The following is a 203,557-nucleotide window of genomic DNA, read 5'->3' as shown; positions in this document are numbered from 1 at the left end:
ACATTAGGTAAGAACTGGTTTTATCCTTCATAGAAAAGAAACAACAGGTTTTGTTTTGTTTTTATAACTGACCAAAATATTTATTTTTTTAAAAAAAGGATTAACGATCATCTAAATATTGGTAGAGTCAGAATTGGTAGAGTCAGGTACCGAGGTACCTGGGAACCTGCAGCAACAGGAGGAATTCCAATGACCTTCCAGAAAAAGAACTGTTCTTGGATTCTCTCCTATGTTTGACAATCAATGCTTCATCTAGAAGTCTCTACACAGAACAGCCTCTAAGGTCTAAAGACTTAAGAGTATAAGGTCCAGTCCTGGACACACACATAAAGCCTGAAGGGGTATTTAATTGACTACTGAGGACCAGGTACACAGGTCCACCTTCCAGGGTTAAAACCGAAGCACAGCATGAGTGCAATTTCACATCTGGAGAACCAGGACCACAGTCCACTTAAAACAATTCATAGTCCTTTATGCATTGTCTGCATTTTTCATGGGCTAATAACTTCATTTGGGCTAATATCTTCATTGAACATGTCAACCATAAGGATGCCCATAGATATTCATAGATATTCATTTTCAAAGCAGGTTCCCAAAACAGGCCCAGTGGCATCACCTGAGAATTTTGAGAACAGGAAACAGAGGGGCTACAGACTAGCCCAGAACTATTGAAATGATAACATGGGATGATGCCTAGAAATGTGAGATTTTACAAGTATACCAGGTGGTTCTGATGCAAGATAAATTGATAGCCTCTGTAGTTACTAAGTCACAGATCATCCCCAAATTATGCAAATAGTCATTCAGATATTCTCTGTGGTGATGTTACTTATATCACACACCTACAACATACACATTTTCCATATTCATAAATAGGACCATAACAGTCTTGGCTTCCTCCTCTTCCAATATGTCACTTCCCTTAATGTCCTCCATCCCCAGCTTCCTGGCATCACCCATAAATAGACTTCCCATCACATTCTTTCATCAAAATAATCCAATTTAGAGTGAATTGGAATGTATTCAAATATTTCATCAAACAAGATATGAAACACATACAGCCAGACAAGATATGATAATTTATAATGGATTTGAATATAGAATCCTCACCTCGAATCTGCATTTAATGATTTTTACTATGAGAGCATAAATAAATGCAGACTTAAAAAGCTCTTCATGCCCAGCTATAAAGAATTAGCACTTAGTTTCCATATATGATAAAATTCTTGTAAATCTGAGTAGGCACACTCTAAATTTCAGGGCCTTTTCATAGCATCTAATTCTAGTGCAAAGCATAATGTCCTTTGTGTCAAATGTCTTCAAACCATTCAGGTTAACACTGGCCATTCCCAACAAACTTACACGTCTACCTGGGTTATAGGTATGTTGTTACTTAGAGTGGTCTCTGACAACGTTCTGGTCAGTGAGATGAAGAGAAAAGCTCCTAGAAGAGGTTGGCCTTCCCTGACTAAAAAAGGAGTGGTTCTAAAACAAATTCCCTGAGTCCTATCAGATTTACACTGCCTCAGGATGCCTGGGTGGCTCAGTGGTTAAACGTCTGCTTTCTGCTTAGGGCATGATCCTGAGTCTCACATCCGGCACCCCGCAGGGAGCTTGCTTCTCCCTTTGCCTGTCTCTTGTGAATAAATTAAATATTTTAAAAAATAAAAAGAAAATACACTTACAGTAATGTACTATAAAAAATACATAAATGTAGGTGGACATGCACAGTTCAATCCCATGCTGTTCAAGATTCAACAATACTTTGTAGTTTCAGTCTCTTTATTTTTATTTATTTTAGTATTTTTAAGATTTTTTATTCATGAGAGACACAGGTAGAGAGGCAGAGACACAGACAGAGGGAGAAGCAGGCTTCCCACAGGGAGCTCGATGTGGGACTGGCTGGATCCCGTGAGACAAAGACAGATGCTAAACCACTGAGCCACCCAGGGGTCCCTATAGTCTCTTAACCTACAACTTTGTTTAATGTGGAGTAGGTTAGAGATAGTGCAAGAATAACATTTCTTCAGTACACATCAGTGTTAACACATAAGAAAAAAATTCAGTTTAATAGTTAAGTTCAAACATAGTCTAAACAAACTACTGGAAAATCACCATACGATCCTTGGTCAAAATACAGATTATGAGTATTCAACAACCCCTCCTGTTTCTGATGACAGTTGTAGTTTCCAATATTACAAATTTATGTTAATCAAACTGTTTATGCTTTCAGTAAGGTTTCTGGTCAACTGCAGAATACTAAGTTAAAATTTGGTACACACACACACAAACTTTTTCCTAGTTCTCTTACAGCTAAATTATATCTTAAGCTTTGTTTATTTATAATTTGCATTCCATGCATACCAAAACCATGGGAATCTTTTGTTCAGTACACGCAGAAAAAAGACAAAGAATATTATAGAATAAAACTTTATAAATAGTAATTTACAATTCTGCAGGTATCGCCTATATTACTAGTGACTTTGTTACATTAGCATTTTAAGATTTTATTTAATTATTCACGAGAGACACACACAGAGAGAAAGAGAGAGAGGCAGAGACATAGGCAGAGGGAGAAGCAGGCTCCAAGCAGGAAGCCCAATGTGAGACTCAATCCTGGATCTCCAGGATCACCCCCTGAGCCAAAGGCAGCCACTCACCACCACCAATGCTTCCCTACATTAGCATTTTTTAAGTAGAGCCCCGGGGAATTGTGTAGTAAGCCAAGGTTCAATAGAAAAACACCGAGGAAACTGAAATACACAAGTTCATCACTCATAGATCCTAGAGGATGTACACAATAGGTCTTGAAAAGTACAAGATGAATTCAAGGAGGGCAGGCTGTGTGGCAGAACTGGGGCAGATGCCTTTATTAGGGTCCATGGTTGGAGAGCCTTGCAGTTCTAGAGTCAAGTTATAGAATGCACAAGTCAAACCAAAATGAATGGAGTATGGTAACCTCTGTGGGGGGTCCTCTGGACAGGGTGTACAAGTGAAATATACTGTGGAATGGCAACTGTTGTTCACATCAGCAATTTACACTAGCCTGTGGCTTTGAGGGCTGTTATTTAATGCATTTGCTAGCAGAAGCTAGTATCAGTTCATACCACCTGCAGGCAGCCTGGTGATATCAGAGTCCAAGGTATTCCAGCAGTACCAAAAGCAGGAAAGCTACATTTTTAATATATTTTTAAATATTCATTTCATTATTTATTTGAAAGAGAGAGACCACAAGCAGGAAGGGCAGACTGAAGGAGAGAGAGAGAGAGAATCTCAAGCAGACTTGGCACTAAGTGCAGACTGTGACATGGGGCTTGATCTCGGGAACCTGAGTCAGGACCTGAGCTGAAACAAACAGTTGAAGACTTAACTACCAACCAGGCACAATACTTCTATGTCATGTACAATATAACCATCATAATGTCCTAATAGTTATAAAAAGGATGAAAATATGCAACATATAAGTTTGGGAAAAATAATCTCAAATCATTTGAGGCTTAATGCTACTGGGAAGAGGGAGTATTTGTGATGCAATCCCATTGTATTCAGAAGTACAGTTCACTCTGGAACACTGCAGGGGCTGGGTTTCTCCTAGATACGTATACTCTGATATAAACGAAGTTTTGAGCAATGCTCAAAAGCTTCACAAATTTTTGTGAAATTTTGTTTACATTTGTAAGACTTCATCCCAGCACATATTCTCTGAGTTTATTAGAAAGACCTGTGTGCTGGTAAAGGGCTTTGCCACATTTTTTTCATTGTTAAGGTATATCCCCAAGAGGTATTCTCTGATATCCAGGAAGGCTTGAATGCTGGGTAAAGGCTTTCCCATATTCCTTACATATGGTAAGGTTTCTTCTCAGTATGAAGTTTCTGGGGTTGAGTGAGTTTTGAAGACTGCTTTAAATCTTTGACATATTAACTACATTGGTAAATCTCTTCAGGAAGGATACAATGAGGGCAGCTCGGGTGGCTCAGCTGTTTAGCACCTGCCTTCGGCCCAGGGCGTGATCGTGGAATCCCGGGATCGAGTCCCATGTCGGGGTCCCTGCCTGGAGCCTGCTTCTCCCTCTGCCTGTGTCTCTGCCTCTCTCTCTCTCTCTGATGAATAAAGAAATAAAATCTTAAAAAAAAAAAAAGGAAGGATACAATGAAATATAAAAAGGTCAATAAAGCTTTGATAAAACTTTCCAACGTTTTTTTGAGCTTAAGTCAGACACTCAACCACTGAGCCATGTGTTTCTTTTATAATGGTATCTGGAAACTAGTTCTTCAAAATTTTTTTTTCCTTAAGATTTTATTTATTCATGAGAGACGTAAAGAGAGGCAAAGACATAGGCTGAGGAAAAGCAGGCTCCCTGTGGGAAGCCTGATATGGAACTCAATCCATGACCATTGAGCCACCCAGGCATCCCTGGAAACTGGTTTTTAAAGTTTATTACGATTTACCCTTGTTAATTTTTATTTCCAGATTTTTCATATTTATAAGTTCTCTCTCCATTATAACTCCATAATACTGAAGATCAAGTCTTCAACAAAATGCCATCCAAAGTTCATTACACATAAAATGTTGCTCCAAATTATGTTATGTGGTAACTTATTGAAAGGTGATGATTGAATAAAGACACTCTAATATTTATTAAAATTAGGGACTCTGGGGATCCCTGGGTGGCGCAGCAGTTTAGCGCCTGCCTTTGGACCAGGGCGTGATCTTGGAGACCCGGGATCGAATCCGTCAGGCTCCCGGGATGGAGCCTGCTTCTCCCTCTGCCTATGTCTCCGCCTCTCTCTCTCTCTCTCTCTCTCTCTCTCTCTGTGTGACTATCATAAATAAATAAAAAATTTAAAAAAAAATTAGGGACTCTGGAACAGTAGAGATTATTTCTCAGTAGAAGAATCATGAACCCTCAGGAAAGGAATTCTGAAATTCATTATACTTAAGACTTGGATTTAATGAAGGGTAATCGTCCCAGTTTGTTTACATCCATAATTAACATACTTTCTGCACTTTACTTCCTGCTATCACCTTCTCAGTCTTTTTTTTTTTTTTTTTTTTTTTTTTAATTCATGAGAAACAAAGAGAGGCAGAGACACAGGCAGAGGGAGAAGCAAGCCCCACGCAGGGAACTGGATGCGGGACTCGATTCCAGGTCTCCAGGATCACTCCCTGGGCCAAAGGCGGTGCTAAACCACTGAACCACCCAGGTTGCCCACTTCTCAGTCTTTCATTAATTGTGATTTCAAAACCACCATTTCCATACCTTCTCAATAGCATGTTATGAAATCAATCTTTTCTGCCTGTTTTTGTGAAAAATCTCATGTCATGAGAAGACATACCACATAAATTATCCCACATGCTACACCTGCATGTATATACTATAAAATGCTAATGTACAAAATTAATATCCATCATAGGACATTGGGATGATACAGAAAGAGGAAGCTGCTCCATGAAAACACAAACTATCCAAATTGCCTTTTTGAGTGCTCCAGGTGGGAGAACACAGTACCCTCATGTAAACACAAATGAAGAAGAGCCAGACTGAACAAAGAAGGAAAGTTTGTTACCTTGCCCACAATAGTTGCTCATCCTATCTGTCACTCCGTGGTAAGACAGTGAGAAAACTTGACTCTGCTCAGGAGAGAAAGATATGAGGGAACTTTGTGGGCAGTAATTTGGCTTCTTTGATCTTCCTGGGGACTTCTTTCTTTGATGCATGACATGAAGGGCTGAGGGAATGGGAACACCTACTTGACGCATTGTGGTGATGACTCACAGAAGAGGTAAGTACTTGCTCAAAAACTAGAGACTGCAGGGGTGAAGAACATTGAGAAGAATATATCATTAGTGCTATTTGAGTATTCCTCAATTAACACGAAACAAGCAGCAATAATTTAACTGTGAAAGTAGAAATACTCACACATAACACACCCCTAAGAATGTTTGATAGACCCCACAATTATAGCACAGATAGCTGTTATTTGTGTTCTCCATAAAAGCAAGTGCATAAATCCTGAGTTCAGGACTGGTTTTCAAATTCCCAAACATCACCAAAAGATCACAAGGCATATGAGTGAACAGAAAAATGTGTTCCAATTAGAGGAACAAAAGAAAATTCCAAAACTGGCCCTAAATTAATAAAGAACTATAAATTACCTGACAAAGGATACAAACTAACATAAAGATATACCTGAAGCAAGAGAAAACAGGTAACTAAATGATATCCAATAAAGTATGTATGATCAAAATAAAAATCCCAAGAGACAGAAAGTATAAAAAACAATTGAACAGAAATTAGGAGCTGAAAAATACAAAGTGTATTTTAAAGTACTCTAAAGGGTCAGCAACTGACTTGATCAAGCAGAAGGAAGACCTAGACAAGCTAAAGCTTCCTCATTTTAAATTATCCACTGAGGAGAGCAAAAAATACATGAAAAAGGACCGGGTCTAAAGGACTTATGAAGACATGTTCAAGAAGCTCAGTGAATTCTGAGGAGGATAGATGTCAAGAAATAAACACATCAATACATTATAATCAATTTACCAAAAATCACAAATGAACACAGCTTTGAAGTAGCATGAAAAAAGTAATTCCTCCTGTGTAAAAGACCTCCTCTAAGAATATAAATGGTCTTTCAGCAGAACTTCACACAAAGAAATGCAGGGGCTATCTTTACTGGAAAAAAAAAAAAAAAAATCAACCAGAAACATTGTATCTGGAATAAATGTCCTTCAGAAATGGAAACCTAGGAACATCTGGGTGGCTCAGCAGTTGAGCATTTGCCTTCAGCTCTGGGCATGATCCCGGGGTACCAGGATCAAGTCCCACACTGGGTTCCCTGCATGGAGACTGCTTCTCCCTCTACCTATGTCTCTGCCTCTCATGAATAAATAAATAAAATCTTAAGAAGAAAAAAACAAAACAAAAAAAAAAAAAAAAAGAGGGGCAGCCTGGTGGCTCAGCAGTTTAGCACCGCCTTCAGCTCAGGGCCTGATCCTGGAAACCCAGGCTCCGTGTATGGAGCCTGTATCTCTCTCTGCCTGTGTCTCTGCCTCTCTCTCTCTCTCTCTGTCTCTCATGAATAAATAAATAAAATCTTAAAACAAAAATGGGAAAAATAAAGACATTCCCAAGTAAAATCCCCTAGAAGTGTACTATTAGGCCTATCCTACAAGAAACTTTAAAGAAAGTCTTTCTGGTTAAAACAGAAAGATTCTAAACAGTAACTCAAACCACATGAAAATATAAAGCTCTCCGATAAATGTAAATGTTTATACAAATATGGAAACCTAAAATATTATGATGAAGTACCACAGATTGCTATATTCTTATTGAACATAATTATTTTAAAGAATAAAAACATAGGGGCACCTGGTTAATTTTGGATCAGGTCAAGATCCCATGGTCATCAGATCGAGCCCTACCTTGAGGTATAGGACCTACTTAAGATTCTCTCTCTCCCTCTCCATCTCTCCCTTCCGCCACTCACACATGCTCTGGCTATTTCTCTCTTTCTAAAAAAACAAAATAAAAATGATGCATTGAAATTATAAAGTACACAACATAAAAGACAAAATTATTAAATATAGGGTTATCAGTGACATACAGTGTGTACAGGTATGGATATGTAGTAGAGTTGAGTATGCTCTTGACAATATTAGGTTAAAATGGCTTGTTACAACTTTGAGAAGGTTTTATTGTTGTTTAGATTTTATCTTTTTATTTGAGAGACAGAGTGAGCCTAAGAGAACACAAGCCTGGAGAAAGGGAGAAGCAGACTCCCCGCTGAGCAGGGAGCCCAAGACCAACAAGGGGCTTGATCCCAGGATCTTGGGATCATGACCTGAGCTGAAGGCACATGCTTAACCAACTGAGCCACACAGGCTCCCCAGCATTGAGGTTTCTATTTTTTTTTAATATTTTATTTATTTATTAATGAGAGACACAGAGAGGCAGAGACACAGGCAAAGGGAGAAGCAGGCTCCACACAGGGAGCCCAACATGGGACTCGATCCTGGGTCTCCAGGATCATGCCCTGGGCGGAAGGCGGCGCTAAACTGCTGAGCCACCCGGGCCATCAGCATTGAAAGGTTTTAAGTAATCCCCATGCTAACGGGGGGGGAAACTACAGAAGACATAAAAAGGAAGTGAGAACGGTATCAAAGTATGTCATTACAGTTGTGTCACATCACACAAATATAATGAAACACATAAAAAGAGGGAAAGAGGGATAAAACAACCACAAGAAGAACAGAAAACTATGAAAAAACAGCTGCAGTAGTACTTCCCTTAATAATACTTTACTTTGATGACTAAATTTTTTTTTAATTTTTTTTAATTTTTATTTATTTATGATAGTCAGAGAGAGAGAGAGAGAGAGGCAGAGACACAGGCAGAGGGAGAAGCAGGCTCCATGCACCGGGAGCCCGACGTGGGATTCGATCCCGGGTCTCCAGGATCGCGCCCTGGGCCAAAGGCAGGCGCTAAACTGCTGCGCCACCCAGGGATCCCAGTAAATTTATTTTTTTAAAAAGATTTCATTTATTTATTCAAGAGAGACACAGAAAGAGAGAGAGAGAGAGAGAGAGGCAGAGACACAGGCAGAGGGAGAAGCAGGCTCCATGCAGGGAGCCTGACGTGGGACTGGGACTCGATCCCGAGTCTCTAGGATCACACCCTGGGCTGAAGGCCGCGCTAAACCGCTGAGCCACCGGGGCTGCCCTGATAAGTAAATTTAAACTCCCCTCATTAAAAGACATAAATTGGCTGAATGAATAAAACAGAAGATGCAACAATTTCCTGTCTATTTGAGAGTCACTTTAAATCTAAGGACATATGTAAGTTGCAAGTAAAAGTATGTAAATGCACATTTCATGCAAATGGAAACCAAAAGAGGGCATAGATAGCTGTACTAGTATTATACAAATACGTATGAAGTTCATAGTTTCAAAACAGAAAACCAGTGTATATGTATACATAAATACATGAAATTACCCAGATACTATAACAATTATGTGTGCACCTAACAACAGAGACCCCATATATGCGAAGCACAAAAGGCAGAATTAAAGCAAGAAATCATTAGCATAGTGATAGTAGCAGAGATTAATATCTTGATTTAACTGTACAGAAAGACCACATTCAAGGAGGAGAAGGAGACCACACTCGAGAAGGAGAGCACTTGAACAACATTATTGTCAATCAAATACAATGGACGTTTACAGAACACTCCACCAAAAAGAGCAGAATATACAAGCTTCTCAATCACACAGAGAACATTTGCAGTATAGACAAATTGTCTACAAAACAAATCTTAACAAATTTAAGAAATTTAATGTCATAAGTATCATTTCTGACCACCATGGAATAAAAGTATAGCAGATGGGAAATTGGAAATGTCACAAATATCTGGAAATTGAACATGTTCAATTGAACAATCAATGGGTCAAAATGAAATTAAATAACCAGTAAATACCCTGAGAGTAATGAAATGAAACTATATTCAAATATGGAAATCAGAAAAAGTCATTTTTTAAAAGATTTTATTTATTTATTTAAGAGAGAAAGAGAGGAGAGAGAAGGCATGAGCAAGGGAAGGGGCAGAGGGAGAGGGATAAGTAGATCCCTGCTGAGTGCATAGCTGGAAGCTGAGCTCAATTTCAGGACACTGAAATCACACCTGAGCCACTGTTATAGTGTGGCGTCTATGTTAAGACGTTTAACCAACTGAGCCACCCAGGCACCCACAGAGAAAGTAATTCTAAGGAAACACTCAGTGGAGTGAAAAGGCAACCTGAAAAATGCATGGGAATTTTTTACAGAGTTTATAGATCATAAGGCTGTAACATCTAGAATATAGAAAGAACTTTTGCAACAACCAAATAGCAACTAGCAGGACTAAGAACAGGACAAAGTTTTCTTTTTCTTTTTCTTTTTTTTTTTTTGACAAAGTTTTCAATGGGCACAATCCAACACAGATTACAAATGGGCAAGGCAGACGAAAGATGCTCAAGGGCAGCCCGGGTGGCTCAGCAGTTTAGTGCTGCCTTCAGTGCAGGGCCTGATCCTGGAGACCCGGGATCGAGTTCCACATCAGGATCCCTTCATGGAGGCTGTTTCTCCCTCTGCCTGTGTCTCTGCCTCTCTCTTTCTGTGTGTGTCTCTCATAAATAAATAAATAAATAAATAAATAAATAAATAAATAATCTTTAAAAAAAAAGATGCTCAAGCTCACTATTCATTGGAGAAATACATATCAAAGACTGACTCATCTCCTCTCACCTGTTCAGCTCCCACTATTAAACATGAATTTTTAAAAACCTGTGGGTATTGGAGAGAATGAGGAAAGACTGGAACCCTTATGCACTGCTAGACGAAATGCAAATGAAGTAATCATTATGGAAAACAGAATGGAGGTTCCTCAAAGAGTTGTAAATCATTTTACCATATGATCTAGCCATACCAATTGACAGTAAATACCTAAAACAATTCAAAATGGGATGTGCAAGACATATTTGCACAGGGAGATTCATATGTCGTGAACCGAAGGAAGGAAGGAGGGAGGGAGGGAGGGAGGGAGGGAAGGAAGGAAGGAAGGAAGGAAGGAAGGAAGGAAGGAAGGAAGAGAGAGAGAGAGAGAGAGAGAGAGAGAGAGAGAAAGAGAGAGAAAGAGAAAGAGAAGGAGAAGGAGAAAGAGAAAGAAGAGAAAGAGAAAGAGAAAGAGAAAGAGAAAGAGAAAGAGAAAGAGAAAGAGAAAGAGAAAGAGAAAGAGAGAGGTACCAGGGTCTTAGAATAGACAAATGTGTAAGTGGCTACTTGAGAGATATTAAGTTTTGCAGAATGAGAAAATTCTAGAAATCAGTATTCCAATAATTTCACACACTTAACACTTTAAAGTGGTTAAAATAGTAAATTTCATGGCATATTTTTCACCACAATTAAGAATAATGACACCTAAAACTGAAACAGAGAGATAAGCTTTAAGAATTACTTTTAATTCGGGATCCCTGGGTGGCACAGCGGTTTGACGCCTGCCTTTGGCCCAGGGCGCGATCCTGGAGACCCGGGATCGAATCCCCACATCGGGCTCCCGGTGCATGGAGCCTGCTTCTCCCTCTGCCTGTGTCTCTGCCTCTCTCTCTCTCTCTGTGACTATCATAAAATAAAAATAAATTAAAAAAAAAAAAAGAATTACTTTTAATTCAAAAAGGTTTTTCTCTCAAGAGAATATGAATTTATTCACAAATAGATGATGACATTAATTCCATGTGACAGTTCACCCAGGATAAACAGACAGTATAAAACAACCACTGACAACTAACAAAGAAAAGAAACAAACAAGGTAAGTCATGAACCAACACTGTACGGGTAATATTTATACAAACAAATACACACATAATTTTACTGGCATTTGACATATGGCTGATTCCTATTTCAATTAAACCCTACATTGTCTTTGAACTCCTAAGTTGAAAATTGTTATCCAAAACTATAAAATATAAAAACCAAAAGCGCAATTCATTAATGCTGTTGAAACTATCAGTAAAAATGAAGCTTTCTTACTGAATTGCAATACAAGAATGAGAAATTTTCATTGCAGGATGCCTGAGTGGCTCGGTTGAGTGTCTACCTTCAGCTCAGGACATGATCCCGGTCCAGGGATTGAGTCCTACCTATATCAGGCTCCCTGCGAGAAGCCTGCTTCTCCCTCTATGTCTCTGCCTCTCACGAATAAATAAATTTTTTTTTTTTAATTTTAAGTGCAATAATTCTGAATGAAACACAGGTGTGCTAGTACAAAAGGATCCTCCCATATAGCTATAATTTTAAACTGAGACTGTGTACTCAAGAAAAGCTTGCACTTGAAGCACTGGCATAAGTTATGTGGCATAAATTGTGCTCAGAAAATTCACTACAGTCAATCATAAAATGATCTAATAAAAATTTTATGGATGAGCTTCTAAATGACATTAGAAAATTTGTTAAGAGATATTCCCACTTTTACAAAGAATGCCAAGGCTGTAATTCATCCTTTAGAAGCAACAAAAATGAACATATAAAGAGAGACCATGATTGTTGTAAAATATGCTGAGTTTCACTGCTCTATAAAATAAACATTTTGGTATGAATTATACCACAATTCACATATATTTTAAGATAATTATTTCAAGAAGTACGTCCCAAATCACATCTTCAGGTGTGATCGCCTCCTTGACTTTTGTACTTCCCCTCTGTCATCTGCTTTACTCAGTCCCACCTACCTGGATGTAAGGCTCCTTTCTCTTCACATCCCAGGGCTCCTTCTTGGCTCCAAAAAGGTGAATAGGTGTCACTTACAATAAACAAGACTCATTTATTTTAAAAATAGGAATAGGAGTTGTGTTGGATTCTTTAATTTTCAATCCTCTATTGTCCTCAATAGAGAAGAGAGAACATTGTAGAACTCTAGAAAATGGTTTCCCCAGTGTTATAAGTTTCAGCAGAACAATTTTATGGCAATTTCATGTGCTACCAGAATACAAAGAATAGCAATACTAATCCTTTTTAAATATTAACCAATCACCAGATAGTATTATAACAATCTTTTATAAGTTAATGCAAACAAAAAATCCAGCAAAATAATTTGAGACCAATTTTTTTTCTTTTATGAGACTATTTCGCCAAACATCCAATAAATGGAAGAAATAAGGTTTTAACCAAGGTTATCTGAGAGTTTATGTAACATGACACACAGGTCTACATAGAGACTACATTAAAGCTACATTCTGTAGGGACCAAGGGTAGGCTGCCCCTATGATGGACACTTTAGCATGAATATTCTTTTGGGCTAAAAGTAATCAATACCCCAGCTTAAGCAAAAATGTTGACCCTCCCTTAACTATGTAGTAGAGTCTAAATTGGGGAGTCTTTCACAGAATATAGGCTAGTACTAGGGACAAATCTTTTTTGTGTGGCCCACCTGTGACATGGCAAACATCTAATTACCAAACATGTGCTCTTCATCTCACTGCCTTATGAAGTGTATTTCTCCACTTGACAATCCCAGATTCTCCTCCTCCAGTTCAGGAAGATGTATACACCTCATTTTGCTTGAACTGCCTTTGGGATCTCCCTACCTGTGAAGGTTCCTTACACTTATAAAATTTAGTTTGATTTTTCCTGATCATCTGTCTCATTTCAATTGGATTCTTAGTCCAGCTAGAAGGACCTTAAAAGGGACAGAAATTCAAGATCCCTGACAGAGTCAACACAAAATTGATCTTCTGAAGCCAGCATTGATCTTCTCTGTTCATCTGAGATAATGCACACCACAGGTCATATATCCCCAGGCACAGCCATACCATACCAGATAAGGAACGTGGAGCCTAGGCTCAAGACATAACAATGTGACCCCACTCGCTTACAGTAAAAGTACATCCTACAGATAAAAGTACAGGATGCAACTCATAAAACCTCTCAGATAAAGAAGAAAGATATGTTTCTGATTCAAAGTGTTTTGAGATGAACTACATCTTTAGGGTATAAGGTGAAGCAGCACCAGAATTTATCAAGGACACCTGTTAACATGATCTCATGGGTCTATGAATTTTGTTTTTTCCAGTTTTAACTTAGGCCACAAAATTACACCATTTCTATTATTTGTGAAGAGTTCACAACTATAGAATTGTTCAAATTCACCCTATTCTAAATAATAAGGCAATGAAAGTCTGAATTGTCTATAAATGTTCTCTTTGTAACAAAAGAATTTCAAATATGCTTAAATTCAGAGATTTTTATCACACAATTTGGTTTTCACATCAATAAACTATTAGATATATACAAAGCACAAATAGTGAAAACAGGTCACAATAAACCAAAAGTGGAGACACCATTTTGCTCAGTCACTAAAGAAAGCCCTTGACACTTCCAATTTCATACCATCAAATGTATCGTTCTTGCTGATTTAAAAACACAAATCAGGGTGGCTCAGTTGGTTAAGGATCTACTACCTTAAGCTCGGGTCATGATCCCAGGATCCAGGGATCAAGTCCTGAGTCAGGCTCCCCGCCAAGCCTGCTTCTTTATCTCTCTGACCCTACCTCTCTACTCTCGTTCTTTCCCCACTCACTCTGCTCTTTCAAATAATAAAAGCTTTAAAAAAATTAAAATAAAACAACGGGCAGCCTAGGTGGCTCGGCGATTTAGCACCGCCTTCAGCCCAGGGCCTTGATCCTGGAGACTCGGGATCCAGTTCCACGTCGGGCTCCCTGCATGGAGCCTGCTTCTCCCTCTGCCTGTCTCTGCCTCTCTCTCTCTCTATCTCTCATGAATAAATAAAATAACAAATAAACAAACAAACACAAATCAAATTTTGGTCCAGGGCTTACTTTCAGAGGTATCAGCATAGATAACTCACTACAGTGTTATCATTTGGAAGTAAGTAGGGATCAGCAAATCACGGGATGAAAGAGTGAATAAGGTACTTTTTTTCCCTTAGTGTCAGCAGGCTAGGATTATTATGTATCTTATATCTTAGATTTTTCTGGAAAAGATTTGACATTTTCTCAAATAATCAATTAAAATATATTTTGCTTCTGAGCCCTACACTAGCATTTATGTCCTTGGTTTGAATATAAAAGAATGAGGATTTCAAAATTTTATTTTATAAATTTACATAGTCTGGATAGTATTGGCAAGAGTATAACTGCCCAATCTAATATTTAATATTAGATATAAAAAGGGATGCAAGAAAAAAAAAGGGGATGCAAGAAGTTATTAGGTAATGATGTCACACTATATATACAATTTTCTTAATTTAACGTATTACATTCTAAAGAGCAGCAGAAGTAATGCATTTATATAGCAAGGAGCGTTCTAGGATTGTAATATTTGTAACCCGTTTACATTTGTTCTGATATAGACCCATCACAAAGCACCTGCCCAAGGGCCCAAGAGCCCATTTGATCTCAACTTACATATTAAGCAAAAATTCATGTCAAAAGCAATTCTATTTTGTTTATATTTATTTTGTAAAAGATTTTACTTATTTATTTGAGAGAGCACAAGTGGGAGGAGGATTGCAGAGAGGCAGGAGGAGAGGGAGAAGCAGGCTCCCCACTGAGCAGGGAGCCCAATGCAGGACTTGATCCCTGGGTCCTGGGATCATGACCTGAACCAAAGGTAGGTGCTTAAGCGACTGAGCCATCCAGGTGACCCCAAAGCAATTCTATTTTAGAGGTATAAAATAAGGGTGCCTGAGTGGCTCAGCTGGTTAAGCGTCTGCCCTCAGCTCAGGTCACAATACCAGAGTCCTAGAATAGAGTCCAGCATTGGGCTCCATGATCAGCAGAGTCAGTTTCTCCCTCTGCCCTTCTCCCCTGCTCATGCTCGCTCTCTCAAATAAATAAAATCTTTAGAAAATACTTTTTACATCAAAAAATAAAGGTACAAAATAAAATTTAGAATTAAACTGTCATGAAACAACAAAGAAAGTTTAGTTTAAAAGGACTGTGCATATCAAAAACTTAGCTTTAAGTAGCACCTGGTTAGCTCTTTCGGTTGTGTGATTGACTCTTAATTTCTGCTCAGGTAAGGATTTTAGGGTCATAGGCTCAAGTCCCAAGTTAGGCTCACCACTTAGTGGGGACTCTGTTAAATATTCTTTAATTTATCCTCTCTCTGGCCCTAACCCCACTTGTAGGGCCTCTCTCAAATAATCTTAAAAAAGTAAAAACAAAAAAGTTGGCTTTAAAAAGTCTATGATAAAAAAAATAAATAAAAATTAAAAATACAAAGACTATGATAGAAAATATATAATTACTATACTCGGGTATAATGCTTTATTTGCCAGTGAGAGAAATAAGGTAGCTGGCCGGGAAGATCTCTCTTGTTAAATACCTTAGCATGTGACAATACCAGAGAAATTTCTTATTACTTGGATGGAGTTTCATCATAAGCTCCTTCTGATAAGGACTAGTCCTCTTCTGATTGTAACAAGTTACAGAATCTCAGAGGCTTTGTGGTCCTGGTTCTGTGCTTGTGTTGTTTTTGGCTAGCAATGGGAAATGTTTCTGATCTAGCTCAGAACCCATTAGGCTGCCTGTTACAAAATCAGTTGGTGTTCAGTTATGATTCTACGAAAAGGAAGGTGATCTTCTTTTGTAATATTGCATGGCCACAAAACACTTGAGCATAAGGAGAAGCACAGATTGTAAATATGTGGCACAGATGAAATCTTTCTCTTAGAAATTTAAAATTCTTCACATTGTGGCTTGACACATTCCATAGATGAGATTCTGAAGACAAAGGACATTACTTCATCTCAGTAGAAAGTGGCACAAATTCAGCCACCTGGCAGCCACCCCAGAGGGATTCCCATTCCCAACACAAATAATTTCTCCATCAAGAGAAGCATAGAAGAATCAGCCACTTAAGCTGAGCAAAACCAAGACACAAAATACAATCAACCATCTCCATCCAGGGTGACACCTGAAGGAGCAAGACCACTCTAATTACCACAATTCAGAACTAAAATGCCAAAGGTAGTGCTGGGCATTTCAACCAATTAGGATGGAGAATAAACCATAATAGGCAAAAGGGAATAGACAACCACTTTCCAACAATCTTGTGGGACTCATGTTTAATACACAGATTACCTATTTGCAAATATCTAAACAAATAGAAAAGTATACCAAAGATTTTAATGCTCAAGTAGTCTAAATGAGAACTCCTTTGGATACTTAATTTGTGTATTTATACATCCTCAAGAGAGCCATCCATTGAACTAAACAAACTGAGAAAAAAAAAACTGAGAGATACATATTTTAACTGTTACTTAGAAGCTTTTGTAACAGATTTTTAAAAAGATTTACTTACTTTAGAGAAAGAGAGAACACAGGGTGGGGGAGGGGCAGAGGGCAAGGGAGAGACTCTCAAGCAGACTCAGCATTCAGTATGAAGCCCAATCCCGGGGCTCCATTTCATGACCCTGAGATCATGACCTGAACCAAAACCAAGAGTTAGATGATTAACCTACTGCACCACCCAGACACCCCTACTTACAAGCTCTTATATTTTTAAGATTTTATTTATTTATTCATGAGAGACACAGAGAGAGAGAAAAAGGTAAAGACACAGGCAGAGGGAGAAGCAGGCTCCATGCAGTGTGCCGGACATGGAACTCGATCCCGGGTCTCCAGGATTACGCCCTGGGCTGAAGGTGGAGCTAAACTGCTGAGCCACCCCAGCTGCCCTAATTACAAGTTTTGAAAGGGAACAGTGATAATATCCCTGCAGGAAACTAAATAAAGGAACTTCTGAAATAGGGTCAAAACCCGAGCTCAAAAATATTAACTCCTGTACAACTATTTTCTACTGCTACACTTTTTTTACTTAAATACCAGGAAATGAGGCATTAAAATTAAATTGCCTCAACAAATACTTGTCCCCTCAAAGATCTTTTTAGCTAGACTAAGAATCAAATTCACATGAGACAGATTATCAGAGGAAAATAAAATTTAATAGGTGTATGTGCAGAAAAATCGACATACGGTGGAAGCTCCAAAGACTGTCAGTCAAGATGAGGTACAAATACCATCATTAAAGAAAAAGGGGTAGAGATCTGGAGCTTCGCAGGAAAAAAAAAACACTTTGCACGGTGGTAAGAAGAGTACATATTTGGTAAATTAGCTTTTTGTCTTACCTTACAGATGGTTCAGGGATAAACTTTGTCACTGTTAATATATTCTGGAAAGACCCCCCAATTTAGATTCTTCAACTCCAATTATCCAAAGTGGCACATTCTGGGGGAAGGTGGGTAGAGAGAGGTTGTCCTGAAATCCTTCAGTTCCCCCATCTGAAACTTCCTTGGGTGTTTCAAATATTAAAAGTTGAAATGGTAGATTATTTCATGTTACTGATCTAGCATTTTACCCTCGCAATAGGACATTCTAGTCAAAGCCAGGGTTATATAACCAGTATTTATGATTTTATCTTGTCATCATGAGAACAGGTTCTAAGAAAAATTATACAAATATATATATATGGATAAAAAGTTACTGAGACTGAATTCTGGAAGAATCAGGGAGAAAAGATATATGTTCCAATTTGTTTACAAAGGTATATTTTGTGCAACTTCTTCAAGTCAGTTAACTTAAGGGAAAAAATTTCTTAAATCTTTAAAAAAACAAAATATTTTTTAAAGGTTTTATTTAAATTCCAGTGAGTTAACATGCACTGTCATATCTGTTTCAGGTGTACAATAGTGACTGAACAATTCAATACAAAACCCAGTGCTCAACACAACAAATGCACACCTTTATTCCCATCACTTATTTAACTCATCCCCCAATCCACCTCCACTCTGGTAATAATGACCAGTTTCTTCTCTATAGTTAAAAGTCTATTCCCTGATTTGTCTGTCTTCTTTTTTTTCCCATTGCTTGTTTCTTATATTCCACATATGAGTGAGATCATATGGTATTTATCCTTCTCTGACTTCTTTTGGTTAATATAATACTCTCTAGCTCCATCCATGTCATTGCAAATGCCAAGATTTCACTCCTTTTTTAAGGTTAAATGGTATTCCATTCTATACATATAGCACATATTCCTTATTCATTTATCAGTCAATGAACACTTGCACCAGACTGACTGAAGCAGAAATGCTGTCACTGACTGCTGTACCACTCCTCAATGAATCCATGGCGTAGACAGGGCCAGAGCATGGGACTATACTCATCATGGTGCTCACTAAAGGGAGGAGGGTCCCACAGAGCAACACATCACCTTCCATAAAAGGTTACTCTTCTATAGTGAATCTAAACTATGTTAGGCTTATATATCTAGCATACTAGTGCTTTGAGCAACCACAGCACACACCTTGCTGATCCTATGTATATCAGTGTCCAAAAGGCTTCTTCATCTCCAATATCTATCTACTCTGCCATGTGACATTTTGAAGCTATGCACTAAATGACTGCATCATCCAATACTCCTCCTGCATCTACTGCCTCTGATCTAGGCCTCGGCAGTCATCATTGTCATCCAACAGCATCTGATGCTAACACACAGGAATTCAACTCAATCATGAAGATAAAATAGGACTTCCGTACTCCTCAGAAGCCACCACACTTTAAAATTCCTTTGTTCCGTTACATTTATTCATCAGATGACACCACCAAGAGCTGCCTGTGCCTTTGCAGTGACTAAAGGGAGCCACCTCCAGTTCCCTCCCCACATTGGAAAGAGTTTTTCACACTTCCTTTTAATAGGACTTATCTTTCTAAGGACAGTACCATCATTATGTTTCATTTATATTTGCCTCTCACATGCCAATGCTAAATGTCTGAATTTCTGAATTGTTACCCATTGGCCTTACCTGTCTCTAATCAAAATTAAGAGGTCCATAAGAACGCTTTAACCACAACACAGGCAAAGAACATTTGAGATGCCTATGTAGGTTGAAATAAAACTGGGTATAAATAGAAATGGAAATCTGGAGATAATTAAGAAAATAAAGAAGTATAAATTATTTTTCTAAATCCAAGGAGTCAGTTATACAACCCAGGAAAGATGTCATCTCTCCACATGCAGAATTCATGCCAATTCCTCAACTTCTGTATTTTCTCTTACCTGGGGCTACAAGATCATTCCTAATGGAATATATTTCTCTAACTTATGGGTTATCTATTACACAACAACCATTGTTAAAAGTGTATGTTTACTTCACAGAAACATGAAAAAAAAACACCCACACTTATGATATGGGGCACATACTGTTATTAGGGGCTATGGGAGAGTGCTTTTAGAGTCCCTGATCAAAATCCAGATTAGGCCATTCAAACTAAAACAGGTTTATGTAAGCTCTGAGTCTTCTCTAAGGGACACAGGAGGGGAAAGTCATGGGAGACAAGAAATGGTTGCTCAAAAGCGTAGGCTGGGAATGTCAAATTGGAAGGTACATTAATTTCTGATTCTATAGGGTGTCATGTACGGAATGCACTAGTGATATGGTCTTGTTTCACTTCAAGTCCCCTGCAAAACTACTGCGCATACAAAATGTATGCCAAATGGCATTATCGTGGAGTACTTCAATCAGTCAATAAGACCCATATACTATCTATAGTATATCCATTATATTATCCCACTAGTCCCAAGGAGGAGAAAATGATACAATAGATATGCTAAGGGAAAAAAATAATCACACATTATCTAAACATTAAGGCCACTGAGAAAATGGATTACTAGATATATTTCCACTGCATTACAAAATAGGTGATAGATACCATCAGCTACCTACAACCTTATATAAAATGAGACTGGTTAACACTGGTAGTCGGATAACATTTCATTCATTACATATCCATATTAACATGGTAAAAACCATTGTTTTATTAAGTAAAATATATTAAGTTCACAAATAGACTAAGTTATGCATTTCAATCCCCTTCATAATTCTTGCTCAAGGATTATATCCTTACATCCTTCTACAGAAGCATTAAAAAGTATTCAAGCACTGATGTGGGAGTAGTGATTTCAATAATTTTCAGGCATGAGGTATTCTCACCAAATGTGGATGTACAAATTGTATGTCATGTCGAGGAAGAGTTAGCTATCCTCTTTCTACTGTAAGGATTTCTTCCTTTCAACCACATCCACTAATATTATCTACTTCTAACTATTGCTATCATGAGGATACATCAGTATTTTACTGGATTTCCACCTCTTTTTCCTACAATACCAGTTGGTAAAATATTTAAATTATAATATTCAGGAAGTTCTTTAGTTTTAATAAATGGAGAATGATGTTCTGAACATGTACATCATGACAACTGTAGTTAATATTATAACCACAAACAATATCTTTACTTAGATTTTCTTTATATATTGTATATTATATTGTCCTTCCTTTTCCATGGACACTTAGATATGCATGAGGCCCACCTAATGAAGCTGGGATCTCATATCTTTGATGTAGCAACATCAGTCATATAATGTCACACACACTAAAAATAAATGAATTTGCTGAAGTGACTTGAGAGTAGAAATACATTATTTACTAGACACAAATCTCAAATACGGTCAATGTAAAAAAAAAAGCACATATTGAAATTGAAATTAATTAGACCTATGCAAATATCCATCAACTTAATCTTCTGAAGCATAAGAGCATATACATTTTCTAACAGTTTAACTTTATTATTATTCCTTATCATGAGTATTTTGATGATGTAGTGCTTTCTACTTGATTTCTATGGCATTTTCGACATTTGAAGTTCACTTACATATATTTCTAAATATTTGTGTCTTTTAAGTTATTTTCCTTTATGGTCTCTCTGGTGTTTGCTACAGTGTATATTAAAATGAAGGTCTTTCTTCATTCATTACATTTGTAGGACTTGAATCTAGTGTGCATTTTCAGATATTAAGGATTGAATTCAAGTTAAAGGCACTGCAATTTAGTTTATATTTTACAGTTTCTATGCTGTATGAGAATTATGATGTTTGAGTAAGTTGTGAGTTCCAGCTAAAGGCTTGAGACATTCTTTTACCTTTGTAATGTTTCTCCTCAGTATGAACTCTGAGATGTTGAGTAATGGTTAAGCAATCATAAAGGTTTTAACCCATTTTTTACATTTAAGTTTTTTTTCTCAAATATGAAGTCTCTGATGTTGAATAAACCTTGATTCTGATTAAAGGGCTTGCCAAATTAATCATGTTTGCAAAATCTCCAGTATAAATCCTCTGATCAGGAGTTAGGCTTTAGCATTGCTTAAAGGCCTCGACATATTCTTTACTTTGCTTAGGATTCCCTCAAGTATGAATTCTGTGATGTCGAGTCAGATGTGAGTGCTGGATAAAGGTGTCACCACATTCTTTACATATGTAAGGTTTCTCTCCACTATGAATTTTGTGATGTCGAGTAAGATGTGAGTGCCGGTTAAAGGCCTGGCCACATTCTTTACATATGTAAGGTTTCTCTCCAGTATGAATTCTGTTATGTTCAGTAAGCTTTGATTGTTGATTAAAGGCCTTACCACATTCTTTACATTGGTAAGGTCTCTCTCCACTATGAATTCTGTGGTGTCGGGTAAGATGTGAGTGCCGGTTAAAAGCCTGGCCACATTCTTTGCATATGTAAGGTTTCTCTCCAGTATGAATTCTGAGATGTTCTGTAAGCTTTGAGTGCTGATTAAAGGCCTGGCCACATTCTTTACATATGTAAGGTTTCTCTCCACTGTGAATTCTGTGATGTCGAGTAAGGTTTGAATGCTGGTTAAAGGCCTGGCCACATTCTTTACACTGGTAAGGTTTTTCACCACTGTGAATTCTGTGATGTTGAGTAAGGCTTGAGTGATGATTAAAGGCCTGGCCACATTCTTTACATTGGTAAGGTCTCTCTCCAGTATGAATTCTGTGATGTTGAATAAGATTTGAGTGCTGGTTAAAGGCCTTGCCACATTCTTCACATTGGTAAGGTTTCTCTCCAGTGTGAATTCTTTGATGTCGAGTAAGCATTGAGTGCTGGTTAAAGGCCTTTCCACATTCTTCACATTGGTAAGGTTTCTCTCCAGGATGAATTCTGTCCTGCTGAATAAGATGTGAGTGGTGGATAAAGACCTTGCTACATTCTTCACATTTGTAAGGTTTCTCTCCAATATGCATTGGCTGTTGAGACAATGATGAGTGCCAGTCAAAGGCCTTACCACATTCCTCACAAATATAAGTTTTCTGTTCAGTAGTGACTGTGTTATGTATGTTTAGTTCTGATGATTGACTCAACATGTTCTCAGGTTTATTACATCTATGCATGTGAATTCTCTGATAATCACCAACATTGGAGGACTGATTACCAGACTTCCCACATTCATTATATTTATAAGGATTCTCTCCCATAGGGTTACTCTTATGTATAATCAGGTTGGAGCTTTGATAAAAGACTTCCACACATTTGTCACATTCATAATGATTCTCTGGAAAATGAATCCTTAGGTGTTTATTAACATTTGAACCCTGGTTAAATTTTTTCTCAGATTCATTGCATTGAGCAATTCTGTTTTCATTGAAAATGCTCTGGTCGTTTTGTAGGGTTAATTCCTCAGTAAAAGGCTTCTCAAATGGATCCCACTTAGCACTCTGTTCTTCATTTTTAAATCTCTGATTTTCAGAAATATTTGACTCAAAGGTCAATCCAATTCTACTTTCAAGGTGGTTCAAATAATTATTTTCAGGATGGACTAAGTAACTTTCCAGATTTTCCAACTTTTCGTTCTCCAAATATGTATCTTTCACCATTTGATTTGAGCCTTTGCTTATAGAAACACACTGCTTTGCAGAAATAGCAGACTTAAGGGATGTTTTCCAAAATGTTTTATATCCTTCACCATTTTGGGCAGTGAGATTCATATTACGGACAGTTGTCTCAGTTTGGATATGTCCTTCATGATATCTTTGATGCTCTTCACTCTCCCCATCATTTTTCCAGTCTATCATTAAGTGTAAATTCTCAAGGGCACTATGTTTATATCTACCCACTGCCACGTTTTGGAAAGAAGCTTCTATGCACAGCTTTGACAGGAAACTCTGGGTGCCATGCGAAGATACAGCTGAAAGATATTGAATAAGAGAAAAGTAAAATCATTCCACTTACTACTCTCAGATGAATATAATGAAAGCTTCTAATATGCAAAATTAAAATCAATCACAGAACTTCAGCAATATGGCTGAGAAAGAAACATCAAGACTTCATTCCTCCAGGAGACATAAACGTGCAGACCATGTCAAGATCGCATAGCCTATCACATAATTCCATAGTACTGTCATGCTGAAGCACACATCACATTCCTGTACCTCAAAAAAAAAAATCAGAAGTACCATTTGAGCCCAAAAATAGCAGAAGGAAGAAAATTTAAACTTAAAATAGAAACCAATGAAATAAGAAAGCAAAAACAGGAAAACATCAATAGGAAGACTGCATTTTCAGGAAAGATCAACAAAATTGATATACTTTAAACAAAGAATGAAAGAGAGAACACTAAGAAAAATGAGAAGTAAAGAAGTGAAACCAGACACAATATAACTGATACCATAGAAATAAAAACAATTATAAGAGGTGACGATGGATAATTATATGCCCACAGACAGATATCAAAAAAATGACTATAAATCTCAAAAAGGTATAACCCACCTGACTTCATTATGGAGAAATTAAAAAAAAATACAAATCTCAAGTAATCTACCACTACTAAGTAGATTGAAAAAATAATAATAAAAAAACTCCCAACAAAGAAAATCCTATGCCAGATATATTCACTGGATAATTCAAACATTTAAAGAGAAAATACTTCAAATCGCCTCCAACATTTCCAAGGAGTAAAGAGAAGGGACACTATTAATCTCTGTGATACCAGCTTTATCAGGTTATCAATGCAAAAGGAAAACACTATAAGCAAAGAAGACTACAAACTTCTACCTGTGAGGAATAGTTATACTAAACCCACAATAAAATGAAGCAAACTGAATCAAAAGAGTTTTATTATTTTACAACATAATCAAGTGAGAACTCTTCTTAGAGTTCAAGGGTCTTTAAGCATTTGGAAATCTATAAATTTAAGAGTGTGTATTAACAGAATGAAGGTCAAACATTACATGTTCATATTAATTGGTGCAGAACAAGGAAGTGAACATATTGGACACCATTTCATGATTAAAAACATTCAAGATTAGGAACAGAAGGAAACCACCTCAGCCCAATATAAGACATATATGTACTGAAAGCTGAAATCTAACATAGTAAATAGTAAAAGGCTGAAGCTTCTTCTGTATGACCAGAAACAAGATAATGGAGTGACTTCAGTACTTCCATTCAACATAGTATTATATATTCTAGTCTCAACAATTAGGCAAGAAAAAAATACTTAAAAGGAATCCAATGGAAAAAAAAAACAACTCTGTTCATAGATGACATGATCTATAGAAAACCCTAAAGAATGCCTATTTTTATTTTTATGCTGTTTTATTGCTTGGTCATCATGTGTAATGCTTATTTCTGCTCATTTTCCCTACTAGACTTTCACTTTTAAAATTCTATATATGAAAAACATAAATAAAATAAAATAAAATAAAATAAAATAAAATAAAATAAAATAAAATAATAAAATAAAATTCTATATATGCTTGAGTTTAAAAAAAAGTTCAAATAAACTTTACACTATAGGGAACTAGAAAAAAAGAAACAAATAAATTTAGGAAAGAAAGGATATAACAAAGAAAAACCAGACATAAATAGAGATCAGAACAAATAATAACATTACTGTTTTTATTTCTATGAAAATTTCCATCAGAATCCCAATGCCATATTTTTTGGCAGAAAAATCAAAACCCCTTCTAAAACTCATGTGGATGTCACAGGATAACACCAACAGAGTAATTTTCGATCTGAACAGTACGTTGGTGGCACCATACTCCCTGATTTAAAACATACAACAAAGCCACAGTTACTAAAATAATGCTCTACAGACATAAATACAAGAACAGAACAATGGAAAAGTAGGGGTGAGCTAGCCCTGTCCTTCTCCTCCCAAAGTACATAATACTAAATGAGAAAAACTATTAACCTTATAGTGGACGGATCTGGCACAGAACACAGAGGAAACAAGGTGCATGAACCTCTAATAATGGGTCACACTGGTGTCAGATGTCTAACGTTTCCAAAGGACATGCAATAAGTGCTGTGAAATAAATGTCCAAAATGTAAACACGAAAACATCCATATTATTCAAATATCAAGTCACAGGTAGAATCCACACTCTGTAATCTAGAACAATGTGTTTGGGCTTTGTCTTTCAGGTGTGAACACAGGCTTTCACAGGCTCCTCTTTGCATTCTAATAAGCTAAATCACAAAGGCTTGGTCCAGAGACCCTGACATGGGAGGTTAGCTGATGAATGACAATTGTGGAACTCTCATCTCTTGGAGATGCCCTGCCCTCACTTAATAATGTCCTCCAGGGGGCAGCCCGGGTGGCTCAGCGGTTTAGCACCCCTTTCAGCCCAGGGCGTGATCCTGGAGACCTGGGATCAAGTCCCACATCGGGCTCTCTGAATGGAACCTGCTTCTCCCTCTGCCTGTGTCTCTGCCTCTCTCTCTGTGTCTCTCATAAATAAATAAATAAAATCTTTAAAAAATAATCATAATAATAATAATGTCCTCCAGGGTTCCGGAAACACTGTGGGATTTCTTCGCTACAGCACAGATGGACTGGAAGGTTGGATACAAGTCCTAGTCCTCATGCTTGACTAACGTCCTGTCCCAATTTTTTTCTCTCAGTATAATGTTCTATTCTTTCCTCAGCATGTCCATAGCAAGGTATCTCTGTGTACAATGTTACTAATCTAGTCAAGTGGAAAAAGAACAAAGTTCATTTAATGCCAGGACTAATCTATGGCTTCCCTACCTCATTTATCTCTCAGGTTTAACCAAAAAATGACAAAAATTGATTCCTTTCTAGGTCGTGGAAAACTAGAAGGAAGAGGCACACCTCACATGGGAACCAAGGGATTGAATCAAGGATTCGTGGAATCCAGATTAGGTTCAGTCAAGAGCACCAAGTATACTTAAAAAAAAAAAACAAAAAACAAAAACAAAAAATACTTCTATACTCTGAAGTACTCTGCTGCTTCTGGGCAAACGTTGAGCATGTAAGGCTCCAGACAGAATTCCAGACCTGCATCACAGATGAGGTTTCAAAGGGTTCCTAAACACCAGGAAGAGTTAGGTGAGCCTGGAGTCCTTCCTTCCCTTTACTTTTCTTTCAAGCTGACTCCACCCCTGCATGGTGAACTCCATCAGCCACTCTTCTCTGGGCCTCTTTTTATTTATCCTTCTTCAAGTCATCATGTCAAACATATTTGTGGAAGTAGCATCCAAAACAACAAGTAACACAGGTGCAATCTGCTTCTGATACAATGTTGGATTTCTTAGCTTGGACCTCACAGATTACACAGATTTTTAAAATATAAAGGTTTTCCTGCCCTTTTACTAATTCTCAGTGCTACATGCTACAGCATCTCTTCTGTTTTCATGTCAGACTTCTTCCTAAAACCTGACTTAGCCTAAACTGAGCACAGGAAATAAAATCAGTTGCAATATCCTGTATCCTCAAAAGAATGCACTTATTCAGAAAAGCACTCATGAGACATGTGGCCATTATTACATACATGTCACTGGTGAGAGAGAGGAGAGAGAGAAAGAGAGAGAGAGAGAGAGAGAGAGAGAAAGTACTGCAGGGAAAACTATTTAAGAAATTCTCACACGATGGGATCCCTGGGTGGCGCAGCGGTTTAGCGCCTGTCTTTGGCCCAGGACGCGATCCTGGAGACCTGGGATCGAATCCTACATGGGGCTCCTGGTGCATGGAGCCTGCTTCTCCCTCTGCCTGTGTCTCTGCCTCTCTCTCTCTCTCTCTCTCTCTCTGTGTGACTATCATAAATAAATAAAAAATTTTTCAAAAAAAATAAAAAAAAAAAAAGAAATTCTCACACGAATGACTGTTCTTCCATGTCTTAGGCTGCTCAGCCAGTGAGTACTCCAGGCTCTTCTGTGTCCTATTCACTTCTTCACCCTGCCACGAACTCACTCCTCTCTCCCTAGTCTTCTCCTTTCTTCAGCAATTTACCCTTATCGCCACTGTGTTACAGATTAATTTGCTTTCCTAAATCTAATCCTATTATGAATACGTAGGATTAGCTTCATTTGGAGTAGGTTAGCTTTCTTTACATGCAAGTTTTAAAGAACGTAGTTGAACCTATATATGTATATGCACCCCTCTCTCTCTTTTTAAGATTTTATTTATTCATGAGAGAAAGAGAGAGAGGCAGAGACACAGGCGGAGAGAGAAGCAGGCTCCATGCAGGGAGCCCAATGTGGGACTCAATCTCAGGACTCCAGGATCATGCCCTGAGCCAAAGGCAGACGCTCAACTGCTGAGCCACCCAGGCATCCCTCTATTTTGTTTTGTAGTAAAGTATAATCGTATTAAAGTATAATTGACATAGATTGTTACACTTGTTCAGGTATACAAATGGGGATTTGACAACTCTATAAATTCTACTACGTTCACCACAAGTGAACTAATGTCTGTCACGATATAATGCTATAATAATACCACTGAATAGGGCAGCCCAGGTGGCTCAGCGGTTTAGCGCCGCCTTCAGCCCAGGGCCTGATCCTGGAGACCCTAGATCGAGTCCCACGTCGGGGTCCCTGCATGGAGCCTGCTTCTCCCTCTGCCTGTGTTTCTGCCTCTCTCTCAATCTCTCTGTGTCTCATGAATGAATAAATAAAATCTTTAAAAAATAAATAATAATACCACTGAATATATTCTTTATGCTGCATCTTTTATCACCATGACTTATTCATTCCATAATTTGAAGCCTGTACTTCCCATTCATTCCCCTTTACCCATTTTGTGTACTGTCCCTCTCTGTTTCACTCAGGCAACTAGTAGATTGTTAACTGTATCTATGGGTCTGTTTCTGCTATTTTGGTCGTTTCTTGCCATTTGTGACAATGTGGATAGATCTAGAAGGTATTATATGCTGTGAAATATGTCAAAAAAAATATATGATTTTACTTCTATCTAAACAACAAAACACATGAAAAAACAGAAGTAGAAACAGACCCATGAATATCTAGTTTGATTTGAATAAAGTGCATGGATAATGTTGAAAACTATAAAAATTCCAAGACTGCACATATTCTATAATACGAGAAGTTGGCCTGTAACAAATTTCCAGTGCTGGTAGAAGACAAGAGATCCTGGATCAAAGTCCAAGGATCCTACAAGCTCATGACACAGCAATTATCATAGTCTTCTTCCGGATTACACTGATTTCACAAACCAATCCCCCAACCACAATTCATACAGATAGATGCTGCACATGAAGTAGGTTTTTGGCCACATCTGTGAGATTCTGAGCATAGGAAACCACAATATATTAAAGGAACACCTAGCATATCTGTCCATACTCCTGTCATAAAAGAAAACAATTCCATTTCCTGTGCAGTAAATAAATCCATCCTCTACTCAAGAGCAAGATGAGGGATCCCTGGGTGGCGCAGTGGTTTAGCGCCAGCCTTTGGCCCAGGGCACGATCCTGGAGACCCAGGATCGAATCCCACATCAGGCTCCCGGTGCATGGAGCCTGCTTCTCCCTCTGCTTGTGTCTCTGCCTCCCTCTCTCTCTCTCTCTCTCTCTCTCTCTCTCTGTGACTATCATAAATAAATAAATTAATTAATTAATTTAAAAAAAGAGCAAGATGATATCACTACATTTCAAAGCCTTTTTATACACAAAGATCAATGGAAAGACAGAATAAAAATTTTCAATGCTTCTATCAATAACACCTAGAGAAACTGAAACCCATAGATAATCATCTCCCAACATATCCACTATTCAGCTTGATCCTGACTTTGCTCCTGCCTATTTTTCCTATGTGTACACCATCTTGTGAAATACTCATTAACCTGACACAGGATCTGGAATAAAATGTATTCAACTTGCACCAGGAAATGTTTTTTTAAGGTTATAATCAGCAGGATACAATACAGAAGAATCATGTGAGCTACCACATTCATTTCTGCACTGTCCCTGTGGGCCCTGCATTCAACCAAGTAAAGAAATCCCAATACCCATGACGGTCTACCTTAAATTTCTGTTGTGAGCTTTCTAAGGGAGATGGGTGAAGAAAGAACAAAACTGTGCAGAAGCATACAATTTACATGTGAAAAGATGAGTGGATTTTGTACTCTTTACCCTGGGTAAGTAGAACAGATACAGTGGAAGCATGGCTTAATACAATAAAAGTGATGGGAATTAGAAAACACATAGGAATTAGGGCAGAAGACTTCAGCAAAGGTGTTCACCAATCATCAATGTGGAATATTAAAAAGACAAACACAGGGATCCCTGGGTGGCGCAGCGGTTTGGCGCCTGCCTTTGGCCCAGGGCGTGATCCTGGAAACCCGGGATCGAATCCCACATTGGGCTCCCGGTGCATGGAGCCTGCTTTTCCCTCTGCCTGTCTCTGCCTCTCTCTCCTCTCTCTGTGACTATCATAAATAAATAAAAATTAAAAAAAAAAAAGACAAACACAGCCCTAAAGATACTGGACATTGTGTAAAATGAGATGGTCACAAGCGCAAAAATATTATCGATAACCCTGAACTTAGGTGAAGAACATTGATCCTATGAATGTACTTGACACACCCTTTGTGCCTGTACTGGATGAAAATCATGGAACCTCTGGTCCAGACTATGAGTTCACAACATGATTTCAAGGAATAATAACAATACAGTATACAGCAAATGTAGGATTTGGTTCTGATATGCACAAAAGTATCCAATACACTTCCCTTCATATTTTGCTGCTCATTTGGCAGTGACATACAGCAGAATATTAAAAACTCTTGTACTCGGAAGTTTTTACTCTAAGCTGCTTCCAACAAGCACCACAGAGCTAATGCTAAGGATTTGAAAGACACCCAAGACCCACACTGTACCATACCGAACACACCTCTGGCCACTCTGTAAACATGCAAATGAAGTATCCACCCAAAACCATGGCAGAAATATTTTCACCCAAAAGCTGTCATAGTTGGTGGGAATCCTTTAGAGTCAATGACCAATGAGTTGAATACACTCACAGGTTTGGCAATAAAATCTAGAGAACTTAACCTAAACCCAGTGAACTAAAGAGAGAGGTAAAGGTAAAACAGCTATCAGTTTGCCAGGATTCCTGCTTCAATACATAACAAGAAGATGACTCCTATTGCCAAGACCTTGGATGCCATTTTGCTATGGGAATATAGGAATAATTCATCTGAGCAAAGAGGCCCATGGAAGGTTTTGACAGACATCAAAACTGACACTGGGTGTTTGGTCCTGTGAGACTGGTAAACATCACTAGAGACAGGAAAAGATGGAGAGAAATCAGAGAAGTCTGCTTCAAGATCAAGGTGATATTTACTCATATTAGGAAATGACTGCAGTAAACAAATTATAAGTACAATACAATATTTTCAGAATATATTTCAATTGATCATCAAATCTGATGGAAAACAGAAAACAGTCATTACAGAAACCACACAACACATTCATTCTTAATAAATTTCAGATCGAAATTATAAAGATAATGATGCTTTTAGAAAAGCACAAAAATATTCTATCTCAGTGGTCTTGGTATAAGGGAGATTTCTAAAAATGATAAAAATCACTAACCACTAAGGGTAAAATAACTGGATTGCATTAAAATTAAGAACTTCTCTACATCACAAACTGAAGAGAAAGAAATAGAGACACAGAAAGGACACAAAGGACCTATATTCTCACATATACAAACTACAAAGATTGAAGAAAAATATATAACAGTAAAAATGGTCACAATGACCAATTAGATATTTTAAAAAGAAGATTATCCAAAATTTAATTCCCAACTCCATACTAACAGGAAGTAATATACAAAAACAAAACAGGAACTAAAGCCACAACTTGGCAATATCCAAACCAGAAAGCTACTGTGAAAATACTTAAAATAGATCTTTCCTCATTGGGATTCCTGGGGAACCTGTGGTGCTGGACCACTGGGGATCCTACAGACATGAAGAAGGTGGGTAAGGACTTACAACAGCTAGTGCTCAGATGTTCGAAGACTGACAGACCAGACTGTGTTCCACCTTGCAGTAACACCCAGAGATACGGTGACACTGCCCAACTGCAGAGCTGAGATGGACACACCTGGTTGAGGAGTGTTGTCAACAGCTGTGCCTGACTTGGGTTTCCGGCCAATAAATAGGTTGAACTAGAGCATGGAGGCCACTCTATGACCCTATATGGGCAGGCATACAAGTTGGAAGTCTCTTTCCACTGCTGAGCACAGGCTCCACTCACCACCACCACCACCAGGAAGTCTGAACAAAGACCCTCAGCAACCACAAAGACTATCTCACAGACCTATTGGGGAGAGCCAAGCCAGCACCATCATCCAAGTGTTGAGCATAACCCTGATTATGCAGGACCAGAGCGCTTGAACAGGGAACCAGGGCAGTCCCAGAGCCTAGTCTATCGTACTGCCCAGCAACAGAGAATGGCCTTCAGTCCTGCCAAATGTCTGAACCTCTGGCTCCACCTGACCAGGGAAGTGCCAGCCAGCATGGACTTGGAAAGCACTCAGGGGCCCTTAGCTCCCAATGGACACACGTCTGCTCTCTGAGAACAGAAAATATGGATTGCAAGGAAAATCATGACCAGAGAGATCATCCCAATTTTCAAATGCAGAGAGGCTATTTTGCAGTTGTATTTCAAGGTTCAATATTCACATTCAAATGGAGTGGATTCAGCATGAAACATGACTTCTGGACTACCTTTTTCATGAAAAATAAAATCTAAATTATTCACTTAAGTATGACATGTCTGTTTTCATAGTGTGTACAATATCATCAGTATCACATTTGTTTAGCTACACTCTCAATACTACTTCTATATTAACCTTATTAAAAGCATCATAATGTGCCAAAGGTTACAAAAAAGAAAAGCTATAATACGTATGTGAGAAAATTAATCACAAATAATGTGAGGTTTAAGGCCAACACGAAAAAGATTATTAGTGATATCATCCCACTGCTTTAACATGTACAAGTGACCCTTGCATAATGCAGGGGGAGTTCAGCGTACACACCTCAAGCAGGTGAAAACCCATGTATAACTCTGACTTCCTAATACTTAATTTCATAGCCTACCATTGACAAGAAACCTTATCAGAAAGTCAATTAATATATATTTTCCATGTTATATGCAGTATTCCTACAATAAAGGAAGTTCAAGAAAAGAAAATGTTAAGAAAATCAGAAGGAAGAGAAAATATATTTACAACACTGTATTATAAATAAATTTTGACTATAGGTGGACCATATTTCAAAACCCATGTTGTTCAAGGGTCAAGTGTACTTTGTTTACTGTCTGTTTACCAGCAACCTTGATGAAGGTGGGTCAGGATAAGGTTGCGTAGGAAAAACATTTCTTTCATTACACATTAGTGTTAGTGTTAACACATTAAAATCCACTTAGTATTATTAATTAAAATATATTAAGTTCAAACACACTATAAGCAAAACACTGGGAAAAAAATCATTATGAGTCTTGATGTAATGAGTCTTAAAATGCTCATTACATCATTCAAGAATATTCTTGTCTTGATAATAAGGATCTGTGAGTTGTGCTTTCCATGTTATTCAATTGAGGCTAATTATTGAGTAAATGTGGATTTACAATAATTCTACACCCTTTTTAAAAAATATGTTGTACTTATTTATTTGGCAAAGAGAGAGAGCACAAACAGGACCAGGAAAGGGAGAAGGAGGCTCCCTGTTGAGCAGGGGAGCTCAATGCAGGGCTTTGATCTCAGGACCCTGGGATCATTACCTGAGCTGAAGGCAGACCTAAGTCATCCAGGAGCCCACATTTCACACCCTTTTATGGAATAGTTAGCTATACTTTCCTCAGACATCTGTGAAAATTTCTTTATTTCAACCAAATAACAAATATTCTTGATTAGTATCAACTGCTATGCAGAAGATATATCCAGCTTTAAATAAACCACCAATGTATTCTCCTTTAACAGCAAATGGCAAAAATATTTAAAATTTAGCATGTTTCTGTGCTTTACTTGAATGCAAATAATGCCCTGAATCCTTACTAAATCGGTAATTATTTCACTCTTATACATCAAACACACACATCTCAATGTGGACTTTCTTCCTGTATTTCACATTATAGCCTCTATCTTCCATGGAAAAGTAGGTATAAATGAATTCCCCATCACAGAAGCACCCTCATGTTGGTGAGATAGCAAGAATCAAATCATTTTGCATGCACACAAGCAATAAAAGCTTAGCATGAGATGATTTCAGAGTAAAATTAATAATATTTGCCATGCAAAACATCTCAAATATCATCAAAGAGAAAAAGACACACTGAAACTAATTATCCCTCTCCAAACATCCATTCCCCCTTGATCCTTTCAGGCATATTAACAAATACATAGTTTAGCATGATATCATGGGTTTGAACAGTGTAGGTCAATATACAAACACTTTTTCTTTTTTATGAATATAGTGTGGTGTAATAAACATGTTTTCTCTTTGTAATGATTTCCTTAATATTTTCTTTTCTTAATCTTTATTATAAAAATACTGTATAGGATACAGACAACACAAAAAGGGGATGATTAACTGTTAATGTTATAGGTGAGGTTTCTGGTCAACAATACGCTATTTCTATGGAGGTATGGTTTTAAGTTTTGGGAACTCAAAACTTAAGTACCGCTGCAGGGGCACCGGAATGGCTCTTTAATTTTTAAAAAGATTTTATTTATTCATTTGAGAGACAGTGAGTGAGACAGAGAAGGAGCAGGGGAGGGGCAGAGAGAGGAAAAAGTAGTCTTCCTGCTGAGCAGGGAGTCCAAGGCAGGGCTGGATCCCAGGACTCTGGGATTATGACCTGAGCTGAATGGAGATGCTTAACTGATTGAGCCATCCAGGTGCCCCTAAATAAAATCTTTTTTTTTTTTAAGATTTTATTTATTTATTCATGAGAGACAGAGAGAGAGAGGCAGAGACCCAGGCAGAGGGAGAAACAGGCTCCATGCAGGGAGCCTGATGTGGGACTCGATTCTGGGACTCTCCAGGATCATGCCCTGAGCCAAAGGTGGATACTCAACTGCTGAGCCACCCAGGACTCCCCCTAAATAAAATCTTAAAAAAAAAAAAAAGAGTTACACACAGATTTCCCCTTCCAGAGGGGGTTGGTACCCCTCCTGACTCTATAGTCCAATGCTAAAATGTAACTGATCTAAATGTTTTAACTTTTGATATTTCTCTGTAATAAATACTGCGATTTAGAATCAGTCTAAAACATGGTACTGCCTTATTGCTTTCTGCTGTGAGTGCTCTGATTTATTTATATTTCCTTTCTATTGCATACTTTGTGAATTGTTTATATCTTTAATGTTTTTATTTTTTATAAAAGACTTTTTTTGAGTAAGGATCTGCTCCAGGTAAAGACTTTGCCATCATTCTTAACATTTGTAAAACATCCCCCAGTATATATCATCTCACATTGAATACTTCTGGTTATGCATTAAATTCCTTGCCACATTCTTTACATTTGTAGAGTTTCACATAGTATGCACTCTATGATGTTCAGAAACTGTGTAGTTATGCTTAAAGACATTGCAACATTTTTTAACATTTGTCAGCACTGTCCCCACTACATATTACCTTTCTTTTTTTTTTTTTTTTTTTTTTTTTTACATATTACCTTTCATTGATAAGTTTTGAATGGTAGTAAAGGCTTGGCACACTGTTTACATTTGTAAGATTTCTTCCCATTATGAAATGTCTGTTGTTGAATGAGCTTTTAAGAGTAAACAGTTTGCCACCCTTACTATATTTCTAAGCCTTCAGTTTAGTAAGGATACAATCAATGATGTACACTAAGATTTCAGCTTTCACAAAAGACACATTTACAACTATAATACCAGTACTGTGAAAACTAGGATCCCTGATGTTTAATAGGATTTAACCCTTGATTGACGTTTTTCCCAGATTCATTGTATTGGTATGTTCTGTCTCCGTTATATACCCCTCTATAATTATGGAAGATAGAGCCTTCACTAAGATCTTTGTAAGATCAAAACATATGAAAGTTGCTCCAAATTAAGAATTATGTATATTAAGTACTGCACAGTGATATTTGGATAAAGACTCAATGGTTTTTTGGGCAGCCCGGGTGGCTCAGCGGTTTACGCCGCCTCCGGCCCAGGGTGTGATCCTGGAGACCCAGGATCAAGTTCTGCGTTGGGCTCCCTGCACGGAGCCTTCTTCTCCCTCTGCCTGTGTCTCTGCCTCTCTCTCTCTCTCTCTGCCTGTGTCTCTGCCTCTCTCTCTTTCTGTCTCTCATGAAAAATAAATAAAAATCTTAAAAAAAAAAAAAAAAGACCCAATGGTTTTTATCAAAATTAGAGACTTTGGAACAAGGAGAGATTATGTATTGGTAGAAGTATAATGAACCCTCTGAAAAGCACTTCTCAAATCAATTACATTTAGACATTTTATTTTCATTTTTAAATGTCTAACGTTCAGAAATGTGTCAGGGAGTGATTAAACCAATCTTATTATTTGAAATGGTTTGAAAGCTTGCTTTCAGCATGGACTAGGTGGCTTTCCAGAATTTCCAAATACTCTTCAAAAAAATATGTATGTTTAAAAAATGGATTATCATCCCTGGGTTGAAAGATACTGTCTGCAAATATAACTGACTTAAGGTGAGGTTTTCCCCCTGAATGTTTTATGTCCTTGATCTCTTGTGGCAGTAAGGATTTCATTATGGGAATTGTCCCAGTTTGCTTATACCCATCATGTCCTTTCTCTCCTTCACTAAGCCCAGTCACCTTCTCTTTTTATTTTATTTTATTTTTTCCAGTCACCTTCTCAGTCATTCTTAAGTATAAATACTTATTCCCATGGCTTCCACATCATTCCATCATTCTACAAATTCAACTCCTTTCCCTGTCTTTCCCAATAGGCCTTCGGTGTTATGAAAAGACTAAAGGATACAAAATAAATTATATATATATATAAAAAAAAAACCATCCCAAAATAAATTGTCACACTTACTACACTATAACATGCATACATGTTAGAATACTAATGTACAGAATTAATATCCATCATAGCACATCAGATGAATGGAGAACCACCAGGACTTGCTCCTCCATGGAGACAAAAATGGACTAAATTACCTTTTACAGTGCTCCATAAGCCAGTTAGGAGAACATAGCACCTGCAGGCAGGTACAAATGAAAAGCCACATCAAAGAGATGAGGAAAGTTTGTGACACTTGCCCACAACAGCAGCTCACCCTTCCTGACTCTCCACGGCACACTGTGAGAAAACTCTTACCTCTCCTCAGGAGAGAAAGAAATGAGTGACTGATATGTTCAGTGATCTGGCTTCTTGGCTGCCTGAGGGACTTGTTTCTGTCATGCATGACATGTAGGCAGAGGGAACGACAGCACCCTCTGGATACATTGTGATGGCTGCTCATACCAAAGGTGAGTATTTGTTCAATCAATGCAGACAATGAGCTGAAGACAGAGAGAGGAAAGGATCACGGACTCCATAAAGGTAACTACACATATAAAACCAGGAAATTACAATTTTCAGACATGACGAATGCCCCTGAATGCATGTGACAGACTCCAGAATTGCTACTATTTGTGTTCATCTGTACAAAGCAATTCCATAATCCTGGGTCCAGAGATTGCTTTTTTAAAATTCCCCAATATTGGGATGCCTGGGTGGGTCAGTGGTTGAATATCTGCCTTTGGCTCAGGGCATGATCCTGGAGTCCTGGGATCGAGGCCCATATATCAGGCTCCTTGCATAGAGCCTGCTTCTCCAATCTCTGCTTCTCTCTGTGTCTCTCATGAATAAACAAATAAAATCTTTATTAAAAAAATAAAAATAGGGATGCCTGGGTGGCTCAGTGGTTAAGCCTCTGCCTTCGGCTCAGAGCATGATCCTGGGGTCCCAGGATGGAGTCCCACATCAGGCTCCCTGCGTGGAGCCTGCTTCTCCCTCTGCCTGTGTCTGCCTTTCTCTTTCTGTGTCTCTCATGATAAATAAATAAAACCTTTAAAAAGAAAAGGGTTTTAATTAATTAATTAATTAATTAATTAATTAATTAAAAAATAGGGCAGCCTGGTGGCTCAGCGGTTTAGCGCCACCTTCAGCCCAGGGAGTGATCCTGGAGACCCAGAGTCAGGTCCCACGTTGGGCTCCCTGCATGGAGCCTGCTTCTCCCTCTGCCTATGTCTTTGCCTCTCTCTGTCTCTCTTTCTCATGAATAAATAAATAAAACCTTAAAAAATATTAATTATTTAATTAAAATAAAAATAAAAAATAAAATTCCCCAATATCAACAAAATATAATAAGGCATACAAAGAACCAGGAAAGGGGCGCCTGGGTGGCTCAGGTGGTTAGCATCTGCCTTCGGCTCAGGTCATGATGCCAAAGTCCTGGGATCAAGCCCCACATCAGCTCCCTGCTCAGAGGGGAGTCTACTTCTCCCTCTCCCTCTGCCCATCCCCCCTCCACCTTGTTCATGCTTGCTGTCACTCTCAAATAAATAAATAAAATCTTAAAAAAAGAAAAGAACCAGGAAAACATGCTCCAAACAGAGGAATGACATAAATCTCCAAAACTCACCTTAAATTAAGAAAGAACTATTAATTGCCTGACAAGGAATTCATATACCCATCATAAAGACACTCATGGAGAAAGAAAACAGTTAATTAAATGATACCGGGAAAACTACACATGACCAAAACAAAAATCCAAACAAAGTTTAACAACAATAAGCCAGAAATTACGAGCTAAAGACTACAATTACTCATTTTACAAATAAACCAAGGGGTCAGTCACAGACTTGAAGCAGAAGAAAGAATCAGATATCTTAAAGACATCTTATTTTAAATTCTCTACTTAAGGCAAAGAAAAACATGCCAGAGTCTCAGGGACTCATGGGACACCAATAAGTAGACCAGTATGTACATTAAGGAGAATGAAAGGGGCAGAGTTTACATTAAGTAGAAAAGGCTTGTACTGCCCATATATGTGGAAAGAAAAAACTAAATCAACAAGCTCAATAAATTCAAAGTAGGACAAATCTCAGGACATAAACACAGGGACACATCAAAATGAACTTATCAAAAATCTCAGGTGAAAAAAGAATTTTGAGAGAACATGACAAAACCAACGCATCTTGTTAGGAAAGATTTCCCATTAGTAGTGGGATTCTCAGCAGACATGATAGGAAGAGGTGCATGAGATAATATATCCAAGTACTAAAGGATCAAAAAATAGCCGCCAAGAATACTTTACTTGGCAAAACCATTTTCCATGTATGTAGAAATAAGACTTTCCCAAGGAAAAATGCTTCTAAGTTTACCAGTACACCTGTCCTATGAGAAACATTAAAGGAAACCTTTTTAGGTGAAATAAAAGGATGCCAACAGTACCCGAAACCACATGACAACATAAAGCTCTCAGCTAAATATAAATATTAATCAATCAAATTATAGAAACTTGTAGTGTTGTAATTAAGGTGCACATGTCACTTTTATTTCTCCTATAGAATTTTTAAAAATAAAAGCATACAAACCATAAACTTCAGTAATAAAATACATAACATAAAAGACAGAATTTGTGGTATCTGTAACAGAAAGTGGGTGCAGGGGTAGAGATGATAAATACAAGAGTCTTGTATACAACTGAGAACAGAAGTTTAAAATGGTTTATTTTACTTTTAAAATAATATAACTATTTAATATAACTATTATGAAAATAAGTACAGAAGACACAAATGTTAATGAGAATGATATCAAAGCATATCATAGGTATAACACCACAATTAAGAATATAATATAACGCCTCAACATGTTACGGAAGTATAAAATGTTTAAAAATTATGTTCAATTCACAAAAATGTTTCTCATGCAAAGGGAATATAAATTCACCAACAGATGAAATTAATTCTATTATTATAACAACTCACCTAGACATGATACAACACTCACTGAACACTAACCAATAAAAAAATATACACAAGATGAGTCATATAATTAAGTATGTATGAGTGGTACAAATACATATATAATCTATTTGTAAGAGGGCAAAGCTGATTCATATTTGAGTTAAACTTACATTGTCTTGAAATCTACGGAGTTGAAAATTGTCATTCTAAAATAAAATACACAGGTAACAACAATACCACAACTAAATAACGTTGCGGAGGATCCCATACAAAAGGTAGCACATTATTATGGAATTGCAAAAGCAGAATAAGACCAAATTTAACCCAAAGAATTCTACATAAAAACAGATGGATTTTTGAACAGAAACCTTCTATAAAAGTTTATAATTTTAAATTGTGACTATGTACTCATGAAAAACAAATATTTTGAATTATTGGCATGCCTTCACTGACAGTAAGATTGTAAAGAATATTCATTAAAATCAAGCATGAATAGCTCGAATAGAAAACTTTATGAATAAGCACTTAAAAGACATTAAAAAACGTATTATTAACATGTCCCTCTTCTTACATAGAATGCAAGGCTATAATCCATTCTTTAGAAACAAGCAGCCTGGGGTGCTGGGTGACTCAGTAGGTTAACGTCCAACTCTTGATTTCACCTCAGGTTACAATCTTGGGGTTATGGGATTGAGCCCCTCAGACAGTCTGTTTAGGTTTCTCTCCCTCTCCCTCTGCCCCTCACCTTGTAATTGCTGGCATGCATGTGCACACACATTCCCTCTGTCTCTCATAAATAAATTAATTAAAAAGAACCAAGCACCCATAGAAATATCTTTCGTTTTGAAATAAAGAAACATCAAAATTGTAAAATATGCCAGCAATTACTTTGTAAAAAATAAGCATTTGGAATTAAATTCAGATACATTCTTGGTAAAGTAGAAGAAAAGCCTAATGATTAATTTTTCTGAAGTAAAATTAAACTTACAAGCAGAACCTTTTTTAAAATATGGAAATTTTACTAATTATCTACCTTACTTCTTACTGGCAGTCATATCACAACTATTCATAAGAAAAGAAATCAGAGATGAATCTGATATATAACTAATAAGAAAGTAAAAACACACATGACAAAATCACAAGAACTTCATATCATACAAAAATATGAAATGATACAATATTAAGAGATAAGAAAACAATGGAGACTATTAAGGCTGCAAGTTCTAAGTTCTAAATGTTCTAGCTCCCTTATGGAATTAATTTATAAGTTATGTAGGAATTCTAGAATACAAATAGATACATTACTTCACCACTGAGAAATGCAACAGAGTGGAACTTTCTAATATTAGTCAATACAAAGAAATATGAAGGGAAATAAAGCATTATATTTTCTCATTTTAGGGAGATGCTTTATTATCTGATGAGATTACTGAGTCTCAATTTTGTTCAATTAAGATTAAAGCCTTCAAAACATTGGAAAGCATAAACCAGAAAACATGGATGTCTGTGTCCAGTGTTCCTGGATTTCTGCACCAAACCCCAGTATGTCCCACCACTATCATGACACATTTCTCACACGAGGCAAAACAGAACTTAGAAAGGGTTTAGCATAGAGTTCCTCAGAAATATAAAGATTTCCCAGGGCCCTCAAAGCAATGGAGAAGCTCTCGGATTATAGAGACCCTCCCTACTCCTGGGGTAGTCTCCTGGCCCTCCAGTGGAAGTGATGAACCATCACTGGAGCTGAAGGAGAATCTTTAGACAATGTAAGAGCTTGATAATGTTGGATAGAACATGTCCCTCTGTGAGAAGGAGAGAAATAAAACTAGGCTTTTCAAACTAATTCCCATTCGAGAAAAGCTACCTAAAACATATTTTAAGGTCAATCTTCCTGCTTCACATTTGGACCACCCTTGTCATCTGCTTCATTCAGTCTCACCTACCTGGGTGGATGGTTACTTTCTTCTTTCTCCTCATATCCCAGAGCTCCTTCTCTGGCTCCAAAAAGATGACCAGGTTTGGCTTCGATACAACGAGATCTGTTTAACCAAAAAAAGGAATAGGAATATTGCTGGAGAGTCTAACTTTCAATCCACTATTGTGCTCAGTAAAGAAGAGAGGACATTATAGAAGTCTAGAAAACGATGCTCCAAATGCTACTGACCAATAGCCCCTTTAGAACACGCAGGAAGGGGGGAAAAAAAAAAACAAAAAACAAAAGAACACGCAGGAAGGGATGGATCCCTGGGTGGCTCAGCCGTTTAGCGCCTGCCTTTGGCCCAGGGCGTGATCCTGGGGTCCCGGGATCGATTCCCACTTCGGGCTCCCTGCCTTGAGCCTGCTTCTCCTCCCTCTGCCTGTGCCTCTGCCTCTCATGAATGAATAAATAAAATCTTAAAAAAAAAAAAAGAACACGCAGGAAGAGTTTCAAACATTCACATTATCGGGACACATGGGTGGCTCAGTGGTTAAGCATGTGTCTTCAGCTCAGGTCATGATCCTGAAGTCCCAGGATCAAGTCCCACATCTGGCTCCCTGCATGAAGTCTGCTTCTCCTCTCTCTGCCTATGTCTCTGCCTCTCTCCGTGTCTCTCATGAATAAATAAAATATTTTTAAAAATTCACATTATGACCTCCACTTCCAAGTACTACCGATACAATAATAAGGAGTAAAAATTTGAGTTTAGGATGTAGGCAGTACCATTTTATGCCACTGACTATGTAGAATTATCACTAATCTACAGAATTGGTGATACTACCCTAAGGAAGGAGAAGCTAAAGCTGGAAGGAAACATCATGAAAATTTTTCTCTACACCTACAAAACACTACTTATTTCCCTTATTGCCTGGACCTGCATTCCAGTCGTGCAAAGAATCTTCAATGAGATGGTCTTCAAGAAGGAACAAATCCCTGAGTGTGGTTTGGAAATCTGGAAGGAGTTATTATCACCCAAGAAGAGGTTTCTACAGTTCTGTATCATCACATCTCTGTACAATTCCCACTGTGTGTGGTTCAGGCATCTCCACTCCTCCTGAGTGAATTCTATGGAGAAGAGAATCCCTGAATATCAGCATTGCTGAGCACCGAGCCCGACTTTGGGCTCCAGCCCAAGACCCACGAGATCATGCCATCCAGGTGCCCCTTTTAATTAGATTCATACTCTGATTTACTTTTGGGCAGCAACAAGAACACAGTAGTTATAATGTGTCCTTCAGTGTGCCTCAAGCACTGGTATCAATTTGCTTATTATTACAGCGATGTTAACTTCTTTCACTTGGCTTGATGTTCTCTTCCGGATACCTCTTGCATAATGTGAATATATCTCTTAGTCATTCATAAAGATTGGATGGATTTACTGAAAGATGTGCAAAATCCATCATTCAAACTAGAAACTCCATTCTTCTGAATTTCTCTTTGCTTGTATTTACATTAGAAAATGAAGGCTCTCTCTTTTGTGCAGTGGAGATAGTGACTACTCTGAGTAGTGGTTCCAAGTCGGTGAAGCCCCCAGCTTTCACACTCATGTCACAGACACATTCTTTTATTTGCTTATTTGTATTTTTAGGAAAAGAAGACATGAATCACATTTAACATGTTGAAGTGTCTGTGTTCAAAGTTTTGACTTTTCATGTGAGTACATAAACTTATTTTGCATGGCACAGAGGTTAAGACAGAATAGCATATACCATCAATATACCATTTGCTGTCATGAGTTTAAAAAAAAGGTGAATACCATGGTAGCACTAGAGAAACTGTACTAAGGAAGATGGACATCAGGGAGAACAATATATCATGGGCTCTCAAGAAATAGAGAAATCTGAGCATCCCTGGGTGGCTCAGCGGCTTAGCACCTGCCTTCGGCCCAGGGCGTGATCCTGGAGTCACAGGACTGAGCTCCACATCAGGCTCCCTGCATGGAGCCTGGTTCTCCCTCTGCCTATGTCTCTCCCTCTCTCTGTGTGTGTCTCTCATGAATAAATAAATAAAATCTTAAAAATCAAAGAAATAAAGAAATTTTTGTTACTAGTAAGTTACACATACGGAGAATATACCTGACCAAATGGGTTTGACAAGTCGCAAATTTACTGTCTCAGATAACTGTTATGGGTGTTCTTCTCCTGAAAAAAGCAAGTCCATAAAGACTAGGAGACCTAAGTTGTTTAAATTCCCAAATCTCAAATAAATAAATTCTCAAATCTCAACAAAATATCAAAAACCATACAAAGAGGAAAAAAGGCATGTTGAAAGAAACAAAATACATCTGCAGAAATTGGTTGTATGTAATAGACATCTATATTACGTGATACACAATTAAAATAACTATCTTAATAATAATCAAATAGCTAAAAAAGTAAATAGATGAATTAAACAAAATACTGAAACTACATTAGAACAAAATCAAAATATCAGTGAGACAGAAACTATAATCAAGGAACAAACAAAAAATGAGAGCTGAATAGTGCAATAATTGCATTTGAAAATTCATTAGAGGATTAATAATAACTTGATCGAGCAAAATAAAGAAAAAACTTGAAGATAATTCATTAAAATTATCAAGTTAGAGGGAGCACAAAATAAAAATGGGGATATCAAAGAGACCAATATACACATCAAAGGGCCCCAATGAGGTAAAAACAAAGAAAAGGGGGCAGAGAGCTTATATGAAGAATTAATGGCTTGAGGAAAGAAACACGCCTACAAAAATCAAGAAGCACAAGGAGTTCCAAATAAAATAAACTGAAAGACATCTACGTAGATATACAATATAATCAACAATCAAGTATCACAAACAAAAAGAGAAATTTAAAAGGAACAAGAGTATGCAACCCAGAGTGTACAAGAGATTCTACAGCATTATCGCTGGATTTTCAGCAACAACCCTGTATAAAAAAAAAAAAAGTACAGAATCTATTAATAATCATGAATGAAGAAATATTATCGGGATCCCTGGGTGGCGCAGCGGTTTGGCGCCTGCCTTTGGCCCAGGGCGCGATCCTGGAGACCCGGGATCGAATCCCACATCAGGCTCCCGGTGCATGGAGCCTGCTTCTCCCTCTGCCTGTGTCTCTGCCTCTCTCTCTCTCTCTCTCTCTCTCTCTCTCTGTGACTATCATAAATTAAAAAAATTAAAAAAAAAAAAAAGAAATATTATCAACCAGGAATACTCTCAAATTGAAAGACAAGTAAAAAGTTTCCCAGAGAACTATTTGGTATAATTTTATCACCACTAGACTATCCCTACAGGAAATGCTCGAGTGTCTTTCAAGTTCAATGATACAAGAGTCTAGACACAAACAAACAAACAAACAAACAAAAAAAAAAAAATCACCTTTCACACATTGTATATAAAAACATAGAATTTTCTAGCATTTTCATGCTGTAGCACAAATCACCTTCTTATACACCAAAGAATCAGAAAAAGAAACAGGAATAGTCCAAAAATTAGCAGAGGGAAGGAAATTTTAACACGCAACATAATCATCAAAATAGAATATAATAGCAAGGGGCACCTGAGTGGCTCAGTCAGTTGGATGTTCAACTCTTGATTTTGGCTCAGGCCAGGTCACAGGACTTGAGCTCCACAAAAGGCTCTGTGCTCAGTGTGGAGTCTGCTTAGGGTTCTCTCTCTCTCCCTTCCCCTCTATCCCTCCCCCTTGCTCTTACTCTCTAAATAAATATTTCTTAGAAAACAGGATATAGAAAAAAAAAAAAGAAAAAAAAAGAAAAACAAAAGGAAGAGCTCGTTTTTTGAAAAGATCAAGAAAAGCGACACACTTTTTAACTACATCAAGTAAAAGTAACACTCAACTAAAGCCACATAAAATGGTTGCCACAGAAATAAAAGATGCTTCAAAACAGGCCTACAATTACGAAATAGATTTAAAAAAAAAAAAGGCAACCAAAAAACTGAAAGAAATTGCCTAACCCAGTTAAATTTTTGGGTAATTCAAGGAACTATTCAATGAAAACTTACATCAATTTTAAACACTACCAAGGAATGAAGAAAAGAGAATTCATCAGATCACTTTCTAGGACACTAGCCTTACTCCGGTATCAAAGCCAAAGACACTACATGTAAAGAATACAACTACCCAAGATGAATATTCATGCAAAAGTCCATGATAAAATACAGCAATCTGAGGGGTGCCTGGGTGGCTCAGTTGTTAACGCATCAGACTCTTGGTTTCTACTCAAGTCATAATCTCAGGGTCTTGAGATCCAGCCCCTTTGGGTTTAGTGCTCAACAGAAGTCCGCTTGGGATTCTTTCCCTCCCCTTCTGTCTCTCCTATTGGTTGTTCTCTAAATAAATAAATAAGTAAATAAAGTCTTTATTTTTTTTTAAAGATTTTACTTATTTATTCATGAGGGACAGAGAGAGAGAGAGAGAGAGAGAGAGGCAGAAACATAGGCAGAGGGGAGGAGAAGCAGGCTCCATGCAAAAAGCCCAATGTGGACTCGATCCCGATGTGGGACTCGATCCCAGGATTCTACGATCACATCCTGAGCCAAAGGCAGTTGCTCAACCACTGAGCCACCCAGGTGTCCCAATAAATAAAGTCTTTAATAAAAAATAAAATACAGCAAACAGATGGCAAAAGCACATTTTAACATTCTAAAGCATGAACAAATGGGAATACTTCCTCAAATTCACGAGTTTCAACATATTGAAAACAATACATAAGACTACTCCCAATAGCAGAATAAAGATTAAAAATAACATGATCATTTGAATTAACGTGGAAAAAGAATCTGACCATATTCAACACTGTTCCACGATAAAGACTCAACAAAGTAGGAAGAGAAGGTAACCACCTCAATGAGGTAAAAGCCATAAATGAAAATCCTAAAGGTAAGAGAATAATCTAGTGAGACTGAAAGCTTTTCTTCTCTGATCAGGTGCAAAAGAATGAAGTAAATTCAACACTTCCATTCAACATACTACTTGATGTTCTACTTAGAACAATTAGATGACAAAAATCAATAAAAGGCATCCAAATTGGAAAAGAAAAAGTAGTTATTTCTGTTCATAAAACACATGCTATTATATATAGAAAAGCCTAAAGAATCTACATTTTAAAAACCTTTCTAAGGGCCCCTTAATTAATGGCTCATTCGGTCAAGTGTCTGCCTTCGGCTCAGGTCATGATGCCAGGTCCTGGGATCTACTCAACATCAGGCTCCCTGCTCAGTAGGGAATCGGCTTCTCCCTCTCTCTCTCCTTCTCCCCCTACTCACGCTGCTCCCATCAAGCAAATAAATAGTCTTTTTTAAAAAAATAAACAAATGGACACCTGGGTGGCTCGGCGGTTGGGCATCTGCCTTTGGCTCAGGGTGTGATCCTGGAGTCCCAGGATCGAGTCCCACATCAGACTTCCTGTGAGGAGCCTGCTTCTCCCTCTGCCAGTGTCCTGTCTCTCAGGAATAAATAAATAATAAAATCTTTAAAAAAAAAAAAAAAAGATAAAGAAAAGTGTAGCATAAATATACCATGGAGTATTTTTCAAGTTTGAGTAAGAAACAGATTTTGTGACATGATACAACTTGAGTAAACCATGAAAACATTAAGTGAAGTAAATGACTCACAAAAAGACAGATACCATAGGATTCCACGGAAGTGAGATGGATGCATTGTGGTGGCTGCTCAGAAAAAAAGCTGAGTGCTTATTCAAGCACTGGAGAGACTATATAGCTGCAGATAAACATCAGGGAGAGTAACGTATCATGGGCTCTAAAGAAGAAACAGGGCGTTTTCTAACTAGGATATTACAAAAATGCAGACATTACACATCCCCAGAATATGTCTGACAGGCCCCAGGATTATGCACACTAATACAGTTGACTGTTATTTCTGCTCTCCAGTACAAAGCAAGTCTATAAAGACTGAGGTTTTTTTTATTTAATCCCTAAATCTCAGCAAAAGATCACAGGCATACAAATAGAAAAATGTGTTCCAATCATAGGAACAAAATGAAACTCAAGACTCGCCCTAAATTAATAGAGAATATTTTTTTTTTAAGATTTTAATTCATGAGAGACACACAGAGAGAGGCAGAGACACAGGCAGAGAGAGAGGCAGAGAGAGAGAGAAGCAGGCTCCATGCAGGGAGCCCAACGTGGGACTCGACCCCGGGTCTCCAGGATCACGCCCTGGGCCCAAGGCAGGCAAACTGCTGAGCCACCCAGGAGTCCCAAATTAATAGAGAGTATTACCTGACAAAGATTTCAAAGTAACGATCATTACAGTGCTCATGAAGAAAGCAAAGAGGTAGATAAATGGTATCTGGAAAACTATGCGTGACCAAAATAAAAATCCAAACAGATAGAGGGTATAAAAAAACTAAACAGAAATTGGGAGCTGAAGAGTTAATAACTGAATTTAAAAATACACTACGGGGTCAGAAACAGACTTCATCAAGCAGAACAAAGAATCAAACATCTTAATAGCCCCTTGTTTTAAATTATCCATTCATGAGAATGAAGAAAATATGGAGGACAGAGCCTAATGGACTTATGGGACACTAACAATGAAGCAATTTATATATTAAGGGGTTCCCATAAAAATAAGAGTGAAATGGGCAGAAAACGTACATAAGAACTAATGGCTTAGACTTCCCACATTTATGGAAAGAAACAAATTCAAGTAACCACATGAATTCTAAGCAGGATAAATGTGAAGACATGAACACAGTGACAAATCATAACTAACCTATCGAAAAGTACAGGTAGGGACGCCTAAGTGGCTCAGAGGTTGAGCGTCTGCCTTCTGATCCTGGAGTCCGGGGATCGAGTCCCACATCAGGCTCCCTGCATGGAGCCTGCTTCTCCCTCTGCCTATTTCTCTGCCTCTCTCTCTCATGAATAAGTAACTTAAAAAAAAAAAGTACAGGGATCCCTGCGTGGCGCAGCGGTTTGGCGCCTGCCTTTGGCCCAGGGCGCGATCCTGGAGACACAGGATTGAATCCCACATCGGGCTCCTGGTGCATGGAGCCTGCCTCTCTCTCTGCCTATGTCTCTGCCTCTCTCTCTCTCTGTGACTATCATAAATAAATAAAAAATTTTAAAAAAAAAAGTACAGGTGAAAAGAGAATTTTGAAACAGCATGACAAAAGCAACTCATGAGAGAAAGCTCCTGTAAGATTATTAGTGAGATTCTCAGCAGAGGAAGAGGTGCATGGGACAATATATTCAAGCACTGACAGATAAAACATACATACCAAGAATACTCTATCTGGCAAAACGGTCTTAATATGGAGAAAAGACTTTCCCAGGTAAAAACCCTGGAAGTTTACCACTACATCTACAGAGAAAATTTTTTTCAAATGTGAAAATGTCTTTCAGGGATCTCAGGGTTAAATTAGTTTTTTTGTTTGTTTTTTAAAGATTTTATTTATTTATTCATGAGAGACACAGAAAGAGAGAGAGAAAGGCAGAGACACAGGCAGAGGGAGAAGCAGGTTCCATGCAGGGAGCCTGACATGGGACTCAATCCCAGGTCTCCAGGATAACACTCTGGGCTGAAGATGGCGCTAAACCACTGAGCCACCCAGGCTGCCCTCTAAATGTTTTAATATGTCTTGGTATCAGGTCATCACTTGACATTCTGTCTTGAAATGTGTGTCAAAGAAATAATCTATCTCCCTTGTCAACTGCATTGTAATGAATCTCGTCAGATCATTCAACATATCCATTTTTTAGTCCTTTGTCATTTATACTTATTGTTCTGATGCCCTATATAATGTGTTTCATCTTCAAGGGGATTTGTGAAAAGGAATTTTGATAAACACAGATTTCTGATATCATGGCGATCATAAAACTAAGCTGACAATTTCCTGGATGAACGGGAAAACTGCATTCCAACTGAATGGGAATTACTAACACGAGACTGAATTAATTGAGGAAGATGCTTATGGATTTTATGACTCTTGCCTAAAACACTGGTGGTTCTCTCATGTTTGCTCTCCTGGACTTAAGAAAACTTTTTCTCTTAAGATATATATGATTTACAGAAAGTTGGTAAAATATTCCTTTCTGAACTGAAATATTTATTTTATCTCCCTGATCCCTCGAAAAGTCAGAAACTGTATTATTTCTTTCATGACACGTATAAGAATTCAATAAATCTGAATAGGAATAAATCCGATAGGAATCTGTTCTCTTTGCAACAAGACACTTTTGGAAGCACTGGTCATATTCACGAGGCTTTGAATGGAATGTCATATTTGAGAGAGGCAGGTACACATTCAGATAGGACCACACTTAAGAAACTAAGGTTGACTTGGGCAGCCCAGGTGGCTCAGCGGGTTTAACTCTGCCTTCGACCCAGGGCGTGATCCTGGAGACCTGGGGTCGAGTCCCACATCGGGCTCCCTGCATGGAGCCTGCTTCTCCCTCTGCCTGTGTCTCTGCCTCTCTTTGTTTCTCTCATGAATAAATAAATAACATCTTTAAAAAAAAAAAAAAGAAAAGAAAAAGAAGCTAAGGTTGACTTTATGGAACCAATAAAAGGCCCTTGGAAATGGTGGCCTCATAACTTGTTTACAGAGTGCTCAGCAGCCTTACCAGGTAAGTAAAGGATGTCATGTCTTGGCAGGTATAGGAACCTCAGGATATTCAGAAGACATCAGGAAGAGAGGAATTCACCCAAATCGCAAGTTATTACAAGCAAATCTAATGGCAAATATTTGATTTGTCTTCTGACTTCAAGATACTATTAAAGTTCAGTCTAAAATTCCTTGTAGAAAGTTGCAGCAGGGGCACCTCACCTGGCTGGCTCAGTTGGTGGGGCATGTGACTCTTGATCTCAGGATTCTGAATCCAAGCCCCACATCAGGTGTAATGTTCACTTAAAAATAAAATCTTAGGGAAAAAAAGAAAAAGTTCCAGCAAAGCACACTTAAAAGAACCTATACATGGTCAAACACTATTCTTGCTGTGCTTATGTGAATAATTAGACCAAATGTGTTTAACCTGGAATTCTGTTACAAATGAGGTAGTCTTCAACATCTTTGATAGAAATGAGGGTAATTTCAGAGAGAAAAACTATGTTTTAATAGCACATGTTTGTAGATGTCAGATTCTAGTTCTGATCATCTCTATAAAATGAAACACAGAACATAAAACATAAAACAGAGCTGAGGGACGCCTGGGTGGTTCAGTGGTTGAGTATCTGCCTTTGGCCCAGGGCGTGATCCTGGAGTCCTGGGATTGAATCCCACATCGGGCTCCCTGCTTGGAGTCTGCTTCTCCCTCTGCCTCTTTCTCTGTGTCTTTCATGAATAAATAAATAAAAATCTTTAAAAATAAATGAATGAATGAATGAATGAATGAATGAATAAAACAGAGCTGAATCCTGAATTCTACTTGCCTCCTCAAAAATCTGGCTATGACTCTACAACCAGAGGTTTCTCATTTTTCTCTCATTGTCTTGACTTGGAATCACTGGAAACCAAAACTGCCCTTTTTCCTGAAGCCAGATAATTTGAACTTCAGAGAAATTGCTACTATAGCCCATGTTTACACAATCTTCATGCCTGCTGCTGTATGGGCTACTCAGAAAGACCCCCGGAGACCTCTGAAGGACACACCAGAATTCATCAGACTGCTTCTGCCTGCTCCCACTCCACTGGAGGGTACTTCAAGCCTGACATCTAAAAATCCTCTCACTGGCAGCATTCAGGAGCACTCAGACACTGGGTTTTTAATTTGCTCTAACCATTAACCTGTGTTTTTCTTTGGTTTCCACAGAAATGTCTCTTAATAATTACCTGATTGCTTGCATAATATAAGCCTAACTTTAAGAGTCCACCTCCAGGACCGCCTCCTGAAATGAGACAACTTCAACCGAACTAACCTATTCTGAAGACTAAGACTGGTTCATAAGACACTAAACAAACTTCTCACCTAAGGTCCAGAGCAGAACAGTTAAACTCCATCTAGAATGAAACAATGCTGATCTATGCTGTTTTTCTAAGAAAATTTTTGTCAAAAGGAGAGATTTTGCAATTGCCACTAACTCCTTCCCAACCTATAATGCATGATCCACTAAAAGACAAGTTCTAGAGTTTATATACCAGTACATTCATGAGAGTCCTACATGGAAATCCATCCACACACCCATTAACAGTAAAAGGAGGCAACTGATTGTTTCATATTCACACAATGGATTTGGATTCTGATGAATGATGCACAATAACACGCAGTAATTCACAAACAACATAGGGAAAGAAAAAAGCTAAATACAAAAGAGATCCCAGTGCCTGAATACATTTATATAAAGCATAAAAATGAAGACAACAATCTATTGCTTTACATGTTAAAAGAGTGCTGAGCTTTGGGGAAAGTTCCTGAGGAGCTAGAGAAAAATTTTACAGGACCAGCAATATTCTCTTTCTTGATCTCAGTGGTTTTGGAAATGTAATTAGGTCGCAAATTCCATTCAGCTATTTACTTATGATTTGTACAAGTGGCTTTATTTTTAAGATACACTCATCCTTACAAAAAACTGGAAATAAGTAAACAGATTAGTGTCAAAAATACTTATATAGGCAAGATTGAAATCAAAGGTATGAAGTAGGGCAGCCCGGGTGGCTCAGCAGTTTAGCACTGCCTTTGGCCCAGGGTGTGATCCTGGAGACCCGGGATAGAGTCCCACGTCAGCTTTCTGCATGAAGCCTGCTTCTCCCTCTGCCTGTGTCTCTGCCTCTCTCTCTCTCTCTCTCTGTGTATCTCTCATGAATAAATAAATAAAATCTTAAAAAAAAAATAAAATAAAATAAAAATAAAGGTATGAAGTAACTTCAAACTGTGACCAGTATATGTCATTATGAAATGTTGAAAACTGAACATTCCAAGTAACAGAATAAAATATAGAATTATTTTCTTAAAAAATAAAAAAATAATTCCTGGTACCATCAAACTTTGCTTGAATATATTCCACTGGAATATTCCTAGAGCTGTAATAGGATTAAATAATAATAGGATTAAAGTGAAGAAAAACAAACATGCAGTGATAACCAATCAAACAACCAAAATGGCAGTATATCATATAGAATACTCTTTAACACTGAAGGAGTTTTTCATGGTTAGTAATAGTGTTATTTCTCTAAATGTATACTGCTTGCTGGAAAACAAGTCTACATGATGGAAAACAAACAATCTGTATTATTTACATACATAAATATACACACATGTGTATATATATGCGTATGTGTATGCATGATGAAAAATAATCTGTTTACATAAATATATATGTATATTTATATACATATATAAATACATACACATATGCATATAGTTATACAGGGAAAAGCTGATTTTTAAGTCATGAGACATAAAAACATTGATCCCCGGGGGGGGGGGGGGGGTGAAATCATCCAAGCTGGTGAAATGGGTAGCTCCCACTTCAGTCTTTCTCACAGAATGCTCAACTAGCAACTATCCACACAAGGCACCATCAGGCACAACTCAGTACTCAGGAGTGAGGCTGAAGCACCCTTGGAGCACAGAGATCTTTCTTTCTTTCTATCTCTTCTTTCTATCTCTTGCTATTTATGAAGACATATCAAACTTCAATGAACTGTGCGCATTTCCTCCTTAAACAGCAACAGGTAAAACTACTGAAAATTGAGAATGTTCCTCTGTTTTATTTTAATGCAAGAATGATGCCCTGGTGCGTCGGGAGCAGGGTCCAGTGAGGACAGCCCCTCGTCCCAGGAAACGGGGCACAGTCGGAAAGGGGGCCGTCCCCTCATCCATCACGCAACACACATTCATGGGGAACCAGGTACTAAACCATTTGTAGACCACCTGCTTCTGGGTCAGGGTTTCGGACGTAGCAGAGCAGCTCCCTCGCTGTGATCTATTGAAAGTCAGCCCTCGACACAAGGGTTTGTAAAATAAAAGTAATAACAAAACAAAAAAAATGAAGAAAAAAAAAAGAATGATGCCCTCAACACATACTTCATGGTGACCTTTTTTTTTTTTTTTTTTTTTAATATTTATTTATGATAGTCACAGAGAGAGAGAGAGAGAGGCAGAGACACAGGCAGAGGGAGAAGCAGGCTCCATGCACCGGGAGCCTGATGTGGGATTCGATCCCAGGTCTCCAGGATCGCGCCCTGGGCCAAAGGCATGCGCCAAACCGCTGCGCCACCCAGGGATCCCATGGTGACCTTTATCAGTGTTAATACACTGATAAATACAAACAGTATCTTCATTCAGATTTTCTTCACACGTTGCACATTAGTGTCCTTAATCTCCCATGGAAAAGTAGGTATAAGTGGATTCCCTACTGTACAAGTGCCCCTCGGATCTGTGAGACAGCAATAATCAGCAAATGATTTTACATGCACACCAGCAATGAAGGCATGAAATAATTTTAGTGAATTTAATACTCAATATGGTCAAAAGGAAACACACTGTCTTAAAAAGTGGGGCTTTCCTCGAGATATTTTATATCCTCAATCTCTTCTGGCATTAAATTTCACTATGGGTAATTGTCCCAGTTTGGTTATATCCATCATAACATCCTTCCTGCCCTTCACTCTCCCTCTATCAAATTCCCAGTCATTCATTAAGAATAAATACTCAGGGCCACTGCTTCCATATCACTCTAAGGAAAGAATATTCCTTTTTTTTTTCTTAATTTATTTATTCATGAGAGACAGAGAGGCAGAGACACAGGCAGAGGGAGAAGCAGGCTCCATGCAGGGAGCCCAATGTGGAACTTGATTCCGGGACTCCAGGATCACACCCTGAGCCGAAGGCAGACTCTCAACTGCTGAGCCACCCAGGCATCCCAAAGGAAATATTCTTTACCTGTCTTTGCCAGTAAGTGTAGGTAGGGTGTCAGAAGACATAACTGAAAGATACCAAATGATTATTGCACTTGCTGTATTTACATGCATATACATTAAAATGCTAATGTACAAAACTAATGTCCATCATAGCACATCAGTAGAAGGGAGAAAGAGGAAGCAACCAGACTTTACTTTTCCATGGAGACAGAAATGGACCAAACTACATTTTCCAGTGCTCCAGAAGCCAGTTAGAAGAACACAGCACCTCCAGGCAAGTACAGATGAAGAAGAGCCACATTGAAGAGACAAGATGAGTTTATAACACTTGCCCACAATAGTTACTCACCCTACCTAGAGTTTCACAACAAGATTGTGAGAAAACTCTCACCTCTCCTCAAGAGACAAAGACATATGTGACCTCTGTGTTTAATGATCTGGTTTTGTGCAGCTCCCTGACAGACTTCTTATCATGCTTGACATGGAGGGCTGAGGGAAATGGAAGCACCCTCTGAATGCACCGTGGTGGCCACTCAGAGAAAATATGAGTACTTATTCAAGCACCAGGGAAACTGCAAAGCTAAAAGCGAACATCAGGGAGAGGAGAAATCTCAGGCTCCAAGAAGAAAAAAAACGCTCTTATAAGTGGAAAATTATAAAAACTCAGACATTACACATCCCCAGAACATGTCTGACAAGCCCCAGAATTAGTAGCACAGCTGTTATTTGTGTTCTCTTGTACAAAACAAGTACCTAAAGCCTGGGACCCAGAAGCTGTTTCTCTTGTTTGATTCCCAAATTTCAATAAAAGATCACAAAGCATACGGAAAAACAGAACACATTCCTATCAAAGAAACAAAATTAAGTCCCCAAACTGGCCCTAAATAAATAGAGAACCATTAATTACCTACAGAGAATTTAAATAACCATTATAAAGATACCCATAGAAGAAGAAGAGGAAAGATAGGAAAGTAACTGATATCAGGAAAACTATACATGATCAAAATAAACACCCAAAGAGCTAACAAGTATGAGACAACCAAACAGAAATTGGGAGCTGAAAAGTACAATTACTGAATTTAAAAATAAACTGAAGAATCAGCAACATACTTGATCAAGCAGAAGAAAGAATCAGACATCTTTAAGATGCCTTGTTTTGTATTATCTATGAAGAAGAACAAAGAAAAATGTGGAAAAGGATGGAGTCTAAGGGACTCATGGGATACCAATGAGTGGACCAATATGTACATAAGGGGATCCCAAAAGAGGAGGAGAGTGAAAGGAACATAGACTTTACATGAAAAACTAAAAGCTGGTACTTTCTACCTTTCTGGAAAGAGTCAAATTCAACAAGCTCAGTAAATTCAAAGCAGGATAAATGTCAAGACATGAACAAAAAGTGACACATTGTAAGTAACCTAGCAAAAATCACAGGTGAAAAAAGAAATTTGAAACAGCATGAGAAAAGCAACTTATCCTATATGATTATTAGTGGGATTCTAAGCAGAGAATAATTTCTTATAAAAGTAGTGCATGGGACTATATATTCAGGTGATGAGATCAAAAAATATCAACCAAGAATACTCTATCTGGCAAAACTGAAAAACTGTTTTTGCAAAAATGGAGCAATGAAGGCTTTCCCAAATTACAACCCTTAGAACTTTACCAGTTAACCTGCCCTACAAGGCACATCAAGGGGAGTCCTTCCAGTGGAAATAAAAGGATTTTAAACAGTAACCAAAATCATACAAAAGTATGAACCTCTCTGCTAAATATATTTACATTGGGGCACCTGGGTGGCTCAGTCAGTTAAAGCATCTACCTTCAACTAAGATCATGATTTGGGAGTCCTGGAATCGAGCCTGTCAGGCTCCCTGCTCAGCAGGGAGTCTGCTTCTCTCTTTGTCCCTCCCCCTGTGAGCACAAGCTTTCTCTCAAATAAATTAAATCTTTTAAATAAATAAATACACATTCACATAATTATAGAAATCTATGGTGCTATAATGCTACAGGATTTTTTTTTAAATAAAAGTATAAAAATCATTAAGTCTGGGACGCCTGGGTGGCTCAGTGGTTAGGCGTCTGCCTTTGGCTCAGGACATGATCCTGGAATCCCAGGATGGAGTCCCACACATCAGGCTCCCTGCATGGAGCCTGCCTCTCCCTCTGCCTGTGTCTCTGCCTCTCTATGTGTCTCTCATGAATAAATAGATAAAATTAAAAAAAAAAAAAGTTCCTTCAATTCTAAAAGTGTTTCTCTCATGCAAAGAGAACATAAATTCTTCAATAAATAGTTAATGAAATTAATTCTATTACTATGACAACTCAACTAGACATGATAAAACATTCACTAACCACTAACCATGGAAATACGGGAGTCACAAACAACGTATGGTTAATATTTAGACAAATATGTACATAATTTTCTTGGCAAAAGACATACAATTGATCCATATTTGAGTTGAACCCACATCATCTTAAAATGAGATGAAAACGGTTACCCCAAAAATGTAACATGTAGGTAAAAAGCAAAAACACAACTAACTAATATGTTAAAAGTCCCATACAGGGCACCTGGGTGTCTCAGTGGTTGAGTGCCTTCAGCTCAGTTCATGATCTGATCTGGCTCAGGTTGTGATCCCGGCGTCCTGGCATCGAGTCCCATATCAGGCTCCCCACAGGAAGCCTGCTTCTTGCTCTGCCTATGTCTCTGCCTCTCTCTTTCAGTCTCTCATGAATAAATAAAATCTTTAAAAAAAAAAAAAAAAACCATAAAGTCCCATACAAAAGAAAGTACATTATTATGGAATTGCAAAACCAGAATAAAACAAAATTTAACCCAAAAAATGTTACATAATACATGTATTATTAGGGCAGCTGGATGGCTCAGTCAGTTAAATGACTGACTCTTGATTTCAGCTCGGGTCACGATCTCAGGCTCTCGAGATGGATGGAACCTGGCACTGGGCTCTGCACAGGACATGGAGTCTGAGATTCTCTCTCTCCCTCTCCCCCTTCCCTCTGCTATCTCTCTTTCTCTCAAAAAACAAAAATGTATGCATTATTTAAAAAGAATTCTATTTTATTATAATCTTAGACTGAGACTGTGCATATATAAAAATCAAGTATTTTGAATCATTACCATGTCTATGTGGCAGTAAAATTGTGAAGGAAATTCATTATGATCAATCATAAAAACGTCTACTGGAAAATTTTATGAACAAGCACTTAAAAGACATTAAATAAATATACTATGTTATTAATATGTTCCGCTTATTTTTACAAAGAATATATAACTGTGATCCATTCCTTAGAATCAAGCAAACAAAAGCCCTTCATTTCTAAATAAACAACACAGAAATTGTAAAATATACTGATAATTCTTTTATATATAATAAATATTTAGGATTAAATTCAAATAAATTTTCAGGAAAGCAGAAAAAAGTCTGAGGATTAATTTTTCCTGAAATAAATTACACGTATGAACAAAACATTTTTTAAAATATAGAACTTGTGGGCAGCCCTGAAGGCTCAGCCAGCGGTTTAGCACCACCTTCAGTCCAGGGCGTGATCCTGGAGACCTGGAATCGAGTCCCACATTGGGCTCCCTGCATGGAGCCTGCTTCTCCCTCTGCCTCTGTCTCTGCCTCTCTCTGTGTGCGTCTCTCATAAATAAATAAATAAAATATTTTTTAAAATAAAAATAAAATATGGAACTTTTATGCATTATGTAACTCATCTTTTTTTTAGGATTTTATTTATTCGGGGATCCCTGGATGGCTTAGCGGTTTAGCACCTGCCTTCATCCCAGGGCATGATATGATCCGGCAGTCCCAGGATAGAATCCCACGTCAGGCTCCCTGCACGGAGCCTACTTCTCCCTCCACCTGTGTCTCTGCATATCTGCCTCTCTCTCTCTCTCTCTCTCTGTCTCTCACGAGTGAATAAATAAAATCTTTAAAAAAAAAAAAAAGATTTTATTTATTCACTCGTGAGAGACACAGAGAGAAAGAGAGGCAGAGACATAGGCAGAGGGAGAAACAAGCTCCCCTGTAGGGAATCCGATGCGGGACTTGATCTCAGGACTCTGGGATCACACCCTGAGCCAAAGGCAGATGCTCAACTGCTGAGTCACCCAGGTGTCCCTATAACTAATTTCTTATAAAGCACAGGCCTATGTCATATCAGAACTTCCCATCTCAAAAATCAAATAAATCTAATATAAAAGAAATTAGGAAGTGAAAGCATATGACACAGTCACAGGAACTTATTAAACCAGACAAAATTATAAAATGATGCAGTTATTAATAATTAAGGTAATAACTGGGACTTTATTTCTTTTTAAATTCTATTTATTTTTTTAATTTATTTTTAAGATTTTTTTTAACTTTATTTATTATAATCACACAGAAAGAGAGAGAGAGAGAGAGAGAGAGAGAGAGAGGCAGAGACACAGGCAGAGGGAGAAGCAGGCTTCAAGCAGGGAGCCCGATCTGGGACTCGATCCCAGGACCCGGGGGTCACGCCCTGGGCCGAAGGCAGGCACTAAACCGCTGAGCTGCTGAGCCACTCAGGCATCCCTTAAATTTTATTTAAATTCAGTTTGTCAACATAAAGTGTAACACCCAGTGCTCATCTCATCATGTGGAACTTTATTATATGCTATCAGTTCTAAGTACTAAATGTTCTAGCTCCTCTATGGCATGACTTTATGTAGGAACAAGTAGAAACATTAAACTGAGGAACTGGAATGCCTTGAGTTGCAATTTCTAATCTCAGGCCAGATGAAAGAAAGGAAACTGTAAAGTGAAATGAAGCATCAGATTTTCTCATTATAGGGAGGTGCTTTGTTATCTGAAGAAATTACGGTCTCAATTTTGTACGGTTATATTTAAAGTCTCCATATAATTGGAAAGCATAAAGCAGAAAATAGATGATATCTGTCTCTACTGTTCTTGGGATTTCTGCACCCAACCCCAATATTCCCACCACTCCCCTCACACACATCTGACCTGAGGCAAAGCAGATCTTAGAAAGGCTTAACACAGATTTCCCCAGGCCTCCAAAAGCAATGGAAAAGCATTCAGATCATGGAGACGTTCAGCATCCAAGTAGAGCATGTTGTCCATGCTGTGAATATAAAGGAAGATCACTAGAGATGAAGGAGAATCCTCAGAGGATGTAAGAACATGGTAAGTGTTGGACAGGGCATGTCCCTCTGACAGCAAGAGAAATACAACTATGCTTTTCAAACTTATTTCTACTCAAAGAGAGCTATCCAAACCACAATATATGGTCTACCTTCCTCCTTGACCTTTGGCCTCACTTCTGTCATCTGCTTCATTCATTCCCACCTACCTGGATGGAAGGCTACTGTCTCCTTTCCCTTCACATCCCAGAGCTCCCTCTTTTGCTCCAAAAAGATGATCAGGTCTGGCTTTGACACAACAAGACCTGTTTATTAGAAAAAAGGAATGAGTATTGCTAAAGATTCTAATTTTCAATCCAGTATTATGCTCAGTAGAGAAGGGAGGACATTTTAGAATTCTAGAAAATGACTTCCCAAAAGCTGTTGTCCAACAGCCCTTTTACACACAGGAAGGATTTCCAATGTTCAGATCTTGGGTTCCACTTGCAAGTACTACATGTAATAATAAGGAGTGGAAATTGGAGTTTAAGATGTAAGGAGTATCATTTTATGCCTCTTGATGTCTAGAACTGCCACTAATCTACAGAAGTAATGATGTTGCTTTAAGGAAGGGGAAATAAAGCCTAAAAGGACACATCGTGAAGATTTTTCTCTCCACCTATAACCCCCTACTTACTTCCCTTAATGCAGCGATCTGAATTCCAGTCGTGCAAAGAAGACTCTTCCAAGAGATGGTCTTCAAGGGAAGGAACAAAACCCTGAGTGTGGTTTGGGAAGTCTGGAAGGAAGTTATCCTCACCCAAGAAGAGAAGGTTTCCATAGTTCTCTAACATCACATCCCTGTACAATTCCCGCTGAGTGTGGTTCAGGCATCCCCACTCCTCCTGAGAGAATTCTATGGTCACATCCCTGAATGTCAGCAGTCCCTGCAATAAATACCACAGTTACCAAGTGGCCTTAGGCAGAGTTCACAATGTACCTAAGATGAAAGAGGGAGTTAGCAACACCAGCTAGACCCCATGACTTGACTTTTACTGCTCACCTACTAGCACCCACTTACTTTTGTACCAAATTTTCCTTAAGCTCTTTCTTCCAGCTTATCTTAAAATTCAGGCAAAACAAAACAAAACAAAACAAAAAACCCAGGGACATAGTCTCCCATGATGGAAACAAAAACAACGGTACAAGCAGTAAATACTGCCCTGACTAAATGCTCCAGTAGCCAGACCACCCAGATCAGTTTGGGCTTAACTGCCAATTCAACCTGTGCAGATGCACATACAGTGACCCTTAGAGTGACGTACAGTTACCTTTATCTCATTATAATACTAAATCCTTCCCCCAGGAGTACAAACCTCATATATATAACAAAGTATGCATAGAATGGTTTCCTTAAGCCAGATGCATGACCGTATGCCCACCACCTCTACATAAGATGACAAGGCTCCTCTTTCTAAATATTCATTCTAAGCCTAAATAAAAGGAACCCATTCACTCTTGCTCTGGGGGTCTTAGCTTTGGAAGTTATACTCAGTGATCCCCTTATTTGCTGTAAATAAATTTTCCTTTGTCTGACAACCCCACTGTGTAGTTTCTGTGACTCATCAAAGAGCAAATTCACTTTAGTTCTGTTACAAATTTGGTGATCCAGATGGGACAGGTGTCCTTCTCAGGTTCTGGCCTCTGTTCCCTGGCTTCCAACAGATGCAGCAGTGGGTACCACAAGCTCACCCTGGCTAACTTGTTCAAGTTACTGGGCCTGCAGGCAGATTCCTTGGGGGAGGGAGACGCTCTCACTCTTCACACCTGTGACTGCCAGCCTGGTGTTCTGACATCACCTGATATCCAGCAGCCACTAAAACTACTCTTAGAAGGATTTCTGTTGGAATAAGTTACACAAGGTATGTGGCACAGCTTTGAGGTAAACGAGAGTGGTCTCCCAGAGTCTGGGCAAGTCAGCATAATGGTCAGAATGGGAGAATTGAATACTCACTTGAGTCTAGACATCCCTGGTGACAGATTACAGTACCCAGTCTTTCATAGGCATTGGATGATCTAACCTAGCAAAATGGGAGTGACCTAATGGAGACTAGTCTGTGAGGTTGAAATCTCCATCCTACCTGACTGTTTGGTTTGTTGTTCCCAGTTTGTTTGTTTGTTTTTAAGATTTTATTTATTTATTCATGAGAGACACAGGCAGTGGGAGAAGCAGGCTCCATGCGGGGAGCCCAACGTGGGACTCGATCCCAGATCTCCAGGATCACACCCTGGGCTGAAGGCGGTGCTACACCGCTGAGCCACCTGGGCTGCCCTGTTGTTCCCAGTTTAAATCTCTACCCCTAGCTGCTTAGTCCTAGAGCACTTCCTCCTTTCCTTACAACCCCAGAAAAAGGAGGCAGGAACCCCCTGGGTCACTGGAAGCATGTACTTCGAACAGGTAAGAGCTCTATTTAGCTGGTTTAAAAACAGTTAAAGCGGGGGAGGGGGATTCTAAAATTCACAAAAATCTAAGGTAACACAAATTTTTTCACATCCATATATATAGGATCATTTTTGTAGATTAAAGTTTAAATTTGTTCACGTAATTAAAATAGACATGTCTTTTGGAATTATCAACATCAAATATAATAGATACCCTTCAACCTACCTGAATTAATTATATCTGTTACAATTTGTCACCAAAAAGAACTTAAAATGATGGTTAATTTTTTATCTGTCCCGTAAAATTTTCATGGGTATTTATTATTGTTAAAAGAGTAAATAAGTTCAATAAATAAAAAAGCTTATAGGTAAATTTTTAAAAGCTTCCAAAATCTTTGATAACTTATCACTTTAAAGTTTTGCTAAATTAAATGATAAGATATCTAAACATTTTCCAAATAACAATACTGAAACACTGATTACTAAACATGAGGTTTATCTGTTTTTATTACAGAAAAACTAAAGATAAATTCGGTCCGTAAGGAAATGTTTTATGCTTTATTAAAAGGTTATACTATTGGGCAGCCCGGGTGACTCAGCAGTTTAGCGCCGCCTTCAGCCCAGGGCCTGATTCTGTAGACCCAGGATGTGTCCCATGTAAGGCCGCCTGCATGAAGCCTGCTTCTCCCTCTGCCTGTGTCTCTGCACGTGTGTGATGAATAAATGAATAAAATCTTTAAAATAAAAAAAAGTTATACCATTTAAAAACCACAATCGTGGAAATTATGACACATGTCACACGTTCATAAATTTGCCAATCTAAAGAATTCTGGTGTTAACAGTTCAATTGGTTATTATCTTTTCCTGGAAATTAAATTTTCTAAACATTAAAATTCTGATACATGTAACTCAGATTGCTAGAAATGATAAGTAAAGCAATTCTATATGCAAGGAAAGTAAGATATGTTTTTGTTAAGAAAGGTAATGATGAGTAGGATTACATTTTTGTTGAGAGAAGACTGCTAAATGCAAACATGGAGAAATTAAATATGGCAAGGAAATCCCCAGGCTGTTAGCAGCCACACATAAGCCTAAACAACTGGCTGTGGTTCACTGTAGAGGCCATCAAAAAAAGAAATCAGAGGGAATGGAGGTTTTAAGTTTGGCAGATGCAGGGGCAAATAGAGCTGCCAAGTCTGGGGAGACTTTGCATTTGCCACTCCCACTTACCACTATATAAGCGCGCTCCATCATACTACCACGATGAGCTAAAAGAGGCTGCTGTAAAATTGGGCTACCTGTGATCCCCGACAGTCAGGAGATGAATGGTGAATAACCTGAGAATCTGGGTACCTATGAAGGCTGCCTGTAGACTCCTGAAGAGTGTACCTGACTCATCCATTATAAGGGAGCTTTATACCTATGGCTACTAAAGACTATGAGCACCCCAGTGATGAAGGAAATTATTCAGAAAATAATAAACCAATGTGCCCACTGTAGACTAATAAAATACAAACCAGACCTCTGGTACCCCTCTAGTGAGAGCAACTCAAATCCAGCGGGCAATGCCAGGGAAGGACTGGTAAACAGACTTTACTATAATGCCAATGCCCCTGGAGCGTTCGAATACCTTTTGGTGTTTGTAGATACATTCACTGGATGGATGCACAGAGGCCTTTGGAAGGACAAACAACTAACAAAGTAACAAGCACCTTAGTAAAGGAGAAAGCTCCTCAATTTCAGTTGCCAAGGTCAATCCAGAATGACAATGGGTCAATCTTTATATTCAAAAGTCATTTCTGAGCCATGGCCTGAAGTGTCAAGTGGAAGTGACACTCTGCCTGGAGACTCCATCTTCTGGGAAGACAGAATGGGCAAGCAGAACCCTTAAATAGACTCTGGCAAAGTTGTGCCAGGAAACAGGAACACCGGTTAAAGTTACTACAATAGCTCTCACCAGAATGACAGCTGCCCCACAGGGCAAACTAAAATCTCAGCCCATTTGTGATGACTTATGGGGGGCCTTTCCAAAATGCTCTTTCTCACCTCCATACCCACAGATTTCTCAGGCCATTAAGCATATAATTAATCTCCGACAGGTGATGGATACACTCAACAAATATGGAAATTTTTCCTCCCTCTACCCTGAAATTGAGCTTCACCCAAATCAAACTGAGGACTGATATACCTCAAAACTTAGAAAAATGGGTCACCCCAGGATCAACTCTACCCTATTTGGACAAGGCCCCACCCAGTACTACTAACCACACGCTCTTCCTTCAAATTAGAGGGAGTCCTACCTTGAATCCACCACACTAGAGTAAAATAGACATGTATCTACACAGAGGCCCAGGGGGAGATGCCACCAGCACCAGATAACAACAAATACTCCTGTGAGCCACTCACTGCCATGAAACTTCTGTTGGAGAAATTCACAGGATTAAAAGAGCCTCAGTGCATAAGGGCTCTCAAATTTAAACCACAATAATCTCTGTATGATACTAATTCTGCTGCTCTCGTATCTTTGGCCTTATTGTTTGCTGCCAGGCCCTCCTTAACAGACTCAATCATTCCCTCTAAGACTGTTGAGTAATAAATATCACGGCTTATTGTTTTTGTTTTTTTTAATTTTTATTTATTTATGATAGTCACACACAAGAGAGAGAGAGGCAGAGACACAGGCAGAGGGAGAAGCAGGCTCCATGCACCGGGAGCCCGACGTGGGATTCGATCCCGGGTCTCCAGGATCACGCCCTGGTCCAAAGGCAGGCGCTAAACCACTGCGCCACCCAGGGATCCCAGCTTATTGTTAATACATGGCAAAATAGGGGCAGCCCGGGTGGCTCAGTGTTTACTGCCACCTTCAGCACAGGGCCTGATCCTGGAGACTCGGGATCGAGTCTCCCTGCATGGAGCCTGCTTCTCCCTCTGCCTATGTCTCTGCCTCTCTCTCTCTGTCTCTCTCATGAATAAATAATAAAATCTTTTTAAAAATGATTTTATTTGGGGCTCGGAGTGAAAAAAAAATGATTTTATTTATTTGAGAGAGACAGAGAGCGCAAGAAAGGAGTGAGCAGGAGTGTGGACAGGACAGAGGGAGAATATCAAGGAGACTGTGTGGAGTGCAGAGCTTGATACCTTACCAGAATACAGTGGATTTATACAAATTACAAGCCAAATGTAGCATCCATGTCCTGTAATGTCTAGTTCATTTTATTTGTTTTTGTGTATTTTGGGGTTTTTTTAATTATTTATTTATTTTAGGGAGAGAGAGCATGAGCAAGAGGAGGAGCAGTAAAGAAACTCAAGCAGACTCCCCAATGAGCATGGGAGCCGGATCCTGAGCTCACCACGACCCTGAAATCAGGACCTGAGCTAAAATCAAGAGTTGGGGCATTCTAGATGGCTCAGAGGTTTAGCGCCGCCTTCGGCCCAGGGTATGATCCTGGGGACCCAGGAGAGTGTCCCACATCAAGCTCCCTGCATAGAGCCTGCTTCTGCCTCTGCCTGTGTCTCTCATGAATAAATAAATAAAATCTTTTTAAAAATTAAATAAAATATAAGGAACCCACTCACCCTTGTTTGGGGAGTCAAGGCTTTGGAAGTTATTCTCAACAATCTATTTGCTGCAAATAAAATTTCCTTTGTGTCACAACTTTACTTGGTGTGCTTTCTATCTGTGACTCACCAAAAAGTGAACTCATGTTCTTTCAGTTATGTTGAGAACTGATTCTAGCTTCAGTGTTTCCTACTGTTTCCATAAGATATTTTTTAACACACTAATGTGTTCTAGTGTATTCTCTAACTCTGAGGTAAGAGAATGGCATATGATCCACAAAACCATTATAAATACTTTGTTTAGCTAAGATAACTTGTCAAATGAAGGCATCAACACAGGCATACACATTTCTGAGTACTGCATTTCTATCATACAGTATAGTTGTGTCTATTTCTTTTTTTAAGATTTTTTTTCTAGATTTATTTACTTATGATAGACAGAGAGAGAGAGAGAGAGAGGCAGAGACACAGGAGGAGGGAGAAGCAGGCTCCACGCTGGGAGCCCGACGTGGGACTTGATCCCAGGACTCCAGGATCGCGCCCTGGGCCAAAGGCAGGCGCTAAACCGCTGAGCCACCCAGGGATCCCCAGTTGTGTCTATTTCTTACATGGAAAGCTTTGGTGGGGGATCCCTGGGTGGCGCAGCGGTTTGGCGCCTGCCTTTGGCCCAGGGCGCGATCCTGGAGACCCGGGATCGAATCCCACGTCGGGCTCCCGGTGCATGGAGCCTGCTTCTCCCTCTGCCTATGTCTCTGCCTCTCTCTCTCTCTGTGTGTGACTATCATAAATAAATAAAAATTAAAAAAAAAAAAAAAAAAAAAAAAAAAGAAAGCTTTGGTGGGGATCCCTGGGTGGCTCAGCGGTTTAGCGCCTGCCTTTGGCCCAGGCGCGATCCTGGAGTCCTGGGATCAAGTCCCACGTCGGGCTCCCAGCGTAGAGCCTGCTTCTCCCTCCTCCTGTGTCTCTGCCTCTCTCTCTCTCTATCATGAATAAATAAATAAAATCTTAAAGAAAAAAAAAAAAAAAGGGAAAGTTTTGGTGGGTTACAAATGTACCTAATAGATTCCACTGTGAGTTAGAATTTCACTGTTGTGAAATGTCCAAGTGCTTTGGACATCTTGTGAAAATGCAGATTGTGTTCCAGACTTCAGGAGTGGGATTCGAGTCTGTATTTCAAATGGAGGTGGTAGCCTAAGGGCCAACGGATACATTTTTTCTTAATAACAAAGAGGTATAACTCTATGAATTCTTGGAGGACTTGTAACTGAAGGCATTTTATAGCCTTACAGATTCTACTATAAGAGCAAGAATGGGGCAAGCCCCCAGTGGCTCAGTGGTTTAGCATCGCCTTCAGCCCAGGGTGTGATCCTGGAGACTGGGGAGGAGTCCCACGGCGGGCTCCCTGCATGGAGCCTGCTTCTCCCTCTGCCTGTGTTTCTACCTCTCTCGGTGTCTCTCATGAATAAATGGATGAAATCTTTAAAAAAATATTAATAATAACAGCAAGAATGGCACAATACTTTTTGAGCGTTTACTGGTTATTAGGTAGCACTCTAATGATTTTTCACAAATTAAGGCACAAATAAATAATAAGAATCTATAAACATATTATTCTTTTTATGAGAATATTTTGACAATTGTGACAAACATCCAGTACATGGAAGGGATTAGCTTTTAATCTGGGTTGTCTGACCTACAGTCGATCTAAAATGACAGCCAGGACAATTTACAGACAACCCTGCTGCAATCTGAGAAGAGTGATGGAAACAAGGCACTGACACAAAAGTGATCTACCTTTTACATTTTATGCACACATCCACACATGTAAAAAAGCACTTATACACACATTAAAAGTGATAGCATAAAACGTCATGGTAACTTAAACATTTTCATTGGCAATAAACTTATAAATCCACATGTGGATGATGATGCTTCTATCTTTTAATCACACTATAAAGACAAACAGAATGGTATAAAGAAAACAGCTATACACTATATATACGTTAACTAACTAGAATTTAAATAAAAATTGGAGGAAAAAGAAAACCGCTAACATTTCTGAGTCTAGTATTTCACTGAGAATTCTCTTTCAAAAATCATTGATGCTCTGTGTTAGATTTGAGAATATTAAGATGCTTGAACATGTTAATTATGTGATTCTTGGTTTTTGTTTTTGTTTTTTTCCTGAAAATATGAGTATGTCTGAGATATGAGTGTAGAGTAAAACAGAAACCTGCAGGACAACAGCCTGAATTATTTACAACCACCACTCCCAGAAGTATCTCCCGTACACAGAAGAGAGAGCCTTCATTTTCCACTGGAAACTACATGCAAAAATAAACTCAGGAGTTCCCAGTTTGAATGTGAAGGCTTCTGCATATCTTTCAGTAAATCCATCCAATCTTCATGAATGAGAGGCATATTCACATTACACAGGAGGAAATCTGGCAGAGAGCGCACAAAACCAAGTAAAAGTTAACATCAGCTGTAAAGAAGCAAATTGTTATCAGTTCCTGCAGCACATAAGACACATTATCCCTGCTGTGTTCTTGTGGCCCCCAAATGTAAATCAAAATATGAACCTAATTATGAGAAAACGGTGGGTTTATACAAATTACAAGCCACATGTAACGCCTATGTCCTGTAATGTCTAGTGTAGATTTTTATTTTTTTTAAAGATTTAAGAGAGAGGGAGAGGAAGTGCGAGTAGGGAGAGGGGCCGAGGCAAAGAATATCAAGCAGACTCCCCGCTTAGCGTGGGAGCCAGACACTGGGCTGAATCCCAGGACCTTGAGATCACGACAGGAGCTGAAATCAACAGCCAGTCACTTAACCGACTGAGCCACCCAGGTGCCCTTCTAGTGTATTTTAAATTGAGCATCTTTCACATTCTAAACAGCAAAGCTGTCTTTTCCAGACCTTTCCGAGTTATCTGGGGCGCATCCATCCTGTTTATTTGCACATTTTCTTAATCCCGGTATACATACAGCCATCAAAGTATCCAGATGGGACCTAACCATGAAATGTTCCCCTTGGCCGATATCCCAGGAATCGACCACATCCACACAACAGACATCTTTGATTCAGTGCTTTCCCTTGTGGATCTGTCCCAGAGGGAACATTTCTGATAGATGCAAGAGGGAACATTTCTGATAGATGCAAGACATTAATTCAAACTCACAATTGTTCATATGTTCTACTGGAAGGCAGGTTGGAGGGAAGGGAAAGAGGGCTCTGGAATGTAGGAAAGTATTCTAAGAGCTAAATAGAAGTATTCTTTAAATTTAAAAAACAAGGTATTATTTATTTTATTTTAGAGAGAGGGAGAGAGTGCGTGCGTGTACTCGCTAATTTAGCTCCTAGAATACTATATTCTTTCTAGGAGCTAAATTAAAGTAATCTTTTAAAAAAAAGGATGGTCTTTATTTTAGAGCGAGAAAGAGAGTGCGTGCTCGCGAGCTGGGAGGGGGGAGGGTGCAGAGGGAGAGGGAGGAGGAGAGAAGCAGACTCCCCAATGAGCGAGAAGCCCCATTCCGAGCTCCATCTCAGCACCCTGAGATCGCAACCGGAGCCAAAATCAAGAGTCCAATGCCTCAGGGACTGGGACCCTCAGTATCCTTTTTTGAAAAAGGATTTTTTTTAAAAAGATGAATACACTCCTAAGACAGGAACATCATCAGAACGAGAGCAATCAGCATTGGCAACTTGGAAACGCTCGGAATTTCAGGAGACAAAGATGACACGGCCTGTGATGTGGGACGCGAGGCTCACCTGGGAACTGGCCATTTCTTCTCCTTTCACCTCATTCCCTGGACTTCTTCCTCAGAGGAGATTCGTGGAGCAATCACAGCCGCCTCAGGAGAAAATGCCCTCGGAGCCACCGACAGAGCCTCTTACCCCGTAACCTGCTCGCCTGCAGGCAGGACGGCGAAATGCAGAAAAGGCCCCACTTCCTGGTCCTTTGTGTCAGGAGCCGCTCAGAACAATGAGCTCCTCTTGGACGCCGATCCCTGAGTGCCCGCGGGTCGGTTTCTATCCGGGGCGGGGGGGCAGGCGGGCGGGCGGCGCCGCTCTCCCCGGACACCTGGACCAGCGCAGACAGACGACGGCGGCCGCCCAGGACGGACGTCAGGTGCCCGCCCGGCAGCGCGCCGCCAGGAGCCAGATCAAACCAGCCGGGCCCAAGATGGCGGCCGCCATGACCGGAAGCGCCCGACCAAATAAGGAAGAAAAGGCGCGGAAACGCGGCTTGCGAGAAATTCCCACCCCGGGTCGTACGCGGTCCAGCCCCCTCCTCGACAACAGTCAGTCACGCGCAGAAACCCGCAGCTCCCGGCTCCCGCTCTCTCTGGGGGTCTCCTGCTGTCACATCTTGAAAGTGTACTTTGTTTTAGAAAACTTTCCTGTTTGTGTCACTCATTTGCTGACCTGTGTGCGTCCCTGAATTCTTACGGTGACAAGATGGGGACACCGGAGCAATATATTTGGGATGGGCTGCATGGAGGGCCCAGGGTCTCCCCAGGCCACCTGGAAATGCTTTCTTTGGTTTGGTTTGTTGTTGTTGTTGTTTTTAAGATTGTATTTATTCATGAGAGACACCCAGAGAGAGAGGCAGAGACACAGGCAGGGACAAAAGCAGGCTCCCTATCTGGAGGCAGATGCTCAACACTGAGCCACCCAGGTGCCTCACTTGGAACACTTCTTTAAAACAACACTGTTGTTTCCACCCACGCCAATTGATAGAATCTAAGGAGGAAGGCTCTAACAATTGAGTTAGGGACAGATAGGACTAAGCAGGGAAAGATAAGGGAAAGGCCCCACAGTCAGGCTCCCATAAGCTCCAAGGACACTGAGAAGCAACAAAAACACAGATAAGTAAATCTGGTCCTTGGCTCCAAAATGCTAGGGAGTACCTTCCTTTGACTGCTATCAAGTAATCACCAGACTCAAAACAGTCATTTTCATTCACTCAAGATGTCACAAGAGATCTCGAGGCCATCAGCTTCCTAGTCAGGTTTTCTATAAAAGGCCAGCCAAAAAAGCCCTCAGTGGCAACGCTGTTGAGACCCCTCTCACTCCTGAGAGTTTTCTCTGTATCCTTGCTTAATAAATTTATATCACTTGGGCAGCCCAGGTGGCTCAGCGGTTGGCGCCGCCTTTGGCCCAGGGCGTGATTCTGGAGACCCCGATGATCCAGTCTCCCGTTGGGCTCCCTGCATGGAGCCTACTTCTCCCTCTGCCTCTCTCTCTGTGTCTCTCATGAGTAAATAAATAAAATCTTTATAAATAAACAAATTTATATCACTTTACTCACTCTCTTTCATCCTCAAGATTCACTCTTCAACTCCGTGAAACAAGAACCTAGTTCTCCCGCATCACAGTGATCCTTTTTGAAACTCCACACTTGATTGCCGTATTGGCAAGCATTTGGGAGGTGACCAGGCAAAGCAGTAACCATGGGTATGGTTATTGTCCAGATTTAAATCCATGCCTTCTCCACTGATCAGTGTTTCTGGAGATTGACACATTCTCCCTCTTTCTGCTACACAGAGGGAGCTGGGTAGGGAACTGTGTAGGGGACTTTATAAATACAAATGTCCCTTACAAAAGGAAACCAAAACTTCAATTTCAGGTTTCAGAGTTTTTCCTTTATCTGCTGTATCTTTAAAATAACCAGTCTAAAATAATCCTTGTGCCAAAGAGACATACTTTGCGATAAACGTTCCCCTTGATGTGAAAGCAAAAGCAAGAGAAAAAAATAATAAATAAATGTCCTTACTTCCTACAGCCCTTTGACAAGTCCTTAAAACAGGTAGAGTGACCTTCCTCTGGGAGCTGGGCTTCCTTGATGTTAATACTTTGCTAAGGGAATGGCAACCTTAGCTTAACATTATCCCAATCGCCTTCCACTCCCACAGGAGCCTGTAAGTCTACTTTAACATATAAAAATTATTTTGGAAACTTCCATTATCTCTACCCCTAAGATATATGTTGGCAATCCTCCTCCAAGCATATGACCCACTGATGTATACCTGAAAGGTCTCATGACTAAGATCTTTTTAGACATAATAAATTATCTTTACTTAACAATAGCTCATCCCTCAAGGTCCTGGAAATCTTACTTCCAGAATTCCTTAGGGAACTACATTATCACTAACCGCCTCCCCACTTGAAAGTGTATAATGGGTCACTTCTCATGACCCCAGCGCAGCTCTTTCTGCCCAAAGGTCCTGTCTCATTTATAAAAATGGTGAGTGGGATGCCTGGGTGGCTCAGCAGTTGAGTGTCTGCCTTTGGCTCAGGGCGTGATCCTTGCAACAGGGATAGAGTCCCACAACCAGCTCCTTGCAGGGAGCCTGCCTCTCCCTCTGCCTATGTTTCTGCCTCTCTCTGTGTATCTCATGAATAAATAAAAAAAATTTTTTTTTAAATGGTGAGTAATAAAACCACCTTTCTGCACTGAAGATGGTTTAAGAATTCTTTCTTGGCCATGGGCTCTGATCTCTAGTATATTTCCTACATCACCCTTTAGTAGGCAAATGTTTATTTTCATAAGTAACTGTCAGTTTTCTTTTTTTTTTAAGATTTTATTTATTTATTCATGAGAGACACAGAGAGAGAGAGGCAGAGACACAGGCAGGGGGAGAAGCAGGCTCCATGCAGGGAGCCTGACGTGGGACTCCATCCTGAGTCTCCAGGATCACGCCCTGGGATGAAGGTGGTTCTAAACCCCTGGGCCACTCAGGCTGCCCAGTAACTGTCAGTTTTCTACAGTGAATACACTTTTTACACTCCCATCAGCAATATATAAGAATTCTAACTGCTCATAGTATCCACTGAAATTTGATATTATCATTTTTTCCTTTATGTTAGCCATTCTAGGTAATAGTATGTGGTTTCTCATTATAAAATATGAAGTGGTCTTACTACAGTTGTCCTAGTGATTGGGATGAATGCATAGGACAGGAAAACTCTTCTCCCTTCTGGATTCTTTGGCTGGTCTAATAATTAAACCAACATAAGACAGATTATTCACCGGAGAAAGAACAAATTTAATTTCTTCATTATAAGAACTCCAAAGATAGGGATCTCTGGGTGGCGCAGCGGTTAAGCGCCTGCCTTTGGCCCAGGACGCGATCCTGGAGACCCGGGATCGAATCCCACATCAGGCTCTCGGTGCATGGAGCCTGCTTCTCCCTCTGCCTATGTCTCTGCCTCTCTCTTTCTCTCTGTGACTATCATAAATAATAATAAAAAAAATTAAAAAAAAAAAGAACTCCAAAGATATTAGGCTCACAGACAAGCAAATGATGCTTATAGGCCATTCTGACCTAAGGAGAAGCCAGTAGGGATTTAGAATTTCAAAAAGGGGGAAGTATAGTCACAAGAAAAAGGAAAGAGCAAATGTTGGCAAATATTTTCCACAATAGGCAGGCAAATCTTTCTCATAAAAAAATTATTTCTAGGGGTGCCTGGGTGGCTCAGTTGGTTAAGTGGCTGCCTTTGCCTTGGGTAGTGGTCCCAGGGTTGTAGGATCAAGCCCCTTTTAGGCTCCCCACTCAGTGGGCAGCCTACTTCTCCCTCTCCCTCTGCTTGTTGTGCTCCTTCACTTTCTCTCAAATAAAAGTAAAAATCTTTTTTAAAAATTATCTCTAATATTAGCTCTCTTTGTGATTGAGGTCCCGTATCTAATTTCTTTTGGAAGTTAAATGAGAGGCAAAATAACATTACCTGAGTCTGCTGGATCTTAATTGCCTTCAGCTCAAAACAATCCACAAGCAAAGTGATTAATCTTGAAATCACATATTCTCTCCCAACTGAATAAAGAAAAAGTAACTTGTGGGTTGTCTGGATGGCTCAGTTGCTTAAGTATCCAACTCTTGACCTCAGTGTTGTGAGTACAATCCCTGTATTGGGCTTTGCTCAAGAAAAGAAAAAAGTAATGTGTGTGTGTGTGTGTGTGTGTGTGTGTGTATTTTAGCTTCAAAAGTGAAGGAAATCTTTCCATTTGCAGCAACATGATGTACTCGGAGGACATTTTGTTAAGTTAAATAAGCCACACACAAGGGATACTTGGCTCAGCGGTTGAGCGTCTGCGTTTGGCTCAGGGAATGATCCCGGATTCCTGGGTTCCAGTCCCACATCAGGCTCCTTGCATGGAGCCTGCTTCTCCTCCCTCTGCCTGTGTCTCTGCCTCTCTCTCTGTGTCTCTCATGAATAAATAAATAAAATCTTAAAAAAAAAAAAAAGCCACACACAGGAAAAAAACAATTCTGAATACAATCACGTATATGTGGAATCCATAGAAAGTTAAAATCTTAAATGTGAAGATTAAAATCAAACGGTATAAAGATTAATTTAGAGGATGCCTGGGTGGCTCAGTGTTGACCATCTTTGGCTCAGGTCATGATCCTGGGGTCCTGGGATTAAGTTCCACATCAGGTTCCCCATGGGAGCTTTTGTCTCTGCCTATGTCTCTACCTCTCTCTGTGTGTCTCTCATGAATAAATAACATCTTTAAAAAATTTCACTTAGGCAGGATAAATAATTATTGGAGGTCTATCAGCTAGTGCTTTTGCTCAACTACAGACCTTAGCAGTAAAAACCAGAAATAGACAAGAAGACCGCTTAACTCATGCTCTGAAACCCACTATTCTTACTTCTTTTTTTTTTTTTTTTAAAGATTTTATTTATTTATTCATGATAGTCACAGAGAGAGAGAGAGAGAGGCAGAGACACAGGCAGAGGGAGAAGCAGGCTCCATGCACCGGGAGCCCGACGTGGGATTCGATCCCGGGTCTCCAGGATCGCGCTCTGGGCCAAAGGCAGGCGCCAAACCACTGCGCCACCCAGGGATCCCCTCTTACTTCTTATCACACTTTATTTAGGCATTGATGAAGATGTTTTGAAATGACCAGGATATTCCAATCGCCAGGCCAAAAAAGCCCTGATAGCAACTGAATGCTTACAAGATCTCATCCACTTCTCTGCTCCTTCTCTGCTTATTACGGTGCACTGAACACATACCAACCACCATGCACAGTCATGTGCTCCCTGCCTGCTCTCTTGTGTGAACCCCCCCTGAACCTCTCCCTGTAAAACACTAGGCTTCTATCCTATTGGCCGAGAGGTCTGTTGTTAAAGGCTTGAGTCTACCTCCTGTCCCCAAAATAAGTTTCTCCCTTTCACTCTCCCAATCCCTTATCTCTTGAGTTCTTAACTTCTCTTGTGATGAGTTTATATGAGTTGTTTCAGCAACAGGTGTTGGCAAAACCAGCCAGGAGCTATCCTTTCACTTTGTCCAGCGCCTTAGGGATTCCCCGGGACCGAGCACTTATCCATAGCAATGCCCAAGGTCTTACCTCTTCATTTCCTGAGCTATGCTAATGGTCTAATACACATAATTATGGCTATAATTAATAGTAGAGTATTGTATACTTGAGATTTGCTAGAAGAGAGCATCTGAAGTGTTCTCACCACACACATAAATCTTAGCTATGTGAAGTGAGGGCTATGTTAATCATTTTACAATGTATATTTGTAGGGATCCCTGGGTGATGCAGCGGTTTAGCGCCTGCCTTTGGCCCGGGGCGCGATCCTGGAGACCCGGGATCGAATCCCACGTTGGGCTCCCCGTGCATGGAGCCTGCTTCTCCGTCTGCCTATGTCTCTGCCTCTCTCTCGCTCTCTCTTTGTGACTATCATAAATAAATAAAAAATTTAAAAAAAACAATGTATATTTGTACTTTATTTATTTTTATTTGAGAGAGAGACAGAGAGCACAAGCAGGTGGAGGGGCAGAGGGAGAGGGAGAAGCAGACTCCTGGCTGAGCAGGGAGGACCCTGGGAACATGACCTGAGCCTAAGGCAGAGATGCTTAATCAATTAAGCCACCCAGGCACCCCTGTATTTTACTTTTTTTTTTTAATTTTTATTTATTTATGATAGTCACACACAGAGCGAGAGAGAGGCAGAGACATAGGCAGAGGGAGAAGCAGGCTCCATGCACCGGGAGCCCGACGTGGGATTCGATCCCGGGTCTCCAGGATCGCGCCCTGGGCCAAAGGCAGGTGCTAAACCGCTGGGCCACCCAGGGATCCCTACTATTTTTTTTTTTTTAAGATTTTCTTTATTTACTCATGAGAGAGACGCACAGAGAGAGAGAGAGAGGCACAGACACAGGCAGAGAGAGAAGCAGGCTCCACGCAGGGAGCCCAATGTGGGACTCGATTCTAGGTCTCCAGGATCACACCCTGGGCTGAAGGCAGGCACCAAACCACTGAACCACCCGGGCTGCCCTGTATTTTACTTTTTGAAACTTCTTGAGCAGGGCACCTGAGTGGCTCAGGTGGTTAAGCATCTGCCTTCGGCTCAGGTCATGATCCCAGGGTCCTGGGATCAAGCCCTGAATCAGCTCCCTGCTCAGAGGAGAATCTGCTTCTCCCTCTCCCTCTGCCCATCTCCCCACCACCTGGTTCGTGCTTGCTCTGTCACTCTCTCAAATAAATAAATAAAATCTTTTTAAAAAATAAAACTTCTTGAGCAAGTATAGGATGTTCAGAAATAGGAAACAAGGTGCTGAATGGGTTGGCTCTTAAAGCCCAGGATTTTTTTTTGTTTTTAGATTTTATTTATTTATTCATGAGAGACACACAGCGGGGGAGAGAGAGAAAGAGAGAGAGAGAGAGAGGGAGAGAGAGAGAGAGACGCAGAAACACAGGCAGAGGGAGAAACAGGCTCCATGCAGGAAGCCGGACCTGGGGCTTGACCTTGGGTCTCCAGGACCACACCCTGGGCTGAAGGCGGCGCTAAACTGCGAGTCGAGCCCCCGCCCAGGATTTAATAAGACAGAATTTAGGAACCACAACATAGAGCTCTTTGCTACCGTATATCAGCTTTCAGGTTTCAGCAAAACGTGAGCACCTGCCAATTGAGATGTAACCAAACTAAAGTGAGTTTGCTCCTTTGGTGAGTTACAGGTAGAGTACAGGCTACACCAGGCAGAGTTGTCACAGAAAGGAAGATTTATTTGCAGCAAATAAAAATATCCTTAAGAATAACTTCCAAAACCAGGACTACCTGAGCAGGAGCGATTGGATTTCCTTTATTTAAGGTTAGGATGAATATTCAGAATTATTGTCATCCCTTGAGAAGTCAGGCATCAGGTTACACTGGTGCCCCGTAGAGAGGCATCCTAAGTTCTGTTCCTGAGGCTTGTCCTCCTCCTAAAATGTTCACATGATAATGAAGCAGAGGTAACTGTCGGACTAGGGGAAGGGCTGATGAGCCATCTCTCAGAGCCTGTGCAAATGGGACGGGGCTTTGGTCTCCTTGTATAATGAAAGGAAAGCAGAGCCTTGGTTACTTTTGAAACAGCACTAGTAATTTGTGCCACTGATTTATTGTCTCTATGCAGTCTGGTTTGGCCAGACTGTTAGTTTTCTCATTCCCTTTGTTTCCTTTAAAATCTTGAACTACTGGGGCATCAGGGTGGCTCAGTGGTTGAGCATCTGCCTTTGGATCAGGTCTGATCCTGGAGTCCTGGAATTGAGTCCTGCATCAGGTTCTCCCCAGGGGGCTGCTTCTCCCTCTGCCTGTGTCTCTGACTCTCTCTGTGTGTCTCTCATGAATAAATAAATAAAATCTTTGAAAAAATAAAAAATAAAAGTAAAATCCTGAACTACTGAGGTTTTTGCATTGGTCTGTAATTCTGACACATTCTAGGAAGTATGCTAAGGCAAGCAGAGCTGGAAGGCATAGACCACAGAAAATAGCTGCGGACTTAAAACGACTCCTTTCTCTTTTGCTGGGGATCCCTAACTCTCTCTGCTCATAATGTGGGAGGATTAGCAAGCCAAAAACTCATCTCCTCTCATCTGACCATTGTGTCAGGTGCGTGAAACAGTATGGGTAAACGCAGTCATTACTGATGATGTTCTCACACGTCCACCTCCAGAATAGACATATACATATCTATATATTTAAAGATATTATTTATTTATTTGAGAGACAGACAGCAGAAACCGAGGGAGGGGCAGAGGGAGAAGCAGACTTCCCACTAAGCAAGGAGCCTGATATGGGGCTGGGATCCCAGGACCCTGAGACCATGATCTGAACTAAAGGCAGACATGTAAGTAACTGAGCCACCCAGGTGCCCCAAGACATATATGTTTGCTTCAAGTGGCCATATCACAGTGTTCTGGTCAATGAGATAGAAAAAGTAGCATTCAGACAGGGAAACTAAAGGACTCGTAAAAATCTGCTTTTTGCTCCTTTTCCTGCTTCTATTTTTGCTAGGACCTGCACCCCCACTTTACATGTGCTCCATAGAACAAATAAGGTATGTCTTCCTTGTATGAGACAAGGAGCTAATAAGTTCTTAGCTAATGATTCCGTAAATAGGTAACACCTATTAAGTGACCAGAGGAAGTCATCATGTACATATTTGAGACCACCGAAGCTAAATACCTGGATACCAAGCCCCCCTGTTATGGGGAACACCTGGGCTCTTAGCCTTGTCCTAACTAGTTCCTGGATGCCAGAGAGGACATATGTAGCAGACCACAATCCTCAATAAAATCCATAGGCCCTGGGGCACCTGGGTGGCTCAGTGGTTGAGCATCTGCCTTTGGCTCAGGGCATGATCCCAGAGTCCTGGGATCAAGTCCTGCATTGGGCTCCCCATGGGGTCTCTGCTTCTCCCTCTGCCTGTTCTCTGCCTCTCTCTCTCTCTGTCTCTCATGAATAAATAAATAAAAATCTTCAATTTAAAAAAAAATCCCTAGGCCCTAAGAAAAGATGAGACTCTCTCCTTTCCTTTCTGAGTCTCACAGTCTGTTACCTGCAGACAGTCCCCCTATACCTTCAGTAAACTCTGCTCTCACCTCCTGCTGGCTCATATTTGATTTCTGTCCTGTGTGTGGCCAGGATAATGACCACTCTTGGCTGGTCCTGCAGGACCCACTCTAGGTCCTTGGACCCAACCTACCCACATCATCTTGGCGAGCACAAAGGGACATTCAGAGGAACAGCGAGTGAAACCCCAAAATTGACTCTGTGCAGCAGTTTGACTTTTGGGAGCTGGTAAGTTACCCGCCTGGGAAACAGAGTTGCTTTAACAGCAGTATAATTTCTGTCTCTGTGCTTTTCTGTGTGATGGTCTATTCCCTAAGGGAAGAAGGAAAACTGGAAGAACTAGCCTGGGAACCTGTTCTTATTTCCCACTTGCTTTGCCCTTTGAGCTTCGAATTACTTCAGTTTTCTCTGCCACCCTGAGTATCTGGTTCCTCTGGGAATCCCAAGGCAGAGCAGTGAGCCCCAGAAGCTTGCACCAGGGCTCACTCATCTGTTTCCCAGCCTAGAACTCCGACAACTCCAGGACGTCACCCCCCCACTCCCTTTGTGCTACTTTAACTGGCTCTGGGGCTTCACCTTCACTATAACTGCAAACTTTCTTTACTCTGACTTCTGGACAATTTTAAGGCTGTTAGTTGGGAGGAGAGTCACTCAACTCCAAAGAAAAGCAACACTTGCTCCTTCCCTCAAAAAGGTGTTTTTAGGTGACTGAGAACTGAGAGAAAGTGTCTCTGAGGTTATTCCTTGATGCCAGTGGTCTCATAGGGAAATCCCCCATGATTGATTTCTGGATTACCAGTGGATATACACATAAAGACAGATGGTTCAGTGCTTCAAGTCCCCAGGGCAGTTCTAGACTACTGCTGGGAGAAACTGCGGCACATAGAGGGGGAAGATCACCCCATTGGTGACTCTCTGAAAGCTCTTCCCACAAAACAGCATACCCGATCCATCACCTGTCTCCCTGAAATAGAGTCTGGGCTCTAACTTTCTCTTCTTTGCTTTCTGTTCACTGCCAGGTGGCTGTCTCTTCATCAGCAATTCTGGGATGCTGGAATTGTGTTGAGGATGAGTGTCCAATCACTGTTGTTAAGGATGGAAGCTCTAGAATAGAGAATTAACCTGCCACTCCCAGTTGTACCTGGTTTCAGCTTATGAGGGAGAAGACACGCAATCCTGACCACATATAAAATTCTTTCCAAGGCTTCTTTCTTTTTTTTTAAAGATTTATTTATTTTATTTAAAAATATTCTATTTATTCATGAGAGTCAGAGAGAGAGAGGCAGAGATACAGGCAGAAGGAGAAGCAAGCTTCCCACAAGGAGCCGGATGTGGGACACATCCCGGGATCATGCCCTGAGCTGAAGGCAGACGCTCAACTGCTGAACCACCAGGCATCCCTCCAAGGATTCTTTCAACATAAACCTACAATAAACCTACAACTTTCTTTTTTACATTCAGATTTTGTCCTAATTCTTTTCTTCTTTAAAGAACCACTCTTTTTTTTTTTTAATATTTTATGTATTTATTCATGAGAGACATACAGAGAGAGAGAGGCAGAATCACAGGCAGAGGGAGAAGCAGGCTCCAAGCAGGGACCCCGATGTGGGTTTCGATCTCGGGACTCCAAGATCACACCCTGGGCCGAAGGCAGGCGCTCAACCGCTGAGGCACCCAGGAATCTCCCCCATGTATTAGAATTCTTAATTCAGGGACACCCAGGTGGCTCAGCGGTTGAGCGCCACCTTCAGCCCAGGGCGTGATCCTGGAGACCTGGGATCAAGTCACGTCGGGCTCCCTGCATGGAGCCTGCTTCTCCCTCTGCTTGTGTCTCTGCGTCTCTCTCTCTCTTTCTCTCTGTGTCTCTCATGAATAAATAAATAAACATAAAAAAAAAAAAAAAAAAGGGCAGCCTGGGCGGGTGGCTCAACGGTTTAGCACTGCCTCCAACCCAGGGTGTAATCCTGGGGACCCAGGATCGAGACCCACGTCGGGCTCCCTGCATGAAGCCTGCTTCTCCCTCTGCCTGTGTCTCTGCCTCTGTGTGTGTGTGTCTCTCATGCATAAATAAATAAAATCTTTAAAAAAAAGAGAGAGATGACAGAAGTTCATACAGGCTAGAATGTCTCCTGGCAAACACCTCTGAGAGCTGGCACAGCCAGACAAAGAGAGAGAGGCTTGGATTTAACTGGTCACCATAGAGTACCCCAGTAAGCATATCATCTGGATGATGGAAAATAAAGAGGATACTCTCATTGGTGCAAAGCCAAGCTCTTAGGAGATAGAGCAAGACAAAAGGAAAAGTTTGACAGCTTTATCTAAGCCTTGGGTCTCTTGCAGTCAAACCAATACCTTATGAGGCATGAGCCATGGGGCTGGGAACTGTGTGTTATTTTACCCGTTATTGCATGGAAATTTTCTTGAGGTTGGCAGGTGACCTAATGACAATCTAATGCATTCTGTGACTAATTTATCACAGGAATCTTCTAATGTGGTGTATTCTCTAACACCTTTTAAGTACTAGATATGTGCCTATCAATTTTGTGACTTTGGCTTCAAAGATGTCCCTTAAGAACAAACAATAAGCAATGTAAAGATACAGACAAAGGGGAAAGTCTGGGTGGCTCAGCGGTTGGGCATCTGCCTTTGGGTCAGGGCATGATCCCGGAGTCCTGGGATCAAGTCCCACATCGGTTCCCCGCAAGGAGCCTGCTTCTCCCTCTGCCTATGTCTCTGTGTGTCTCTCATGAATAAATAGATTAAAGAAAAATTTTTTATTCATTCAGAGAGAGAGAGAGAGGCAGAGACACAGGCGGAGGGAGAAGCAGGCTCCATGCAGGGAGCCTGATGTGGGACTCGATTCCGGGTCTCCAGGATCATGCCCTGGGCTGCAGGTGGCGCTAAACCGCTGAGCCACCCGGCTGCCTTCTCAAGAATAAACAAACAAACAGACAAATCTTTGAAACAAACAAAAAAAGATACAGACAAAAGAAAACAAAGACATCCCCAAGAGGAAAATGGATCAGTAATTAACTACTCTACCAAATTTAACAGAAGAGTTGCCAAGTCCCAAGGACCTAGTTCCACAAATATTTTCATTGGCTAAATCTAAATCTAGAAAAAATGAAAAAGAACTCCCAACACTCTTGCTACATCAGAATCCACAGGTAGCAATTCTGGAAGGCTGACATGGTGAGAAATCTTAACTTCTGCAGGCTGAATGGCAGATGTGCCAGGATCTAGATCTGTCAGATGCAGCATTGTCTGGTGGCAAGCAGTCTTTAGCAAATTAAAGACATCCTGCCAGCTATGCCAGTTGTTGGGGAGCAAGATTTCCTGTCCCCTCAAAAGTCCTTCTACCTGGACTGGGAATCAAATGGACATGAGATAGATTAGCAGGAGAAAATCAAATGTAATAGACATATGTAAGGAGAATCCACATAGACATGGAAATTCTAGGCAGTCAAGCAAAACGAGGTATATATTTTATTTTGACCTAAGGAGAAAGGAGTAGGCATCTGGGATTTCAGAGGAAAGAATGTACTTCACAGAGTGATAAGAAGAGCAGATGTTTGGTAATTAGATGTTTCACTCACTAGATGGGTCACTCAGATACACTTTACCTATGTTAATAACTCTTATTCCAGAAAAGACCTCCAATTTAGATTCTTCTGTGTGGTTAAGGAAGGGACAAAATTTCTCCTGAACCTGCAGGGTCTTAAGTGCCTTCAGCTCAAAATAATCTAAATGCCAAAGAGGCACATTCAAGGAGTGGGGGCTTTTCTGAACGCCATCAGGGCCAATAAAGCCCCTTGCAATAAGTGGCCTGGTACTTTGCTTACAGGCTTTCTCAGAGCCTTACTAGGTGAGTAAAGAAGGTCACTTCCTGGCAGGCTAAAGCACCTCAAGATATTTGGGTGACCTCAAGAAGAGAAGTGAGTCTGATGGAAGATAATTGGCTTTGCTTCTTAACCTAAAAAGTCTGCTAAAGGTTCAATCTTAAATTTCTTTTTTAGAATTTTTTGTTTTAAAATTCATGAAATAAATGGAGAGAAAGGCAGAGACATAGGCAGAGAGAGACACAGGCTCCCTGTGGGGAGCCTGATATGGGACTCTATCCCAGGACCCCAGGACCACGACCTGAGCCAAAGGCAAATGCTCAACCACTGAGCCACCAGGTGCCCCTCAATCTGAAATTTCTTACAAAGAATTCCAAAAAAGCAGATTTTAAAAAGAACCTATATAATCAGTCACCATTCTTGCTGCACTCACATAAATTATTAGGCCAGGTTTGTCAAAACAGGCTTAGGGCAACCCAGGTGGCTCAGCGGTTTAGCGTTGCCTTCAGCCCAGGGCCTGATCCTGGAAACCTGGGATGGAGTCCAATGTCCGGCTCCCTGCATAGAGGCTGCTTCTCCCTCTGCCTGTGTCTCTGCCTCTCTTTCTCTCTGTGTGTGTCTCTCATGAAAAAATAAGGTCTTTAAAACAAACAAACAAACAAACAAACAAACAAAAAAACCGGCTTATTTTACAAGAAAATTAGTCTTTTTTTTTTTAAGAAAATTAGTCTTAATTTGACTATCTTTGGTAAAAATGAGGATAATATTAGAGAGAAAAATTGTATTTTAGCACTACATCTTTATGGATGCTAGACTCTAGTTCTCATTAAGGATTTATATATATATATATTTTTTTTAAGATTTTGTTTATTTATTTGACAGAGAGAAAGAGAGAGCACAGCAGGGGGAGCAGCAGGCAGAGGGAGAGAGAGAGGCAGGCTCCCCTGGAACAGGGAGCTCAATATGGGCTTCAATCTCAGGACCCTGGGATCATGACCTGAGCCAAAGGCACACACTTAACTAACTGAGCCACTCAGGCTCCCCTATTTTATTTTTCTTTAGATTTATTTATTTATTTGAGAGAGAGAGAGAGAGAGAGAACATGCATAAGCAGGAGAAAGAGCAAAAGGAGAGGGAAATCAAATCTTCAAGCAGACTCCCTGCTGAGCTTGGAGCCCACAAGGGGGTCCATCCCATGACCCTGAGATCATGACCTGAGCCAAAATCAAGAGTGGGCTGCTTAAACCACTAAGCCACCCAAGTACCCGTTGGATGAGTTATTTCTAAATACCTATTGTTTGCCTATAAAACTTGGCTGGATCCTGAATTCTGATTTCTTTGAGTATCTGTCTATGACTCTTCAAAATAAAGTTTCTAATTTTCTCCATTCTCTTGACTTGAAGTCACTGAGAACTAGAACTGCCCTTTTATTCCTGCAAACTGAAGCTAGAAGACACCAGGTCTACCTCAGAGAAATTGCCACAATGACCTGTATCTACAGTCTTCTTGTCTGTTTCTATATGGACCACTCAGAAAACTCACACAGACATTCCAACTACAGACCAGGAAAATGTCTCAGGCAGCCACTGCCTGTACTCACTCCATCTGAAGAGGCCTGACGTCTAGAAATCTTCCCATTGATGGCATTCAGGACTCAGACACTGGGTTTATAATTTCTTTCAACCATTTACCTATGTCTTAATCCTGCAATTTCTTTGATAAACTCAGAAATCCCACAAGTGAGAAAAGCTGTTTTTCAAAATAAGATGACTTCGGACAGGGACGCCTGAGTGGCTCAAAGGTTGAGCATCTGCTTTTGGCTCAGGGTGTGATCCCAGAGTCCTGGGATCAAGTCCCACATCAGGCTTCCTGCCTGGAGCCTGCTTCTCCCTCTGCCTGTGTCTCTGCCTCTCTCTCTGTGTCTCTCATGAATAAATAAATAAAATCTTTAAAAAGAAAAGATGACTTCAGATATATTGATAGCATCACAAGGAGGGACTTCTGGCAGTACATACACAGAATGTTGTACCTTCATTGCGGGTGAGTGACCATATAGAGAACCCAATATCAGCCTTGGATGGCCCAACACCCAGGCTTAAAGAAATGCTAGCTAAAAAAAAAAAAAAAAAAAAAAAAAAAAAATGCTAGCTAAGTGGTTTACTTCTAGAAATTCTTTGCTTAAATCAATTTTATTTTTTTTAATTTTTATTTATTTATGATAGAGAGAGAGAGAGAGAGAGGCAGAGACATAGGCAGAGGGAGAAGCAGGCTCCATGCACCGGGAGCCCGACATGGGATTCAATCCCGGGTCTCCAGGATTGAGCCCTGGGCCAAGGGCAGGTGCTAAACCGCTGCGCCACCCAGGGATCCCAATTTTAATGTTTATAGCTATGCCATCAGCCCTTTTACCGTACAAATTGTTACCTTTAAAAAAAAAAAAAGATTTCATTTATTTATTCATGAGAGACACAGAGAGAGAGAGAGAGGCAGAGACACAGGCAGAGGGAGAAGCAGGCTCCATGAGGGGAGCCTGACGTGGGACTTGATCCTGGGTCTCCAGGATCATGTCCTGGACTGAAGGTGGCGCTAAACCGCTGAGCCACCCGGGCTGCCCAAATTGTTATCTTTTTGTTGTGTACAGTGATCTACTCAGACTCACTCTAAACTAATGATAGTAAAATATCTAGATGCTATTAATAACATATGCACTTCTGCATAAAGGTTGACAGTTTATAGATAGGCATGTTGAAACGGCTCAGGGCACAGACGCACATCGAATTCCAGAGTCACAGGGTCAAATTGGGAACAGTTGCCTATTTTTATAGATTCCCCATGGAATTAGATCAACGTTGTAAAAATTATTAAACTCAACAGCCTCTTCTCCTGGATTCCTTAAGGTGTACAGTACATATTAAAAATATTTTTTCCATTTAGATTGACATTTTTGTTAATTATCTTCCTAATTTATCTTGGTACAAAGTGGAGAGGAAGATGCTGTTCTAAGACTGTGCATGAGAGTTTCAAAATAATAGCTTTGTGAAGAATGAGCTCTCAAGCTGGTACTAGGGAATGTCTGTTAATGTGGTCATTACCCTTGTCCCTCACAAATGACTAATGATGAAAAAAAAAAAAAAGAGGACATTTGAGGCCACCATCTATCTTTGTCAGTTCAGATAACAGAATAAACACTAGTGATTATATTGCCCACCAGGCACAGCTGAACTGACCAAAGAACACATACATGTAGGCTCAAGAAATAGGAATGCAACCCCACTAGCTTACAAATGGTTAATCAGCATGACTTTTTTCTTTTTTTAAATTTTATTTTTTTATTCATGAGAGACACAGAGCAAGAGAGACAGAGACATAGGCAGAGGGAGAAGCAGGCTCCATGCAGGGAGCCCAATGTGGGACTCAATCCAGGGTCTCCAGGATCATGCCCTGGGCTGAAGGCGGTGCTAAACCACTGAGCCACCCGGGCTGCCCAATCAGCATGACCTTAAAGATATAATCACAAGAGCCATCTAGCAGAATCTCTAACATAAAGAATAAAGGTGTTTTTCAGACTCAGAGTCTATTGAGATGAAATAGACTCTGGAGTGCCAGGCAAGGCAGCACCGGGAGCTCTTACATAACATCTGCTAACATGACCTTATGTACACCCACCTTTTCGGGAGGCCTTTGCTAATGTGACCCCATGGACCTCCAATCAATGACATCCACCTTCTTAGGGGACCCCTCGTCCAAATTTTGCCCTTAAAAAACCTCGGTTGCAATAGATAGATAGATAGATAGATAGATAGATAGATAGATAGATAGATGACAGAAAGATAGATAGATAGATAAGAAAAAAAGAAAAAAACCTCACTTGCAAGCAACTGGGATGATCAGAAGTTCTGGGCATCAGCTCCCCCTTCTCCTGGGAAGCACCACACCAATAAAAAAACCACAGTTGCAGTAATTGGCTGGCCACACATCAGGTACACAAACCCTCATTTGGTTCTGCTGCACTAATACCTTTTACATTTTTATTTTTTATTTTTATTTTTTATTTTTTTTATTTTTTTTTTTACCTTTTACATTTTTAGCACAGTTTCATATTTTAAAAAATTATTATATACACATTGAAAGTGCTAGAGTAGAAAATTGTCATAGTGGACTGAAATTAAATATATATATATATTTTAAAGATTTTATTTATTCATGAGAGACACAGAGACAGAGAGAGAGGCAGAGACACAGGCAGAGGGAGAAGCAGGCTCCATGCAGGGAGCCCACCGTGGGACTCAATCCTGGGTCTCCAGGATCACGCCTTGGGCTGAAGGCGGCACTAAACTGCTGAGCCACCCGGGCTGTCCTAAATATATTTTTAAAAGATTTTATTTATTTATTTGAGAGAAAGAGAGAGAGAGCATAAGCAGGAGAAGGGGCAGAGGGAGAAGAACAAGCAGACTTCCTGCTGCTAAGCAGGGAACTGGAAGTAGGGTTTGATCCCAGGACCCAGAGATCATGACCTGAGCCAAAGTCAGACACCTAACTGACTGGACCACCCAGGTGTCCCAAAATTTAAAAATATTTTCAATGGCATAAAGCTTGTAAATTTATTTATGGATGATACTGCTTCTTTCATTTAATCACACTTTGAGGATAAACACACATAGAGCCAATAAAATAGCTGTTACTTCTTAGTGTTGTACTTCATTGAAATTGTTTCATTTATTATTTGTGCTATATTTTAGAATTTTAAGACAGTTGAATGTTACTCTTAAAAACAAAAACTACCAGTTATTTTACCAGCAGAAGATGGCTTTATGTTGCAACCCAGGACACACAAGATAAGACAAAACTGTGGGTAATTCCAAGAAACAAAAGAGAAGGGGACGCCAGAGGTAGGCTCAGTGATTGAGCATCTGCCTTCAGCTAGGGTCGTGATTCCAGGGTCTGGGGATGGAGTCCTGCATCAGGCTCCCCAAATGAAGCCTGCTTCGCCCTCTGTCTGTGTCTCTGCCTCTCTCTGTCTCTCATGAATAAATAAACAAGAACTTAATAAAAAAAAAAAAAAAAGAAGAAGCAAACAAAGAAACAAAGGAGAGGTACACATTTTAAGGAGGAAAAGGTTAAGTTATGAAGCTAAAAGTCCACTGGAGGGGCAGCCTGGATGGCTCAGTGGTTTAGTGCTGCCTTCAGCCCAGGGCATGATCCTGTAGACCCAGGATTGAGTTCCACGTTGGGTTCCCTACATGGGGCCTGCTTCTCCCTCTGCTTGTGTCTCTGCCTCTCTCTGTCTCTTGTGAATAAATAAATAAAATCTTTAAAAAAATAAATAAATAAAATTCTCTTTAGGATTTTAAATAAATAAATAAACAAACAAATAAATAAATAAAATAAAAGTCCACTGGAGTAAACTGGGAGTTTGAAGTATTGTGGTTTTTCATTAGCTGAGGTGTTTCCCCAGGGGTGGGGTTAGGGGAATAAGCAAAATGTCTCCTCCAAAGGCTGAGATAGTAGAGTAGTACACCTAAATGAAGTCAGCTTCATGTCAGGTCAAGTCCATCTCTTCCTGTTGGTCCACAATTGACCATGAGGTCTGCCAAACCTCCTGACTCTATTTTAGTGAGGTTTCTTATTATTAACTTTCAACAAACATGTTACTAATGAGATTCTTATTTTATTTTTCTGAAAATACAAAGAAGTACAAAGAAGAGTATGTCTGTGACATGACTGTGCTATAGAATAGAAACTTACAGGATGGAAACCTGATTTAGAACTTCTGATCACAAAAGCTGGTATCTCCGGTTCACAAAGGTGAGACCTTTCATTTTCCCAGGCAAACTAGAAGCAAAGTGAAACTGAGAAGAAAATGGAATTTCCAGATTTTAACATGTGAAGTTTTCTGCACACCTTTCAGTAAAGCCCTCTAAGATCTATGAATGATAAAGGGGTGTAAGAGCCAAGGGTAGACCACTTCAAGTTAGATCACTATGGCAGGAAGATTATTTTAGGTGAAAAGCAATCAATACCCAGATTCAGGAAGATTCAGGAAAAGCTCCTTATGTGCCCTTCAACTGCCTAAATTTCCATTGAAAGGAGAGCCTGTACCAGGAAGAGGGATATTAATAGAAATTCCTCTTTACCAAAGACACTTACCTGCATAAAAGGACATTTGTTTTCTAACCATCTCCTCTCACCTTCCTGCTACCCCTCTTGTTAGCTCAGATAAACTGGGCAGCTCAGTTCGTTGGGTGTCTGATGCTTGATTTCGGCTCAGGTCATGACCTCAGGGTTGTAAGGTTGAGCCCTACATCAGGCTTTGTACTCAGAGCAGAGTCTACTTGATATTCTCTTTCTCCCTCTCCCTGTGCCTCTCCTCCTGCTCTCTGTCTCTGTCTCTGTTTCTCTCTCAAGTAAATAAATAAAATCTTTTAAAAAATTCATGTAGCTTCACTGTCTTTGGAATTTCATGTCTGTATGAATTTGCCTTACACACAAAACTAAATTTCCTTTTCTCCAGTTGATCTGTTTCATGTCAAATTGATTTAATCCAGCTAGAGGAACCTTGAAAAGAAGAGGGAACTCTTCTTCCCTCAGAGTGAAAAATACTTACTTTTTTTCACTTTATAGAGGGGGGATTTGGCAGACAGCAGCAAACCCTATAAACAAACTTAACATCAATTTGTGTAATAACACAAACTGATATCAGCTGCCTGAGGAATGTCAAAGGACACATTATGACTGCTGTGTTATCACCCTCAAAAAAGTAAATCAGAATATGAATCTAATTATGAGAAGATGGTAAACATATGCAAATTTCAGGCCACATAAACCTTCCATGTCCTGTGATCTTCAATGCATTTTAATTTTTTTTTTTATTTATTTATGATAGTCACAGAGAGAGAGAGAGAGAGAGAGAGAGAGAGGCAGAGACACAGGCAGAGGGAGAAGCAGGCTCCATGCACCGGGAGCCTGACGTGGGATTCGATCCCGGGTCTCCAGGATCGCGCTCTGGGCCAAAGGCAGGCGCCAAACCGCTGCGCCACCCAGGGATCCCCTTCAATGCATTTTAAACAGTAAATCTGGAGGATCCCTGGGTGGCTCAGTGGTTTAGCACCTGCGCTTAGACCCAGGGCATGATCTTGGAGTCCCATCTCAGGCTCCCTGCATGGAGCCTGCTTCTCCCTCTGCCTGTGTCTCTGCCTCTCTCTCTGTGTGTCTCTCATGAATAAATAAATAAAATCTTAAAAATAAATAAATAAATAAATAAATAAATAAATCTGTCATATTCTATTTTTTAAATGTTTTATTTAAGAGAGAGAGAGACAGAGGCAGAGACATAGGCAGGAGAAGCAGGCTCCATGCAGGAAGCCTGATGAGGGACTGGATCCTGGGTCTCCGGGATCATGCCCTGGGCCAAAGGCAGGCACCCAACCTTAGAGCCACCCAGGTGTCCCAAATCTGTCATATTTTAGATAATAGGGCTTTTTATTTTTCACAACTTTCTGAGTTATTCTGGGTTACATATTCATCCTGTTTATTTGTACATTTTAAAAAGTAATTTGTATACCCAATTTACAACCCTAGGATCAATAGATGCATGCTCTCCTGACCCAGCCAGCCAGTGCCCCTGTATGTTTTCTTAATCCTGGTCTATATGGAGCATCGAAATGGGACCTAAACATGAAATGTTCTTCACAAATATTCCAGGACCAGGGATGCCTGGGTGGCTCAGCAGTTAAGCGTCTGCCTACAGCCCAGGGCCTGATCCTGGAGTTCCAGGATCAAGTCCCACTTCTGGCTCCCTGCATGGAGCCTGCTTCTCCCTCTGCCTCTCTCTCTCTCTCTCTCTCTCTCTCTGTCATGGATAAATAAATAAAATCTTTAAAACAAAACAAAACAAAACAACACACCGTTTCCCATTGCTAGCCAAAACAACACAGGTATAGAAACAGAACCACAAAGCCTCTCACATTCTGTAAACTATTATAACCAGAAGAGGATTCACTCTTACGAAGATGAATTTATGATGAAACTCCAACCAAGTAATAAGAAATTTCTCTGGTGTCATTACATGTAAAATTATTTACCAAGAGAAGTCATCCAGCCAGCACCATACTCGAGTCATTTCACTTTTTCCTTCATAGTCTTCTTAAAGCTAAGTTTTTGATCTGCACAGTCATTTTGAAGCAGGAGAGCTAGGTTGTCTCTTGGAGTTGAAGAATGAATCTTGTAGACAAAGGAGAGTGAGTAAAGTGATAAAGTTTATTAAGCATTAAGCGAGGATACAGAAAAAGCTCTCAGGAGTGAGAGGTTTCCCAACAGAGTTGCTGTGGCTTGCAGGCTTTCTTTTATTGAAAACCAACCAGGGAACCTAAATCCTTTTTAACATCTCTATTGATATCATCATTGAGTAAGGACTAGTGATAACTCCTTCAATGGTTTACTTTTTTAGACCAGTAATTCTTTGTTGGTCACAAGTAGCTGTTATCACAAGACCCCACCTCTGACACCTAGGATAGGATGGTCTGGTTTCTTTCCTTATCTCTAGTTTCCTTTTACCTCTGCATTTTTGGAATTTTTGTGAGCCTGATCCTATAGCCCACTACCTGTCTCTCCCTACCTAGACCCACATGTCCTTAACTCAGTTTTAAATTCACCTTTTTTTTTTTTTTAAATTTTGTTTTTTTATTTATTCATGAGAGACACACAGAAAGAGGCAGAGACACAAGCAGAGGGAGAAGCAGGCTCCTTCCTGGGAGCCCAACATGGGACTCAATCCCAGGACTCTGGGATCACACCCTAAATTAAAGGTGGCTCAACCACTGAGCCACCCAGGCGTCCCTTAAACTAATCTTTTAATTAATTTATTTACTTTTGGTTCATGTCAGTTTAATTCTAAATTTTATTTTGTACCTTTAAAATAGAACAGTTGGGGGGCACCTGGGTGGTTCAATTGGTTAGGCATCTGCCTTTGACTGGGTCATGATCTAAGGGATAGAGCACCAAGTCATGCTCCCCTCTCAGCCGGGTGTCTGCTATTTCCTCTGCCCCTCCCCCAGCTTGTGCTCTCTCTCTCTCTCTCTCTCTTTCTCAAATAAACAAATGAAACCTTTTAAAAAATAAAAAAATTGCTTTAAAAAATATTTTTAATAGGCAGCAGGAGGGCATGTGTGTGGGGGTGGGGGGAAGATAGCAGCAAAGGGAGAAGGAGAGAATCTTCACCAGACTCCTCACTGGGCCAGGAGCCTGACCAGGGGTTCCACCTTAAGAGATTATGAGTCAGCCCAAATAGTCAGACGCTTAACAAACTCAGCCACCCAGGCACTCTAACTTTTTAATATTTTATTTTCATTCCAATGAAATTGGAATATAGTTCATAAAGTGTTTTCTTAGTTTCAGGTGTACAATATAGTGATTCCACAAACTCCATATGTCACCCAGAGCTCATCAGGACAAGTGCAGTCCTTAAATTTTTTATTTTTTTATTTTTTTATTTATGATAGTCACACACAGAGAGAGAGAGGCAGAGACACAGGCAGAGGGAGAAGCAGGCTTCATGCACTGGGAGCCCGACGTGGGATTCAATCCCGGGTCTCCAGGATCGCGCCCTGGGCCAAAAGCAGGCGCCAAACCGCTGTGCCACCCAGGGATCCCAAGTGCAGTCCTTAATTCCCAACCCCTATTTAACCCTTCCATCCACCCACCTTCCCACTGGTAGCCATCAGTTTGTTCTCTCTCATTAAGCATCTGTTTCTGGATTTACCTCTATGTTGTCACTTACTGATTGATTAAATTTCTGATGGAAAGGTAGACTATGATCACTGGAAAGGGTCTTCTCATTGTTCTTCTGATTGTTCATTATAATAATAGTTGTAATTTGTTCTCTACTTTGCTTTATTTCCTTCTGTTGTTCACATATATGCAAGCAGTTCCTGACTGCTTCCTGCTGTGAACAGATGGTGCTTACTACTCAAAACAAATTCACTACAATATCCCCTCTGGACTCTATAAACAATGGCCTTCTATAATGGTTACACGTAGAGGCAGATAGTGACCAATATTGTCCATAGGTAGGGACATCTGTACAACACCTATCACCATGAAGAAGGTATAGAAGATGAGTCCTTCATCCTTAAACAACTTTAAAAATTTAAGGACTGATATATATAATGGAATATTACTTGGGTATAAAAAATAATGAAATTTTGCCATTTGCAATGCTGTGAATGGAGGTAGTATATTATGCAAAGTGAATTCAGTCAAATAAAGACAAATACTTTATGAGTTCACTCACATGTGGAATTTAAGAAATGAAACAGATGAACATAAGGAAAAAAACAAGACATCTAGATAAACCACAAAAGAGAGTGTTAACTGTAGAAAACAAACTCAAGATTGTTGGAGGGGAATGGGTAGGGGCTGGATGAAATGGGTGATGGGTATGAAGGAGGTCACTTGTGGTGACCAACAGTGGGTGTTGTATGTAAGTGATGAATCACTAAATTCTACTTTTGAAACTAATACTACATTATATGTTAACTAACTGGAATTTAGATAAAAACTTGAAATTACAAAAAAAAATTAAGAGACAATTGGTTAATCCTGAAATGATGAGAGATAGAAACAGAAAATGTTTATTTTTAGTTCAGAAAGCTGACCTGTAGCCTGCATAGTTTTGATAAGGATCCAATAAGTGCTGGCTGCTATATCTTTAAAGGGTCTCATGACTTCCTTCACCTCTCATAAATAGTTAATATTGAGCTGACTGATAAGCACCATAGACATTTTTCAAAAGTAGTTTCAGGCTCAGTGGCTGAGCATCTGCATTCAGTCCAGGGCGTGATCCTGGAGACCTGGAATCAAGTCCCACATCAGGCTCCCTGCATGGAGCCTGCTTCTCTCTCTGTTTATGTTTCTGCCTCTCTCTCTCTCTCTCTCTCTCTCTCTGTCTGTCTCTCATCAATGAATGGGTAGAATCTTAAAAAAAAAAAAATTAGTTTTAGGTGTAGAACTTTGAGGAGGGGTGCCTGGGTGTCTCAGTTGGTTAAGCGACTGACTCATAATTTAGGCTCAGGTCATGATCTCAGGATCATGAAAATCAAGCCTTACATCAGGCTACCAGCTCAGTGCAGAGTCTGCTTAAGATTCTCTCTCCCTAGGGATCCCTGGGTGGCTCAGCAGTTTAGCGCCTGCCTTTGGCCCAGGGTGCGATCCTGGAGTCCTGGGATCAAGTCCCGTGTCGGGGTCCTGGCATGGAGCCTGCTTATCCCTCTGCCTGTGTCTCTGCCTCTCTCTTGCTCTCTATGTCTATCATAAGTTTTTTTAAAAAAATTCTCATTTAAAAAAAAAATGATTCTCTCTCCCTCTGCCTAAACCCCTACCTGCACTCTCTATCTTTCTATCTAATATAAATAAATCTTTGGGGGAAAAAAAGATTTGAGGAAATATTTATGATCTAATACTCCCTGAACGACCCACCCCCTTGAGTGCTAAATGCATAACCACCAGCTTCAAACATTAAAAATATATCTTTTGGGGTGCCTGGGTGGCTTACTCACTTTAGTGCCCGACTTAGACTGGGTTCTTGTCTCAGGGTCCTGGGATGGAGCCCTGTATGAGGCTCCTTGCTCAGAGGAGAGCCTGCTTCTCCCTCTCCCTCTCCTTCTGCCCCTTCCCCCCACTCTTTCAAATACATAAAATCCTGAGAAATAAAATTAAAAAAATAAAAGTGTAGCTCTTCTGAGCATGAATCTTGTCCCTCTGCTACTTGAATAAACTTAATAAGTTGAACCATGAAATATCTCCAGAATTCTTTCTTACCATTGTGGTCGATGATCCCACAATTTTGTACCCCAAAACCCAAATTCAGCTGCCAGTCACTCAAAAAACCAATACATATGGTACAGATTTTTATTGTAATTAAATATTAGCTTTACTCAGGAGGCCAGCCGCTTGAGAAGACAGACTCATGTCCAAAAACAAACTCTAAAGTTTCTGCCTGGTCCATGGATTTTTAAAGGACTTGAGGGCAGTAAAATGGAAGCATGGTAGCCTGTAACACTTCTTGATTGCCAGCGGACCCAATGGTGCCACCTACAGGTGTTATGGAGGTGCTTGGAAGTTCTGTATGGGTGCCCCAGAGGGAGGTTGTGAGTAAGGAAAGGGGTAAAGTATAGGCAGGGAGAGAAAGGAGGCTCTTGACTGGGTTCTGAAGGTATTCCTGGCAGACAACGAGTCTAAGGCAGAGCAAACAAGAGATAAGGGAACAGACCAGACTGATATGTGAAGAAAGGCAGATGAAAAATTATTAAATTTCCTTACTATCTATAGCTCATCAACAAGTCCTTGAAATAGGCAGAGTGATATTCCTCTAGGAACTCAACTGTCTCGATGTTAATGCTTTGCTAAGTGCAAAAGGCAATTTTATTCCAACCACTAGGATCCTGTAAGTCTACTTTAACACATAAAAATAAAAATTCATTTGGAAACTTCCTTTATCTCTACCTGCCCCCCCCCCCAAGATACTTGTTGGCAATCATCCCCAAACATATTTCCCACCAGTATACATCTAAAGGTTCTCATAACCCAGGTTTTATTACACAGTAATAAATGACCTTTTCCCAAACCCTATCAGGATCCTGGAAACCTTGCTTATAAAATTCCTTAGAGTCTTACCCTATCTGTAACCTCCTCCCAACTTGAAAGTATATAATTGACCATTCCTCATGACCTCAGTGCAGCTTCTATGCCTATGAATCCTGTCCCTGTGCATTAATAAAACCACCTTTCTGCACCAAAGACATCTCAAGAATTCTTTCTCGGCCATTGACTCCCAACCTGATTGACATTGAAAACTACATCACAGCATCACAGGGGATCCCTGGATGGCTCAGCAGTTTAGCCCCTGCCTTCTGCCCAGAGCTTGATCCAAGAATCCTGGGATCGAGTCCCACATTGGGCTCCTGCATGAAGCCACATCGGCATGTAAGCGTCAACTGCCTGTCTTTTAGCCTCATGTCTCTGAGGTTCCCATAATTAAATTAATTTTTCTCTTTTGAAAAAAATAAAAAATAAAAAAAATAAAAATAAATTTTTTTCTCTCTTGTGAATGAATCTGTCTTATATCAGTTTAATTATTAGGCCAAAGAATCAAGAATGGAGGAAGAAAAACAAGTTTTCCTCTCCTAACATTCATTCTGTTGTCGACAAAAGATCTCTGTGCTTCAGACCCAAAATATAACCTGAAGACAGAGTTGGGGATAAAGAGCTAGCTTTATTGCTTTGCCAACAGAGGAGGCTGCAGCAGGTCAAGGCCTTCAAAACTGCAAGGTAAGGGCTGGGTTTTTGTGGGGGAAATATAGGAGTTAGCAGGTTTCCACAGGAATTGCGTGACTGTGCTGCCAGCCCTGTTTCTCATGTTGTCAGTGTGGAACCAAGTTCCTTAAACTAAAGGCTGAGAATGTAGGGGTTGAGGTTTGCAGGGGAGAGGGAAAAGGCTATTTAGTTTCAAATGCAGCCTCACTGAGGCATTAATGCAGCCATTTTGATTTTTGTTAAACTTGGTGCTTATAAGTTGGTTCCATTTCAGTCACCAGGACAATTGTAGTAAGACCAGTTAGTTTGCAGTGAGCAACCAGTCAATTTTTTCTAGAACGGTTAAAATAAAGAAAAAAGGATAATACCAAATTTTAGTGAGAATGTGGAGGAATTAGAATTCTCATATATTTGTGATAGGAGTGATGTAGTTTTAGAATAGAGATGAGGTTTGGTGGGGTGAAGTCTGGAACCAACAACCATGAAAGAATTAATGAGATGTTAATTGTCCAAAATGGTAGTCTTATTGCAGCGCAGGTCAGGACCCATAGGCAAAAAGAGCTGTACTGGGGTCATGAGGATGGCCCATCAATATAATACTTTCAAGTTGGGAGTGGGTTAGGGATAGTGCAAGTCTCTGAGGTATTTTGGAAGCAAGGTTTCCAAGACTTTGAGGACTTTGAGGGGGCTGACTATTGTGGGGAAAATGTCATTTATTACCCTCTATTAAACTTTAGTCATAAGACCCTTCAGGTGTATATCAGTAGGCCATATGCTTGGAGGATATTTGCCAATGCGTATCTTGGGGCGTTTATAGATAAAGGACATTTCTATAGGATTTTTTCTATGTTCAAATACATTGACAGGATCCTGGGGGTCAGGCTAAGGTTATCTTTTACCTTAGCAAAGTATTAACATCCTGGCAATTGAGTCCCTAGAGAAATCTCACTCTGTTTCAAAGACTTGTCAGTGGGTTGTAGGTAGTAAATACATTTAATAATTTTTCTTCTGCCTGTGTTCCTCACATGATTAACAACCATAGCCATGGTGACTGTGCTTTGCCTGGTCACCTTCCCAAATTCTAGCAACAGGATCATATGTGGAATACCAAAAAGGATCCTCACAGGTGCCCTCCTCCTCAGAATCTGTCAATTGGTGTGGGTGGAAAAAGCATGTTTTTAATTAAGAGCTCCAGGTGATTCTAAGTGAGGCCAGGGAATAACTTGAGGGCATCTGGTTATTTTGAGAATTGAGAACAGGCTTTCCTTCCAGTGGAAGTAACTGGGTCTCTGCTACGTAAGTCTGGGAGGGTCAGGTCCATGCAGCACATGGTTCCTAAGGTGTAGGTGAATGTGTGGGCATCTGTGAGGGGGGAGACCCCCTGAAGCAGAGAAGGAAAAGTCCAGGATTGGTTTCCAAGTAGGAACTCATAGTTTTCTGAATAACTCTTGACACAAAGGACTAAAAAGTTGGGACTTTTCTGCATTTCTAGTAAAAATCTAAAGGACAAGGTAAAAGAAACGGCCAGTTCTCAGGTAAGCCTCCTGTCCCAGGAGAGGCCATGTCATCTTTTTCTCTTGAAATTCCTTGCATTTAGAAATTGCAAATGTTGATTCCTCTAGCTCTGAAGTTCTGCCTCATGTTTTCACCTAATTTTAACACCTTTTCAGAAATGATAGTAAAGGATAGGTCTTTGGAACCCTTCTCCCTTATATCCCTGAGCCTTCTCTCCCTTTTCTCTAACCTGCCTTCTAGGAGGTCATCAACAGTGGTCATTTTGAAATAAAGTCCTGAATGTATTGAAATATTCCCATGGTGATGGATCCAGAGGGGAAGAAGGCACTAGTCCAACACTCCTTTTTTTTTTTTTTAAGATTTATTTATTAATGAGAGACACAGGCAGAGGGAGAAGCAGGCTCCATGCAGGGAGCCCCATGTGGGATTCGATCCTGGAACTCCAGGATCAGGCCCTGGGCCAAAGGCAGGCACCAAACTGCTGAGCCACCCAGGGATCCGAGTCCAACATTCCTAATGCTGATGAAGTCTGTTCTGGGACACCAGTGAAGGAAACCATTTCTCATTTAGGTTCCATCTGGATGCTTTATCAGCTCTGTGTAGCTCAGGAGTAAGAAATGCACAACTAAACATGATGGATATGAAGTCTAGAATAATTCTGAAAATTCTCAAAAAATTGGGGGAATGACTCTTGCCCTTTATTTTTTATTTATTTATGACAGTCACAGAGAGAGAGGCAGAGACACAGGCAGAGGGAGAAGCAGGCTCCATGCACCGGGAGCCCGACGTGGGATTCGATCCCGGGTCTCCAAGATTGGGCCCTGGGCCAAAGGCAGGCACCAAACCGCTGCGCCACCCAGGGATCCCACACTTGCTCTTTAGAATAAGAAAAGATACTCTATTAAAATACCAGATGGGTACCTGGGTGGCTCAGTTTGTAAATCGTTGGCCTATTGATTTCTGATCAGGTCATGATCTCAGGGTCCTAGAGTGGAACCTTGCTTTTCGCTCTTAGCTCAACAGTCTGCTTGAAAATCACTCTCTCAGGATGCCTGGGTGGCTCAGCAGTTGAGCATCTGCCTTTGGCCCAGGGCGTGATCCTAGAGTCCCAGGATCGAATCCCACATTGGGCTCCCTGCAGGGGGCTGCTTCTCCCTCTGTGTCTCTGCCTCTCTCTGTGTCTCTCATGAATAAATAAAATTTTAAAAAATCACTCTCTCCCTCCCCTTCTGCTCTTCCATTCCTCTCTCGGTAATGGAAATCTTTAAAAATTTTTAAAATAAAAATAAAAAATTATACCAGCTAATACAGGACACAGAAACTGTCAAAATGTGTTGTCTTTACCAGTCAGATGAGGGCCCCACCTATGGGATGATGATTGGTTTGAAGCTAGTCAAGTGGCAGTTGAAAAGAATTCACCTGCGGTCAAATGATCTAGAAGTTTGTTGAATCCACTGTAAGAGAGCAGGCAGGACAGCAGAGGGGAGGCAGTGAGTAGAGGCTCTGTTTAAAGGGGGCAGGTGAGGAGGTAAGGAATCTTAGCATATTTTCCCTGGTTTGGTCACTGTACCTGCTTGTCGGTAGCCCATTGGTTAGTGAGGGCATATGGATATTTTGAAATGTGTCCCCTGATGGGCCTGTGTTCAGCCGGCGGGTGAGGGGGTGTCACTGGGGGCCCTTTCTACATTCCTTTGTTAAGCCTGCTGCCTAGAAACAGCTTCTATGGAAACTACATATGATGGAACTGGGTATAAATCCACTGTTTTCATAATTAGATTTCTATTCTGAATTATTGTTTTCTGACCACAAGAAAACACCAGTGATGGTGTGTCCTGTGGGGAGTCTTAGGCACTGATAGGAATTTCTGTCCATACAGTGATGTGAGCTTCTTTTATTGGCTTGGGGGGCAGCCCTGGTGGCTAAGCGGTTTAGCACTGCCTTTGGGGGATCCCTGGGTGGCGCAGCGGTTTGGCACCTGCCTTTGGCCCAGGGCGCGATCCTGGAGACCCGGGATTGAATCCCACATCGGGCTCCCGGTGCATGGAGCCTGCTTCTCCCTCTGCCTGTGTCTCTGCCTCTCTCTCTCTCTCTCTCTCTCTGTGACTATCATAAATAAATAAAAAAAAAAAAAAAAAAAAAAGTTAGCACTGCCTTTGGCCCAGGGCATGATGGTGGAGTCCCATGTCGGGCCCCCTGCATGGAGCCTACTTCTCTCTCTGTGTCTCTGCCTCTCTCTCTCTCTCTCTCTCTCTCTCTCTCTGTCTCTCATGAATAAATAAAATCTTTATTGGCTTGGTGCTCTCTGCCAGATTCCTCCCCTGTAATGTTCATATTTTCCCTCTTAGATGTTGTGAGCGATATGCAGAAACCATATTTCAAATGGAAACTTATTTATTTGAATTTCTCTTGCTTGTAGTTTCTTTTTCATTAAAAACAAAAACAAAAACCCTGGGTGAAAATCTGATCCCTTCCACGTTACTGGATGTTTGATAAATTATTCCCATAAAAATAGAAGAATAATGTTTGTTTTCTAAAGACTTTATTTTTTTTTAAAGATTTTATTTATTTATTCATGATAGTCACACAGAGAGAGACAGAGAGGCAGAGACACAGGCAGAGGGAGAAGCAGGCTCCATGCACCGGGAGCCCGATGTGGGATTCGATCCTGGGTCTCCAGGATCACGCCCTGGGCCAAAGGCAGGCGCCAAACCGCTGCGCCACCCAGGGATCCCTAATGTTTGTTTTCTGAGAATATTATTATTCATCTTCTGTTAATTTATGAACAAATTTTAGATGCTCTCTAGTAAGCAGGAATTGCTGAGAAAGAATTGTTGGCTTTCTTGCTATTCCAGCAGAATTTGTAAATGGTATAAAACTCCTCAGGGAGCACCTGAGTGGCTCAGTCAGTTAAGTGTCTGCTTTCAGCTTGGGTCCCTGGGCTAGAGCCCTGTGTTGGGCTCCCTGCTCCGGGGGCAGTCTGCTTATTCCTCTCCCTTGCAAACCAACCCCTCTTGTTCTCTCTCTCTCTCTCTCTCTGTCTCCAACATATAAAAACCAATTAAGAAAATGCCAACCATTTCACTTCCAAGTCTGCCAAGAATTCTTGCCTTAGCTTCTTCCTCTTTCTTACCAAAAATGCATTCCTTGGTCTGTAGGCTGCTGCGTTAGAAATGCAGACCACTATCCCGCCCTAGTACTCCTGAACAAAATCTCCTTTTTCACAAGACCTCTCTAATGTGCTGTATTGAAATTCTTTTTTTTTTTTTAATAAAGATTTTATTTATTTATTCATGAGAGACACAGAGTGAGAGAGAGGCAGAGACCCAGGCAGAGGGAGAAGCAGGTTCCATGCAGGGAGCCCGATGGGGACTCGATCCTGGGACTCCAGGATCACGGCCTGGGCCGAAGGCAGGCGCAAAACTGCTGAGCCACCCAGGGATCCCCTGTATTGAAATTCTAATTCACATTAGAATTTGATAAGTACATATGTAACACAGTAAAACCTTCCACCTAAGAAATGGACACGATTTATACTGTGTGATTTTTTTTTTTTTAACTCACTACTCCACAAACTGTGTATGCCTGTATTGATGCCTTCATTGGACAAGTTATTTTGGATAAACACTTAGTATTTATACTGGTTTTGTGGATCATATGCCATTCTCTTAAGATCATAAAATACATTAGAACATATTACTGTGTCAAAAATTATCTTAGAAACTCTCCTAAGTCAGAACCAGTTGTACTGTAATTGAAATACGATGAGTTCACTGCTCCTTGAGTCATGGATACAAACTACACCAGGTGTGGTTGTCCTACAAAGGAAACTTGATCTACAGCAAATAAGGAGATCACAGAATAAATTCCAAAGTAGAGACTCACAGAGCTAGGGGGAATGACTTCCTTTTATTTGGGATGAGGGTGGATACTTAGCAAGCAGAGCCTTGTCATTTTATGTAGAGCTGGGCATAATATGGCACAAGTGCCTCAAGAAAACACTTCTATACCCACTTGGTAGATCAACGAGGTTTGTGCTCCTCCTTGAATGGAGATTTCGATATCCTACTGAGGTAAAGGTAACTGTAGATCACTCCAGGTTACTTGTTGATCTGCTTAGGTGTGAGGTTGGCTTAAGCTCAAACTGGGCTGGTCCAAGCTCTTCCTCAGGGCAGTCGGGACTTTTGGTTGGATAATTTGTTTCCCTCACAAGAGACTGACTCTGTGTGTAATACCAACGCTGGTCACAAGGACTGGTCTGTTGTTGTTTTTTCTAGATTTCATTTATTCATGACAGACAGAGAGAGGCAGAGACCCAGGCAGAGGGAGAAGCAGGCTCCATGCAGGGAGCCCGCCGCGGGATGCGATCCCGGGACGCCGGGGTCACGCCCTGGGCTGAAGGCAGACGCTCAACCACCGAGCCACCCAGGCTGGAGGACTGGTCCGTCCACAGACTCTGGTCCCAGCTTGCCCGCACTGTGACCTCAGGCGTGTGGGCTTGGTTGAGGTGCGACCGCTGACGGAGGGGCACAGGACCGCAGATTTAGGCCCAGAGCGGGGCGCGGTCTGTGCCGCAAGCCCTCCGTGCGCAGGCGCAGCACTTGGCGGGCCACTCTCTCTGCGCAGGCGCTGTGGGGAGCCATTACCAAGGGTGAAGTCTGGCGAAGTGAGGGCAGAATCGCTTTGGCGTGTTGTGCGCGTGTGCAAGATTGGGCCTGTGGGGCGGGGAAACCAGCCGCCCGGAGTTTCGTGCCCGCTGCCACGTGAGCAAGACGTTTAGGCCGCTTGAGTGGTCAAAATGAAAGGTGGTACTGTTGATCTTTAGCGATGAAGTGATGTACGTTCAAATTTTCCATAGTTATTTTGACCAGTAGGTTTGTCCATTCAAATGATTAGTCATGCTCCCCCTGGAAGAGGTAGCGATGAGGTTTTTATAGAGAGATTCTGGGAGGTAAGCAAGGGCAATGTTTGATTGATATACCGTGAGCTGTTGCCTTATTTTTGGAAGCCCTCGTTGACTGCAATTGTCTTGTTCATTTTCTTCCATTCCAGTGAATTGGCTGTGAAGTTGTGGTTTGCGTACAGAGGCTACCAAGACATTAAAGCCGCCTGAGTCTGTGGTTTCCCAGCTTAATTATTTTAACAGTGGAAACAGTTGGTAGAACGTTATGCGGTTTTGTGTGTCTTGTGTGTTTTTTTTAAATCAGTTTTCGGGGATCCCTGGGTGGCGCAGCGGTTTGGCGCCTGCCTTTGGCCCAGGGCGCGATGCTGGAGTCCGGGGATCCAGTCCCGCGTCAGGCTCCCGGCATGGAGCCTGCTTCTCCCTCTGCCTGTATCTCTGCCTCTCTCTCTCTCTCTGTCTATCATAAATAAATAAATAAGAAATCTTAAAAAAAAAAAATCAGTTTGCAAGGGCTATTCAACAGTTGTGCACTCGCTGTAAGAACGTACAGTCATGGATCTCTGAGTGGCTCAGGGCATGATCCTGGAGCTCCGGGATCGAGTCCCTGCGTGGAGCCTGCTTCTCCCTCTGCCTGTGTCTCTGCCTCTCTCTCTCTCTGTCACTTATGAATAAATAAAATCTTAAAAAAAAAAAAAAACAATCATTTTTTATAATAAATTTATTTTTTATCGGTGTTCAATTTACCAACATACAGAATAACACCCAGTGCTCATCCGGTCAAGTGCCGCCCTCAGTGCCCGTCACCCATTCACCCCCACCCCCCGCCCTCCTCTCCTTCCACCACCCCTAGTTCGTTTCCCAGAGTTAGGAGTCTTTATGTTCTGTCTCCCTTTCTGATATTTCCCACACGTTTCTTCTCCCTTCCCTTATATTCCCTTTCACTATTTATATTCCCCAAATGAATGAGAACATACACTGTTTGTCCTTCTCCGATTGACTTACTTCACTCAGCATAATACCCTCCAGTTCCATCCACGTCGAAGCAAATGGTGGGTATTTGTCGTTTCTAATGGCTGAGGAATAAAAACGTACAATCATGATGGTGCAACAGTCTCATGTCCCAGAACCACCCAGTAGGTCACATATCCAAATCAAAGATACATATTTCATGATGTGTGATACACTTATGTATAAATAAGGAGGGGTTTCAACAAGGGTGTTACAATTATGCTGGGATAGGAGTATTAGAGACGCAGTAAATCCATTTCTACTGCTATGAAGACAGCACCTTCATATAGCATTGGTTAAGGAAAGCAATTTCATTGACGGTTTGGCACAAGTGCTCAAGAAAAGGGCCTCTCTGCCTGTGTGTGTGTGTGTGTGTGTCTTGTGAATAAAGAAATAAAATCTTTAAAAAATCAAGGTTTCAAAAAAAAAATATCAAGGTTTCATGAGGCAACAGATTTTCTCTGTAGTCTCTAGGGTGGAATCTACTAAGAGGACCATGCAGCTGGTTGGCAAAATACATCTTTTTTTTTTCTTTTAAAGAGTTTCCTTATTTATTCATGAGAGACACACACAGAGAGAGGCAGAGATATAGGCAGAGGGAGAAGCAGGCTCCCTGTAGGGAACATGATGTGGGTCTGGATCCTGGGACTCCAGAATCACACCCTGAGCCAAAGGCAGACACTCAACCACTGAGCCACCCAGGCGTCCTAAACCTGAATTTTGTTCAGATCCACTGGACAGGGAAAACAGTTATAATTGATTGTTGACATCTTCTAGTGAATTTTCTAGCATCTTGCGAAAAGTTAGGGATCTGTGTGTTTGGATCCTGTTCATCATGTTCCCATTGGGCTAGTTTCATCTAATGTTTGGCCAGACCTTACTGCAAACATGTGGATCAATTGATATACATCTGAAAAACCAGCTTTGGAACTTTGAATAAATATGTTAAATTCTTCAGTCAGTTTAGGGAACTCTTTATTGCTCAATGTTCAGCCCTATTCCAGGGAAAATAAGATTCATTGTGGAGTGCCTGGGTGGCTCAGTTGGTTAAGCATCTGCCTTCAACTTGCGACTGAGAATAGGCAGCCAAAGAAAATTTTGATCTCCTCCCACCTGTTCAGTGAGGGGAGATCCCAGAGTGGGGCCAGCCTGGACAATCTCCAGAAGAGGGAGAATCTGGGTGGGGCTGTGAAGGGTGAGGGTTCTTGGCTTCTGCTCTCCCTGCTTCTGGTGGATTGCCAGTTCTGTCTTCCCGAGTTTGTGTAGAGGACAATGGCAGGCTGCCCTAATATGTGCCCCTTGGCATATTGGTTTTTTGATATAAAAACTATTTAGGAAACAGCCAATGCAAAAAGGATACTCTGACCCTGAGAAATTAGAAAATCAGTCTCCCATGTTATAGATACCTTTTCTGTACGAAGAGATAAAGAGGTATTCTTAGGGAATTAGGAGCTGAGACGTTGCATGAATAGACTGGTTACTTTTCACTACTTTATTACCACTACCTAAATTCCACTCTGAATTATCTACTAATTGAAGGCCCAAACGGGAGTTTTTCTGACACTGTCAAATTCTCACAGATGTGTTATCTCTTTTTTCTAAAAAGCATAAATATTATCAACATTAGTAATTTTTATGGGTCTCACTTTCATTATTGGGCCTTTGGATGTATGTAACCAGACTTTGGAAATTTTTTCACCTGTAATCTGTCTCTGTCAATTTGATACTTAGACTAGGTAAAATAATTCTGAATGGTAAAGGAATACTGTTCCTCCTCAATAATTTATCTCTAGGGATGACTGGTTGGCTCAGTGGTGGAGCGTCTGCCTTCAGCTCAGGGCGAGATCCCAGGATCCTGGGATCAGGTCCCACATCAGGCTTCCTGCAAGGAGCCTGCTTCTCCCTCTGCCTATGTCTCTGCCTCTCTCTCTCTCTCTCTCTGTGTCTCTCATGAATAAATAAATAATTCTTTTAAAAAGATAATAATAATTTTTCTCAGGACTCCTGGGTGGCTCAGCGGTTAAACGTCTGCCTTCTGCTCAAGGCGTGATCTTGGAGTCCCAGGATCCAGTCCCACATCAGGCTCTCTGCATGGAGCCTTCTTCTCCCTCTGCCTGTGTCTCTGCCTCTCTCTGTCTCTCTGTGTCTCTCATGAATAACTAAATTTTAAAATAATAATAATAACAATAATTTTTCTCTAAAATCTTAACGTATGTACAGGATTGAAAATGTATACATTCCTACCTCAAAAGAGGCATTCTATTTGCATTCATAATGAAGTTCTTGTGCTTCCAGGTTAAGCATATTCTCACATTGAGGGATTTTCATGACATCTTATTACAGTGCCAATGGCGATGGCCATTGTGTCAGATGCTGTGACACAGTGCAGGTAAAAATGGCTATTTTTAAAGATATTCTTGAGTATCCACTTTTGCTGTACACATGGTGTTGCTTACAGAGCCATCTGAGAGAGCTCTGGTCAGTCCCTGAGCTCTGGAGAAGTGTCTGTGCAGTACCCCGAATGAATGAAAATGAAATAACTTTAAGTCAAAACCCCTATAGGGGCACCTGGGTGGCTCAGTGGCTGAGCATCTGCCTTTGGCTTAGGTCGAGATCCCGTGGTCCTGGGATCCAGTCCCACATTGAGCTCTCCGCAGGGAGCCTGCTTCTCCCTCTGCCTGTGTCTCTGCCTCTCTCTGTGTGTCAGTCATGAATAAATAAATAAAATCTTTAAAAAAAAAAGTCCCTATGTTCTCTCATATTTCTTCTTATTCCTTAGTAATGGAACAGGATTTTTTTAAAGATTTTATTTTTATTTATTCATGAGAGACACAGAATGAGAGAGAGAGAGGCAGAGACATAAGCAGAGGCAGAAGCAGGCTTCCCACAGGGAGCCTGATGTGGGACTCAATCCGGGGACTCCAGGATCACACCCTGGGCTGAAGGAAGGCGCTAAGCCGCTGAGCCACTCAGGGATCCCATGAAACAGGATTTGATGCCTACTGGTGGGGCAACCAGTTTTGGGCCATGAGAGATGAAAGATGAGCACAAGGCTGTTAATGGATAATAGAAGTACAAAAAAGGGGAAATAGAGCTACCCCATATGATGTCTCAGTCATTTTATCAGACATGGGCTTCCTACATATTCATTGTGTATATAACAGAAAATATACATCTTTTTTAGAAGTATTTGTCATTCTTGGTATAGCTGAACACAAAGTCACAGGTACAAAATGAAATGGATTCTTTTTTTTTCTTTTTTAAAGATTTTATTTATTTATTCATGGGAAACAGAAAGAGGCAGAGACAAGGCAGAGAGAGAAGCAGGCTCCATGCAGGGAGCCCGACACAGGACTCAATCCACAGTCTCCAGGATCATGCCCTGGGCCAAAGGCAGTGCTAAACCGCCGAGCCACCCAGGCTGACCCAAAATAGATTATTATATTTCAATTGTAATAATGTTAAATGTGAATAACCTGTTATCCAACTTCTTTGCACTGGATTTCACAAGTAATAGAAATCCAAGTTCCACTCCAGACAGGATGGGTAAAGGAGCAGCAAGGGCTGTGAAGGACCACGGAGATTTGTGGCCAAAAACTGGGTAGATTGAGGCAGAGATGCTCACAACCTCTGACTACTAACCTGTGTCCCCACTCACTGGCAACAAGCACAGAGCCCAGAGGACGTGACTACCCTAATCATGGGCAAGATAGAATGAGGGAGTGATCAGCATTCCTGGAAGATCATCCATCTGTAGTGGATCAAACCGATGTTGGAGTTATACACCTGGGATACTAGTGGTTTGTGGAATCATAGCACATGCCTTGCTGATCCTGCCTATTAGAGTGTCCCCAAGGCTTCATCTCCAACATCTAATCTGTGATATATCTTTTTTTAAATTTTTTTATTTTATTTTATTTATTTATGATAGTCACAGAGAGAGAGAGAGAGAGAGAGGCAGAGACATAGGCAGAGGGAGAAGCAGGCTCCATGCACCGGGAGCCCGACGTGGGATTCGATCCCGGGTCTCCAAGATCGCGCCCTGGGCCAAAGGCAGGCGCCAAACCGCTGCGACACCCAGGGATCCCTAATCTGTGATATATCTTAAAGTATTGTCTATGATGCTTCCATCATCCACTACCCCTCACCATCCACTGCCAATAATTTAGACCTGAAGAAGATCAGTAATCTCTGTATCCAACAGAATCTTATTGCTTATTAGTAACACCAGGGAATTCAGTTAAATCATGAAGAAAAGTAGGAATTCCTTGGTCCCAGGAACTCACCATATTTGCCAAGTCCCCATCTCTATTACTTTTATTCATCAGGTGACACCATGAGCATCTGACTTGGACTTTGGAGCGACTACGTGTTCCCTCCAGTTCCCTCCCTCCATTTCAAAAAGTGTTCTCCAGGTATATGTTTTAAGATTTTCTGTATTTCTTTGACAGACAGTGAGCACTAGCAGTGGGAGCAGGAGAGGGGGAAGCTAAGCAGGGAGCCTAAGTTGGGGCTTTGTCCCAGGACCCTGAGCTCATGACCTGAACCACAGACAGATGCTTAACTGACTGAGCAATCCAGGTCCCCCTCCACATATGCGTTTATTTTTTTTGATGGTATTTTTATGGTTTTATTAACACAAATATGACACGCACATAAGCTGTCTATTCATTTTCTTCGCTATGCAGCCTGGCAAAAAAATATGGAACGCTTCACGAATTTGCGTGTCATCCTTGCACAGGGGCCATGCTAATCTTCTCTGTATTGTTCCAATTTTAGTATATGTGCCGCTGAAGCGAGCACCACGTATGCGTTTAGTAGGTCTTATCTTGAGGCACCTCGGTGGCCACTTCCTTTGGCTCATATCATGACCCCAGGGTCTTGGGATCCATGCCCCTGTCAGGCTGCCTGTTTCTCACTTTCCCTCTGCTGCTTCCTCTGCTGTGCTTGCTCATGTGCACTCTCTATCTCCCTTCCTCCCTCAAATAAATAAATAAAATATTTTTTAAAAATAGCGTTGGGTGCCTGGGTGGCTTAGTTGATTGGGTGTCTGCCTTTGGCTCAGGATTTGGGGATCCAGCCCTGCACTGGGCTCCCAGCTCAGTGGGGAGCCTGTTTCTCTCTCTTCCTCTGCTATTCCTACTGCTTGTACTCTCTCTCTTTCTCTCAAATAAGACTATTTTTTTTAAAAAATATTTTATTTGGGGATCCCTGGGTGGCTCAGCGGTTTAGCGCCTGGCTTTGGCCCAGGGCGCGATCCTGGAGTCCCAAGATCGAGTCTTGTCTCGGGCTCCCGACATGGAGCCTGCTTCTCCCTCTGCCTGTGTCTCTGCCTCTATATGTGTATCATGAATAAATAAATATTAAAATAAAATAAAAATAAATAAAAATATTTTATGTTTGCACCTTGGGAATGTAGGTCATCATGTTTCAACTCTGTTCACACCCTTCTGGGTGTTAAATGTCTGAATTTATACTGTGGCCCATTGTCCTTGTATCCCTCTAATCTCAAGAGGTCAGTGAGGACTCTACAAAACGTACAAAAAATTGTCTCAGATACATTTGTAACTAGGAATGAAACTGAGATCAAGAAGAACTGGAGATGCTTAAAAAGTTAAGACAAGTAGAATTTGTCTTTCTGTATTCTGAGAGTCAGGTGTGTAACCCAGTAATAGGTGTCCTCTCTCCACATGTAGAATTCATGCAGTTCTTCTTCCTGTAATTTTTGTTTCTCATGCCTTTCCTCGTGTTGGAATACTTTTCTCCACTTATGGGGTATCTATTATACACCGAGTACTGCCACATGTAGATATTGAGTTCATTTACACGTCAAAGGAAGCTGTCCATCATGACAGGGGGCTCAATCTTCTATTTGGATCTATGGGCAGAGAGTGTCTTTGAGTTCCTGGGTCAGTCCAGATGGAGCCACTGAGACAAAAACATATTTAGGTAATCTCTGTGGGGATCTTCTCTACAGGGTATACAAGAGGATGCATAGGTTGCCAGGGGAGATGGTTGTTCACAAGGGCAGTGGTTGAGGTGTCACGTCAGAAATTATATTAACTTGTGACTCTGCAGGGTGTTGTTTAGGGAATGCACTAGTGAGAAGGTATTGTGTCAGTTCATGTCCCCTGCAAACCAACTGACTACACAAAATGGATAGCAGGCAGCACACCATCAGGAAGGAGTTTACCTAACCTGCCAACGGTCCCCCGATATAATATGTTATATATCCATGTGGATGTCTCAGCAGTTAAAAGGAGAAGAAAATGATACAATAGATAAACTGTTGGAAATATAATCACACATTATTTGATACACTTAATGGTGTATTAAATGTATTTAATACACTTTTAAATATATTCTCAGAGGCCACTGAGAAAAGGGATTACTGGTGATATTACATCACCATTATCAAATGGCATGGTAAACACCACCTGTTATCTACATTCTTTTTTTTTTTTTTTAATTTTATTTATGATAATCACACACACAGAGAGAGAGAGGCAGAGGGAGAAGCAGGCTCCATGCACCGGTAGCCCGACGTGGGACTCGATCCCAGGTCTCCAGGATCACACCCTGGGCCAGAGGCAGGCGCTAAACCGCTGCTCCACCCAGGGATCCCCTGTTGTCCACATTCTTAAGGTAAGGTAGGTTAATGTTGGTGGCGGGATAATACATTATTCCTGTACACATCAGTATTAACACATTAAAAACCAATATATTCTATCATTAAAATATCTTATGATCACACATAGATAAAATTATGCATTTTAAATCCACTGTATGTTCCTTCTTGAAAATACAGATTACAGGGACGTCTGGGTGGCTCAGTGGTTGAGCGTCTGTCTGCCTTTGGCTCAGGGCGTGATCCTCAGTCCGGTGATCAAGTCCCGCATCAGTCTCCCAGTGAGGAGCCTGCTTCTTCTCCCTCTGCCTGTGTCTCTGCCTCTCTCTGTTTCTCATGAATAAATAAATAAAATCTTTAAAAAAAAAAAAAGAAAGAAAAGAAAATGCAGATTACAAGCACTCAAGAAGCGTTCTTTTTAAAAAAATTTTATTTATTTATTCATGAGAGACAGAGAGAGAGGCAGAGACCTAGGTGGAGAGAGAAGCAGGCTCCATGCAGGGAGCCTGATGTGGGACTCAACACCAGGACTCCAAGATCACGCCCTGTGCCAAAGGCAAATGCTTAACCGCTGAGCCACCCAGGTGTCCCTTAAGAAGCATTCTTGTTCTGATATAATGTCCTAGGAGTCATGATTTCAATACATTAGGCCTGAAGCAATAATTAAGAAATGTCAATTTATGGTCGTATGCGTTTTTATGGAAGTGTTAGCTCTCGTCTGCTGATATCTGGGAAGGTTTCTTCATTTCAACTGCATCAGATAATATTCTTTACTTCTATCTATTGCTATTATATAGATACATCAGTATTTTAATGGATTGCCATGAGCTTGTCTTTGATTTTGACTCTTTAGATTTTTAATTTCAGGGGCACCTGGGTGGCTCAGTGTTGAGCATCTACCTTTGGCTCAGGTCTTGATCCCATGGTCCAGGGATTGAGTCCCACATGGGGTTCCCCATGGGGAGCCTGCTTCTCCCTCTGCCTATGTCTCTGCTTCTCTCTCTGTGTTTCTCATGAATAAATAAAATATTTTTATAAAAAGATTTTAATTCCAGTTAGTTAAGATAAAGTGTTTTATTAGTTTCAGGTGTATAAACAGTGGTTAAAAAAAATTCTATACCTTACCTGGTGGTCATCACAAGAATTGCAGTCCTTTATTCACAGGACCTATTTAACCCTTCACCGCACCCACCTTCACTCTGGTAACTATTGGTGTGTTCTCTATCATTAAGAGTCTGTTTCTTGATTTCTCTCTTTCTCTCAACATTGTCACTTAGCAATTGATTAAATTCCTCATGGAGAGTGGAGTATGGTCACCTTAAATGGTCTTCTCATTGCTCTTCTGATTTTTCATTATAATAATACTCTAAAGAAAAAAATACTCTAATGTGTTCTCCTTTTGCTTTGTTCTCTCCTGTTGTTGAGATATACGTAAGCAGCTCCTGACTCCTTTTCCCAGCCAAGCAATCATACTGATTCCTCAAAATAAATTCACCCCCACCCCCATCCCCTCTGGACTTTACAACAGTGGCCTTGTGAAATAGTTATAGGTAGGGACAGATAGGGCCCAATTTCATTGCATGGGTAGAGACACCTCTACAACAATGTCACCTTGAAGATGTTGCACAATAGAACCCCTTCACCTAAAAAAAAAAAAAAAAAAAAAAAAAAGAACCCCTTCACCTTTCAACAACCCTTAACATTTAAGAACCGATAATTGGTCAGAGGTAAAATGATGAGGGATGAAACAGAAAAATGTTCACCTTTAGCCCAGAGAGCTGACCTATAGGCTGCAGAGTTTTGATACTGATCAAATACATACTGGTTGGCACATTCTTAAAGGGTCTCATGACTGCCTGTACATCTCACCCATAATACTGAACTGAGTGAAAAGGACCAGAGAAATTTTGCAAAAGTAGTTTTTCAAGTAGAAATTTGAAGAAACATTTATGATCTAATACTCCCTACATGTCCCCTCCTCCTTGAATGTTAAGCGATAAGGACCAGCTTCACATAGCCAAAATGCAACTCTTTCTACCTGGGCATCCTATCCCCCTGCTATTTGAATAAACTAAGTTGCACCTTAAACATCTCAAGAATCCTTTCCTGCTGGATGGGCTCAACAATCCCACAATAGTTTTGATACTGAAAGCTCCATTTTTCGCTTCCAGTGGCTCGAAAAGCCAATACTCAAGACATAAGTTTTGATTGGAAAGGAAGAAGAGCTTTACTCAGGAAGCTGGCCACTGGCGAAGAAGGTGGAGTCTTGTCCAGAAACCAACTCCAAGGATTCAGCCTGGCCCAAAGATTTTTAAAGGAATTTGAGGCCAGTCATCAGTAAAAGAGGAGCCTGATAATCTGTAACACTTCTTGATTGCCTGTAGACTCTGTGGTGCCAGCTACAGATGTTATGGACCTGCTTGGAGATTGTGTATGGGTGTCTCAGGGAGAGGTGATGCAAAAGGCTTCTGTCCCTATTCTTTCTAGGAAACAATGCATGTTCAATAGATATATAGAAAGAGGTGTGGTTTATCGATTACACAGCCTAGAGGTTCATCCAGAATTTAAAAACTACTAAATTGGTTAGAGGGGTACTTCTATGTAACTTCTGTGTGAACAAGATCCTCTATGATTATTCTGTTGCAGCAAATGGTAGGATTTCCTTGTTTTGTGAGGTTGGTTATATACCAAGAATAAAATAGATGGGAGAACTCTATCAGTAATATAGCTGATATCAGAGATTACTTTTTTTTTTATTTTTTATTTTTTGAGATTACTTTTTTAAAAGATTTTATTTAGTTATTTTTTTCAAGATTTTGTTTATTCATGAGAGACACACACAGAGAGAGGCAGAGACATAGGCAGAGAGAAGCAGGCTTCATGCAGGGAGCCCTATGTGGGACTGGATCCCAGGTCTCCAGGATCACGCCCTGGGTCAAAGGCAGGTACTCAACTGCTGAGCCACCCAGGCGTCCCATTTATTTAGTTATTTGAGAGTGAATGTGCATGTGAACACGCAGTGGGAGTGGTTCCATCCCAGGACCAGGGAATCATGACCTGAGCTGAAGGCAAATGTTTAACTGTGCCACCCAGGAGCCTCAGAGATTAACTTTTTATATGATAAAGAATTACCTGCCTGGTGTGGCAACCTATTCCTTGGCAAACATTTGCTCTTTCCTTTTTCCTGTGAATATGCTTCCCCATTTTTGAAATTCTAAATCCTTACATTCTGCTAAGTGACAGTGGCATGCATATAAGCACTAATTGCCTGTCTTGAGCCTCATATGTTTGGGGTTCCCATAATTAAGAATTTTTTTTTCTCTTGTGAGTCTGCCTCACATCTGTGTAATTATCATTCTGGCCAAAGAATTGAGAACAGATGAAGAAAGTGTCAGATTTAATCGGATTGGTCGTGAAATGAAATAGGCCAGGCAAAAGTTGGCCAAAACAGGCTTTTAATGGGATGCGCTCTCTGGAAAGTTTCTGTGGCCCGCAGGGGAGGGAGAGAGCAGGGAGTCAAGGGCCTGGGAATTCGCACACATGGAGGGCAAGTGGGCTTTTTAAGGGAGGGAGGGGTAAGGGGATGTGTGTCCATACAGGGTGATAGGTATTAGGGCATATTGCTGGTGAAATCAGCCTGGGGCAATAACTGCCCATGCCCTTATATGGGATCTGGTTAAGGAATGGTTCAGGTTTCCTGCATAGGTCCTGTCTCCCCCTGATGACATGTCCTCGGGCAGTCTGCTGGTGATGGGAAAGTTCCGAAGTGGGGGCAACAAGGTGGAGGGTCTGCAGCCATTTTGTTGGTGCCTCCTGATCCCCCTTGATCCCGAAGGCCCAACAGAAAATGTTTCCTCTCCTGCACATTCATTCTGTTGTCACAAAGTGACCTCTGTGCTTTAGGGCAAAAATATGACCTGAAGACCGTGTTGGGGATGAAGAACAGTAGCTTTATAGCTTTGCTAGATAGAGGAGGATGCAGGAAGATAAGACCCCAGAAGTAGAAGCTCACTCTGTGACTGGGGCTGAGGGGTCTCGCAGGCATGTATAGGATCTGGCCTGTTGCAACAGGAATGGTGTCTGTGCTGCCAGCCTTGCTCACCAGGTTTTCAGAGTGGTACTGGATTCCTGAAAACAGAAAACAAAGGCTAAGAAGGGGGGGAGAGGAAGTTTGGCGAAAAGAGGGAAAAGGATACTTGGTTTAAGCTATGAAGCCTTGCTGTTGTTTTAATGCAGCCATTTGATTTTTGTTTGACTTTATACTCTTAAGAGGTTTTAGTTTGAGTCACCAGGATAGCTGAAGTAAGCCATGTCACATTTTACATTGAGAAACCACTCAATATTTTCTAGAATTCCTAAAATAAAAGGAATAAAACCAAATTTTAGTGTAAATATGAGGAATTAGAATTCTCATATGTTGCTGATGGGAAAGTAAGAAGTAAAATCACTTTGGAAAACCGTTTTGCAGTTACTTATGAAAATAAACATTTCCTTACTGACGGGAGCGGGGGGTGGGGAACATTTTGTTAGCAAAAAATATACCTCTTTAAAGATTTTTATTTTTTTTTTAAAGATTTTATTTATTTATGAGAGAGAGAGAGAGAGAGAGAGAGATGCAGGCTCCATCCAGGGAGCCTGATGTGGGACTCGATCCAGGGTCTCCAGGATCATACCCTGGGCTGAAGGCAGCGTTAAACTGCTGAGCCACTCGGGCTGCCCTTTAAAGATTATTTTAGACTGCGTTTGCGTTTTCTTGTGTACGGGGGGGTTGGTTTTTTTGGTTCGTTTGTTTTGAGGGAGAGAGAGAGAGAGAAGGAAAGCAGGAGCCTGTGGGCAGGAGCCAGGAAGGGGGAAGAGGAGCAGAGGTGGAGCAACAGAATCTTAAGCAGGCTCCCTCCTCAGTGGACCCTGACCTCATGACACTGAGATCAGGACCTGAGCTGAAATCAAGAGTCACATGCTCAGCCTACTGAGCCGCCCAGGCGCCCCTCTGCTGTTATTTTAAAGAAACAGCAGACAAAGGAAAAGCTCTGAAACCCAGTTTGTTTACTTTTGTGAGAGACATTTTCATTTATATGGGAACGCTCCATTTGTAAGAGTATGTCCCTCTGTGTAGCAGAAAGAGGCAGACTGTGTAAAGTGCCGGAAATTCTGATCAGTGGAGAAGGCATGGATTTAAATCTGGATAACAATCATAGCCTTAGTTACTCTCCTTTGCCAGATCACTTCTCTCACTTGCTTTCCAGTCGGATAATTATGTGGAGTTTCAAGAGCGATCCTTGCTGGTATCCTCCCTCTATGTTTCTGTCAATTGGTGTGGGTGGAACGGACAGTGTTGTTTTAAATAACGGCTCTGGGTGATTCTAAGTGAGGTCAGGTTTAAGCATGAGGGCTTCCAAGTTATTTTATGAGAGTTGAGAGTAAGCTTTGGCCAAGGAGAGGTAACCGGTCTCCCCTACTGTGATTTCTGGAGGGTCAAGTCCGGGCAGCACACCCTTCGTAGGCGATAGCTGAATTTGTTGTAGTCTTTTGGAGGGGAAGCCCCCTGAAAGGAGAGAATGAAAAGTCAGTGATTGGTCTCCTCGTAGGAACTCAGTTTCTGAAAGGCCCCTGAGGCAAAGGATTAGGAAGTTTTGGGGCCTTTTCTGCGTTTCAAAGTCCTGCTTTCTGGCGAGCAGTTTAGAGGTGCAGAGGCTCTGTTGGTGGCTTTAAAGGCATTTTCTCCTGATGCAGCTGTGATTTCTCCATGAATCTCTTCTGAGAAAGAAATCTAGAGGACAAAGTGAAAGAAGAAGAAATGGCCAGTTCTCAGGTAAGCCTTGCATCTGAGGTCAGAGGCTTTCATGTTTTCCTCCTGGAATTCCATTAATTTAGAAATTGCAAATGTTGGTTCCTCTAGTTTTGATTTTTCTGCCTTATGTTTTCACCTGATGTTTAAAACCTTTTCAAAAATGACTTTAGAACCTTCTTCCCTATATCCCAGAGCTTCTCTGCCTTCTCTCCAACATGGCTTCCAACAGCGCATCACAGTTGTCCCTTTGAATTAAAGTCCTGCAAGTATTGAAAATATTCCCTTTGTGACAGATTCACAGGGCAAGTCTTTGAGTCCAACATTCCTAATGCTGATGGAGTCTGGTTGGAATATCAGTCAAGAAAAGCAGTTCTTATTCAAGTCCCATCTGGATGCTTTTTCACCTTTGTGTAGACCAAGGGGGATAATGCATAAATAAACATAATGGGTATGAGGCTCAGAATAACTGGGGAATTTTCCAGTGTGTGTGGGGGGACTGGGAAGGGATGGGGGGAGCAGGCAGTAATCTTGCTCTTTAGATTGTGAAAAAGATCCTCTATTTAAAATGTACTAGATATTACAGGACATGGAACCTATACTGATTGAAGTTTGTATAAATGCACTATATTCTCATAAGTCAATTTATATTCTGATTTAATGTTTGGTGGCAACAAGAACATACCAGTAATATAGGTCCTTTAGTGCGCCTTAGGCACTGTTATCAATTGGTTTCCTTAGAGCTCATGTTATCTTCTTTGACTTGGTTTGGTGCTGACAGATTTCTTTCCTATTCAGTTTATATTTTCTCCCTTAATATTCATAAGGATCTTAGATTTACTGAGTGATATGCAGGACCCATCCTATGTAAAGTGGAAACTTCTTTCTAGTCTCTCTTGCTTGTTGTTGCCTATAAGGAGTACAAAGGTAAAAGAAATGTAGAGAAACTGAAATTCAACTTGCAGTCCTTTGATAAATATCCAAGATTGGCAAAGTATGAGAAACTATTAGGAATTTACAATTTCCTTAATGTTAGGGCTTTGCTAGAGGCAAAAAACAACCAGCTTGACAATAGCCAGACCTCCAGGATCCCTTAAGTCCTCTTTAACAAATGAAAATACCCTACCGAAGCTTCCTTTAGGGATGTTTGGGTGGTTTAGTGGTGGAGCTTCTGCCTTTGGCTTGGTGGGGGGGTGGGGGGGTGGGGGTGGGGATCCTGGAGTCCTGGGATGGAGTCCCACATAGAGCTCCCTGCATGGAACCTGCTTCTCTCTGCCTATGTCTCTGCCTCTCTCTCTCTCTCTCTCTGTCTCTCATGAATAAATAAATAAAACCTTAAAAAAAGAAACTTCTTTATTTCTGCCCCCCAATTTAAAAATATATAATCAATGGCTTCTCTCAAGGACAGTATAGGTCCTTCTGCCCAGGGGTCCTGTCCCTGCACTTTCATAAAAACAGTTTTTGCATCAAAAATGTCTCAAGAATTCTTGCTTGACCAGTAGCTCCCATCAGTTTCCACTGGACAATGGAGGCTCTCTCTCTCATGTAGTATAGAGAATGATTTCTAAGACTGAGGGTTCTAAGGGAGACCTTCTTCTTGATAAAGTTTAGGAATATAGGTGAGGTCCAGAGTTGACAACCAAGAAAGAATTGTTGAGACGTCTTTGGTGCAAAATGGTGGTTTTATTAAAGCACGGGGACATGACCCATGGGTAGGAAGGGCTGCTGCCCCAGGCTTGTGAGGGGTGGCTGATTATATACCTGGGAGTTGGGAGGGGTTTGAGGATAGCTGAACTTTTTAAGGCATTTTGGAAGCAAGGTTTCTAGGACCTAGAGGGGGCTAGTTATTGTTGGGAAAAGGTCACTAATTACCATCTAATAAAACCTGAGTTATGAGACCCTTCAGATATATATCAGTGGGCCATGTGCTTGGAGGATGATTGCCAAGATGTATCTTTGAGTTTAGAGATAAAGGAAATTTCTAAAGGAATTTTTATATGTTAAAGTAGACTTACAGGCTCCTGGAGGTTGGGCTAAGATCCCTTAGCAAAGTATGAACATCGAGGCAGTTAAGTCTGTAGATGAATGTACCTCTCCTGTTTCAAGGACTTGTCAATGTGCTGCCCCAGGCTTGTTCTTTGTCCTCAGCTAGTTTTCTGTTCCCCCATCAATCTTGTAGATTTTTATTTTCTTCCACACTTAGGTCACAGAGTTACCCTTCTATTTACTTCTTTGTATTTTCAGGAGGAAAAAAAAAAACTAAAACTAAAACAAGAATCATTAACATGTTTGAGTGTCTTAAAATCCTGAAATAGAGTCCTTGATAGAAACTCTACCAGGTGGGGTTATGACACCAAGGAAATTTGATTTGCAGCCAATAAGGAGATTATAGGGGATAACTTCCCAAGCAGAGACTCAGAGTCAGAGGGAATGGTTTCCTTTTATTTAGGGTTAGGATGGAAATTCAGCAAGAGGGGCTTCATCATCTTCTTATAGCTGGGTATAAGGTCACACAGGTACCTGCAAACAACACTTTTATATATTCTCTGTATGTTATGTAAATGAGGTTTGTGCTTCTCCTTTGGAGATTTTCTTTTCTTTTTTTTTTTTTTAAAGATTTTATTTATTTATTCATGAGAGACACAGACAGAGGGAGAAACAGGTTCCCCACAGGGACCCCCATGTGCGACTCTATCCCAGGACCTGGGATCACACCCTGAGCCAGAGGCAGGCGCTCAACCACTGAGCCACCCAGGAGTCCTGGTGGAGATTTTCATACTAAGGTAAAAGTGCCATGGGTTATTACTCTTTGGTCCATCTACATAGTTATTAGTCAAGAGTTAAGGTCAAACTGGGCTGGCCCAAGCTCATTCTTTCAGCCATCATTTCCATTTTAGTTAGATAGTTTCCATTCCTTGATAGGAGAGTAGACCTTTGGGTCTTTGCCGGGAGTAAAACCTAAGGTGGAAAGATGAGGTTAAGTAAAATGTGGGACAAATGTCAGATAGTACAAGTAGGTGAGCAGGGAAGGTCAGGTCTTGGGGTCTAGCTGGTGACACTAACACCCTGTTCCACCTTAGGGACCATTGTCAACTCTGCCTGTGGCCCCTTGGTAACTGTGGTATTTATTGCAGGGACTGCTGACATTCAGGGATGTGGCCATAGAATTCTCTCAGGAGGAGTGGAGATGCCTGAATCACAGTCAGCGGGAACTGTACAGGGATGTGATGTTAGAGAACTACAGATGCCTCCTCTTCTTGGGTGAGGATGACTCCTTCCAGGTTTCCCAGACCACACTCTGGGTTTTCTTCCTTCCTTTAAAGACTGTGTCTTAGAAGATTCCTCTTTGAATGCTTGGAATTCAGATCCAGGCAGAATGGGAAATAAGGAGGGGTTTATTGATGTAGAGACAAAGCTTCATGATGTGTCCTCTTAAGTTCTAGTTTCCCCTTCCTAAGGGAACATCATTACTTCTGTAGATGAGTGGTAATTCTAAACAGAGTGGCATAAAATGCGACTCCCCACATCTTAAACTTATATTTCCACTCCTTATCATCGTGTCTACTACTTGGAAGTGGAGATTAGGATGTGAACATTGGAAATGTCTCCTGTGTATTCTAAAGAGGCTGTTGGGCAATATGATTTGGGAAGCCATTTTTTTTAGAATTCTACAATGTCTTTTCTTCTCTACTTAACACAATAGTGGATTGAAAGTTAGGATCTCCAGCAATACTCATTTTCCTTTTTTCTAATAAACAAGCCTCATTGTGTCCAAGCCAGATCTGATCATGTTTTTGGAGCAAGAGAAGCAGCTGTGGAATGTGAAGAGAAAGGAGACAGTAGTCTTCCATCCATGTAGGTGGGAATGAATGAGGCAGATGACAGAGGAGAGGTCCACATGTGACGTGGAATATAGACCTTAAACTGGTTGGAATAGGTCTCCTTGAATGGAAATGAGTTTGAGAAGCCTAACGTTATTTGTCTCCCTCTCACAGAGGGACATGTGGTATCCAACATTAAAAGCTCTCACCTTGGGATCCCTGGGTGGCGCAGCAGTTTGGCGCCTGCCTTTGGCCCAGAGCGCGATCCTGGAGATCCGGGATCAAATCCCACGTCAGGCTCCCGGTGCATGGAGCCTGCTTCTCCCTCTGCCTGTGTCTCTGCCTCTCTCTCTCTCACTGTGTGCCTATCATGAATAAATAAAAATTAAAAAAAAAAAAAAAAAAAAAAGCTCTCACTTTCACTAAGGATTCTCCTTCTGCTCCACTGATGGTCCATCACTTCCACAGTGAGGGCCAGGAGACTTTCCTGGGAAGGGATGGGCTTGAATAATCTGAGGGCGTCTCCTTTGTTAGAAGTTTCCTATGGAAATATCCCTGTTTCTGAGGATCTCTAGGCTAAGCCCTTTGTAAGTTGTTTTGCTTTGTGTCAGAAGTGTGTCAGTGTAGTTGTACACATATTGTGGTTTGGGTCAGAATGGCTGGGCACACTGGAGACAGATATTACATGTATTCTGGTTTATACATTCCAATGTTATGCAGACTTTAATCTTAATGCTACAAAATGAGATTCAGTACCTTCATTAGGTAATTGTGCACCTCCCTAAAATGAGAAAATCTAATGCTTTATTCAAAAGTTCTTTTTTTTTTTTTTTTTTAAGATTTTGTTTATTTACCCATGAGAGACACACAGAGAGAGGCAGAGACACAGGCAGAGGGAGAAGCAGGCTCCATGCAGGGAGCCCCCATGTGGGACCTGATCCTGGGACTCAACCACTGAGCTACCAGGAGTCCCAAAAGTTCATTTTTCTTTATATTATTAATGTAGGAATTAATGTTCAACTGTATGTATTCTGTTCTTCAATATTGAAATATTTTTTTAATTTTTTAATTTATGATAGAGAGAGAGAGAGAGAGAGAGAGAGAGGGGGGGGCAGAGACATAGGCAGAGGGAGAAGCAGGCTCCATGCACCGGGAGCTCGATGTGGGATTCAATCCTGGGTCTCCAGGATTGCGCCCTGGGCCAAAGGCAGGCGCCAAACCGCTGCGCCACCCAGGATCCCAACATTGAAATAATATAATGACTATTTGTTTCCTAGAATTCCTCTGTTAATAATGTCATATGGGTGCTAGAACATTTAGAACTCAGAACTTGCAGGCTTTTATAAAGTCTCAATTGTCACCTTATCAATAATTGCATCATTTCATAACTGTCATGTATAACATGAAGTTCCTGTGATTTTTCTTATGCGTTCTCACTTTCTCTTTAGTTGTATATGGGAGTCATCTCTGATTATTTTAGATAAATGTTCTGATAGGACATGGGCATGTTTTTTCTAAGAAGAGACTAGATAGTTAATAAACTTCCCACATTTAAGAAAAACTTTGTCACTAAAAGTTTACTTCAGTGAAAATTAATCGTACATTTTTCTTCTACTTTCCTCAAAATGTATCTGAGTTTCGTTCCATATATTTACTTTTTATAAAGTCATTGCCAGCATATTTTACATTGATGGTTTTCTTCCTTCCTTCCTTCCTTCCTTCCTTCCTTCCTTCCTTCCTTCCTTCCTTCCTTCCTTCCTTCCTTCCTTTCTTCCTTCTCTTTCTTTCTTTCTTTCTTTCTTTCTTTCTTTCTTTCTTTCTTTCTTTCTTTCTTTCTTTCTTTCTTCTTTCTTTTTCTTTCTTTCGAATGAATAGATGAAGGTTTCTAGGTTACTCAGTTGAATGTTTACCTTCAGCTGGATCATGATCACAGGGTTCTGGAATTGAGCCTCATGTCTGGTCCCCTGCTCAGCAAGGAGTCTGCTTTTCCCTCCCCTCACCCACTGCCCCTGCTTGTACTCTCTCTTACTCACTCTCACTTGCTCTCACTCTTGCTCTTGTTTTTTTTTTTTTTCAAATATAAAAATAAAACGTTTAAAGAAAATAGAAATGAAAGGATTTTGTTTCCTTGATTTTTGTTTTATCCATTTTTTTATTTTTAACAAATGAATTTTTTTCAGTTTTTAAAAAACTTTAAATTCATTTAATTAACATAATGTATTATTAGTTTGAGAGGTAGAGGTCAGTGATTCACCAGTCTTATATAATAATCAGTGCTCCGGCAGCCCGGGTGGCTCAGCGGTTTAGCGCCGCCTTCAGCTCAGTGTGTGGTCCAGCTCGCAGCCTGGAGCCTGCTTCTTCTCCTTCTGTCTGTGTCTCTGCCTCTCTTCCTGTGTCTCTCATGAATAAATAAATAAATTTTTTTTTTAAAAAAAGGAGGGCGCAACATGATGGATGAGCACTGGTTTTTTTTTTTTTTTATTCATGAGAGTAAAATATATGTGTGTGTGTGTGTGTGTGTGTGTGTGTGTGTACACTTACATACATATAGAGCTCATCTTCTTTATCCTTTCATCTGTCCATAGCCATCTGGGTTCTTTCCAGAGTTTGGCTATTGTGGGTATTGCTGCTATAAACATTGGGGTGGAGGTGCCCCTTTGGATCACTACATTTGCATCTTTGGGGAAAATACCTAGTTAGTGCAATTGCTGGGTCATAGGGTAGCTCTATTTTCAACTTTCTGAGGAACCTCCATTCTGTTTTCCAGACTGGATGCACCAGCTTACATTCCCAACACTGTAGGAAGATTCCCTTTTCTCTGCATCCTGTGAACATCTGTCATTTCCTGATTTGTTAATTTTAGCCCAGATTCTGAGCAGTGTGAGGTGGTATCTTATTGTAGGTTTGATTAATATTTCTCTGATACCGAGTGATGTTAATTAAGCATTATTTTATTTCATTTTTAAAGATTTATTTATTTATTATAGACAGAGAGAGAGGCAGAGACACGGGCAGAGGGAGAAGCAGGCTTCATGCAGGGAGCCTGATGTGGGACTCGATCCCGAGGCTGAAGGCGGTGCTAAACCACTGAGCCACCCAGGCTGCCCTAATTAAGCATCATTCTAACGTGTGTTTTGCCATTTGTACGTCTTCTTGAAGAAATGTCTGTTCATGTCTTCTACCCAGTTCTTGATTGGATTGTTTTTTCAGTGTGGAGTTTCACCAGTTCTTTACAGCTTTTGGATACTAACCATTTATCTGTTAAGACATTTGTGGGCAGCCCGGGTGGCGCAGTGGTTTAGCGCCGCCTGCAGCCCAGGGCGGGATCTGGAGACTCTGGATCGAGTCCCATGTCAGGGTCTCTGCATGGAGCCTGGTTTTCCCTCTGCCTGTGTCTCTGCCTCTCTCTCTCTCTCTCTCTGCATCTCTATGAATAGATAAGTAAAATCTTAAAAAAAAAAAAAAAAGACATTTGCAAATATCTTCTCCCATTCTGTGGGTTATCTTTTGGTTTTCTCAAGTGTTTCCTTTGCAGTGCAAAAGCTTTTTATCTTGATGAAGTCCCAAGAATCCATTTTTGACTTTGTTTCCCTTCCCTTTGGTGACATGACTAGCAACAAGTTGCTGTGGCCAAGTCGCAGATGTTGCTTCTTGTATTCTCCTCAAGGATTTTGATGGATTCCTGTCTCACATTTAGGTCTTTCATCCATTTTGAGTTTATTTTTTTATATGGTGTAAGAAAATGCTGCAGTTTCATTTTTCTCATGTGGCTCTCCAATTTCCCATAATGATCTTTGTAGAAACTGTCTTTTTTCAGTTGGATATTCTTTCCTGCTTTGTGGAAGATTAGTTGATCATGGGTTGAGGGTTCTTTTCTGTGTTCTTTTTTCTGTTCCATTGATCTTTTGTCTGACTTTTAGTAGTACCATTGTGTCTTGATCATTCCAGCTTTCTAATAGGACCTGAAGTTCAGAATTGTGATGCCACCAGCTTTGGTTTTCTTTTTCAACATTCCTTTGGCTTATGGAGGTCTTTTCTGGTTCCATGCAAATTGTAGGATTATTTATCCTAGCTCTGTGAAAAATGTGGATGGTGTTTTGATAGGGATTGCATTGAATGTATAGATGGCTCTATGTAGCATAGTCATTTCAATCATATTTGTTCTTCCACTGCATGAGCAACAAACGTTTCTTTCATTTTGTTGTCTTCCTCAATTTCTTTCATAAGTGTTCCGTAGTTTCCAGAGTACAGATCCTTTGCCTCTTTGGTTAGGTTTTTCCCTCTGTATCTTGTGGTTTTGGGTACCATGGTAAGTGGGATGGACGCCTTCATTTCTCTTTTTCTTCTGTCTTATTGTTAATGAATGAATAGAAATGCAACCAATTTCTGTGCATTGATTTTATCTCCTGCCACTTTTGCTGAGTTCCTGTACAAATTCTAGCAATTTTAGGGGTGGAGTCTTTTGGGTTTTCCCACATAGAGTATCATGTCATCTGCAAAGTGTGAGAGGCTGTCTTCTTCTCTTCCAACTTGGATACCTTGTATTTCTTTTTGGTGTCCCATTATTGAGGCTCAGACTTATAGTACTATGTTGAACCTCAGTGGTGAGAGTGGACATCCCTGTTGTGTTCCTGACCTTAGGGGAAAAGCTCTTAATTTTCCCCCATTGAGAATGATATGCAGGGATGCCTGGGTGGCTCAGCGGCTGAAAGTGTCTGCCTTTGCCTCAGGGAGTGATCCTGGAGTCCCAGGATGGGGTCCCACATCGGGCTTCCTGCATGGAGCCTGCTTCTACCTCCGCCTGTGTCTCTGCCTCTGTGTGTCTCTTATGAAAAAATAAATAAATAAAATCTTTAAAAAAAGAGAGAGAATGATATACAGTGAGGGCTTTTTGTAGATGGCTTTTATGATATTGAGACATGTTTCTTCTATCTCTACACTGTGAAGAGTTTTATTTTTATTTTAATTTTGATTTTTTAAAAGATTTTATTTATTCATGAGAGACCCACAGAGAGAAAGAGGGAGAAGCAGGCTCCATGCAAAGAGCTCGATGTGGGAATCAATCCCAGGACTCTAGGATCACGCCCTGGGTGGAAGGCAGGCGCTAAACCGCTGAGCCATCAGGCATCCCTGTGAAGAGTTTTTTTTGTTTGTTTGTTTTGTTTTTTAAGATTTTATTTATTTATTCATTCATGAGTGACAGATCGAGAGAGAGAGAGAGAGAGAGAGCGAGAGAGAGAGAGAGAGGCAGGAGAAGTTGGCTCCATGCAGGGAGCTCGACGTGGGACTCAATCCCTGGTCTGCAGGATCACACCCTGGGCTGAAGGCGGCGCTAAACTGCTGAGCCACCAGGGCTGCCCCGTAAAGAATTTTAATTAAAAAAAAAAAAAAAAATGGACTCTGTACTTTGTCAAATGCTTTTCTGCATGTATTGTGAGGGTCATATAGTTCTTGTCCTTTCTTTCTTAATGTAGTGAATCACGTTTATTGATTTGCTGATGTTGAACCACTTTTGCAGCCCAGAAATAAATCCCACTTGGTCATGGTAAATAATCCTTTTAATGTCCTGTTGGATCCTATTGGCTAGTATTTTGGTGAGAATTTTTTTTAAAAGATTTATTTATTCATGAGAGAGAGAGACACAGAGAGAGGCAGAGACACAGGCAGAGGGAGAAGCAGGCTCCATGCAGGGGGCCGGACGTGGGACTCCATTCCAGGACTCCAGGATCACACCCTAGGCCAAAGGCGAGTGCCAAACTGCTGAGCCACCCAGAGATCCCTTATCGATCTTATTCATTCTTTCAAAGAAGCAGCTCCTCATTTCGTTGGTGTTCTGCTGTCCTAATTTCGTTAATCTGTTCTTCTGTTCTTTTGGTTTCTATTTCCCCGATTTTTGCTCTAATCTGTATTATTTCTCTTCTCCTGCTTGGTTTAGGCTTTAAGCACTGTTCTTTCTCCAGTGCTTTTAGGTGAAAAGTTAAGTCATGTATTTGAGACCCTTCTTGTTTCTTGAGAAATGCTTGTATTGCTATATCCTTTTCTTTTTAAGATTTTATTTATTTATTTATTCATGAGAGACACAGAGAGAGAGAGAGAGAGAGAGAGGCAGAGACACAGGCAGAGGGAGAAGCTGGCTCCATGCAGGGAGCCTGATGTGGGACCGGATCCTGGGTCTCCAGGATCACACCCTGGGCTGAAGGCAGCGCTAAACCGCTGAGTCACTGGGGCTGCCCTGCTATATCCTTTTCTCTGAGACTGCTTCATTGCATTCCAAAAGCTTTGAACAGGTGTGTTTTTGTATTCATTTGTTTCCATGAATCTTTAAAATTCTTCTTAATCTTCTGTTTGACTCATTCATTCTATAGTCAGATGCTCTTTACCCTCCACATACTTGAATTCCTTCCAAATTTCCTCCTGTGACTGGGATCCAGTTTCAAAGCATTGTGGTCTGAAAACATGCAAAGAATGATCTCAATCTTTTGGTACCTGTTGAGACCTGATTTGTGACCCATTAAGTGATCTATTCTGGAGACTGTTCCACATGCACTTAACAATGTTCCACTTGGTTTAGGATGAAATGCTCTGATTCTATCTGTGAAGTCCATCTGATCCAATGTGTCATTCAAAGTCCTTGTTTCCTTGTTGATCTTCTTTTTTTTTTTTTTTTAATTTTTATTTATTTATGATAGTCACACAGAGAGAGAGAGATAGGCAGAGGGAGAAGCAGGCTCCATGCACCGGGAGCCCGATGTGGGATTCGATCCCAGGTCTCCAGGATCGCGCCCTGGGCCAAAGGCAGGCGCTAAACCGCTGCGCCACCCAGGGATCCACCCTTGTTGATCTTCTGCTTAGAGTATCTGTCCATTGCAGAGAGTGAGGTGTTAAAATCCCCTACTCTTATGATATTATTATTATCGATGTGTTTCTTTAATTTTATTATTAATTGTTTTATCTTACTGGCTGCTCCCATGGTAGTGGCATAAATGTTTACAATTGTTAAATCTTCCTTTGGATAGACTCTTTAATTATAATATAGTGTCCTTCCTCATGTCTTAATATAGTTTTGATTTAGAATCCAATTTTCTGGGGATTGCTGGGTGGCTCAGTGGTTTAGTGCCTGCCTTCAGCCCAAGGTATGATCCTGGAGTCCCAGGATCGAGTCCCACATTGAGCTCTTTGCATGGAGCCTGCCTTTCCTTCTGCCTGTGTATCAGCCTCTCTCTCTCTCTCTCTCTCTCTCTCTCTCTGTGTGTCTCTCATGAATAAATAAATAAAATCTTTTTTAAAAAATCCAATTTTCTGATATAAGGATTGTTACCGCTTGCTTGCTTGCTTGCTTTTATTCTTTTTCTTTTTTAAAGATTTAAAAAATCTGAGCCAAAGGCAGGCTCTCAACCACTGAGCCACCCAGGTGTCCCGGTAGCTTTCTTTTGATATCTATTAGCATAATAAATGATTTTCTATCCATTCACTTTCATTCTGTGACTTTGGGTCTAAAATGAATCTCTTGGGCAGCCCGGGTGGCTCAGCGGTTTAGTGCCACCTGCAGCCCAGGGCCTGATCCTGAAGATCTGGGATCGAGTCTCCTTCTCTGCATGGAGCCTGCTTCTCCTTCTGCCTGTGTCTCTGCCTCTCTCTCTCTGTGTCTCTCATGAATAAATAAATAAAATCTTAAAAAAAATAAAATGAGTCTCTTGCAGAGAACATATTGATGGGTCTTGCTTATTTATCCAATCTGATTGATATCCTATATCTTTTGACTGGGGCATTTAGCCCATTTGCATTCAGAGGAAGTATTGAAAGATATGAATTTAGTACCATTATATTACGGGTAAAGTCACTGTTTCTGTATATTATTTGTTTCTTTGTTACATGTTACTTTTGGGCTCTCACTTTGCTTAAAGGATCCCCCTTCATATTTGTTGCAAGGCTGGTTTGGTGATCGCTAATTCTTTTAGTTTCCATTTGTCCTAGAAGCTCTTTATCTCCCTTTCTATTTTTGAATGACAGCCTTGCTGGATAAAGGATTCTTTGCTGCATATTTTTTCCCATGTAGGACATTGACTATATCATGCAGTCCTTTCTGGCCTGCCAGATCTCTGTGGATAGATATGCTGCCAGTCTAGTGTTTCTACCCTTGTAGGTTAAGGACCTCTTGGCTCAAGTTTCTCTCAGGAGTTTCCCCTTCCTCTGAGATTTGTAAGGTTCACTATTAGATATGTTGAAGTGTTCTATTTTTTTTAAGATTTTATTTATTCATTCATAAGAGACACAGAAAGAGAGGCAGAGACACAGGCAGAGGGAAGAGAAGCAGGCTCCATACAAAGAGCCTGATGTAGGATTCAATCCTGGGAATCCAGGATCAGGCCCTGAGTCAAAGGCAGATGCTCAACTGCTGAGCCACCCAGGCATTCCTCTTGTTTTCTTTTTTGAGGTGAGATTTTCTGTCTTGTCATTGTGTCTAATGATGATACAAATGAGATGAATGAGAACAAAAAATAGTGAAAACAGCATCATGACCCCAGAGATATATACACTAAATAAATCAAAGGAGATCAGAAATGGAAAGAAAAAAGAAAGAAATGCAATCTGGTGCACAGAACAGAGTAATACATTATATCCTGAGCGTACTTTGGTTTTTTTAGAAGAAACAAATCTAAAAACTATGAAGAAAGAAAAAAATATACATACAAAAAGAATATTCAGGACAGCCTGGGTGGCTCAGCTGTTTAGCACCACCTTCAGCCCAGGGTGTGATCCTAGAGACCCAGGATCGAGTCCCACTTCGGGCTCCCTGCATGGAGCCTGCTTCTCCCTCTGCCTTTGTCTCTGCCTCTCTCTCTCTCTCTCTCTCTCTCTCTCTGTGTGTCTCATGAATAAATAATAAAATAAAATCTTTTAAAAGAAAGAAAATTCAACACATTGAATGGACAGAGTGTAACTGTGAAGATGCATATTAAAAAAGACTGTATGGGGAAAAAAAGAAGAAAAAGGAAAAAGAATATGATCAGACAGGTGAAGAGAACAGAGTGATACATCACGTTCTGGGTGTATTTTGGCCTCTTAGATGAAATTTCATCTCAAAATTGTAAAGAAAGAGAAACATGTATACAAAAATAAAATTAAAGACATTGAAATGATAGAATGTAACTGTAAACATGAAGATTAATAAAAAATTTTTAAAGTGTAGATATAATAAATCAGTTAATAAGAAAAAGAAAAAAATAAAATTGAAAGATTATCTAATTGTGGAGAAAAAAACTCATGAATTCTATATACTATGTTCCCCTAGAGCTAGAGTTCTGCGGTTCTCTGTGTTTGGTAAACTTGGTCCTAGCCCGATGTTCTTGTTGATCTTCTGGGAGAGGGGCCTATTGTATTGATTCTCAGGTGTCTTTGCCCATTGGAATTGCACCACCCTTGCTGGGGGGACATGCTCAGTAAGGGGCTATCGATTGTTCTGTGTGGCTTTTGTTCCCTGAAAGCTTTCTGCTCTACTTTATTTTTTTTATTTTTTCTTTTTTCTGCTCTACTTTAGAGGACGAGAGTGAAAATGGTGGCCTCCCCATCTCCAGCCCCAAAGCTGAAAGCTTGGGGCCCCACTACTCAGTGCACCCTCAGGGAAAAGTAGTCAGTCACTCCTGTCTCTGTGGTCTCTCTTCTCACTCTGTGCTTACCCTGCCTGTGACTGAGCATTTCTGTCTCAGTCACATGACCCTGTTTGGAGTTTCTAAACCTTGCAGACTCCTGGGGCTGCACCTGCATTGCTCCTCCTGGCGGAGGAAGGAAGGTCTCCCTGTTTCTCCCATTTATTGGGCTCCTGCTGGGAGAACAGTCCTCCCGTGTCACTCCTTGTGGTATATGGCAGCTCCAAGCTGAGAGCCATGTCCTGGGCTCACTGAGTCAGCTGGCTTCCCCACTCTGATGTCTGAGAATTCTGCCTCCTGCAGGCAACCGGGGCTTCTTGTGAGCCTGAGGATCCTGAGCCCACGCTGGCCCATATAGATTCTTCCCACTTCGCCTCCTGAGTGCTTTTCAGTAGGGACATCCCTCACCAGAGCAACTTCTAAAAGTTCTGATTTTGTGCTCCACTGCTATATCACTTTCTGATGCCAGCTTAAGGAGGCTCCCACCTCCTGTGGTCTATCTTACCACGTATCACCTTGATTCACCTCTCCGTGTCTCCTACCTTGCAGAATGTGGTCACTTTTCTATTTGCAGAGTTGAGGCCAGTCTTTTCTTAGATCTCTACTTGAGTTCACAGATGTTCAGAATGATTTGATACCCATCTAGCTGAAGTTATGGGATTGTAGGAAAATGAGGTATCCTACTCCTCTGCCATCTTGGATTAGTCTTCTATTTGCTTGTTTTGTTTTGTTTTTTAGATTTTTATTTATTCATGAGAGAGACAGAGAGAAGGCAGAGACATAGGCATTCAGGGAGCCCGATGTGGGACTTGATCCCAGAACTCCAGGATCATGCCCTGGGCTGAAGGCAGATGCTCAACGGCTGAGCCATCCAGGCGTCCCTATTTGCTTGGTTCTATTTTTTTTAAGATTTTATTTATTTATTAATGAGACACAGAGAGAGAGAGAGAGAGAGAGAGAGAGAGGCAGAGACACAGGCAGAGGGAGAAGCAGGCTCCATGCAGGGAGCCCGATGTGGGACTCAATTCCAGGACTCCAAGATCACGCCCTAGGCTGAAGGCAGATGCTAAACCGCTGAGCCACCCAGGGATCCCCTGCTTGGTTCTAAAGAATGAATCATACCTTACATTCTATGTAAAAGGAGGAATATATTAATAATATACATTTTTAATGTCTTTTAAGTGCTTATTGGTAAAATTATCATTACACCCCTTTTGGGTTGGTTTGAAGGAATATTCGTTAAAATTTACTATTAGTGAAGACATGCCAATAATTCTAATGCTTGTTTTTCAGGGGGTCATAGTCACAGCTTAAAAATACAGTTATACACTTATTTTCCTTTAAAATAATTCATCTAAGTTTTATGGAGAAATGTTGGGTTAAATTTGTCTTATTCTGGTGTTTCTAATTCCATGATAATGTGCTTCTTTTTGTCTGGGACTTTCCACAACATTAGTTAGTTGTAGTTTCATTTTACCAGTGTATTTTTTTGTTACAGGATGATGATTTTCATCTCACTACATTTATTTTTTTCCTTTTTTTTTTTATTGGAGTTCAGTTGGTCAACATATAGCATAACACCCAGTGCTCATTCCTGCCAAGTGCCCCCCTCAGTGCCCATCACCCAGTTACCCAAATCCCCTGCCCACCTCCCTTTCCACTCCCCCTTGTTCGTGTCCCAGAGTTAGGTGTCTCTCATGTTTTGTTACCCTCACTGATATTTTCACTCATTTTCTCTCCTTTCTCCTTTATTCCCTTTCACTAATCTTTATATTCCCCCAAATGAATGAGACCATATAATGTCTGTCCTTTTCCGATTGACTTATTTCACTCAGCATAATACCCTCCAGGTCCCTCCACATCGAAGCAAATGGTGGGTATTTGTCGTTTCTAATGGCTGAGGAATATTCCATTGTATACATAGACCACATCTTCTTTATCCATTTATCTCAGTACATTTAAAGACAGTGTGAGTTTACCTCAAATATGAACCAACTTGATGCCCTTTGCCAATAAAATTACGTGTTTTTATCTCTATCAATATTCCTCATACATACTTGGCAACTCATCTTATGTATTTATTTCTTTCTTGATTTAGTGATCAGTGTGTGTTGTTATCAGGCCTACGTGAATTGTCCTCATGATAAAATTAATTGCATCACTTATTTACTATTTACTGGTGAGTTTTTATTCTCCTTGCATAAGGGACATTTTTGAATTGAAAGCAATTTTGAAACATTTCCTACCTCTGTTTTAAGTTTAGGTATTATATTTTAATTGTGGCATTATACCCATGACATGCTTTGATACCATTATGTTGACTTTTGTCTTCTGTACACATTTTCATTGTAATTTCACATAGATTACTTAAAATAACCTAAAGGTTTTAAAAACCATTTTTTTAAAAGATTTTATTTATTTATTCATGACAGAGAGTGAGAGGCAGAAACACAGGGAGAGGGAGAAGCAGGCTCCATGCAGGGAGCCCGATGTGGGACTTGATCCCGGATCTCCAGGATTATACCCTGGGCTGCAGGCTGAGCTAAACTGCTAGGCCACCGGGGCTGCCCTAAAAAAACATTTTAAAGTGATGTTCTGAATTGCATTTAAAATTATTCTACTTAACTCCATTCCTGCACCACTTTATGTAACCAATATTACCGATTTTATTTTTAAGTTGTGTACTTTATTACCTACCTCTATGATTTTTCTTTTTTTTTTTAAGATTTTATTTATTTATTCATGAAAGACACAGGGAGGGGGAGAGAGAGAGAGAGAGAGAGAGAGAGGCAGAGACACAGGCAGAGGGAGAAGCAGGCTCTATGCAGGGAGCCCCATGTGGGACTCGATCCAGGGACCCCGGGGTCACAACCTGAGCTGAAGGCAGATGCTCAACCACTGAGCCACCCGGGCACCCCTGCCCTGATTTTTATCTTCAATTTAAAAACATTTTGTAGTAGAAATAAAAGCAACTTGTGCTCCCTCATTACAATACTATTGGTTCTTATAAGAGTGGAAGTATTTGTATTTTGCAGACAGCTTCATATTTTCATATGGTTTTAGTTACCGTTTAGAATTCTTTTAATTCTATTAGAAGCACTTTAACCTTCCTCTTATAGCAGGTCTACTGATACACTTTTTTTTTTTTTTTTAAGATTTCATTTATTCATGAGAGACACAGAGAAAGGCAGAGACATAGAGGGAGAAGCAGGCTCCCTGAGGGGAGCCCAAAGCAGAGCTTGATCCCAGGACCCTGGGATCACGCCCTGAGCCAAAGGCAGATGCTCAACCACTGAGTTACTCAGACATCCCTTAATCTCCACTTATGAATGAAATCATATGGTATTTGTTCTTCTCTGACTTATTTGCTTAGCATAATAACTTCTAGTTCTATCAGTGCCATAAAATGGCAAGATTTCAGTCTTTTTTTAAAAATATTTTATTTATTTATTCATGAGAGAAAGAGAGAGAGAGGCAGAGACATAGGCAGAGGGAGAAGCAGGCTCCATGCAGGGAGCCTGACGTGGGACTCGATCGCTGGTCTCCAGGATCACACCCTGTGCTGAAGGTGGCACTAAACCGCGAGCCACCCAGGCTGCCCAGATTTCAGTCTTTTTTTTTTTTTATTTCAGTCTTTTGATGGCTGAATAATGTTCCTGTGTGTGTGCCTACATACACACACATCTATACACACATATATATAGTACATGTATAATATATATATATATATTGAATGAATAAATGAAAAATATTTTTTTAAAAAGGATTTGATATGTTAGATATATATATATACATATATAGCTTTTATTAGGTTGATATAGTTGCTTTACATCCCTACTTCACTGAGCATGTTGATCATGTATGTTGTCCAGTATGTTTACATTTGTATCAAATACCACATTATTTTGATCTTCATTCTCTTAATGGAGAGTCTTCCATTTATTCTTTTCTATATGTCAGAATCTCTTACTTCCAGGATGATTTCTTTTAAAAAAAAATTATTTATTCATTCATGAGAGACACAGAGACAGACAGAGAGGCAGAGACACAGGCAGAGGGAGAAGCAGACTCCATGCAGGGAGCCCGACATGGGACTCAATCCCAGGTCTCCAGGATCAGACCCTGGGCTGAAGGCGGCGCTAAACCGCTGAGCCACCTGGGCTGCCCTCCAGGACGATTTCCCACGATTATGTTGTAAAATGATAAAATGTGCTTGATCACTTTGCTTAGTCTACCGTGGACTGTGGCTGAATATTCTTCACAAGTAGTAGTTTGTAGCTTTCTTTACTTGTAGTGTCTTCCCCTGGCCTGGATGACCTGGTAATATTGGTAGCACAGAGTGAGTACTTTGATAATTTCTCTAATTAACAATTGGTGGAAAATGTTTGAGATTTGAAGTACTTTCTCATTAAATGTTGGAATTCTCCAGTGAATTCATCTGGCACAGGACTTTTCTTTATTGGGAATTTTTTCAGTATTCTTTCAACCTGTTTACTACTTGCAGATCAGTTTTTTTTTTTAAAGATTTTATTTATTCGTGAGAGACACACAGAGAGAGACACAGAGAGAGACAGAGACACAGGCAGAGGGAGAAGCAGGCTCCATGCAGGGAGCCCAATGTGGGACTTGATCTCCAGTCTCCAGGATCAGACCCTGGGCTGAAGGCGGTGCTAAACCACTGAGCCACCCAGGCTGCCCTTGCATATCAGTTGTAATTTTTGAATATTTCTTCATGATGGAGTCCAAACAGATTACGTCTATTTTTTTTTAAGATTTTATTTATTTATTCATTCATGAGAGACACAAAGAGAGGCAAAGACACAGGCAGAGGGAGAAAAAAAAGAACTGCTCATCCCTGCAGGCTCCATGCAGGGAGCCTGATGTGGGACTCGATCCCAGGACTTCGGGATCATGCCCTGGGCGGAAGGCAGGCGCTAAACCGCTGAGCCATCCAGGGATCCCAGAACATCTATTTTATTTGTTGTTGTCTTTGGGATCAATTTGTGGGCATAGAATTATGCGTCTTTTCCTCTTAATTACTTTTATTTTTATGGTATCAGTTATATTGTGTCTGCTTCCACTTCTACACTTTTCATTTTAGTTGGTCTTTTCTCTTTCACTCTTACTTGATTTAGTTAAAAGCCTGTCAATTTTGTTGATCTTTTGTGACAGCTAACTCATTGTATGTTGGTGTGTTATTTTTACAATATCCTATTTGCTTATTCCAGTTTTATGTCTAATTTTCCTCCTACTAATTTTGTGCTCCTGTGATATTTTTCCTGATTATTTGAGGCATAGGAAAATAATTTGTGCTATAACATGACAATAGTATAGAATTATCTATTAAGACACGTGGTCAGTGTGTTGTGTGCAAAGTTACGTGTCCATGGAGGAATGATGTCTTGATGACTCTATCTCAGCCACCTTTCTAATATTCTCTGATGGATTTCAAAGTTGTATTTTAGAAGTCATCAGTAGATTCATCTGAAATAGTAAGTGGAATGATGTGACTTTTATCTTCCTTGATATCTTTCAGCCATATCTTCACAGAATGCCCAGAGTTTCCTGCTGAAGCTAAGCATAGAAGTTTTTTTCCAGAAAGACTCAATGGGTGGATACATAAATAGTGCTGTTGAGAATTTACACTTCATGACATACTGCAACAGTGATGGGGAGAGTGAAGGGTGTCAAAGACATCGTGAAGGACATGCCAAACTGAGACATCTGCCTTTAATAAAAATCTCACTGCTGGTGGTGGTGAAGGACACACACCATTTTAGAAAACCACCCTTTTTAAGTCAGTTGCTTCTATGAAGCATGTGTCTCTAAGCAAAAGCTCCAATGAAATAATCAAACATACCTATTTGTGGAAAGACAATTTGCAAAAACTGGATAGTGACTTAATCTGTATTGTACATAGTGATTTGGAACATTTTGAAAATAGGATTGATTGACATTTCAGTCAAATATTTCTGATAAGCAGAGTTTGAAAAATGAAGAACCACATGCTAAGTGGGAAGCATTTGAGAAGTCCTTCACCGAGGACTCAACCCTGCAACATTACCAGAGCCATATCAATGGAGACAGAGTTGTTCAATGCAGTGAATCTGAGAAAATATTTAACCAGGGCTCCAATGTTAGTAGCTGTGTGAGGACTTGGTTTCCAGAGACCCATTATGAGTGTACTAATGAGGGGAAGTGTTTGACCAAAGCTCTAACCTTATTTTCCATAAGAGTATCCTTCTAGCAGAGAATTCTTATGAGTATAATCAATGTGGGGAAGCTCTCAAGCAGTTCTCCAATGTTGGTGATCATCAGAATTCATGAGGAAAAACACTCAGGTGCAATAAATCTGAGACCACTTTAGTCCATTTTCAACACTAAGTATACATAAAATAGTCCCTACTGTAAAGAAACCTGAGAAATATAAAGAATGGGGCAAGATCTTTAAATGGCACTCACTCCTTACTTGATATCACAGAATCCATACTGGAGAGAAAACTTACACATGTAAATAATGTGGAAAGGCCATTAACAGGGACACAAACCTTACTGGACATCACAGAATTCATACTGAAGAGAATCCTTACCAATGTAAGGAATGTGGGAAGGCCCTTAAGAGGCACTCATCTCTTACATGACATCATAGAATTCATACTGGAAAGAAATCTTACCAATGTAAAGAATGTGGCAAGGCCTTTTTCCAGTCCTCAAACCTTACTCAACATAACAGCATTCACACTGGAGAGAAACCTTACCAATGTAAAGAATGTGGTCAGGCCTTTAACAGGTGATCAACCCTTACTCAACATCAGAGAATTCATACTGGAGAGAAATCTTACCAATGTAAGGAATGTGACAAGGACTTTATCCAGCACTCAATCCTTACTCAACATCACAGATATCGTCCTAGAGAGAAACTTACAAACTTGATGAATTGGATATAGCTATTAAGAACTGCTTGGGCAGCCCAGGTGGCTCAGCGGTTTAGAGCTGCCTTCAGCCCAGGATGTGATCCTGGAGACCTGGGATCAGGTCCCATGTTGGGCTCCCTGCATGGAGCCTGCTTCTGCCTCTGCCTGTGTCTCTGCCTCTCTCTCTCTCTCATGAATAAATAAATAAATAAAATCTTAAAAAAAAAATAAAAAAAAAAAGAACTGCTCATCCCTTATCCACATCAGAAAACTCATATTGGAGAGTAACTATACAAATATTTAAAATGTCTCACAGGAACTCAAAACTTACTCAACATTACAGTTATCATATAGGAGCAAAACTCTAAAATGTAAACAAATTGGTCAAACCTTTAACTGGAATTCAATCTGTCCTTCATATCTCAAAATGCGTGCTTGATTCAAATCCTAGAAGTATAATGAATGGGGAAGACCTCATTTTATTATACACTCAAGCAAATATCAGTGCATTAAAGAGAGTAAATTGAAAAAAGAGTAAATTGAAAGATAACAATGTTGAAAAAACTATTTAAGTGAATACAAAATGTCAGTAAATGTCACAGAAATCTAGTAGACAGTGCATCAGTCACTACTCAGTATTCTGTTGGAAAATAGTTTCATAAGGAAATATAAAAAGTTAGACAACATGTATATGCTATTTATTTATGTTTCAACAGATTTTGTGGGTAGATTTTTAGTAAGGTATAATTTCAATATTTGATTTTCCCCATTGACCCTATTTGAGATTGTGATTAAAATATAATCATGTATTTTACTCTCCTATCACTTCAGAAAATGCATTTATTCCTAGGGGGTATATGACGCTATGAGGCTGATTGGTTCTGCAATAAAGATATGAGATGCCCTGCTTCATTAAATGGGACTCCTGCATATGTCATTTTCCATAGAAAATGAAGGACAGTATGATAAGAAAATCTAATTTGAGATGCTATGTATGTTTATTTTTTTTTTAAAGATTTTATTTATTTTTTTCATGAGAGATAGAGAGGCAGAGACACAGGCAGAGGGAGAAGCAGGCTCCATGCAGGGAGCCTGATGTGGGACTTGATCCGGGGTCTCCAGGATCACGCCCTGGGCTGAAGGCAGGCGCTAAACCACTGAGCCACCTGGTCTGCCCGCTATGTATGTTTATAACATTCATGTAGGTTACCATGAAATAGATGGTCAGAACATTCTTCTTCATGCATTAAAACTAAAGAATTTCCTGAATATTAGAAATACAAGGTTTTACTAATTGCTCTTTAAGGAAAAAGAGGTGGCAGTTCAGTAAACTACTGATAAATCTTCATTACAGCAATGGGTAGAGTATGAGTTGATGTGAAGAAATCCTGAAAGAATTGCTAACTCATCCTACAATGCCATTCAGTTGTACATACACATTTCTTAAGAATGAACTCAGGCCTGAAATGTATGATAATCACTGTGCTCACATCATGATATCAGCACACAAAGCTTTTTAATGCTTATATTCTGTATTTTGAGCAGGGATAATACAGTGGATTTGAAATACATAAGTTAGTCTGTGAACTTAATTAGTAAAACATGGTTTTTGACATGTTGACATGAATGTATAATGAATGACATGTCATCCCAACACCAATGGGAACCTAGCTCATTTTATTGAATGTTATGGGGAATTGATGGTATCTACCACCTATTTGGTACCACTACCAAATGAAATAATATTCCTAGATCCATTTTCTCAGTGGTCTCTGGGTTTCAATAATCTGTGATTATTTCTCCCACATTTATGTATGTTATCACTTTCTCTTCTTTGTGAATATTGTGATACTATTATAAATATCTTACAGATTATATCTTACAGATATCTTATGGTGTTGATCTTTTAGCTCATGTACTGCATGATGCTGCTATTTGGCATCCACTTTGTGTAGCCTCTAGTTTCCCTGGGGCCTTGACCTGACAGCAGCCTTCTCACTAGTGCATTCCCCAGACAACACCCTGCAAAGTCACAAGGCAATGTACCTGTTTGTTTTGTTTTTCTCTAGAGTTCTATTCTTGTACTCTACATTTTTTCCCATTTTTGTTCAAAATAAGTGTATCATTACTTCCTGCGTTTACTTCAATTGCACTGTATTGCACTTGGGGTTCTTGGAAGCAGTCCATACATCAAAGCTACTGTAAGAGTTTTGAAAATTACAGTTAATGTTTCAGAAGAAACCTCAGATTTGCAATTCTTTATCTTTCCATTAAAAGAAGGATTGAAGACATGCTTTCCCTGCTTCACATTTAATCAGATTCTTCTATATTAATGGATAAAAGCTTTGGACCAAATCAGTCTCAACCAGAAACAGTTTATGTTACACAATACTAAAATAAGAGCTAATACTGAATTTTCCACGTTCAGAATGTTTGAGAAAGCATATTTTAGTATTATGAGTTTATTTAACAAAAAGTTCGATATAGAAATGCACACAACCTGATTTTTATATTGTAGTTGAAAAGGTACGATGGAGAGGAGACATGTGGAAGCAGTTGGTTTCTTCTGATGAACACACCCATTGTTTATACTTGTTCCAAGAATTCTAACGTGATACTACTTCCTCCTATTACCACTATTCCAATATTGTTCTGTTGCCCACTGCTTGCTGCCTCCACGACTATCACAAAATTCATAAAAATATCAAACCCCCACAATATTCCTTTGCATATCTGCCACCATTTAATTTCAGTGATAATTTCTTGTCTATAAATTTTTTCAACTCGGGAGGGTGAGCTTTGCTCATGAAATCTATTTTTCAAGCTCAAATATGCCTCCAAATGGAATTCATAATGACCCTCAGGCTCCCACAGTAGGCTCAGTGGGTAATGTAACTTGTGATATAACATCTCCAGTTCACCCTAGTGAGTGATCACCTCTCCTTTTTCCCCGATGCTTTCCCCTCCCCTGTCTCTTATTATTTTCTGTTTTGTTTTTCTTTTAAGATTTTATTTCTTTATTTGAGAGGAAGCATGAGCAAGGGGAGAGGGAGAGGGAGAAGCAGAAGCAGACTCTCCATTGGGCAGGGAGCCTGATGCGGGACTCGATCCCAGGACCCCAGAACCAGGACCTGAGCCCAAGGCCAACGCCCAACTGACTGAGCCACACAGATGCCCCTCCCCTGTCTCTTAAAGACTCCCACAGACCTTCTTTAACCTGTTTATTTTGAATGGTAAATCTAGACTTAGTCCTGGGGTTCTTTTTTTTTTTTTTTTTTTTAAGATTTTTAAAATTTATTCATCAGAGAGAGAGAGAGAGAGAGAGGCAGAGACACAGGCAGAGGGAGAAGCAGGCTCCATGAAGGGAGCCTGATGTGTGGGACTCCGTCCCAGGTCTTCAGGATCAGGCCCTGGGCTGAAGGCAGCGCTAAACCTCTGAGCCACCCCGGCTGCCCAGGGGTGTTGTCTTTCTGTGCCTATGAAGGACACCTGTGCATAATGACAGTCCAGATGTCTTAGATACTCCATAAGTAGGAGAAACTTATCCCAATAGGAGTGATAGGGTAGCCCAGGTAAGACCTAGAAAATGTGTAAGGTTAAGAATTAGGATGTGGAACAGGAAGACTGTCCTTGTTTGCACAAATGACTGTGGATTTAGAAAAATAGTTTCTATTTGTTATATTTCCTAGTTATCTCCAGATCTGTAGTTTTATGTTAACTTGTTTTTGTTTCCAGGTATATAGGCATTGCCGACATTCTTTTTTTGACTGTATTGTGGCAAGAATGTCCTCACTAAATTGATATTAGAGAGGTGGAGGGTGAATGGGTATTATTTCAGACATTTAGCACTGGGATGTAGGAGGTGAATCTAAGTAAAACTGAATGAAGTCACCATCCTTAGAAAATTAAGACTTAAAAAAAAAAGAAAATTAAGACTTATTAAAAGAAGATGTGAAAAATTCTTTCCCACATGGGGAGGGAACTGGAGGTGTCTCCCTTTAGCCACTACAAAGGCAGCTCTTGGTGGTTTCCTCTGATTAATTCATGCATTGGGATTAAAAAGGGTGGTGGGTTTCTGAGGAGTAGGGAATTCTTCATGATTTAACTGAATTCCTCTGTGTTGCTGAGGACCAGATGCTGTTGGATGACAATGATGACTGTGTTTGCCCAGGCCTAGATCAGGGGCACTGGAGGGAGGAGGGGTATTGAATGATGCTTTATATTTACATGATATTTGAAAATGAAGAAAACTCCTGACAGTGGATTAGGCAAGATTAGCAAGGTATGTGCTATGGTTCTTTTAGTATCCCAGGGATATAGTACCAAGCCCTAGCATCCCAGGGATACAACCCAACAGGTGTCAGATTCACTGTAGATGAATGGCCTTTTAGGGAAGCTGCTGAACTGCTGTGTGGGACCCTTTTGTAGAGCCAAGATGAGTATAGTCCAATGCTGTGGCTCTGTTCATGGCTCAATTGTCGGAGGAACAGTTCAACAGTGAGGGACAGTTAGCATTTCTGTCTCATGCAGACCAACCCAAGTGTCATTGACTACTGAATAATAAAGAAGAATATATATATATCACACATATATATGATCAAATATTAATCAGCCTAAAAAGGAATGAAATTTTGCCATTTGCAGCAACATGGATGGAGCAAGAGAGTTTTATGGTAAGTGAAATAAATCAGGGAATGTCAAATACCATATGATTTCTCTCCTATGATAATTTAAAATCAAAGTAAGTGAGCAACAGGAAAGAAAACAAGAAAGGGAGGGGCAAACTAAGAATCAAACTAAAAAAAAAAAAGAAACTCAATTATAAGAACAAACTGATGGTTGTCAGAGTGGAGGTGGGTACATGGATGGGTTGAATAAGTAATGGGAATTAAGGCATGCACTTGTGATGAGCACTGGGTGGTGTACAGCAGTGTAAAATCATTGTTGTACTCCTGAAATAAATATTACCTTGTAAGTTAACTAACTGGAATCTAAACAAAAACTTGGAATGTAAAAAAAAAAAAAATTTGTTTTTTTACTGAATAAAAACCCTTTTTGTTTTAGATTGACTAACTTGCAGCAGTTGCACAAAATACATCTTTAGAACAAATGGAAACATTTATTTTTCCTCCTTTTTGGACCAAAATCAGAAACTCTCAGTGAATATTCCTGTTTTTATGCAAATATATGTATTTGCATAATTTCTATAACAATCTGTTCTATTATGACAAGACACAATTACAAACACTGGTTATATAACCAAAACTTGACTGGAGTGTCATAGCTGAGAAAGAGCTGCATAGACTCAGACATGACAAAACAGCTCTAAGGGACTATGATTGACTTTATGAACCAATGAAGCCCCCTTGGAAATATCAGCCTGATACATTGCTTTGAGAGTTCCCAGCAGCCTCACCAGGTCAGTAAAGAAAATCATGTCCTAACAGGTGCCAGGACCTAGGATATTTGGGGACCTCAAGAAGAGTGGAATTTATCTATACATGTATGTACTGCAGGCAACATCTGATGGCAAGGATTTTGCATGACCTCTGGCCTGGAGAGGCTATTAAAGTTCAATCTGGAGAATCATTGTGAATAGTTCACCAAAGTTATTTTTTAAAATCTATAAGTCAAACCTCTATTCTTGATGCAATTATTTATGCAAAAATTCACGCCTAGTGTTCTATTTTTTTTTTTAAGATTTTATTTCTTTATTCATGAGAGATGGAGAGAGTCAGAGACATAGACAGAGGGAGAAGCAGGCTTCCCCGGGGAGCCTGATGTGGGACTCCATCCCAGAACCCTGGGATCATGGCGTGAGCCAAAGGCAGACGCTCAACTGCTGAGCCACGCAGACATTTCCCAATGTTCTTTCTTGAACTACCTTTATTTTACGATGAATACAGTGTTCTTTTGGCTATGTTTGGTAACAGCGAGGGTGATTATAGAGAACAGTTTGTTTCAATAATACATCTTTGTAGAGAACTATTTCAGTACTATTCATTACAAACTAGGTGAGATCCTGATTTCTCCTGGTGTCATCCATAACTGGCTCCAAATCCCCAAATTAATATTTTGATTTTTCTCCCACATTTCTGCCTTGGAATCATTGAAAATAAATCTCCCTTTATTCATGAGATCTGTAGACTTAATATAAATGACCTTATGTAACAAAATCTTCCTTTAAAAAAAATTATTCATGAGACACAGAGAGGCAGAGACCCAGGCAGAGGTAGAATCAGGCTCCATGCGGGGAGCCCAATGTAGGACTCGATCCTGGGATTCCAGGATCACGACCTGGGCCAAAGGAAGGCGCCAAATTGCTGAGCCACCCAGCCATCCCACAAAATCTTCCTAATAGCTCATGTATAGACCACCTTAATCACTCGATGTACTCCTGAACACATGAACAGATGCATTTCAACTATAAACCAGGAAGATATATCAGGTGGTTGCTATCTGTCCTCACTCTATCTGAAGATAGTTCAAGTCTGATATCTAGATGTCTGCTCAACTGGCTAGTCTTAGAGGTCAGAAACTGGCTTAGCATTTGTTCTAATCATTAACATATTTCTTCTTTTGTTTTCTTATAAATGCCTCATTTAATTATATTCCTTGAGCCACAGGGCTAACTTTGAAAATATACCTGGGTCATCGACTCCTGAAGTGACTTTGACTATACTGACCTATTGTTAGACTTCAATGCTGATCAGTGATGTCAAACAATCTACCAGGTCAACTTTTTTTTTTTCAGGTCAACTTTTAACATGTGAAACTCCTAAGGAAGTTACAGATGGGAGAACTGAATTCTTCAGGACAGCCTCCCCATCCACCAACCACTAAATATACCTATTGGGTCTGTGGATAATTTGAGTTGAAGATACTTGAGAACCTGCAGGCTCAAGAAAACCTTTCCTGCTCCCTTAACCACACAGTAGATCTAAATTGAGGGTCTTTCCCAGATAAGGGTTATTCACAGAGACATAGTTTATCCCAGTGACCCACCTGTAAGGTAGGACACATATCTAATTCCCAAATATATTTTCTTCTTATCACTCTGTAAAGTGTTTTCCTCTTCTTTGAAGCTCCACACTCCTGACCCCTTTTGCCTTAGTTCATGATGCCATTTGTACCTCATCTTGCCTCACATTCTTTGGAATTTCGATGCCTACGTACATTCCCTATACATTCATCTATTTATTTATTTTTTATTTTTTTAATTTTTATTTATTTATGATAGTCACAAAGAGAGAGCGAGAGAGAGGCAGAGACATAGGCAGACGGAGAAGCAGGCTCCATGCACCGGGAGCCCGACGTGGGATTCGATCCTGGGTCTCCAGGATCGTGCCCTGGGCCAAAGGCAGGCGTTAAACCGCTGCGCCACCCAGGGATCCCACATTCATTTATTTAATTTGATTTTCTCCTGTTACTCTGCTCATGTCCGTTTAATTTTTACTCCAGCTAGGAGGATATTTAAGGGGACAAGAATTCTTATTCTCTCACAGCAGATTTGGTTTTAATGCCTCATCTTCTGCATCCTATTTAAAGTATAAAAAGAAGGTGGGGCCGTAGGAAGTACTTCTTCAGGAGTTGATATTTTTTTAGTTCATTTTTTTGTCACTATTCCAGAAGATTCCTTATATGTTTTCCTGCCTGGTTACTACCTTGTCACTGTTTCTTTACAAGGTTCTCAATACCAGTAAAATATTTATCCCCCTTGGTTCTTTTGTTTAATAGTTGGCCATCTTGAGGTGGGTACCTAAACACAAAAATTAGGTATATTGAAGGGTTCTCATTTAGGCCACTTGAGAATTAAGAGATCATCATTAGTGTGATTTTTGGTTCATTTAGACACTTGGGAATATATAATCCATGTGTGTTAAATATGTTTCCTACCAGATCGTTGGAGGTTGATTTTCTATTCCTTTTTGACATTGTGATTGTTTATTTCCATCCTAGTGGTTGAACTATTCAGCACTACCTAAAGGTTTTAGCTGTGAATGAGTGTGCTAGTTAGAGGGATCTTGCTCTTTCAGGTGTCACCATGGAAATGGCCTACAATATTTTGTGTCTCATTTTTTTCTGGAGTTAGCCTGGCTGTATTCAGAGTACTCATTGGCTGCAGTCTCATTGGCTGATTCTTCTATGCTTCCCCTGGTGGAGCAGCTAAATTATTTGTATTTTAAGTGGGAATCCCTGTGGGATGGCTATCGGGTGCTGAAGTTGACTGCCACTCTCTACTGATCGACATTGATGTCCTTTGTGTTTGGATTCATTCAGAATCTCATGTACAGAATGCATCAAGCATTTAAATCGGCCACAGTGGGGATCAGCGGTTTAGCGCCTGCCTTTGGTCCAGGGCGTGGTCCTGGGATCTGGGATCGAGTCCCGCATCGGGCTCCCAGCATGGAGCCTGCTTCTCCCTCTGCCTGTGTCTCTGCCTCTCTCTCTCTCTCTCTATGTCTATCATGAATAAATAAATAAAATCTTTAAAAATAATAAAAAATAAAAAATAAAAACAACGTAAAAAAAAAAAATTGGCCACTGTGTGAAGAATCTTAAATTTCTAAGAGGCAGATGCATCTGTGCCACAGACCTGCCATCTGTGTTCCTCCTGCCCTAAAATGAATTGTGGCTATGTAGTAGCACAAAAGAAAATCATCAAAAAAAAGAAAAAAAAATCATCTTCATTTTAATAGAGTCATAACACCAACATGAGCTCATTTTGTAACATGAGCATAATGGACTATGAGTGGGGAGCTAGATCAGACACACTGGTTCCCATTGATAGCCTTAAAACAACCTCAATCATACAAGCATAGCATCAGAATCACAAAGCCCCTCAAATTCTGTAATCTATTTTCAGCAGAAGAGGACTGGACCTCCGGAAAATGGCTTTAGGATGAAACTAAAAGCAAGCAACAGGAAATTTCTCTGGTGTCATCACATGCTGTTATTTTACCAAGAGAAGTCTTCCCAGCCAGGTTCCTGTTTTTCTCACTGCAAACTGAAATCATCATACTCAAGTCCTTTCAGATTTTCCTTCATGGTCTTCTTAAACCTATTTATTTGATATGCACATTTACTTTTATTTTTTTATTTTTATTTTTATTTTTTTATGATAGTCACAGAGAGAGAGAGAGAGAGAGAGGCAGAGACACAAGCAGAGGGAGAAGCAGGCTCCATGCACTGGGAGCCCGATGTGGGACTCCATCCCGGGTCTCCAGGATCGCGCCCTGGGCCAAAGGCAGGCGCCAAACCGCTGCGCCACCCAGGGATCCCAACACATTTACTTTTAAACTAACCTTTTACTTCAATGTTTTTTGGTTAATGATATTTTAATTATTAGTTATTAATTTAATAATTAAATTAATAACATAAAATAAGATAATTTAATTTAAAGGTAATTTATACCTTTAAAATAAAACAATTTTTTTTTGTTTTTTTTTTTTGGATAAAACAATTTTTTAATAAAAATTTTTTGAGAGACCACATGCAAATTAGATGAAGTGGGGGGCAGGGAAGGGGCAAAGGGAGAGGGAAAAATGTTCAGCAGATGCTGAGCTAGGCCCAGATCCAGATGTGGAGCTGGATCTCAGGGCCCTAAGAGCATGACCTAAGACAAAATCGAGAGTTGGATGCTTAACCAACTGAGCCACCTTGGCAACCCCCTTTTTTTAAAAAATTTTTTAAAATTATTTATTTATTTATGATAGTCACACAGAGAGACAGAGAGAGAGGCAGAGACATAGGCAGAGGGAGAAGCAGGCTCCATGCAGCGGGAGCCCGATGTGGGATTCGATCCCGGGATTCCAGGATCATGCCCTGGGCTAAAGGCAGGCGCCAAACCGCTGCGCCACCCAGGAATCGGCAACCCCCTTTTTAATGTTTTATTTTCATGCCACATAGTTGAAGTAATAGTTCCTTGTAGGAACAGATAGCGACCTATTTTGGTCTATAGGTAGCAACACAGCTACAACCTCTGTCAAGGGGAAGAAGTTATAGAAGATGAGCCCTTCATCCATCAACTGCCTTAAAGATTGAAGGATTTTTATATACAATGGAATATTACTCAGCTGCAAAAAATAATGAAATCTTGCCATTTGCAATGACTTGGATTGAGCTCACATATTATGCTAAGTGACATAAGTTAGAGAAAGACAAATGCCTTATGAGTTCATTGATACATGGAATTTAAGCTATGAGACAATTGAATGTAGGAGGAATAAAAGAGGGAACTCAGGGCTATGGAGGATATTGTTTAAGGAGTGGATGAAATGAGTGAAGGTGTAAGGAGGGCATGAGTGATGAGCGCTGGGTGTTGTATATATAAGTGATGAATCACTAAATTCTAGTGCTGGAACTATTACACTATGTGTTAACTAATAGTGAATTAAAATTTGAAACTACAAAAAAAGTTTAAAGACAGAAAATTGGTCATTGGTGAGATGATGAGAGAAACAGAAAAATATTCACTTTTTAGATCAGATGGCTGTCCTTTCACCTGCATAGTTGCTTTTTATTGTTTATAATTTTTAAAGTTTTTATTTATTTATTTATTTATTTATTTATTTATTTATTTATTAGAGATACAGCACAAGTAGGGGGAGCTACAGGAAGAGGGAAATGGAGAAGCAGCCTTCCCATAGATCAGGGTCCCTGCCTTGGGTTTTGATCCTAGGTCCCTGAGATCATGACCTGAGCTGAAGGCAGGCATCCCTGCCTGCATAGTTTTGATGAGGATCCAATAAGTGCTGGCTTCTCTATCCTCAAAGGATCTCATGACTTCCTTTACTTCTCACCAATAGTTAATACTGAACTAAATGAAAAGCACCATAGAAATTTTTCAAAGTATTTTCAGGTGTATAAATTTGAGGAGTGATGCCTGTGTGGCACTGTCTGCTGACCTGCAGACACTTGATTTTGGCTTAGGTTTTGATCTCTGGTCCTGGGATGGAGCCCCATGGAGTTGGGCTGCCAGCGCAGTGCAGAATCTGCTTGAGACTGTCTCTCTCTCTGCCCCTCCCACCAATCCCATTCTCTTTCTCTCTCTCTGTCATACTCTCTCTCTTCCCAATAAACTAACCTTTAATTTAAAAAAAAGAGAAATCCGGGGATTCCTGGGTGGCTCAGCGGTTAAAGGCCTGCCTTCGGCCCAGGGCGTGATTCTGGAGTCCTGGGATCGAATTCCATGTCGGGCTCTCTACATGGAGCCTGCTTCTCCCTCTGCCTGTGTCTCTGCCTCTCTCTCTCTGTCTCTCATGAATAAATAAATAAAATCTTTTAAAAAAGAGAAATTTGTGGAAATATATAGGACTTAATACCCCCTACAGAAGCATACCTCACCCTCCAGTACTAAGCATATAATCATTAACTTCAAACATTAAAAGAGTTGTTCTTGGGACACCTGGGTGGCTTAGTTGTTTACATATCTGACTTTGGCTTGGGTCATGATTTCAGGTTCCTGGGATAGAGCCCTGTAGTGGGGTCCCTTACTCAGTGGAGACTCTGTTTGTCCCTTTCCCTCTGCCCCCCCACCCCGCCTGACTCTTTTTTATTTAAATTTTATTTATTTATTCATGAGAGACACAGAAAGAGACATAGGCAGAGGGAACAGCAGGCTCCTGGTGAGGAGCCTGATGTGGGACTCAATTCCAGGACCCCAGGATCATGCCCTGATCCGAAGTCAGATGCTTAACCCCTGAACCACCCAGGTGCCTCCCCCCCAACTCTTGCTGTTTCTCTCTCCAATAAAATCTTAAAAAGAATAAAAATATAAAATAAAAGTCACTCTTTCTGAGCCCAAGTCCTGTTCCTCTGCTCCCTCAATTAATTTTACATTACCCCATAAAGCATCACAAGAATGGTCTTCCCGTTGCGTTAAAGGATCCCACAATTTTCCCCCTAAACCCCAGGCCAGCTCCCGTTCCTTCATGAAGCCAATACACAAGGCATGGGTTTTGGTTAGAAAGGAACTTCAGCTTTATTTAGGAGGCCAACCACTTGGGTAGAAGACGGACTCCTGTCCAAGAACCAACTCCAAGGATTTTGGTGGTCCTCAGAATTTTAAAGAAACTTGAGGGCAGCTAATCAGTAGAAGGGAAGCAGGGTAGTCTGTAACACTTGCTGATGCCTGTAGACCCACTGGTGCCACCTACAGACGCTATGGAGTGCTTGGAGGTTGTGTATGGGTGCCCTCGGGGACCTTGTGCATGAAGGTTGGAGTCCCTGTCTTTCTAGGAAACAGTGAATGACGTACACATATTCAAGGAAAAGTTTACTTCATCACTCACCCAGGCTAAAGGTGCATGCTGAAATTTACAGACTACTAAATTGGCCAGAGGGGCGCAGGCATGGCTTCAACAGAACTTTAAAAAACGTCCTCTAGGTTTATTCTGTGGCCGAAACGGAATTATTTCCTTCTTTTGTGAGGCTCATATATATATACGAACAATCAATTTGATGGGGACTTCTATGAGGAAGATAGCTGATACCATAGGTTAACTTTTTATATCATAATTGATGAAGTGAGGTCCAGAGCCGACGACCAAGAAAGAATTCTTGAGACATCTTTGGTGCAAAATGGTGGTTTTATTAAAGCCCAGAGACAGGACCCTTGGGAAGAAAAACTGCTGCGCTGGGCCTGTGAGAAGTGGCTGATTATATACCTGGGAGGTGGGAGGGGTTTTAGGATAGCATACTCTCTAAGGAATTTTGGAAGCAAAGTTTCCAGGACCTTCGTGGGGCTAACTATTATTGGGAAAAGGTCAATTATTACTGTCTAGTAAAACCTGAGTCATGAGACCCTTCATATGTATATCGGCGGGCCACGTGTTTGGGTGATGATTGCCAGCATGTCCCTTGGGGGTTTAGAGATAAAGGAAATTTCTAAAGGAATTTTTACACATTAAAGTAGACTTACAGGCTCTTAGGGGTCAATCTAAGATTGTCTTTTGCCCTTAGCAAAGTATGAACATTGAGGCAGTTGAGTCCATAGAGGAATATCCCTCTGCCTGTTTCAAGAACTTGTCAATGTGTTGCTTTGGGCTTGTGTTCTGTCCTTAGCTAGTCCTGTTTCCCCCATCATTTCCCCCCTGAACAGTTTTGACCCTTAAATCTTTGAGGTTGTTGAAAGTGGAAGGTCTCATCTTCTGTAACTTCTTCCTGCCGAGTAGGGGCATAGAAATGTCCCTACCTGTGGGTCAATATTGGTCACTTGGGGTATATATTGGGGAGTTATAAAAAGGAGAAGGCAGCTGAATCTAATGAGGACAACACATGAACCTCCTTGGGAAGATAGGATCATCTGTCATTTGGAAGTTATGGCAGTGAAGGAGTCTTCGCAGTAGGCAGTGAGACACGAGAAATCACAAAACAAGGTTAATATTAAATTGAGAAAGTGAAGACTTTTGACAGTTGACCTTTAATAATTTTCCTCCAGTTCAGGAGTTTAAAGCAACCACTAAAGGAAAGGTATTATTTAAAGCACCAATTTGAGTATTCATGTCAGATAGTAGCCCAGATATATTTTTGTGGTAATCTGGAATGTATACACACAGCATTCCGTTATGATAGTGTAAGTTCTACCTTGTGCAACAGTTAAAACATCTATTTTGTAAAACTGCTTCACACATTTGTGTTACTTTAGTATTTAATAGAGAAATGCTACATTGAGTGTCATTTAGGGCTTTGACCATGTACTTATTAAGAGTTCTATGTCCCGGGACGCCTGAGTGGCTCAGTGGTTGAGAGTCTACCTTCAGCTCAGGGTGTGATCCCGGGATCCGGGATTGAGTCCCACGTCGGGCTCCTTGTAGGGAGCTTGCTTCTTCCTCTGCCTGTGTCTCTGCCTCTGTCTCTCATGAATAAACAAATAAAATCTTAAAAAAAAAAAAAAGAGTTCTATGTTCCAAACATCCTCTGGTCTCAAAGAGGGAACAAAGATGGATACTAGGTAATCATAACAGTGAAACAAAATGTGTTCAGTGCTGTTTTAAATTTGGAAGGTTGGCTGGGGTGATAATGGAAATAATGCATCTGTGCATCCAGGCACAGCCTAGACTACAGTGGCCTATCCAGCCATAGCCTATCAAAGCCTGGCCATGAATTAGAGTGGCATAGCCATTGGGTCATATTAGAAGACAGTCATACAGTTTTGGGTATCCCTAAATGTATCATCTAATTCAATCATAAAGAAAATAGGGTCATCCATTATCTCTGTTAAGTTCATAGTTAACCCTAGAGTGAGGTATGTTCTGGCTTTTAGGAAACTGATTGTCATCCTAGCCATAGAGAATTGGTTAGAGTGCTAGCTGGGTTACACAATTTTGGAGGAAGCAATCCTATTCTTTTTTTTTTTTTTTTTTTTTTTTAGCTGTTTCAATAATCATATGCCTATGGGGTCCTGTTATCCTGACAGAATAAGAAATAAGATGATTGTCTATACATGAGCTATTGTGGCAATTTCTCTGAGGTTTACGTCAAGTTGTTCAAGGTTAGGTAAACAAAGACAATCACAACTAGAATTTTACATTTGTGAAGGCGTGTTATTGAAGACATAGTTGCTCTCTATAATAACCCTCATTTTTTTAAGTCAAATTCTTTTTTTTAAGATATTATTTATTTATTTGACAGAGAGAGAGCACCAGGAGGGGGAGCAGCAGAGGGAGAGATAGAAGCAGACTCCCCACTGAGCAGGGAGCCCGATGCAGGGCTTGATCCCAGGGCCCTGGGATCATGACCTGAGCCAAAGGCAGAAACTTTACCAGCCAAGCCACTGAGGTGCCCCAATAAGCCTCATTTTTAATCAGAGGTAGCCAAATAAGGGCTGGCCTGTCTGCAAAACAAGTCCAGTTTTAATAAACTTGGCCTATTTACTTAAGCTCAGCAAGAATAATGATTGATCATATAGATCTTTTAGAATCTGGGATCCCTGGGTGGCGCAGCGGTTTAGCACCTGCCTTTGGTCCAGGGCGTGATCCTGGAGACCAGGGATCGAATCCCACGTTGGGCTTCCGGTGCATGGAGCCTGCTTCTCCCTCTGCCTGTGTCTCTGCCTCTCTCTCTCTCTCTCACTGTGTGCCTATCATAAATAAAATAAAAATTAGATCTTTTAGAATCTGCTTTGCTGGAACTTTTTTTTTTTTTTTTTTTTTTTTTATTATGCTGGAACTTTTTATAAGGAATCTCTAGGTTGAACTTTTAGTAGCCTCTCCAGGCCAGAAGCCAAGCAAAGCCAAGTATTTGTCATCAGATATGCCTGCAATATCTGTAGATTTGGGTAGATTCCTCTTCATGAGGTCCCCAAAGTATCCTGAGTTTCCTGCACCTGCCAGGAAGTGACATTCTTTACTCACCTGGTGAGGCTGCTGGGAACTTTGTAATTATGCAAGGTATCAGGCCAATATTTCCAAGTGGCTTTGTGGCTCCATGTTTCATAAAGTCAACCTTAGTTCCTTAGAGCAGTTTGGTCATATCTGAGTCTGTGTATGTCTCTGAAATATGACATTCCAGTGAAAGCCTTCATAAAATAACCAAGATTCCAATGGTGTCCTTTTTTTTCTTCCCCCGATGGTGTCCTTTTACAAAAACATATTCTTAATGCATTGATGCAAATGACTGATTGCCATGGAAGAGTACTTACTAGAGACATTTTGAGTTTCAGAGTGTTCAAGTAGAGAGAAAACTTGATGCTTTAATTTGTTTACAAATGAATACTGTATCACATTTCTGTAAATCAGATATCTTAAGAGAAAATTTTAACCTGGGAGAGCAAGCATGACGAACAGGGCTGGCAGCACACACACAAACTTCCCCACAAAAACCCAGCCCCTTCCTCTAGGTGGGCTTGCAGTTTGGAAGATCCTGACCTGCTGCAGCCTCGTCTGCTGGCAAAGCAATAAAGCTACTGTTCTTTTTTCTTAAGGATTTTATTTATTTATGAGAGAGAGAGAGAGAGAGAGAGAGAGAGAGAGAGAGAGGCACAGAGACACAGGCAGAGGGAGAAGCAGGCTCCATGCAAGGAGCCTGATTCTGGGTCTCCAGATTCACGTCCGGGGCGGAAGGCGGCGCTAAACCGCAGAGCCTCCCGGGCTGCCTGTTCCTCTTTTATCCCCACCTCTGTCTTCTGGTTATATTCTGGGTATGAAGCGAGAAGGTCGATCTATACAACAAAATGAATGTTAGGAGAAGAAAACGTGGTTTTTTTTTTTTGTTTTTTTGTTTTTTTTACTACATTCTCAATTTTTTTGGCCAATCTAATAATTAAAATGATGTAAACCATTTAGCAAGAGAAAAAAAATAATTTCTTAATTATGGGAACCTCCAAGACAAGTGCATATTGCTTTCATGCCACTGTGACCTAAGAAGAAGGAGGTAGGATTTCCAATTTCAAAACAGGAGACATATATTCACAGAAAAAGGAAAGAGCAAATGTATGTTACACAATGCATTGCCACTCCAGGAAGGCAATTCATTATTAATGAGGAACAGAGGGCTAGTTGAGGACAAATCATGAGCCGGGGCAGCACATTGACAAGTGACTGAAACAGGCAGAGGGACATTCCTCTATGGACTCAATTGCCTCGTTGTTCATACTTTGCTAAGGGCAGAAGGCAATCTTAGCCTGACCCCCAGGAGCCTCCAAGCCTACTTTAACATATAAAAATTCCTTTAGAAATTTCCTTTATCTATAAACCCCCAAGGTACATGTTGGCGATCATCCCCCAAGCACATGACCCACCAATATCCATCTGAAGGGTCTCATGACTCAGGTTATATTAGACAGTAATAAGTGGCCTTTTCCCAACAATAGCTAGCCCTTTCAAGGTCCTGGAAACCTTGCTTCCAGAATTCCTTAGACACTATGCTATCCTCAAACCCCTCCCAACTCCCAGGTATATAATCAGCCACCCCTCACAGGCCCAGGGCAGCCGCTCTTCCTGCCCGCAGGTCCTGTCCCCATACTTTAATAAAACCACCATTTTGCACCAAAGGACGTCTCAAGAATTCTTTCTTGGTCATCAGCTCCAGACCTCACCTATATTCCAAAACTTCATCATAAGGATTATTTTAGGCTGATATTTTATTTTATTTTTTAAAGATTTTATTTATTTGAGAGAGGGAGAAGATGAGAGGGGGACATAAAGAGGGGCAGAAGCAGGTTCCCTGCTGAGGAGGAAGCCCAATGTGAGGCCACCCCAGGACCCTGAGATCATGATTTGAGCTGAAGACACTTAACCGACTGAACCACCCAGGTGCCCCTAGGCTAGTTATTTTAAATAAATGGGAGATTATGGAATAGCTTGGAAATCCTGAGTTTTCTTTTGAAAGAGATATTTACATTTATATGGGAAAGCTCCATTTGCTAAGGTGTTCTCCCTCAGTGCAGCAGAAAGAGGGAACATGTGTCAATCTCCAGACACTCTGATCAGTGGAAAAGGCAGGAATCTAAATCTGGTCACAACCACAGGCTTGGTTACTGTGGTTTGCCTGGTCAGCTCCCCAAATGCTTCCCAATAGGATCACTTGTGGCGTTTGAAAAACGATCGTTAACTGGTGCCCTCCCCTTCAGATTCCATTGGAGTGGGTAGAAATCACACCATTTTGTTGTGTTAATTAATGGCTCCAGGTGATTCTGAGTGAAGGGAGGTTTAAGCACATGTGCTTCCATTTACTTTAGGAGAGTTGAGATCACGTAACAAGGACAGGTTACGGGGTCTCTGCTCTGTGAGCTTGGGTGGGTCAGGTCCATGCAGCACACGGTTCTGAAGCTGTAGCTGAAAGTGTGGGCCTCTGTTGGTGGGGGGAGAAGCAGAGAAGGAAAAGTCAGGGATTGGTCTCCAAATAGGAGCTCATAGTTTTCCGAATAGCTCCGACACAAAGGACTAGGAAGGTGCATCTTTTCTGCATTTTATGGTCCTGCCTCCAGGGGGGCGTTTACTGGGGAAGAGGCTCTTTTGGTGGCTATGAAGGCATTTTCTTGAAAAGAAGCTGTGAGTTTTCCACAAATATCTCAAGAGAAAGAAGTCTAGAGGACGAGGTGAAAGAAGAAATGGCCAGTTCTCAGGTAAGCCTTCTGTCCCAGGAGAAGCCATGTCATTTCCCCCCCCTGAAATTCCTTGCATTTAGAAATTGCAATAGTTGATTCCTCTAGTTCTGAAGTTTCTGGGTGATGTTTTCTCCTATTTTTAAAACGTTTTCAGAAATGATACTCAAGGTTAGATCTTTAGAATGCTTCCATTAATCCCTATATCCCAGAGCCTCCTCTCTCCGCTCTCCCACCTGGGTTCCAATAGGCCATCAACAGTTGTGACTTTGAATTAAAGTCCTGCAAGTATTGAAAATATTCCCGTTGTGATAGATCGATCTATAGGGGAAGGCATTGAGTTCAACATTCCTATTACTGATGAGGTCTGTACCTGGAATATCAGTGAAGGAAAATATTTCTCATTTAGGTCCCATCTGGATACTTTATCAGCTCTGTGTAGCCCAGGAATAAGAAAATGCACAAATAAACACAATGGATATGAGGTCAAGAATAACTCGGAATGTTTTCATACTAAAAAGGGGGGCACAAGAGTCTTGCTCTTTAGAATGTGAAGAATATATATATATTTTTAAAAGATTTTATTTATTTATTCATGAGAGACAGAGGCAGAGACATAGGTATAGGGAGAAGAAGCACCACTCAGAGAGCCGGATTCGGGACTCAATCCTGGAACTCCAGGGTCATGCCCTGAGCTGAAGGCAGACACTCAACCGCTGAGCCACCCAGGCATCTCTGAAAAAGATATTCTATCTAAAATACACTAGAGGGTCACCTGAGTGGCTCAGTCACTAAAAGTGTCACACTCTTGTTTTCAGACCCTATGATAATAGGGTCCTAGAATGCAGCCCTGTTTCTGGCTCTGAGCTTAGAGGGGAGTCGGCTTGAGGTTCTGTCTCTGTCCTTGTGCTCCTCCTGTCCTCCTTCCAAAATATACATAAGTCTTTAAAACTAAAATAAGAAAATAAAATATACTAGCTATTACAGAGATGGAAATTGGTATATCATCCTGTTGTCTCTGCCAGTTAGATGGGGACCCCAAACAAGGATTGATGATTGGGTGGAAGGCAATCAAGTGGGCATTGAAACAAATTCAGAGGCCGAACAAAAAATATAGAATTTTGTTGAATATTCCCGTGGAAAGGCTTTGTGCAGGGACACAATGGGTGGGGCCTGCATTTAAAAGGGAAAGGTGAGGGATCCCTGGGTGGCGCAGCGGTTTGGCGCCTGCCTTTGGCCCAGGGCGCGATCCTGGAGACCCGGGATCGAATCCCACATCGGTCTCCCGGTGCATGGAGCCTGCTTCTCCCTCTGCCTGTGTCTCTGCCTCATTCTCTCTCTCTCTCTCTCTCTCTCTGTGACTATCACAAAAAAATAAAAATAAAAAATAAAATAAAATAAAAGGGAAAGGTGAGGAGTTAGTGGACTTAGCGAATTTTCCCTTTTTTAAAAAAAAGATTTCCTTTTCTTTTCTTTTCTTCTCTTTGACTTAGCGAATTTTCTCTTTTTTTAAAAAAAATTTTCTTTTCTCTTTCTTTCTTTCATGAGAGACATATATAGAGAGAGGCAGAGACACAAGCAGAGGGAGAAGCAGGCTTTATGCAGGGACCCTGATGTGGGACTCCATCCTAGAACTCCAGGATCATGCCCTGAACTGAAGGCAGATGCTCAACCATTGAACCACCCAGGCGTCACTCGAATTTTCCTTTTTATGGTACCTGTACCTGGCTGTAAGTTGTCCATTGGTTAGTGAGGGCATATAGATATTTAGAAGTGGGTCCCCTGATGGTCCCATCTGTGTCAACCAGAGGGTCACTGGGGTCCCTTTCTATATTCCTTTGCTCAAGTCTGCTGCCTACAAGAAGTTTCTACAGAAACTATACTGGGTATAAATCCACTGTATTTTTGTAATCAAATTTATATTCTAAGTTACTGTTTTTGACCACAAGAAAGCACCAGTGATGGTGTGTCCTGCGGTGTGCCTTAGAGTGTGATAAGAATTTGTGTCTATACAATGATTAGGTTTTATTGGCTTGGTGCTCTCTGCCAGATTCCTTCCCTATAATGGTCATATTTTCCCTCTTATCATTTGTAAGGATCTTAGATGTAATTAGTGATATGCAGAAAACATTTTATTTATTTTAAAGATTTTATTTATTCATGAGAGACACAGAGAGAGAGGCAGAGACAGAGAGAGAGGCAGGCTCCATGCAGGGAGCCTGATGTGGGACTTCATCTGGGGACCCTGGGATCACACCCTGATCACAACCCAGGCCCACTCTGAACCGAAGGAGTCATCCTGTCACTCCTTGTTTGTAGTTTCTGATGAGGAGAACAAAGTCAAAAGAAGTGTGAATAAGATTAAATTTCCTTCAACCATTGATAAAAACCCGAGACAGGCAGAGTGTGACATTCCTCAAGAATGCCTCAATGTTAATGTTTTGTTGGAGGCAAAAAGCAACTTTAGCTTAACAGTAGCCAGACCTTCAGGATCCTATTAAGTCCTCTTTAACATATGAAAATTGGTTTGGAAACTTCCTTTATCTCCATCTCCCCAATAAAAGTAGGCTGTCATCCTCTAAGCATATGGCCCACTGATCTATATCTGAAGGGTCTCATGACTAAGGATTTACTGGATAGTAGTAGTGGAAATTATCATAACACCAACTAAGATGTCCAGATCCTGGAAACCTATATTCCAAATTCCTTACAGAGTTCACAATCCTTAACCCCCTCCCCACTTGGAGCTACATAATGAGTCACTGCTCCCAGTCCCAGTCCATTTCTTTCTAGACATGGGTCCTGACCCTATGCTTTCATAAGGTCTCATTTTTTGCACCAAAGAGATCTAAACAATTCTTTCTTCATCATTCACTCCAGAACCCCAACATTTCACATCAAATTGTCTCAAGAATTCTTTCTTGACCATGGGCTCCTATTCCACATCCCATCAATTTCACTGGACAAGGAGGGCTCTCACCTTTGTGTAGTTGATATATTTGACTTCTGGGAGTGGAGGTTCTCAATCATTCAGTCCTCCATCCCGTAGGTCTTTCTTTTACTCAAGTCACAAAGCAGGGAAGGTCATGTCTTAGGGTCTAGCTGGTGACATTAACTCCCTCTTTCATCTTAGGTACACTGTGAACTCTGCCTGTGGCCACATGGTAACTGTGGTATTTATTGCAGGGACTGCTGACATTCAGGGATGTGACCATAGAATTCTCTCAGGAGGAGTGGGGATGCCTGAACCACACTCAGCGGGAATTGTACAGGGATGTGATGTTAGAGAACTACGGACACCTCCTCTTCTTGGGTGAGGAGACTTCTTACAGATTTCCCTAACTATGCTCTGGGTGTTCTTCCTTCATGTGAACAGTGTCCCTAGGAAGGGGTGTTACCCTCTTTGAATGACTGGAATTCAGATCCAGGCAGAATGGGAAATGAGGGGTTTCTAGACATAGAGAAAAATCTTCATGATGTGTCCTTTTCAGCTGTATTTTCCCTTCCTTTAGGGAACATCATTACTTCTATAGATGAGTGGCAATTCTAAACATTGAGTGGCATAAAATGATACTGCCCACATGTTATACTCTTATTTTCTCACTCACTGTGAAGGGTAGTACTTGTAAGTGGAGTCAGGATGTAATCATTAGAAATGTTTCCTGTGTTCTAAAGGGACCTGTTGGGTAACATGATTTGGGAAACCATTTTCTAGAATTCTACAATGTCCCTTCTTCTCTGCTGACTGAGCACAATCATGATTAAAAGTTAGGCTCTCCAGCAATACTCATTTTCCTTTTTTCTAATCAACAGGTCTCAATGTGTCCAGGCCAGACCTGGTCATCTTTTTGGAGCAAGAGAAGCAGCTCTGGGATATGAGGAGAAAGGAGAAAGCAGCCTTCCATCCAGGTAGGTGGGAATGAATGAAGCAAAGGTCCACATGTGAAGGGGGAAGATAGACCTTAAACAGTGATTGGAATAGGTCTCCTTGAATAGAAATGAGTTTGAGAAGCCTTGTGTTATTTTTCTCCCTCTCACAGAGGGACATCTGCTATGCAACATTATCATGATCTTACCTTCACTAAGGACTCTCCTTTAGCTCCAGTGATGGTCCATCACATCTACAGAGAGGTCCAGGAGACTCCTCTGGGAATGGAAGGGTCACCATAATCTGAGAGCTTCTCCATTGCTCTGAGAGCCCTGAGAAAAATCCCTACTTTTGAGGATCTCTATGCTTATTAGCCCTTTGTAAGTTCTGTTTTTTGTCATGGGAGAAATGTGTCTCAGAGTAGGTGTAGTCATACTGAGATTTGATGCAGAAATCCTGGGAACACTGGAGACAGATATCTAATATTTTATGGTTTATCCTTTTTAATATTTTAGATGGTTTAAACTTCATGCTGCAAAATTGAGATTTAGCACCTTCATTAGATAACAAAGCACCTCCCTAAAATGAGAAAATCTAATGCTTTATTTCCCTTCAAAAGTTAATTTTTCTTCATATTAACTAATATTAGAAATCCCCAATTTATGTGTTCCATTCCTCATTGGAGAAATAATGTAATGTATCTACTTGTTTCCTAAATTCATACATCATTTTTTAAAAAATATTTTACTTATTTATTCATGAGAGACACAGAAAAAGAGAGGCAGAGACCTAGGCAGAGGGAGAAGCAGGATCCATGCAGGGAGACTGATGTGGGACTGGATCCTGGGACTCCAGGATCACGCCCTGAGCTGAAGGTGTAGGTAGAGGCTCAATCGCTGAGCCACCCAGGCGTCCCATAAATTCATCCATCATAAATGCCATAGGGGAGACAGAACACTTAGAACTCAGAACTTGTAGCCTTTAGTAAGGTCTTGTTACCTGACTTTTTTTTTTTTTTTTTGGATTTTATTTATTTATTCATGTGAGACACAGAAAGAGAGGCAGAGACACAGGCAGAGGGAGGAGAAGCAGGTTCCATGCAGGGAGCCCGATGTGGGACTCGATTCCAGGACTCCAGGATCTTGCCCCGAGCGGAAGGCATAGATGCTCAACCGCTGAGCCACCCAGGTGTCCCATGTTGCCTGATTTGTTAATAATTGCATCATATTATAATTTTGTCTTATATCAAGTTCTTTTGACTTTGTTATGTGTTTCACTTTCATTTTCTAATTAGTTACATGTGAGACTTATCTCTGATTTTTTTTTAGATCAGAATTCTGAAAGGACATGGGCATGTGCTTTATAAGAAGTGAGGAAGAAAATTAGTAAAATTCACACACACATATATATATTTATTTAAAGATTTTGTTTATTTATTCATGGGAGACACAGAAAGAGAGGCAGAGACACAGGCAGAAGGAGAAGCAGGCTCCATTCAGGGAGCCCGATGTGGGACTCGATCCTGGGTCTCCAGGATCATGCTCTCGGTCGAAGGCAGGTGCTAAACCGCTGAGCCACCTGGGCTGCCCAGTGCCTATATGTTTTTAAAATATTTTATTTATTTGTTTGAGAGAGAAAGACAATAAGCAGGATAAGGGTAGAGGCAGATGGAGAAGCAGACTCTCTGATTAGTAGTGAGCCCAAAGTGGAGCAGGATCCCAGGACCCTGAAATCATGACCTGTGCCAAAGACAGATGCTTAAGCAACTGACCACCCAGTCACCCCTAGAATCCCCATATTAAAAAGACCTTTTGCTTAGAAATGTAATTTTACTTTAGGGAAAATTAATCATTACATTTTTCTTTTATTTTCCTTACACTGCATCTGAATTTAATCCCAAATATTAATTTTACATACAGTGGCTGTCAGCGTATTTTACAACTTTCATCGTGTTTACTTAGAAATGAAGGTGTTGGGACACCTTGGGTGGCTCAGTGGTTGAGCATCTGCCTTTGGCTCAGTGTGATCCTGGAGTCCTGGGATCGAGTGCCACATTGGGCTCCCTGCATGGAGCCTACTTCTCCCTCTGCCTGTGTCTCTGCTTCTCTCTCTCTGTGTCTCTATGAATAAATAAATAAAATCTTTAAAAAAAATAGAAATGAGGGTGTTGTTTGTGTCCTCAGTCTTAAAGAATGGATTACAGCCTCAAATTCTGTATAGGAGGAATATAATAATAATGTAATACATTTCTTTAACGTTCTTTTTTTTTTTTTTTTAAAGATTTTATTTATTCATGAGAGAGAGAGGCAGAGACACAGGCAGAGGGAGAAGCAGGCTCCATGCAGGGAGCCCGACGTGGGACTTGATCCCGGGTCTCCAGGATCACACCCTGGGCTGAAGGCAGACACCCAACCACTGAGCCATCCGGGCTGCCCAGTATATCAAATTTTTAAGTAGAATTACTAGAATTAAATTTTATCTTAGTCTGGTTTGGTAATTCCATAGTAATGTGCTTCCTTTTTTCTGGAACAGTCTACCACATTAGCGAGTTGTGGTTTCAGGTTTACTCGTGTATTATGTTATAGGATGAGAATTTTCACAACAGTACATTTAAAGACAGTGTGAGTGTCACTCAAATAAGAATAAGCTTAAGCCTTTTGCCAATGAAATTATGTGTATGTTTGTCTTGGATTTGTATATCACACATACATAGTCTGTGACTTCTGTTTATTTCTCTTGGTTAGTGGTCAGTGAATGTTGTATTATGTCTAGCAGAGTTGTCATAATGATGTTATCTAGTTATTGGTGAATTTTACTCTCTTTGCATGAGAGAAACACTTCTTTGATATCAAGGTAATTTTGAAACATTTTATACCTCTGTATAACGTTTTGCTATTACATTTTATCCTTAATTGTGGTGTTATACCCATGGTATGCCTTGGTGCCATTCTCATTAACTTTTGTCTTCTGTATGTATTTTCATTGTAGAGACCTTAGAGATTACTTAAAACACATTAGAAGTGAAACAAACGATGAAAAAATCATCAGTTGCATGCAAAACTCTTCTACCTATTATTTTCACACTTGCACGCACTTTGTTACCTATATTACAAATTCTATTTTATGTTGTGTAATTCTTATTACCTAGATTTATGACATACTTTTATTTAAAAGAATCTGTATCAGAAATAAAAGTGACATGTGCTGCCTAATTGCAACGGTATAATTAGGTAAATATTTATGTTTAGCAGAGAGATTTATGTTGTCATGTGTTATCAATTACTGCTTAGAATCTTTTTATTTCATCTAGAAAGAATTCCTTTAACATTTCTTGTAGGACAGGTTTATGGGTAAACTTGGGTTTTATTTTGGAAAATCTTCATTTCTATATCTATGGAAGACAAATTTGCCAGGGAAAATATTCCTGGTGGCTATATTTTGATCTTTCAGTACTTGAATATATTATTCCACGCATCTCTTCTTAACAGGTCTGCTGAGGATCCCACTAGTAGTCTTTTTTTTTTTTTTATTCATTTATTCATGAGAGACACACAGAGAGAGGCAGAGACACAGGCCACACAGAGAGAGGCAGAGACACAGGCAGAGAGAGAAGCAGGCTCCATGCAAGGACCCTGATGTGGGACTCGATACCTGTACTCCAAGATCACACCCTGGGTCAAAGGCAGATCCTCGACAGCTGAGCCACTCAGGCGTCTCCCCAGTAGTAGTCTTTTTTTTTTTTTTTTTAATTTTTATTTATTTATGATAGTCACACACAGAGAGAGTGAGAGAGGCAGAGACATAGGCAGAGGGAGAAGCAGGCTCCATACACCGGGAGCCTGACGTGGGATCCGATCCCGGGTCTCCAGGATCGCGCCCTGGGCCAAAGGCAGGCGCTAAACCGCTGCGCCACCCAGGGATCCCTCCCCAGTAGTAGTCTTATAGGAACTCTCTTGTACAGGGTGAGTTGCTTTTTTATGCTGTTTCAAATTTTCTTTTTTTTTTTTGTTTCAAAATTTCTTTTCACATGTGATTTTTGATAGGTTAATTACACTGTGTGACTATGTTCATATCCTGATATTTATCCTACTTAGTATTTATCGACTTTGAATGTGTCTCTTTTTTTTTTTTTTTCTTTTAACTTTTATTTATTTATGATAGTCATACAGAGAGAGAGACAGAGACAGAGGCAGAGGGAGAAGCAGGCTCCATGCACCGGGAGCCCGACGTGGGATTCGATCCCGGGTCTCCAGGATCGCGCCCTGGGCCAAAGGCAGGCGCTAAACCGCTGCGCCACCCAGGGATCCCTGAATGTGTCTCTTTTTTTTCCATCTATGTGGCTCTCCTCTCATGAGGTTCCCTTATGTGTATATTGGACCACTTGCTGGTGTCCCACAAGTCCCTTAGCCTCTGTCTTGTTCCACATATTTCTTTGCTCACCTCAGTGGAGAATTTAGAAAAGGTGTCTTTAAGATGTATGATTATTTCTTCTTCATCAAATCTGTTGCTGACTACTCAGTGAATTTTTAAGCTCAGTTATTGTACTCTTCTTCAGCTCCTTATTTCTGGTTCATTGATGTTATACTGTCTCTCTCTCTCTCTCTCTCTCTTTTTCTGTCTCTTTGGATTTATATTTTGGTCATGCATAGTTTTCCTGATGATAACCTTGAGTTATTTACTATTTTCTCTTCTGCCTCTATGAGCAGCTTTATGATGGTTATTGGAATACTGTGTCAGGCAGTTAATACATTTTTTTTGCAATGAATAGTTCTTTATTAACCTAGGTTAGGGGATTTATTTTCTTCCTCTGATTGGAACACATTTTTCTATTTCTTTGTATGCCTTGTGATCTTTAGGAGGTATTTGGGAATTAAAAGAAAATAGCCTGTTTGCCCAGAGTTATGGACTTGGTTTCTTTAGGAGTATACAAATAATAGCAATTCTGGGGCCTGTCACACATTTCTGAGCATTAGTCATGTCTGAGTTTGTAATTTCCCAGTAAGAAAATAGAGTTACTTCTTTAGAATGCTTTGATACCTTCCTCTCTCTTTTTCAGTCTCTTCCTTGTTTGAGCAAATGCTCACTCTGAGCAGACACCACAATGCATCCAGAGGGTGCTGTCATTTCTTCTGTTTTCCATGTCAGGCAGGTGAAAAGAAGCCAGGTCACTGAATATACAGGTCACTAATTTGTTTCTTTCCTGAGGAGAGGTAAGAGTTTACGTATGCTGTTGACGCGAAGTTTTAGGGAAGTTGAGAACCTGTTGTGGGCGAGTGTCACAAACTTCCCTTGTCTCTTCCATGTGTCTCTTCATTTGTACATGCTGGGGGTGTTGTGTTTTCTTTCTTGGCTTCTGGAGCATTGTTTAAGGTAATTTGGTCCATCTTTGTCTCCATGGAGGAGCAAATTCCTGGTGGTTCCTATTTCTCCATTTTGTTGCCACCCTATAATGGGTATTAATTTTGTACTTTAGCATTTTAACATATATGCATGTCAGTGTAATAAGTGATATAACTTACTTGACATCTTGTAGTTTTGTCTTTGCATTACACCCTAGGCTTGTTGGCAAAGACAGGGAAAGAAGATTCATTGCATAGAGTGATATGGAAAGATGTGGAATCATAGGCCTGAGTATTGTGCTCGCTTCGGCAGTATATATATATATATATTCATTCATTTATATTTAATGAATGACTGGGAAGGTGATGGGGGCCTAGGGTTAGTGAAAGCAGGAAGGATGTTATAATGGATATAACCCGAGTAGGACAATTACTCATAATGAAATCCTTAGTGCCAGAAGAGATCAAGGATATATAACTATGGGAGAAAACCCCTCCTAAGTCCATTATATTGGCAGAATGAAGTCTTTTAACCCCAAGTACCCAAATCCATTTTTAAAAAACATGTATTTTCTAAAAGGACATTTAGAAATTTTGGAAAGTCACCTAGTCCATGCCGAAAGTAATCCTTCAAAGCATTTCAAATATCAGATTGGATTAATTATTCCCTGAAACATTTCTGAAAGTTAATTATTTAAAAATGACATAAATTCAAAATGTGATTGGTTTGAGACCTCCCCTTTCATTCAGATGGTTCATTATTCTCCCACCAATACAATCCTGTCTTGTTCAAGTCTCTAATTTTGATAAACACAGGAGCACATTTATTGGCACATTACTTTTCAGTGGTTATCACATAATATTTAATTTGGAGCAGGTTTCACGTGTTATGAACTTAGGAGGATCTTTAATGAAGACTCTACCTTCCATAATTACAAAGGTGTTTTTAATAGAGACAGACTGCCCAATGCAATGAATCTGGGGGAAAATGTTAATCAAGGGTCAAATCCCGGTAAACCTCAGAGAACTTAGTCCCCAGAGAACCAGTATAAAAGTAATGAATATCAGAAAGTCTTATGGAGCTCAATTCTTACTGTGCAGCATTGTATCTTCACAAGAGATAAGACTTACAAATGTAGTAACCATGGAAAAGTTTTAACTTGTGTTCAAATTTCCTCCAACAGCTGACATTTAGAATAGGAAGAAAATTTAAAAATGTATAAAATGTGGCAAAGTCATAAAGTAGCACTTAAAACTTAACAGACTAAGGAAAGACATAGTGAGGACCAGGCTGGCAAATTTAAAATAAAATGTGAGAAAGCATTTAAGCAGAACTGCAAAGTGTGTGAACAGCAGAGGGTGCATAGTGGAGAGAAGCTCTTAGGTGTAAAGAATGTGGCAAGGCATTTAATTCATAATCAAAACTATTCAACATGGGTTAATACATCCAGTGGAAATTCCTTACAGTTGTCAAGAATGGTGGCAAAGTCTTTTCCTAGAACTGCACCCTTACTGAACATCAGACAAAGTCTAGTTGGTAGAAACCCTAGGAAAGTAAAATTGATGCAAGACCTGTGTTTTTCTTTTCTGAAGTCTGTACTAAAACCAGACTCTTTATAAAGGATAAAAAACATTGAGGACATAAATAATTGCTAAACTGTGTAATGGAAAGCAATCTAAATAACATCAGAGAATTCACAGGAGAAAGCAGTAAGTCAATATCACTTTTCAGAGATTATTCTAAATCAGCATATTTGTCATAGAGAAGAAAAATCAAATAAATTACATTTTAGCTGTGGAAATGGTAGCACGAGAGGTCCCAACCCCTCCACAATTGAAAATCTGCCTGTATCTTTTGTGTTTCCCAAACTGAATACTATGCCTACTTTTGCATGGAAATAGCATATTATTGACCAGAAATCTCACCTAGAACATTAACAATCATCTCATTCTTTGTATGTAGTCTGTAGTATGTATTGTATTTTTAGAGTGAAGTAAGCTTCAGAAAATAAAATATCGGGATCCCTGGGTGGCGCAGTTTGGCGCCTGCCTTTGGCCCAGGGCGCGATCCTGGAGACCCAGGATCGGATCCCACGCCGGGCTCCCTGCATGGAGCCTGCTTCTCCCTCTGCCTATGTCTCTGCCTCTCTCTCTGTGACTATCATAAATAAATAAAAATTAGAAAGAAATAAAATAAAATATTATTGGAATCTAATGAAGAGATAGCACATTTACAGTAGTGCACTGTATTTATAAAAAAAAATCCCAGAATCCATCTGTGTATAAGTAGACTCACATTGTTCAAAACCATATTATTCAATGGTCACCTATATTTGTTAATATACCTGAAAGGATCCAGGGAGAGATGGATGTCTAGAGAGGGATACTTATTTTCACTGTGTCTCTTTTTTTCTTTTGACTACATTTGAGATTTCTTTACATGCAAATAGATGTCAAAAGCGAGAGTAGGAAAACTTTTAGTTTTGCTATCCTTCCTTCTTGTATTGTGTTTATCCTGCTTTGGTATCAGGGTAACCCTGACCTCATAGAATGGGTCTGAGTATATTCTCTCTATCCTACTGTCAGATGTTTTCTTTTATTTGTAAGATTTTTTAAAAAAGATTTTATTTATTCATGAGAGACACACAGAGAAAGGCAGAGACACAGGTAGAGGGAGAAGCAGGCTCCCTGCGGTAAGCCTTATGTGGGACTCAAGCCCCAGACCCCAGACCCCAGACCCCAGACCCTGGAATCATGCCCTGAGCCAAAGGCAGGCGCTCAACTGCTGAGCTAGCTACCCAGGTATCCTTATTTGTAAGATTTTGCTAAAGATTGTAATTATTTTTTTTAAAGATTTATTTATTTATTTATTCATGAGAGACACAGAGAGAGGCAGAGACACAGGCAGAGGGAGAAGCAGGCTCCTACAGGGAGCCCGACGTGGGACTCGATCCAGGGGGGTCTCCAGGATCACGCCCTGAGCGGAAGGCAGGCACTAAACCACCGAGCCACCCAGGGATCCGTAATTATTTTTTTCTAATGTTAGTTTCTTCTTCTTCTTTCTTCTTTATTGAACCATGGCTCACCATCGCTAATGCCCAGTAGTTCTACCTAACAATTGCTAATTGAATAAAGTCACTACAAATGTAATTATAAGCTATATCTACAGAATTCTCAGGGACTATTTATAAAATTTCATCCAATATTTTTATTTTCTCCTATTTTTTTGAGCACACAGAACACAAGTATAGTATTATGGGGTCTTGATATGCACAGAATGCAATGTGTTATGTTAAGCAATAGATGAATTTTGGAGGAACAGCTCTAACTAGGAAGAAGCACATGTATGTATATGTGTGTTTTGTACCTATATCTTCAGAAAGAATAGAAATACAGGTTCAAATGAGGTAATTTCCATGTTTCAAAATTGATGATTTCCTAGCAAACAAAAATATTATAGATTCATAATAGGACTAATGTTTTCTACATCATATTGTATTTATGCTTTGTAAATCTCATTTATCTTGGTTTGAGAATCCCCCCATACAAATGACATCTTGTGTACTTACTAACTCATGTAGAATCTACTCTGTTTTCCTTATTCCAATGTTCATGAGTCATTAACGTATATGGCTTGCTCAGGGATTTTAAGAATAGTCTCTATGAAATGACATGGTGTACAAAATTCAGTTTGAATATGGGAGTATTAAAAAAAGAATATGGGAATAATTCTCTAGTAAACATATTAAATTCTATTTTTTTAAAGATTTTATTTATTTATTCATGAGACACAGAGAGAGAAAGAGAAAGAGGCAGAGACACAGGCAGAGAAAGAAGCGGCTCCATGCAGGGAGCCTGATATAGGACTCTATCCCAGGACCCCAGAACTACGCCCTGGCCGGAAGGCAGGGGCTAAAATGCTGAGCCAGCCAGGGATCCCCAAATTCTATGTATTTTAATTGATATAATTCACTCCTTCCACTTCAATTGGAGAAGTAAGATTTCTTTATTTCTCTACTTTTCCCTTCTTGGAAGTGACATCCTTCAAGTTCACTTTACTGTAACAGTTTGATTAGGTGAAAACTTGGGAGCCTTCATTAGTCATGGGGTCGTTTTAACATTTATGTGAGGGAACAAAGCTGGGAGAGTGCTGGGTGTTCAGCAGATGTTCTAGCATGGGAAGAAAACAATACTTTATTAGCAGTGATGATGTAGCCCAAGGTAAGAGATGAAAAACATCTCAGCTGAAGTATCAGTATGAGTTCTTCATGTGGGGAGAGGACCCCTGTCCAAGGCTGCACTGGTGACTCTGAATCTAGAAAGATAAATTTTACTTATTTTCTTTCCAAATATTCTCCAATTGTTCTGTCTCCTCATCTCCACTCCAGTGATGTAGGCATCATAGGTGTCCTTTTCTGGATACCCCACTGTCACTGCTCTTTCCCTCCCACCTAAGCCATGCAGGCCTTTGTAGGTCCTTAGGAGTAGCTTGGAATTTTCTAATTCAATGGTAAATGGTTGGTAACAGGATCATTTGAGGCCATGTCTAAGATTTTTTTTTAATTTTTAAAAAAATTTATTCATGATAGACATAGAGAGAGAGAGAGAGAGAGAGGCAGAGACACAGAAGGAGGGAGAAGCAGGCTCCATGCTGGGAGCCCAACGTGGGACTCGATCCTGGGACCCCAGGATCGTGCCCTGGGCCAAAGGCAGGTGCCAAACCGCTGAGCCACTCGGGGATTCCCCGAGATCTTTTTTTTTTTTTAATTTTTATTTATTTATGATAGTCACATCAGAGAGAGAGAGAGAGGCAGAGACACAGGCAGAGGGAGAAGCAGGTTCCATGCAGGGAGCCCGACGTGGGATTCGATCCCGTGTCGCCAGGATCCCGCCCTGGGCCAAAGGCAGGCGCCAAACCGCTGCGCCACCCAGGGATCCCTCCCTGAGATTTTTTTTAAAAAGATTTTATTTATTCATGAGAGACACACAGAGAGAGGCAGAGACACAGACAGAGGGAGATGCAAGTTCCATGAAGGGAGCCTGATGTGGAACTTGATCCAGGGATCCCTAGAGAAGTTCATTTTAGATCATTAGGTAACAAGTTATCTAATTTGTCATTTCAGCCTTCATCATTACTGTTGTTTGTTTGTTTATTTATTTATTCATGAGAGAGAGAGGCAGAGACACAGGCAGAGAGAAAAGCAGGCTTCATGCAGGAAGCCCAATGTGATACTTGATCTGGGGACTCCAGGATCATGCCCTGAGCCAAAGGCAGACGCTCAACTGCTGAGCCACCCGGGCGTCCCTGTTTTTTATTGTTTTTAGAAATTTTTCCTTATAGGGACCAGAGAGATAGAATCCTGTGTCTCTAAACAAATCATGATTTTTAACATTTCAATCAGAAATGTATTAAAAAAATCAGTGTGTTCTGTGGTTTCTGTGGTGACTGAGGTTTTCTTTTTTTTTTTTTCCAACATGAGTAAGAAATTGAAATGTATTCTTTTTTTTTTTTTAGATTTTATTTATTTGACAGAGAGAACAAGCAGGGGAAATGGCAGGCAGAGGTAGGGGGAGAATCAGGTTCCCCACGGAGCAGAAAGCCAGACATGGGCCTTGATTCCAGGACCCTGGGATCGTGTCCTGAGCCAAAGGCAGACTCTTCACTAACTGAGCCACCCAAGTGCCCAAGAAATGTATTCTGAAAATGTTGTATTATCCTCTTTTCATTTGTTTACAGAAGTCATTTCTTGGTATGGATTCACATGGCCACGATGCTTGGAGCAGACTCCTGTGATGTCTCCATCTTTTCCTACCTCTTGTAATGTTTATTATGACCACAGAACTATTGTCGGGTTTTTTGTTTGTTTGTTTGTTTTATTTATTTATTGAGAGAGAATTAGGGAGAGAGAGAGCATGAGCAGGGGAGAGGGCAGAGGAAGAAGGAAAAACAGACTCCCCACTGAGCAGGGAGTCTGATGTGGGACTGGATCCCAGGACTGTGAGATCATGATCCAAGCTGAAGGCAGACGCTTAGGCAGCTGAGGCACCCAGGTGCCCCCCAATGTCAGTTTTGATGTCCTAACCGTTCCATTGGCCTCTCTGCTCAGGTGAATGATATTTCCTCTATTCCCATAGCAGAATAGCCTCAACAGGGTTGGCAATAACAATCATCTTCCTGTTTAAGGCTGTAGTTGGAATCTTGCCACTCTGATAGATGTTTTACCTTTATCTCTATTTACTTCATTGGAGATAAGTTTTATTTCCAAACACATGAGTAGGGACACCTGGGTGGCTCAGCGGTTGAGCGTCTGCCTTCAGCTCATGGCATGATCCTGGAGTCTTGGGATTGAGTCCTATGTCGGACTCCCTGCATGGAACCTGCTTCTCCCTCTGCCTATGTCTCTGCCTCTCTCTCTCTTTGTGTCTCTCATGAATAAATAAATAAAATCTTTAAAAATAAACACATGAATATAGTTAACTCACTAGACAATGTTTCTTTCTTTCTTTCTTTCTTTTATTTATTTTTTTTTTTTTTGGACAATGTTTCTAAAGGAGTCCCACCCACAGTGACAGCATTTGGGTGACAAGATTTCTGCCATGATTTTGCATACACGCCACTTTGGTATGTTCACTGAATGGCCAAGGATGTGCCCATTGTGGCACAGTGTGCCTCTTGAGTGTCTTCCAGACCATTAAGTTTAGCCCTATGGGTAATGATTGAAAGGATCTTAAATTAAAAGATTGCAGGCACATTTAGTTTTTTATTATTTTCTGCATGTCACTGCTGAATGAACAACAAAACATCATGAAGGAAAATGTACTGGATACTGTTGAGGATATCCGAACCAAGTCATACATTTGTTGTACACAGTATTGTTATTGTTCCTTGAAATCATATTTTGACCCCCTGATTTGGACCAGCATCTCCTTGATTTCCATCCAGTATAGGCACAAGGAGTGGGTTAAGTGCATTCCCAGGTTTAATATTTTCTCCATAGGCTCACCTAAGCTCAGGGCCAACCAATGAATTTTTGTACTTGTTACCACCTCTGTTTCATTTTATACAATCTCCTCTATCTTTTATGTGTATGTTCTTTTTAAAATTCCCTGATAATGGGTGGCACATGCCTCTTCCCAAATTCCTGTTTCCCAATTAGCAGCCTTGTGATTGTAATGAGCCATGTTTCCTCTGTATCCAGGACCTCTTAGGTTGGGAAGGGGGTACAAAATCTCTCATCTTGCTGATACATATCAATTGTATGCTTCTGCTCAATTGTTTCTTTACCCCTCTCCCTTAGAAAGCTTATGGTAGGGGATGCCTGGGTGTCTCAGTGGTTGAGCGTTTGCCTTTAGCTCCGGGCATGATCCTGGGGCCCAGGGATGGAGTCCCATATCGGGGAACAACAATCTCTCTGCCCATGTCTCTGTCTCTCTCTCAGTATCTCTCATGAATAAATAAATAATTAAATAAAATTAAAAAAAAAAAAAAGAAAACTCACTATAGAAATTTAAGATAGACCCTCACAGGTTTTTGTTTTCTTTACCAGGTTGAATGCAAAAATCACAGGGACAGTGCCAAGGTGAATGTTCAAGGTCACTCAATGTTTCTGCAGTGTAACATGCTGATCATAGTCATGGAAAATATTTTGTCATGGAAATTGAAGAGGTTTTTATCCCAGATCCTGTGTGAGATTGAGTGTTTGATGAGGTGGTATGGGAGGATTAGGCAGAAACCAAGACAGGGCAAATTGAGTATAGATATTGCTAGAAGACGATTCTTCATGAATTAAATTTATCCCTGTGTTATGAATGGACGCGTTGAATGTTTTTGTTACAATTGTCATTCCTCTGATTTTGTGTATAAAAAAAGCTTTGGAAGGTAGTGATAGTATCTTGCTCTTGTGGAGGACAGATTGGTTGATTGTACAGGAAAGCAGGTGCCTCTTTCCATGGCAAAGGATCCAGCAGACGTGCCAGACCAGGTTTACCAAACAGAACTGCAAACTCCAGTGCTAGGGGAATATAGCATCTAAAATTCATGCATTTTTTCCCCTCCACTATTCTTTAGTTTTTCAATTTTAATATTTTTCTGTTACAACCAATTTCTTATTTTATCAACTTTAAAAATCTTTTTAATTTTCATTTTTACAGTTATATTCTCTCTTTTCACTGTATTTAATTTTTTTTTTATCCATAAGCTTTTTTCTTTCTTTACAATTTTGGGATGCAGTTTCTTCTTTTTTTTTTTTTTTTTTTTAGTAGGTATCTTTTTTTTTTTTAATTTTTATTTATTTATGATAGTCACAGAGAGAGAGAGAGAGGCAGAGACACAGGCAGAGGGAGAAGCAGGCTCCATGCACCAGGAGCCCGATGTGGGATTCGATCCCGGGTCTCCAGGATCGCGCCCTGGGCCAAAGGCAGGCACCAAACCGCTGCGCCACCCAGGGATCCCGATGCAGTTTCTTCTAACAGACATAAACCCAGAATCTAGTATATGGCTCTATTCTCTTCATCTATCTGATCATATTTTTCCCCCCTATTTTTCTTTTCTTGTTTTTTCCCTGTTTTGTTAGTCTTTTAATTTTCATTTTTACAGTTGCATTCTATCCTTTCAATATATACATTTTTTCCTTTTGTATGTATATGTTTATCTTTCTTTACAACTTTGAGGTGCAGTTTCTTCTAACAAACTGTTCAAAACACTCAGGATATGGTGAATTGCTCTGTTCTGTTCACTGGTCTGGTTTTTGTTTTTTTTTTTAATTTGTCTTTCAATTTTGTTTTACATTCAATCTTTTTATTGTATTTAATGTATCTTTTTTTGGTACATATATGTGTTTTTCTTTTTTTTTTTTAAGATTTTATTTATTTATTCATGAGAGACACACAGAGAGAGAGAGGCAGAGACACAGGCAGAGGGAGAAGCAGGCTCCATGCAGGGAGCCCAATGTGGGACTCAATCCCAGGTCTCCAGGATCACGCCCTGGGCCGACGGCAGCACTAAACTGCTGAGCCACCCAGGGACCCCCCTATTTTTCTTTTATTACAATTTTGGGATCTAGGTTTCTAACAAAGGGAGCAAAATACACACAAGATCCTGTGTACTGCTCCAGTCTACACTTGTTTGATTATATTCTTTTTAAAATTTGCTTTTTTGGTTTTGGGTCTCTTCTGATTTGTTTAGTGTATATTTCTCTGGAGTCATTGTTGCCATATTAGTATTATTTTCTCTTGTTCATCTAGTCTCCAGACAGAATGACAAGATGGAAAAACTTGCCTCATAAAAGAGAACAAGGGGCAGTACTGATTGCCAGGGACATACTTAGTAAATACATAAGTGAAATTTTGGAACGAGAGTTCAGAATAATGATTATAAGGATACTAGGTGGTCCTGAAAAAAGTATAGAAGACACTAGAGAATCCCTTTGTGGAGAAATAAAAGAACTAAAATCAAATCAAGTGAAATGAAAAGGCTATTAAGGGATCCCTGGGTGGCGCAGCGGTTTGGCGCCTGCCTTTGGCCCAGGGCCCGATCCTGGAGACCCGGGATCGAATCCCACGTCGGGCTCCCGGTGCATGGAGCCTGCTTCTCTCTCTGCCTGTGTCTCTGCCTCTCTCTCTGTGTGTGACTATCATAAAATAAAAATAAAAAAGGGGAAAAAAAAGGCTATTAATACGATATAATAAAAAATGGAGGGATGCCTGGGTGGCTCAGTGGTTGGGCATCTGCCTTTGGCTCAGGGCATGATCCTGGTCCTGGGATCAAGTCCCGTGTCGGGCTCCCTGCGAGGAACCTGCTTCTCTCTGCCTGTGTCTTTGCCTCTCTCTCTGTATCTCTCATGAATAAATAAATAAAATCTAAAAAAAAAAAAAAAAAGGAGGCTCTTTCCACTAAGATAAGTGAAACAGAAGAGAGTATTTGTGATATTGAAGACAAAATGATGGAGAATAAAGAAACCGAGAAAAACAGAGATAAACAACTTCTGGATTATGAGAGAAGACTTCAAGAGATAAAATGATATCATAAAACAAAACAATATTAGAATTTTTCAGATCCCAGAAGAAGAGCTAAGAGTGAGAGGCAGAAGATATATTGGAGCAAATTAGAGCTTAGAAATTCCTTAACAGAAGGAAGCAGGCATCTAAGACCAGGGGCAAGGAGAACCCTCTTCAAAATCAATAGAAATAGGTCAATACTGTGACACCTAATAGTGAAACTTGCAAATCTCAGAGACAAAAAGAAAATCCTGAAATCAATTCAGGACAAGAGGTCTGTACCCTACAAGATTAGAGACATTAAACTGGCACAGGACCTATCCACAGAGACTTGGCAGGCAAGAAAGGACGTAATGATATATTCATGGTGCTAAATGAGAAAAATAAGGCAAGAATATTTTATCCGATAAGACTGTCATTGAAAATAGAAAGAGAGATGAAAAGATCCCAAGACAAATAGAAACTAAAAGAATCTGTGATCACTAAACCAGCACTGCAAACAAATAAAAAAGGAGATTCTTTAAGTGAAGAGATAGCTCAAAATTAACAAGCCAGAAAGGAACAATGTACAGAAGTAGCAACTTTACATGTAATATGATGGCAGTAAATTAATAACTCTCAATAGTTAATCTGAATGTAAATGGACTAAATGTTCCAATTGAAAAAAAAAGAAAAATAAATAAATGTTCCAATTGAAAGACACAGAGTATCATAATGGATAAAAAAATTAAGACCCATTCCTGTGTTGTCTGAAGAGACTCATTGAGACCCAAACACACTTCCAGATTTAAAGTGAGGAGATGGAAAACCATTTATCATGCTAACAGACATCAAAAGAAAGCTGGGGTGGCAATCCTTATATTAGAAAAGTTCCATTTTAAACCAAAGACTGTAATAAGAGATGAGGAAGGACACTCAGGAAACAACAAGAGGGTGACGAGGATGTAGAGGAAGGGGAGCCCTCATACACTGTTGGCAGAGATACAAGCTGGTATATCCAGTCTGGAAAACAGAATGGAGGTTCCATAGAAAGTTGAAAATAGAGCTACCCTTCAACCCAGTAATTGCACTACTGGTATTTTCCCCAAAGATAAAAACATAGTGATCTGAAAGCATATCAGCACCCCAGGGTTTATAGCAGTGGTGTCTAAAATAGCCAAACTAGAAAGAGCCCACATGTCCATCTACAGATGAATGGATAAAGATGTGGAATATATGTGATGGAACACTGGAATACTACTCATCCATCAAAAAATGAATTCTTGCTCTTTGTAATGATGTGGATGGAAGAGGTATTATGCTAAGCAAAATAAGTGAATCAGAGAAAGAATTATATGATTTCACTTGTGTGGAATTCAAGTATCGAAAGAATCCTACGGGAAGAGAATAATAAAGAAGATGAAATCAGAGAGGGACAGAAACCATAAGAGACGGTTAATAATAGGAAAAGTAACTGAGAGTCACTGGGTGGGTAGGATAACTGGATGATGGATATTAAGGAAGGCAGGTGATATAATGAACACTGGGTGTTATGTAAGATGGAGGGATCACTGACCTCTACCTTTGAAGCTATACATTTTTTTTTTAAAGCTCTCTAAGGCAGGGTATTTTTCTTTTCTTTTTTTTTAATATTTTATTTATTTATTCATGAGGGACACAGAAGCAGACATAGGCAGAGGGAGAAGCCCGCTCCCCACAGGGAGCCTGAGGCAGGACTCAATCCCAGGACCCCAGGATCACGATCTGAGCCAAAGGCAGATGCTCAACCACTGAGCCACCCAGGTGCCCCATTTTCTGTATTTTTATCTAGGAGCTATGTACAGAAGTATATTCAGATTCTGGAATTTCTGAAATTTACTGCGTACTTATGACTGTGCACATGTCTTTGTTTTTCAAATATTGATCACCGATTAAAAAAAATGGGTTGGGGAATATAAATAGATTAGTACTGTAATACCCATGGATTATGAACCTGGAAGTGGAGGGTATTAAATAACTTGATATTGCAACTGCCCTTTCAAAGTAAACTGAATTTTCATGGTTAATAACTAAGAGATACCACTTACATAATCCTTACAGAAAGGAGCTAAAAAGGAGAATTATTTTTAAAAATTAATGTGGAAGGGGCACCTGGCTGGCTGTCAGTAGAGCATGTGACTCTTGATCTCAAGGTTCTGAGTTCAAGCCCCAACACTGGGTGTAGAGATTAATTAAAAATAGAATATTAAAAAAAATGAATGTGGAAGAGCTAAGATAGAAAAACAAAATAAGGGGATCCCTGGGTGGTGCAGCAGTTTAGCGCCTGCCTTTGGCCCAGGGCGCGATCCTGGAGACCCGGGATCGAATCCCACATAGGGCTCCCGGTGCATGGAGCCTGCTTCTCTCTCTGCCTGTGTCTCTGCCTCTCTCTCTCTCTCTCTCTCTCTCTCTCTGTGTGTGACTATCATAAATAAATAAAAAGTAAAAAAAGAAAAAGAAAAAGAAAAACAAAATAATAGGCTATGTTAAATGTAGAGCACACATAAGGAAGAGTCCAAGGTGGGGAGGAGTGGGAAACCTTAGTTTTTTTCTGATTCCAGAAATTCAGCTAGATGGCTATCAAATCATTCTGAACACCATGAACTCAACTGGAGAGCCAAGAAAAGAATTGCTGTAATTCTGCAAATAGAAGAGCGACCACTTTCTGCAAGGTAGGATGTGCAGAGAAGTGAATCTGAGGGGATATATGGGAAGATAAGCCATAGGAGGAGGAAGCCTCTGTCAGTCAGCTGGCTCCTGAAAGAGATATAGACGCAGAGCACAAAATTGAAACTTTTAGAAGTCTGCTCCAGTGAGGGATGTCCTTGCCTGAAAGGCACTCAGGTGGCAAAGAGGGGTGGAATCCTAGGTGGGACAGTGTGGTTTCAGGATCCCTGGGGTCACAAAAATACCTGAGTATAGCAGAGTTCCCAGGCAATGAAGTTGGGAAGCTGCCTGCAATCAGCAACCCCAGGAGGGAGCTGTCAGTTCTGTGTTGCCATAAATTGTGAACTAAGGCATGGTCTGGCTACCACTCTCCAAAGGGGCCCACCAAGGGGCAGCACTGGTGAGACCTTTCCTCCCCCAGGAGGAGCAGCACACGTTTGTGCTACAGGAGTCTTCAGGGTTTGGGGACTCGAAGCAGAATCAAGTGCCTGAGATAGAAACACTGAGTCATATGCTAGGCGATCATGGAGTGCGGGCAGAAACTAGGGAGACAAGACAGACTACTTTTCCCTGAGAGTGCACTGAGGAGTTGGGGTGTGGGTGGGGGGACGGTGGTGAGCTTTCAGCTCCAGGGCTGGAGATTGGGAACCCTCCATTTTTATTCTCATTCTCTAAAGCAGCACAGAAAGACTTCAAGAAATAAAAGCCACACAGAGCAATCCAGAGCTGCTTACACTTAGCCTGTGTAAGGGTTAAGTGCCTGGCAAGGGTGGTGCCATTCCAATTGGGGCAAAAACACCTGAGAATCAGCACAGCAGTCCCCTCCCCCAGAAGATCAGCAAACATTGGCTAAGACCAAGTTTACCAATACAGAACTGCAAAATTCCAGCACTAGGGAAAAATAGTATATAGAAAATAGTATATGATATATTTTTTGTCTTTTAGTTTTCATTTTTGTAGTTACATTTTATCTTTTCATTGTATTTAATTTTATTTTGTACAATATAAGTTTTTCTTTCTTTACAATTTTAGGATCTAGTATTCTAACAAACAGACCAAAATACACACAGGATCCAGTGTATTGCTCTGTTTTGTTCACCTGTCTGATTACATTCTCTTTGGGGGATTTTTTTTTTGGGGGGGGGTCTCTTTTGATTTCTTTAGTGTATATTTCTCCAGGGGCATTGTTACCATTTTAGTATTTTGTTTTCTCATTTATCTATTCTTCTCTGGACAGAATGACAAGATGGAAAAAAATCACCTCAAAAAGAGAACAAGAAGCATACTGACCACAAGGGACCTAATCCGTGTAGATATAAATAAGATGTTGGAAATAGAGTTCAGAATTATGATTATAAAGATACTAGATGGGCTTCAAAAAAAGCAGAGGAGACACTAGAGGATCCCTTTCTGGAGAAATAAGAGAACTAAAATCTAATCAAGTCAGAATTTTAAAATGCTATTAATGAGATGCAATACGGGATCCCTGGGTGGCGCAGCGGTTTGGCGCCTGCCTTTGGCCCAGGGCACGATCCTGGAGACCCAGGATCGAATCCCATGTCGGGCTCCCGGTGCATGGAGCCTGCTTCTCCCTCTGCCTGTGTCTCTGCCTCTCTCTCTCTGTGTGACTATCATAAATAAATAAAAATTTATTAAAAAAAAATGAGATGCAATACAAAATGGAGGCTCTATGTGCAGGATAAATGAGGCAGAAGACATAAGTAGTGATGTAAAAGACAACATGATGGAAAATAAAGAAGCTGAGAAGCAGAGATAAACGACTACTGGAACATGAAGGGAGAATTCAAGCAAAACAAAACTAGACTAACTGGGATCCCAGTAGAAGAGGAAAGAGGGGATTGCAAATGGTATATTGGGGCAAATTAGAGCTGAGACCATCCCTAATCTGGGGAAGGAAACAGGAATTTAAGTCCAAGAGGCACAGAGAGCCCCCCTCAAAATCAATAAAAACAGGCAACGCCCAACATACAATAGTGAAACTTGCAAATTTCAGAGACAAAGAGAAAATCCTGAAAGAATCTTGGGACAAGAGATCCAAACTACAAACACCAGCCTGTCAGCCTATACACAAATACCTGGCAGCCTGAAATATATTCAGGGTGCTCAATGAGAAAAATATGTAGCCAAGAATATTTTATCCAGCAAGGATGTCATTCAAAATAGAAGGGGAAATAAAAACCTTCCAGGACAAACAAAACTAAAAGAATTTGTGATCACTAAACCAGCCCTGCAACAAATATGAAAGGGGATCCTTTAAGTGAAGAGAGAGCCCAAAAATAACATAGACCACAAAGGAACAGAGACAATATACAGAAACAGTGACTTTACAGGTAATTCAATGGCACTAGATACATATCTCTCAATACTTACTCTGAATGTAAATATGCTAAATGTTCCAAATCAAAAGACACAGATCCTCAGATTGGATAAAAAGTAAGACCTATCAATAATGCTGTCTTCAAGAGACTCATTTTAGACCTAAAGACACCTTCAGATTTAAAGTGAGGGGATGGAAAACCATTTATCATGCTAATGGACATCAAAAGAAAGCTGGGGTAGGAAGGATCCCACCAAAAAGGAGAATTACAGACCAATATCCCTGATGAACATGGATGTAAAAATTCTCACCAAGATACTAGCCAGTAGGATCCAATAGTACATTAAAAGGATTATTCACCACAATCAAGTAGGATTTATTTCTGGGCTGCAAAAGTGGTTCAACATCAGCAAATCAATAAAAATGATTCACTATATTAACAAAAGAAAAGACAAAGAATCCTATGACCCTTTCAATAGATTCAGAAAGATCATTTGACAAAGAACAACATCTTTTCTTGATTAAAAATCTTCAAAGTGTAGGGATAAAGGGAACATACCTCAATGACATTAAAGCCATCTATGAAAAGCCCACAGTTCATGTCATTCTCAAGGTGGAAAAAGTGAGAGCTTTTCCTCTAACGTCAGGAATACAGCAGGGGTTTCCACTCTCACCACTGTTATTTGACATAGTACTAGAAGTCCTAGCCTCAGCATTCAAACAATGAAAAGAAATAAAAGGCATCTGAATTGGCAAAGAAGTCAAACTCTCACTCTTCACAAATGACATGATATTCTGTGTGGAAACCAAAAACCCTCTACCTCAAAATTGCTAGAACTCATGAAGGAATTCAGCAAAGTGGCAGGATAAAATCAATGCACAGAAATCAGTTGCATTTCTATACACTAATGAGACAGAAAAAAGAGAAAAAGGAATCAATCCAATTTGTAATTGCACCAAAACCATAAAATACTTAGGAATAAACCTAACCAAAGAGGCAAAGAATTCGTACTCTGAAAACTATAGAACACTCATGAAAGAAATTGAGGAAGGCACAAAGAAATGGAAAACGTTCTCAGCTCATGGATTGGAAGAACGAATATTGTTAAAATGACTATACTACCTAGAGTCATCTATGCTTTCAATGCAATCCCTATCAAAACACCATCCACTCTTTTCACAGAGCTAGAATAAATAATCCTACGATTAAGATGGAACCAGAAAAGACCTCTAATAGCCAAAGGAATGTTGAAAAAGCAAACCAAAGCTGGTAGCATCACAATTCTGGACTTCAGGCCCTATTACAAAGCTGGAATGATCAAGACAGTTTGGTACTGGCAAAAAAAAAAAGAAAAAACAGACACATAGATCAATGGAACAGAACTGAGAACCTAAAAATGGATCCTCAATTCTATGGTCAACTAGCCCTCCACAAACCAGGAAATAATATCCAAAGGAAAAAAGACGGTCTCTTCAAAAAGAGGTGTTAGGAAAATTGGATAGCCACATGCAGAAGAATGAAACTGGGTCATTGCCTCACATCATACACAAAAATAGACTCAAAATGGATGAAAGACCTAAATGTGAGACAGGAATCCACAGAGGAAAACTGTGACCTCAACTGCAGCAACTTTTTTGCTAGATATGACTCTAAAGACAAGGGAACAAAGGCAAAAATGAACTATTGGGACTTCATCAAGATTAAAAGCTTTTGCACAGCTGAGAAAATTGTCAACAAAATCAAAAGATAGCCTACAGAATAGGAGAAGATATTTGCAAATTTCCTATCAGGTAAAGGGCTAGTATCCAAATATAAAGAACTTATCAAACTCAACACCCAAATAATAAATAATCCAATCAAGAACTGGGCAGAGGACATAAACAGACATTTATCCAAAGAAGACATACAAATGGCCAACACACACATGAAAAAATGCTCAACATCAATCAGAATCAGAGAAATACAAATCAAAACCACAATGAAATACCACCTCACACTGGTCAAAATGGCTAAAATTAACAAGTCAGGAAATAACATGTTAGGATGTGGAGAAAGGGGAATCCTCTTAACTGTTGGTGGGAATGTAATCTTGTACAGCCACTCTGGAAAACATGATGGAGGTTCCTCAAAAAGTTGAAAATAGAGCTACACTATTACCCAGCAATTGCACTACTAAGGATTTACCCCAAAGATACAAATGTAATGATCTGAAGGGGCACCTGCACCCTAATGTTTATAGCAGCAATGTCCACTATAACCAAACTATGGAAAGAGCCCAGATGTCCATTGACAGCTGAAGGGATAAAATATGTGGTATATATATATATATACAATGGAATACTATCAAAAATGAAATTTTGCCATTTGCCATGACAAGAATGGAACTAGAGTGTATTATGCTATGGGAAATAAGTCAATCAGAGAAAGACAATTATATGAACCTACTCATGTGGAATTTATGAGAGAAAACAAAGGATTGAAGTGGGGGGGAAAGTAAAATAAAACAAGATGAAATCAGAGAGGAAGACAAATCAAAAGAGACTCTTAATCATAGGAAACAAACTGAGGGTTGCCAGAGAGGAGATGGGTGGGGAGAGGGAGTAACTGGGTGATGGATGTTAAGGAGGGCATGTGATATAATGAGCACTGGGTGTTATATAAGACTGAAGAATCACTGAACTCTACATCTGAAACTAATAATATGTTAATTGAATTTATATTTTAAAAGATGCTATAGAAATCCTATATATAAACATTTACAAAGCTGCTATTGCCATTGTACAGTATTCAAATGTGTTCTACCTTGTGTCTTTTACTAATCTTTATGACAGGTTTATATTTGTACCCATTTGAGAATCTTGTAAATGCTATGGCTTCATTAAACTGTTGCTAATTATATTCTTCCAATGTTTATTTTCAGACTGAATAACAAGACCATATAAACACCAAGGTACATCTGGTTATGTTTTTAGATAGCAATAAAATAAAAAGAAAGAAAGAAGAGCATATTTAGAAAATATATATATTTAAAATCTGGGGCACCTGGGTGGCTCAGTGGTTGAGCATCTGCCTTTGGCTCAGGTTGTGGTTGGGTCCTGGGATTGAGCCCTGCAACAGGCTCTCTATGGGGAGTCTGCTTCTTCCTCTGCCTGTGTCTCTAGCTCTCTCTGTGTGTCTCTCACACAGAATAAATAAAATCTTTTTGAAAATCTAATGATAATGCTGAGAGAAATTAAAGAGAATACAGATAAATACAAAAACATTCTGTGTTCATGAATTGGAAATATAATGTTATTAAAATATCCATACAACCCAAAGAGATCTATAGATTCGATGCATTTTGTATCAAAATCCCAGACAAAAAAAAAAAAAAAAAATCCCAAAGACATTTTTTTTTCAGAAGCAGAAAAAAAAAATCCTAAAATTTACATGGAACCACAAAGTATCCAAGTAACCAAAACAAACTTGAGATACAACAAAGCTGGAGGCATCAAATTTTCTGATTTCAAGGCATATTGCAAGCTGTAGTAACCAGTATGGTACTGGCATAAAGACATGTAGACCACTGGGAGACCATGAAGAGGCCAGAAACAAGCTCATCCATATACAGTCAACTGATAGTCAACAAAGGTGCCAAGACTACACGATGGGGACAAATTCTCTAACAAACGTTTGGAAAACTGGATATCCACATGGAAAAGAAAAAAAATTGGACCCTTACATTCCACCATACAACAAAATGAACAAAATATTTAAATGTAAGATCTGAAAGTATAGAAGAAAACGGGGTCATTTTCATAACAGTGGATCTGGCAGTGATTTCTTGCATTGAACACAACACTTTTCTATTTCATTTCACTATGAAATGAGAAGTGAGGGCTCTCAGAGTTGAAACACACAGAATTACAATGACTACTATCATGAAATGAAACACAGGCTTTCAAAAACCACTTCCTTTGGATAATTTCATTCTAAATAAAGTCAAAGAAAATTAGATTTTTTTAAAAAAGTAATGGTAAAAAATAAATAAATAAATAAATAAATAAATAAATAAATAAATAAAGTAATGGTACACTTCTCTCTAGACATGAGACCTGTTAACCAAAGGATGCTCTTTCCTCAGTTGCCCCTCCCTTGAAAAAATAGAGGCAGCTCTGTCCTGGATCTGAAGCAGCTAGGTTTCCCTGAAGGAAGTTGGCAAGCACATCTTACATTTGGATTTAGGTGCCAGATTTAAAATTTTTCATTAAAATGCAACCAATAATGAATGAGATTTATTATAAACATATCTCCCCACCAGTGAATGAATACTTTATTTGCTTTAAATGCTTTTTAAAAAATATTTTATTTATTTATTTATTTATTTGAGAGACAGCAAGAGAGCTTGAGCAGGGGGGAAGGGCAGAGGGAGAAGGAGAAGCAGATTTCCCCACTGAGCAAGGAGCCTGATGTGGGGCTGGATCCCAGTACTCCGGGATCATGACCTGAGCCGAAAGCAGACACTTAACTGAGTCACCCAGCTGACCCTGCTTTAAATATTTTAAAATGGAAAAACTATTTTACATTTACAAAGCTAAAGAAAATAAAATGCATTTCTAAGCATCCTTCAAAATTGGCCAAACATTTCCCAGTCTTGTATTATCCATTCCAAATTTCTTCTTTAGGTAGGGCAGGGGCAGAGAACACTTGAATGCATATCCTAGAAGTCTTTCAAGATTTGAGATTGTTCACATCTCATATATTATTTATTTACATGCCATAAAAACTCAGTTCTCATAAAATAATTAATCCTAGGCTTAAAAGCCACCTCCATACTCTGACTAGTGTAATTTGAAATTATTTTAAAATACTTAAGCTCATCTTAGGGTGCCTGGGTGGTTTGGTTGGTTAAGCAGCAGATTCTTTGCTTCAGCTCAGGTGGTGATCTCAGGGTTGTGAGACTGTGCCCTGCATTGGGCTCTGAGCTCAACAGGGAGTCAGCTTAAGACTCTCTTTCCTTTCCCTCTGCCCCTCCCCCCTTTTCTCTCTTCTCATAAAATAAAATAAAATAAAATAAAATAAAATAAAATAAAATACTTAATATAATCTAATACCCAATTCATTTTCCTTTTTTTAAGATTTTATTAATTTATTCATGAGAGACAGAGAGAGAGGCAGAGACATAGGCAGAGGGAGAAGGAGGCTCCTCACAGGGAGCCTGATGAGGGACTCTATCCTAGGACACTGGGATCACAACCTGAGCCAAAGGCAGAAGCTCAACCACTGAGCCACCCAGGTGTCCCCTCAGTTCATTTTCAAACTTAAAGCCAAGCAGTCTATATAGACAACGCTTGCTACTTTCTACTAATTTATTACTCCAGCCTCAAATCCTCCTAAATTACATGTTATTCCTGCAAGACATAAATATTAACCTAAGTGGACAATGACCTAAATGCATATTCAGAACTATCATAAAAATATAAATTCTGGGCAGCCCCAGTGGCTTGGAGCCTGGCTCCTGCATGGAGCCTGCTTCTCCCTCTGCCTGTGTCTCTGTCTCTGTCTCTCTCTCTCTCTCTGTGTCTAATAAATAAAAATAAAATCTTAAATATATATATATATATATATATATATATATATAACCTACGTTTGTTTGTTGTTTATATATATATATATAAATTCTCCCTAAGCTAATGTGTGATTCAGTCAGGTCCAATTAAAAATCAATGACTTTTTTTTTTAATCAATGTGTTTTTATGACAATAAGACCAGATTCTTGGAAAATTAACAAATAAAAATATAGGACCAAAATAGAGAAGAGAAAGATAGAGAATAAAACAATGTAAGGGGGGGTTGCCTGGGTGGCTCCGGTGGTTAAGCATCTGCATTTGGCTCAGGTCATCATCTCAGGGGTTGGAGGCCCACATTGGGCTCCTTGCTCAGAAGGGAGCCTGCTTCTCTCTCTTCCCTCTGTTCATGCTCTCTCTCTCAAATCAATAAATAAAATATTTTTAAAATTTAAATAAATAAATAAACAAGCAAACAAACAATGTAAGGGACTTACTCTAAGAGAAGCTGTGATCTGTTGTAATGAAATAATGTGAAAACAAGAAGTTGTTGATAAAATACCATCCTAAGATTACTTACACAGTATGTGTAGCCCTACATGACCTCCAAATGTAATAAATACTGAAATGTCGAAGGTTTTTTCATCAGTGAGGAAATAGGGATTATTAGATAATCATGAATGTGTACAACTTTAACTGTGTCCCTATACTAAATTATTTATATGTAAATGTTGCATGGCTAAACCAACATGCATAAAATTGGAAAATATGAAAACATTGAACTAAAAATTTAGAATATTATATGAATTCAAGATTAAGGAATGTTTCTTTAGGAAAATATATGAATACAAAGGAATAGACTAGAATTGATATATCATAACTAGTAAATGCTGACTGAAAATCGAAGTTAAGACCAACCACAAAATGGAAAAATACATTTTCAATGCCCATGACCCAAAACAAAATAATACCCAGAATAGATTTTAAAATAATTTGTATCATTCTACAAGCAAAAGGAAAACCACAAATAATGGCACTATGACTAACCAAGCTGTTTACAGATTACTAACAACTGGTGGTAGATAATACATTACATCATAAACAGCATCACTGTAATCCAAGAAATGCAAATAAGTAAAATCAACAAAAACATACCACATACACACGATTCACAAAAATTTAGACTATCAGCATGAGATTGAAGTGGGGAAATAGAGACTCCCTTCCAGGGTTAGAGGGGGTGGATTGTTTTAGCCATTTGGGAGGACAGACAAAATGGCCAAAACTTGAAAAGGCACAAGCATGGAGGTACAATCTCATTCCTCACATCCTATTCGGAACAAGGAGATGTGCCTGAGAATATTCACAGCACCAACACTCCTAAAATGGAAATATTCACCAGTTGGGTGATAATGTCTGACAATGAAGTCATTCCATTCAGCCCATTGCAACAGGGAATGGGGTCAGCATAGACATAACTCAAATTGGGCAGAGGTGACTGGGGGATGATCTAAAGAGAGAAGAGGGATCCCTGGGTGGCTCAGCGGTTTGGCGCCTGCCTTTGGCCCAGGGCGCGATCCTGGAGACCCGGGATCGAGTCCCACGTCGGGCTCCCGGTGCATGGAGCCTGCTTCTCCCTCTGCCTATGTCTCTGCCTCTCTCTGTGTGTGTGACTATCATAAATAAAAATTTATTTATTTTAATAAAAAAAATTAAAAAAAATAAAGAGAGAAGATTGGAGTAGGGAGGAAGACGAAACAGGCTGGAGCAGAGGCAGGGAAGTGCATTGGTCAGTGTGATCAGGCCCCCTGGGGTTGGTAGCTGGTGCTTATCAAAGTTAGGCTCCTCCCCTCCACAGAAACCAAAAGCCTGTTGGGGTTTGGGGGTGCCTATTTCAGGCATTGGCTGGAACAGTGAGTCCCTTGAATGTTCCCTGGACTGAGTTCTCATCTAGAAGTGCAGCCTTGAGCTAGTAGAAGCCATGATAGTGTCTGTTGAAGTCTGTGTGCGTGCGTGCGCGTGTGTGTGTGTGTGTGTGTGTGTCCAAAATCACATGTGCCAAAAGAAGCAGTTTTTATAGGCTCAGCTAGAGGTCTCATCAAGAAGGTAGGGCAGAGAAGCCTGTCTAGAGTTTGGTCCAGGAGAGCTTTGTCAACACCACCTGCTGTAATCCGCATCCTACACCCCTGAGACATTCACCCATCCCCTCTGACCTCCACTTATACCCATCCTCATCTCAGTGAGGTCCTTCTAGATGTCAGTACCACCTCTCCTCCACCTCCACTTGGCAGACATTTTGACCTCCATTCTTTTTTTTTTTTTTTTTTTTTTTTTTTTATGATAGTCACACAGAGAGAGAGAGAGTCAGAGACATAGGCAGAGGGAGAAGCAGGCTCCATGCCGGGAGCCCGACGTGGGATTCGATCCTGGGTCTCCAGGATCGCGCCCTGGGCCAAAGGCAGGCGCCAAACCGCTGCGCCACCTAGGGATCCCTTGACCTCCATTCTTATGACCCTCCTCATACCCTCCTTTCCCCTTATGCCATGTCTACCTCCCATTCTAGCAACATCAGCCCAATTTCAGTGTCTTGTATCCCTGCTCTCAAATATCCCATCCCTCAGTGGTCAGGTGCTCTCAGCTCCCCCACTCACCCTCATCCTATAATCCCGTTCATTTTTCAGGGGCATTTCACCATATCCTCCCCACCATTCCGTCCTGGTTCCAGTCATCCTGCACCCACTCACTTTATCTGCCTGTGTCCATTACCCTCCCCCCTCATTGCACCCCCCTTCCCAACCACTAACTACCTCCAGAAAAAAACATGGTTTGCAACCATCCTCTTTCATGCCTTATTCTTTAACCCTTTATCAATACTGGCTCCTATGCCTTGACCCACACCTCCACTTTACCCACTCTGTCCATTATTTACTCTGCCCTATTACCTTCTTTGATACCATTACCCTCTGTGTTCCTTATGCCCCCAACACCCAATATTTCCCAACTCAGCTTATTTGCAGACCTCATCCCTTGAACCCTAAAACTCACATTGTCCTTTGACTCCTCTCTAACCTTTAACCCCTTGTGCCTTTTAATCACTTGCACTCTCTTCTTGTACCCTCTAACTCCTCACACCCCTACACTCTCTGTACCCTCATTGTTCCCTATACTCCTCTTTTTCCATATCAACTTTCTTGCCCTGCTCTACCTCACACGCACCTTGTGGCTCCCACAAACACTCCAGGTTTCCTACCATGCACTTCACCCTGAAGAGGCAATGCTCACCACACTTTTTTTTTTTTAAGATTTTATTTATTTATTTATTTATTTATTTATTTATTTATTTATTTGAGACAGAGAGAGAGAGAGAGAGGCAGAGACACAGGCAGAGGGAGAAGCAGGCTCCATGCAGGGAACCTGATGTGGGACTCAATCCCAGGTCTCCAGGATCAGGCCCTGGGCTGAAGGTGGTGCTACACCGCTGAGCCACCCCGGCTGCCCTCTTACCACACTCTTTGAATGATGCACACTGCACCCAAAAAACAAATAATCCAGTTATGAAATGGACAGAAGAGGGGCATCTGGGTGGCTCAGTCAGTTAAGCTTCTGGCTCTTGATTTTGGCTAAAGTCATGATCTCGGGGTCATGAGATCAAGCTCGGTGTCGGGCTCTGTGCTGGACATGGAGTCTGCTTAGGATTCTCTCCCTCCCTCTCCCTTTGCCCTCCTCCCTCCTTCACCTCTCTCTCTCTAAGACAAAGATAAATCAGAGATGTAATAAGATTTTAAGTAATCTCTACACCCAACGTGGGGCTTGAACTTACAACCCCGAAATCAAGAGTCACACTCTCTACCTAATGAGCCAGTCAGGGGCCCCATATGCCATTGAATTTCTGTAATTATCCCTAATCTAAAGTGAAGAATGCAGATCACCTCATGAATTGGAAAGATTAAGGTCAAGATAAAACATCATGAAGATTTTCTCCTTTACACCAACAAAACCAAAAGTGTTTCCTCAAACCCCAAATTTAGTCATGGAAAGCAAAAGCTCCCAGGAGACATTCTACAAATGAAAGTAAACCCTGAGGATATATGAGGAATTCTGGAGGCAAGTTATCCTCCAGGGAGACCAGGTTCCTATAGTTCTCCAGTAGCACGTCTCTGTACAATTCCCCCTGAGAATGGTCCAGCATCCCCACTCCTCCTGAGGTAAGTCGATGGCCACATCCCTGTGTGTCAGCAGTCCCTGAAAGACCAAGCACATTTACCAAGTGCCAGATTTTTTAATTTGCCCAACATGAAAAAAGAGTTAAGAGAACTGGTTCTGACTTAGGTGAGGGACCTGAATTATCCAATCAAGTAACTGTAACACAGTATCATTCTTCACTGTAATTTCTAACCCTAAGGAAACAAGATGACATAAGGTCCACAAAAACGAAGGCACTTAGCTGGCTCAGAAGGGTATGTGACTCTTGATCTGGGGATTGAAAATTCAAGCTGCACAATGGGTGCAGAGTTTACATAAAAATAAAATCTTTTTTAAAAAATCCACAGAAATACTGTAGATATACTTTATGAAATATAAAATAAAAAATTAAGGCATCAACACAGGTATATAGATTTTGTAGTGCTACACATCGTAAATTGTATATATATATCTCATATGGGAAACTCATAGTGAGTTTGAAATGTATTTCTCAAATCCTAATGTGTATGTACCACAATGAACTGGAGATCTTGTTAACATGCACATTCTGATTCAGAAGTTCTGGGGTGGGGCGTGAGTTTCTGAATCTCTACTTGGGCTAATGCCTGAAATCCAAAGGCCATGTACTTTCGCAGCAAGGAGGTAGAACTGATGAGCAAATCCATGAACCACTTTGAAGTGAGAGAGATTCATGGCAATTACAGGTTTGCACACACAATAGTAAGAATGGCAAGAGCAATCTTCTTAAGAGGATTGTATAGTAGACATTTTTCTACCAGTTTTTCATGATGCATAAAACCACAAAAAAATATTACTTCAATATTCTTCTTCTTTTATAAGAATATTTGTCCGACATCCAGTAAATGGCAGAACTGGGGTTTTACCTAGTTTATCTGCCCTAGACTTTATCTAAAAGGAAGACACATGCAAGGCCAATATATAGAGACAACCCTGAAAGAATAAACAGCAGATTTTATAACTGAGTCATGAAAACACTAAGGTACCCAGACAGATTTGATCTAATAACATCTACATTTTATGCATACATCATATATTTTTAAGTAACCAAATATTTACATTATATTAAAAGTGATATAATAGAAAAAATGTAATATTGATTTTAAGAAATACTTCCAATTGCATAAATATAAATCTATTTGTAGATGAAGCTTTTGTGTCTTTTAACTCTGTGGAGACACAAACACACAACAATGACATAAACCAATATAAGAGCTATTGTTTCTACCTGTGTTCTTCACTGACAATTTTTATATTCTCTATCATTTGTGCTGCGTTATATTTTAGAATTTTAGGTAATTTAACATATATTAGGTATCTGATTTTTTATTTTCTTTTTCTGAAAACACAACAAAGGCATAAAGAAAAGTGTGTCCAACATGACTTTGGAATGAAATGGAAACTTAAAGGAATAAAGTTTGGCTTATTTAGCCTTGTCTTGCAAAAAACAAATTCATTAATACACAAAAGTGAGAGCCTTCACTTTCCAAAGCAAGTGGACTGCAAGCAAGGACAAACTCAAAAGAGAATTTCCAGATTAAGTGTCATGGTTTATGCACATCACTCAGTAAATATCCCAAAGTGCTTCTTAATCATAATGGAAAAAAATACTAGTGTTATAGCGAAGAAATCTGGCAGACAGCATCTGAACCACATGGTCGAAGTTAATAGCAGCTGTAGTTGATACACTAAGTATCCTGTCATTTCCACGAGGATGCAGATACTGGACCCCTCCTTCCATTTTTTCCCCCTATCATTAATTTGTCTTAAAAAAAAAAAAAAAAAAAAAAACCTTTATATTGGGACACCTGGGTGGCTCAGTGGGTTGAAAGCCCACCTTTTGCTCAGAGCATGATCCCAGAGTCCTGAGATGAAGACCACACTGGGCTCCCCACTCAGTTGGGAATCTGCTTCTCCCTCGCCCTCTGTCCCTCCCACCTCTTGTACTCTCTGCTCTCTCAATAAAATCTTTTTTTAAAAATCTTGGAAAAAAAACCTTATAAAGGGGTGCCGACTGGCTCAGTTGGTAAAGTGTGGGACTCTTGATTTTGGGATTGTAAGTTTGGGTCTTGTGTTGGGTGTAGAGATTCCTTAAAGATGAAATCTTTAAAAAATAATAAATAAATAGTCAAATTCATAAAAAGCAAAGATTAGAATGGTGGTTGCCAGGGGCTGAGGGTGGGGGTGGAATGGGGATGTCCTGGACAAGTTTCAGATACACAAGATGAGTAAGTTCTGGGAATATAATGTATAGCATGGTGAGTATAGATAAAACTGCCTCATAAATCTGAATTTGCTAAAAGAGTATATCATAATGTTCTCACCACACCTACCTTTGTTTCCTGAGCTTGCCCAATAGAAGCTAACTCTCAGAATCATATAATTTTAATTTATTTAAGATACTTCCAGGGCACCTGGCTGGCTCAGTCTGAAGGATATGTGACTCTCGATCTCAGGGTTGTATTTGAGTCCCATGTTGGATGTACAGATTACTTGAAAATCTTTTTTAAAAAAAGAGAGGAGAAAGAAAGAAAACACTTTCATGTCTGAACCAGGACTGCTTCATCTGTTTTTCACAGGACCACATAAGATAGAAAAAAATCCCATTCCCTCCTGTTAGGCCTCTTCACTGCAGAACCAGGAAACTAGAGTGATCCCCACCTGGACACTTGCCCTGACGCATCCCACACAAAAGACTGTCAAACTGCTGTCAGCCACCTGAGATCCAGGGCCTAGGGGCAGACTCAGAGTCCAGGCGAGGAACTACATGACAGAGAGCACTGCAACAAACAGGACACAGGAGAGTGTGCATGTGGAGGAGTTGTGGTTTCAGAGAGCAAGATGCATGGGGGACAGAGGCCACAGAGCAGAAAGTCACAGGCTCTTAAGACATCTGAAGGTCAAAGGCTGCAGTGGGGATGAAATACACTGCAGAGCTTAGAGATGCAAGGGGGCAGAGCATACAAGAAAGTGAAGAGTTGGAACACTAGGTGTTGGAAGCATATAGGAGCCTGGTGTCATGGCATGCAATGAACCACTGTTAAGAATAGCAGGGGGTGGGATCCCTGAGTGGCGCAGCGGTTTGGCGCCTGCCTTTGGCCCAGGGCGCGATCCCGGAGACCTGGGATCGAATCCCACATCGGGCTCCCGGTGCATGGAGCCTGCTTCTCCCTCTGCCTGTGTCTCTGCCTCTCTCTCTCTCTCTGTGACTATCATAAATAAATAAAAAATTAAAAAAAAAAAAAAAAGAATAGCGGGGGGTAATGGGGGACAAGCTCAGGAGCTGAGGGCTGTCAACATAAAGGACATAATCCTTGAGCTACAGGGGCAGCCCGGGTGGCTCAGAGGTTTAGCACCACCTTCAACCCGGGGTGTGATCCTGGATACCTGGGATCAAGTCCCATATCGGGCTCCCTGCGTGGAGCATGCTTCTCCCTCTGCCTGTGTCTCTGCCTCTCTCTCTCTCTCTCTCTGTGTGTGTGTCTCTCATGAATAAATAAATAAAATCTTAAAAAAAAAATCCTTGGGCTACAGTCACTGAAAGGAGGATTGGACACAGGGAGGGGAGGAAGGGTGGTATGGAGTTGAAATCATGCAAGTTTTGGACTGATGATGGAGTCCTTAGTGAGATGGAACACTAAAGGGCACAGACTGGAGGCCATGTGGCAGGATGGAGGTCCAAAAAGGCTGGGTGGAGATAATGGGGCAGGGAGAATTCAAAGAGATGAGGAGAGACAGGAGATGAAGGACATGAGAAAGATCACATTTACCCAACTCATGGGTTGGAAGTCTGAGGCTGCAGGGAAATAGACTAAGGGATGACAATCACAGCAGAACTCACAAATTCATTCCCCACTCAATTTCTCCATTTATATTGGAATCAATTTATTATTGGATTTTTAAAAAAATTTTGAATGAAAGGCAATTCAGATCTTAGTAACCTGGGGCTCAGCAGTTAGGCGTTTGCCTTTGATCAGATCATGATCCCAGGGTTCTGGGATCCAGTCCCACATCAGGCTCCCTGAAAGAAGCCTGTTTCTCCCTCTGCCTATGTCTCTGCCTCTCTTTCTCATGAATAAATAAATGAATAAAATCTTTAAAAAATTTCTTAGCCTTAGTATACAGCATAGGGCTACAAGTAGAATTTGGGGGAATGACACAACCTTCTCTCTCTCCTTGGGGATGACAATTAGAGTGATCACAGTGGGTCTGGCAGGATGTGTTTATTGGTACTTGATGCTTTGTGATGGGAATAAATATCTATGCTTTCCAAGCCCTGCTTATGTCGTGAGCTTTCATGACTGAAACCTGATATGATGAAAATCCTTTCCTTTATTGTGGCTATTCTAAAATATTACACATGCTTTGAGAAAATAAAACATACCAATATACAGCACATTTTAGTTTTCTGTTTTTCCTTGCTTTTCCCATATGAGAAGCTATCACAGGAGGTCACCATTAGGAATAGTTCTGTGGATATATTGCAATATTTAAAAATATTTTCTCTTGTAAAAAATCACATGCATATTTTGTATAAAGTACTTAAGGAATAAAATTAAAGTCCCAATAATACCCCTTGCCCAATACATTTGATCTCCATATGGACCTTTTTTTTTTTTGAGACTTAACCCCTTTTTGTGTAGTTTTGGATGTTGTCTGTTAACATACATGAACATATTCTGTGCCTGTATCAATATTTATATATGTATTGTCAACAGGGCTTACTCCTCAATCAAACTTCTCTCTTCATTTACAGACATAATTGGAAGATGTATTTATCATGGTAGGATATCTCCATCTTACATTAAGGCAAAGACATGAGCAGGTTAATGTCTACGTCAGGTGGGTTTGCAGTTGCCAGTAATGTGGAAAATACAACTGACCAGTAGGGAACAAGTTCTTTTTTTTTTTTTTTGGAACAAGTTCTTTACCGCATCCTAGTACTGCAATAATACTATATCCTTCCAAAGCTGAGATGATTCATTAAGTCCTCTGACATGTAGGCTAAGGGTCCCCAGAAAGAGTGAGTCAGGGGATGCTACTTTTGTGATCTTTGAATAGGAAAATATTTCTTTAAATATCAAAACAGGGCAGCCCGGAGGGCTCAGTCCAGGGCCTGATCCTGGAGACCTGGGATCAAGTTCCATGTCAGGCTCCCTGCACGGAGCCTACTTCTTCCTCTGCCTGTGTCTCTGCGCTCTCTCTCTCTCTCTTTTTTTTTTTTATTTTATTTATGATAGTCACACACACACACACACAGAGTCTCTCTCTCTCTCTCTGTGTCTCTCATGAATGAATAAATAAATAAAAATCTTAAAAATAATAAATAAATATCAAAACACCTCAACTAGAAAGGAGGAAATGACAAATTAGATGAAAATTAAGAGTTTTTTCCTCATCAAAAGCCACCTAGATATGTAGATACATAGGTAGATGGATGAATGGATGGATGGATGGATGGATGGATGACAGATAGATAGATAGACAGATAGATAGAGGATAGATAGGGCCAGCACCAAGGATAAACATGTTCTGCATGTCTAAATATCTCCTGTAAATCAATAAGAGAAAGATAGGAAACACAACTGGAAAAAATGGGTAAAATAAAGCAACACTCAAAAAAAGGATGTACTTGATGGCCAATAAATATGTGAAAAGATGTTCAAGTTGTTTCTCATCAAGGAATTGGAAATAAAGTCACTGCCTGATACCATCAACAGTAACAAGAATGCTAAACCAAAAATGAGGGATCCCTGGGTGGCGTAGCGGTTTGGTGCCTGCCTTTGGCCCAGGGCGCGATCCTGGAGACCCGGGATCAAATCCCACGTCAGGCTCCCGGTGCATGGAGCCTGCTTCTCCCTCTGCCTGTGTCTCTGCCTCACTCTCTCTCTCTCTCTGTGACTATCATAAATAAATAAAAATTTTAAAAAATAAAATAAAATAAAATAAACCAAAAATGACAGAAAATACCAACTGTTGACAAGGATACAACTAAACTAAGAATCTCATCAACACTCGTTGTTGTAAAATCCATACACATGCTTTTGCCAGACTCTTTGGCAATGTGTCCCAAAGTCAAACAATGGCAACCTGCCACTCAGCAATATCACTACTACATAGACATCTGAAAAATTTCCACGTACATCTCATCACACTCTAGAATTTGCACATCACCAGCATTCTAACATTATTATTATTTTTTAAAGATTTTATTTATTTATTCATGAGAGACAGAGAGAGAGGCAGAGACACAGGCAGAGGGAGAAGCAGGCTCCATGCAGGGAGCCCGATGTGGGACTCAATTTTAGGACAAAAAAAAATTCTGTAGCCAAAGACAGATGCTCAGCCACTGAGCCACCCAGACGTCCCAGCATCAGCATCATTCTAATAGCACCAAAGAGAAAACCAGCCCCATGTGCTTCATTAGCATAGTGATTAAATTGTTTGATTTTCTCACAATGAGATCCAATCACCGATGCCAGTAGATGATAAACAACCACCTGCTGATAGTACCAATAAAATCACAAACACATGGAATTGAACAATGAAAATACAAAAGAGTTTGTGCTACAGGATTCCTTTTGTATCAAAGGCAAAGAGGTAGGGGATTCAGATCTTAGATGTCCTAGGGTGACCCTTAAACAAAGTGATTGAGAGGGGCACCAAGGAGGCAGCCTCTGCCAGGCTGACAGTGCTCTGTTGCGTGTAGAGGTGTGTTCACTTGTGAAACTTCACGGAGCTGTCCACGGAGGACCTGTGCATGCATATTAATGTTTTAAATACAGAGGAGCAATTAGAAAATTGTGAGGATGTGAATAGATTGGTGGCATCGCTCCCTTCCATTGTCATGATAGAAGTCAGCAGTATCTAATAATATCATGCTTTAGTTTCTTAAGTTGCCGCAATACCTAGGTTAACAACCAAGAGATACTTAACACTGTAAGTTAATTGCCTAGAATTACTTTAAAAAAATTTTTAGAAGATAGAACATGGTAAGTGGTAGAGTGAAGAACTTCAGGACTCTTCGACCATTTTTTTTTTTTTTTTAAGATTTTATTTATCTTTAGAGAGTACTATCAGGGGGAGTGGCAGGCAGAGGGGACAAGCAGGCTCCTCACTGAGCAGGAAGCCAGATGTGAAACTCAACTTTAGGACCCTGAGATCATGACCTGAATCGAGGGCAGGTGGTTAATTGATTGAGCCATGCAGGCACCCCTATATGTAATTTTAAACAACAAATTGGGAAGGAAGATACAAATACCAAATAGAGTTGAAGCTGTTTGTCATTATCTTCTTTAATATTATTTCTACATTTCTTACTGTACACTTCTCCATATTATTGCTGGAGAGCTAAGAAACATGATGTAATTGCGTGTGTATATCTAGTTTTACTGGTATCACGTATACGTACACATGTCACTATGTATGCATGTGCATGTGATGCGTGCCTCTGCCTGCCTTTATGATGTGCCCCTTGCATAACTGTGCTCACAATTCTACCAATCTATGGGGGAATGAGTGCATGTACACTGGAATACTGTGGAAAACAAAACAAAAACCACATATCCAATGAGGAGAAATTTTGCAAAGATTTATTTATTTGAGAGAGAGGGAGAGCACGAGCAGGGGGAGAGCAGAGGGAGAGAGAGCCACAGGCTGCCTGCTGAGCTGGGAGCTCGTTGCAGGACTCAATCTCAGGACCCTGAGATCAGGACCCAAACCAAAGGCAGACACTTATCAGACTGAGCGACCCAGGTGCCCCAAAATGTTAGAATTTTCTTTCGTTCTCCAGGCAAAGCTGAATCGGGTCACTCTGGAGTCATAGCTCATGAGCACAAAGGGGCTGAGAAAAGGAAAACACATAGTAAAGAATGCAGACATGCTCACCATCAACCGACTTGAGGTATTTAAAAAAGACAGACAAATCTGACAAATGGATGAGAGGGCATAAAAAAATACAAAGGTGCTCACCAGGACCAGGATGCTTTGTGTGGCTCTGGACTCCACAGAGGACCTGGTGGAGTGCCTGGTTGTGTGAATGTGTTGGACCCGCTGCTTGTGTCTGTACAGGATGGAAACCATGGAGCCGCTGGCCCAGAGCATGAGCCCCAAAGCTAAAATGTCACTGAATGAAAGCCATGCTACAAACAGTGAGGCTATGAGTTTATGGTAAAATACTGAAGAACAGTATCCATAATCAGTTTTTCTCGTGATGTTTGCATCCATCCACTTGCCAATCACAGAAAGAGGAAAAATGGTGTTTATCAATATGTTCAGGATCCAGCACACAGTGGTGGAGGGGACAATGTATCTGGGAGCTTTCCCTTTAAGCACTGCCCACATGGAGTTCTGGGGGCTAATGGTGATGGCCTGGAAGACACTCAGGAGGCAGGTGCTCTCCATGGACACACCCCTGGCCACTCTTTGAACAAAGAAAAGAAGACTGCATCTAAAATCCTGGGAGTAATATTTCAACCCAAAAGCTGCCATGGTCTGCGGGACTCCTTTAGTGATAATGACCAAGGAGTTGGCTATGGTTAGGTGCCTGAGAATCAGGTCCGTGCACCTTGCCCTGCACCCAGTAAAGTGGAGGAGGAGATAATGGCAAAGAAGAGAGAAGTTCCCCAGGATTCCAAGGATAGTCTGTGATAAGAAGACCATGCCTACCACCAGATCCCCGGTGGCCATCCAGTCGGTTCTCAGGGACTGATGCTCCTCTTCAAAGCCATTGGATTCTGTGTGGTAATTGAAGGCAGGTACTACATTCAGAGTGTCAACCAAATCCCAAGATGCTCCATTTACTATATTAGCTCTATCTTAGGTATGTCTAAGGTTATGGTTTTTGTCTTTTATTAAGAGTTTTTTTTTTCAAGAGTTAAATATATAACCTAAAGAGAAAATGTAAAAGAGATCTCCATGAAGAGCATATACGTGGGAATCTCTGATTCTTCACAAAGCTATGAGGCACACACTACTGTCCATTTAATTACAGAGAAAAGGCAATTACAAAGATCAGGTAAATAGAAGTTAAATGACTTGTAGAAATCCCTATGCTGGTTAGGGGCAGAGTGGGAACTTGAAAATGCCTGGTGCTGGGAATAAACACAGTGCTTTGAACCACCTAGCAACACTAAAAAGGTAGTTTCTGGTGTTTGTCAGATAATTCAGATGTATCTTTAGTTTCCTTTTATGTTTGGTTTTAGATTAGAGGTAATGTCATAATTTTGATTTTAAGAGTTTCTATTTATATAGAGAGATTTATCCTATAGGTCTATGTCAGTTATGAAAGAAGATTTTGAAATCTTATTAAATGCAGATGTATGGATTATAGTTTAATACCACAGGAGTCTGCCCCATAAGGAGCAGATTTAATAAAGGGAAGAATGGCTTGATATAAAGAAGGGGGTAGAAAGATTTGTTTGCTTTTATGCCAGGAACAAAAACACAATGGCATTTATCACAGGAAACTTTGAAAAAACTCAAGCCATACCCTGAAATACAGGACATGAAACAACACTGCATGGTTATTAGTGTAGAAAAAAAATGCAAATGATTATTCTTTTCAGATCATATACTTATTTACTTATTAATACCAAGTTCATAAAATTACTAGCAATCATGCATGGTTTTTGAAAACTATTAAAATGTAAGAGACGTGCAAAACTCAATCTCTAGGGATGAAATTGTGTCTATTTTAGAAATTGCAATAGTAGATACTTTGAATCAATATTGGAATATTTTTAAATCAAATATCCTAAGATACTTTCAATCCTGACAGCTATTGCCTGAAACTCAGTTACCTTTTCCTTAATCTCTCCCTAGCCTCAAGAAGTCCTACTACAACCTACAGACCACAGGTGCATTCAGTACAAGCACAATTACTGTCTCCATTAATTGCATCAGACACCCAGAGCTAAAGAAAACGTTTCTATTCTAACAATTGTAACTTGAATACACTGATTCTGTACATTACTATATGGTACACATGGATTCATCTGGCTATTACAAGTGTGAATGTGTTAACAAGCACAATTCTGGGAATCCTGAAACTTAGGCTAGGGGTCCTGTGAGGTAGACAGAGTAGCAGGTCTAAGGACCAAAATAACAGTCATTGTCAATGACACAGACATGAGCATAGGAGCCATCATCACTGGGTGATATGAAGGACCTCATCTGCCTTGCTTAGCTTAGCTGATGCCCCAGGAATTATTTCTCCTTCCAGTGTGGCTCTGACATTGGACCGAGGTCAAACCCAGAAGCAGCACCTTTCCTAAAAGAACCACTTACCCAGACTTCTGATAGCCAGGCTTTCATGGTAGACTCTGCATCTCTGGTTGAAACAGAAACCACCACCTCCTTCCTGCTGTGAGGACAGTGAGCTGGCCTGAAGGTGACACCAGCCGCTGCAGGTGCCAAGAGGAGGCAGCCAGACCCTGAGATATGAGATCAGGATCCTGTGACCTCACCTCCCTCCTCAACTGCACTTGTCATTTCTCCCACAGCGGCAATCAGAGTGCGGTCTAGGACAGGGAATGTTTCTAGAAATCTTTTTCCAGTTGATAATTACAGCTAAAAAAATCAACCAAACAAAACAATTACATGTTGCCTTTCAGCGTCTCCCATGAGAACTCTGGAGTGTTTGAGAAAGGCTCTTTCTTCATGGTCCCTACAGGCAGATGCTGGCAAACTTTGGCTCCTTTGAACACCATTATCCCAACACTGCAACAAAGTGGGCAGGAAAATCTGTGGTCTGACAGGTGAGGAAGCACATACACGTTCCCTGCATTTGCAGAGAACTTCCATAAGAAGTCATTTTGCCAAAAAAAAAACCACGCCATTTTCCTTATCTTCAGACTGTCATATGCACCATGTGTAAGCTATGAGCATAGACAACAATGACACATGCATCACCTGAGGATTTCTGAACAGATACAAATGAAAGCAGTGCGTGACGTGGTATTTCACGTTAGAAATCACTGATTTGCAATGACTCGGTTGCAATGTTGAGTCTTCTGCATAAATCAATGCCAATTACTATGGATCTTTTGTAGGAAAGTAAACAGCTGTATTGACCCCTCACTGGTGATAGGAAGTAGAAACAGAACAGTGTCCTCATAAACTATGAGGGTCAAATTTGTTAGAGGCAGATTTTACTACTTTCAACTATCAGTGACCCAATGCAACTTACTTAAATCAAGAGCAGAGGAAGATTACCATAGTTCTAGCCACTTAAATTTTTCCCGGAATTGTTAACAATAAGCACCAGTTGAAATTCCATTGAGTAGGATCCAGGCACTCCCACTGCTCTTGAGAGAAATCTGTGGCCACATCCCTGATTGCCAACTGTCCCTGAAACAAATAATACTTTTACCTAGGGGATATTGGGCAGAGTTCTTAATTTTACCTAAGATAGAGTTAAAAGCACTGATTCTGACTTAGGTGAGTGGCCTGAGTTACACATTGAGATGATTACTGCCACAAAATATTCCCTGATTGGCACCTCGGGGGCTCAGTGGTTGAGCATCTGCCTTTGGCTCAGGTGGTGACCCCCGGATGCTGGGATTGAGTCCTCGGTCAGGCTGCCAGTAGGGAGCCTCCATTTCCCTCTGCCAAAGTGTCTGCCCCTCTCTGTGTGTCTCTCATGAATAAATACATAGAATCTTAAAAAAAAAAAAATCCTGACTTTCAAGGACAGTAAATTAGGATATCAACATAGGAATACATATATATCTTTGGATACTTTATTTATATCATCTATAAATTGTGTATCTTGGGAAGCCGGGGTGGCTCAGCAGTTTAGCGCCGCCTTCAGTCCAGGGCCTGATCCTGGAGACCTGGGATCTAGTCCCACGTCGGGCTCCCTGAATGGAACCTGCTTCTCCCTCTGCCTATGTCTCTGCTTTTCTCTGTGTGTGTGTGTGTCTCTCATGAATAAACAAATAAATAAAATCTTAAAAAAATAAACAGGCTTTCCTGTTTTTTTTTAAATAAATAAATAAATAAATAGTGTTCTCTCTCTCAATGGGAAAGTCATGGTGTTTACTTCAGAAGGTACTTCTCAAAAATTTCATATATACAACCATGAACTAGAGATCTTGTTAAAATACAGGGTCTGATTCAGTTCTGGGGTGGGGCATAATCTCTGCATTTAATAAGTAAATTCGTTTAAAAAAAGGATAAAGTTTATTTTGTTGATCATTTGGGAGTTCTATTTCAGAATGTCAAGATACTTGGTGCATATTAATATGATTGTTATGCAGCAATTAAGAAGAGTGTGTCTGTGACGTGAGTCTGGATACGATGGAAATTTGCAGGACCAATGCCTAAATGATTTAGATCCTGCACCCGAAAAAGCAACTATCTCCAAGTAGACAAAGATGAGAGTCTTCATTTCCCAAACAAACTCTAAGCAAAGACAAAAAAGAGAGGGGACTTTCCAGATTAAACATTATGTTTTATGCACATCTCTGAGTAAATCACTCAGGAACCATATTTTTGGCAAAGAACAAACTGTACTGACTTGAAAATTGAATTAGCTTCACAGTGGAGGAATCTGGCAGAGAGCACCTGAACCAAGCAAACGAAGGTAACATCAGCTGAGGTAGAACATATTGATATCAGGTCCCAGCACACATCACTGTCATGGTATTGTTGGAAAAATAAAATGAACTGTACCCCGCACCTCCAGCCTGCACCAGTGTCTCCCTGTGTCACCTGCTTTGGACCTCGGTCACCTGGGCTGCACATAGACCCCAGCTGCTCCTGCTCCACCATCAGTTCCTACAGATGCACTGTCTCCTGCAAATACTCCTCCTACTGACAGAGCTGCTGCTCCTACCACCCTGTGAGCCCAGCCACGTGTGTCCAGGGCTGCATCACCAGGAGGCATCCGGCAAGTACAGCTGCTGTTCCTCATGTGGGGGAGAACCTGTTCCAGATGTAAACAAAGCAACATGCACAGAACTGCAGTTTGAAAACTTTTTTTTTCATATTACCCTGATCTGTTTGCACATTCCTGTTTCTACGAAATACATGAATTACAATAAAAAGTATCTAACTTGTAAAGAAAAAAATAATCTGAACCTAATCATGAGAAAACATCAGATTTACACAAATTTAAAGCCACATTTAGCTTCTGAGTCCTATAATTCCCAGTGTATTTAAATAGTGTTTCTGTAGCAATCTACATACCAAGGTTCTCTTTTTCAGAAAGTTCTGAATTATTTTAGACCCCTAATGCCATCCTGATTATTTGTGCATTTTCTTATTTTTTTTAACTTTTAAGTGGGTTCATAGATCCTAACATGGGACTCAAAACCATGACCCTGAGATCAAGACCCTAGCCCAAATCAAGAGTCAGACGTTTAACCCACTGAGCCACCCAGGTGCCCTTGTTTGCACATTTTCTAATCCTGGTCCACACAGAGCTGATGGAGCATCCAGATGGAGCCTATACATTAATGTTATCCCTGTCGATAGCCCAGAACCTGAGCCCGTCCTCAATCTGGGTATTGACGCAACCAGACGTAGCTCTATCACAAAGGGAATATTTCCAATAATAAGGCCTTTAAATCACAGGGGGAGTGCTCAGGACATAAAGGCAGCCAGGCTGGAGAAAGTTGAGAGGAGGCTTTGGGACACAGGGGAGAAGTGTTCTAAAGACCGAACCCACACTGTCATGAGATAAACAGGAAAAAATAGTAGCTGAAAACATGCATGTTAGACAGGATCACCAGAGGTGGAGAAGTAAATGTTTGCATGTTCCAAATCCATGGCCATTCACCAGCAAAAGAGAACATGGCTCCTGACCCAGGACACATTTACCTGAGAACCTGCCTATAGCTTTCTCTTCCTTCTCTAGGCTTCTTCTGGAAGTGAGATTATGTGGAGGAATAACATATGCATCTGGAGAATGTGCCTTCAAGATTCCAGCAAAGCCCCTCCACCTGCTCCCACTACATCCCAGGCAGAAGGGCCTTGAAATGCAGAAATGTGCCTCGTTGGCTCCATTGGTGGAGCATGCAACATTTGATCTCAGGGGTCATGTGGTCCATCCACATGTTGGAGGTATAGTTTACTTAAAAAACAGGAAAAAAAGGTCACCCTCGCGCTGACCTGACCCCTGCAAACCCACCTGTGGCAGACCCTGTTACCTCCCCTGGGACCACAGCCTGTAGTCAGCTCTCCTAAGTGTACCTGGGAGGCTTCATGCCCCTGGTATACCTACAATCACCTGGAACAGGTAATTAAAGCAAAATTGGTATTCCTCCCATCCAATAGATTGACTGGGCCAGGGCCACAGGTGATAGTCTTGAAGTCATTAGGTACTAGGGACCCACGCTAAGAAATGGTGATTTTGCAGGTTTGGAGTGGATCCCATGAACTCGCAGCTTTAGCAAGCAAGTTTCCCTGTTTTGCTGATGCTGCCCCCCAAGACCCCATATCAGTAGCATGAAGCCAGAGAAAGCAGATACAGCACACAGGAGCCCCTCATAGCCACCACCTTCACACTAACACTGTTGGTGTGTTAGTGTTAGGGAAGAAGGACCTGGAAGGTCATAGTGGTTACTTTCTCCCCAAAGTTTCCAGAAGACTTGAGAAGTCAGTAACGTCTGAGCAAGTCTGTATTTGGACAACAACGTGCAGACATTCATTGATGTAATGTTTATTGACCATCTACCAGATGCTCACATGTAGCTAATGGTGCACTGTGTCAGGAACCTCACAAGCATGATATGAGTCAATCCTCAAACACCCCGGGCATGGGGCACTAGGTGTCCCATATTCCCATAAGGATTTAAATAGCTTTTTCGCAACGGGTTTGCCGCCAGAACACAGGTGTCGTGAAAACCACCGCTAAACCTAAACCAAAATGGGAAAGGAGAAGACTCACATCAACATCGTCGTCATTGGACACGTAGATTCGGGCAAGTCTACCACTACTGGCCATCTGATCTACAAATGTGGTGGGATCGACAAAAGAACTATCGAAAAATTTGAGAAGGAGGCTGCTGAGATGGGAAAAGGCTCCTTCAAGTATGCCTGGGTCTTGGATAAACTGAAAGCTGAATGTGAACGTGGTATCACCATTGATATCTCCCTGTGGAAATTCGAGACCAGCAAGTATTACGTGACCATCATTGATGCCCCAGGACACAGAGACTTTATCAAAAACATGATTACAGGCACATCTCAGGCTGACTGTGCTGTCCTGATTGTTGCTGCTGGTGTTGGTGAATTTGAAGCAGGTATCTCCAAGAATGGGCAGACCCGTGAGCATGCCCTTCTGGCTTACACACTGGGTGTAAAACAACTAATTGTTGGTGTTAACAAAATGGATTCCACTGAACCACCCTACAGCCAGAAGAGATACGAGGAAATCGTTAAAGAAGTCAGCACCTACATTAAGAAAATTGGCTACAACCCCGACACAGTAGCATTTGTGCCAATTTCTGGTTGGAATGGTGACAACATGCTGGAGCCAAGTGCTAACATGCCTTGGTTCAAGGGATGGAAAGTCACCCGTAAAGATGGGAATGCCACTGGAACCACACTGCTTGAAGCCCTGGATTGCATTCTGCCACCAACTCGTCCAACTGATAAGCCCTTGCGTCTGCCTCTCCAAGACGTCTACAAAATTGGTGGTATTGGTACTGTCCCAGTGGGTCGAGTGGAGACTGGTGTTCTTAAGCCTGGTATGGTGGTCACCTTTGCTCCAGTCAATGTTACAACTG

At 40.4% G+C, this 203,557-nt stretch overlaps 4 protein-coding genes, 1 long non-coding RNA gene, 1 other non-coding gene and 2 pseudogenes across 14 annotated transcripts; 2 read left to right on the top strand and 6 right to left on the bottom strand.

The window, feature by feature from the left end:
• Positions 1–11,087: 11,087 nt before the first annotated feature.
• LOC140600401 (uncharacterized) lies at positions 11,088–98,785 on the bottom strand. The gene is made up of 5 exons (XR_012003666.1): positions 98,648–98,785; positions 98,422–98,531; positions 90,336–90,474; positions 88,000–88,103; positions 11,088–11,153 (listed from the first exon to the last, which is right to left on the bottom strand). It is a non-coding gene; the product is annotated as an uncharacterized lncRNA (long non-coding RNA).
• Positions 18,172–69,474, bottom strand: LOC140600334 (uncharacterized). Of its 2 annotated transcripts, XM_072768542.1 has the most exons (3): positions 69,332–69,474; positions 41,579–41,674; positions 18,172–23,587 (listed from the first exon to the last, which is right to left on the bottom strand). In XM_072768542.1, the coding sequence occupies exons 2-3, from the start codon at positions 41,610–41,612 to the stop codon at positions 21,795–21,797; spliced, it is 1,827 nt and encodes a 608-aa protein (XP_072624643.1). In that variant the 5' UTR covers positions 41,613–41,674; positions 69,332–69,474; the 3' UTR covers positions 18,172–21,794. The 2 variants fall into 2 exon arrangements, with proteins under 2 accessions (XP_072624643.1, XP_072624654.1); XM_072768553.1 differs by lacking the exon at positions 41,579–41,674 and having other exon boundaries at positions 69,332–69,471.
• Positions 59,777–69,471, bottom strand: LOC140600364 (KRAB domain-containing protein 5-like). The gene is made up of 3 exons (XM_072768619.1): positions 69,332–69,471; positions 60,381–60,507; positions 59,777–59,886 (listed from the first exon to the last, which is right to left on the bottom strand). Exons 1-3 carry the CDS (start codon positions 69,344–69,346, stop codon positions 59,777–59,779), a joined length of 252 nt encoding a protein of 83 aa, XP_072624720.1. The 5' UTR covers positions 69,347–69,471.
• Positions 98,786–107,681: 8,896 nt separating the features above from the next.
• LOC140609140 (U6 spliceosomal RNA) lies at positions 107,682–107,788 on the bottom strand. The gene has a single exon (XR_012011090.1). It is a non-coding gene; the product is annotated as a U6 spliceosomal RNA (small nuclear RNA).
• A 6,639-nt stretch (positions 107,789–114,427) lies between these two features.
• On the top strand, positions 114,428–160,839 carry LOC140600269 (KRAB domain-containing protein 5-like). Of its 8 annotated transcripts, none has more exons than XM_072768442.1 (5): positions 114,428–114,898; positions 115,347–115,425; positions 157,016–157,142; positions 157,643–157,738; positions 159,978–160,839. In XM_072768442.1, the coding sequence occupies exons 2-5, from the start codon at positions 115,411–115,413 to the stop codon at positions 159,992–159,994; spliced, it is 255 nt and encodes an 84-aa protein (XP_072624543.1). In that variant the 5' UTR covers positions 114,428–114,898; positions 115,347–115,410; the 3' UTR covers positions 159,995–160,839. The 8 variants fall into 8 exon arrangements, 6 of the variants coding, with proteins under 6 accessions (XP_072624543.1, XP_072624540.1, XP_072624542.1 ...); XM_072768439.1 differs by lacking the exons at positions 157,016–157,142; positions 157,643–157,738; positions 159,978–160,839 and adding exons at positions 118,536–118,662; positions 130,968–131,048; positions 134,406–136,026; XM_072768441.1 differs by lacking the exon at positions 114,428–114,898 and having other exon boundaries at positions 114,905–115,425.
• Positions 134,947–136,700, top strand: LOC140608669 (uncharacterized; annotated as a pseudogene).
• LOC140600283 (small nuclear ribonucleoprotein G pseudogene) lies at positions 138,370–138,590 on the bottom strand (annotated as a pseudogene).
• A 34,721-nt stretch (positions 160,840–195,560) lies between the features above and the next one.
• On the bottom strand, positions 195,561–196,539 carry LOC140600254 (vomeronasal type-1 receptor 4-like). Its single transcript, XM_072768423.1, has one exon. It carries the CDS (start codon positions 196,509–196,511, stop codon positions 195,561–195,563), a length of 951 nt encoding a protein of 316 aa, XP_072624524.1. The 5' UTR covers positions 196,512–196,539.
• Positions 196,540–203,557: the final 7,018 nt, after the last annotated feature.

The sequence above is a fragment of the Canis lupus genome, chromosome 1 (assembly GCF_048164855.1).
Source record: "Canis lupus baileyi chromosome 1, mCanLup2.hap1, whole genome shotgun sequence".
Lineage (NCBI taxonomy): Eukaryota > Metazoa > Chordata > Mammalia > Carnivora > Canidae > Canis > Canis lupus.
Note: the sequence above shows the minus strand (reverse complement) of the source record. Positions and strands in the feature narration are given on the sequence as shown.

Bases quoted from the DNA above. Each gene is read 5' to 3' on its own strand.
- LOC140600334 (XM_072768542.1), bottom strand. From the start codon at position 41,612: ATGAGGAGAAAGAAGAAAGTAACCATCCACCCAG. The intron at 23,588-41,578 runs GTAGGTGAGACT...AATATCTTTCAG, and splicing joins GAAAGTAACCATCCACCCAG to CTGTATCTTCGCATGGCACC.
- LOC140600364 (XM_072768619.1), bottom strand. The intron at 59,887-60,380 runs GTGAGGATAACT...TCTAATAAACAG, and splicing joins TGGAAACCTTCTCTTCTTGG to GTCTTGTTGTGTCAAAGCCA.
- LOC140600269 (XM_072768439.1), top strand. The intron at 118,663-130,967 runs GTGAGGATGACT...TTCTTGATTTAG, and splicing joins CAGATGCCTCCTCTTCTTGG to TGATCAGTGTGTGTTGTTAT. The intron at 131,049-134,405 runs GTGAGTTTTTAT...GATATCTTTCAG, and splicing joins CACTTATTTACTATTTACTG to CCATATCTTCACAGAATGCC.
- LOC140600254 (XM_072768423.1), bottom strand. From the start codon at position 196,511: ATGGCCACCGGGGATCTGGTGGTAGGCATGGTCTTCTTATCACAGACT.